The 268,917-nt window shown below is 42.8% G+C and overlaps 1 protein-coding gene and 1 long non-coding RNA gene across 2 annotated transcripts; one reads left to right on the top strand and one right to left on the bottom strand.

Moving 5' to 3' along the window:
* The first annotated feature begins 27,438 nt into the window (after positions 1–27,438).
* LIX1 (limb and CNS expressed 1) lies at positions 27,439–221,828 on the top strand. The gene is made up of 6 exons (XM_040421573.1): positions 27,439–27,663; positions 94,814–94,977; positions 133,177–133,317; positions 168,907–169,002; positions 184,837–184,914; positions 220,161–221,828. Exons 1-6 carry the CDS (start codon positions 27,582–27,584, stop codon positions 220,443–220,445), a joined length of 846 nt encoding a protein of 281 aa, XP_040277507.1. The 5' UTR covers positions 27,439–27,581; the 3' UTR covers positions 220,446–221,828.
* On the bottom strand, positions 195,081–224,293 carry LOC120992537. The gene is made up of 4 exons (XR_005776993.1): positions 223,296–224,293; positions 203,029–203,038; positions 199,214–199,219; positions 195,081–195,091 (listed from the first exon to the last, which is right to left on the bottom strand). It is a non-coding gene; the product is annotated as an uncharacterized LOC120992537 (long non-coding RNA).
* Between the last annotated feature and the right edge of the window lie 44,624 nt (positions 224,294–268,917).

Raw genomic sequence — 268,917 nt, 5'->3', positions numbered from 1 at the left:
ACGTCAGAGGGAATGCATGGAGTTTCACAATGTTGTCAACAAACAAGCAAGTGTTTTAGCATTAGGCAACACTATAAAGTGCACCATTTTACTAAAGCCATCAACTACCACCAGAATAACTCTTTCCTGAAGAATTTGGTAGATCAGTGATAAAATCCATGAATAACTGAGTCCATGGTCTGGACGGGATAAGCAACGGAAGTAGAGATCTGGAAGGCCGATTATGTGTCACCTTGGCGTGTGCACAGGTACTAAATGGTGACACATAGTCCTCAACACACTTACGCAACCCCGGCAACCAGAATCTATGAGAGATGAGGTCGGCAGTGGATCTGCTCCCAGGGTGTCCCTTAAGAACCGTACAGGGATGTTCCTCAAACACCTTGTGACGCAATTCCGATGGCACAAACAGTTTCCTGGTGCGTCTCCCTGGGCCTCTAACACCTTCACTTCTAGGTCAGGGTAAAGAGCGGATATCACCACAGTATAGGACTCGGATTTTCAAAATCACCGCCCCCAGGAAAACTACGTGACAAGGCCTCTGCCTTTAACGTTCTTAATTCCAGGACGATAGGTAATCGTGAAATTGAATCTGGTGAAAAACAAAGACCAGCCTCGGGTTCAATCGTTTAGCCGACTCCTGGTAAGCCAGGTTTTTGTGATCAGTGAACACCGTGATCGCATGAATCGCCCCTTCCAACCAATAAAGCTATTCCTCAAAAGCCAACTTAATGGCCAGTAACTCACTGTTACCCACATCATAATTTCTCTCTGCGGAAGAGAGTTTTTTTTAGAGAAAAAGGCACATGAACGCCATTTACCAGGTGACGGGCCCTGCGATAAAACTGCTCCTACCCCCACCTCGGACGCGTCCACTTCCACAATGAAAGGTTGTGATACATCCGGCTGCACCAATATAGGGGCAGAAGAGAAGCATTCCTTAATCGCAGAAAAGGCTCGCAGCGCCGAATCAGACCACACTGAGACATCTGTAACTTTCTTAGTCATGTCAGTTAAGGGTTTTACTATTGTCAAATAGTTCTGAATACATTTTCGGTAATAGTTTGTAAACCCCAAAAACCACATAAGAGCCTTCAGTTTCTCAGTTCGATCCTAGTCCAATACAGCACGGAATTTCTCTGGGTCCATTAGAAAACCTGAAGATGACAGCAGGTAGCCTAAAAACTGCACCTCGTGTGCAGCAAAAACACACTTCTCTAATTTTGCATAAAATTTGTCCGTTAGGATCTGTAACACCTGTCTAACGTGATCCTGATGTGTCTCCACGTCTGGAGAATAAATTAGAATGTCATCCAAATACACGACTTCAAACCTCCCCACAAGGTGATGAAAAATGTCATTCACAAAATGCTGGAAAACCTCCTGAGCATTGGTCAACCCGAAAGGCATGACCAGGTTCTCAAAGTGTCCCTCAGGAGTATTAAAAGCCGTCTTCCATTCATCCCCTTCCTTGATCCTAACCAGATTATATAACCCCCTCTAAATCCAACTTGGAGAACACCTTGGCACCAATAATCTGGTTAAACAAATCGGGAATCAAAGGAAGAGGGTAAGGATCACGGACAGTAGTCTGATTGAGTTCACGGAAATCCAGACATGGCCGAAGACCTCCATCTTTTTTTAGCAAAAACAAACCCTGCTGCCACTGGAGACTTGGAAGGTCTTATGTGTCCTTTAGCCAAACTCTCGGTAATATACTCTCTCATGGCCAGTCTTTCAGGTCCAGAAAGGTTATACAACCTATATTTTGGCAATTTAGCTCCGGGAATAAGGTTGATAGGACAATCCTATTCCTGATGCGGAGGTAAATCCTGGCATCCACTCTCAGAAAATACATTTGCAAAATCAGATACAAAAGAGGGTAATGTCTTAGTAGTTAAAACAGGAAAAGATGTATTCAGACAATTGTCACTGCAATAATCACGCCAATCCAGAATCTGTCTAGTTTGACAATTGATGGTTGGATTGTGCATGCTTAACCACGGTAAACCCAGAACCACCGTTGCAGGGAGACCCTCCAACACAAAACACGAGATAAATTCTTGATGCAAGTCACCCACTCTAAGGCCTCCTGCACACGAAGGCACGAACACCGACCATAGGGCAGCGGATTGCGGACCCATTCACTTTAATGGGTCCGCAATCCACCCGTTCCACCAAAAAGATAGGACATGTTCTATCTTTTTGCGGAACGGAAGTACGGGACGAAACCCCACAGAAGCACTCTATAGTGCTTCCGTTCCACACCATTCCGCATATCCGGATTTGCGGACCCATTCAAGTCAATGGGTCTGCATCCGTGATGCAGAATACACACGGAACAGTGCCCGTGTATAGCGCATCCGCATATGCAGTCTGTGGAACGATCACCCTGAGGAAGGCCGCTCAGCTTGGTTTCGGCTAGAGAGGTCTGATCCGGATCATCATAGATAAGACCCAAAGCTTCGAAAAATTCATCTACCGACCGGAGAGACTGCGATCCGGTCGGCAGAGAAAAAAGGCCATGACTGCGCATCCTCCTTAAGCAATTAAATAACCACACCAACTCTCTGAATCTCATCCCCAGATGAGTGTGGACGTAGCCTAAAATACAGTTTGCACGCCTCCCTAAACAAAATGAAATGACCACGTCCCCCAGAGAATCTGTCCGGGAGGGCAACTTTAGGTTCAAGACAGGCCTGGTAACCACCACCAAGACCAACAGCCTGTGATCTCTGCATCTGCGAGACCGTCGTGCAGGGGTCAGCTTCCTCTAAAGACAGCCCTTGCAGCTGACCTGCCAGTGCAGCAATAGGATCCATGGCTGCACTCGAACAAACAAAAAATGACGGTTTTGGCGGTTTATAATGTCATGCTTCGGTGCGGGAGGTAAACACCACACTGAGCATAGGAGGGAAGGGGGGAACGGAATCAAGCCTGAGAACTAGGGAAGGAAGATGGACACCTCCTAGTAAAACCCTAACCAAAATCCTGACTACCAGTATAAACAGACCCCAGAGGTAGGTGTGTTCATACGCAGGAATACCTAGAGTCCTATCTAGCCCTATATGACCCTGGTACTAGTGGCAGGGACAAGACTACCTGCTCCTCCAAAAGGAAGGACGAACAGGAGTCTCCTACAGGCCTAATGCAAACAATAGGGAAATGCAACACAGAGAACCCAAACCAAATACAAAAGGGAAAGGAAAGACTTAACTTCAAAGGGGCTATGGAAGCACCAGTAACTCAGCCGAGATCCAACCACCAGAAATCCACAGGTCCAACAGAGAATATAAACCGCACAGCATTGTGGGAGGTTAAATGACCACATTAACAACACCTCTAGGCAAGGGGTGTGGCCATTACAAGTTATGTACTGATCCCCTAGGGGACAGAGGGGTAAAACTTAGCATTTAATATGAACAAATCTAAAATAGGTGGACACTTAGAGGAGGAGCCTCTGCAACATACACATAAATAACAGCCCAACGGGCCTAGACTGAACAACAAACAATCAGTATGGCTACGGTGGTAAAAATAAAGTACAGGAACGTTCTCACCCGATTGTGGATGTAGATCAAGGGTTCTCTCAGAGGTTCTTGAGAAGGAGGACGGACCCGTGTAGATAATTCACCATACTGGAGGTACCAGGCGTTGGTGCCCCTTTGACTGATAGGGTGGTGGGGTCAGGTAGCCCTAGACAACCCTGAATAAGGGTACTTTATTTTTACCACCATAGCCATACTGATTGTTTGTTGTTTAGTCTAGGCCCGTTGGCTGTTATTTATGTGGATGTTGCAGAGGCTCCTCCTCTAAGTGTCCACCTATTTTAGATTTGTTCATATTAAATGCTAAGTTTTACCCCTTTGTCCCCTAGGGGATCAGTACATAACTACTACAATTTTTGGGAGTAATTAGGTCCGGTCGTCAAACCCGGCCTCTTTGTGTTTTCTTGTGTGGCCATTACAACACAAAACAACACAGACACCTGTTGATCCACCAGGAAAACCTGTCAGATCAAACCACGTGTTGCCAGTCTCACAGATCTCCTGCCACTCACTGTCGCCGGGACGTCTGTATGTCTCGGTACGTTCGTGACAGGATCCCTATAAGGGCTGTTTTCCATACCAAATCCGCACCAATATACGCATGTGTAACTTGAAGATTTGATGCAGTTTTGCTGCAGATCTCACCCTTTGCAATGCAAAAAATCAGCCCAAAGGATTGACATGCTGCAGATTTTCTAAATAAATTCTCAGTCATGTTGTTTTTCCCCCCCCAAGATGTTTATAAAATCATGGCAAATACACAGCGTTTTATTGCTATTTCTTAAAAATGATGTGAAAAAAGACACCATGACATGAATAAAACCTTAGGCTGGGTTCACATCACGTTTTTACCATCTATTTAACGGATGCAAAAAACATATATGTTAAATGGATGCCTCAGACTCATGCCATACAGTTCCATTGTAAAAAAAAAAACACTTATACGTTTTTTTACCAGGCTCTGCAGGATACAAGAACGTGGTACACAACAGATAGGGCATGCTGCAGATTTGAAAATACACAGTATGTCTCACATCCACGTTGATATTTTACACATTCACTAAATAGTTTTTTTGTAACCTTACCCTAATGCATTCTGATGCATGGGATAATGTTGTTATTCGGCTGGAGGTACACACTAGTTTCTTAGGGATAGGGTTAAGAGATCATATTGTGTTGATCTTTTGCTGATAATCCTTTACCTATAGAACTCATATAGGTCCCAAAATCAAGTAAAGTGTCTGCCTTTATAAGGATGACTTTCCACTGCCTCAAGTAGCCCTATCACACCCATCATTAACAACTTATGGAGCTGGAACTTTAATTATTAGTCAGGACAGCTTAGTTTGAGTGTCATCTATTTGGGTGATGTCAAGCACAATACTTGCTCACGTTATGTATGACATACAACTACCATAGTCTGCTAAACTGCAATCTGGGAGATTGCGTACATTAGTTTACTATAAGATATTCATTGTAAATCAGAGGGGGCCTGAACATTTTCGTGGCCCCTTGCCACCATGATACATCAACTTTCGAAAGATGTCTGTAATATACTTACCAAAGACATTTATTAAGGATTTAACATCACAACAATATGATGTCACAGTAAATACAATGTCACTGCCACCTAGTTGTGAACTTTTGTGATTTTTGGGCCAGATACACAATAGATATAGCTTAAAGGCTTTGTCCAGCCTCTAGGTATTGATAACCTTTACTTAGTATAGCTCATCAATATCAGATCAGTAGTGGTCCAGCACCCCCACTGATAAACTGTTGCTGGCACCAGAAATAATGCAGTAGAGACAACTTTATTCACTGTGCAGTGATCCAATTCAAGTAAATGAAAGCTTAGCTGCAGCAATCTGACACGTCAGCTACACAGGTGACAAAGCTGTTTGCTTCCAGCACTGTTATTTCCGGCTTCAGCTGTGAACACGGCTTGACAGGGTGGGTCCTTGGTGTCGGGCCCCCAGCAATCTGATATTGATGACCTGTCCTGAAGACAGCATATCAAGAAGGAAGACTATGCTCAACAACTTAGCTCCACCTTAATAGCTTGAAGACCTGCAGCTGAAGTAGTGGAAGTCGTCGGCCCATGGAACAAAAATGTACATAAAAAAATAATCCAATACTTCTTAAAATGTAGACAGGTAGACTGTATCCCTGGCTTTCATGGATTTTAAGAAGTATTAGGTCTTTCTTCTATGTATCCTAAGGATAGGAACTGATCTATCTATCAACATCTAGAGTCCAGACAAACTCTTTAAGGACTTTTTGGAGAAGAGTGATAAGGGATATTGGACCCTGATAACATGATATGGCTTCTAATAGGGAGAAGTCTTTAAATTCTAATTAAAAGTACACCATGCAAGGTGTCCAATGTCCATCGTACATATGTATCCTCATGGCTAGATGACAATGGAAGAAGACTGCCAAAATTGTCAGCTATTACACAGGCCTAATGGGGTCATATAAAGCTAATTAAATATGAACAGTCTCCACATCTAATAAGATTTTTTTGTTATTAAGCAGGATAACTTTTCTAACAATTAGTCATCCAGGGGATGGATAACATTAGACATTCCAGCTGTTACTACAGTCTGTCATCCCATATAAATTGATAGGTTTTATGGGAAATATTGCCGTTATGCCAAAGGTTGCCCATCCTTTTATTAAGAAATAAAAAAAATATGATTACTGGAATGATATACTGCATAGCCACGAAGGATGAATCCAACATTCCTGATGACACATAGTACTGGGAAATCATAAAAGAGGTCAAAGTGCTGAAAAAAAACAGCCGATTGTAATGAGAGAATCTGATGAATTATTAAAACAGCCAAAAACTTGGCAATCTGCTACAGTTCTGGATGTCGAAGTCAATTAGAAATCTGGAAAGACATCGTTGAAAGTGTCCTCTGTGTTAAGCATTTCTTAGTCCTGGATATGGTTTCATCTGGGGTTTTAAACTACTGCCTGCTTTGATCAGGTAGAAGAAATAATCTAAAAAAAGGAAATGTTTAAATACATGTAATTTAGTGGACCTTATTAATTAAGTAGAAGTTCAGATAAGTGGCGGCTGCTCGAGTGCTCATGTTTCATAAAAAAAGTTAAACTGACCATGGTGTAGGAATAAGGAATAGTCATTGAGACTGGAAGGGAACCATCAATGAAGAATTAGGAAATGCTTATGGGGAAACATGTTCTTTGATGGTTCATTGAAACAATATCCTCAGCTCTCTGACAGATTAAATAAGACCTGTTTCAAGCTGTTTACTTTCAGGTCTGGAAAGCGCAGCACAATCCCGGGAAAAGACGTCTTCATGTTCCTTTCTCCGGTAAAGACTTTAGCCTTGAGCGTAACATCATTTCCTGTGTCCATTGACTTCAGTAATTCCCTTGTATCCACTTATTCTACATCTGCATGTTCTCTCCTTCTGTAAGTACTTATGAGGAGTAGGTGGTCACATTGGCAACCAAGAGCCATAATATCTTGTACATCTGCCCACCTGCAAACAATGCCAGACATTGCAGAGTGCAGACGCTTTTCCAGGGTGTATCTCTTACATGGTGATTAGAGGAGACAGCTGCAGCATGTGACAGTCCTGGCCTTGGATGCTACCCCATAAGAAATCTGCAGGGGGAAAAAATACAATATATGAAATATTAAATATTCTCTCATCCACTGCTAGGATATCTGCTTCCAGACGGCTCTGTCTACAGTGTTTTTGCTAGATATGTAAGTGTATTGCTCCTGTCCTGGAACATGAACATACTTACATATACAAAGATGCCTACAAAAAGAAATTACTCTGCACTACATATTTATTACAGGCCCACTGGTGAATTCAGCCAATTATGAATAATGTAACAATTACTGGTTCTTAACTATAGCGACTAAACGCTATACTCCATTTCCATGTGTTTTATAGCCTGGTACTCCAGATGTCCTCCAGATACAGTTGCTGTTTAATATTGTACATTAGAAAAAGGTCACTGGTGCATCTGAAATCCATTTCAAAACCCAAATTATGGTCCAAAACTAGCAGCCCTAAGGATACATATAATTTTAAAAGATATTTCCATTCAAATCTATTTTTTAGGCATAGACAACAGAGAGCTCTTCAAGTTGATGTGGAAAGTGTAGGGATCTGAATGGCTTTGACAAGGGTTAAATTGTGATGGCTAGACAAGTGGATCAGAGCATCTCCAGGTCTTGTGGGCTGTGGCTAACTGTTATAGAAATGTTTCAGAAGACACAGTTCATCATACATACCTCCCAACCATCCTGGATGCGGCGGGACAGTCCCGTATTTCAGTGGCTGTCCTGCGGTCCGTGTACGGTGGAGGTATGTCCTGCTTTCTGGCAGCTGTCCCTGCTTACATAGGAAGCAGAGACAGCTGCCTATAATGATGAAGCAAGAGTCGTCCATCGGCTCTCTGCTTCATCATTCCTCCTTCCTGTCTGCGCTTTACACTGCAGGTCTGGGCAGGGAACGGGGCTGGCTGGGAGCTCCGTGTGTCCTGCTGTTGGTGTTGCTGCTCCTGGGGAATGAGGTAAGTATTTGGAGTTTGTTTTTGTTTTTTTCACTGCCTGTGAAGGGGGCACTTTACTGGGCATATCTCTGTGAGGGGCACATAACTAGTCATAACTACTGTGAAGGGGCACATAACTGGGCATAACTACTGTGAGGGGGCACATAACTGGGCATAACTACTGTGAGGGGGCACATAACTGGGTATAACTACTATGAAGGGGCACATAACTGGGCATAACTACTGTGAGGGGGCACATAACTGGGCATAACTACTGTAAAGGGGCACATAACTGGGCATAACTACTGTGAAGGGGCACATAACTGGGCATGACTACTGTGAGGGGTCACATAACTGGTCATAGCTAATGTGAGGGGGCACATAACTGGGCATAACTACTGTGGGGGGCACATATCTGGCCATAACTACTGACACGGGGAACATATCTAGGCATCGCTACTGTAAGAGGGCACATATCTGGTCATAACAACTGTGAAGGAGGCACATATCTGGGTATAACTATTGTGAGGGGCACATATGTGGACATAACTACTTTCAGGAGCACATATCTGGGCATAACTACTGTCAGAGGGCACATATGTGGGCATAACTACTGTGAAGGTGGCACATATCTGAGCATCGCTACTGTGAGGGGGCACATATGTGGGCATAACTACTATGTGGTAGCATAAAGGGGGAATAATTATTATGTGGGGGCATTTAGGGGACTGGGTGGGATTAGGTGGAGGGGAGGCGTGGCCTAGTGCAGAAAAAATATGCCACACATAGTGTCCCACTTCCTTCTTTTCAAAAGTTGGGATGCGGACTAAAACAACGGCCGTGTGCATGAAGCCTAAAGAGGACCTTACACCACACCTGACATTCCTGTTTTAATAGCTTCATGCATTCCCTATGTAATAACAATTCTGGAGGATCTATTCTTATGACTCTATGATGTGCCGTTTCTTTATTATTTGCACTAGAAGTTATGAATAAATTGCTATTAGCCTGCAGTAAGGGTACAGAGGGGAGGTAACCAGTTGTGGATGTGTACCTGCACAGTCTGACAATGGCAGCACTGATTGGTTAGAGTCAGACTGTGCATGTACACCCCCCCAACTGGTTTACCTCCCCACTGTACCCTTAGGCCCCTTTCACACGAGCGAGTATTCCGCGCGGATGCGATGCAGGAGGTGAACGCATTGCACCCGCACTGAATACTGACCCATTCATTTCTATGGGGCTGTGCACACGAGCGGTGATTTTCACGCATCACTTTTGCGTTGCGTGAAAATCGCAGCATGCTCCTCTTTGTGCGTTTTTCACGTAACGCAGGCCCCATAGAAATGAATGGGGTTGCGTGAAAATCGCAAGCATCCGCAAGCAAGTGCGGATGCGGTGCGATTTTCACGCACGGTTGCTAGGAGACGATCGGGATGGAGACCCGAACCTTATTATTTTCCCTTATAACATGGTTATAAGGGAAAATAATAGCATTCTGAATACAGAATGCTAAGTAAAACAGGGCTGGAGGGGGTTAAAAAAAATAAAAAATCATTTAACTCACCTTAATCCACTTGCTCGTGATGCCGGACATCTCCGTCTGACTCTTTTACTGTATAGGACCTGTGGAGAGCATTAACTATAGTTTAAGGACCTGGGATGACGTCACTCCGGTCATCACATGGTACGTCACATGATCTTTTACCATGGTAAAAGATCATGTGACGTACCATGTGATGACCGGAGTGACATCATCCCAGGTCCTTAAACTATAGTTAATGCTCTCCACAGGTCCTATACAGTAAAAGAGTCAGACGGAGATGTCCGGCATCGCGAGCAAGTGGATTAAGGTGAGTTAAATGATTTTTTATTTTTTTTAACCCCCTCCAGCCCTGTTTTACTTAGCATTCTGTATTCAGAATGCTATTATTTTCCCTTATAACCATGTTATAAGGGAAAATAATACTATTTACAGAACACCGATCCCTAGCCCGAACTTCTGTGAAGAAGTTCGGGTTTGGGTACCAAACACGCGCGATTTTTCTCACGCGAGTGCAAAACGCATTACAATGTTTTGCACTCGCGCAGAAAAATTGCGGGTGTTCCCGCAACGCACCCGCACATTTTTCCGCAACGCCCGTGTGAAAGAGGCCTTACTGAAGGCTAATAGCAATTCATTCATAACTTCTAGTGCAAATAATAAAGAAACGGCACATCATAGAGTCATAAGAATAGATTCTCCAGAATTGTTATTACATAGGGAATGCATGAAGCTATTAAAACAGGAATGTCAGGTGTGGTGTAAGGTCCTCTTTAGGCTTTATGCACACGGCCGTTGTTTTAGTCCGCATCCGAGCCGCAGTTTTTGCAGCTCGGATGCAGACCCATTCACTTCAATGGGGCCGCAAAAGATGCGGACAGCACTCTGAGTACTGTCCACATCCGTTGCTCCGTTACTTGGCCCCACTAAAAAAATATAACCTGTCCTATTCTTGTCCATTTTGCGGACAAGAATAGGCAGTTATATCAATAGCTGTCCGTGCCGTTCCTCAAATTGCGGAACGCACACGGACGCCATCCGTGTTTTGCGGACCGCAAAACACACAACGGTCGTGTGCATGAGGCCTTAAAGTGAGATTTCCATCACATTCTCATTACCTTTAAAAACCTATATGTGACATATGTAATAGTTTTTTTTAAAAACTGGATGGTTTTCTGGTTTTCCTTGCTCTTTAATTTGCTCTTTGTTTAGACTTAGGATAGCAGACAGTCTCGCCTAACATTCTCAGTCACACCATCACTGCGACCAAGTAGGCCAGAGGGGTGAATGACTCAATTGGAGTATCACACATTACGCCAATTCTATCTGGAGAACAATAGAGCTCTCCTACTGTTATGGGTATTCTACAATGAGTATTATACCTTCACCTTACAGCAGCAGTAAACTGACAATGGATTATCTGTTAGGAAAGTTTTATCATTTGTGTTGACTGCTACAGGACAGTATTTTTATTTAATTTTCAATGGCATAGTACTGCTGAAATTAAATAGAAAAACAGCCAAAAATTCTAATAAAAAAAATTAAGGTTATTTGAATAAAAATACCCTTTCTAATGGAAGTGTTCCTTTAAAACAGGAAATGCATAATACAATAAAACTACTGATAAAACATATTAATAGTGTTCATTCAGATGGGAGCTTGCCTAACCCACTTAAAGGTGTTGTACACTTTGGGTAATTCCTTTTCGTTATATGAGTCTGGCAATAACCTGAGCACAAGTTCTCTATATTGCTGGCCCCCCATCAATCAATCATAATTTGTTGCAAAATCCAGCAGGAAGAGTTCAACCGGCAGTGTGACTGTGAGGAAATTAAAAGGGTTGTCTGAGTTGGGCAAAAAGCCCAAGGAGGGTAGATGTGATAAAAGAATAAAAGAAGCATTACTTACCAAATATAACAACACGCACAAGACAGCAGAACTTTACATCACCTATAGCAGTCGCCTTTCCCAAGTACTAACTGTCCCTTTGTACTTAGATTTCCCAAGTAGGGCGGAATTGCACAACAACCAGAGTCACAAAAAACAAAGTACTAAAATAAACTCACCGATAGATGACAGTTACTAAATAGGGTCACAGATGGAGGAGATGATCCAGCAGAGTGAGTGGCAGATGTATGTCATACAAGTAGACAGCAGATGAATGACAGTGAACAGTAATAGAGTAATACTAAACCAACCCAATCTAAATTACGGTAAATATAGTGAAGCAGTCAGCACTATACAACAGCAAAACAACAGACAAACTCCAAATACAATGAACTCTGTGAAACTACAGAACCCAAAATACACATTAAACACCAAAAAACATCAGATACTAATCAGGAGTACAAAAACTAAACACCTACCAAAAAAACTCTCCCTTAATTAATATGTACCTTTTATTAGATATTAGTGTTGATCGAGCATGCTTGGCCGAATATTGCTATGCTCGGCACATCGGGGAATTCGGCCGAACACCGCGTGTGCTTGAGTGCGCTGCTCGAGTCAGTGTATTTAAATGTAATTTAGCATCTATTTCTGAAAAGTTTCTGCCGGGATTTGAACTCCCAACCCCTTGTACATTAGAGGCAAGGACCTTATCCACTCAGCTATTAGGCTGAATGCTGGCAGAAACTTTTCAGAAATTAGATTTAAATACACTGGGGTGTCCCCACTGACTCCATATATGGATATAGCTATATATGGAGTTAGAGCCGAACTAGAGTCCCGACACCCTCCCCTCTTCAGAGCAGGGAGTGCCTGGGGTTCTTCCATTAAATTCCATTGTGCTCGGGTGCTCAGTAGAACATCCCAGCATCGCGAAGTGTTCTACACGAGCACTTTGGTGCTCGATCAACACTATTAGATATACATTAAAATGTAATAACCTTTGTAAGCAATTACAATTCTTAATCATACAAAGTCAAGTGATATACTTACCATATTAGGGTCTAAATTGTAGGTAAGTGTATGCGATATATGATCCAGATAATAGACAATTATACCAAGAGGTGGGACCATTAATGTCCTTCCTTACTCACGGTTTGTTAACAAGAAAGCGTGGATTTCAACACGTGGTGGATAGAAGATGAACTTTAACGCATAATCCACATTCAAATCTTTTGATGTTCGATGTTTTCAGAGTGTGATACAGTGAGGGGTTGTGTCTGGCAAGGCAGGTATTTTCCTCCCAGCATGTGCGGCTTGGCTGGTTTACAGCCAGGTGAGGTCAAATACTGGACCAGAGTTTAAGTGCCGATCCTGGTTTTGGCAGCACCTGGCTGTCCTTAAATAGGCAGCTGGGCTCAGCAGAGAGGTCTCTGTTTTTGGGATCTGAGGCTTTGTGCCATGCTGGAGGGCAGAGAGCAGCACACTGGGGGAAAAGGCCCCCTAAAGCCTGCTATGGACTACTGGAGGCAGAACTGCCAGCAAGGTGACTTGTGTTATATGTCATTTCCATTGTGTGTGAATTTACACCAAGACTGCAAAGTTACGTGCTGTTTTGTGCAACTGCCTCAAGTGTGAATAAACACTGACGTTTTGAGTTAAGAACTTGTATTTTGACTCTGTACTGTGCCCGCTCACCCTATCTACCAGAGTAAAACCCAACAATTGGTGGAGAATGCGGGCAAGAGCAGTGAGGCTGGCGTTAACGCCGATATTTTTGGTTTCTGCATTTTTCAGGTATGGTTGTATGTCGCAAATTAAACCAGCTGTATTACAACCAGTGTCCCACGACAAAATGGAGGCTGTTGTGAAGGCCCTCATTTAGGCTAATCTGCAGCAGTGAGAGACAAATCTGCAGCAACGCGAGGCTAATAAGCAGCAGCAAGAGACTAACCAGTTGCTGCAACAACACATGATGGCTTTGCAGACAGAAGAAGCAACCCCGAGCGTCCACGATGCCCGGAAAGCAGTCAGTGCCGCGATTACTAAGATGACCCACGCAGACGACATCGAAACCTACCTGGCGATGTACAAGAAAATGGCCATCAGGGAAAAGCTAACCAGTGACCAGTGGGCTGAGGTCGTCGCTCCATTCCTGGCATCCGATGCCCAGTGCGTGTATTTCGACTTGCCGGACAATCAAGCGACCGACTACCAAAAATTAAAGGGTAAGATTTTGGCAAGACTGGGAGTGAATGTGTTGTTCCAGGCCCAGTGGGTACATCAGTGGGGATTTAAGCCGACTGAGCCTGCGAGGACCCAGTATTATGACTCACTCCACCGCTTGCAAAAGTGGCTACAGCCTAATGTGCTGAGTCCCACAGCTATGCTGGATAGACTGTTGGCTGATATGTTCTGGAGGGCTCTGCCACCCCCTCTCCAGCACTGGATCAGCCAGGTGTCTCGCAACGCCCTAGAAATGGTGGACCTGATGGAGCGCTACCAGACTACTAAGACTGTTACAGGGGGTTCTTTTGGAAGGGGGGCAGTCAAACCCCGTAAATCTCCATCACAAACGGCGACTTGTACCAACCAAACCCACCCAGGGTGTACCCTCTACAGACCTGGCTCCGATAGTCTGCTGGCGGTGTCAGGAGTGGGGCCATGTAAGAGCTGACTGTCCCCATCAGGCGGAACCCATGGATACTAACTATGGCTACCATCAGTCGCTGTATGCCAGGAAGCTGTGTGCAGCAGGTATCCCAAAAAATCTAAACCACCTGGGCCAGGTGGAGGTAGGAGACACTCCAGCGGAGGCTCTGCTGGACTCAGGGAGTCTGGTGTCCCCAGTAAGGGCTCTCCTGGTATGGTCAGCGGAGTATACTGGCTGGAAAGTCAAGGTCATGTGCATCCATGGAGACTTAAAAGACTATCCCACTGCCCTGGTGTCTCTAACCACAGGGGCTGGCAGATGGACTTACGAAGTGGCAGTTGCCCCAAATTTACACTACGAACTTATAATAGGGAGAGACTTCCCGGGCTTTCCGGCACTGTGGCCTGGTATGAGAGTGACTGATACCCATGAGACAGGGGTAACCCTAGCAGAGTGGCCCAGCTCAGAGGGGAGACCAGAACCCTGGGAACCTGAGACCGAAGGGCCAGTGCTAGGGGTGACCGCCACTTCGGTGGAAGAAGGGGAGACAACCCCGCTAAGTGTGATGATGGGAGACGTGGAGGACTTGCCGCCAGGTCCTGAATTGGCAGACCTCAATGTCTCCGGGGATAATTTTGGTACCACCCAACGTCGGGCCCCAACCCTATCCCGCGCCTGGGAAAATGTGTTAATAGTAGATGGTGAAACACAACAACCTGGGGCAGAGTCAGTGTTTCCCCGTTTTGTGGTTCATCAGGATATGTTGTATCGGGCAAACCAACTACGGGGTGAGCCTATTGAACAGTTGGTGGTCCTCAAGGCTGATCGCAAGCTTGTGTTAGATCTAGCCCACCAACACGTTCTCAGGGGTCACTTGGGGCTGCAGAAAACTCAGGATCGTAATCTACAGCGGTTTTACTGGCCCAGCATATTCAAAGAAGTGGAAGAGTTTTGTAAGTTTTGCCCGACCTACCAGATAACTAGCTTCCAGCCACATTTCCGTAGTCCCCTAGTACCTTTCCCGATTATCAAAGTACCGTTTGACCAAATAGCTATGGACCTCATAGGCCCAGTACTGAAGTCCGCCAGAGGGCATCAACACATCTTAGTCATTCTAGACTATGCCACTCGGTACCCGGAGGCGGTGCCACTGCGACATACCTCGGACAAACTCATAGCTAAGAAGTTAATGGAGATGTTTTCCCGAGTAGGACTACCTAAAGAGGTTCTGACCGACCAAGGGACCCCTTTTATGTCCAAGGTGATGAGGGAACTCTGTAAGTTGCAGCACATAAAACAACTACGGACGTCTGTTTACCATCCGCAAACAGATAATCTGGTAGAACGGTTTAACCAAACATTAAAAAATATGTTAAAAAAGGTAGTGTCTAAAGATGGGAATGACTGGGACCTCGTTCTGCCCTATCTCATGTTCACAGTGCGAGAGGTACCCCAGGCCTCTCCTGGGTTCTCGCCCTTCGAACTGCTACATGGAAAACACCCTCGCAGTCTCTTGGACGTGGCCAAAGAGGCGTGGGAACAACAACCAGCTCCACATAAAAGTGTAGGATAAAGACAGTGTTGCCTCTTGTTAGGGAGCATATGGAGGCAGCTCAGCGAACCCATAGTCGGGTCTATAATCGGCAGGCTCGGGTCCAAATCTTTAACCCGGGTGATCGTATTTTGGTTCTGGTGCCGACCGTGGACATTAAGTTCCTGGCTAGGAGGCAGGGGCCCTACGAGGTACTCGAGAAAATTGGAGATGTAAACTACAAGGTATAACAGCCAGGGCAGCGAAAGCCGGAGCAGGTTTACCATGTGAATTTACTCAAACCGTGGAAAGATAGGGAAACCTGTACAGAAGACAGCCCACGGCCGGGTTTTCTAGAAGAAGAGGTACCGGCCCCTGTGTCTGATGCAAGAGAGTCGGCTGCCACAGTAAAAATTGCTGACAGCCTCTCCTCTAAACAGACTCAGGAGGCCAGGGAGTTCATTAGTCGGAACACGGATGTGTTCTCGGACCTCCCTGGCCGCACTTCCATAATTTAGCATGACATTGTCACTGACCCTCAGACAAAAGTCTGATTAAAACCATACTGGGTCCCTAGAATAACAATTATCTGATTTAAAAAATATATACTGGGTGCAGCTAGACGTCATTGAGGAGTCAAAAAGTGAGTGGGCCAGTCCTATAGTATTGATACACGAGCCGGACGGGACGTTGCGTTTTTGAAAACTTAATGAGGTATTATATGAGGTTTGTTCCCCACTTTGCTACTCTAGCCACGTCCTTGACAGGGCTCTTGAAGGGACGAAAATCAGCAATGGTTCGCTGGGATGATTGGGCGTAAGAGGCTTTCTCCGCTTTGGAGTCGGCCCTGTGTGGGTCACCAGTTTTGGTGACGCCTGACTTCAAGAGGGAGTTTGTGGTACAAACGGATGCCTCCGTAGTAGGCCTCGGTGCTGTACTGTCTCAGGAAGTCAACGGGGAGGAGCATCCCGTTGTCTTCTTAAGCTCAACCCAGCCGAAACCAGGTACAGTATAGTGGAGAGAGAGTGCCTGGCTATAAAGTGGGCCATCCAGTCTCTCCGCTACTATTTGTTGGGTAGAAAGTTCTGCCTGGTGCCCGACCACTCCCCTCTTAAGTGGATGAGCCAGGCCAAAGACAGAAATGTATATATATCACTGAGGGCAATGTCCTAAAACATAGCTTTTATTATATTTCTTAAAAACCAAATACAAAACCTGAATAAAACATCCTATTTTATGTGAAGAAGCTATCAACAGTCATTTGTAAGTGGTGGGAAGCTGAGACATTGGGATACTGGGTTATGGTGAAATCTGTCCCTATTCTTACCCTCCACAATCTGCTCAGCCCAGAGATGCACCTTGATGGTAGATGCACTCTGTCCGCATACCTAGGACTAATCTGTCCTTAAAAAGACCCTATTGCGTAACGTACATCCCAAATGTCACAGATCCCAATGCGTTTCGCGCTCCCGGTAGAAGGAGGGTTCATCAGGGGACTATAGTTATAGGGGTCAAAAAGGTGTGCAATCACAATGATAAAACAGAAATTAGACTGCCAGCACAATGATATATGGGTTGCAGGAACCATAGGTACACACAACCACTCCTAGGATGCAGAGTATAATGATAGGGGGTCAGACAGCAATCATGGTATTTTAAAGCACACTAATCAGAGACATAGTGCCGGATATCCTGAGGCTCCGGCTACTAAAGCATTACTGGTAGACAGTTTCAGTATAAGGACATACAATCACTCGATAATAAGGGCCAGTGTAAGAGGATATGTTACCTGCACCACAGCGACCAGTGTTGTCTCCAAACAATAATAAATAAGGCTTTACATACCACTCCGCTTGAAGTGAGAGAATTGCTGATACACACTCACAGTCTGTCGGTTGTGTCACCAAAAAGAGGGTTCCTGGGGCCAGTTGATAGCTCAGACAGGAATATCTGGGTCACCAGATGTTTTTTGTCTCTGCAGAACTTTAAGTTCTCAGTAGAACACAGAGCAGGCCGGTTGCAGGGAAATGCGGATGCCCTGTCCCGGGTGAATTGTCTGGCGTGTGTCCACCCCGTCAGGGTTGAACAAAGGGGGGGTATGTGACACAGTGAGGGGTTGTGTCTGGCTAGGCAGGTATTCTCCTCCTAGCATGTGCAGCTGGGCTGGTTTCCAGCCAGGTGAGTTCAAATACCGGACCAGAGTTTAAGTGCCGGTTCCGGGTTTTGGCAGCAGAGAGGTCTCTGTTTTTGGGATCTTAGGCTTTGTGCCATGCTGGAGAGCTGAGAGACGCACGCTGGGGGAAAAGGCCCCCTTCCATTGTGTGTGAATTAACTCCAAGACTGCAAAGTTATGTGCTGTTTTGTGCAATTGCCTTAAGTGTGAATAAACACTGATGTTTTGAGATAAAAACTTGTATTTTGCCTCTGTACTGCGCCTGCTTACCCTATCTACCAGAGCGAAACCCACAAGAGGTACGTCTGTAAATCTGGGGTAATATACCTTATTACGTGCAGCTGCCCACTGAACTATGTGGGGAAAACAAATGTGAATTGAGGAGAAGAATTGGAGACCATTTGGGGGATATTAAACATAAAAGAGAACAAAATCTGAACAACAGTATCTAGGAGCACATACACATTGGAAACACTATAACCAGCAACCAAAAAAGAGTAAGTCCTGGATATAAAATGGCTCAGCAATCTGCAACTCCACTCTAATTAACAAGGCCTAGCTCAGCAATAGCCAAACCCAGATTCAAATGCAAGGTTGTTGCATAGCAACTGCCCAAACAAAGTTAGTAACAGGGTGAACATGAAGCCAGGGGGAAATCGCCATTGCTCATAATATCTGTTTTTCCCTTACCATTGTAACTCTATCACTTCATAAAACAATAAAAAGGAGCATTACATACCCATTAATTTTCCCACCATTCTAGCGGCTTTGCTTTAGTCCTTCCCGCCAGTCTCTATTGTCTTCTGCAGTCATGTGCTGTATACTGCAGAGGCAAATGATTGGCTGCAGCAGTCTCTTGTGTTTAAGGGCACGTCACTGCTGCAGTTAAAGGATAACTGTCAGATTTTTTTTATTTGCTAGTTTATTAGAGCTAGACATGTATACCTGAGTTAGTCTGTCAATGATTGCCAAAAGATCTGTAATTACCTTATAATAACCGCTTTCATTAATGTCCCCTGTCCCTTTCCACTGCTCCCTTAAAATACTGTTGCTATGGCTCATCTGTCTCCGGATAGGAAGGCAGAGGGGCGGTCCTTCACACTGCATGCCTGCATTAGGCTTCAGAGTGAGGAGGCGTGTCTCTCAGAAATCCAATCTGATTGGCTGGCAGGAAGCTGCTGGCTACAGCAAGTTTGCATGTGACCTGAGGGAATGCAGTTTTGGCCTCAGAGAACTGGCAGAGGAGCCATCTTGAGAAGATCCTCATAATGTAGGGTTCAAAACAGCCGTAACTAAGGGGAAAACTCAAGGAAAACAGTGGTAAGTGAAGAAACTAAAGATTGCTTTATGCATAATGCTGCTGCAGCAGTAACATATGCTAAAAGAAAAAAAAAAAATTGATAAAAATATGACAGTTATCCCTTAAGTAAACCGAGACTGTCGAGGAGGACTGGAGTGGTGGAGCTGAAATAGAAATAAACGGGTAATATTACTTCTATTTTCCCTCTTTTGGGTCAATTTTTTTTCTCCACCTCGGACACCCTCTTTAACCACTTAAGGACCACAGGTTTATACCCCCCTAAAGACCAGGCCCTTTTTTACAAATCGGCACTACACTACTTTCACCGTTTATTGCTCGGTCATGCAACTTACCACCCAAATGAATTTTACCTCCTTTTCTTCTCACTAATAGAGCTTTCATTTGGTGGTATTTCATTGCTGCTGTCATTTTTACTTTTTTTGTTATTAATCGAAATTTAACGATTTTTTTGCAAAAAAATGACATTTTTCACTTTCAGTTGTAAAATTTTGCAAAAAAAACGAGATCCATATAGAAATTTTGCTCTAAATTTATAGTTCTACATGTCTTTGATAAAAAAAAAATGTTTGGGTAAAAAAAAAATGGTTTGGGTAAAAGTTATAGCGTTTACAAACTATGGTACAAAAATGTGAATTTCCGCTTTTTGAAGCAGCTCTGACTTTCTGAGCACCTGTCATGTTTCCTGAGGTTCTACAATGGCCAGACAGTACAAACACCCCACAAATGACCCCATTTCGGAAAGTACACACCCTAAGGTATTCGCTGATGGGCATAGTGAGTTCATAGAACTTTTTATTTTTTGTCACAAGTTAGCGGAAAATGATGATTTTTATTTTTTATTTTATTTTTCTTACAAAGTCTCATATTCCACTAACTTGTGACAAAAAATAAAAACTTCTATGAACTCACTATGCCCATCACGAAATACCTTGGGGTCTCTTCTTTCCAAAATGGGGTCACTTGTGGGGTAGTTATACTGCCCTGGCATTCTAGGGGCCCAAATGTGTGGTAAGGAGTTTGAAATCAAATTCTGTAACAAATGACCTGTGAAATCCGAAAGGTGCTCTTTGGAATATGGGCCCCTTTGCCCACCTAGGCTGCAAAAAAGTGTCACACATCTGGTATCTCTGTATTCAGGAGAAGTTGAGGAATGTGTTTTGGGGTGTCTTTTTACATATACCGATGCTGGGTGGGATAAATATCTTGGTCAAATGCCAACTTTGTATAAAAAAATGGGAAAAGTTGTCTTTTGCCAAGATATTTCTCTCACCCAGCATGGGTATATGTAAAATGACACCCCAAAACACATTCCCCACCTTCTCCTGAGTACGGCAATACCAGATGTGTGACACTTTTTTGCAGCCTAGGTGGGCAAAGGGGCCCATATTCCAAAGAGCACCTTTCGGATTTCACAGGTCATTTGTTACAGAATTTGATTTCAAACTCCTTACCACACATTCGGGCCCCTAGAATGCCAGGGCAGTATAACTACCCCACAAGTGACCCCATTTTGGAAAGAAGACACCCCAAGGTATTCCATGAGGGGCATGGCAAGTTCCTAGAATTTTTTATTTTTTGTCACAAGTTAGTGGAAAATGATGATTTTTTTTTTTTTTTTTTTTTCATACAAAGTCTCATATTCCACTAACTTGTGACAAAAAATAAAAACTTCCATGAACTCACTATGCCCATCAGCGAATACCTTGGGGTCTCTTCTTTCCAAAATGGGGTCACTTGTGGGGTAGTTATACTGCCCTGGCATTCTAGGGGCCCAAATGTGTGGTAAGGAGTTTGAAATCAAATTCTGCAAAAAATGACCAGTGAAATCCGAAAGGTGCTCTTTGGAATATGGGCCCCTTTGCCCACCTAGGCTGCAAAAAAGTGTCACACATATGGTATCTCTGTATTCAGGAGAAGTTGAGGAATGTGTTTTGGGGTGTCTTTTTACATATACCCATGCTGGGTGAGATAAATATCTTGGTCAAATGCCAACTTTGTATAAAAAAAATGGGAAAAGTTGTCTTTTGCCAAGATATTTCTCTCACCCAGCATGGGTATATGTAAAATGACACCCCAAAACACATTTCCCACCTTCTCCTGAGTACGGGGATACCAGATGTGTGACACGTTTTTGCAGCCTAGGTGGGCAAAGGGGCCCATATTCCAAAGAGCACCTTTCGGATTTCACAGGTCATTTTTTACAGAATTTGATTTCAAACTCCTTACCACACATTTGGGCCCCTAGAATGCCAGGGCAGTATAACTACCCCACAAGTGACCCCATTTTGGAAAGAAGAGACCCCAAGGTATTCGCTGATGGGCATAGTGAGTTCATGGAAGTTTTTATTTTTTGTCACAAGTTAGTGGAATATGAGACTTTGTATGAAAAAAAAAAAAAAAAAAAATTTTCCACTAACTTGTGACAAAAAATAAAAAATTCTAGGAACTCGCCATGCCCCTCACGGAATACCTTGGGGTGTCTTCTTTCCAAAATGGGGTCACTTGTTGGGTAGTTATACTGCCCTGGCATTTTCCAGGGGCCCTAATGTGTGGTAAGTAGGTAAATGACCTGTGAAATCCTAAAGGTGCTCTTTGGAATGTGGGCCCCTTTGCCCACCTAGGCTGCAAAAAAGTGTCACACATCTGGTATCGCCGTATTCAGGAGAAGTTGGGGAATGTGTTTTGGGGTGTCATTTTACATATACCCATGCTGGGTGAGAGAAATATCTTGGCAAAAGACAACTTTTCCCATTTTTTTATACAAAGTTGGCATTTGACCAAGATATTTCTCTCACCCAGCATGGGTATATGTAAAATGACACCCCAAAACACATTCCCCAACTTCTCCTGAGTACGGCGATACCAGATGTGTGACACTTTTTTGCAGCCTAGATGCGCAAAGGTGCCCAAATTCCTTTTAGGAGGGCATTTTTAGACATTTGGATACCAGACTTCTTCTCACGCTTTGGGGCCCCTAGAATGCCAGGGCAGTATAAATACCCCACATGTGACCCCATTTTGGAAAGAAGACACCCCAAGGTATTCAATGAGGGGCATGGCGAGTTCATAGAAATTTTTTTTTTTTGGCACAAGTTAGCGGAAATTGATATTTTTAATTTTTTTCTCACAAAGTCTCCCGTTCCGCTAACTTGGGACAAAAATTTCAATCTTTCATGGACTCAATATGCCCCTCACGGAATACCTGGGGGTGTCTTCTTTCCGAAATGGGGTCACATGTGGGGTATTTATACTGCCCTGGCATTCTAGGGGCCCTAAAGCGTGAGAAGAAGTCTGGAATATAAATGTCTAAAAAATTTTACGCATTTGGTTTCCGTAAGGGGTATGGTGAGTTCATGTGAGATTTTATTTTTTGACACAAGTTAGTGGAATATGAGACTTTGTAAGAAAAAAATAATAATAATTCCGCTAACTTGGGCCAAAAAAATGTCTGAATGGAGCCTTACAGAGGGGTGATCAATGACAGGGGGGTGATCAATGACAGGGGGGTGATCAATGACAGGGGGGGTGATCAATGACAGGGGGGTGATCAGGGAGTCTATATGGGGTGATCACCACAGTCATTGATCACGCCCCTGTAAGGCTTCATTCAGACGTCCGGATGCGTTTTGCGGATCCGATCCATCTATCAGTGGATCCGTAAAAATCATGCGGACGTCTGAATGGAGCTTTACAGGGGGGTAATCAATGACAGGGGGGTAATCAATGACAGGGGGGTGATCAGGGAGTCTATATGGGGTGATCACCACAGTCATTGATCACGCCCCTGTAAGGCTTCATTCAGACGTCCGTATGCGTTTTGCGGATCCGATCCATCTATCAGTGCATCCGTAAAAATCATGCGGACATCTGAATGGAGCTTTACAGGGGGGTAATCAATGACAGGGGGGTGATCAGGGAGTCTATATGGTGTGATCACCACAGTCATTGATCATGCCCCTGTAAGGCTTCATTCAGACGTCCGGATGCGTTTTGCGGATCCGATCCATCTATCAGTGGATCCGTAAAAATCATGCGGACGTCTGAATGGAGCTTTACAGGGGGGTAATCAATGACAGGGGGGTAATCAATGACAGGGGGGTGATCAGGGAGTCTATATGGGGTGATCACCACAGTCATTGATCACGCCCCTGTAAGGCTTCATTCAGACGTCCGGATGCGTTTTGCGGATCCGATCCATCTATCAGTGCATCCGTAAAAATCACGCGGACATCTGAATGGAGCTTTACAGGGGGGTAATCAATGACAGGGGGGTGATCAGGGAGTCTATATGGAGTGATCACCACAGTCATTGATCACGCCCCTGTAAGGCTTCATTCAGACGTCCGGATGCGTTTTGCGGATCCGATCCATCTATCAGTGCATCCGTAAAAATCATGCGGACATCTGAATGGAGCTTTACAGGGGGGTAATCACCACAGTCATTGATCATGCCCCTGTAAGGCTTCATTCAGACGTCCGGATGCGTTTTGCGGATCCGATCCATCTATCAGTGCATCCGTAAAAATCATGCGGACATCTGAATGGAGCTTTACAGGGGGGTGATCAGGGAGTCTATATGGGGTGATCACCACAGTCATTGATCATGCCCCTGTAAGGCTTCATTCAGACGTCCGGATGCGTTTTGTGGATCGGATCCATCTATCAGTGCATCCGTAAAAATCATGCGGACATCTGAATGGAGCTTTACAGGGGGGTGATCAGGGAGTCTATATGGGGTGATCACCACAGTCATTGATCATGCCCCTGTAAGGCTTCATTCAGACGTCCGGATGCGTTTTGCGGATCGGATCCATCTATCAGTGCATCCGTAAAAATCATGCGGACGTCTGAATGGAGCTTTACAGGGGGGTGATCAATGACAGGGGTGTAATCAATGACAGGGGGGTGATCAGGGAGTCTATATGGGGTGATCACCACAGTCATTGATCACGCCCCTGTAAGGCTTCATTCAGACGTCCGGATGCGTTTTGCGGATCCGATCCATCTATCAGTGGATCCGTAAAAATCATGCGGACGTCTGAATGGAGCTTTACAGGGGGTTGATCAATGACAGGGGGGTGATCAGGGAGTCTATATGGGGTGATCAGGGGCTAATAAGGGGTTAATAAGTGACGGGGGGGGGGGGTGTAGTGTAGTGTAGTGGTGCTTGGTGGGACTTTACTGAGCTACCTGTGTCCTCTGGTGGTCGATCCAAACAAAGGGGACCACCAGAGGACCAGGTAGCAGGTATATTAGACGCTGTTATCAAAACAGCGTCTAATATACCTGTTAGGGGTTAAAAAAAACACATCTCCAGCCTGCCAGCGAACGATCGCCGCTGGCAGGCTGGAGATCAACTCTCTTACCTTCCGTTCCTGTGAGCGCGCGCGCCTGTGTGCGCGCGTTCACAGGAAATCTCGGCTCACGCGAGATGACGCCTATTGGCGTTAGTGTGACCTGGGAGCGCCGCAGAAATGACGCCTTTCGGCGTTAGCATGGCGGGAAGTGGTTAAGCATCACACACTAGCCAGTGAAATCACTGGACTGAGCATGACTGTGGAATTACAGAAAATAAATGTCTTGTTAACAGCATCATGTTTGTGAATGGAGACTGCAACAAACTACCTCTGTCATTATTCAGTACTAGGCGTCATATCAAAGGTTACACCCATCAGGTACAACAGTGTTTGTAACCCTTTTTGATGAGGGTACATTTTCATGTTGTTTTTGCCTCTCTGGTATTTTACACAGCCAGCTGTGTAATATTATTTTTACATATTTTGTTGAGAACAGTGCCAATGGTGACCCACAAGGGAACATTTACTTTTTATCATTATTTTTCCTGAAATACTTGTTTGTTTCGATGAACAATTTTCTGTGCTTAGAATATGCACAAGACTCCTCAGGACATGGCTCTGATATGGACGTTATCACAGGGCAGCCTAGGTAGTTACTAAAGTATGATAATGTGGGCATGGGACCATTCCGGGGCAAATACTCTGTATGTAAGAAGTGTAAGGGTACTTTAACACTAGCTTTTTTCTTTTCCGTCACTGAGTTCCGTCCTAGGGGCTCAATACCGGAAAAGAACTGATCAGTTTCATCCCCATGCATTCTGAATGGAGAGAAATCCGTTCAGGATGCATCAGGATGTCTTCAGTTCAGTCACTGAACAGCGTTTTGGACGGAGGAAATACCGCAACATGCTGCGGTATTCTCTCCGTCCAAAATTCTGGATCAGTTGCCGGAATGCCGGCATTAATTTACATTGAAATGTATTTATTAAAAATACCAAAATGCCGGATTCCTCCTTCCGGTCTGCGTATGTGAAATGTGAAAAAAATATATAACAGATTAGTTTCTCCGGATGACATGCGGAGAGACGGATCCGTTCTTGCAATGCATTTGTAAGACGGATCCGCATCCGGATCCGTCTACAAATACTGTCCGTTTGCATGCAGATTGCCGGATCCAGCAGGCAGTTCCGGTGACGGAACTGCTTGCCGGATCGCTCTGCCGCAAGTGTGAACGTAGCCTAAGTAAACATCCCCTCTGCTTATCAGGGATGGAGTGCATAACATATAGATTCCCTGTGAATGTACTGATAAATTATGAACTTGTGCATTTGACAGCTGTAAAATGGTCTAAACCAGGGTTTCCAACCATCAATACATTTCTGTACAGTTCATAAATACAGGGAACATTTTCCATAAATAAATAAATGCATTTAGGACTTTTTTAAGCTTGAGGAACTTGTGCAGTTATTGTGATTGTCATCATTTTCCAGTTAACGTTAAATGACTGATATTGATTTGTTATTGATTTATATTATTTTCATCTTTATCATTCCTTTTTTTTTTTATTTCCTGTTAACCTTTTGGCTGTCTATGATTTTGGATAAGTTGTCCAGAAAAAAAAGAAAATATTACGTCGACAGTCCTGGTCTACAGACCCATTTAGATGGGTAGCTTATCTGGCCAGTTATTGGGATTGAACATACAGTATGTATGTACGAATGCTCATTCATGATAACTGGCCCCTGAAAACGCGCCATCGATCACTTGAAAAATGCTTGTGGTGTGATCATTTAAAATCTTTTGTCGGCAACACATTGCCCTGTGTAAAAAGAGATATTCTGACAACACACAATGCAAGTGTATGGGATGAACAACTGTAGTGGCGATCATTCATCCCCATACACAGGGGAGGATTGCTGCATGCAAATGCAGCTGAATGAGCAGGCAATGAACTGTTTATTCCCAATTGCTAAAAGTAGAAGTTTTTATATTTTTTCCAGTCTTCATAATAGTCAAACACTCATATGTGGCACAGCTGGTACCAAATTCCCTGCACTGGTCTCAAATGCAATTGCCATGCCTGGTTCCCTTTGCCTGCCTTAGGCTACTTTCACACTTGTGTTTTTGCTGAATCCGGCAGGGTCTAGCGAAAACACTTCCATTACTGATAATACAACCATCTGCATATGTTCAGAACGGATCCGGTTGTATCATCTTTAACATTGCCAAGACGGATCCGTTATGAACTGCATTGAAAGTCAGTGGGGGACGGATCCGTTTTCTATTGTGGCAGATTGTGGCAGAGAAAACGGATCTGTCACCATTGACTTGCATTGTGGGCCATGATAGATCTGTCTTGCTCCGCGCCCCAGGACGGAAAGCAAAACGCAGCATTCCGAGAACGGAATGGAATGCATTTTGGAGCATTCCGTTCTGTTCAGTTGCGTTGTGTCCCCATTGACAATGAATGGGGACAAAACGGAAGCGTTGTTTTCCGGTATTGAGACCCTATGACGGATCTCAATACCAGAAAATATTAACGCGGGTGTGAAAGTAGCCTTACCCTGCACCCCATGAGCTCCATTCTGTATGAATGACTAGAATTTATTCATATTGTTTGCTATTTTACTACCAAGAGGATGCACAATACATATGTAACTAGGCAGTTCTTAATAATATTTATTAATAATATTTATCATGACCTGTACATAGAGCAAAACATAAAGAAGCAAATATCAATATAAAAGATGAAGTGAAATGAAGTAATGGCTGGTTGTTTCCTGCCTCATTCAGCGGGTGGTGGGAGTGTGTGAATAGAGGAATGCCTGTGCTGGCCTGTAGGTGGGTGTGTTTCCCAGAGAGAAGCACTGGGAATGGATCTGTCAGCCCAGTCATACAGCTAATTAGCTCAGCCTTCAACAAAGATAAGCAAGGCAGGGAGGAGGACCCCCTGAGGGCTTTTACATTCTGGCCAATGCCTGATTGGCAGATGTTTAAAGAGAGTTCTGCATCAATGAAGTGCACACATTCAGTGCAGAGATGGGATAATCCAGGCATGAGGACAGTGTTCAGTGCAAGCAGCTAACATGGACAGGACCCTAGACTCTCTCCAACTCCTCGTCACCCAGGTGTTGCCACAGAGTGACCCCAGCATGGTGTTCAGAGACTGTAAGTATGGCCGGAAACTTGGGACTACTTGTCCGAATGCTGTACATGGATTCATGCAATGTGGATACTGATGGAATAATATGGATGCACCTATAGGATCTGGAACATGTGCTTAGTAGTCCATTCAGTGGCTGCAATCCAGTTTATGTTTCTTTTTATTAGATATGTTATATAATGCTTTATTTGTGTTATTCGCTGAACACGGGGTACATATAATAGGAATACGCAGCTGGTACTGTATACAGGAGGGGCAGTATAGACTGGTACAGGTGTGCAACTAAAAGTGCTATCAATGAACTATATGCCATATGTGTCTGCATGTAGACAGCCATCAGAAAGGTCTCCTGTGTCTGATTTATTATGCACTGCATTGTGTTTTATGATACATTGTACTTTCATGTATCTGCTGTAACTTCAGCTTTCCAACTAAGAATGGCATGAGCAGAATCTTGGGACTTGTAGTTCCACAAACTACAGGCATCTTACAGCTGCACAGGTTGTGTAAAACTACAAGTGCCAGAATGCCCTGCCTGTCAGAACTTGCTGCATTGCTGAGAAAGCCAAGCCTTGTTCACATATTTTCATCTAGCAGTTTCCTCTAACTGTGGTTTGTGGTATTTTGTTGTAATGATTTTGGACATATTGTAGATGCTTTTCCGACCCCTTATTTCCCACAGTCTTTAATTATCCTGAGAGCATGGCAGCCTGTGGCCATGTTACTGGCAAATTATGCTGGTACTTGTAGTTGCAGTGTTACTTATGAACGTTTCATTTAACAATCTTTTATCCATTATTGTGTTATTAAACCTTCTCATCGTTGAACCTGATGGCCACCACGTTAGCAAAAACAAATCCGGATTATTAAGCTACTGTTTAACCACCGACTTCTGGGTATCCATGATTTACATTTCCTTAAGTAAATAGAAAGATGAGAGATTCATTAAAGTATGTTTAGTAAGTAAACATGCTTTTATTGTACCTATTAAATAGTAATATCCTCATGCCCTCAAGCTCAGAGTGGGAGACAGTCATTAGTGTTTATGCAGACAGTGTATTTCTTCCAAGACTCCCCCAGCGCACAGTGGTGTGGTCTATACTAATGGTGGGCATAGAGGGGTTAATACCGTATGTAAGCTCTGATCACTGGAAGTGGCATTAAGAAATCGGGGAATGGATCACAACATTACACTTGTATCAACATCAACCAGTTTCCCATTCAGTGCAATTTTGTATCGGAATGCCACGATTGGAGCAGATTTGCTATGGGAAATCATCCTGGGTTTACGTATATTAGTTGTGTCTCACCACAAGTCTGTCTGGAGCTCTATCTGGCACACCATAGGGGGCACGGAGGCATGCTTCCAGACCTACTAACAAGCCGGGTCAAAAAACGCAGCAGTTAATTTAAACAAAAACAAAACAAAAAAACTGGTGCAATGACCCCTATGTGTAGTGCCAGATTGCCAGACATATGTGAATGCACCCTTAATTTTTTTTTTGCATGTATCTTGCTCCAAGTCAGTTGTTCAGAATGTTTGTATGATGGCAACCAATTCTGTGTGACTACCGATATAAGTGATGATACCCAATATAACAAACAGTACATATCCAGGAGAATTCAGTTATGTAAGATATGTCATCAATTGGTAGAGAGTGCCATTGACCATGTCTTATAATACAAAGTATTGTAGATAGATATTCTGTAAATGATGAATCCATGATGTTAAAGGGAACATGTTATAGAGCAGGAAATGCTGAGCATATTGATATATAGTTTTGTGGGAAAAGATTCAGTAAAACTTGTAATTTACATTTTAGATCTCTGCTCAATCTGGTCTTTTGAAGTTCAGGAGGCGTCCTATCAGTGATTGACAGCTACCTCTGTATACACAGTCATAGAGGGAAGGCTGTCAGTCACTGATAGGACCACCTTTCTGACTTCAAAGCCCAGAAGGAGCAGAGATATCGAAAAATATATAAAAGTTATACGGAATGTTTCCGCATAAATTAATCTGCTCAGCTCCTCCTGCTCTATAACATTATAACTGCTGATTACACTGCATTTTCATGGTGACCGGTCCCTGTAAAGTGATGTCACTTGTGTCATATTTTGAGTGTCCCATGATGGATTGTTGATCGTGTAAATATCATGTAGCCCTGCCATCACCTGCATGCTGTCAAAAGCTTTTAAGTCTCCTTGTGGTTTTATGACATGTATAAAAATGGCGGTGTTTATCAGTAAAGCTATTGAGATTAGTCATGTGGCTTGCAGGCAAGAAGAGTTGTGGTGAGACAACCCCTTTAAATGCCTGGCTGTGATAACAAAATGTATTATAAATTATACTATTTTGATTTTGCACCCACTTCCCTAGTAATATTTGTTTTGAACATAGCAATGTTTTTTTTTTTTAAATATATAGATGTTGGTAAGGCCTTGTTCACATCTCCATTTTTTGAGATCTGGCAGGCTATTCCAGCACAGAGCAGCCTGCTGGACCTCATGGATTTGGCATTGGCAGATCCTCTATTTCACTGACCAAGGGTTTGGCTTTGTGTCTCATGTTAGCTCTCGTCGAAATGGAAAAGAACTGTACAAGAAGGATGGTTTGCATCTTTCTCTCAAGGGAATACATTTCCTCAGTGAACAGTTCAAAGTATTTGCTAAGGAGCATTTAAACTAGCAAAGGGGGGAAAAAGAGTGATAATCCAGCAGTCTGACTGCCCCCCGGAACAATGCCAGAAGATGCTAGTAGCACATAAGTTAAGAAATGACAAGCTCAGAGTCTTGTCTACAATTGCTTGAAGTTCAGGTAATAAGATCAATGCACTTGAGTCTATAATGGCATCTGAGAATATAGATTTAGTGGCTGTTACTGAGACATGGTTCAATGGGAGTAATGACTGGGATAGAACAATACCAAGGTTCTCTCTATATAGGAAAGACAGGGAAGGCAAGAAAGGGGGAGGGGTGGCACTGTATGTGAAAGATAGCATAAAATCTAATTTAATACAAGTTAGCGAGACCAATTTAGAGTCAGTTTGGGTTACGTTGCAGCTTGATAATCATAAGGTAACTCGTGTAGGTGTGTTATATAGACCATCTGGCCAAGTCAAAGAATTAGATGATCTACTAGTTGAGGAAATAGCTAAAATGACATTGAAAGGGGAAGTTATCATTATGGGAGACTTTAATCTTCCTGATGTAAACTGAAAAACCAAAATAGCTAGTTCTGCCAGGAGTACAGATATTCTAAATTCCCTACTGGGATTATCTCTACAGCAAGTAGTTGAGGAGCCAACCCGGAAGGAGGCCATTTTAAATTTAGTATTCACAAATGGGAATTTGGTATCTGATATTACTGTAGGGGAAAGCTTGGGATCTAGTGATCACCAGACTGAGTCACACCACACAAAAACTAAAGTTTTAGATTTTAGAAAAACTGACTTTTCTAAAATTAGATTTGAGGTATACGAGTCAGATTGGAATAGTTTCAATGGAGTCCAGGAGAAATTGGACTACTTAAAAGTGGCACTATTGAAGGCAACAGATAATTGCATTAGGCTAGTCAGTAAAAGGAAAAAAAGGAAGAGACCACTGTGGTATTTAGCAGAAGTGGCCAAAATCATTAAAAACCAAAAAGATAGCATTTAGTAATTAAAAAAAAAAAAAACTAGGATGACAGGGAAATGTATAAGATTAGGCAGAGAGAGGCCAAGCAAGTTATAAGAGCTTCTAAAGCACAGACAGAAGAGAAATTAGCTTAGTCAGTGAAAAAAAGGTGATAAGACATTCTTCAGTTAGGGAGGAAGACTAATGAATCTTTTGATGCATGTGTCTTTACAGAGGAAGAGGTTCTAAGTCAGCTGTCTAAAATTAATACAAATAAGTCACAGGGGCCTCATGGGATACACTCAAAGCTATTAAGAGCTTAGCGGTGAACTAGCAAAACCATTAACAGATTTATTTAACCAATCACTGGTAACAGGAGTCGTCCCAAAAGATTGGAAATTAGCAAATGTTGTGCCCATTCATAAGAAAGGTAGTAGGGAGGAATCGGGCAACTATAGGCCAGTAAGCCTGACATTAATAGTGAGGAAATTAATGGAAACCATATTTAAGGAGAGGATTGTGGAGCATCTAAAATCCCATGGACTGAAAGATGAAAAACAGCATGGGGTTACTTCAGGGAGATCATGTCAAACTAATCTTATTGATTTTTTTTGATTGGGTAACTAAAATAATAGATGGCGGAGATGCAGTAGACATCGCTTATCTAGACTTTAGTAAGGCTTTTGATACTGTCCCACATAGAAGGCTTATCAATAAATAGCAGTCTTTGAGCTTGGACTCCCATATTGTTGAATGGATTAGGCAGTGGCTGAGGGACAGACAACAGAGGGTTGTAGTCAATGGAGTATATTCAGACCATGGTCTTGTTACCAGTGGGGTACCTCAGGGATCTGTTCTGGGACCCATATTGTTTAATATCTTTATCAGCGAAATTGCAGAAGGTAAGGTGTCTTTTTGCTGATGACACAAAGATTTGTAATAGGGTTGATGTTCCTGGAGGGATACACCAAATTGAAAAGGATTTAGGAAAACTAGAGGAATGGTCAAAAATCTGGCAACTAAACTTTTATGTTGATGAGTGCAAGATAATGCACCTGGGGCATAAAAACCCAAGAGCAGAATATAAAATCAGTGATACAGTCCTAACCTCAGTATCTGAGGAAAGGGATTTAGGGGTCATTATTTCAGAAGACTTAAAGGTAGGCAGACAATGTCATAGAGCAGCAGGAAATGCTAGCAGAATGCTTGGGTGTATAGGGAGAGGCATTACCAGTAGAAAGAGGGAGGTGCTCATGCCGCTCTACAGATCACTAGTGAGACCTCATTTGGAGTATTGTGCGCAGTACTGGAGACCATATATCCAGAAGGATATTGATACTTTGGAGAGAGTTCAGAGAAGAGCTACTAAACTAGTACATGGATTGCAGGATAAAACTTACCAGGAAAGGTTAAAGGACCTTAACATGTATAGCTTGGAAGAAAGACGAGACAGAGGGGATATGATAGAAACTTTTAAATACATAAAGGGAATCAACAAGGTAAAAGAGGAGAGAATATTTAAAAGAAGAAAAACTGCTACAAGAGGACCTAGTTTTAAATTAGAGGGGCAAAAGTTTAAAAGTAATATCAGGAAGTATTACTTTACTGAGAGAGTAGTGGATGCATGGAATAGCCTTCCTGCAGAAGTGGTAGCTGCAAATACAGTGTAGGAGTTTAAGCATGCATGGGATAGGCATAAGGCCATCCTTCATATAAGATAGGGCCAGGGTCTATTCATAGTATTCAGTATATTGGGCAGACTAGATGGGCCAAATGGTTCTTATCTGCCAACACATTCTATGTTTCTATGACTGCAATGAGGTCCGGCAGTCATCTGGTCAGTTTCCGGCATAATTGCTGTGTTTCGACTGGACAAAAAACGTTGCATGCAACGTTTTCGTGTCTGGCCGATAGCCTGTATTTGTGCTGGATCAGACTGCGTTCACAAGTCGTTTTTGGAGATCCCATCATACTTGTATCTCCTATATTGATTAACAAAAACTAATAGAGTATTAATGGTGGGCTCTTCTATAAAACATCCATAAACCCTAATAGAGCATATAGTGGTTCCTGATAGGACCAGAATGTGCTGATCTGGCTCCTGGAATCCTGAAACATTGGCTATCATCCCCTTTTTTCACTTTCCACCCTGTCAGTGATCAGACCATATGTCGCACACTGCATCAAATTGGTCTACATGGCTGTTGTCCCAGAAGGAAGCCTTTTCTAAAGACGCACAACAAAATGTGCAAACAGGTTGCTGAAGACAGACTAAGGACATGTATTACTGGAACCATGGCCTGTGGTCTGATGAGACCAAGATAAACTTATTTGGTTCAGAAGATGCCAAGCATGTGTGGTGGCAACCAGGTGAAGAATGCAAAGACTAGTGTCTTGGCTACAGTCAAGCATGGTGGTGGGAGTGTCATGGTTTGGGGCTGCAGTGTTGCTGGCTGTGGGGAGCTACAGTTTATTAAGGGAACCATGAATGCCAACATGTACTGTGACATACTGAAGCAGAGCATGATCACCTCCATTCGGAAACTGGGTCACAGGGCAGTATTCCAACATAAAAACGACCCAAAACATACCTCCAAGATGACCACTGCCTTGCTAAAGAAACTTAGGGTAAGGCCTCTTGCGCACGAACGTGTGCGCCCCGTGGCCGTGCTGCGGGCTGCAATGCACGAACACCCACCGTGGGGCAGCCGCATCGGATCACGGACCCATTCACTTTAATGGTTCCGAGATCCGGCCGTTCCGAAAAAAGAATAGGACATGTTCTATCTTTTTGCGGAACGGAAGTACGGGACGAAACCCCCACGGAAGCACTCCGTAGTGCTTCCGTAGGGTTCCGTTCCGCACCATTCTGCATCTCCGGATTTGCAGATCGATTGAAGTGAATGGGTCCGCATCCGTCATGCGGAATGCACACCGAACGGTGCCCGTGTATTGCGGATCCGTAAATGCGGTCCGCAGTACAGGCACGGAGCGCACATGTTCGCGTGAAAGAGGCCTAAAGGTGCTGGACTGGCCAAGCATGCCCAAGTGAGTTGAGGTAATGCTGGAAGATAATGATGGCCACACAAAATATTGCAGTTTGTGCACAGTTTGGCCACTTTCACTTAGGAGTGTACTCACTTTTGTTGCAAGCGGTTCAGACGTTAATGGCTGTGTTGAGTTATTTTGAGGGCACACCACTGTTATATAAGCTGTACACTAACTACAGTACATTGTAGTTACAGGTGGAGATATCTTTAAGAATAAGAACACAAGCCCTCTATAATTGTGCAGTTTAATAGCTAATTAGACATCAAGCCCACATACAAAGAAGCAGACTGACATTAGTTTTGCAGATCTCAAATTATGTTCAATATATGTTGTTTAAGGAGACTTTAAATCCAGAAATGTAATATTTTTTTATATATCATAATTTGAAACAGACATGACATATGGCACTGTAGGGCAGCAGTAGCAGAATGATGGTGTGTGAAATTGATGTCGGTGAGAGAACATCCTGTATATCAATCAAATGAAGATATACTGCCAGTCAGTAAATCATATCCATGATTTGTTTTAAGTTTGCCAGTTTCCTCCACCTACTATATATTTCACTCCACTGGGAGGCGATCAAGGTTTTTCATGCAATCCTATGGCTTTCCAAGGCTGGCAGACTTCATAGGTATTTAAAGGGTATGTGTCATCAGAAGATGACCTATTGTTTTAATCATGTTCTTATGTTAAACAGAAAACAAATTCGTAAGTTTTTTTTTTTCCATCACTATGTTTCAAAAAATGTATATAGTCCTGCAATTTTCACACTGGCCACCTGACCTGGCCTAACATATAAACCTAACATATAAATTAGTGGATTATAGATATTTTAAAGGTCCAAATTGCACCAAATAATGAAGTTACGGTCTAATATACAGGTAGAAACCATACAGATAGTTTAGCAAGGAGAAATTTACTAAATGTTATGCTCATTTATGCAGGGACAGGGGGACTTTGGTTAAAAAGAGGAAGTGTCTTCCAAAAGAGGGAGACTTGGGAGGCATGCTGTTGTGATATCTGATACTGGTATCTGATAACTATATCATACATACACTACTCACAAAAAGTTATGGATATTTGGCTTTCAGGTGAAATTTATGGAAACCGCAAAAAGTTCACGCTACAGCAATATTATATCATGAAAGTAGGGCATTTAAGTAGAAGCATGCAATGGTGATTTCCTTATCTCGAACAATTTATTAAAACAAGAGCCAACAACAGTTGTTTGTATACTCCCACGAATAAAATGTCAATGTCTCAAAAACTTGTCATGTGGCCTTGAGCATCAATTGCAACTTGACAACAACGTCTCATGCTGTTCACAAGTCGACTTATTGTCTGCTAAGACATGGCACCCCACTCTTCTTGAAGCGCGGCTCTCAGGCCATTGATGTTCTGGGGTACAGAGTTACGTGCCTCTACACGGCGACTCGGCTAATCCGATAGGTTTTCAATGGAATTCTGATCTGGAGAAAGTGTAGGCCACTCCTTTTGAGGTACCCCATTCTCCAGCAGCCATTCCCTAATGATGCGACCTCGATAAGCTGGCGCATTGTCGTCCATGAAGATGAAATAAGGCCTAAGTTGTTCATGCAGAGGCACAATGACTGGATTAATGATGTTATTCAAGTAGTATGGGCTTGTCACTATACCATTCACAACGTGTAGGGCGGTTCTATATTGACTAGACACACCTGCCCACACTGTTACAGCACCACCACCAAAGGCTCATCTTGTGACAACAGTGGCTGATGCATAGCGCTCTCCTTGACATCTCCAACATCGTTGGCGGCCATCATTTCTGCTCAGCGTGATTCGACTTTCATCAGTGAACAGCACTGAGGATCACTGGTCTCTTGTTCAATGTTCCCTGGCCCATGCAAGACCATGAAGCCTGTGGTCAGGTATCCTTGCAGGTCACTTAGCACTCAGACCACGCTGATGTAAACAGTTTTGAATGGTCTGATGTGCCATTTGGGTGCCTCTCACCTCCCTTAAATGTACCTGGAGTTGTGTGGCATTCGTCATCCGGTTCCACAGGGCATCCGGTTCCACGGTCATCAGTGTGGAATGTGGCCAAAGGACGTCCACTTCTATGCCTTTCTGTGACTCTTTCAGTCTCTGTATCTCTGATGCAACCTGCTGATGACACTCTGTGACACTCAAAGCTCTAAGCTCAGTCGCCACTTCCGTCTGAGAACATCCTGCTTGAAGCCTCGCAATGGTGAGGTACTGTTGATCAACTGTTAGCTATCGTCTTGGTCTCATGATGTCAAAATGTGAACAGCATTTAAATACCAATTCTAATTGAACCAGGAAATTTATTGGCCGATTCATGAATCAAACACCTGTTGTGAATTTTGCCATTAAGCTCCTTGTTAGAGAACAGCAAGTTGTGCAAAAAGTACTGGAACAGTTGGACTAGTGTATTCAGAAGTTTAGAGAAGGTCACATTAAGTTCACTTGCAAAGGTTAGAGTGCATTTTAGGTTCATCCTGAAATTTCACCCACAAGCCAAATATCTCTAACTTTTTGTGTACTTTTATTTGTACTTGTATTATTAGTCTGTGGTAATTAATCAATGTTGTTACTAATCACTGATATCTGATTACTATGTTATATATATTATCAGTCTGTGGTATCTGGTCACTAATGTCACTGATCACTGGTATCTCATTACTATATCATACATATTATCAGTCTGTGGTATCTGGTTATTGTAATCTCTGATCGCTGATAACTATATCATACATACAGGGATCAGCAACTTCCCTCACTCCAGCTGTTCTGGAACTACAACTCCCAGAATCCACCTTTAACTTCTATGGTAGTTAGGGTACTTTCACAATAGTGTTTATTCTTTTCCGGCATGGAGTTCCGTCCTAGGGGCTCAATACCGGAAAAGAACTGATCAGTTTTATCCTAATGCATTCTGAATGGAGAGTAATCCGTTCAGGATGCATCAGGATGTCTTCAGTTCAGTCTTTTTTGCCTTTTCAGGACTGAGAATTCCGCAGCGGTTTTATCTCCGTCCAAAATTACGGAACACTTGCCGGAATGCCGGATATGGCATTTTTTTTCCCATTGAAATGCATTAATGCCGGACCCGGCCCCGAGTGTCCCGGCAAAACAGATCTGTTTTTGTGGTCTGCGCATGCTCAGACCGCAAAAAATGTGAAAAAAATAAATGCCAGATCTGTTTTTCCGGATGACACCGGAGAGACTTATCTGGCATTTTAATGCAATTGTCAGACAGATCAGGATCCTGATCCGTCTAACAAATGCATTAAAATGCTGATCAGGATCCTGATCCGTCTGACAAATGCCATCAGTTTGCATACGTTTTGACGGATCCGGCAGGCAGTTCCGGCGATGGAACTGCCTGCCGGAATCCTCTGCTGCAAGTGTGAAAGTACCCTTACAAGAACAGCCTACTAAGTGTGCATGCTGGGAGTTGTAGTTTCAGAACAACTGGGGTGCCGAAGGTTGCTGATCCCTGTTACATATTATCAGACTGTGGTCACTGATCGCTGGTATCTGAGAGCTATATTATACATATTGTCAGTCTGTGGTATCTGGTCACTGATCACTGGTGTCCGATAACTATATCATACATATAATCAGTCAGTGGTATCTGGTTTCTGTTGTCTCTGATCAATATTAATCATTGGATGAATGTAAAACTTTTAACAATACAGAACATCACCAAAACAAGAATCACATTGATGGTTTTGAGGGTTGTCTGTAAAATCATAGGTTTCCCAAATACCAAATTTTTTTCAAAGTAATTAATTCGCTCATCCTTCACCCTGGAAATAACCCATGCCAAGGAATTGACCCTCAGTGCTATGGGATATGTCCAACAGATGTTCTTTTCTCAGAGGTCGAGCATGTGCAGTTACATATCCTTCTTCTCATATTGTAAGCTATTGTCCTCTTTGCACACTTGTGGTTTATTGGTGTTCAGTGAGCAGGGCAATCATGTGCAATGAGGACCGCCATGTCTCTATGCCATACATGTGCTCCCCTACATTCTCTTGAGCACCATATGAAAGTTGCAACTCGACAAGAACAGATGAACAACCAGCTGAAACACCAATTGGAAGTTAAAAAAAATAATAATTAAAAGGTCTACACTCCTGGTCAGGAACGTGTCTGCAGATTTACTTAACCTACAGATGGCAAAACTTAGATTGTCAAGACCTGCACCAGATGTATCACAGTCCCTCCAGTGGGAAAAAATTACAGCGAAAAAGAGGACCACCCAAAATTGCATCAAAAAATTGTCTTTATCCAGATGGTTCAACAAAAAAACGTGAATGGGAACATCTCCCTAATAGCACTTATAGCCATTACACAGTTTATAGAGCGGTGCTGTGCCAATGCCTGGCCCACAGGAGCTTGTTCAAACAGCTTCTTGGCGAGGGGACTGGGAGTCAGACCCCCAGAATGAACACCGGTCAGAATGAAAGGTAGTTTTTTTAATACTGGCCATTATACATAGACAATTTTGTAACAGAAATATTTGTTTAAGGCTCTTTTTAAAGAGGCGGTCTTCTGTGGAGCGTTTACTGTGACCTATTTCTGCAATGTTTAATGCAGAATTACGGTTTATTGCTGAATTTACCATAGTGGAAAAATTAAACATAATGGTATGTGGTAAATGTTGGATTCTGTCAAACAGAAACAAATCCTGAATGCCAATGTTCCAGTCAGCGAAGAAACGGAAGCTGAAAAGTTGTTGGATATTTCCACAAGAAAATGATCCACTTCAAATCCACCTTGAACCACTTTAAAAAATAAAGATTAAGGACCTTGAATGATTTTCACAGTTCCTAAATCTGTGGTAGATCTCATATATGTTGTGTATGGAGGATATCCAAAAAATATTTCTGGATGAGAAGTATTCTGCCAGAAAAAGTGGGAACAAATTCATATAGAAAAATACAATAACTATTAGCTAATTATAAAAAATAAAAAAACAATTGGAGACTGATTCTGCCAAATGTGGTGTTAGTATTGAATGACTGGATGTCACAATCTGTCAAATGTTTTTTAACCATGGTAAATCCAGCAATTAAAGGGAGATGGCAGATTAGAATGGTTCAAATTGCTGGCAGTCAGCACTAGATAAGGGCTGGGGAGAGCAGTACAAACATACCTTTTGTAGAGCTTTTATTATCAGGAGTAGTGAGAATGGGAACTTTTTATTTTGCCAGATTCTGATCCTACAGGTGCCCTGGACAGGGCTTCACTGTGAAGTGCTCTCTGCATTCAGCTACTTCACCCCCCCCCCCCCCTTCCCGCACACACACACACACACACCTCGTCTGCTCTGAGTGACAGCTGTAGCATCCAACCCAAAGCCAAGACAACTATTGTTCAGAATGGAGGGACTGTGAAGCAGTTCAATGCAGGATGCATTTAATAACACATGAACTATAATGGATAAAGCCACACAAATAACATAGTAACATAGTACATAAGGCCGAAAAAAGACATCTGTCTATCCAGTTCGGCCTGTTATCCCGCAAGTTGATCCAGAGGAAGGCAAAAAAAAACTGTGAGGTAGAAGCCAATTTTCCTCACTTTAGGGTAATAAAAATTCCTTCCCGACTCCAATCAGGCAATCAGAATAACTCCCTGGATCAACGACCCCTCTCTAGTAGCTATAGCCTGTAATATTATTACACTCCAGAAACACATCCAGGCCCCTCTTGAATTCCTTTATTGTACTCACCATCACCACCTCCTCAGGCAGAGAGTTCCATAGTCTCACTGCTCTTACCGTAAAGAATCCTTTTCTATGTTGGTGTACAAACCTTCTTTCCTCCAGACGCAGAGGATGTCCCCTCGTCACAGTCACAGTCCTGGGGATAAATAGCTGATGGGATAGATCTCTGTACTGACCCCTGATATATTTATACATAGTTATTAGATCTCCCCTCAGTCGTCTTTTTTCTAACGTAAATAACCCTAATTTTGATAAACTTTCAGGGTACTGTAGTTGCCCCATTCCAGTTATTACTTTAGTTGCCCTCCTCTGGACCCTCTCCAGCTCTGCTATGTCTGCCTTGTTCACTGGAGCCCAGAACTGTACACAGTATTCCATGTGTGGTCTGACTAGTGATTTGTAAAGTAGTAGGAATATGTTCTCATTTATCTGCTATGTCCTGCACTGAAATCTATGACCAGTGCAAGGAAGAAAGAACAGCTGTCTTTTAATGGCTGCACTCAGTTCTCTGCATCAGAAGAATGCAACTGTTTTCTGACAGCCATGTCTTTGTAAATCATCAGGACACAGCCAGATATTTCTGTGTCCTAATGGTTGGGCACTACGCAGCACAGCATTATAGGTCACGTGTGGCCTCCAGGTCAGAGGGTGCACCCCTGATCTAGACTCACAACACATTAGTATACACTATAGGTAAAATATGGAAATGAGACATTCCCACATCTGGCAAATTCAGTTTATCCAGGCCAAAATATGGGTAGTGTTTATATAAACTCTGCCTAGAAGTTGGCAGTCCCGGGTGGGTTTGGGGATGTTCTGTGGACAGGGCTTAAATGCTCCGAATTTACCAACAGAAATGATAGTAAGTATGGGCACAGATCTGTCAACAGCATCTTGTTGATTATTTTCAGGGAGCAAAAAGATATAAAAAAAAAAAAAGCTGAGAAATAAGTGAAAGCAGCAAAACATAAAAGAGATCTAGTACAAAGGAGCCAGATTTATCATGTGCTGACTATAAAACAAATATTAAGTGGAGCTTCACTGTACGTTTAGGTGACAGCGTTGATGTGGTTGCTGTTGTTCAAGACCATTCCAAAATTGCCAATTGCAGTTGCTGCTCCCAAAATCTATTATTTTACAATGGAAATATGCTGAACATGCATGTTTTCTCCACACTCCAAATCATCTCCATATGTTGTGCTGCCCACAAAAGGGAAATACACCCTACTTATAAACAGATTATTATATGTTCCCTTTAACGAACCACAGTGTGATTAGCACTAATAGAGCATGACTGAGGTTCCATCTCCAGCCTTTTCTTCTGATGCCGATTTAGACCAGTTGTGTTCCACACTGTGCTTTTTCCAAGTATCTCGCTCTTAGGAACATGACATATCATTATTACTGCATGATAAGGGATTATCATGCACAATAAGTGCTCTTTAAATACCAGGGCAGAGGCCAGAACATCATCATTAACTATAATAAATTCATGGAGTACATTTAGTGTCTGGGCAACAAGAAACTCTGGGATCATAAATTAAATTGAAAGCACCTTTTTATATAAATTCGAAAAAGTCTTCAAAGGTTTGTTTTCCATCGTGTTCTTGTAAAGCCAGATAGGAGCGGCTCATGTGCTTTTGATTTTCAGTAGAACGCTGTGTAAATTCAGAACAGGCATGGCAGGGAAGGATAGCTGCATTCAGCTACGCGCTGTCTAGATTAAACTACCTGTTAAGTGGTAATAGGTTGTTTCTACAATGACTCACTTATGTTTCATGAGTGTTTGTTGTATAGTCCTTTTGTGTACAGTCTAGAAGGAGCGAATGCTGCGCAGGTGGCTGTAGACTTCCCATGTCCTTAGTGTCCTACCAGAATTTTTCGTACAGCTAAGGCTCACTTCAAAACATTGACAGTATTTTCTTTGCCAAACTAATAGAAAAAGTCAGTGTGATCCAATGTCCTGTTGACCTCGACTACGAGTTTCTCATACAAATTTTATTTATTTTTTTGTCCCTTCATCTGCTGTATACATCTATGTTCAAAAAACATCCAGACATTTCAAGTATTGTTCTCGTAGACTTGAATTGTGGCAGGCGCAGCACTATGAAGTGCCTTTTGCGCTGTGGCATTAGAAACATTTTGATATCTGACTTTTTAGTCTAACCAGACTATTACTTTGTAATTCCTCTAGCGCCGTTCTATGGAAGCAGTAGGTTTATTAGCTTTAACTTTTTCTTCATACATATATAACACTGCCGCCGCTGCAGCAGATAGTCAATGTACAAGACACATGTTGAATAAAGTATCATAAAATGGCGCTATGCATAATATGGTGGCTCAACTGTTCGATATTGTCATTCAACATAAAATGGTGGATATATTTCTCTCTTCAGTATCTGTACTCTCACTTTAAGTTATTTAAACACTTTATGATTTCTCTGAGAGGTATATCTGAGGTCTAACTAATAATTCTACTTGCATGAATTTGGTCGCAATTTGCAGTATGCAGTTAGCAGATTGGTTGAGTATGATCTGGTATGGCTGTATGCAATTTGGATTGCCATATGGAATTTGAATGGTTGCAATTGTATGGTATTTGCAATTGGTAGAACTGTAAGTAAACACACATATAACTGGTTCAGTATACAGTTCTAATCACTATATTAACAGTAGGAACATTATATAACTGTTTTAAATGCCTATTTTGGCCTCTCTGCTTCCATAAAACACAGCTCTTAGTGGAGTGAATGTTCAGCTTCTTTCCTGTGGTGTAATGATTCTAGCAGCTCCTGCTAGGGGAATTTCCCACACAGGCTGTGTGTGAGGCTGGCTGTGATTGGTCAAGACTCCTGCCCAGCAACAACAGTTTAACTCTATGCTTTCTGTTTCTGCTGTGTCATTGAGCTTAACTTACATTATATAATGAATCCTAAAGGCATATTATCTTTTCTGCTTCTGTAAACACAATATATAACAGTTTTATGACATCCAAACATGAAGTCACTGTAAATAAATCTGCTTTTGTCTTTAACACACAAACATAGGAACTGTATTAAGGTTATTGGCAGGTATAGGCTACTTTCACACTGGCGTTTTGGCTTTCCATTTGTGAGATCCGTTCAGGGCTCTCACAAGCGGTCCAAAATGGATGTTTTGCCCTAAGGCATTCTGAATGGAAAAGAATCTGCTCAGAATACATCAGTTTGTCTTAATTTGGCTCAGTTCCATCTCCACTCCTCTTTGGAGGCGGACACCAAAACGCTGCTTGCACCAAACGGATCTGTCCTGGTACACAATGTAAGTCGATGGGGACGGATCCGTTTTCTATGACACAATCTGGCACAATAGAAAACGGATCCATCCTCCATTGACTTTCAATGGTGTTCAAGACGGATCCGTCTTGGCAATTTAAAGATAATACAAACGGATCCGTTCAGAACGGAAGCTGACAGTTGTATTATCTGAACTGATCCGTCTGTGCAGATCCGGGATGGATCCGCACCAAACGTGAGTGTCAAAGTGGCCTTAGCTGTATAAACATAAGCTATATTAGCAACCTAGGACAGGTCTTAGCTGGCCAGCTACACTCCCACCAAATTTACCTATAATTCTATGTTCTTAGTGGAAGTACTTGAACATGAATTTGAGGAATTTTCCATCAGGTTCTCAACTTCCAAGTGTCTTTTATCACTCTCAAGTAGAACAACTACGTTCTGTATAGGACATTCCAACTTGAGTGGAGTAGTGAGATGTTTTCCTTTTTTGTCAAATTTTGAGTCTCCTATTTGTAACAACACTCTTCTTACTAGTTTGTCTTCATCCTTTTGAACTTCTAGAACTTTGGCCAATTTTCATTGACTTCTAGGTAAATCTTCTTCTTTTACTAACACTATGTCACCAACTTGGACATTTCTTCTGGGTGTTTGCCATTTACTTCTTAGCATAAGATTGGCTAAGTACTCTTTCCTCCATCTATATCTATCAATATCTATCTAAAACTGATCTGATAGATATTGAACACTTAGCCATCTCCTTTTAGCATATAAATCCTCTTTGATGAACTTGCCAGGTGGTGGCTGTATGTAATCCGACTTAAGGTGAAGTAGATGGTTGGGAGTTAAAGGGTCCAAACTTGATGTTATCAACTGTAAGTGGACGACTGTTAACAATAGACATTACTTCATAGAACAGGGTCCTAAGTGAAGCATCATCTATTCTTCCAGCGTTTTATTTCAACACTGAACTTAACACATTTCTTACAGTTCTGATTTGTCTTTCCCAAACTCCTTCTGTATCGCTTGCATGTGGAGCATTCATGTGAAAATCACACTGTTTCTCTAACAAATAGTCAGCTACTTTTTCTTTATCGATCTCTTAGAGCTTTCTTCAATTCATTCTTTGCTCCGACAAAATGAGATCCTTGGTCAGATCTAAGCTCTCTGACAGTACCTCTAATGGCTATGAAATATCTCAAGGCATTGATGAATGCGTCAGTTGACATATCTTCTAACATTTCCAGGTGAATTGCTGTGGAGCGTAGACATGTAAATATTAGTCTATATCTTTTGTACTCCTTGCGGTTCTGTTTGGTGTTGAATGGGCCAAAACAATCCATTCCACTATAAAGAAATGGTGGTGATGGGTTTACACGATCTGCCTGTAAATCTGCTATTTTTTGTTCTTCGGTAGGTCTACGTGCCTTTCTGCAGACTACACATTTACTTATATACTTTGCTATAACTTTGCTTCCTTTCACAATCCAGTAACCACCTTCTCTCAAACAGCTTTGGGTAAAGCTGCTTCCTTGATGCAAGGATTTGTTGTGGTAGTGATCAATAATCAATCTTGTGAAGATAGAATTTTTGGGTAGAATTGCTGGATCCTTTACTGTGCTAGGTAACTATGTAATTTCCAGTCTCCCTCCCATCTTAAGTATACCATCCTGCAGAACAAGATTAAGCTTGTACAATGGCTGGTTTTTAGTCAAGAACCTAAAAGGCTTTCTAAGTCTCTTCAACTCTTCACTGGAGAATCTCTGTTTCTTGAGCTTTCATTCTTTCCTCTACATTCAATGATTCCTTCTTTCTGATTCCCTTTGCCAAACGTTGAATTCAAGCTACTACATTTATGACTGTATTCCATTTTGAACATCTGGCTAGTCTTTCAAGTATGTCATCTTGACACTTGGCAGCAGTGCTCAATGTTTGTACAACTTTTTCTTCTGGATCACCCATAGACAACCTTAACTGGGCTTGATTTCCTTTTCCCAAAGAAACTCTGGGCCTGTGAACCAATTTAAATATTTCCATTCTGTTACATTCAGGCCTCTTGAAGCATGATCTGCTTGGTTATGCTTTGTGTCAATGTTATGCCAATGTTCTGGATTTGTTATTTCTTGAATTTTCTCAACTCTGTTGGCGACAGATATGGAATCTTTGAGCTTCGTTGTTTATGTATCCTAGGACAACTTGTCAGTCTGTCCAAAAATATTCTTCATCTTGTCCAAAAATATTCTTCATCTATTTTCAATTCCAATTCTTCTCTCAGAAACTTGCTTACTGATGCTAAAACAGCTGCTGTCAGTTTACATCTTGGTATTGTCTGAATACTGGTAGGTTCTACTCTTGCCTTCCCCATAACCAGGGCACAGGCTATCTTTTCTTCTCCTATTATTACTCTGATGAAATCATGAGGTACAAAACATCTGGGTATCCAAACTTCTCTCAAGTTTTCCAAGTCTCTTATCCAACTCTCCCACCTTGGCCTCAAATTTTCAGGTATGGGCTCGTCCCATCTCAACTTATGTCTGCATAATTCTTGTAGTATTTTTTTTCTTTGAGGATTACTGGGACCAAGAATCCTAATGGATCATATATAGAAGCCACTGTGGAAAGAATGGTACGTCTAGTTGCAACTTTCTCTTTAATAGATACTTCAAAGAAGAACTTGCCATTCTCTACATTCCATCCCAATCCAAGTATGTTCTGGACTGTAATATGGATTGGATAGAACCGGCACTCAAAACATTCGGAATACACGTGGAAATTGAATAAAAATATTTATTAAACAATAAACGCTATAAACGCTATATCCTGTGTACATCAGGGTAAAATTCATAAAAAAGGCATAAAAAGCATATATAACATATGTGTAAACCAGATGAATATATATCTCTAAGGCAGAGAGATCTGAGTGCTAGGCACAGCAGGCTGCATCCGTGTCCCCCCAATTGGGTAAGGCTATTGGATCACAGTAGTCTGCGGTAAAGCAAATCAGAGCTAGTATGTTTCAGGTATATTCAGTAGTATATATTCTCATGCAATAATAAATATTATGCTTCAGGTATATTCAATAGCATATATTCTCATGCAAATCCCACATAGTCCTAAATGCGTACAATTAAAATTATTGTGCCACCGTATAGGATAAGAGATAATGGATAGTCAAGGATGGTCTGTGTTTTAAACCATGACTGGATTGTCCATCACCTATAGCGGTCTCAGAGTTTGATAACGCTGTATATGCAAAGTCAATTATCCAGCACGTCTGTTATCACAGAGCTTGTGCCGCCTCTCATGCAGCGAATCGGTATAGTTCCACTTAACTTTGTGTTACTCACTGTGTCCCGTGTAGGCTCCATCTTCTGGACTGTAAGATGATCATAATTGAGATCTACATTCTTCATTGATGATGCACGTTCAGAGTAACTGATGGATTCCAGTACATCTCTGTTGTTTGAGATGAATTTATGAAGGCGCAGGTTTCCTCTTGCGCATAACTCTTGGCTTTTTTTAACTAGTTTGATTGCAGATTCTGTGGACTCTAGACTTATGAGACCATCATATACATAAAAGTTTTTCTTAAGAAAATTTGCTGCTGATGGGAAATCCTTTTCATTCTGATTGGCCAGGTACTTCATACCATAATTGGCGCAACCTGGAGACGATGCTGCTCCAAACAAGTGTACTTTCATTCTGTATTCTGCTGGCTCTGTATCTGTATCTCCATCCTCCCACCATAGAAACCTCAGGAAGTCTCTATCTTCATTCTTCACATGAAACTGGTGGAACATCTTTTCAACATCACATATGACCGCTACGGGATACTTTCTGAATCTATAGAGTACTCCAGGCAGAGTTTTTGTAAGATCTGGTCCTTTTAGTAGATGATCATTCAATGCAACACCATCGTACTATACTACTATATTGTGCAATACTACTCTAATCTTATCTGGTTTCTTTGAGTGGTAAACACCTCGATGTGGGATGTATCACACTTCTTCTTTAGGTTGGTTATTAACTTTCTCTGCATGTCCTTCTTCGAGGATGCCTGCCATGAATTTCAAATAATCATTCTTGAGTTTAGGATCTCTTCCCATCCTTTTCTTCAAACATTTCTATCTTGCTAGGGCAAGATTTCAGTTATTTGGCAGACTAGGTCGTTCTCTAAAAGGTAAGGGCATTTCAAGATGACCTTGTTGATTCTGCTGAATACTTTTCTTCTAGAGTGTGTACAAACTTTGTCTTCTTGGGATACACTCTTTTCTTTAGAACTTATGTCTGCAAAGTCGGATTCAAGGATCTTGATTTACTTTTGCTAAACTTACAGTTGGTAACTCTTGGACAGATATTCGATGACACAATCCTGTCACCTGTCTTGAGTTTGCGATCTGTTTTCCTCCAACAATACCCCATCCTAGATCAGTTTGAACAATGTAGGGTTGACCCTTTCCTCCTGTGATTACCTTTTGTGGTACCAAATCTTCGGGACAATCGTAGCCTATCAACAGTCCAACACCAAAGTCCTTCAGCGGGGACATTTCATGTAATATGACAGATGGGTGCTCCCATTTATTGGCTGTTTCACAGGTACTGTATGTATGCGATCTCGATCTAGAGGTATATTGTCTTTTGTATAAGCTGGAGGTAGATCTAATGTGAAGTTTGAATGAAATCCTAAAATTCTTTTTGACCCTTTGACTGTTCACTAATGTCTCTCCCTGTCATTGTGGTGGGTTTGAGCTTCACTGGTTCTGTAGCCACTTGCAATTTCTTGCAGATTTCTTGATCAATGAAGGTGACATCACTCTGGGCATCCAGTATCCCATAGGCCTATACCTTCTTGTTCCTCCTCTTAGGATTTGAAATGCAAACTGGCACAACCATTGATGTGCCGTTGCTTTCTCCTTCCTTCACTCTGTAAGAGAATACCGATACTTTATTTCCTTCCTCAGTATCTTTAGGTATTGAGGATTTATCTTTCTTTGGACGTTCTTCATGTAGAGGTGTAGGATGGCGTCCTTTGCAAATGCTGCATGTGGCCTTTTTCTTATACTCCTTAGTAACATGGCCTTTTCTTAGACAACCAAAACACAGTTGGTTATCAAGTACAAACCTTTTCTTTTCATCTGGGGACTTCTCCTTCAATTGTTGGCACTTGTGTATGGAGTGGTTCTCTCCACAGAACATACACTTGAAGGTAGTCTGAAGATTTATCGGTTCTGTCTCTCTACTGATCCCAGTAGTGACTTTGAGCTTGCTCTCGTAGGTATCTGGACCTTTAGCTGCTGCGTTGGTTGCAAAGCTAGTTGCTCTTGCACGTCTTATCTCTTTTGCAGGCCTTTCTTCTAAGGATTTTAGGACGCAAGATGATAATTGATTACATGCTATCCGTGCTTTTTTTATTGACTAACTCAGAGAACTCTTTAAAACTTGGGAAGTTCTTACCTAGATCTAACTGTTTAGTCACATAGCAATTCCATCTAGAAGCCACTTCTTGATGTAGCTTGTCTAGCATCCTGTGGTTTTCTAGATAGTCGTTCAGTACTTCTAGACCTTGAACATGTGGGATGGCATTGCTGCTTGCTTGCAGGAAGTCACCATACTCTTGGAGTCTGAAGTGTTCTTTAAGACCTATTTTAGGCCAGTTATTCGATTTCTCTCTAAAAGCTCTTTGTATTAAGAAAGGATGACCATATCTTAAATTTAATTTATCCCGAGCTTGCTTGTAGGCTTCTTCATCTTTTCTATAGAAGTTACCTTCAAAAACTTTCTTTGCTTACCCACCAACATATCACTGAAGGTAGAATAACTTGTCGACTGGACTGAAGCAATGATGCTCAGTGATCATTTCCAAACTTGCCTTCTACTCTATGAACTTCAGTACGTCTCCCGAAAATACAGTAGTTTCCGGAACAGGAAGTCTAGTTAGGACTGTTCTCTGTGGTCTTGCTGGGACAATGGTTGTAACATTCTCCTGAGCATTTCTGTGGCATCTAGGAATAGAATCATCTGGTTCTATTTTCTCACTTAGTTCTGAATTAGGTGAGTCCCTTTCTTTTCCGGTAGAGAGAGGGTAAATTCACACACCTTTTTCCTAACACTGGACTAGGTCTCTTTGTCTTCTGAGCAGGGATGGAAGGATAATGACTTATTTCCTCACTAAATGCTGGAGATGTCCTTCCATTCTCCTGGGAGTACAGTATGTAGGAAAGTAGGAGTCTGCTTCTTCACTTAGTACAGATTTGAACCTATGACTACTGATTCATATCCTCTTAATTGTCACGGAACCATGAACCAGACGTACAACAAGAGATAAATGAAAATAAGAAGGCTTTATTGAAAATAAAGCTGTAAAGCAAAAGTCCAAACGGATGGTGAAACCGAGCAGAGTCTTTGCGAAGCCAGAGGTCAGGAACCAGAAGGGTAGTCAGACGAAGCCAGGATCAGGAACCAGCAGGGTAGTCAGACGAAGCCAGGATCAGGAACCAGCAGGGTAGTCAGACGAAGCCAGGATCAGGAACCAGCAGGGTAGTCAGACGAAGCCAGGATCAGGAACCAGAAGCAGCAGCAGTCTTAGAAGCATGTGAACACAAGAGGACCAAGCAAGGAACTGAAGCCACAGACCTCCTATGTATATGAGCTAGGCATCCAGCTCCTCCCAGGGGAAGGAGGAGCCGCAGGGTGGAAGGCTACAAGAAACCCAGGACCCAAGATGGCCGCCAGCACATGTCAAACGAAGGAGAGCAGCAAGCAGGTAAGACCATGACAGTACCTCCCCCTCAAGGGCCCCTCCTCCGCGGAGCACAAAACGGTTTCTGAGGGAAGCGTGCGTGGAAGGCTCGGAGCAAGGCAGGAGCATGGACATCTGCGGAGGGAACCCAGGAACGCTCCTCTGGACCATAACCACGCCAATGGACCAAAAACTGCAACCGACCGCGGACCAGGCGTGAGTCCAGGATATTGCTCACCTCATATTCCTCACGATTGCCCACTTGGACCGGACGAGGCCGAGGAACCGAGGAAGTGAAACGATTACACACCAGTGGCTTCAACAGGGAGACATGAAACACGTTGGAGATCCGCATGCCAGGAGGAAGCGCAAGGGCATAGGCTACCGGGTTTACCCTGCGAAGCACTCGGAAGGGACCAACAAAGCGAGGCGCCAGCTTGGGAGTGGGCACTCGAAGGTTGAGGTTGCGGGTGGACAACCATACACGGTCTCCGACCTGGTAGGAAGGAGCAGGCGCTCGTCTGCGATCAGCCTGGAATCTCTGGCGCTGCGCAGAGACCTCAAGGGACTTCTGGATCTGTACCCAAGAAGCACGTAGGACGGAAAGGTGATCCTCCACAGCCGGAATATCCTGGGGAGAGAATACCTCCGGTAACACGGCAGGTTGGAACCCATAATTGGCCATGAAGGGAGACGTCCCAGAGGAAGAGTTCACCGCCGTGTTCCTGGCAAACTCAGCCCAAGGCAGGAGGTCAACCCAATTGTCTTGGTGATCGGAGACATAGCAACGAAGGAATTGCTCCAAGGCCTGATTGGATCGTTCTGCGGCCCCATTGGACTGAGGGTGGTAGGCCGAGGAGAAGGAGAGATGAATCCCCAACTGGGAGCAAAAGGCGCGCCAGAACCTGGACACAAACTGACTCCCCCGATCCGACACAATCTCCTTAGGCAAACCGTGCAACCGGAAGACCTCCCTGGCAAAAATCGTGGCCAACTCTTGTGCAGAGGGTAACTTCTTGAGAGGAACACAGTGGCACATTTTGGAAAACCGATCCACAATCATGAGAATGACCGTATGGCCTCGGGATGCAGGGAGGTCCACAATGAAATCCATCCCCAGGTGTGACCATGGGCGCTCCCCGGTGGCTATGGGTTGCAGAAGGCCCAACGGAAGGTGCCGAGGGGACTTACTCTGGGCACAAACGGAGCATGCCGCTACATATGCGGCGATGTCGGAACGTAGGGAAGGCCACCAGAACAGACGTGAAACAGCCCAGGACAGCTGATTCTTTCCAGGATGCCCCGCGGTCTTGGAGTTATGGTAGGTTCGCAACAACCGAGTGCGCAACTCCTCAGGCACAAAACATCTGCCGTTGGGTCTCCCAGAGGGAGCACCAGATTGAGCCGCCAAAATCTGCTCACCCAGGGGAGAGGTCAGGCTGGTGCGAATGGCGGCCAGGATCTGATTCGGAGGTATGACCGAAGTCGGAATCGACTCCTCCCTGGACAGCTCGGAGTACTGCCGTGATAAGGCATCCGCCCTGATGTTCTTGGAACCGGGTAGGTAGGAGACCACGTAATTAAAACGTGACAAGAACAGAGCCCATCTGGCCTGACGTGGTGTCAATCTCTTGGCCTCAGAAAGGTAGGTCAGATTCTTGTGGTCCGTCAGGATGAGAACCGGAACCACCGAACCCTCGAGCAAGTGCCTCCATTCTTTAAGGGCCTGCACGATGGCCAATAACTCCCTGTCACCAATCTGATAGTTGCACTCCGCGGAAGACAGTTTCCGGGAGTAAAACCCACAAGGAAGCAGAGGACCCTCTGGTGTTCTACGCTGAGACAGAAGGGCGCCTACTCCCATCTCAGACGCGTCCACCTCGAGGACAAAGGGCAACCCAGGGTTGGGATGCGACAGAATCGGAGCCGACACAAAGGCGGACTTTAGGGCCTCAAAAGCTCGGATGGCCTCGAGCGGCCAGACCTGGGAATTACTGCCCTTCCTGGTCAGATCCGTGAGAGGCTTGGCCAGCATGGAAAAGTCCCTGATGAACTTCCGATAATAATTGGCGAAGCCCAAAAAGCGCTGCAGGGAACGAAGACCACTGGGCTGGGGCCACTGTAAGACAGCCGAAACCTTCTCAGGATCCATGGAGAACCCCTCAGCGGAAATGATGTAACCTAAGAAGGTTACCTGGGATCGGTGAAATTCGCATTTCTCAAGCTTACCGAACAGCTTGTTCTCTCGTAACCGTTGCAACACTCGTCTGACATCCAGAATGTGGGCCTCCATGGATTCAGAATATACCAAGATGTCATCCAAATAGACTACCACACACTGCTGCAACAGGTCACGGAAAACATCGTTGATGAATTCCTGAAAGACTGCGGGCGCATTGCACAACCCAAAGGGCATAACCAAGGATTCGTAATGACCGGTCCTGGTGTTAAACGCGGTCTTCCACTCATCGCCCGCCTTGATCCTTACCAGGTTATATGCCGCCCTCAGGTCGAGTTTGGTAAAGACCGTGGCCCCTTTAAGGCGATCGAACAGCTCGGAAATCAAGGGTATCGGGTAAGCGTTCTTGATCGTGATGCGATTGAGACCCCTGTAATCGATGCAAGGCCTCAACTCACCGCCCTTCTTTTTCACAAAGAAAAATCCAGCCCCTGCCGGGGACGAAGATTTGCGAATGTGTCCGCGTGAAAGCGCCTCCCTCACGTACTCCTCCATGGCCTCATTCTCCGCTACCGACAGTGGATAGACTTTGCCACGAGGAGGAACGGCACCAGATTGTAACTCCATGGCACAATCGTATGGGCGGTGCGGAGGTAGGGCAACCGCGCGCACCTTATCGAATACATCCCGGTACTCCTCGTATTCAGGAGGCAATAGAGAGTCCGAGGAAGTACACAGCAACTTGACAGACCCATGGATGCAACTAGCCCCACACTGCGGTGACCACGAGAGGATCTCGACCGATCTCCAATCGAAAGTCGGATTATGCTTCTGGAGCCAGGGGTACCCCAAGACCACCGAGTAGTGTGGAGACGAAATAACCTGGAGGCAGACCGACTCTCTGTGAACGGCACCAATGGCTATCCCCACTGGAAGGGTCTCATGAGTCACGTGTGGCGGCAGAAGGGGTCTGCCGTCTATCGCCTCAAGAGCCAGTGGGGAACCTCGAGCCTGCAGAGGAATGGAATTGGCGGCAGCGAACACACTATCAATGAACAAACCACCAGCACCAGAGTCCACCAACGCCTGGGTCGTCACCGAGCCCCCGACCCAGGAGAGGACAACAGTGATCAGTGGTTTGTCAACACGGGAAACCGGGGACGAGGAGACTCCACCCAAGATCTGCCCCCGACAGGATCTCAGGGTACGAGCGTTTCCCGGACGGTTCGGACATGCCAACCGAAAATGCCCACCGAGACCACAGTACATGCATCGGCCCTCGCGTCTCCGGAGTGCCCTCTCCCCCTCGGACAGGCGAGCAAACCCCAGCTGCATGGGTTCACCCCCAGACAAGTCATCCCCAGGAGGCGTGGGAGGAGAGGGAGGCACGGGTGGGACAGCAAACGTAGGCACCAACCTGTTAGAAGACCTCCGCAGGTTCTCCTTAAAGGAAGGTCTCTCCCTGAGTCTGGTGTCAATCAAAATCAGGAAAGAAATAAGAGACTCGAGCTCAACTGGTAGGTCCTTAGCTGCAACCTCATCCTTCAAGGCATCCGAGAGACCATGAGAGAAAGCAGCGACCAGAGCCTCATTATTCCAGCCCACCTCTGCTGCCAGGGTACGAAACTCAATGGCGTATTCAGCTACGGATCGTGAACCCTGTCTGATGGACATAAGGAGCTTCGCAGCAGAGGCAGCACGAGCCGGCACATCGAATACCTTCCGAAGAGAAGCAACAAAACCGGAAAACTCGGCAACCACCGGATTGTTGTTCTCCCATAAAGGGCTGGCCCAGGCCAAGGCCTTGTCCGAGAGCAGCGAGATCAAGAAGCCCACCTTTGATCTCTCAGTAGGAAAGGCATGTGGCAGCAACTCGAAATAAATGCCCACCTGGTTAAGGAAACCTCGGCACTGGGTTGGCTCTCCCCCAAAGCGCTGTGGAAGAGGGGCAGAACCGGTCATACCCCGAAACACCGCAGGCGCAACAACAGGTGTCGGGGTAGACTCTGGCGCAACAACCGGAGCGGCAGTAGGAGCGAGCCCAGGAGCGACAACCGACCCATCGGCAACGGGAGCGAAATGAGCCGTGCGTTCAAGCAGGGTTTGCAACGCCACAGCGAACCGACCCAACAGGTGATCCTGCTGATCAAGTCTGGCAACCAGCGTGGGTAGCGAGGATGGCCCTGTACCGTCAGAATTCATGGCTTGGTCCTAATGTCACGGAACCATGAACCAGACGTACAACAAGAGATAAATGAAAATAAGAAGGCTTTATTGAAAATAAAGCTGTAAAGCAAAAGTCCAAACGGATGGTGAAACCGAGCAGAGTCTTTGCGAAGCCAGAGGTCAGGAACCAGAAGGGTAGTCAGACGAAGCCAGGATCAGGAACCAGCAGGGTAGTCAGACGAAGCCAGGATCAGGAACCAGCAGGGTAGTCAGACGAAGCCAGGATCAGGAACCAGCAGGGTAGTCAGACGAAGCCAGGATCAGGAACCAGAAGCAGCAGCAGTCTTAGAAGCATGTGAACACAAGAGGACCAAGCAAGGAACTGAAGCCACAGACCTCCTATGTATATGAGCTAGGCATCCAGCTCCTCCCAGGGGAAGGAGGAGCCGCAGGGTGGAAGGCTACAAGAAACCCAGGACCCAAGATGGCCGCCAGCACATGTCAAACGAAGGAGAGCAGCAAGCAGGTAAGACCATGACATTAATGTACTCTGAGTCTGGCTTCTATGATCTTAACTTCCTTTTGCCTATTTGATAGCGCTGTGCCTCGATGGCAGCTTCCATTTCAATTTCTGCTCTCTTGACAGCAAGTTGTTAAGCTAATTACATTTATTTTGGCTGAAGTATTTGAGGTGGCACTTCTGCTAGCGAAGGAAGTCACACTTGATATTGTGGTTCCCCCTAAGTACCTGGCATAGTCTCTCATAAAAAGCTCATTCATTATACTTCTTGCTTTAACTTCATCTTAATTAGCTGCAGATGAAAGTTCTCTCATGAGCTTTACTAAATCTTTAGTGACTGCAGTACATGTGTCCATGTTCCTTACAATATCATGGGAAGGTGTCGTAAACGACTGCAGGTTTACATATGCTGCCATATGCTCTGATTCAGATTCTTCTACCGTCTCTACCATATCACTTAAGTTCCCTTTTTATACTTTCTTGCTTTAGCTTTTTATAAATGTCTTTAATGTATAATTTCCACTTATCATACATTCTGGCGAACTTTTTTCCTTTTTCAGTGCTTCTTTTTGCTCCAAATTTTCCAGCATCTTTGAGGTCGGTTTTCTGGCATATGATGAACGTCTTAGTTCATCTGCTTGGGCTATATTTGTTTGAGGCAAGACTAATGCTGCATCAGACTCTTCTACCTCAGACAGGTTCCCTTGCTCTTCAACTTCTATTCTATCTATCTTTGCATCCTCTAACAGTGGCATGGTAATACTAGGCTCACACATTCTACTTTAATCGCTGTAAACAATCAATACGAATATTAAAGTACCTTTCACTTTAAATGCAATATTGACAAATGCAGAAATAAATGACTCTTACTTTAAATGCAATAGCAATAGATGCAGGCAATAAATGACTTTTACTTTAAATGCAATAGCAATAGATGCAGGCAATAAATGACTTTTACTTTAAATACTTTAGAGTCCATGTAATACAAACTGTGCTTTTGTTTTACTTTATTCCTAAACACAAAAATGTCTCTTTATGCCAAAGCCTATATGCAATGATAAGTAATAAAGGAAAGCTCTGACCTTATTCTTAAGAGCAGGCACAAATGTCAGTCTTAAAGGAGAAGTGTCTTTTCTTGATGTGGTGCGATGCTCTGTGCAGACTTGTGATGCTCTGTGCAGACTTGCAATGCTGCAGGCTTTTTGCCTAGTGGCGAGGAACTAGCTGGCTGCAATACATGGTCTATCTGTGGATAGCGGTGCAGGCACTCTAGCTCTGGCCTCCCACCATGCGTCTCTTTCTCTCTCTAGGGATCGCAGGAGGGTTGGCGCTCTTTCTCTGACTATTTTGCCTTTGCGGTTCTGCCACTTTAAGAGTCGGCTGCAGTTTGACTAATGCACACGTTCTATGGCCTCTATGGTAGCTCCACTGAGGTGTCTTTGTTTGCTCACTCAGGGAACAGTTGCTGCACGGCAGTATATGCTGGCATTCCTCTGCTCTATTGCGCTCTTTACTGTGCTAGTTGACGAGCGCTATCACTTCGCCCTCTGAGGGTAATAGTTCCATTGTGGCAGGCGCAGCACTATGAAGTGCCTTTTGCGCTGTGGCATTAGAAGAATTTTGATATGTCTGACTTTTTAGTCTAACCAGACTGTCTATTACTCTGTAATTCCTCTACTGCCATTCTATGAAAACAGTAGGTTTAAAGAGCACACCAAATGCTTGAAATAACTTCTTTATTAACTTTAACTTTTCCACCTCATCCACCATGACGGCCACAATGAGATTGACCCTTGATCTCTGTAGGGGCAGTAACACACAGAGAGAGTTTAAAATTCCCCCCACCCCTCCTCCCCCTCAGTGTTTTCCTTCCACTATAGCGGTTAACACGTGGAGAGAGCCCTCCTTGTGGAGGGAGGAAAGAAAGAAGAAGCCTACGGTTTTTACCGGATCTCTAGCTGTCCTCCCGTGGCAGGAGCTAAGGCTGGGCAGCAGGAGCATCAAGGAACCTCGTTCCGGTTTATGCTGGAGCCTGCGGTCCTTCCCAGACAGCAGACCTCCTTCCTCTTGGGGAACCAGTCAGCTGTGCCGGATTCACTCAGAAGTACGCGTGGGAATCCAGCATCCTCTTGTGCTTTACCAGGTGACCGGCAGTTGCAGCGCATGAAGCGCAGGAGATAAGGGGCTGTGCGGCGCATGAACAAGCCGACAGCTCGGGGCGCATCTTGATGATGTAAGACGCCAGAAGTTGGAAGAATCGCAGGACTTAACTCAGCATCAGCCTGCAGTCACTCAGCGATGTCTGAGACACCTACTCCTCGTCAGGAGGGCCAGTATCCCTCTGCAAGCACAAGTACTGTGAGTCCGCTGCGGGGGTTTGAACGTTAGACACCACATTTCTTGTGTTATGCAAGTGTTTTAGCTCTGGTAGCTAACCCTGGTGTATATTTGGTTGTTCCTTTTGATTCCAGGACACAAAAGACTCTAGGTCAAAAATAAAGATACTAAAGTGCAATGCCTGATCTAAGAAGCTCCCTGAAAATTATAAGAAAAGACTTTGCAAGTCTTGTCTGTCTGAAATATTGAAGGAGGAACAACCAAATATTTTTTTGGGAGATGAAATCCTTTATTCAGGATGAAATTAAGTCCTCCTTAGCCTCTATGTCCACTCCCAGTGGTACCCTTCATCCTCCAAAAAAGCGGAAGCTTTCTGTCCAGTCCTCCTCTGACGCAGACGAGGCTGAAGAAATTTCGGTCTCCTCTAAACACGTTCTTAATAAAGATCCTCTGACTGAGGGAGAAGTCATAGAGGAGGATAAAAAGTTTTTTTTCTCATCTGAACAAATGGAGGAACTATTAGGAGCCGTCAGATCCACTATGGGGATTGAGGACACGCCTAAACCACGCACAGTCCAGGATGAGCTGTTCGGGGGCCTTAGATCTAAGAAATCGATTTGTTTTTCCGATAAATGAAAACATAAGAGATGTTTATGGACGAGTGGTTAGACCCGGAGAGGAGACTGGGGGTTTCAAAGGAATTTAGAAACTGAGTTTGTTTTGACCAGTCTGAATGAACGATCTTTAATGAGACCCAAAGTAGACATTCAGGTGGCGAAGGAGCTTAAAAGAACAGCATTACCCTTTGAGGACTCCTCCCAACTAGCTGACCCTATGGACCGTAAGGCTAACAGGTTATTAAAGTCCTGGGAGTTGTCTATGTTCAGCGTAAAAGCTAACATAGCAGCAACATCCGTGGCTAGGGCCATATACATCTGGTTAGGGGAACTAGATGAGCACCTTTTTAAAAACAAAACCCCCTAGAGAGGAGATTAGAGACTCAATCCTATTACTCCGATCCGCTACGGCCTTCCTAGCTGATGCCTCTGCGGAATCTATTCATTTCTCTGCCAAGGAGGCGGCTCTCAAATGCCGCCCATAAGTCCTTATGGATGAAGGCTTGGTCCGGTGACAAGGCTTCAAAGGCTAAGCGATGTTCAATCCCCTTCTCAGGAGAGTTTGTATTTGGCCCTACACTGTACAAAATATTGGAAAAGGCCGCTGATAAGGAAAAAGTATTTCCGGAGGATAGGGATCCAAAGAAAAAACCCTTTTGGCAGTTTCAACCCCATCAGAGATCATATAGTGGAAAAGGAAAATCGGGCAGATGGGGCTACCCCAAAGGGGGAAGAGGAAGGGGCTTCATCCTTAACCCACAAAACAGACAGTCTAGTAAACAATGACGCCAGGGTGGGGGGCAGGACTGATAAGGTTTCTATCTACGTGGAAGCAGATCACATCAAATCCCTGGGCATTAAACATCATCGCTCAGGAGTACAGGATAGAATTTTCTTCAGTCCCCCCCCCCTCTTCACAAAACAGGTCAGAATTACCCAAGATATGGCAGGGGGTTCAGGGACTTCTAAGCTCGGGTGTAATCCAGAGGGTCCCAAATTCAGAAAAGGGGGAGGGTTTCTACTCAAACTTTTTCCTAGTAAAGAAGCCCGACCAGTCTTTCCGTACCATAATAAATCTAAAACCGCTAAACAGATCCATTCTATACAGAAGATTCAAAATTGAATCCATCAGATCCACAATCCTGCTTATACCAAAAGGGGCGTTCATGTCCTCAATAGACCTCAAAGATGCCTATTATCACATTCCCATCCACCAACAGAAATTTCTACGCTTTACAATAAAAGATCCGAGAGGTACCCTATACCACTTCTAGTACGTTGCACTCCCATTCGGCATCTCGTCCGCACCTAGAATATTCACGAAGTTAGTGGTGGAAATGGTCACTTACCTTTGCAGGGAAGGAGTAATTATTATCCCCTACCTCGACTACTTCCTGATTATCGGCAGGTCAGAGGAAGAAAATCTAGAGGCAACCCAAAGATTCTTAAACGTCCTTGCAAGGTTGGGATGGATTATAAACATAAAGAAATCTTTTCTCACTCCGTCCAAATGGATAAGATTCCTAGGAGTAGAATTAGATTTGGACTCTTAAAAGACCTTCCTACCGCAGGACAAAGCGGAGAGTCTTATACAGAAGATTTCAGGGTTCCAAAGAGTTCGCAAATGCTCCATCCGAGAGGCTATAAGTCTGTTGGGAAATCTAACCGCCTGTTTGATTTCAGTTCCTTGGAGCCAGGCCCACTCAAGAATAACAGAGTTGGATCCTGAAAGAATGGAACGGAAATCAGACGAATTTGGACAGAAAGATCCTGATACCACAGGGTGAAAACAGATCTCAATTGGTGGATGCCCAGAGATTCAGGTGATAACGGACGCCAGCGCCTCAGGCTGGGGCGCAAAAATTGGAGACTATTTTTTCAGGGTACCTGGCCAGAAAACATAAGAAGAAATACATCCAACTTCAGAGAATTATACACAGTCCTCAAGACTCTAAAAGAAGGAGAGTGGATTCTAAAAGGACAACATTTAAAAGTTCTGTCCGACAACATAACAACGGTGGCATATCTAAAACACCAGGGGGGAACTAGATCCAACCCTCTAGGAGAGGTGGCAAGGAAGATTTTCTCTTGGGCAGAAGGAAGTTCCCTATCGTTATCTGCAATCCACTTGAAGGCTTCCGAAAACATTGCTGTGGGACAGCAAGCGACATGAGCTGTTTGAAGCTGTCCGTCTCCACCAGCCTGAATGACAGCATTTCAAAGGCCAGTAGTTTAGAAATGCTGGCATTCAGGGCCAGGGATCGAGGGTGGCTAGGTGGGAATTTACGCTTTCTATCAAAGGTTTGTGAGATGGAGAGCTGAACGCTTCCGTGTGACATGGTGGAGATGCTTGGTGACGGAGGTGGTGTTGTTGGTGGCACATCCTCTGTTTGCTGGGTGGCAGGTGCCAATGTTCCTCCAGAGGCGGAGGAAGAGGCCGAGGCAAAAGCAGAAGAGGGAGCATAGGGGCCCTTTCTTGGTTTTGAAGGTGATTACTCCACAGCAGCCCGTGTCTCGCATGTAGATGCCTGGTCATGCAGGTTGTGCTAAGGTTCAGAACGTTAATGCCTCACTTCAGGCTCTGATGGCACATCGTGCAAACCACTCGGGTCTTGTCGTCAGCACATTGTGTAAAGAAGTGCCATGCCAGGGAACTCCTTGAAGCTGCCTTTGGTGTGCTCGGTCCCTGGTGACGGTGGCCAGTAGCAGGCGAATTGTTTTGGCGACGGCTGCTCTGCTTTTGCACCCTGCTCCCGCTTTTGCTACGCTGTTGGCTCGGTCTCACCACTGCCTCTTCCTGCGAACTCTGAAAGTCGGTGGCATGACCTTCATTCCATGTGGGGTCTAGGACCTCATCATCCCCTGCATCATCTTCCTCCCTGACCTCCTTTTCAGTCTGCACACTGCAGAAAGACGCAGCAGTTGGCACCTGTGTTTCGTCATCATCAGAGACGTGCTGAGGTGGTATTCCCATGTCCTCATCAGGAAACATAAGTGGTTGTGCGTCAGTGCATTCTATATCTTCCACCCCTGGGGAAGGGCTAGGTGGATGGCCTTGGGAAACCCTGCCAGCAGAGTGTTCAAACAGCATAAGAGACTGCTGCATGACTTGAGGCTCAGACAGGTTCCCCGATATGCACGGGGGTAATGTGACAGACTGATGGGCATGGGTTTCAGGCGCCACCTGTGCGCTTTCTGCAGAAGAATGGGTGGGAGATAATGTGAACGTGCTGGATCCACTGTCGGCCACCCAATTGACTAGCGCCTGCACTTGCTCAGGCCTTACCATCCTTAGAACGGCATTAGGCCCGACCAAATATCGCTGTAGATTCTGGCGGCTACTGGGACCTAAGGTAGTAGGTTCAGTAGGACGTGTAGCTGTGCCAGAACGGCCACGTCCTCTCCCTGTACCAGAGGCTCCACCAACACCACCACCACGACCATGACCGCGTCCCTTATTAGATGTTTGCCTCATAGTTAGCGTTCACAAAGCAAAGTAAAAAGTGGTTAAGTCTGTTAAAAATAATTAACCGTCAATAAAAACCCTGATGTAGGGTATTGCACTCAATTTATTTATTTTTTTACTCTATATGACAGCAGTATTTGTGGCCTAAATTTCACAGTAACTTATGCACGTCTAATCCCAGATGTGCAGTATATTAGAGGGTTTTTTCACCCCAGTAACCAAAAAGACGTATTTCTGGCCTAAATGTGACAGTCACTTATTCATGTCTAATCCCAGATGTGCAGTATATCATAGGGTTTTTTCACCCCAGTAACCAAAAAGCCGTATTTCTGGCCTTGCAGACATGCAGATAGCCTGTGCTGGTGCACTATCGTTGCATAAAATAGCTGCCGATTATGTATTGATATTGACTAACTGAAGGAAAAAAAGTTTGTTTTCAGTAGTAGTTGGCTCAGGGCAGGCTTAAAAAAAATTGTGCACTGCACCCACAAAACACATTTGCTGTAGATTGCTGAGTAAAGAAGCAGTTCTGAATCTTCATAAGATTTCTCCCTGATCTCTCCCTCACAGCAGCTGCAGCCTCCTCCCTACACTAATCCGAGCAGAGTGACGGGTGTCGCTACGTGACTCCAGCTTAAATAGAGGCTGGATCACATGCTGCAGTTGGCCAATCACAGCCATGCCAATAGTAGGCATGGCTGTGATGGCCTTTTAGGGCAAGTAGTATGACGCTTGTTGATTGGCTGCTTTGCAGCCTTTCAAAAAGCGCCATAAAAATCACTGAACACCGAACCCAAACTTTTACGTAAATGTTCGGGTCCGGGTGCCGAAAACCCTAAAGTTCAGTACGAACCCGAACTTTACAGTTCGGGTTTGCTCAACTCTATTCAGTATCTGTACTCTCACTTTAAGTTATTTAAGCACTTTATGATCTCTCTGAGAGGTATATCTGAGGTCTAACTAATAGTTCTACTTGCTGAATTTGGTCGCAATTTGCAGTATGCAGTTAGAAGTAACGATTTTCAGATTGGTTGAGTATGATCTGGTATGGTTGTATGAAATTTGGATTGCCATATGTAATTTGAATGGTTGCAATTGTATGGTATTTGCAATTGGTGGGACTAAGTAAACACACATATAACTGGTTCAGTATACAGTTCTAATCACTATATTAACAGTAGGAACATTATATAACTGTTTTAAATACCTATTTTGGCCTCTCTGCTTCCATAAAACACAGCTCTTGGTGGAGTGAATGTCTTTTCAACTTCTCTCCTCTGGTGTAATGATTCTAGCAGCTCCTGCTAGGGGAATTTCCCACACAGGCTGTGTGTGAGGCTGGCTGTGATTGGTCAAAACTCTTGCTGTGTGTGAGGCTGGCTGTGATTGATCAAGACTGCTGCCCAGCAACAACAGTTTAACTCTATGCTTTCTGTTTCTGCTGTGTCATTGAGCTTAACTTACATTATATAATCAATCTTAAAGGCATATTATCTATTCTGCTTCTGTGAACACAATATATGAGTTTTATGACATCCAGACATGAAGTCACTGTAAATAACTCTGCTTTTGTCTATAACACTCAAACATAGGAACTGTATTAAGGTTATTGGCAGGTTTAGCTGTATAAACATATAAGCTATATTGGCAACCTAGGACAGGTCTTAGCTGGCCAGCTACATGAATAGCTGCCATGTAATTCATGGATGGATCTCACAGAGCAGTAGCTGGTCTTACACAGTTGCTCTCCACTCTTACCACCATAGAGGTGTCCCACAAGACATCAATTATACAATAAAAACATTTAAAATGTTCTCCAATTATTTCTAACCGATGACCTATCCTCTATATAGGTCATCAGTATCTGATTAGTGGGGGTCCGACACCCAGGACCTGTGTAGATCAGTTGTATGAGAAGGCACTGGCACTCCGGTGAGCGTTGAAGCCTTCTTGCAACTTACCAAGCACAGTGCTGTACATTGTATGAAAGGGGCTGAGCTGTGATTAGGCCGTGTGACCGATGAACGTGACGTCACTGGCCTAGGGTCAGCTGTGAGAGGGCTGCTGTGCTACTGCGAGTGCTGCTGCCCTCTCAAACAGCCGATCAGTGGGGAACCCGTGTTTCAAATACCCACCAATCTGATAGTGATGACCTATCCAGAGGATGGGTCATCAGTTAAAAGCTGTTGTAAAATCTATTTAAGATTAATCACAGGTGTGTATACTTCCTTGGGTCAAATTCACTCGTCAGTGAAGCTGAGCACTTCTCCAGCAGTTGGACCTCCAGCAATCAGACACTCATTCCCTGTCCTGCATATAGGGGATACATTGTTGAAATGGGACAACCTTTTAAAGGTTTCTCTCATTTCATTTCCCTTTATAGCAGTGTGAGTGGATGAGAGTTTGCAAAAGTTTGTACATTGAGTTTCCAAAATTGGCTTTAGCTGTAATTTTCTGGAGAACCTCTCCAAAGATAGGGGCTACCTATTATTGCCATGATTCATAGTCTGCCATAGGTTCACATTGCTGTAAAAACCACCCGTCACCCATAGATGAATAATATTAAAACTCTCTCACAGAAGGCTGTGGCCACCACATTGCACTGTTATAACACGGACGCTTGCAATATGTTCTGTAGTCTGAAGTCACTTTTTAAAAACTTTACATAATCTTGCTTTTGGTTACAGCTTGTAATGGGAGCCAGCTGCAGCAGGGTGCACTTATGATTTTTATGTTTAAATGATATGGTTTTACTGATTATGTGCCATTGATTGATTTAAGAAATGTAATCTAGCCTTAGGAGCCCTCTCACAATGGAATTTCATTATGTAATAGATTTCATATTGGATTTTCAACCTCAAATACTTCACTTGTGGTCTCTCCTTTATCACTCTGGTCTCCATTGTAAATTTTTGGGCTGTGGCTTCTCAGAGAGATATAAATAATCCTGCTTGGCATTCCTGCTTTATATGAAGGATGGAATGAGCGCAGGGTTTTATTATGCTAGCACCTCTTGGATATATAAATCATTGGTCCCTGATAAGAGTCCCCTAGTACATCTCAGGCACTGGGGGATAATGCGTGTCAGAGGCCAGCTCAGCAACTTCTGGAGTCCATGTACATTTCCCTTCTTCAGTAGATACTTTTTTCAACATATCATCAAATGCTGTCTCTCTTCTGCACCCCGTACATGTGTTACCGGTACTTTATTTTTCATTCATGACATATAATCCATTGTTCTATATAACAAATATTTTCCATAAATGCTTTACAATGTTTATGGAGCCGTTTTTATCGAATTTGACACCTCCAGCTACATTAACAATTGCTAGATGTGGATATTACCTGTTGGCAATAGTACTTTAGGGTCTGGTTTACAAAACCAATTTTTACCCTGCCAGAAGATTCTGATTTAATCGAGGGAAGTCAAGACCCTTGGGCCTTTTTCACATGAGCGTGATTGTCACAGGGTGCGTTCAGTAAAACTCACACTATTTCGCAAGCAAGTTCAGTCAGTTTTGTCTGCATTTGCATTTAGTGTTTCAGTTTTTTCCGTGCGGGTGCAATCAGTTTTGATGCGTTTTTCAAGCGTGTGAAAAAAAACTGAAGGTTTACAAATAACATCTCCTAGCAACCATCAGTGAAAAACGCATCGTACTTGCTTGCGGATGCAATGCGGTTTTCACTGAAGGCCAATTCACTTCTATGGGGCCAGGGCTGCGTGAAAAACGCAGAATATAGAACATGCTGCGATTCTCATGCAACGCAGAAATGATGCATGAAAAAAAAAATGTGCACAGACCAATTGAAATGGGTGAGGATTCAGTGCGGGTGCTATGCGTTCACTTCATTCATTGCACCCGTACGGAAAACTCACTCGTGTGAAAGGGGCCTTATGTAGCCAGAACAAAGTGCATTGCCCAAACAGTCTATTGAATTTGATGAGAACTGTGTAGTGCTGTATTTCCCCTTGGTTGTGGATTCTATCAAGATAGGCGCTTACCAGGTTCCCTTGCAGATTAGTAGAGCAGGATACTATGTGACCTGTGTAATTGTGTCCCCACTATTTATTTTTTCTCACACATACCCTTTAATGGTACATACTTTTAAAATCCAATAATAGTGAACTATGCTTAGTGTCGTTTTTGTTTATTTTTCAGAATTACCTGCCATGTGGATGCACATAACATTATAACTGGCTATTTGCGACTTGTATCAAGCATTTTTAGCAGTTTTTCCCTCTATCTGTAATTCAATTTTTTTCTGAGCTGTTGGGTGGAGACTAGCTGTGTTCATGTCTGCCCAGACAAAGGTGATGGATAAACTGTGGAATACCGCTTCCTAACTCCGGGACATTAACATGAACAGTTGATGTAAATCTAGCAGTTAAGACTGTAAATCATCTTTAAACATCCATAAACCATCAGCAGTCTCAGTTCTGTGTCAGTATCTCTGCCCCTGCCTGTCTCCAGCTGCCCCTCACTTCTTCTCTTCCTCCGTCTCTTACTCCCCCTTCCTCCCCTCGAAAAAATTTATATATAATCTGATCCTTTAGTGAACAGGCAGCCCCTCTTCACGGAAGACAGATCTGAGCTGTGAACTGATAGTGAAGAGGAGGAGAAAGCAGAAGAGGAGGCTGATAAGAGGATAAGGGAGTATCTTTCTCTGATAAGATATATTACACAGTTTCTTATATTTGCCTGAACTATTAATTTATGGAAAAATAAAACTAAAGTTACTCTTTAATATGTGTGATTTTTTTTTTATAATTAACATTTTAAAGCTTTACAAAATATTCCAGATTAAGGGAGTACCTAAACTGGGGGCTCGAGGTGTTGATTCATATGCTCCCGGGGCCAAGTATCCCCGGGTAGGGCACCTTTTAAGTTGCATTACTGAAATAAATGAACTTTGCATGATATGCTAATCTTTCGAGTTTCACCTATATATATATATGTTTGTGTGTGTATGTACAGTACAGACCAAAAGTTTGGACACACCTTCTCATTCAAAGAGTTTTCTTTATTTTCATGACTATGAAAATTGTAGATTCACACTGAAGGCATCAAAACTATGAATTAACACATGTGGAATTATATACATAACAAACAAGTGTGAAACAACTGAAAATATGTCATATTCTAGGTTCTTCAAAGTAGCCATCTTTTGCTTTGATTACTGCTTTGCACACTCTTGGCATTCTCTTGATGAGCTTCAAGAGGTATTCCCCTGAAATGGTTTTCACTTCACAGGTGTGCCCTGTCAGGTTTAATAAGTGGGATTTCTTGCCTTATAAATGGGGTTGGGACCATCAGTTGCGTTGAGGAGAAGTCAGGTGGATACACAGCTGATAGTCCTACTGAATAGACTGTTAGAATTTGTATTATGGCAAGAAAAAAGCAGCTAAGTAAAGAAAAACGAGTGGCCATCATTACTTTAAGAAATGAAGGTCAGTCAGTCAGCCGAAAAATTGGGAAAACTTTGAAAGTAAGGGCTATTTGACCATGAAGGAGAGTGATGGGGTGCTGCGCCAGATGACCTGGCCTCCACAGTCACCGGACCTGAACCCAATCAAGATGGTTTGGGGTGAGCTGGACCGCAGAGTGAAGGCAAAAGGGCCAACAAGTGCTAAGCATCTCTGGGAACTCCTTCAAGACTGTTGGAAGACCATTTCAGGGGACTACCTCTTGAAGCTCATCAAGAGAATGCCAAGAGTGTGCGAAGCAGTAATCAAAGCAAAAGGTGGCTACTTTGAAGAACCTAGAATATGACATATTTTCAGTTGTTTCACACTTCTTCGTTATGTATATAATTCCACATGTGTTAATTCATAGTTTTGATGCCTTCATAGTCATGAAAATAAAGAAAACTCTTTGAATGAGAAGGTGTGTCCAAACTTTTGGTCTGTACTGTATGTGTATATACACTCACCTAAAGAATTATTAGGAACACCATACTAATACGGTGTTGGACCCCCTTTTGCCTTCAGAACTGCCTTAATTCTACGTGGCATTGATTCAACAAGGTGCTGATAGCATTCTTTAGAAATGTTGGCCCATATTGATAGGATAGCATCTTGCAGTTGATAGAGGGATTTGAGGGATGCACATCCAGGGCACGAAGCTCCCGTTCCACTACATCCCAAAGATGCTCTATTGGGTTGAGATCTGGTGACTGTGGGGGCCATTTTAGTACAGTGAACTCATTGTCATGTTCAAGAAACCAATTTAAAATGATTCGAGCTTTGTGACATGGTGCATTATCCTGCTGGAAGTAGCCATCAGAGGATGGATACATGTTCTCATTCTGTTTACGCAAAATTCGGACTCTACCATTTGAATGTCTCAACAGAAATCGAGACTCATCAGACCAGGCAACATTTTTACAGTCTTCAACAGTCCAATTTTGGTGAGCTTGTGCAATTTGTAGCCTCTTTTTCCTATTTGTAGTGGAGATGAGTGGTACCCGGTGGGGTCTTCTGCTGTTGTAGCCCATCCGCCTCAAGGTTGTGCGTGTTGTGGCTTCACAAATGCTTTGCTGCATACCTCGGTTGTAACGAGTGGTTATTTCAGTCAACGTTGCTCTTCTATCAGCTTGAATCAGTCGGCCTATTCTCCTCTGACCTCTAGCATCCACAAGGCATTTTTTCCCACAGGGCTGCCGCATACTGAATGTTTTTCCCTTTTCACACCATTCTTTGTAAACCCTAGAAATGGTTGTGCGTGAAAATCCCAGTAACTGAGCAGATTGTGAAATACTCAGACCGGCCCGCCTGGCACCAACAACCATGCCACACTCAAAATTGCTTAAAATCACCTTTCTTTCCCATTCTGACATTCAGTTTGGAGTTCAGGAGATTGTCTTGACCAGGACCACCCCCCTAAATGCATTGAAGCAACTGCCATGTGATTGGTTCACTAGATAATTGCATTAATGAGAAATAGAACAGGTGTTCCTAATAATTCTTTAGGTGAGTGTATATATAATCAATTTTAGTTAGGTAGTGTTAGTGCAGATTTTTGCATGCAACATCTTTGTGCGTATGTGCATCCTGCACCTGTAATTTAAAAAAAATATATATTTTTTTTTACTCCTTTTCTCTGTATTTAAAATTTATTACAAGCCCTTTCACGTGTGAAAACACAACATACACACCCCTCACACTAAATAAAGGTTTACACATTTTCCACGTCACACCTCCATAAAATAAAAACGGCCCGTCCGTCCCAAAGAGTATACTCGGCAAAAGAGGCATACGCCATCATTGCCTTGGATACTGAGTCTGCCAGTGAGGGAGAAGAGGATGCCACTTTCCTCTACTCCTCTACCCCAGCATAATCATCATCCGCTGATGAGACCCTCTAGAAGGCGCCCCAGAACAACATTGGAGGCAGCCCCCCAGAGTGAGCCCATATGGACCCCACCCCCTGACGATTATCCGTCCCAAATTCCGGATTTTAAGGGCAGCTCCAAAATACAGAGACTGTGCGGGCTTCACTGAACTAGATTTCTTTCAAAATCATCTTCTCTGAAGATTTTGTGAATTAAATAGCCCAAACCAATTTATATGCCCAACAATTCATTGCTTCGATCACTACATTGGCATATGCTAGACCCCTAGGTTGGACCCCAGTAAGTGCAGCAGAGATGAAGTTTTGGGGACTCATGCTGCATATAGGCGTTGTAAAGAAGCCAAACATTAGACAATATTGGAGTTCGGACATTTTCTACCAGACTCCAATTTACAGTAAGACCATGATCCGGAAGCGATTTGAGTTAATTCGGAAATTCCTACATTACAACCACAATGCACAGTGCCCACCCCAAAATGACCTGACATTTGACCGTCTCTTTAAGGTTAGGCCTGTCATTGACTACTTTAACACCCAGTTTGCTGTGGTATACAACCCTGATAAAATGTCTGTGTAGATGAGTCCCTGTTACTTTTCAAGGGAGGATTAAATTCCGCCAGTACCTACCTAGCAAACGTGCAAGGTATGGCATGAAGATTTACAAACTTTGTGAGACTAGCTCCGGGTACACCCACAAGTTCCGCCTTAACGAAGGGAAAGATTCCCGGATAGAAACCCCAGAATGCCCCCCCCCCCTTCATCCTAGGAGTTAGTGGGAAGATAGTGTGGGACTTACTGCACCCACTGCTGTATAAGGGTTACCACCTCTATGTGGATAACTATTATACCATCATACCCCTATTCATGTCCCTAACTGCCAGAGGTACTATGGCTTGCGGCACAGTGCGCAAACATCAGAGATCCCTAGTAGGGCAACCACTGAGAATGGGTGAAAGTAAGGCTCTCCTCCATGAGAACATGCTGGTGGTTAAGTTCAAGAACAAGAGGGACGTCCTTCTTGTACTGACCACCATTCACACGAACATCAGCTCCCCTGCTCATGTATGAGGTACCACAACCACTACCCCCAAACCAGTTTGTATCCTGGACTACAACAGGCACATGGGAGGGGTGGATCTTTCAGATCAACTTCTGAAGCCCTACAGTGCCACACGAAAAACGAAAGTGTGATACAAAAAGCTGGCCGTACACATTGTACAGATGGCAATGTGAAATGCGTATGTGCTATTTTAATTTGCAGGCCACACAAGAAATTTCCTTAAGTTCAAAGAGGTGATTTATCAAGGGCCTAATTTTTCAAAGCCAGGCCGGGGAGGGTCCCAGTACTTCAAGAAGTCATGGTCCCCGTGTTGTACCAGGGCAACATTTCCCAGCTCAAGTACCCCAGACAGCAAGGAAGGAAAGGACCCAAAAAAGATGCAGGGTGTGTTCCAAAAGGGGGATAAGGAAAGACACCATTTACCACTGCGAAACCTGCTATGAAAAACCTGGCCTGTGCATGCAGGAGTGTTTTAAAATCTACCACTCCTCCATGGAGTATTATTTCCACCACTTAAAATGTTCGTACAGGGGTGCTCTTTCCAAAATGGGGTCACTTCTTGGAGTTTTTAATTTCTGGGGACCTCCAGAATTTTTTTAATGCGACATGGCACCTAAAATATAATATAAAAATTAAATATTTTGACTCAATTTTACCACTGCCATGAAGTACAATATGTGAGGAGAAAACAATCTCAGAATGACCTGGATAAGTAAAAACGTTTTAAAGTTATCACCACATAAAGTGACACGTCAGATTTGCTAAAATATGGCCTGGTCCTTAAGGTGAAAAATGGCAGACATCTCGAAAACTTTAGGCGAGATGTCTGGCCCTGATAATCTGACCTCTGCGCCGCTGCTCCGAGTAGCAGCACAGACACAGAGGTTCTGCTTCTTGAGCAGTGACTGTTCATGTGCCGTAACCTGAAGTGAGGGGTGCATGCGCAGTCGATGCTACAGTAGTGGCAGCAGAGCCACTGCACCTGCATCGCTAATCGGCGCAAGATGTCTGGTGCGGCTCTGTCAATCAACAGGTAGATGGGCGCTTCTTCACCAGTGGGGAAAGCCCCAGACTGGTGAAGAATTTTTGCTAATGAGATTAATTGAATTGCTCATCTCTACCCAGGAGCACTTTTTTTTTTTTTCTAAATGATTACAAATGAAAAAACATTTTTTTTATGATCTAATAGAGAAATTTTTAACATTTATTGTAGGACAATCCCATTCATTTCTAATTAGGACTAATATTTTACTTCCATTCTCTAAATAGAATAGTATTTTTTTTTTTAAATGGTGCCAGCTCTACAAATGTGCAGATATACTGATTGTTATGACTTTAGCTTTTTAATGTATTTAACATTGTAAAGATTCCATTGTAAAACATCTCATTGACAGTCCTGATCCGATATGCAGTTTATTTTTTCTGACTAGTGAATAAACAGGGTCATGAAATGCAACAGCGCCTGAATAATGCACAAAGATATTTCATGATTGAGAATAGAAAGTCTTTTTGGCCGACACATCAAAGCATTGCATTTATGACAAAGATTTCCACACGCCACTATTTTTATGGCATGGAATCTATACACTGAATGTATTCAAAGAATACTGTGAGAAAGCCAGAGCCAAGATTTTATAAACCGGGTTAGTAAAGATGTTATCTTCTATAGTCAGATCTTATTATTTCATGGAGACAGAACACCCCCCCAGTTATTTTTATGATAAAAAATGAGCTAGCGCAGAACAGCCACCAGTCAAGAGTTAGACTTGATGTATATAGCGTCAGGTCTGCATGATTTGATTGTATCCTACCTCCCTGTATTGCTAAAAAATATACCTTTTCAGGTTTAGATACTTTTTAGGGTTCATTCACACGTACGCAAATGTTTTGCGGTCCGCAAATTGTGGATCCGCAAAAGACAGACACCAGCCTTGTGCATTCCGGCCAGCACTATGATAGAAATGCCTATTCTTGTCCGTGGCTGTGGACAAGAATAGGTCATGCTCTATTTTTTTTGCGGGGCCGCAGAACGGAAGTACGGATGCGGACAGCACATGGTGTGCTGTCCGCATCTTTTGCAGCCCCATTGAAATGAATAGGTCCGCACCCGTTCCGCAAAATTGCGGAATGGATGCGGACCCATTATGCGGACGTGTGAATGGACCCTTAAAGAGAGACTACACAAACCACTTTAAGAATTGTAAAATATATAAGTAGTACATTTACTACGATATTAGTGATAATCAGGCAGATGTATGTCCTTCATTTAGCAAATTGAGTAAATACAAAGAATAGAACACTTCCAAAGAATAATGGTTGGGTAAAACACAACACCTAATTATTGTACATGCCAGGGGGAGAAAACCAGAACTGGATCGCATATCCACAATGCTATGCTTTGATCTACAGTCAGGTCCATAAATATTGGGACATCAACACAATTCTAACATTTTTGGCTCTATACACCACCACAATGGATTTGAAATGAAACGAACAAGATGTGCTTTAACTGCAGACTGTCAGCTTTAATTTGAGGGCATTTACATCCAAATCAGGTGAACGGTGTAGGAATTACAACAGTTTGCATATGTGCCTCCCACTTGTTAAAGGACCAAAAGTAATGGGACAGAATAATAATCATAAATCAAACTTTCACTTTTTAATACTTGGTTGCAAATCCTTTGCAGTCTATTACAGCCTGAAGTCTGGAACACATAGACATCACCAGACGCTGGGTTTCATCCCTGGTGATGCTCTACCAGGTCTCCACTGCAACTGTCTTCAGTTCCTGCTTGTTCTTGGGTCATTTTACCTTCAGTTTTGCATGCTCAATCGGATTCAGGTCAGGTTATTGACTTGGCCATTGCATAACATTCCACTTCTTTCCCTTAAACTCTTTGGTTGCTTTTGTAGTATGCTTTGGGTCATTGTCCATCTGTCCATCCTCAATGCGCCTGCGCCGATGACGTCACATCTACACCCGGCGCAGGCGCATTGAGGAGCGAGCGGCCGAGTGAGTGGCCGCCTCTCAGTGCGCCTGCGCAGATTGAAGAGAGGTACGGCCGCGGCGCAGGCGCCAGATATTGAATCAAAACAGGCAGGGCCAGCACAGAACGATCCCGTTCCCTGGCCCTGTCAATCAACAAGCAGAGGGGGCGTCATTACCATCGGAGGATGCGGCTGCTACCAGCAAGTAGCCGCCCTACTTGCTGGTAGCAAGGTAATTTACATATTATAAAAATCGATTTTTAACAAATTCTACTGAACGAAAATCATTAATTAGCTTATGTATGATGATATCGCAGTGTAGGGATTATTAGTAAAGAAAAAAAAAAAACGGTTTAATGGGGTGACAGAAGCCCTTTAAAGAATGTTCCAAACAGTTGTTTTGGCCACGCCTGATGGGTTTGTTTTGTTTTTACAGCCTAATGATGGCTTGCTTCACTGATAGTGACAGCTCTTTGGATCTCATCTTGAGAGTTGACAGCAACAGATTCCAAATGCAAATAGCACACTTGAAATGAACTCTGGACCTTTGATCTGCTTATTGTAATTGGGATAATGAGGGAATAACACAAACCTGGCCATGGAACAGCTGAGAAGCCAATTGTCCCATTACTTTTGGTCCCTTAACAAGTGGGAGGCACATATGCAAACTGTTGTAATTCCTACACCGTTCACCTGATTTGGATGTAAATACCCTCAAATTAAAGCTGACAGTCTGCAGTTAAAGCACATCTTGTTTGTTTCATTTCAAATACATTGTGGTGGTGTATAGAGCCAAAAATGTTAGAATTGTGTCAATGTCCCAATATTTATGGACCCGACTGTAATTAAATTCGCTTCTCAGTGCCATATTGAAGTGTACAGCCCCTCATACTGCATGCTGTACAAGAGGCATTAGTGTACATTTTGATCAAAAGGCATAAGCCCACTCACCACGCCAAGGTCGCCCCTTTCAGTGGGACCTACTCTGACAAAAATGCGCAGCGCAATGCGGTGACAAAGCGGCACTGCCCTAGTAGGCGGCAGGACTCAGGAGTCAAACAGCAACCCAGCTGTCTGACAATGCCACCCATGGCACTGGGTCCCACCAACCAGCACAGCACCACAAAAACAAAGGCCTCCACGCAGTACTGCACCATGTGAACAGTTGTCTAACACAACATGTCCATTGCTATCAGGAGCTACAGGTCAATGACCACTTTATGCAGACTTCTGTGATTAAAACCACCTGTGCCGAATGGGAGGAGTGCTGATACCAGTAGTAAAGAAGAAGATAGTCCAATAACATGCCAGGACTATCTCCTTCTTTTCTAATCTGATTAATCTGAAATATTGATTAATCTGAAATAGTGTAAAAAAAAAAATATAATCTGCTTGCCTCCTTCATTTGCTCATGATGGGCCGACTGCTGCCATCTTTTTTGAAGATCGGGCAAAATTCCATGCGTCTGTCACCACGATGGCCGTGCGAGATTTCACACCATATCTTTAAGCAAGATGGCGACGGCCAGCCTGTCCCGAGCAAATGGAGGCGGTAAGTATGATTTAATTTTTTTGGGTTAATTTTACACCGTTTTTACTCTCAGATGCCGCGGTTATGTATGACCGTAGCATCTGAGGGGTACAAAGATGGGGAGCAGCACTATCGCAGCTCCCTGTCATTGCACCCTCTATTATCAAAAAAATGTGCTTCGTGAGGAAGTAATTAGTTACAAAGCGAATTTTTTTTTCTAAAATTCAGCGAAACAGCCTAATCGAATTTTTAAGAAATTCACACATTTCTATACATCACCAATTGAGTTGAGCCAGGCTATGAGCTGAGCGCTGCGATTGGCCAGGGCTACAGCATAGGAGAAGAAGACGCCGGCAGGATCAAGTGGGTGGAGCCTAACTACTTACATACCGGAGGCTATACCGGGCGAACGGAGCGGCGCCCGGGGATAACAGTAAGTGCAGCGGGATCCCTGGGCGCCGCTCTACACTTCTGTATAGTTAGTTTAGAGGCTTTCCTCCGGTGAAAGGTCCTCTTTAACAGCGACGCGCATCAGCTGGGGAGCCCGTTTCAGCTAAAGTAGACTCAATTGGGAACGCCAATTTTCCTACAAAGAGTCTACCTCATAGGTAAACTCCAGTGGCTTGCTGAAACGGTCCAGCTTTTATGTTGTTTTAACCAAAGAGCTTAATAGAATGTAGCCAGCTTATAAATGTAGCCAGCTTATGTAATTTCAGACCTTGAAGTGGTCAATTCCCAGATCCGCAATAAATCAGAATCCAAAGATAACCTTGACAGACAATGCCAACTCTCTTGCACGCATATTTCCAAACTACTCCTTCATTAACAGGTCATCAAATAAATGGGACAATACCTTGTACACATTTCTTTGTTCATTTCATGAGACAGAAATGGAAAAGGTCTAAAACATGCCAGACAAATATTTAATTTATAATTAGGTCAGGATAATGTTATCAGACCCAATGGATTCAAAATGATCAGAGACTCCATATCCACACTTCACTCACCTTTATAAAATAAGAACGGACGTAGAAGCACTACTAGATTTGGCCAGTGACCAATGATCCCTCCAGATCCTGATAGATCCCACGTGTCAGGTTTATACATTTTTTTTCACAGCTTGTATGGTATAATACTGCAGACTTAACTATTCTTGCTCTAAAAATGGGTTCTAAACAGAAAAGAACCTAAGGTTAATGTGAACACAGCCTAAACGACACGTTCTATAAATATCCTGCAGATACCTGACATCTGAGCCACTTTTAGGGTACAGCCACACAGAGTTTTTTGGATGAGGTTTTTGAGGCCGATCTGCCTGCAGGATTTTCAGCCGAAGCCAGAGGTGGATCCACCAGGAAAGAGAAGTATATGTACGTCCTTTATTTCTGATTCCTTTCTAATCTACTTCTGACTTTGTCAAAAAATTCCTGCAGGCAGATCTGCCTCAAAACCTTGTCCAAATAAGGCCTCATGCACACGACCGTTGTGTGTTTTGCGGTCCGCAGATTACAGATCCGCAAAACACGGATGGCGTCCGTGTGCTTTCTGCAATTTGCGGAACGGCATGTACAGCCATTGATATAACTGCCTATTCTTGTTCGCAAAATGGACAAGAATAGGACAGGTTATATTTTTTTTTTTTGCGGACCACGGAAAGGAGCAACGGATGTGGACAGCACACATGTGGACAGCACACGGATGTGGACAGCACACAGATGCTGTCCGCATCTTTTTCGGCCCCATTGAAGTGAATGGGTCCGCATCCGAGCCACCAAAACTGCGGCTCGGATGCAGACCAAAACAACGGTCGTGTGTGCATGAGGCCTAACTGTGTACCCTGGCTCTCATAGTGTTTTGTTACCCTATGCATTAGACCTCACACCTATGTAAATCTCAACCCTAAACATAAGACCAGGTCATTGCCGGGACAAAGTGTAATAACATTTTTATCATTAGAACTGTCTCTTCTTTTTTGAGAAATATGAATCTCTTGTGGTGACCCTATTTGGCCTTGACAAATATGTCTATGTGTTCCTTAGTCCTCATCTTTCACGATGCCGTAATGCTAGGTATGTAAATTGTTATGACATTTGGAGATAACAGAAAATGAGACGTTAACTAAATCATAGACACTGTAGTGAACATTTATAAAATCTTTTCTCAGAAGAACTAAAGAGGAAAATGAAAGTCCCCAGCACTCATGGAGATAAAATTGTAAGGTTTTATAAATGGCCCTTATTTAACTCTTTCCAATCATGGTGGACCTCGATCTGAAGAAGCTTCGTAAAGTGGTTGTCCAGGATAAGAACAATATGACTGCTTTCTTACTAGAAGGACACCACACCTGTCCAAAGGTTGTGTGTGGTATTGCAGCTGAGCTCCTATGAAGTGAATGGAGATGAGTTACATTACCACACACAACCTGTGGACAGGTTGGCTGCTGTTTATGAAAGAAAACAGCAATGTTTTTCTTATCCGGGACAACACCTTTAAATGATTTGTCCAGTGTGCGTGATCCTGTATATATACTGCTCAAAAAATTAAAGGGAACACTTAAATAACACAATGTAACTCCAAGTCAATCACACTTCTGTGAAATCAACTTGTCCGGTTATGAAGCAACACTGATTGTGAATCAATTTCTCCTGCTGTTGTGCAAATTGAACAGATAACAGGTAGAAAGTATAGGCAATTAGCAAGACAACCCCTATAAAGGAGTGGTTCTGCAGGTGGTGACCGCAAAGCATTTCTCTGTTCTCCTCCTTTTTGGCTGTTGTTTTGGTCACTTTTGCATTTTGTCATTTGCAAGCTGTGGCAAGAAGGTTAGCTGTGTCTGTCAGCACAGTGTCCAGAGCATGGAGCAGATACCAAGAGACAAGCCAGTACGCCAGGAGACGTGGAAGGGGCCGTAGGAGGGCAACAACCCAGCAGCAGTACAGCTACCTCCTCCTTTGTGCAAGGAGGAGCAGTGCCAGAGCCCTTCAAAATGACCTCCAGCAGGCCACTAATATCCATGTGTCTGCTCAAACTGTCAGAAACAGACTCCATGAGGGTGTTAATAGGGCCCGACGTCCACAAGTCGGTGTTGTGCTTCCAGCCCAATACTGTGCAGTGTGATTGGCATTTGCCAGAGAACACCAAAATTGGCAGATTCAACATTGGTACCCTGTGCTCTTCACGGATGAGAGCATGTTCACACGGAGCATGAGACAGATGTGACAGTCTCGAGATGCCGTGGAGAACGTTCTGCTACCAGCAACATTCTCCATCATGACCGGTGGGTCAGTAATGGTGTGGGGAGGCATTTCTTTAGAGAGCCACACAGACCTCCATGTGCTAGCCAGAGGTTCCGGGATAAGATCCTCAGACCCATTGTGAGACCATATGCAGGTGCAGTGGGCCCTGGGTTCCTTCTGATGCATGACAATGCTAGGCCTCATGTGGCTGAAGTGTGTCAGAAGTTCCTGCATGATGAAGGCATTGATGCCATGGACTGGCCTGCTTGTTTCCCAGACCTGAATGTAATTGAGCACATCTGGGACATCATGTCTCATTCGATCCACCAATGCCACGTTGCACCACAGACTGTCCAGGAGTTGACTGATGCTTTAATCCAGGTCTGGGAGGAGATTCCTAAGGAGAACATCCTCCGCCTCATCAGGAGCATGCACAGGCATTGTAAGGAGGTCATACAGGCACATGGGGGCCACACACACACTACTGAGCCTCATTTCCTTGTCTTGAGGCATTGGATCAGCCTGAAATTTTATATTAATTTTGTATTTACATTAATAATTTTTATGTTTTATTGTTCTTAACGCATTCCCCTATGTAATGAATAAAGATTTGCAACTGAAATGTTTCATTCATTGAGATCTAGGATGTGGTATTTTATTGTTCCTATTATTTTTTTGAGCAGTGATATGTATGTATATATATATATATATATATATATATATATATGTGTGTGTGTGTGTATATATATATATATATTAAATTAACCCTAACATTTGTATAGCGCTTTTCTCCTGTCAGACTCAAAGCGCTATATATATATATATATATATATATATATATATATATATATATATATATAGCATCAACATAATCTGCAGTTCTGTACAAATGTTCTCTCATCACTGATCTCCCCAGTGGAGTTCCCAATCTAATTTTCCACTCTAATTTCATGGGAACCTAATTAACCTCCTGGCATGATTTTGGAGTATAGGCGGAAACACTTGCAGGGAGAACATACAAACTTTGTTCAGATGTTGCCCTACTCTGGCTTGAGTTTGAATCTAGGACGGAAGAACTGTAAGACCACAGAGCCATCATTTCTCATGAAGTATTTACAGCACGGATCAGCAATCTCCGGCCCTACATCTGTTCTGATCAATTTCCAGAATGCTCCATTAACTGCTGAGGAAGTTACAAGAGCCCCTCAAGAGTGCATGCTGGTAGTTGCAGTTTCCCAGCAGCTAGAGTGCCGAAGATTGCTGACCCCTGATTCAGAGAATGTCCACTCAAAATATGAAATTGGCCATATAATATTAAACATTAAAGGCCAAAAACTGGTAATTATGTTTTATATACCATTGTTATTTTTTGTGTTTTAGCGCTTTCTTTAAGTGACAGCAGGCAGTTAAGCCATATTGGTTGTCAGTTTTAGAGATAGTTAGAAAACTGTCGCAAAAACCACAGGCATGGAGCATAGGGCAGAGTTCATTTGGACTTTGCACATCTTTGTGGCACGTTGTAGAAGGTTTTTTTAATGTCATCTATAGTCTTATAGTTGTTTTACAAGGAAGAGATTCATGAAAGTTGCCTAAAGGAAAAGCTGTCTTCGTTGCCCATAGCAACCAATCACAGCACGGTTTTCATTTCTTGTAGTGCGCTTGTAAAATGAAAGCTCTGCTGTGATTGGTTGTTATGAGCAGCAAAGGCAATTTCTACCATTCGAGGCTTCAACCTTCATGTGTATACGCCATAACATTAAAACTGGGTGACGTGCATAACAATGATTATCTCATGATGATGCCGCCTGTCGAGGGGTGAGGTATATTATATTAGGCAGCAGGTGAGCAGTCAGTTCTTGTAGTTTTGGAAGCAGAAGAAATGGATAAAGGTAAAGATCTGAGGAACTGTGACAACTACCGTAAGCCAGTTCTACTTTACACCAATTTTGATAACTCTCCCCTAAAGTCTGTTGTCACCCTCAGTCAGTGAGCTCTCCCCTGAATGATCGGGCAGCATGGTTGCTGTGCCCAATCATAGTAACGATAAAACCTAATAGGACAGACCCCTTTAAAGGGTTTGCATATGAAAACATACCTGCTTTCTTCTAGGAATGGCGCCATTCTCCTCCCTAGGCTGTGTATGGGCCTGCAGCGCAGTAAATAAAGGGTGCATTCACACAAATGTGTGATCGCTGTGCCCATGTTGTGGACCACAAACCACGGATCCGCAAACATGGGCACCGGCGTTGTGTGTCCTGCATCGCAGTGAAGACCTATTGACTTCAATGGGTCCATGATCCGCAAAATGCTTAAAAAGATAGGACATGTCCTATCTTTTGGCACAGACCCAGAAGCACACGAAAGGGCTTCTGTGTGGTTTTTGTGTGACCTCCCTCACATTGACCACACATTAGTTCCATAGGCGTGCGCAGCCTATTGCATTAGGGTGTGCACCCTAAAGTACAAACACACACACCCCGCGCACTTGTGTATGTATGTATATATATATATATCTGTATATATTATATACATACACACACAGGCCGGGCCTAACCCTAGTGTTGCCGTGACTCTGCGCAGTGGCGACTCTAGGAACAATATATAGGGGGGCACATAAGATATCACAGTGAAAATGGGGGGGGGGGGCACTAATAATTTACACCACTTAATTATACTACTGAAAAAAGCAAAATAAGTATATATAAAGAAGATTACAAAATAGGAGAGTATTGCGGTATGCAGGGATACCTTTTTATTGTACTATCCTAATACTTAAAAGACAAGCTTTCAAGAGTTTTCCTTTCTTCCTCGGTATTGCTTTAGACCTGAGAAAGAGAGAAACACTCTCCAAAACTTTTCTTTATAGTTTAAAGCAGTTTCAGCACTATAATAAAATAATTTACTTACAAAAAAAGCTATTCAGTCGTCTGCTGTGCTGTCCTCTGCTTGCTTCCGCGGATCTTCCCCTCTTTTCAGTCTCTCCATAGTGCGCAGGTGCACTGTTATGGGAGATCTGTGGATGACACAGTGTTATGGGGAATCTGTGGATGACGCACTGTTATGGGTATTTGTAGATGACACTCCACTGTTATGGGCATCAGTGGATGACACTGTTATAGGGGCATCTGTGGATGACACTGTTATAAGGGCATCTGTGGATGACCCTGTTATGGGGGCATCTGTGGATGATGCACTGTTATGGGGGCATCTGTAGATGACGCACTGTTATTAACAGTGCGTCATCCACAGATTCCCCCCCCCATAACAGTATCATCCACAGACCCCCCATAACAGTATCATCCACAGACCCCCCATAACAGTATCATCCACAGATCCCCCCCATAACAGTATCATCCATAGACCCCCCCATAACAGTGTCATCCACAGATATCCCCTTAAGAGTCTATTAATGGGATATCTGTGGATGGCACTGTTATAAGGGCATCTGTGTGGAAGCTAACACATATGCGGGGGGATCTGTGGATGACACTGTTATGGGGGGGTCTATGGATGATACTGTTATGGGGGGATCTGTGGATGATACTGTTTTGGGGGGTCTGTGGATGATACTGTTATGGGGGCATCTGTGGATGATGCACTGTTATGGGGGCATCTGTAGATGACGCACTGTTAACAATGCGTCATCCACAGATCCCCCCCATAACAGTATCATCCACAGACCCCCCATAACAGTATCATCCACAGACCCCCCCCCATAACAGTATCATCCACAGATCCCCCCATAACAGTATCATCCATAGACCCCCCCATAACAGTGTCATCCACAGATATCCCCTTAAGAGTCTATTAATGGGATATCTGTGGATGGCACTGTTATAAGGGCATCTGTGTGGAAGCTAACACATATGCGGGGGGATCTGTGGATGACACTGTTATGGGGGGGGTCTATGGATGATACTGTTATGGGGGGATCTGTGGATGATACTGTTATGGGGGGTCTGTGGATGATACTGTTATGGGGGCATCTGTGGATGATGCACTGTTATGGGGGCATCTGTAGATGACGCACTGTTAACAGTGCGTCATCCACAGATCCCCCCATAACAGTATCATCCACAGACCCCCCATAACAGTATCCCCCCCCCCCCCATGACAGTGAGTGACCCACAACTTTTACCAAGTTGTACTACTATCTCTATTACTAACTTACTGGGACTCCAGCTAGTATTCACACTTTTTCTTTTTCACAGACACAATCACTGGGCGCCTTAGGCGGGCGGGCAGGCGGGCTGGCAGGCTCTCAAACATTCAAACCAGGCCGGCAGCAGCGTAATGTGACGTCACCCACTCCGTCACGCCGCACGCTCCTGCTCCTCCCACTTTATTAATGAAGCAGGCGGAGCAGGCGCGTGACGTCGGAGTGAGTGACGTTACGCGACCGGCCGCCGGGCCACGGAGCACAGGAGCAGCCGTACTCATCAGTCGAGCAGATGTGAGAATCTGAGATGTCATTGAAGCTGTGCGGCCGGGGCCGGCAGCTGGGGCTCATCAAGAGGCTAGGCAGCTGCGGCAGGCGGCAGTGCAGGAGCACAGGGGTGTGATTAGGGTGTGCCCAGGCACACCCGGCACACCCCGTGCGCACGCCTATGATTAGTTCATCTAGGCAGACTTGCACATCGTTTTTTAAGGAACTCTGCAGGGAAGTTTTCCCGAACATCTTGAAGAGCTAACCACAGATCTTCTGTGGATGTAGGCCTGCTCTAATCCGTCTGTCTCTTCATGTAATCCCGGACAGGGCCGTTGCAAGGATTTTTGACAACACAAGCGAAGCTACATTTTGGCTCGCCCCCCCCCTCGCAGCTCACCTGGCCCTGGTCTGCAGAAGCTGGCTTCTCCTCTGTGTGGTCCTGGTATCTTCTCTCTGCTTCAATCGCTGGTTTGAGGACCGTATTTTCCGCACTCTAAGATGCACCTAGGTTTCAGAGGAGGATAATAAGAAAAAAATATTTTCCATTACACCTCAGGTCAGACCAGCAATCAGACCCCCAATGTTAATCAGACCTCAGATCAGACCCTCATATCAACCATCATGCCCCCATGTCAGCCATCATGCCCTCATGTCACATTTCCTCCCCTCCCCCTCTAGGCCTCAATGTCACATTTTCCCCCTCCATGTCAAATCACCTATGTCACATCAGCCCTCCATGTCACATTTCTCTCCCTCCTTGTCACATTTCTCCCCCTCCAAACCATGTCACATCACTCCCTTCGTGTCACATCATGATCACATCATTACCCCCTATTGTGTCACATTTCAGTCCCCCCCATGGCACATCATTTCCCCCCCCCCCCCTTCCCGGCTGGCCCTGGCCCCATCCCCATGTGACAAGTGATTTAAAAAATAAATAAAAGAAGGTTCATTTTTCCGCCCTCCCCCAGGGTGCGCCCTAAGGCAGCCGCTTGGTCTGCCTTATGGTAGCGCCGACCCTGATCCCAGACAGACTCCATGATGTTGATTCCAGTAGATGCAAATGAGTTTTAAAACAGTAATTCACAAAAGTAATTCACAAAAGAATTGTGGGAACAGGAAGTCAAGCTCAGTTCCAATACAAAATCATTCACACGACCACCCAGTATGAATATACAGTGCTTTGTGGAAGTATTTACCCCTCTTGGTATTTTTTTTCTCTTTTGTTGTATTGCAATCTGGAAGTAAAATGGATTTTAGGGGTTTGTGTCATTTGATTTACACAATATCTGCCACTTTGAAGGTGGCTGGGTTTGAGGTGGGCCCCCAACATTATGCTGGGTCCCCCTGGACACCATTGAGGTGTCACCACATGTTGCTTTTCTCCACAGAGTAAGAGGTTTGCAGTAAATTAGTGTACTTTTTTACTGGAGGAACTCAAGTGCAAGAAAATGCAGATAGTGCACTCAGCTGGCTTCCCAAGTCTCCCCTCTGGTAGTAAAAGGTTCTGTGCTGAGGAAAGGCCTGAGCTAGCGGTGCCTCTTTCTTAGAAAGCTGGTACCCTGGCCAAAGGGTCTGTGGCAGAGTACCCTTGCCTCAGCACCTCCTTCTGGTAACTTGTACAGTTTTGCTCAACTAATAAACAGTGGTCCCTATTTGCAGGAGTTAATTGCCGCGGATCACAGCACCCTGTTAGAGGCAGGATGCCGGCAATGTGTTTCTGCCACTTGTATTTGTAATGTATTAAACGTTAGTTATCATTGGTGGTGCAGTGACCACAGCCCCTCCCCTCCTCCACCCCTCTGCGCTCTCATTGGTGGCAGCAGCAGCACGGGGGGAGGGAGAGACTTCTTCCTTCTCCCCGTGCTGCTGAGCATGGCGCATGATGAGAGCAGCGCGATCCATATTCTCTGATACTGGGCTGTGCAATAGCACAGCCTAGTATCAAAAAAAGGCAAATCCCGGTATCGTATCGATACCGGAACAAGAGTATCGACTGGGTATCGAAAGTTCGATACCCGAAACAACCCTACTTGACTGTACTCCCCAATGCCCACAAATACTATACTGCAAAAAGAATGCCATACAGATAGTCCCCTATAGTAATAGTCCTCCAAGACTACTCTGAGTAGTAATTGTGCCCCCAACAGCAGTAATGCTCCCTATTAGTAGCAGAACCGTCCATGTTGTGCCCTCAAAAGTAACGAGGCACCTCTATAGAGCCCACAGTAGCAATAAAGCAATCTGACCCCAGCAGATACAATGCCCCCTGTAGTTGCCCCAGTATTTATGCCCCCTGTAGTTGCCCCAGTATTTATAAATACCTCATTTAGTGCCCCCTGTAGTTATAATGTCCCCTGCAGAGGAGCAGCGTTCAGATATTCAGAGTTTTGAAAAGTTGAAAGACTTGCTACCGTAGGATGATTTCCCAGATCTTCGAGAGTTGGGACATCATTCTCTGGGCAAAGCGATAAAACTGGAGTGGTAATAGCTCTGGCTCTGTCTGATATGGTTTCCCAGAACTGGGTTGAAGAGTGGCAAAGTACATCTCGAACCTGCATCAGATCGAGATAATTAGTTAATAGATGCTTTTTCCACTTAGATTCTTTCCACATATTTAAAGCATACTGTCACGGCTGTATGTGAGCAACAATAGTATACACAGTAAAGGAGCTACTGACCGGACCCAAACTAGGGAGGATAAAGGGTGACCCCTGTCAGACCCTCAAAGCTCTCCCTATTCTGCTAAAGCACATGCCCGGATCCAAATGGCGGAACGAGGCATGCCCACGTACCTAAGACTGATGACCACTGTAACCCCTACAATAGTGGAAGGGGCACGGCCACCGGTGCCCTACTCAGTATATGGAGGGAACCGTGGCCACCTCAGATCCAGTCAGAAAATAATCAGGTACACAACAATGTCTGTACACTTAGCTGAAGGTGTTGCAGCCGCAGAGAAGACTGATCCAAGGACAGCTGGCAATATCCGGAGTGCTTGCTGCAGCAGAACACAGGTCCAGTGAACTGATAGCTACAAGTGAAGATACTAAAGCAAGAGCTACAACTGAAATGAGAACTATAATCCACGCCCTACAATAGGAGGAGGGGTGATATAAAGAGAGGGAAATCAAACGCATGAGGAACAGCTGGGAGGAAGGAAACCAAAAGTAAACAGAGCAGTGAGAACTCCTCCCAGCTCTAGTAGTGACATCATCACAGGGGTGGAGAAACAGAGCTGTGAGAACGTCCCAAAGCTCTGGTAGTGACACATACTTAGTGATGCTGTTGTAGGTTTGTATTTTAGCATGTTTTGGGGAGATTTAACATGTTATCTTCTGTTGTTAGGTCTAACCGTTCTGGGTAGGGTCTCAACCATTCCAGGCATCTGAGTGCAATCACTGCCTTATGGTAAGTATATAGATCAGGAATACCAAGCCCCCCATTTCTAGGGTGTTGCACCATAAGAGTGAGAGGTAACCTAGATCTCCTACCACCCCATAGGAATTTAGATAAGATTCCTTGCATTTTAACAAAATAAGCTCTTGGGATTGGGATCGGCAATGCTTGCAGATAGTAAAGAACTGTGGGTAGGAGTATTGTTTTAATCAATGTTCTTCTTCCGAACCATGTGACAAATGGGATATCCCAGGAACCTAACAGATCTTCCAGACGTTTTGGTAGTGGTTGGAAATTGTCCCTAAATAGGTTTGAGAAGTCTGGGGTCAAAGTTATTCCTGCAAATAAAAGACTCAAAGGGTAAGGTATCTAAATTATATAGCCTTCTATTGACCCTATCACGCCCAGACAAATTGTCTTTTATATCAAAATGGGAGAATGAGTTAAATATCCAGTTTTCAGCGAAAGAAATACAAAGTGTTTTGAAAGCTCCTCATGGGGTGTCCAGGTGTGTCAAACTACAGGAGAATAGCTATAAGGTACTTACACAATGGTACATTAACGCCACAAAAAATTAACCGCATGTTCCCTGAATGCAGCCCAAATTGTTGGAGATGTGAACAGGACGTAGGTACCCACAGCCATATATGGTGGAGTTGCACCAAAATTGCCTCCTATTGGCGTGAGATATGTAAGATCTTGTCTGAGATCTGTAAGATACCGTTTCTAGCCTCTCCGAAAATGTGTCTCTTTGGGGTGTTCGGGAGTCTCAGGTGCCCTAGAGACTCGATAAGGCTGATTCAGATTCTACTGGCAGCTGCCAGAATACTCATAGCAGTTTATTGGAAAAAGACTGAAATACCCCCAATAAAACAGTGGATTAGTAGATGCGATCAATTGTACCGCCTTGAACAGATAGCTCACTGGGATGCCCGAACACCTCATAGATTTGAGTCAATTTGGATGCCTTGGAAAAATTTTAGAGGTTTCTCAAACTGATTACATAACAATACGACTAGTAAATATCAAAAAGTATTATTGCATTAATGCATTATTGCATTATTCTTGCGTAACAAATCCTACCATACAGCAACATCACGGACGCTTCCTTCCCCCCCCCCCCCACACTTTTTCCTTTTAACCTTCCTTCCCCCCCCCCCCTTTTTTTCATTTGTTTGTTATTCTGTGAATTCTTTGCTCTCTTTTGATTGTACTGTATCAGAAGTATTTTATTGATGCCCTTGCAGGGCTTACAAAGAATGTACACTTTAATTGTTGTAAAAACAATAAAAATAATTTTAAAACAGATATTCAGATCCCGCATGCGCAAGGAACGATGCCGGCATAAGCACAGACTGCAAATCTCAACAGCTAGCTGATAACAAAGAGGGCCGCAACTAAGCTGAAGCCAAGCCAGGCTCATATCAACTACCCACGCCAATACATCTAAGGGCTCATGCACACGACCGTGTGCTGCCCGTGGCCGTATTGCGACCCACATACAGTGGGTTCGCAATACACGGGGCACCGGCCATGTGCAGCCGCATCACTGATCACGGACACATTCACTTAAATGGGTCTGCAATCCGGGAGATGCTGTGCGGAAGCACTGATCGGAAACCCACGGAAGCACTACAGAGTGCTTCCGTGGTGTTTCTGGCCGTGCCTCCACACCACAAAAAAGTAGTGCATGCACTACTTTTTTGCATTGTGGACCGTCTGATGCGTATCGTGGACCCCATTCAAGTGAATAGGTCCGCGATCCGCTGCGGATGCCCCACGGCCGGTGCCGGTGGATTGCGGACCGCAATTTGCCGTCCGCAGCATGGGCACGGAGCCCTTACGTTTGACGGCATGAGCCCTTAAAGGGATTCTGTCATGAGATTTGAGGCCTATAACCTAAACATATGGCCAGGTCCCTACTAATACCCTGAATCCGAAACAGACCTTATTAAATGTGCCTGTGGCTCTATTAGCATATAAAACAGGTTTTTATAACCTGTCATTCACGTACCTAATTTGTCCAAGGGGACGTCTCATCATGCAGGGTGCCCGGCTGCAGCCATCTCCGTCTGGTGCCCAGCGCCGCCTTCCCACTAGAAATCGCCACCCTCCCTTTCAATAGTGCCACCTTCCTCACCTCAGCCCCGCCTCTGCAATTGTCCGGTCCCTCTGCCAGATCCCGCGCGTGCGCACTAGGCATAACCTGAGGGACCGGACGATTGCGGAGGCGGGGCTGAGGTGAGGAAGGCGGCACTATAGACAGGGAGGGCGGCGCTGGGCACCAGACGGAGATGGCTGCAGCCGGGCACCCTGTATGAAGCGACGTCCCCTTGGACACCTTAGGTAGGTGAATGACAGGTTATAAAAACCTGTTTTATGTGCTAATAGAGCCACAGGCACATTTAATAAGGTCAGTTTCGGATTCAGGGTATTAGTAGGGACCTGGCCATATGTTTAGGTTATAGGCCTCAAATCTCATGACAGAATCCCTTTAAAGTGAATTTTTTTTATCCTTTTTGGTATAGCGCAATTGTTCGTTACATTGATTACCCTCTATATTGCAATAATTGATTGCTCTATATTATTTCTGCCATATCGAGCAATGCAATACCAAATGAACTGATATGGCCACGAACAAACATTGTTGAAAAACTTGAAAGTACATTAATAATCTACATTGGGAGCAGAGAATAAATAACGCGCCGTGTGAACTAAACCTAGTCCCGTTTGCGTGAGCTCCGCAATCAGGTGCCAAAAGGGACCGAGACTGAGATTATTTGGTTGCATGAATTTGATATGTTTTTAGATATTTTATATGGCATGTATTAATGGAATAGTGTAATTGTACTTTTTATATTCTAATTTGAGAGCCGGCCACTGTGTATATGTGGTGACAAATGCCTGCATCAGTACGCAGGGGTTTGTGACCACATCATTGCACAGCCGGAGACCCGGCTTAGGAGTGGTCGCGGGACGCAAAGAAGTACCTCAGGGGCTACTGTGTTTGAGCTCAGTTTAGGATATGGATGTAATGTAATACATAATCTACAGTGAGAAAAGAAAACCTGACAGCTGATGTTGATTGAAATCGGCTCTATCGTCTGCTCTGACATTTTTTATAGATTAATGTTTTATGTTACAGCTGACTGAAAGGTTTAAAAAATTGTAAGCGTATGTACTGTGTATATTCTCTCTGAGGTGTTGTGTTCCTCAAGCTCTAGAACGTCCAAACCAAGATAATGCCGAGAGGGATTCTGGAAGACATTGTGAATGTTTGCAGCTCAGCGCACCGTTCCAGTCATTCATCATTTGCTCAGATCCAAACCAAAAATGTAGCACTGTTTATTTGATATCGTCCTATGAGATGTGAACTTGCTGTTTTGGTATTCCCCTTTCAACCACTTCCCCTGTAGAAATGTAACCAGGGCAGGAGAGCAAAAGGTTAAGACGAGAAATCATGATGTAGTAATGTTATATACTTGCTTATGGAAATACAAAGGGAATGAGTAGTATTCAGATCATTTCCCTCTGGGAGCCTCTGCCACCACATACTAAACTTTTCTTCCCAGGAACTTTATAGTGTTTTTTTAATTTTTTTTATTTAAATAGATTCCACATTTTGTGCTGATTAATTTCAAAATATAAAAAAAACTCTTCCCTTTTACAGTCATTAGAGATGAGTGAATCGAATCCCACAAAGTGGAATTCAATCTGAATTTCAGGATAAATTCAGTTCACCTAGAAACCGAATTTCCTCTTGCTTTGTGTCACCGAATCGTTTTTAACCTGAAAGAGTATAAAAAACAAAAAAATTCAAACTTGCCTCCTCCATTTTCTCGCGACGGGCCGCCAGCCTCCCTCTTGCTTGAAGATCTCGGCCGAAATCCCATGCGGCGCGAGATTACTTCATCACGCCGGCCGGTGTGATGACGTAATCTCGCTCCGCATAGCATTTTTGCCGAGATCTTCAAGCAAGATGGCGGCGACCAGCCCATCGTGAGCAAATGGAGGCGGTAAATTAGAATTAATTTTTTTATTGGTAATTTTACACTCAGATGCCACGATCATGTATGAACGCGGCATCTGAGGGGTACAATGACGAGGGCGGCACTATCGCAGCTCCCTGTCATTGCACCCGCTACTTACAAATAAAGCACACTTTTTTTTTATTGTGAAATTTGGCGAAACAGCCGAATCGAACTTTTAAGAAATTCGCTCGTCTCTAACAGTTATACCTCCGTACATGTATAGTTTAAATCTCCCACATGGATTCCCAAGACACAGCTCCTAATTGATCAGCATTTTGGCTGGCTGCAAAGCATTGTGTTGTATGCAGTTTTAGGGAAAATTATTGCCTAGGGTTCAAGCTCCAAATAAATTCATCCTCATTAAGCTCCCCCTAGTGGTGGCTGAAGATCGCACAAAGCCATACAATTCTTGCTAAGTCAGGAGTGTGGAAATCGTATCGCCCGACGCCCGGGACATGCAGTTCCGGGTGCTGGGCAGGTAGTTTGTTCAGTAGCTTAGCCCTCCTGCGGGCAAGTAGTGATGTCCGGTTCATGAATGAATCGTTCTTTTTGAATCGATCCATTTCACTGAACCGGAGGAGTCGATTCCTCTGACTGAGCCGATCCGTGTGAAGCCGCTCAGTCAGATAGCGGAGCAGAGAGACGCTGCCAGCAGGGAGGAGCGGAAGCCAGCCCCTCCCCTCCCTGCAACCAATCAGAGCTGAGGCACAAGCACTGAGTCACACACAGTACAGGGAGTCGTACACTGAGTCTAAGAATCGAATCCGACTTAGTTATAGACGCATTCGATTCTTTGAGTTAAAAGAATTGTGTGTCACCAGAACAATACACCGAGTCTAATCACCAGGTTGCAGCTGTATAAAGCCCTTTAAGTGCCCTCCATATAATAGAACGCCTCCAGAAGTGCCCTCCACTCAGTATAATGCCCCTAAGGACCCCTCCATATAATAGAACGCCTCCCGAAGTGCCCTCCACTCAGTATAATGCCCCTAAGCACCTCTCCATACAATAGAACGCCTCCAGAAGTGCCCAAATCAGTGCCCCCAGCTCCCCCTTCCTGTTCTAGCCATCAGTCAGGTCACCACTGATGTAACACTTATTACCTATCCGGCTCCTGAGCTTCGGTTCACTTGCTTGTCAGCCCGAGTCATCCGAGAGCCAACTCGGCAAGTGAATCGAAGATTCAATCAACTGTGCGGGCGCATTGCGCACCACCTGAGCTTCGGTTCACTTGCTTGTCAGTCGACTCAGCAAGTGAACTGAAGATTCGATTCATGAATCAGTTCTTTTAAATGAACTGATTTCAAATGAACCGATTCATGTAAAAGATCCGAACTTCCCATCTCTACCCGGGCAAGTAGCAGGGCTGAGATGGCTTTGTTTACCGGAGCAGTGGACGCAGTGGATCGGCGACGAGCTGGGGGCGTGGAGCGGCGGTGACCGAGCAGTGGGCGTAGAGCAGTGACTCAGCCGCGGTGACAGAGCGGGGGGGAAAGTGGTGTAGTGACAGCGTGGGGAAGAAGAAATGACAGAGCTGAAGGGGTGGAGCAATGAAAGGATCTGTCACGTCTCCGGTTTGGGGGGAGGAGCAGTGACAGAGCCGTTACAGAGCCAGGGGCATTGATAGAACTCTCAACTCTGCCAGCATCTCTCAGAGGACCCCCTTTCTGCAGGTGTTGTCAAACTGGGAAGGTGAGGGGGGTCCTTTTCATGCCACATCAGCAGTTAATTTGCCTAAACCACCTAGAGGTACGGGTAGTAATGTGCTAAGAGCAAGAGTGTGCACTAAACTAATGGCTGTGATCACATTAAGGCCTCGTTCACACTGGGAAGTGCATTCCGGCCTGATTCTGTCCAGCATGCACTGCAACGCATTGCGGCCGGCTAACTATATTGTGGGGCAGGAGGGGGCATAGTGGTCTGTTGAAGTGATTGGCACCATAACCATGCCCAACGGCTGCAATGCGATCGGCAAGCAGCATTTTGACCGGACCTCAGGCATAATTGTGCCTTGCAATCCCGTGCAGCCGACCGCCAGAATCATTCACTTTAATGGATCGTCACGCCCCCTCCTGCCCCACAGCATAGTGAGCCGGCCGCGATGTAGTGCATTCTGGACACAATCATCTGGTGTGAACGAGGACTAAACTTAGAGTCATTTCACACCACAAAGACTGGAACGTAAGCCAGCCACCTCCCTGAATAAGGAAGCGTGGCGGGGCATTGAAATATGGTTTTGATTTAAAATAATTTTTTGTATCAGGACAAGTAGATTGAGCCCCCGCTTTAGTCCTTCGACAATTTTTTTATTTTTTTTATTTTTTATTTCTACACCCCTGCTCTGTATTAGAAAACTGGCATTCTGTCACCTGTAAAAATATTTAATGAATTTAGGAGGCAGTTTAAGGGTTAACCCCTTAGTGACCAGTCTGTTTTGGGCCTTACTGACCAAGCTTTTTTTTTTCCTTCATTTTTTTCATCATCGCCTTCAAAGGGCTATAACAAATTTTTCTAGCCATGTAGCTGTTTGAGGGCTTGTTTTTTTTGCAGGACAAGTTTTAACTTTTATTGGTGCCATTTTGGGGTACACATACAATAACTTACTTTTGACTTTTATTCTGTTTTAAATTTAGGCTACTTTCACACTGGCGTTTCTGGGTCCGCTTGTGAGATCCGTTTCAAGGCTCTCACAAGCGGCCCAAAACGGATCAGTGCATTCTGAATGGAAAAGGATCCGTTCAGAATGCATCAGTTTGCCTCCGTTCAGCTTTTGATGTACGTCTGACGAAACTGAGCCAAACGGATCCGTCCTGACTTACACTGTAATAGTCAATGGGGACGGATCCGTTTTTACTGACACAATATGGTGCAATTGAAAACGGATCCACCTCCCATTGACTTTCAATGCAAGTCAAAACGGATCCGTTTGCATTATCATGAACAAAAAAAGAAATATATTTTTTTTTTGTTCATGGTAATGCAAACGGATCCATTCTGAACTGATACAAGCCTTTGCATTATAGGTGCGGATCCGTCTGTGCAGATACCAGACGAATCCGCACCTAAACGCAGGTCTGAAAGTAGTCTTAGGCTAGGTTCACACCTGAGCGTTTTACAGCGCATTCCTACACGCTGTAAAACGCTCAACAGGCAAAAACCAATATTTCCCTATGGGCATGGTTCTCACCTGAGCGTTTTACAGCGCGTACGAACGCTCTGTAAAACGCCCTACGCCCCAAGAAGTACAGGAGCTTCTTTGGGGCGTATTGTCGCGCGTTCCCGCCCATAGACTTCAGCGGGAACGCGCCTAAATGGGCGTTTGCTTGTTTCCGCCCATTAAAAACGCCCGATACAAACACCCGATAAAAACGCCTGTAAAAAGCGCTTATCGAATACGCTCAGGTGTGAATCCAGCCTTAGCTGTGTTCATTTTTCGGCATAAATAACACAATAACTTAATTCTCTGGGTTAGTACAGCTACAGTGATACCAAATACATATTTTTTTTTTTAGGTTTTACTACTTTTGCGCCATAAAAATTCTTAAAAAAAAAAAATGAAGAAAATCTTATTGGATCCCATTACCGGAGCTGTGGGAGAGCTTGATTTTTGCAGGATGACTTGTAGTTTTCATTGGTATCATTTTGGGGTACATAACACACCATTTTTTATTATATATTTTTTGGTATCAACTAAGCAAAAAGCAGCAATTTTAGCATTTTTTTTTTTTTTTTTTTTTTTTTTTACAGCATTCTCCGTCCAGGATAATTTACATGACATTTGCTTAGTGTGGGTTGTTACGGACGCGGTGATACCAAACATGTGGGGTAGATTTTGGATTTTCACAATTTTTGCCATTCAACTGAGAAAAAAACATATTTTAATGAAATCTTTTTATTTAATACATTTTTTAATTTTTTTAACCATTTAATAGTTCCACAAGGGGACTATAACAGGCGATCTTTTGATTGTTTCCAAAATACAGTACACTATTCCTGTAGTGCATTGTATTTTAATGTCAGTGCTATACTGACATTGAACAGCAGGCTGTAACCGCTTGCATGCGCCATTGCCAGCGGCATGAAAGGGTTAAACAGCCTGGACTTTTCAGTTTTACCTTAGGTTCTGGGGGTTTTCCAGTAGGAAATATCTGATACAGGCACCAATAGGATCCACTGTGATGTGTAGAATTCAACTCCATCAAACAAGACCAACATCATAGCAGGGTTACCATTAGGAATTTCAGGCCCCATACAGTTAAACCATGTGGGCCCCCAACCTACCTAACAACCCTTATCACATTTATAGCCATAACTTTTTGTGCGTCATGCGATTTTGCCATACACATCAGTAATATTTTAATTTCTGTCAAATTTTATTATGGATTAAATAAATGGGAAAATTTACTTTTTTTATTTATTTATTTTTATTTACGCCACTTATCAATCAATGAATAATGAGTTCACTATATTGTAAGGGTTATGATTACAGGGAAACCAATTACTGTATTGTGATATTTAATAGCTGGTATGTTACAAAAACACATTTATTGTAATATTTTTTGCTCAGTTTTTTTTTTGTAACCGTAATATTGAAGAAAAATTTAACTTTTACCAGAAAAAAAAGCTGGAATATAAAAGTTAATTTTTTTATTTTTCTGCCATGACCTTTACTAAGAAAGTTACTTAATATATCTTTGCTGGGAATTGACCCCCAAACCATTTATATAGCAGGTAATAGACTTGCCACTACTCTATAAGACTACTCTGTTGCAAAGACAGGATTTTCTGTGCTTAAAAAGCTTCAGTGTTACTGTTCATTTAATATTGTGCTACTATTAGCAGCTTTTTCGCCACAGAAAATCCCATCTTTATAGCAGACCTTTAAGCAGAGCCTGTGAAATAACTTCTTTAGTAAAGGTTATTGAAAAAAAAATGAAATTTTTACTTTCCAGTGTTTTTCTTTTATGTTAAGTTACATTTTTCTCTGAAGTTAGTTGTTAAAAAAATAACAGCAAAAAACATTACAATAAATAGTTTTTGAAACATACTGTTAAATATCACAAAACAGTATTTGGTATCCCTGTAATCGGTTCAAATCCCAACAAAGACCTGGAAAATAATTTGTTTAGTAAAAGTTTATCTGCTGGGAGCGGTCCCTCCCCCAACCCATATCAAGCACAGCTTCATTAGTATTCACTGCACTAAAGTGAATACCAGTGCGGCCCCGACTGCAGTACCGCCAGTGTGGCCCGGATCATAGCTTATGTTAATTTATCTAGAGTAATGAGAAATGTAATAAATGTTTAGGTATTTCCATTTCCCTGCGGCTTCCAGCACTTTCCTTCTTTTCTAACAACTAAATTATAGAATAGTCACTAAGCAAAGTAACTGAATTAATGGTGACTTATGTTCCCTTTATTCATTGCAGTAAATGTAGTTGCATTACTTCAAGAGTTCTGGGAGAAAAAAGAGAAGAGAAAGGCGATCTTCCCCAGTGAAAGCTTGGTGGCCTATGAGTCGGTCCCATCTCCGGATCCACCATTTGTTTGCTATGTCACATTACCTGGAGGAAGCTGTTTTGGAAATTTTCAGGTAAGAATGATTTTCCTGTTTAAATTCACGTTTAAGTTTTCATTTTTTCCAAAGGAAGAAGACCATGATTATATATGGGAGGAACTATTCCTGTCCTACAAGCAGTGGTAGCATTATAGACTAGAGGTGAAAGGGCAAGAAGGTCGGGGACTGGGCAAGAGAATAAACTTGTCCAGAACAACAACCGAATTGAAGGCTTACCAGTCCATGTATGCTATAACATGTAGATAACCTGGACGAGAGTGCCACACCAGTTTATGTGGGTGCTGAGGTTGTGGGTTCCGAGCCCTCAACAGTAGAAAATTAGAAACTTCAGCACTCTGATGAATATGGTGATGGCATAGTATAGTTTCTATTTTTATTATGCAAGGCAACTCAAAGTGAAATGTGACGTTTCGGTCAATTCTGACCTTTTTCAAACACATGTTGCCAATAGAAAATGGAGAGAAATCTTGGAAATTTGATGCAGAGCTTGTGGATAGGTGTATTTACACCAGTGAATTGCGCCACCATATTCATCGGAGTGCTGAAGTTCCTAATTTTCTGCTATAACATGTATTTATACTGCATTTACATTAACATTACTCTATATAGCACCATAGTAAATGCTCATGTGGTGTAGACTGACCAAAACACACATAGTAATCTCTAGGATCACCTATACCTGCAATTTCAGGTGTGCCTTTTCTTTTCTTATTGGTGACTGGTTCCTGGATCCTGTCCTTGCCTTAGATCACGGTCTAGTGAGCTTGTGCAGTGCTGCAGTGTAAAGCATTTGGGACTGACAAAGCAACAGCTTGGACTTCTGAAAAAGCAGGAAGTAGATTTCAGGCACATGCTGTACATAATGCAGCCAAAATGCAGTCAATGGTCATAGCCGTGCCAAATGCAGCTAAGTAGCTACCAATGTCGATAATTGAGTGCAGGTAAGCATAAGCTAAAGAGAGTGGCGCAGATTTACTAAACCTGCACCTGTCTTGACCTGCACCAGATCTGTCACAGGGGCTCAGGCTGGATGACACATGTGGTGCAGGGATATATACTTTTCTCTAACTCTATACCAATTATTAGTTGGCTAACTTTGAGACAGATTTTTTTTATCCCAGAATTGTGGTGCAATTAGGGCTCCCAATGGTGCATCTTAGGCCCCACCCCTATCCCGTGACGCTCCACTACTTTCCACTAAGCCCTTCCCTCTTGTCGAAAAAAGTGTAGAAACTCTAGATGCCCCAAATTGCACCAGTTTGTACTACTTTTTAAACAGATATGTATATTAGTAAATCTGGACCAGTGACTTGTTAAAGGGGTTATCCAACTCCTATAATGACCCCCCTAATGCCCCGGCCCCTCCAATAGGTTTTACTTACCCTGATCCCCAACACCCACGTCGCTGCTGATCCTCGCACGTCCATCTTTGCATCTCCTGCTGCTATGCTTGGGAGGCCCATGCAGGCATCAGGAGCAATGCGGGTGGCAGGGAGCGGGGTAAGTATAACCTATCTGAGGGGCCCTGGCATTAGGGGGGTTATTATAGGAGTTGGATAACCCCTTCAAGTCTGCAGTGATGTTTGCGCCAAAATAACCCAGTGGAGCAGTGGCCTACATTTCCTAATGTGATTGCGTCCAAACCTTCTTATAAAATGCACTAGAATTCGGTGCCATTTGGCACATCCAGTGAGATCCACTGCATCAAGCTTGCCAGGGGGCTTTGGTTTAGCGGGAAAGCGGCATGATCCAAGATGCAACAACTTGCACGAAAATATGGCACAAATATGCCAACCAATATAGGTGGTGTAAAGTTAAAGACATGCACCAAATTTATCATCCACCTTGAGCCTCTGTGATAATTTTGCTGCATTATTAGATGGCCGGTCTAAGTTGTGCTCAGACAGGATTAGTAGATCTGTCCCAATGTTTCTTTATTTATCCCAAGAAATTATCTTTTATTTTCCAAAAACAGCCAATGAAATTCCTTCCACATTCACATAATTATAGTCATATCTATGTGTGAAAATATGTAAACTATGTAGCACTGTTCAAAAATATTCATCTATACCTTCCCCTGCATACTAATGTGATCTGCTGATAGCTGAGTAGTTGTTTGTGTTACACATCTGCTATACTCTTTGTACTTGTGCTCTCAGTGCTTTAGTTTCCCACATTCCCACAGATTTTCCCATATTATTTAGATTTTTCAGCCATGAAATTGTTTGGATAAAATGTAAATATTGGTTCTATGCATCCTGTGTATAATGCTGTGTAATGCAGTGCAAACCACTGTCTGCCTTTCACATTTGTTGTAATGTTACATGATATACTTTTCACACTTGGTCACATGTTTTCGTAGCTCTCCTGTTCCTGAAGACCCGATAACTAGAATTTAGTAAACGTGTGCCCATAAGTCGGTCATATTGTGTTTTTCTGTGAATTTCCCACACTTTTAGGCCTACCGTAATGTGATTGATTAACCTAATTACTAATTTGTGGTGCATTTACAATTGTACTGATCTTTTATTTGCATGTGTTTTTTGAAAGCAGTAGTAGGACATTGGTGGCCACATTGTCCTACATAAAAATGTTCTTGTTTCCCAAAGCAGTTATTGTTCTGCTTCAACTGCATTGGAAATATGAAACGTGGACTATGGACTACGTGGTTACTATGAACTGGCCAATTTTTTTTTTTAAAGGGGGTTGGATAAGATTAGAAAAACATGTCTGCCTTCTTCCAGAAAACACGCTCCTCTTGTTCATAGCTTGGCTCTAGTTCTGTAGCTCAACCCTGTCCTGAGCTGCAGTACCAGACATAGTCCATGAACAAGGGTGACCCTATTTCTGGTAGTAAGAAGCCATGTTACAACCCCTTTAGCAGTTTTCCTACATGATGCCAAATGTGTCCGAAATAAAACACAGAGGGGGAGATTTATCAAAACTGGTGTAAAGAAAAACTGTGTTAGTTGTCCATAGCAACCAATTAGATTTCAACTTTCATTTTCCGAAGGATCTGTGAAGAACAAAAGGTGGAATCTGATTGATTGCTATGGCAGCTAAGATGTTTTCCTTTACACCAGTTTTGATAAATCTCCGCCATAACATTGCCAAAAATAGAAGTGTTAATAGTTTATTTTTATCAATTAGCAAAATGCAAAGTGAATGAACAAAGGAGAAATGTAAATCAAATCAGTGTTTGGAGTGACCATCCTTTACCTTCAAAACGGCATCTTCTCGGTAGACTTGCACATAGTTTTTGAAGAAATTCAGCAGGGAGGTTGTTCCAAACATACTAGAGAACTAACCACGGATCCTATCTCAATGTAGGCTTGCTCAGATCCTTCTTTCTTTTTGTATAATTCCAGACAGATTGGATGATAATAAGATCAGGGCTATGTGGGGACCATGTCATAATTTCCAGAATTCCTTGTTCTTTATGCTGAAGATAGTTCTTGAGGACATTGGCTGTATGTTTGGGGTCGCTGTCCTGATGCAGAATAAATTTGGAGCAGTTACCTCCCTGATGGATAAATATCTGCCTGTATTTCTCAGCATTTTAGGAACCATTAAATAGGTTATTAGACCCTTGAAATGCCCCCCTATATGCCCGGGCCCCTCACACACAATGTACTTGCCTTGCTCCCAGGACCCACGTCGCTTCTGAAGCCCGTACGGCTGCCGCTACTTCTCCCCATCGCGCAGATGAGAACATCCGGTGTTAGGATGGGGGTACAGCCAATAGCGACGGGAATGAGCATCCCTAGTGTCACCCACTATGCTAGGGAGGCTTATCTCCGTCACTGTCTGCTATTGGCTGTCCCCCTGTGACACCGGATGTTTTCATCCGCGCGGTGGGAAAATGCAGCGACGGCCATGCGGGATTCAGAAGCCACGTGGGTGCTGGTAGTTTACGCCAGGTATCTGTCAAGATGGTATCTAGAGAGCAACTGATGGTTTCATAGATCACCATTTTAATAACCTGGGACAGATCGCAGACTACATCTTAAGATGAATATGGACAGAAATGGAGCTGTACCAGTAAAAAGCCACCAGTGTGATATGTCTGGTAAATCGCCAATCGGGTCATATCTCAATGTCTACAAAAGAATTTCAGACTTTTAGTCTTAATACGTAAATGGTTAGAAGTTTTGTTGCAAAAAGAAAAGTTATGTCTCTATTTCGAAGGCGACTTAAAGATAATTCATGTTTCTACATAATCGTAATGGAGATATGACCTTGGCCAACAATTCCTATTATACCATGATAACAAACATTGAACTCACTGATGCAGATAAACCATGTATCATACGGTGTAGCAGCCGTACATATCAACGGCCACTGTTACAAGGTCAGCACTCTATATGCATTGTTTTAACCACTGGTTTGCATCTTTTCAAGTTTTCATGTGTTTGCCTATAGCAGATCTCCTTCACTTAAAGGGGTTTCAGTTTGCACCACCATCTTTTAAAGTAATCATTAGTAGCTGTAAATTTGTACCTTTTTATCTTCCATTCTGGGCTGTGGTCACATTACCATGTCCATGCAGCTCTTTCCTGTGATATTATGTCCATAGGCATGTCAAAGCAGCAACAGGGGCAGTGATAAGGGTGTGTCTATGTAACTAGCTGGGTCGGAGGAACTTGGGGTGGTGCTGGAGCTGTGGTAGAAAAAGGAAAAGTGCATCATGGTGTCAGGAATGGGCGACTACCGTCGCACACAAAGGGATAGTGCAGCCCTAAACTTCCTGGACCCACTATCCCTACCTATTTGCATGGTCAACCCTAGGCAGTGACCCCAGAACTGGATGACAGTCCCTATACTGCAATAGGTTAAAGGCAACACACAAACAGAGAACAATAAACAGTAGAACTGGCTTAGTTGCCCATAGCAACCAATCAGATTCCACCTTTCATTTTCCAAAGGAGCAGTGACAAATGAAAAGTGGAATCTGATTGGTTGCTATGGGCAGCTAAGCCAGTTCTACTTTACACCAGTTTGATAAATCTCCTCCAGAAAGTAGTCGTACGGTAAAGGGTCAAATGCCAGTTGAACAATGAAGTACAAAAAACACCAGAGGCAAACGAGAAAACCAAACACGCCAAAAGATCAGAACCAGGAGATCAATACAGTACCAAAGCGCCAGAAGCCAAGAGACATCATCCCAAAACCAATCCAGAAATCCAAAGCCAAAGATGTCTTCAATACAACAAGAGAAAAGCAGGGGGAGCAGAGGACAAGAAATTCATCGGCATCTGCACATGCAGCCATTGGCCTTTTTATGCTGAGGAGAGAACAGCTCACACCGGCATCCTGACGCTCTGGAGCCCTGGTGTGCCACCTCATTCGCTTGGGACTCTGAAGTCAGAACGAGCCGCCCAGCAGCCCTGGTTCCCCAGGCAACTGGATGCTGCTGCCACAAATAGGCAGCCGTGGCTGGGGGAACTGTGACCCATGGGAGTGGTTGAATATAGTAACAGGAAGTGCTACATATAGTAACAGGAAGTGCTACAGGATGGAAACAAACATGGTACCTGTCCACACAATGAAAACATTGTCGATAAATCTCAGAAATACCTTAAATATATGATACAAAGGGATTATTTCTAGTGAAAATCTACTGATCTTCAAATACTGCCAAAAATAAATTAGCAAAAAGACAGGAGACCGGAGTCCCCAACGCTGTCCCCGTTCTTTGCTTGTACCACTTTTTACCGAACATAAATGCATTATGGGTCAGAATAATCTGTAATGCCTCAGTCACAAATTCCACATATCCATGTGTTTTACCTTGTCTTTCAAGAATACTGCGGATACATTGGACCCCCAAATCCTGTGGTACCCTAGTATATAACCTCTCTACATCCATCTTGCCATTCTAATTCCCTAATTGCTTCTAAAAAAATCACTAGTATCTTTAAGATCAGAAGGAATCCCTTTTCATAAAGGACGAAGTAGCCAATCTCAACACTGTGACAGGGGTTCAGTAACTGCTCCAATCCCTGTCACTATAGGCCGTCCAGGCGGATTTACTAATGATTTATGCACTTTAGGTATGAAATACCATACTGGTTTAATAGGGAATTGTGGGTACAGTTCTTCCACTATATCCCCATTTCTGTATATATTTCCATAAAAGGGATCTGATTCTGGTACTTGTACGTGGGATTAGTTGCTCACGTAATAATCCCTATGCATAATCCCTATATTCCCACCCTTGTCGGCCGGTTTTACAATAAGGTGCCTCTGTTTACGAAGCCACTTTAATGCTCTATCTTCACCCTCACTCAAATTACTTTCACTACGGGGATAAATCAAAGCTTTAACCTCTTTCAGCACCTGTTTCTGAAAAATATCAAAAAATATCTAACACTGTACATCAATCTGCTCTGCATCAGGGCACACCCCTGTAGTTCCAAAAGTGTATCCACTGTATATTTATCCTGCTGGTCAACATCTTCACTTGGGCTACTTTCACACCAGCGTTTTTCTGGATCCGGCAGGGTCTAGCAAAAAAAAAAGCTTCCGTTACTGATAATACAACCATCTGCATCCGTTGTATTATCTTTAACATTGCCAAGACAGATCCGTCATGAACTCCATTGAAAGTCAAAGGGGGACGGATCAGTTTTGTATCGTGTCAGAGAAAACGGATCCGTCCCCATTGACTTGCATTGGGGGTCATGCCGAATCCGTCTTGCTCCGCATCCCAGGATGGAAGGCAAACTACAACATGTTGCGGTTTGCTCTCCGATATGGGAACGCAACTAAACGGAACGGAATGCATTTTGGAGCATTTCTCTCTGTTCAGTTCAGTTTTGTCCCTATTGACATTGAATGGGGACAAAACTGAAGCGTTTTTTTCCAGTATTGAGCCCCTATGACGGAACTCAATACCAGAAAACTTGAGCGCTAGTGTAAAAGGACCCTTAGGGCTCATGCACACAAACTTATTTTCTTTCTGTGTTCATTCCGTGTTTTTTTTTTTTTTTTGCAGACCATATGCGGAACTATTCATTTCAATGGGAACGCAAAAAAACTGAAGTTACTCCGTGTGCATTCTGTTTCCGTATGCTTGTTCCGCAAAGAATAGAACATGTCCTATTATTGTCCTCATTTCGGACAAGGATAGTACTGTTCTATTAGGGGCCAGCTGTTCCGCAAAATATGGAATGCACATGGTCGTCATCCGTATGTTTTGCGGACCGCAAAATACATACGGTCGTGTGCAAGAGGCCTTAAAGAAAATCCTAACCTTCCAACAGCACTGGGTTTCTCCCCTTCTTTCTTATCAGATGTTCTAACATTGGAACCATGGAAATGCCTGAACAGATTGAGTTTTCTGACTGATTTAAGTAGATTTACCTCAAACCCCACTTCACCAAACTCTCCTACTAAGCTGTAATTTAATCCTTTAGATAAGGCCTCATGCACACGGCCGTTGCCTGGCGGTGGCCGTATTGCGGCCTGCAAACAGCGAGTCTGCAATATGCGGGCACCGACCGTGTGCTCCCCGCATCACGGATGCGGACCCATTCACTTGAATGGGTCCGCAATCCGGAGCTGCGGTGCGGAACGGAAGCACGGAACCCCACAGAATCACTATGGAGTGCTTCCATGATGTTACTGTCTGTGCCTCCCCACCGCAAAAATATAACCCGTTCTATTTTTTTTTGCGGTGCAGACGGATCACTGACCCATTTAAGTTGAATGGATCTTGATCCGTCCCGGCCGCCGCACCTGTAACTGCAGCTCAGGCTGATTTAGCAAGATGGGAATACCCCTTTAACCAGCTCAGGACCGCCGTACGCAAGATTGCGTCCTGACGGCGTCCCTGTTATTCCTCCTGGACGCGTCGGGGGGACTGCCAATTGCACTCCCTAGTGCACGGAACGACCGCCCAACGGTCGTGTGCATGAGGCCTAACGCTGATACTTAATGGAACTTGTCAGATTGATAACATTATACCCTGCTGATAAATTCTGTACATCTCCAACATCTAATGTCACGGTCTCCACGACACTTTTTTCCTCTTATGCATCTTTTATGCAGCATAGACACCCTGAGTTGTCAGCAGAACATACATGTTCACGGTCGGTAATCTGCTGCTGACATCAAAGAAGTTTTATGCCTGCGATCAGTGAGGAGTTTCATCGTTTGTCGGCTGATCCCTGGGCAGATTTACAAAGGGCAGTGATTGGGAACGAGTGTTCGAAAGTGTCATCGTTTACAATAATAATACTGAGTGGCCAAACAATGGCGCTAACAATTGTTCTGTCACATATAACCAATTTACTTGCTCTATCGTCAACTGGTGCATGGAAAATATCTGGTCACTCGGGGTCCGACTCCCTGCACCGCCACCAGTCAGATAATTCAAGAGCCTGTGGTGCACTGGTAAACACTGCAGCCTCCTCACAGTATTCCAAGCACAGTGCCCTACATTATATAGTGGCCGAACTTAGTATTGCATCCCAGGACCAGTCACTTGAATGTGATTGAGCTACACCTAGGTTTTTGAGAGCTAAACGTGATGTCACTGACCTAGGAAGAGGTTGAGGTGCTCACCGGAGTGCTGTAGGTTCTTAAAACAGCTGATAGGTGGTGGTACTGGGAGTTGGACTACCACTGATCAGATATTGATGATCTATCCTGAGGATAGGTCACCAATATTTTACTCCTGTAAAATACGTTTAGGCCTCATGCACACGACCGTTGTTTTGGTCCGCATCCGAGCTGCCGTTTTGGCGGCTCGGATGCTGACCCATTCACTTCAATGGGACCGCAAAAGATGCGGACAGCCTCCGTGTGCTGTCCGCATCCGTTGCTCCGTTCCGTAGCCCTGCAAAAAAAATATAACATGTCCTATTTTTGTCCGTTTTGCGGACAAGAATAGGCATTTCTACAATGGGCCCCCCGTTCCGTTCCGCAAATTGCAGAAGGCACACGGGCGGCTTCCGTTTTTTGCGGATCCGCGGTTTGCGGACCACAAAAAACGGAACGGTCGTGTGCATGAGGCCTTAGCAGCAGAATGTCCTCGGTGTAAATGGACTTTTACATTCTTAAACTGGTCATACATATCATATAATGGTCTGCCAAACCTGCTGATTTCAGCTTTTGATCTCATGTGTATGGTGGCCTCCTCTAGGGAAAAAAGGATCAAGCATGTCGGATTTCAACAAGGTCAATCTTTTTGATTCTGTAGTAGATCATAGGCATCTGGCAGCGGCTTGTTCCCCATTCCCCCATTGAAATAAACAAGCACATGGAGCCATATGAAATTGCTTTTGGCTGGACAGCTATTGCATGTGTATGCCCAACTTTACCATCCAGACCAGGCATCCTCAAACTGCGGCCCTCCAGCTGTTGCAAAACTACAACTCCCAGCATGCCCGAACAGCCTACAGGTATCAGCCTACAGCAGGGCATTGTGGGAGTTGTAGTTTTACAACAGCTGGAGGGCCGCAGTTTGAGGATGCCTGATCCAGACTATTGCAATGGTGACTTTCAAAGTTTCTTATCTGCTTCTTTGATGTCATAAGTCATTAGGTTAGAAAATAATCCTACTGTTAGATATTACAGAATCCAGCAGGGGGAGTATTTTTCTTTACGGGGCAGATCTTGACACCAGATATCATGATCTGAAGCATGTGGGCTGGAATAACCCTGAGATGTCCCGTTTGTAGGATCCCAGGTTAAGGTTTTTAGAGGTAGGGGAACAGCCTCACTGAGTAGAAAACCTTCAATAAATAATAAAATGGTTAGCAGAGTGTAAGGCTACATGCACACGACCGTGGTGTGTTTTGCGGTCCGCAAATCGTCCATCCGCAAAACATGGATGGCGTCCGCGTGCGGAACGGCACGGACAGCCTTTAATATAACTGCCTATTCTTGTCTGCAAAGCGCGGACAAGAATAGGACATGTTATATTTTTTTTGCAGGGCCATGGAACGGAGCAACGGATGCGGACAGCACACTGAGTGCTGTCCGCATCTTTTGCGGCCCCACTGAAGTGAATGGGTTCGCATCCAAGCCTCAAAAGCTGCGGCTCGGATGCGGACCAAAACAACGGCCGTGTGCATGAGGCCTTAGTTTCCAATAAAATAATTTTGTGTGCATGCTGACTGGTGGAATGGTGAATTAAGTATGCTTAGCTTTTTACATGTTTCAGTTTGGGCTTTTATTACGTAAAATAAATCACGGCAGCTATTTTTATTTTTATCCTTAATCACAATCTAAAATCCTAAAGATGTAGAATTTTGTGCCTGTTATATAACTCATACAATGCAATATAATTGTAACTCTGTAGAAATATATTTCTCATTAAAAGCTCTGTTTTCCAAGATCCAGTAAACTATATATTTTATAGTGGGCTTATTAAAGTTGGATTCTCCTTAATCGCGGTTATAACATTTCTTGTATTTTGTCTCCTAACCATGCATTTTCTTGGATCCTGGGAAAGACATGGAAGTGCTATGTTGCATTTAAGATCAACTTGATAAGCCTGCAATCTGTTATATTTGAGGAATTCCTGGGAGCGCTTATCCCTCCAGGATAGATCCAACTTTACTGATATATGAAAAAAATATATAACATCCTCATAGGAGGTATTCAGATACTTGACCAGCATCAACATGTTACAGGAGTACAAACCAACCCCCACTCCTCAGAAAAGCAGTATCTGAATTCTTCATTATAATACATGAAAGAAATAAAAACTAACTTAACTGTTGTAATAGAAAATTATAAAGGAAGTGCCAGTATCACTACATACAACATTAGTCACTGTACTGTCTTACAATTTAATTTCATTTAATAGAGAATGATGTAAATAGCACATTTCTGAATCACTTCATTTATAAATATGCCTGCATCCACCTAAAAAAAAGCTGTAAAGTCATGACGGTCACTAGGGGTCTCACTTCAACCTAAGTTGCAGTCCACTGCCTGTTGTCAAGCAAGATCCGTCCCTGGTAACAGCAACACGGAAGATGGCTCACAGGAAATATGGGGGGGGGGGGGGGGGTGGTGTCAGAGCTAGATGAGATCCTCCTGAACCTGAAAAAAAGAACTGCTTCTGCACAGCTTTGGAAGATATTAGTAGCCTTCTGTGTGTCTGTAAGTGTGATTGTCCCCCTCATTATCTGTTCTGTGAGCTCCAGAGCTGAAAACATAGTGGAAAGTAAGGTCACAGCAGTACAGTGGTGGCAGGTTTCACAGGAGGGATACGCCCCCTGCTTCTGAGTGAAATGCATCTAGCTTTGCACGTGAAACAGGGAATAGTATAGCGGAGAAAGACCTTAGAAAAGAGAAGAAGAGCAACACTTCATCAGAAGGACCTCATAACACAAAGGTAAGTTCATATGTTAGAGCTTCTCACCTGAAAGGGTTGCGCTGGGAGTGCAACACCTGACGCAGGCCTATCGAATGCTGTGAATGTTGGTGCTGCCAAGCTTCTCCCTCGAAGTACAATGTGCGAGGCTGAGGATTCAGAGAAGAAGAGGGTGTAACGGTAGCGCTGCCAGGTGAATTGAGATGAACTGTAGTTTTAGAATGCTTCTATTAAAGCTGTGCCATCAGTACGTCTTACGCCCTCTTCTTCTCTGAACATCAGGACCACTACTGTACATGTACAGTGGAAGCCCAGGGTCTGAAAATGGCACATACTCCTGAGTACAGTATGCTCCATTCCATAGCCGGCCGGTTTCTGCTGTTTTTAACAGCAGACACCCAGGGCTAATGTCCGCAATCTGCTATAATGCTGATCTCAGACACTTAAACCATCAGATGCTGTGGTCAGTTGTGACCACAGAACCTGAGGTGGCCAAGGGCCTGAATGCCTTCCCTACGCGGAAATCAGGGAAGGCACTCATTGTTTCTATTTAGGCTGAATCTCACTGAAGATTTCCCACCTAATAGAGCTGTAGTTACCATTGAGGAAACAAATAAAAACGGTCGATTTGCCATTTTTTTCATCGCTTCACCTCCTCAAAAAATTGAATATAAAGTGATGAAAAAGTCAGACACACTCCAGAATGGTATCGCTAAAAACTAGAGATCGCTCCACAAAAAAATTAGTGCTCACTCTGCTCTGTAGATGCAATAATAAAAAATGTCAAGAAAGAAATATATAAATGTGATATATCGTAATTATTCTGACCCAGAAAATAAAGGTAATTGATCAGTTTTACCACACAGGGAATGTCGTAAAAATAAAACCCATAAACTGTGGCAGAATTCCAGCCCATTTGGAATTTTTTTCCCAGCTTCCCAATACATCATATGCAATATTAAATGGTGGCATTAGAAAGTACAACTTATCCTTCAAAAAAACAAACCCTCAGCTAGGTGAACTTAAAAATAAAAACATTATGGCTGCCGGAAGGCTGGATGTAAAAAAATAGAAACAAAAAAGGAAAGCAGACCAGTCCTGAAAGCGTTAATGTTGTTTAACTCTTTTAAAAGTAATCTGTCACCAGGAAGTTCACTGTTAAACCAAGCACAATGCCTTGTAGGGCTAGCTCATCGAAATGTAATAATACCTTTCACTTAGTGGTTCATTGCTGCATTGTGGAGAAAAATGACTCCATATACAAATGAGCAGTAGAGTGCACTGATGGCGGGCCCAAGCCACACCATGGACCTCAAACAGGGAAGATAACTATGCAAGAACCTTTCCCTGTCAATCAAGAAGGAGACTGAGGGGCTGGCATAGGAAGCAGGAGGAACAAAGTTGCACAGAATGTCTTGGGTCTGCCCTCAGTGCACTTAACCCCTTTAAAGATCATGCCCGCTCCTGAGCAGGGTGGGCGCCATAGCCACGGGGTGCCTGCTTTTTCTTATAGCTTACACCCGCGGCTAAATTCCGCAACCAGCAGTAATGCCGATCACGGACATTTAACCCCTCAGATGCCGTGGTCAATCCTGACAACGGCATATGAGCGCGCGAAACACCCGAGGCACGCACTTCCGGTGATGCTCCGGCTCCCCCGCGCGGCGATCTGAGGAGCCGGAGCTTGTGTGCAGCAGCCCCTGACTCTGTGAATGACAAGAGGCTGCTGCATAGTATTTCCTATGGAGCTCTTGCCTGTAATGGTGGTGATGATGATCACTGAGCTGGTTGATAACAGGACGCCATTGGGGATGAATGAAAATGATTGTTTTCTTCTGTGTTTCAGACTTAAGATAAATGATGAAATGGGGCTTCTGCTCAGGGCCAACATCATGGTATTGCATGTTTCCCATAGTCCCTGTGCTTTTATGTTCTACCGCTCGCCTTCATCTTTCAAGAGTGTAGCTTGATGTTTAATAACTATCAGATACTTGTTTGTGGTCACATTGTGTTGGTGGGTGACTTTATCCCATAATCCTTCCATCTTCTACTGACAGTATATATTATATGTCTATGCTTTTAAAAATAGTTGTTTGCCATTGTTGGCTGTCTAGTAAATCCTCCAAACCACATGGTATGGTCATGAAACTGCACAGCAATTTCCATTTCCCACAGTCAGACCAATGTTAGCCCCAACTGATCTGACATTTGGCTCCCCTCTTCCTGAACTCAGCCACTCCGTGCTTTATGGTTTTAACAGATGTTTTTACTTTTAATAACACTGGGGACTTTTTTTTATATATATATTTTTTATTTTATTTGGGATGATCTCTTCTCCTCCTATATGTATATTATCAGTTTTATACCTCTTCAGACATCTGATAAATATCCTGCTTTGTGTCCCTGAATATGAGACGTGAGTTTATTTCGTTTCATGTTGCATGGTTTGTGTGGTATTAAATGAATGACTTCTAGGATAAATTCTGAACATTTACAGCCCCATTGGTAAAGGTAATCTGATGGGACTGGGGATTCGCTAAGGAAGCGGGATGCATAAAAATGAATCAAATAATACATTCGTAATAAAGGCACATATAAAAAGTGCTACATTTAAAAGCTTTCTTTAAATTTTAGTCTTGTGTTTTTATATATATTTTTATTAAGCCCAGATATAGTGCAACCCAACTATGAACTATAAAAAAAACTTCATATGAAATGAAAACATTTCATTATTACATTATTGTATCAGTGGCTTCATTCTATTTAGTCTATATAGCGGTTGCAGTGGAAGTAATAAATGGTACCTGGTCATTGTATAATCTATATGGAGAAGAGGGTAAGATAGGAATGGGGTTTTATATTTTTTTCAAAAATGTATTTATTTCAGGAGACTGTGTATTTATTCAGATTTTCTGGCTTATTACTTTTAAAACCTGTTGATTCACTTTGCTTTTGATTGGTTGTTCCTCTGGCCTCATAAGGAAAACCAGTACCTTCTCACTCCAAATCTTCCTTTATCATACGGGAAGTATCTCTTTCTGGAAATGTAAAAATAAAAAAAATATCAAAGTGTTTCCAATATGTAAGATGTGTACCACACATGGATCCAGAGATCTGCCCATTCATTGCTGCGATTGCTCTCCTAGATTTATCTAAAACTGGCAGATTAGGGGGTCTGCACGTTCTCAGACGGTGTTTCCTTTTTACTGCCCACGGTGGCAGTTAAAGGATGCACCTGAGTATGTATGTCATCCTACGTGAGCTGGACAGAGAATATAACTAAAGTGCAAACAGCAGGTGGCGCTATACAAATAGATTTCAGTGAATAACTCACTGGCTATACTGGATTTTAATTACATACAATAACAATGTATAGCGTGTTCTATTCTTCTTTATTTTTTATTTTCCAACTCCTATTATGATCCAGTAGAAACTGGATTGTTCTCAGAAATGGTTTGTATAGGATCCAGTAGTACAAATCTTTATAATATTTCACTCTTACTTTTCCACTGTCAAATGTATCCGGCTGTACCTGCTGGAAGGAATTGTCATGTTGAGTATTGTATTTTATAGAGCACTTGCTCACCCGGGGAGACATTATGTATTGGCTGCACATTCACTCACACAGACTGCGTTTCTGAGATATTCTGCTACATGTTTCCGGAGTTCTGACCCATAAATCTTTTAGATTGTATTAGCAGATACATTAACGCCTTAGTGACCAGCCTGTTTTGGGCCTTACTGACCAAGCGTTATTCTTCCTTTTTTCATTGTCGCGTTCCAAGAGCTATAACTTTTATCTTTCCGTCTATATATCTTTATGAGGGCTTGTTTTTTGCGGGACAAGTTGTAGTTTTTAATGGCGCCATTTTGGGGACATAGCTTTCTGATTAACTTTTATTAAGTCTTTCTGGGAGATGGGAAAAACAGCAATACTGCCACTGCGTTTTTACGCTATAAATTTTACGGCGTTCATTTTTTGGTATAAATAACATAATATCTTTATTCTCTCGGTCAGTACGATTACAGTGATACCAAATACAAATAGTTTTTTTTTTTAAAGTTTTAATCCTTTTTTGCAACAAACCCTTTTTTTTAAAGAAAAAATGTTTTTGCATTGCCGCTTCCCAAGACCCATAACTTCTTTATTTTTCTTTCTATGGAGTTGTGTGAGGGCTTGATTTTTGCAGGATGACTTGTATTTTTTATTGGTATGATTTTGGAGTAAATGGCGCTTTTTGATTGTTTGTCATTACGTTTTTTCGGTGGCAACTAAGAATAAATTAGCAATTGTGTTTTGTTTTTTTTAGTTTTGTTTTTTACAGCGTTCACTGTAGGGGATAGTTTACATTATTTTTATGTAGTCCGGGTCGTTACGGACATGGTGCAATACCAAACATATGGGGGAGATTTTTATTTCTTTCGCAATATGTTTAATTGAAAAGCGTATTTTCAATGGAAAAAAAAGCGTAATTTTTTTAATGGAATTTTTTTAATTTAATAAATATTTTTTGTTTTTTTACTTTTTTTTTACCACTTAATAGTCCCATAAGGGGACTATAACACACAGCTTTTTGATTGATTTTAAAATGCAATGCATTATCCCTATAGTGCATTGCATTTTAATGTCAGTACTATTCTGACATTGACCAGCAGGCTGCCCCAGAGAGCCTGCTGGAAATTACACAAGGCTGGTCTGGGACCTACATCAGACCCCTGCCAGCCTTCATGCACATTGGCACGCTGCGATCTCATTTGCTGGGTGCCCAATGCCGGCTCCAGGTTCATGTGGGCCCTTGGGCGATAGTCTCAGTGGGTCCCCTTGCACAGTGAGAACTCTATGAGTACAGAAAATGTAGTAGTGTTACCTGCAGTCCTATGTAAAACCACAGATAACACTAGTGTAGATCATATGGTAGTGTTACCTACATCCTTAGTGTGCCTGCGGACTCCTTGCTGGTGGCGCTGCCTTCTCTTCCATCTTCTTCTTTTTGCCCCGCACAGAACGTGCTGATGCAGCTGCGTCAAGGCATAGGAACACTGTGGGCATGGTGATGGTGACACACAGGGAGACACACACACACACAGGGACGGATATAAACACAGGAACAGACACACACACACACACAGGGATACACACACACACACGGAGACACATACACACAGGGACAGACCGACACACACATACACACAGGGACAGACTCACACTGGGCAGACACACACACACACACACACACACACACAGGGACAGACACACAGGGAGACACATACAGTGGGGGAAATAATTATTTGACCCCTCACTGATTTTGTAAGTTTGTCCAATGACAAAGAAATGAAAAGTCTCAGAACAGTATCATTTCAATGGTAGGTTTATTGTAACAGTGGCAGATAGCACATCAAAAGGAAAATCGAAAAAATAACTTTAAATAAAAGATAGCAACTGATTTGCATTTCATTGAGTGAAATAAGTATTTGAACCCTCTAGCAAAAAAAGACTTAATACTTGGTGGAAAAACCCTTGTTTGCAAGCACAGAGGTCAAACGTTTCTTGTAATTGATGACCAAGTTTGCGCACATTTTAGGAGGAATGTTGGTCCACTCCTCTTTGCAGATCATCTCTAAATCCCTAAGGTTTCGAGGCTGTCTCTGTGCAACTCTGAGCTTGAGCTCCCTCCATAGGTTTTCGATTGGATTAAGGTCCGGAGACTGACTAGGCCACTCCATGACCTTAATGTGCTTCTTCTTGAGCCACTCCTTTGTTGCCTTTGCTGTATGTTTTGGGTCATTGTCGTGCTGGAACACCCATCCACGACCCATTTTCAGTTTCCTGGCAGAGGGAAGGAGGTTGTCGCTCAGGATTTCACGATACATGGCTCCGTCCATTTTCCCGTTTATGCGAATAAGTTGTCCTGTGCCCTTAGCAGAAAAACACCCCCAAAGCAAAATGTTTCCACCCCCATGCTTGACGGTGGGGACGGTGTTTTGGGGGTCATAGGCAGCATTTTTCTTCCTCCAAACACAGCGAGTTGAGTTAATGCCAAAGAGCTCTATTTTGGTCTCATCAGACCACAGCACCTTCTCCCAGTCACTCTCTGAATCATTCAGGTGTTCATTGGCAAACTTCAGACGGGCCTGCACATGTGCCTTCCTGAGCAGGGGGACCTTGCGAGCCCTGCAGGATTTTAATCCATTGCGGTGTAATGTGTTTCCAATGGTTTTCTTGGTGACTGTGGTCCCTGCTAATTTGAGGTCATTAACTAACTCCTCCCGTGTTGTTCTCGGATGCTTTTTCACCTTTCTCAGAACCATTGACACCCCACGAGGTGAGATCTTGCGTGGAGCCCCAGAGCGAGGTCGATTGATGGTCATTTTGTGCTCCTTCCATTTTCGAACAATCGCACCAACAGTTGTCACCTTCTCTCCCAGCTTCTTGCTAATGGTTTTGTAGCCCATTCCAGCCTTGTGCAGGTCTACAATTTTGTCTCTGACATCCTTGGACAGCTCTTTGGTCTTTCCCATGTTGGAGAGTTTGGAGTCTGCTTGATTGATTGATTCTGTGGACAGGTGTCTTTTATACAGGTGACTAGTTAAGACAGGTGTCCTTAATGAGGGTGACTAATTGAGTAGAAGTGTCTAACCACTCTGTGGGAGCCAGAACTCTTAATGGTTGGTAGGGGTTCAAATACTTATTTCACTCAATGAAATGCAAATCAGTTGCTATCTTTTATTTAAAGTTATTTTTTCGATTTTCCTTTTGATGTGCTATCTGCCACTGTTACAATAAACCTACCATTGAAATGATACTGTTCTGAGACTTTTCATTTCTTTGTCATTGGACAAAGTTACAAAATCAGTGAGGGGTCAAATAATTATTTCCCCCACTGTACACACAGGGATGGATAGACAGACACACACACACAGGGAGACACAGACACACACTGGGACAGACAGACTCACACACATAGGGGCACAAACACACACACGCGCACACACACACAGGGACAGACACATAGCTATCTGCTCCTACGGCTCCTCCCCCACTGGTCACATGGGTGGATGACATCAGGAAGGTCCTTTAGCCCGGTAGGAAACTCCATCTACCCTGTTCTGAGTCCTGGGGCCGCCCACCCCAGCAGTGCACATGGTGAAAATTGTCTTCATTGCTGGGGTAAGCTGCCCTAGAATTCAGAACAGGCAGTTTAATAAAGACCAGGACACAGCTGCAGGAGTGAGCAGGCACAGTAGGCCCCCCCCAGGAGCAGTGGGCCCCGACACTTGCCCGGGTGTGCCAGGTGCTGACGCCAGCCTTGGGGGTGCCGATGGGAGACAGATGGAGTGAGCTTCCTCTGTCAGCACTTTACATGTGGCGGGCGCCATTGCCCGCAGCATGTAAAGCGTTAAACAGCCCGAAACGGCACTCCTGCAGGCATAGGTAAATTCCAACTGGGAACATGACATGTTCAATTTTAGAGTAAAGGCTGTATTAGACCTGTGGATTTTGCAGGCGATTGATCAGCTGTTTGAAAAGGCACCGGCGCTCGCAGCAGCTCCACAGACTTCTCACAGCTTTACTTAGGCCAGTGACATCACATTAATTGGTCACATGGCCTGGGCACAGCTCAGCCCCATTTAAAATTAATGCACAGCCACTGTACAATGTACAGAGTGCTTGGTGAGCAGAGAGAAGGCCTCGGCACTACTTATGAGCACCAGTGCCTTCTCAAACAGCTGATCAGCTACTCTGGATAGGTCATCAGTAAAAATACAGTATGTTGGAATACTCTTTGATACATATTCCTAAAGAATTTTTGGTGGTTATTTTTTTATTTTTTCCATGTTACTATCTGTATTTAAAAAAAATACTAAAATCCTCCAGTTTTTGCCTAATAATAGGTGCCACTTTTTGGTCTGTTTGGGTCACTTTTCAGCAGTTATCTCATTATCATCACAGATAGATAGATAGACAGACAAAGAGAAAGACAGACAGGCAGAGGATCTGTTATTCTCAATAGTTGATATCACAGCTTATCTACTCCCTCCTGACTTCTGCACAGGTCACAGAACATGCCTAGAAAACTCTTTAATAGAAATCAATGAGGTCCTCTCCTGACCATTGTGTCCATCGTCCATGTAAAGCATTTCTCTAAATGCTGTTAACAGCAGCTCAGGCAAGATCGCTGCCCCCATAATCATGTTCAGAAAGTAGAATAAAAAACAATCAGAAAATAAAAACAAATTAAAAGGATTAAATTTGCACTACTCTACCCTGCTACACTGATGGTGTTTCGCTCGGATGGCACCGCAGAGACTTTCCTTGCACCAAGAGACGCGCTAGAAGCCTTAGAGACGGAAAATACCTTCTCTATTTCCCAAACAAGTCCATCTCGGAGGGACCCTTTCCCAGGTAGAGGAAGAAGAGACAAGATGCCGGCTGGATGCAGGTCCCCAAAGTCACCCAATGCTTTAGAGAGACTAGACGTTCAATTGTCGCAGAGTCAAGGTCCGGAGTGGGACTGATGGAAGACTCTATTACTAAAGAGACACGTGAGATCTAAAGGAGGAATGTGCTAGTTTTACTTAGTACTCAATAGCAATGTTTAGCTATTTAATGTAACCTGTTGTTGAAAGAGAAGACAGATATTAGACTAGGGGAAGATAGTATGTCGGTGGGGAAAAGTCAGACATCGGGGGTGATGACAATAAATAGAATCATATATTAGAAGGGCTGGTGAGGAGACGGAGCATTAAGGTAGAAAATGAGACAAGAGGAGTTAGCTAGTGGCAACGGCTATGCTACCAAAGGTGCGAAAAAAGAGAGGTCTAAAGACTGGAAAATTTTGTTGCGGTTCACTAGTAGCCACTTGGAATGTCAAGGACTTACGATCCCAATACAAACAGATGAATATGTTGAGACATTTAAAGAAACTCAACATTGATGTGGCCTTGCTGCAGGAGACACACCTAGAGGAACAGGATTTCTGGAGACTTCGAAAGCTATGGGTGGGTCAAGTAGTGGGGTCCTCCTCGCTTGGAAGGAAGGTAGGAGTAATCATCCTCCTACAAAAACGCTTACAATATGATATCAAAGCTCTCACGACAGACGACGAAGGTAGACTGATAAAAATGTTGCTAGAATCACCGACGGGAGTACTCACTATCTATAACATATATGCACCTAACTCATCTCAGCAGAGATTCTATAACAAAATAGAGACAACAATAATGCAAGAAGGCAACTGTCAGTTACTGGTAGCAGGAGATTTTAATAGAGTGCATGATGACAGGCAAGATAGATGTCAAAAGGATCCCAAAATACGGCTTGCTCCTAGAGGTGCTCATACTCTTTCTCCATTGCTTCAATCCATTGGTCTGATAGATGTATGGAGACATCAGCATCCAATGGAGAGAGAGTATACTCACTTTTCCCATGCCCAGGTATCGTGGTCAAGGATAGATTACTTTCTATCATCTCCTGACCTTCTAGTTAAGATTCAAAACATAGAGATATCGGACATGGTCATTTCGGATCATGCTCCGGTGGTAATGGAAGTTAATGATGATACACCGAAAGGGACAGACTTTATATGGAGACTTCCCCAGCACTTAACGTCAGACGAAGATTTTGTTGACAAGCTAAGGGGGTGGTGGTGGTGGGAGTTTTCCCAAGATAACAAAGTCCACATGCCAAACCCTAAACTATTTTGGGATATAGCGAAGGCTGTCTTGAGAGGACGAATTATAGCCTACACTGTAGGGAAGAAAAAGGAAATAAAAAAGAAATATGAGGAAGCCATGAAAAAATTGAGGGAGACATATACAACTTTTTTGCAGGCTCCAATGGAGTCAAACAAAGTGCTTTGGATTACAGCAAAACACAATTTTGACTTTTACATAGAAAATAAGGCTAAGTGGTATGGTGACCGCAAAAAAGCAGAATTGTTCCAGCATCAGAATAAGGCAGGTAAATTGATGTCAAATTTGACCAGACCATTCGCCAAGCATGCTCATTTTCATCCCCTGAAAGACAGGTCGGGTGTATTACACACTCATCCCAGGGAAATAACAGAGATTCTAGGGGATTATTGTGTCTCTTTATGCTCAAGATCCCTATGATAGAGAATAAGCTAAAGAACTCTTGGGGAAAATAATCCTACCCACTTTGCGAGTGTAGTTTCTGGGCTCTATCAATAGAGAGATAACAGAGGAGGAACTAAACACAACTATAAAAAATCAAATGGGAAAGCACCGTAACCTGATGGGTTTCCAGCTGAATTTTATAAAGTACTGCTAGGAGAAGTCGCCCCAACACTTGCAGTGCTATTTAATTCCGTCCTGAAATGTGAGGGGATACCAGCATCGGGCATGACGGCTTATATTAAAATACTCCCAAAGCAAGGAAAAGATTTAACACAACCAGGGCCTTACAGACCAATATCACTCATTAACCAGGACATAAAAATTCTTTCAAAAATATTAGCTAATAGGCTATCTATAGTTCTACCACACCTGATCGGAGCCCATCAAGTAGGCTTTATAAAAGGCCGCTCGGCAGTCGCGAATATCAGGAAGGCTTTAATAGCACAGCATGGGCAGAGGGAACTCACAGGACAATCCAGCGCTTTTAGCTATAGATGCTGAAAAAGCTTTGATAATGTAAGTTGGAATTGGCTTGACGAAGTGCTGGATGCCATGGACTAAAGGGAGGCTTTCACAACTACTTAAAGGCTTTATATGAAGAACCCCAAGCAAGAGTATACAGTTGCAAGAAAAAATATGTGAACCCTTTGGAATGATATGGATTTCTGCACAAATTGGTCATAAAATGTGATCTGATCTTCATCTAAGTCACAACAATAGACAATCACAGTCTGCTTAAACTAATAACACACAAAGAATTAAATGTTACCATGTTTTTATTGAACACACCATGTAAACATTCACAGTGCAGGTGGAAAAAGTATGTGAACCCCTAGACTAATGACATCTCCAAGAGCTAATTGGAGTGAGGTGTCAGCCAACTGGAGTCCAATCAATGAGATGAGATTGGAGGTGTTGGTTACAGCTGCCCTGCCCTATAAAAAACACACACCAGTTCTGGGTTTGCTTTTCACAAGAAGCATTGCCTGATGTGAATGATACCTCTCACAAAAGAGCTCTAAGAAGATCTACGATTAAGAATTGTTGACTTGCATAAAGCTGGAAAGGGTTATAAAAGTATCTCCAAAAGCCTTGCTGTTCATCAGTCCACGGTAAGACAAATTGTCTATAAATGGAGAAAGTTCAGCACTGCTGCTACTCTCCCTATGAGTGGCCATCCTGTAAAGATGACTGCAAGAGCACAGCACAGACTGCTCAATGAGGTGAAGAAGAATCCTAGAGTGTCAGCAAAAGACTTACAAAAGTCTCTGGCATATGCTAGCATCCCTGTTACGATACGTAAAGCACTAAACAAGAATGGATTTCTTGGGAGGATACCACAGAGGAAGCCACTGCTGTCCAAAAAAACCATTGCTGCACATCTACAGTTTGCACAAGAGCACCTGGATGTTCCACAGCAGTATTGGCAAAATATTCTGTGGACAGATGAAACCAAAGTTGAGTTGTTTGGAAGAAACACACAACACTATGTGTGGAGAAAAAGAGGCACAGCAAAGCAACATCAAAACCTCATCCCAACTGTGAAGTATGGTGGTGGGGACATCATGGTTTGGGGCTGCTTTGCTGCGTCAGGGCCTGGATGGATTGCTATCATCGAAGGAAAAATGAATTCCCAAGTTTATCAAGACATTTTGCAGGAGAACTTAAGGCCATCTGTCCACCAGCTGAAGCTCAACAGAAGATGGGTGCTGCTACAGGACAACAACCCAAAGCATAGAAGTAAATCAACAACAGAATGGCTTAAACAGAACAAAATACGCCTTCTGGAGTGGCCCAGTCAGAGTCCTGACCTCAACCCGATTGAGATGCTGTGGCATGACCTCAAGAAAGCGATTCACACCAGACATCCAAAGAATATTGCTGAACTGAAACAGTTCTGTAAAGAGGAATGGTCAAGAATTACTCGTGACCCTTGTGCACATCTGATCTGCAACTACAGGAAACGTTTTGTTGAAGTTATTGCTGCCAAAGGAGGTTCAGCCAGTTATAAATCCAAGGGTTCACATACTTTTTCCACCTGCTCTGTGAATGCTTACATGGTGTGTTCAATAAAAACATGGTAACATTTCGTTCTTTGTGTGTTATTAGTATAAGCAGACTGTGATTGTCTATTGTTGTGACTTAGATGAAGATCAGATCACATTTTATGACCAATTTGGGCAGAAATCCATATCATTTCAAAGGGTTCACATACTTTTTCTTGCAACTGTATATGCCAGGTTTGTTGTCTAGTGTAATAAAATTAAGAAAGGGGACTAGACAGGGATGCCCACTATCCCCGCTACTATTTAACATAGCCCTGGAACCTCTTGCCCAATTTTTGATGCAATCAAGTTTATTTGAGGGTATCAAGGTAGAGAAAAAAGAAATCAGATTGACATGCTTTGCTGATGATCTATTGATGTATATGAACTCCCCAGATAAACACCTAAAAATAATCTTGGATACCCTGCTTTACTACGACTTAGGATACAAGATAAATGTCTTAAAAAGCCAGATTCTCTTTTTATGCCCTGACAAAAAGGAGACTAGACAACAATATGAAGTAGAAGTCAGAAAGGATTATATCACCTACCTGGGGATTAAGATAGGGCGGTCTTCGACCTCACTTTATTCTTTGAACGACTCTCCATTAATTCATAAGATAGAGAAGGAGCTTGACAGATGGAAGGAATTGCCCCTCTCCTTAGGTTGGTGATCTCACCTCTTAAAAATGTCAAGTTTCTCTAGACTTCTATACCCCTTACAAACGATCCCATTACTAATAATGACATCAGGAGAATACAAATCGGATTTTATCTCCTTCATATGGAGAAAAAAATGACCTCGTATATCGTATGAAAAATGTACTATGTTAAAATGGGAAGGAGGTCTCCAGCTACCAAATGTGCGACATTATAACCTAGCAGCTCTGTTTAGACATGTGAGGGACTGGATATGGGACACCTCGTACTTTTCAGCGAGCCAGCTAGAATGGGAGCTAGCACACCCCTGGAATCTGTTGTCATTACTCCATACGAAAATTCGGGACATTCCAACCCAGATTAAACAATCTGTGATCCTGAGAGACACAATCATGGCATGGAAGGCCATACGGAAAATCTATAGACTATTTATCGCCATCCTTTCACCAGGGGAGAAAAAATAAAATGTACCAGGTATGGAAGGGAAAGGGCATAAATAAATTGCGGTATATTTTGGATGCGACCAGACAGACTCCAATCCCCTGGGAGGAGCTCAGAGCTAAGTACCAATTAACAACCTCCCACTTCCTTCCTTTTCAGCAAATAAAATCTTACTGTAGATCAGTCAGAGAAGTTGGGAGAACCAGATAGACTGACATGGTTTGAAGCCATATTAGGATCAGACAAATCCATGTTCTCTTTATCAGAAATATATCACAGAATTCACAGTACACAAACTATAGGCCTAGTCAAAGGGGTCTTTACTAATTGGGAAAGAGAACTCAAGGACAAAAACCTTGCAAAAAAAAAATGAGAGAAGGTTTTGAGTTTGTAAGAAGAGCGATTCACAATGAGCAATAGAGGGAAACTCAATTGCGGATTATGCACAAGGCGACTTTCGCTTTTGACTTATCTTTATAGTGACGCTCCAGCTCATTATTTAAGACAATGCCCTAAATGTAATCTACCGAAAGCTAGACTTCTACATGGTCTTTGGGACTGCCCGAAATTACAGCCACTATGGTCACAAACCACTGAGTATATTCAGTTAGTTTGGGGGGGGTGACTGTAGCACAAAACCCACAACAATGTATTTTTCATTATATCCCAAAAGAACAGATGGAGGAAATGGGAATAGGAGTGTCAGGGGGAGGAATACATATTTTACTCATGTCTGTTAAGAAAGCCATTTTGAGGCAGTGGTTAAAAACTGAGACCCCTACGTGGGAAGACGTTCTGGGGACAATGAAGCATGTGCTTTTACATGGAGAGACTGGACATAGAAAGAAACAAAGAAAAGACAATAGGCAAGTTTATTAAAAAAATGGAAAAAAATTATTGAAGCAGCACTATCAGAGGTAGAGATTCGAGAACTAATGTCTCCTTTCCAATAGACAAAGTGGTATCTAGAAGCTCAAATAAGAGAAAAGATGGCAGGTTAGGAAGGTAGAAATCCTCCTGATGGAATAAGATACGGGTAAATATAAAATCCTTTCTGCATTGAACAAAAAAGGAACAAAAGGAAAAAAAAAAAAAGAAAAAAGGGGGGAGGTTGGAGTTTAAAGGTTGGGGGGTGGGATGGTTTGGGGGAAACGTAACAAGAAAAAAAAAATTTAAAATGAAGATTCATGTACAGTCGTGCCCAAAAGTTTTGAGAATTACATAAATATTGGAAATTGGAAAAGTTGCTGCTTAAAGGGCTTCTGTCACCCCCAAAACTCATTTTTCATTTTTGGGCATATTAAAAACCTTATTGGACGACTATTCCCTATATAGGGCTCTTACCTTGTTCTGTGGCTTTGTTTCCTTAAAAATCGAGCTTTTAAAATATGCAAATGACTTCACTACCAGCAAGTAGGGCGTCTACTTGCTGGTAGCCGCCGCATCCTACTTTTAAAAAACCCCCTCTCCTCCAGTTGATTGACAGGGCCAGCGAGCGCTCTCCTCCTCCGGCTGGCCCTGTAAGCATTTCAAATCCCGCGCCTGTGCCTTGCGTGTCTTCATTCGGCGCAGGCGCTCTGAGAGAAGGACGCTCGCTTCCTCAGCACTCCCTCAGTGCGCCTGCGCCGATGACGTCACCTCTAAACCCGAAAGAGAAGACGTCGTCGGCGCAGGCGCACTGAGGGAGTGCTGAGGAAGCGAGCGTCCTTCTCTCAGAGCGCCTGCGCCGAATGAAGACACGTAAGGCGCGGGATTTAAAAGCTGACGGGGCCAGCCGGAGGAGGAGAGCGCTCGCTGGCCCTGTCAGTCAACAGGAGGAGGGGAGGTTTTTTTAAAAGGAGGATGCGGCAGCTACCAGCAAGTAACCGCCCTACTTGCTGGTAGTGAAGTCATTTGCATATTTTAAAAGCTCGATTTTTAAGGAAACGAAGCCACAGAACAAGGTAAGAGCCCTATATGGGGAATAGTCGTCCAATAAGGATTTTAATATGCCCAAAAATGAAAAATGCGTTTTGGGGGTGACAGAAGCCCTTTAAGTTTTTATAATAGCAATTTGCATATACTCCAGAATGTTATGAAGAGTGATCAGATGAATTGCATAGTCCTTCCTTGCCATAAAAAAAAAAAATTAATCCCAAAAAAACCTTTCCACTGCATTTCATTGCTGTCATTAAAGGACCTGCTGAGATCATTTCAGTAATCGTCTTGTTAACTCAGGTGAGAATGTTAACGAGCACAAGGTTGGAGATCATTATGTCAGGCTGATTGGGTTAAAATGGCAAACTTGACATGTTAAAAGGAGGGTGATGCTTGAAATCATTCAAGGAAAGAGGTTCAATTCTTGTTAAGAAGGCTTCAGGGCGTCCAAGAAAGTCCAGCAAGCGCCAGGATCGTCTCCTAAAGAGGATTCAGCTGTGGGATCGGAGTGCCACCAGTGCAGAGCTTTCTCAGGAATGGAAGCAGGCAGGTGTGAGCGCATCTGCACGCACAGTGAGGCGAAGACTTTAGGAAGATGGCCTGGTGTGAAGAAGGGCAGCAAAGAAGCCACTTCTCTCCAAAAAAAACATCAGGGACAGATTGATCTTCTGCAGAAAGTATGGTGAATGGACTGCTGAGGACTGGGGCAAAGTCATATTCTCCGATGAAGCCACTTTCCGATTGTTTGGGGCATCTGGAAAAAGGCTTGTCCGGAGAAGAAAAGGTGAGCGCTACCATCAGTCCTGTGTCATGCCAACAGTAAAGCATCCTGAGACCATTCATGTGTGGGGTTGCTCCTCATCCAAAGGAGTGGGCTCACTCACAATTTTGCCCAAAAACACAGCCATGAATAAAGAATGGTACCAAAACACCCTCCAACAGCAACTTCTTCCAAAAATCTAACAACAGTTTGGTGAAGAACAATGCATTTTCCAGCACGATGGAGCACCGTGCCATAAGGCAAAAGTGATAACTAAGTGGCTCGGGGACCAAAACATTGACATTTTGGGTCCATGGATCTGTCCCCAGATCTTAATCCCATTGAGAACTTGTGGTCAATCCTAAAGAGGCGGGTGGACAAACAAAAACCCACTAATTCTGACAAACTCCAAGAAGTGATTATGAAAGAATGGGTTGCTATCAGTCAGGAATTGGCCCAGAAGTTGATTGAGAGCATGCCCAGTCGAATTGCAGAGGTCCTGAAAAAGAAGGGCCAAGTCCAACACTGCAAATACTGACTCTTTGCATAAATGTCATGTAATTGTCGATAAAAGCCTTTGAAACGTATGAAGTGCGTGTAATTATATTTCACTACACCACAGAAACAACTGAAACAAAGATCTAAAAGCAGTTTAGCAGCAAACTTTGTGAAAACTAATATTTGTGTCATTCTCAAAACTTTTGGCCACGACTGTACAATGTAAATGTTTATCTTTGAGATCTTGTTTATATTGGAAAAGGATGTCATTATATTTTAATTGGCAGAAATAATTACAGGTGACACATTCCCTTTAAAGAAATAAAACTACAGGAAATGTTATATTAAAAAAAATAAAAAATAAAATTGCCAGTGCTGCTGGTCATCGTTTATTTTCCTGGAGCAATGACATGTCATACAGTACATGCTAGCATTATCACTGAGGCCACTCAGTGCTGCAGTGGTCATGGGGATGTGCGGCATGTCATTGCTTCAGGAAAATAATGACAAAGAGCAGTGGAGCAGTTTCCTGCAGTTGAATTTCTTAAACTCTTGAACAACCGACTGAACAGTCAGATACTCTTACTAGGGCTGAAACGATTACTTGATTAAATCGAGCAATTCGACACAAAAAAATCCTTGATGCAAATTTTTTGCATCGAACATTTTTTCTGTCATGTGACCACAGAGTGGGAGTGAAGCGCTTGCTATTACTCCCGCTCCGTGGTCTCCCGCTGCGCTTGGAATACTCACCTTTCCAGCAGGGGACCTCTGGACACTTCACAGCACGTCCATGGTCCCGTGCTGAACTGACCTTCTAATGTACACACACTGTGACCTGACGCGATGTGTGACGTCAGGTGCAGAGCAGCGCGGAACGATGGAGTGTCGGCTGCGCCCCTGCTGGATAGATAAGTTGGTGAAACTGAGGGGGTGGGGGCGCGACTAAGGCCGGGCACCCGGAGTGCACAGCGTCATAGCAACCAATGACGCTGTGTGATCTGGGTGTCAGGAGGAGCAGGGCAGCAGAGACTATGGCACAAGGGGGAGGGATGATGGCACTGGGGGAGTAAAGCTGATGGCACTGGGGAGTAGAGCTGATGGCACAGTGGGGGGAGAGCTGATGGCACAGTGGGGGGAGAGCTGATGGCACAAAGGGGGGAGAGATGATGGCACTGGAGGAGTAGAGCTGGTGGCTATAGGGTGGGGGAGAGCTGATGGCACTGGTTGCGGAGAGCTGATGGCACTGGGGAGTAGAGCTGATGGCATGGGGTGGGGGAGAGCTAAAGGCACTGGGGTGGGGAGAGCTGATGGCACTGGGGGGAGTGGAGCTGATGGCACTGGGGTGGGGAAGAGCTAATGGCACTGGCGTGAGGGAGAGCTGATGGCACTGGGGGAATGGACCTGATGGCACGGGGGAAAGCTGATGGCACTGGGGGATAGTGGAGATGATGGCACTGGGGGAAACAGAGCTGATGGAACAGGGGGGAATGAAGGGTGTTGGGGACTAATGGCAGGGGTTCTTATGAGTTTTTATAAAGGAAAACAGTCTATTAATTCATTTTTACTTATTAGATTACTCGATTAATCGTAAAAAATAATCGATAGAATACTCGATTACTAAAATAATCGTTTACTGCAGCCCTAACTCTTACACCTCATGTATATGACACATCCAATATATCTTCACACTACGGGGTGCTACGAGTGTTTCTAAGGGGAAAATCTCCTTGAATTTGTTATCTATTGTCTATTATCTATATTTTTTATGTTGGATTCAAACAGGCTGCGACAGTGAAAGGAAAAAAAAAACCTCTGTATACCACAGTAAAGACCTGATGCATCCCTGTAAGTGCCCTATAAAGGCTCTGTACAAACCTGGGCTATAATACGGTCATGTTCATGTGGCTATAAAGGGGTATTCCCATGAAAAACATCCCTTATTCACAGGCACTACCTATCTTCAACAGTCCCATAGAGTTGGAGTCCCTTAGACCCGTGGACTTTTTTTGCATAACAGACCAGTTTATTGCACAATGGCCTGTTCACATATAGTGCCATAATGCCCCTCAGTAGTACTGTAGTCTCTTTACAATTAATGCCCCAACCCCTCCCCCATAGTGCCCCCAGTAGTGTTCACAAACACAATAAAAAACGACTCCCCTCACTCCCATCTGTGGCCCTGGCTGCCTGCGTCATGCTGCCAGTTGTAGTTAGTTACTAGGCCACTAGGCCTGATGATGTCACTTCATCTGTGACCCAGCACAGGAGGTCGCGAAGGGCGAGGCTGAACGGTGGGGCACAGGAGCCAATGTTTCCTGTCCCCGCTGTTCAACTCCAGAGCCCCCTGCGGCCCGGTACCAAAGATCCATGGCCCGGGACTGGTCCTTTTCCCAGTGGTTGGAGCTCTCTGCCATAGACTATTTCTTATGTGGTGGACAGTGTTTTATTTGGAAAACCTTTTAATGGTATCTTTCTTTACCTTATAACGTCTTGTTTCTTTATGGCGCATTGCTCCTATTATAACCATGTATTTTAGATAAGATTGGCCTGCTTGTCCCATTTATGGTACCAAATAGTGTACAGAGGATCCATTTTCAGGAGTAAAATACTAAATGTCAGAAATGAGAAGAGATAATTTGACATTTTGTGCATGTTGATAACTGGAAATAGATGTTGTGTTGCTGAATGTGGTAATGAAGCCTGGCTGTAAGTCATGAACGTATTCCCCGTGTGACAGTACGGCTGTTCTCTTCTTGTTTTATCGTGAATGGTGACAATATTTCACAAAGCAGCCCAGCAGGACTGTCATGGGGAAGGATTCTTGTGATGATTTAAACATAAGACTCCATACAGCCGAAATCCCAGGCCCTTCCGACCAACGGCTGGGAAACAAAACAACTGTTTCCTACAGCTACTGTGTGAGACCAAGCGGATTATGAAAGCCGAGACCTTAAAAATAATTGGTGGTTTTAAACTGCACCATAGGCAAAACGATAACAAATGAGTATAGAAAAGGACTCGGCTCATAGCACAGATTACAAAACACTGTTCATTTTTGCCAAAATTTCTCTATCAAATCATATAATATCTTCCACTGACAAAAACACCAGGTGGCTGCTGTTAAAAACAAGATTCTTTGCGTCATTGTGAGTCCACAAGTTTATTGAATCGTCTGGTTTGAAGAGGAGCGCTCACCGCTCCTGACATGTCTGTTGTAGTGGCTACTTGCATTCCCCCCCGAAATAACAATTCTGCAGCATCTGTTCTTATGACTGCATGATGTGCAATCGCTTTATTATTCCTGCTAGAAGTGTATGAATGAGGTCCAGCTGGCACATGCACCTGCTGCGGCTTCATACACAGGCGCTAGACGTCGTCAGCCTGTCCGAAAAGGAGTAGAGCTAGAAGACAGCTAGGTTGACTCTTCTCCTAAGCGTCTCCACCTCTGTGACTCCAGATGGGTAATTAGCATATGGCGAATGCAGGAAAATGACAAAATCCTGCTTTTACTTTTCCTAAGGGCGCTTTCACACGACCGTGTTTTGCGGTCCGCAAATTGCAGATCTGCAAAACACGGATACCGGCCATGTACGTTTTGCATTTTGCGCACCTCACATGGCCAGCGCTATATAGAAAATGCCTTTTCTTGTCTGCGATTGCGTAACGGAACTACAGATGCCGTGCTGTCCACATCTTTTGCAGCCCCATTGAAATAAATGGGTCTGTACCCGTTCCCGCAAAATTGCGGAACGGATGCGGACCCAGAATTACGGTTGTGTGAATGCGCCCTAATAATAAATAATCTTTTAACAGGTTCCAGTTTAAGATGCACTAATTTCAATTCAGTCGTATCATATTTACACAGGCATTTCACACACAGCTTTTTTGTCCCTTTTTTTTTTTATGTATTTTTTTTTTTCTTGAGCCAAAGCCAGAAGTGGATTCAGAAGGAATGGGAAAATGTAAAGGAAGGAATTATTTTTCTATTGCTAGATCCATTTCTGGCTTTAGCTCAAAAGATTGCATCAAAAATCGCAGTGGCATTTTTTAGGAAAAAACCAGCCTTTAAAAGGAATGTGTCTTCAGAAAATGACCTACTGCTTAATTCAAGTTTTGTCTGTGTTATTTATACAAAGGTGATATCTGTCATTGTAATTCTGCCTGGGATGATAATGAGATGACTGCTGAAAAGTACCTGTGCAGTACAGGAAGTTTCAACATATTAGGCTTAGCGGGAAGTGTGAAAAATGCGTGCGCTTTTTGGTATTTGTTTTAAATATAGATAGTAACATGCATGGAAAATGAAAACAAAAATCACCAAAAATTGTAGAAAAAATAATGTTTAAAAAAAAACTTGTGATTTAAACAATAGGTCATTTTCTGATGATACTTTCCCATTAAGGGTTTGCCCAAGTTTTGCATTCTACAAAGAAAAGAAAAAAACAGCGCCACAATTTTCCTCAGTTGGTAGGTGGTATTGCAGGTCAGCAACATTCAATGGAGCCGAGCTATATAATCGAATACAACTTCTGCAGCAATGTCTTTTGAAGAAAGCAGCAATGTTTTACTGAACCATCTCTTTAACTAAAATATATCTTTTGTCTCAATATGTCATACTTAATTAGATTGCTGATACTTTGAAGCACAGGTCATGTATACGTCCAGGCACATTGGTTTTTTCGGTTTGAATATAATGTATCTGGTTATCTTCCAGCTAGTATAATATTACAGGCTCATCCCTAAATAATGTTTGTTTGGGAAAGAAACTGTAAGAATGGTTTTCATTAAAGTAATATGACCAACATCATAAACCAGATGAATATGTATGAAATAAACCCATCGCCGTGACACATGTCCTACTCAGAAAAAGGATAAAAATCAGAGTTTTCCACTAGATCAAAGCAGAAGAGATAAGAAGAAAAAACCTGCCTAGATTTAGAAACCGTACATGCTGAGTGCGGGTCAAGTTATTGTATATGGTGATTAGTATCATGTGTCCGCAGATGGAGAAGCTGCAGATCTGAAGGAGTGAGCTGAGCAATATCTGGAATGTGTCTTCTGTACTGATATGAAGAGAAGTCAGGGAAATATCTAGAACATAAAGGTAGGGCGGCAAGGGAGGAAACAGGACGAGCGTGTAAAGTTCAAAGCAAGTGAAAAGGAAACTAGGGTGAGAATGTGTAATCAAGAAAATGGAGTTGGTGGTGGCTGCTCTCCTATATAGTCTATGATATGGTGCTACAAGTCCAGGGAGAGGACACCCTACCTCTCTAGAGGAAATGAAAATTGGACGAAATTGTATGGACGAGCACTCTAACAGTTGGCACACATTTAATAAAGATATAATATAATAAGCTAGCAATATAAAATAGATAAAACAATACAATAAAATACAAGTGTATAAATACAACCACTATGGGGTAATGGTGGATATTCTTCAATATCCAAAACAGTCCTTCAGACAAGGTGATGAAATTGGTATAGAGGCCTTGTGTAATGGCCTGAGTGTCTATAGGAGTCCAATATACTCTAATCAAATTGCGATAATGCTCATATAGCTCCAACGGTTCTAGCAAGCTATCGCTATTCAGTGCATTCAGTAGTAGTCCCGTATCATACAAAATTGCTGTAATGGAGATACACTTGCCAGCTTTTCAGCCGCTTACCTCCCCTTCGTATGCGGCTTCAGTCCTGCGGTTTGCTCAGACTGCGTACATGGGGCCCATAGAATGCGGCATCTCCCGTTGTTAGGTACAATAGCCGGGCTTGCCGACTGTAATAGCGCTTACCTTTTCTTGTGAGTGGTGTACTTAGCTTTCACAGTGCGGGTAAAGCGCATGGATCACCCCTGTTGGTATGCAGGGCCGGCGTCTCGCAGTGTTCTGTTTGATACCCGCGTTGAATACTTGCGGGGTGACGGGATAGTGCTTGCTTGCGTCACTTCCTGTGGATACCGGTGGTGACGTATTCCTTGTGTAGCGTCCGATAATTCCAGGCTGCAATATTCGGATATTAAATATTGTCGATGTCAAAGTCCTGTTTGCATGGCCATGCAATTGAAGAAGTGTCGACAGGTATATGGCGTGAAACCCAGACGCGTTTCGGGAGTTGTCACTCTCCCTTCCTCAGTGGTTGCGCCATACCTGTCTAAATGCGCCTTATATACTTCTCTGAGTTATCCTCAAAGCCTGGATCGGACCTCCGGATCCGTTTCTTCAATTTCTGTATAATTTGAAATTTCTAGTTTTCACAGTCTGTTTGTTATTATTTTCTGTTTTTCTTAATAATATCCGATTTTGGGTATCAATGAGTCCAAAATAGCCTTTTAATCACTAATATATTTAATAGGTTTCACTCTCTTGTGAATATCAAGAGAGGACAAACAAACATATCATTCAGCATATACCCCATTAGTGGATGCTTCCTATTATTTAAGACAATAATGATAATCTATATAAAATAGAGAATCCTTACACTGAATAAAAAAAATTTTATTAAATAAATATATGGATAAAATATATGAATAAAATGTATTAAATAAAATCACAAAAATAAAATAAAATTAAAATAGATGTGGATAATATAATCTATACATATAGTGGATATTTGTTATAATATAAATCTGGAGTGCCGATAGGGGGCATGATTCATAACTCCCATCATTAGTACCACAACCTATGTCCAAGCGTATAGAACCACAGTGTAACCAGGGCTGAGAGCATGTGAGGCCGCAGTGTTACCATTGCTGGCAGCACTATTAGTTATAATAATAGGGATAATGGGGGCCTCCCATTTGGGGATGGCCATATAACATGGCTTGGCTTAACCTCTGTGTAAAGTAAAGGATACCCTCACAGGAAACCAAAGAGTTCCAACTCTGAGTTTAGTCCTGATGGTAACAGACTCCCAAACTCATATATTCGTCGGGACTCCCTTCTGGACATGTGTTTAATATAATTGCCTCCTCTCCAGTGTTGGTCCACCTTTTCCAGCCGGTCTCGTCTTTATGGCACTGGAAAAGGTGGACCAACACTGGAGAGGAGGCAATTATATTAAACACATGTCCAGAAGGGAGTCCCGACGAATATATGAGTTTGGGAGTCTGTTACCATCAGGACTAAACTCAGAGTTGGAACTCTTTGGTTTCCTGTGAGGGTATCCTTTACTTTACACAGAGGTTAAGCCAAGCCATGTTATATGGCCATCCCCAAATGGGAGGCCCCCATTATCCCTATTATTATAACTAATAGTGCTGCCAGCAATGGTAACACTGCGGCCTCACATGCTCTCAGCCCTGGTTACACTGTGGTTCTATACGCTTGGACATAGGTTGTGGTACTAATGATGGGAGTTATGAATCATGCCCCCTATCGGCACTCCAGATTTATATTATAACAAATATCCACTATATGTATAGATTATATTATCCACATCTATTTTAATTTTATTTTATTTTTGTGATTTTATTTAATACATTTTATTCATATATTTTATCCATATATTTATTTAATAAAATTTTTTTTATTCAGTGTAAGGATTCTCTATTTTATATAGATTATCATTATTGTCTTAAATAATAGGAAGCATCCACTAATGGGGTATATGCTGAATGATATGTTTGTTTGTCCTCTCTTGATATTCACAAGAGAGTGAAACCTATTAAATATATTAGTGATTAAAAGGCTATTTTGGACTCATTGATACCCAAAATCGGATATTATTAAGAAAAACAGAAAATAATAACAAACAGACTGTGAAAACTAGAAATTTCAAATTATACAGAAATTGAAGAAACGGATCCGGAGGTCCGATCCAGGCTTTGAGGATAACTCAGAGAAGTATATAAGGCGCATTTAGACAGGTATGGCGCAACCACTGAGGAAGGGAGAGTGACAACTCCCGAAACGCGTCTGGATTTCACGCCATATACCTGTCGACACTTCTTCAATTGCATGGCCATGCAAACAGGACTTTGACATCGACAATATTTAATATCCGAATATTGCAGCCTGGAATTATCGGACGCTACACAAGGAATACGTCACCACCGGTATCCACAGGAAGTGACGCAAGCAAGCACTATCCCGTCACCCCGCAAGTATTCAACGCGGGTATCAAACAGAACACTGCGAGACGCCGGCCCTGCATACCAACAGGGGTGATCCATGCGCTTTACCCGCACTGTGAAAGCTAAGTACACCACTCACAAGAAAAGGTAAGCGCTATTACAGTCGGCAAGCCCGGCTATTGTACCTAACAACGGGAGATGCCGCATTCTATGGGCCCCATGTACGCAGTCTGAGCAAACCGCAGGACTGAAGCCGCATACGAAGGGGAGGTAAGCGGCTGAAAAGCTGGCAAGTGTATCTCCATTACAGCAATTTTGTATGATACGGGACTACTACTGAATGCACTGAATAGCGATAGCTTGCTAGAACCGTTGGAGCTATATGAGCATTATCGCAATTTGATTAGAGTATATTGGACTCCTATAGACACTCAGGCCATTACACAAGGCCTCTATACCAATTTCATCACCTTGTCTGAAGGACTGTTTTGGATATTGAAGAATATCCACCATTACCCCATAGTGGTTGTATTTATACACTTGTATTTTATTGTATTGTTTTATCTATTTTATATTGCTAGCTTATTATATTATATCTTTATTAAATGTGTGCCAACTGTTAGGGTGAGAATGGGGCTGGCGTAATGTTAGAAGGTATGAGGCACACATGGTCTTCTGTAGGCCAAACCATACTGACAAAAGCACACCTTTCAAGTCATGTCATAAATCAAGTAGCCTGACTGCAATGCGCTAAAGGCCGGATCTCACTAGAGTCTATAGACAGGAGTCTTTTTGGCAATTCCAGTTCTGCTCGCACCCATTTCCATTTACGTATTTAAAGGCATTTTCTGAGAACAACCAAAAACGGGGGAAATGTTGGGAAATGCCATAGAATAATGAAAGTCCGATGTTAGGGCTCTTTCACACGAGCAGATGCCGTGCGGGCAATCCTCTGCGTGAAAGAAAACCAAGCCCCGCTCCGGACAGCAGAGACACGGAGCAGTAACACATCACAATGTGATATTTTTACTACAAAATCACGGTGACAACTTTATCTCACTGTGACTTTGCAGTAAAAAGATCACAGAGAGGCACGGAGCATTATCAGTCATGTTAATGCTCCGTGTCTCTGCTGTCCGGAGCGCGGCTTGGCTCTCTCTCATGCAGCAGATTACCCGCACAGCATCCGCTTGTGTGAAAGAGCCCTTATTTAGAAACAAGTAACCACTGCAGCTGATCACTTGCCTAAAGGCTGCCATACACATTCACTGTCTCCCTACTCCCTCCCGACTACCTCATATACATACACGCTCAGCCGAATATGTATGTGTATTCAATAGGGAGGGAGGAGAAGGCCTCCACCAGCCACTTCTGGGGGAAACTTATCTCCCAGGGGAACAAAAGGATTGGGCAAAAATATTCCTCCCGTCCTTCTCTCCCCCAACATCGTCTGTTGGTAGAGAGTCAGAAGCTCCCCATCACAAATTAAACTATTGACAAAAACCACCGTTCTTGGCAGGTTCAGCTGACAATACACTTGTGTATGGACTATGGCGGCCAAAGCGGTCTCAGTTTTTTAGTTGATGAATAACCGCTTTAATCCAGCAACCATACCTATGTATTTGTCAAATGTGATCTTATTATTTATGGATGGAATGTGAGGGTATTAGAAGAAATACTGCATCCAATATGTAAAGGAAGGGGACGCCACTACTAACCTAAAAATTACAGATTTGTCAAACTATGTAATTTTCTCAATATAGTCATTAAAGTGCACTTGCACCTTAAAGAGCCAATTTAACCATTTTGGACCTTTTTTGTTAGAAGGGTCCCTGATGGCTTCCTGGTCACAGGGTGTCCTTCTTCTAGGACTTTCACCACGTAGCTGTAATTGCCATTTCTTTATTATTCCTAATAGAAGTTACAAATGAATTTGCAGCGGTCCGCAATAAAGGTCCATCAGGGTGCTACCGGTTGGGGGTGTGTCCCTGCACAGTCTGGTATTATCCAATCAGTGCTGTGGAGGGACACCCCCTAAATGGTATCTCTAGAAGGACCTTTATTTCTGACTGCTGGTAATTCACTCATAAAGCTTTAGAAGGAATAATAGAGGAATGGCACAACATAAAGTCAAATGAGTAGATGCACCAGAATTATAATACTATGGGGAATGCATGAATTTACTAAAACGGAAATGTTGGGAGAGGTGACAGTCCTATTTAACCCTGTATGGGGTTTCTTATACACGCGCTTCTTTCAAATGTCCTGTGACACGATACTTCTTTATGTAACTTTGTGTCTCAATAATACACACTGTAATATTAATTTGCGTTTTCTTTCATTGTTTCCTCAGTGTTGCACAAGTAGAGCAGAAGCACGGCGAGATGCGGCCAAGGTTGCTTTAATCAACTCCCTTTACAATGAATTACCCACCCGGACAATCACACACGAGTTCATCATGAAAAGTGTCCAAGAAGCTGTGGCCTCCACAAGTGTAAGTCTAAAGCCAAAAACATTTGCCACGTACGGTAACTCTTTGCCACATCAACTCTCTAGGTTAAGGTTATGCGGAAGGTTTGCGTGCAGTGATAGGCATAAAATATAAGTTATAACACCGTAGGATGTGCAAAACAATACCGTCAGCTCTGCCGCAATTTATTCCAAAGTGTCTACTCCCTTATTCCTACAACCATCCGAAACATCTACTCCCAAAATGAACAAAGTAAGAGCTGACATAGAGATTCACTCATGCACATCTACTGTTTTCTGGATCTGTAACATTATGGCTAAGATGTCATCTTGCACATAGCCTTTGTCTGATTCGCTTGTTGGCCACGGCCGGTCAGTGAAAATTGTTGTTCTGGCCCAAAACAACAGAAGTTAAAGCGATCAGTCGCAAATCAATATCTGCCATGATCTTGGTATGATACATACATGAAGGTCTGTTGTTTGCCTTGATCACCTTTCCAATTATTGTCAAAGACTGCATCCAGCACCCAATCACTGTTATCTATGGTGTTACATAGGACTGCAGGTAACCTTGTCTACATTATCTGTACCTAGAGGGTTATCACTGTGTTATCTGTGGTGTTACATAGGACTGCAGGTAACCTTGTCTACATTATCTGTACCTAGAGGGTTATCACTGTGTTATCTCTGGTGTTACATAGGACTGCAGGTAACAATTATTAAATTATTTGCACTCGGTTATCACTGGGCCATCTGTGGTGGTACATGGGACTGCAGGTAACAATTACTAAATTTTCTGTAACCAGTGAGTTATCACTATGTCATCTGTGGTGTTACATAGGACTGCAGGTAACATTTACTACATTATCTTTATTCAGAAGGTTATCACTGAGTGTCACATCCCATCACAGCTATGGGTACAGGGAGGAGGGGGTTATCAGTGATTGATAGCATTGTGTGTATAAGAGATCGCTGTCAGTCACTGATAACCCCTCCCCCCTGTACCCATAGCTGTTCACAGGAAGTGGAAAAAGCTAAGATATACAGTACAGACCAAAAGTTTGGACACACCTTCTCATTCAAAGAGTTTTCTTTATTTTCATGACTATGAAGGCATCAAAACTATGAATTAACACATGTGAAATTATATACATAACAAACAAGTGTGAAACAACTGAAAATATGTCATATTCTAGGTTCTTCAAAGTAGCCACCTTTTGCTTAGATTACTGCTTTTCACACTCTTGCCATTCTCTTAATGAGCTTCAAGAGGTAGTCCCCTGAAATGGTCTTCCAACAGTCTTGAAGGAGTTCCCAGAGATGCTTAGCACTTGTTGGCCCTTTTGCCTTCACTCTGCGGTCCAGCTCACCCCAAACCATCTCGATTGGGTTCAGGTCCGGTGATTGTGGAGGCCAGGTCATCTGGCGCAGCACCCCATCACTCTCCTTCATGGTCAAATAGCCCTTACTTTCAAAGTTTTCCCAATTTTTCGGCTGACTGACTGACCTTCATTTCTTAAAGTAATGATGGCCACTAGTTCTTCTTTACTTAGCTGCTTTTTTCTTGCCATAATACAAATTCTAACAGTCTATTCAGTAGGACTATCAGCTGTGTATCCACCTGACTTCTCCTCAACGCCACTGATGGTCCCAACCCCATTTATAAGGCAAGAAATCCTACTTATTAAACCTGACAGGGCACACCTGTGAAGTGAAAACCATTTCAGGGGACTACCTCTTGAAGCTCATCAAGAGAATGCCAAGAGTATGCAAAGCAGTAATCAAAGCAAAAGGTGGCTACTTTGAAGAACCTAGAATATGACATATTTTCAGTTGTTTCACACTTGTTTGTTATGTATATAATTCCACATGTGTTAATTCATAGTTTTGATGCCTTCAGTGTGAATCTACAATTTTCATAGTCATGAAAATAAAGAAAACTCTTTGAATGAGAAGGTGTGTCCAAACTTTTGGTCTGTACTGTATAAATAAATAAATTACCGGTTTTACTGAATCTTTTCCCTCAAAACTATATATCAATCATCTTGTCTTCTCCTTCTCTATAACATGGTTCAGATTGCATTGTGTTTTGTGGTGAAAGGTCCTCTTTAACCGCCTCCGGACCGCCTAACGCAGGATCGCGTTCCGGAGGCGGCAGCGCTGCGCACAGTCACGCATATACGCGTCATCTCGCGAGACGCGAGATTTCGCTCAAAGCCGGCCCGCGCATGCGCATCGCGGGCCGGCAAAAGTTAGAGGACAAGTTTGTCACCAGCCTGCCAGCCACGATCATTGGCTGGCAGGCTGGCGATTTTCAAAAAAACGAATCACAAGCCAGATAACACATCATATTAGTAAATATGATGTGTTAAATGGCTTGTCTGCTCCTCTGCTGGTCCTTTTCGTCGGTTGGTTCCAGCAGAGGAGCAGAGATCACTGTGAGTACCCACCAACACTACACTTAGCCCCAGATCACCCCCCATCACCCGAATTAACCCTCCTGAGTACGGAGATACCACATGTGTGACACTTTTTTGCAGCCTAGGTGGGCAAAGGGGGCCACATTCCATAGAGCACCTTTCGGATTTCACCGGCCATTTTTTACAGATTTTGATTTCAAACTACTTACCACACATTTGGGCCCCTAGAATGCCAGGGCAGTATAACTACCCCACAAGTGACCCCATTTTGGAAATAAGACACCCCAAGGTATTCGCTGATGGGCATAGTGAGTTCATAGAAGGTTTTATTTTTTGTCACAAGTTAGTGGAATATGAGACTTTGTAAGAAAACAAAAAAAAAAATCATCATTTTCCACTAACTTGTGACAAAAAATAAAAAGTTCTATGAACTCACTATGCCCATCAGCGAATACCTTAGGGTGTCTACTTTCTGAAATGGAGTCATTTGTGGGGTGTTTGTACTGTCTGGGCATTGTAGAACCTCAGGAAACATGACAGGTGCTCAGAAAGTCAGAGCTGCTTCAAAAAGCGGAAATTCACATTTTTGTACCATAGTTTGTAAACGCTATAACTTTTACCCAAACCATTTTTTTTTTACCCAAAAATTTTTTTTATCAAGGACATGTAGAACAATAAATTTAGAGAAAAATTTATATATGGATGTCGTTTTTTTTGCAAAATTTTACAACTGAAAGTGAAAAATGAAATTTTTTTGCAAAAAAATCGTTAAATTTTGATTAATAACAAAAAAAGTTAAAATGTCAGCAGCAATGAAATACCACCAAATGAAAGCTATATTAGTGAGAAGAAAAGGAGGTAAAATTCATTTGGGTGGTAAGTTGCATGACCGAGCAATAAACGGTGAAAGTAGTGTAGGTCAGAAGTGTAAAAAGTGGCCTGGTCATTAAGGGTGTTTAAGCTATAGGGGCTGAGGTGGTTAAGGGCCCTTTACCTTGCCTGGGCAGATTATCACTAACAAGTCTTCATACGAGCTCTCTGTATCAATAACTTGCTGGTGTAAAGCTGCCACCGATTACCTATAAATGACCGAAAGGTTAACCTAAATTATTATTTGCCAACAGCAGATCCCACCATCTAAACAACAATGATTCTGTATGGGGATGGCATTAGCGAATGTAGTGGTCTACTCAAATGACGAGCAGGCGATTGTCGAGAAGGAACGTTTGCATCCCGAGTCCCGACAATCATCTACTCCATCTGGCCATGTAAAGGGGCCTTTGGAAGTAAATGGAGAGAGCCATGCATGTGGAGTCACCTCCCCATGCACTGTAGTAGGCAAATGAAGCTCTGTTCTTGAGAGTCCGCATCTATTGGACTTATATGGTAAACCCACAGAAAAGTCAGAGATGGGAAATTGGGAATACCCCTTAAATATTGGTCACACAGAATTTGAGGTTTACCCTATGGTTGCTACATGGGAATCCACCCTTATTAACAGATTCCCTATCTTTTATGATGTATCGCCCAGCTCCACTCAGTAACTGCAAAGGCTTAGAACAGTGGTGTACTTAGAAATGACTGGGCCCCACAGCAAATTTTAAAATGGGCCCCCTTCCTCAGCAACATCTTCGCAACTCCCGAATCCTGTGCAACCCCCCTCCTGAGGCTAGTCACGCCCTCAGATGAGGCCCGGTAGCCGCTCCGTCTGTTTTCTACAGTGTAACTGTATATAATGTCATTGTAGAATACTGTTGAGGGGGCCCTGTATATAAAATCTGTTAAATCCAACTCCTAGGTGGGCCCCTTCTGAGTTCAGTCCCCAAATCAGCTGCTTCCCCTCTATCTACACCCCTGGCTTAGAGGGAACAATGGCAGTGACCTGACCCCATCCATCCAGAAGTTTACAGGATGGGGACCAGACTGCTGAAGGGAGCAAGCAAGCCAAACTGAGCTTTGGTTAGTGCAATGGCCAGGATACAGGTATTTAAAGTTCTGATTTGTCGTGACGCCAATTGCAGCCTGCGCAGGGTACTACCCCAGGGCACTTCCAAGGTGTTATAATGCATGTCCCAGATTAGGAATGCCAGAGTGGTGTGATTGCTTATAATGTCTCTATAGGTGATGATAATGGTGTCAATGGTGTCTCCTACCTGGGTACGGCTGGACTCTTGGCTCCTGGCTCACTTGCAATAAATTTGAGTGTAGTGATAGTAGGAGTAATAGAGGAATTTTGCAGAGTAAATGATGTCCAAACCTTTAGATGAAGTTCAGACGTTGCTTTACTGAAGATAACTTGTATCCAAGGAGTATATAGCCTTGGTCTCTTGGTCCCAGCAGCTTTTAGCAATGATTGGCAGGAATGAGTGCTTGTGCTTTAAATGTGGGGAGCTTGCAGGATAAGTCGTCTGCTTGGTAGGTCTGTAATTGTGACAGGAATTAATCTTCTGCACTTTTCTATAACTTCTGCTGTATGGGGACAGACTAGCTGAAGAGGTGGCTTCTCCTAGGTCTCTGGACTTATCTCTCAGATGATTTCTCAGGGGATGCTTTCTTCCTGGAACTTTGGAGGTTGTAGTTTGTTTCTTTTCATCCAGCTGAGGCTGAAGGTGCTCAGTCTGGGGATATGATCAAGTCTCTGCCGACACAAGATCCTTGCTGTATTCCCTATGCAGGGGATCTCCTACACACACACACCCTACCCCTAGCAGGGGGTGGGCTACACTTACTCTAACTTCCTTCTCCACTCATGCTGCAAGATGTGCGAACAGCCCACTTCTCTCACAGAGGGGGAGCTAAGCTGGAATAATCTATTCCAGCCTAGATATACTAAACTAGGACTTGTACCTGGCCAATGAATTGCTGCCACCTGCTGGTGAACCTGGAAAATTACAGGAACAATTGTATTTAACATGGTTTTATATGCACATTTGTGAAGACATAATATAAATTACATCAGATGACAATATACAGGCTCTTAGAAGATAGTAGCGGGGTAGAGGCGTGTAGTAACACAACTCTGGGGTGTTACATTAGCAGGTGAGTATGGGTTTTTCAACACACCCGATGTGCAGATAGTTCTGGACAACCCCTTTAAATATTAGAATCTTTATAAACATGTACCTCAATAGTGAAAAATAGGACAATATACAATAGGATAGATAAGAGGTAAAACCTCCTATCATTATTTACCCAAAACACTGCAGGATTAAAACGTGTAAACACTCCTATAGGATAATGAATTTATTAAAGAAATTATTTTGCGTCCCATCTGAAACACAGATATTACATCTGCATGTTTGTGGTTTTTGAAAACTTCAAATATGGTCATCAGAGAACTGTGAAAAGCCCGTTCCAAATCTTCCACTTGCCTAAACTAACAGCCTCACGTGACCACTATCAGTTGCTGCGCACAGTTACAGAACATTTCTAGAAGTAGAGACATTTTATTTTTAATCCCCAGAACAGGTCGTCCAAACTTTTCTGCGTTTCTCTTAGATGTTAACCATCAAGTACGTGTAGCTCAATGTACTCAGTGTCTCATAAACACAGATCAACTTCTACAAACTGAAGACAGAATCATGCCACTAAATTTTTCTCCAAAACTTGTAGATCTTCCCAGTCGTCTCTGAGGAGCTGGGTTAATATGTTTTGTGGCCTCAAATCTTCAATTTATGTTTTGTTTTTTGTTTTCTCTTCCAAAATACATCTAGAAAATGATATAAGATGTCACCCACAATGCAGGTGCGGGAGACAGAACAGATGTCTTCAGTTTTTACATTGGATATGAATAAACGGGTCAAACACCCCCAGAGCTTCTGGTCACAGAGTAGCATACGTGTTAGATGTTTGGCATAAAATCCAGACCCATGTGTGCAAGGCTTGAGAAGAGCAGCGGTGGTTACCGGGCTTTACAGCCTTTAGTTTAGCCAGAGAGGAATCTGTACACCAGTATAAAGGGGTGTACGGAGTATGGACTCTAAAGCACAATAGGCTATTGAACTTTAGGCTCCTATTTCGGTAGTAAAAGTAAAAAAAAAAAAGTACATTGCAAAAATAATTTCAAACTTGTTTAGAAAAGGTTTTTAATAAAGTGTTTGTGAAGGTCGAGGTACACTTTAAATACCCCGCCTAGCTCTGAGATTGGACACTGTGAACGGAACCTGACTGGCTCAGCATCCAGGCTCACTGTTATGTTGACCAGCTGGAGCTTGACTGGTCAGCATGGCAACCCTCCCAGCACAGAATTTTGGCTGGTTGGTGGTAACCTCCCGACAACCAATCCCTCCCCCACACATATTCCAGTGTTGATTCCCGCATCCCCTTTTGGCTGACGTCAAAATTACAGATGACTAGTTTTGAGCAAACTTGTGGTTTCTTGTTTGGCGTACAATGTTCGGCTTATCTAAGAATTCCGTTATAGATTCCGCTGCCACAGACCATAACTTGGGGTCCGTGGTAGCGAAATCCATAACTGAATTCTTAGATAACCCGAACCTTGTACACCGAACTTGAAACCACAAGTTCGCCCAACACTACACATGATTACAGTTCGGGTTCACTCAACCCTAAAGTTCGGGTTCGTACCAAACTTTAGGATTTTTGGACCCCGAACCCGAACATTTCAGTAAAAGTTTGGGTTCAGTGTTCTGCGATTTCTCTGCGCTTTTTGAAAGGTTGCAGAGCAGCCAATCAACAAGCGGTTAACTGTCTGACCTTAGAAGCCATCACAGCCATGGCTGTGATTGGCCAGTGCAGCATGTGACCCAAGCTCTATATAAGCTGGAGTCAAGTAGCGCTGCACGTCACTCTGCTGTTAGGGAGAGGATGCTGCTGGACTGGTGATTTCAGGGAGAGAATAGGAGAGAATCTAACTCAGCGATCTACATACAATTAGTTGCGTGGGTGCAGGGCACAATCTTTTTACCCTGCCCTGAGCCCATTGACCCCAAAAAAATAACTTTTATCCATCTGTTAGTTAGGTGGGCGGCGGCGGCGGCCATTTTATGCATGCTCAGTGCACCAGCACTGCATCTGAGCTTTTGTGACATTCTAATCCAAGCTTGAAAAACTGCACTAATAATCTGGTTGTAAAAAATCACCCTTTTTTGGCAATATACAACATCTGGTGCATTTGCAGGATTAGTCAGTGTGCAATTTTAGCTAGAAATACAGGCATAATTTTCTGGGTTTTTTAAAATACCCTTTTTGTGCAAATTACACTATTTTACATCCCTAGCTGCATCTGGACGTGTGAAATTCAAACGTTATATACAGCTTTCATATTCTGTTAGTAAAAAACCCATTTTTTTTTTAGCAATATACAACATCTGGATTAGTCAGTGTGCAATTTAAGCTAGAAATACAGCCATAATTTTTTTGGAGGCCAAAAAACACTATTTTACAGCAAGTGAAATTCAAGTTTAATATATACAGCTTTCATATTCTGTTAGTAAAAAAACAGCACTTTTTTTGGCAATATATCTGGATAAGGCCTCATGCACACGACCGTTGAGTGCATCCGCGTCCGTTCCGTCATTTCTCACAGTTTAGCGAAGGTCCCCTTCATTTCTATGGAGCTGTGAAAAAAAACTGATAGTCCTCAGTTTTTTCTCCGCGCCCGTGATCCGCGATTCCAGTCCGTCAAAAAAATATAACCTGTCCTATTTGTCAGTGGAAAATGGAGGACGGACCCATTCAAGTCAATGGGTCCGTCAAAAAAAACAGATGCACAACTGGTATGTCATCCGTGTCCGTGTCCGCGTCCGTGTCTGTGTCTGTTTTTTTCTACAAGACCTTGGTGCAATAAAATTACATCTGTCAGACAAAAAAAAAGGAAGACACAAGGAAACACAACTGAAGCAAAATCGGACACGGACCACTGAAGCCAAATCACTGACAGTGAAAAAACACTGTCGTGTGCATGAGGCCTTAGTCAGTGTGCAATTTAAGCTAGAAATACAGCCACAATTTTCTGGGTTTTTAAAAACACACTTTTTGGCCAAAATACACCATTTTACAGCCCTTGCAGCATCAGCACGTGTGAAATTCAAGGGTTATATACTGCTGTCATAATCAGTTATTAACCTCTTCAGGACACGACGTATCGGCGAGCGGTGATCGGAACCCGGTGCCTGCTTAAATCATTGAGCAGGCACCTTGGCTAGATGCGCCGGGGGGTCCTGTGACCCCCCCATGTCGGCGATCGCAGCAAACCGCAGGTCAATTCACACCTGCGGTTTGCTGCGGTTTTGGAAGTTTCTGATCCCCGCGGTCTGTGACCACGGGGATCAGGAACTTCAAATAAGCTTTATTTTAATGTTTAACACCCCCCCTGCCCTCTTTGTTATCTGCCGGCGGGGGTGCGGGGAGTGCGGCAGGGAGGGCGGGTGGCGGGGCGGGCGGTGCTTGGGGGGGCGGGCGGTGCTTGGGGGGGCGGGCAGGCATGCGATCATCCGCCCGCCCCCTCTCTCAGGATAGCCGAGCGCCTGCTCGAAACGCCTGACATCTGTGCTGGCACAGATGCCATGCGTTTAACCCCTTCCATGCCGCAGTCCATAGGGACCGATGTATGGAAAAGGTTAAGAGGGAGGGAGCTCCCTCCCTCTCCCATCGGGGGCTGCTGTGCCTTTTCAGCCCCCGATGAGAGAGGGAAGGGGCCCCCCTCCCTCCCCATCACCCACTGCTCTGCTGTGGCAGCGAGTGATGGTTACCATGGCAACCGGACGCCTTCACAGGCGTCCGGCTGTCCATGGTACTGATCAGAGGCTGTCCATGGTGCTGATTAGACTTCTGCTAAAGGCAGAAGTCTAATCAGACTTTGTAAAGTGAAAATACAGTACAGTACACTATATAGTGTACTGTACTGTATTATACAGACATCAGACCCATTGGATCTTCAAGAACCAAGTGGGTCTGGGTCAAAAAAATGTAAAAAAAAAAGTGGAAAAAAAAGTAAAAATCAAAAAACACATTTATCACTGATTAAAAATGAAAAAAAAAAAAAATTCCCTACACATGTTTGATATCACCACGTCCATAACGACCTGATCTATAAAACGGTCATGTTACTTTACCCGAACAGTGAATGACATAAAAATAAAAAATAAAAAACTATGATGAAATAGAAATTTTGCCCACTTTACTTCCCAAAAAAGGTAATAAAAGTGATCAAAAAGACATACGAACCCCAAAATAGTGCCAATCAAACCGTCATCATGTCCCGCAAAAATCATACCCTACCGAAGATATTTGCCAAAAAACTATGGCTCTCAGACTATGGAGACACTAAAACATGATTTTTTTTGTTTCAAAAATGAAATCATTGTGTAAAACTTACATAAATAAAAAAATAGTATACATATTAGGTATCGCCGCGTCCATGACAACATTCTCTGTAAAAATATTACATGATCTAACCTGTCAGATGAATGTTGAAAATAACTAAAAATAAAAACTGTGCCAAAACAGCTATTTCTTGTTACCTTGCCTCACAAAAAGTGTAATATAGAGCAACCAAAAATCATATGTACCCTAAACTAGTACCAACAATACTGCCACCCTATCCCGTAGTTTCCTAAATGGGGTCACTTTTTTGGAGTTTCTACTCTAGGGGTGCATCAGGGGGGCTTCAAATGGGACATGGTGTCAAAAAAAAACGGTCCAACAAAATCTACCTTCCAAAAACCGTATGGCATTCCTTTCCTTCTGCACCCTGCTGTGTGCCCGTACAGCGGTTTACGACCACATATGGGGTATTTCTGTAAACTACAGAATGGGGGCAATAAATATAGCATTTTGTTTGGCTGTTAACCCTTGCTTTGTAACTGGAAAAAAATTAAAATGGAAAATCTGCCAAAAAAGTAAAATTTTGAAATTGTATCTATTTTTCATTAAATCTTGTGGAACACCTAAAGGGTTAACAAAGTTAGTAAAATCAGTTTTGAATACCTTGAGGGGTGTAGTTTCTTAGATGGGGTCACTTTTATGGAGTTTCTACTCTATGGGTGCATCAGGGGGGCTTCAAATGGGACAGGGTGTCAAATAAACCAGTCCAGCAAAATCTGCATTCCAAAAACCATACGGCGCACCTTTCCCTCTACGCCCTACTGTGTGCCCGTACAGTAGTTTATGGCCACATATGGGGTGTTTCTGCAAACTACAGAATGGGGGCAATAAATATAGCATTTTGTTTGGCTGTTAACCTTGCTTTGTTACTGGAAAAAATTGATTAAAATGGAAAATTTGCCCAAAAATTGAAATTCTCAAATTTCATCTCCATTTGCCAATAACTCTTGTGCAACACCTAAAGGGTTAACGACATTTCTAAAATCAGTTTTGAATACCTTGAGGGGTGTAGTTTCTAGAATGGGGTCATTTTCGGGTGGTTTCTATTATGTAAGCCTCACAAAGTGACTTCAGACTTGAACTGGTCCCTAAAAAGTGGGTTTTTGAAAATTTCTGAATTTCAAGATTTGTTTCTAAACTTCTAAGCCTTGTAACATCCCCCAAAAATAAAATATCATTCCCAAATTGATCCAAACATGAAGTAGACATATGGGGAATACCTACCTATTTTTGTAGGTATTACTATGTATTATAGAAGTAGAGAAATTGAAACTTTGAAATTTGCAATTTTTAAAAAAAAATTGGTAAATTTGGTATTTTTTTTATAAATAAAAAATAATTTTTGGGACTTCATTTTACCAGTGTCATGAAGTACAATATCTCAGAATGGCCTGGATAAGTCAAAGTGTTTTAAAGTTATCACCACTTAAAGTGACACTGGTCAGATTTCCAAAAAATGGCCTGGTCCTTAAGGTGAAATAAGGCTGTGTCCCAAAGGGGCTAAACAAACACCCGTTAGGGCAAAAAAAGTTTATTTGGCAGCCTTTGCTGCATATGTCATTGTGAGATACACCTTTAATACATTTGGGTTATATTCAGATGTTTGAAAAACCGCCATTTGGTGCACAAATCTTTAATTGCGGCCTAGTGTGGGTCAGGCCATGTGAGATACACCCTGTATATACAGGGCTTATATTCTTATATTAATAAAACACCCTTTTTTGGGCAAAATACACAATTGTTGCGCCCTTGCAGCATAAAGACGTTTGAAATTCCAGGGTTATATACTGCTGTCATATTCAGTTATTAAACAAACACCCGTTTGGGCAAAAAAAAAATATTTGGCAGCCTTTGCTGCATATGTCATTGTGAGATACACCCTTTATATATTTGGGTTATATTCAGATATATGAAATACCGCCATTTGGTGCACAAATCTTTAATTGAGGCCTAGTGTGGGTCAGGCAATGTAAGATACACCCTGTATATACAGGGCTTATATTCTTCTATTAATAAAACACCCTTTTTTGGGCAAAATACACAATTTTTCAGGCCTTGCAGCAGCAAGACATTTGAAATTCCACGGTTATATACTGCTGTCATATTCAGTTATTAAACTAACACCTGTTTGGGCAAAAAAAAAATTGTTGGCAGCCTTTGCTGCATATGTCATTGTGAGATACACTCTTTAAATACAAGGGTTCTATTCAGTTATTTGAAATGCCGCCTTTTTGTGCACAAATCTTTAATTGCGGCCTAGTGTGGGTCAGGCTGTGTGAGATGCACCCTGTATATACAGGGCTTATATTCTTCTATTAATAAAACACCCTTTTTTGGGCAAAATACACAATTGTTGCACCCTTGCAGCATAAAGACTTTTGTAATTCCCTTTAAATACAGGGGTTTTATTCAGGTATTTGAAATATAGCCATTTTGGGCAAACAAATTTAATTGAAGCCTAATCTGGTTCAGGGCGTGTGAGATGCACCCTGTACATACTGTCGTTCTATTCTACTATTAATTAAACACCCATTTAGGGCAAGATCCTAAATTTGAGAAATATGAGGAGAGCGTCAAATGAGGGACGTGGCCCAGGTCGTGGTGCTGATGGTGGAGCTCCTGTTGCAGGGAGAGGACGTGGTCTATCTGTGCCAGCTACACGCACTAGTGAAACCCCTTCCTCAGGTGCGAGTAGGCGACAGAACCTGCAGCAGTATTTGGTCGGCCTAATGCGGCTCTACGAATGGTGAGGCCTGAACAAGTACAGGCGATAGTAGATTGGGTTGCTGACAGTGGCTCCAGTTCCTTCACATTGTCTCCCACCCAGTCTCATGCTGAAAGACCTCAGTTGGCACCTGCAGCCGATGTCCATCAGTCTTTCACCTCACCCCCTTGCAAATCAGCCAAGCAGTCTGAGCCCCAAGTCATGCAGCAGTCTCTTCTGCTTTTTGATGACTGTTAGCAGGGTTTCCCAGGGCCATCCACCTAGCCCTGCCCCAGAAGTGGAAGAGATTGAGTGCACCGATGCCCAACCACTTATCTTTCAAGATGAGTACATGGGAGGACCATCGCAGCACGTCTCAGATGATGACGAAACACAGGTGCCAACTGCTGGGGCTTTCGAAAGTGTGCAGACCGACAAGGAGGGCAGGGGTGAAGACTAGGTGGAAGAAGATGTAGAGGACGATGAGGTCCTCGACCCCACATGGAATCAAGCTCATGCAAGTGACCTATGTAGTTCGGAGGAAGAGGCGGTGGTCGCACAGAGCCACCAGCACAGCAGAAGAGGGAGCAGGGTGCAAAAGCGGAGGGGCCATCCTCTAGACAGTATGCCTGCTACTGCCCACCGCAGCTAGGGACCGAGCACACCAAAGCCAGCTCCAAGGAGTTCCCTGGCGTGACAGTACTTCAGACAATGTGCTGACGACAAGACACGAGTGGTTTGCACGCTGTGCAATCAAAGCCTGAAGCGAGGCTTAAACGTTCTCAACCGGAGCACAACCTGCATGACAAGGCATCTAAGTGCAAAGCACGAGCTGCAGTGGAGTAGACACCTCAAAAACCAAGAAAGGTCTCTGGCTCCTCCTGCTTCCTCTTCTGCTGCAGTCTCGGCCTCTTCATCCACCTCTGGAGTGACAGTGCCACCTGCCACCCCGCAAACAGAGGATCTTCCAGCAACACCACCAGCTGTGTCACCAAGCATCTCCACAATGTCCTACGGAAGCGTTCAGCTCTCCATCTCCCAAACGCTGGAGAGGAAGAGGAAGTACCCCCCTACCCACCCGCGATCACTAGCCCTGAATGCCAGCATTTCTAAATTACTTGCCTTTGAAATGCTGTCATTCCGTCTGGTGGAGACGGATATTTTCAATGGCCTTATGGCGGTGGCTGTCCCACAGTACGTTGTTCCCAGCCGCCACTACTTTTCCAGGAGAGCCATCCCTTCCCTGCACAACCTAGTAGGGGACAAAATCAGGTGTGCACTGCGCAACACCATCTGTGGCAAGGTGCATCTCACTACAGATACGTGGACCAGTAAGCACGGTCAGGGACGTTATATCTCCATAACAGCACACTGGGTAAATGCAGTGGCGCTGGGCCTGAGGCGGATAGCAGTTTGGCGCATGTCCTTCCACCACCGAGGATTGCAGGGCGCTTCAGTTTGCCTCCTGTTGCTTCCTCCTCCTACTCTGCTTCCTCATCCTCTACCAGCTCCTCATCCGGTCAGCATAACACCTTCACCACCAACTTCAGCACAGCCAGGGGTAAACAACAGCAGGCAGTTTTAAAACGTATCTGTTTGGGGGACAAACACCACACCGCGCAGGAGCTGTGGACGGGCCTTGAACAACAGACCGATGAGTGGTTGGTGCCAGTGAGCCTCAAGCCCAGCCTGGTGGTGTGCGATAATGAACCAGGCATGGATCCCACAGGACTTGTCCGTACCTTGTGCACAATAGATATGTTTATTGGCACTAACCAGCCATTGTTATACTGCAGCGCAATTGCTCATTCTTGTATTTTGGATATTTCACATTCTTTTGGAGTGTACCCTAATTTAAAAAAAATAAAATTAAAACCAAAAACCTGTGTTGGCTACCTCGTCCTCCTCCACCACCGCGTCCACCTACACTGCTACGTCCACCGCCTTCTCAAACTCCTACTCCATATGTAACTCCACCTCATAAATCAAATATTTTTTTTATTTGTACGTATTTTATTTTATTTTATTTCATTTCACTACTTTGTCAGTTACATTTTCTGGTGAAATTCACCAATTTTTGGGTGTGAAGTACCACTGCTATACCTAGTCGACGGGTAAAAAAAATAAAATTTGTCTGTTTCATTTTCGGGTGAAATTCAACAATTTTTGGGTGTGAAGTACCATTGCTATACCTAGTTGACAGCTTAATACATTTTTAATAATTTTTCTTTAACATTTTCGGGTGACCATAAACACTTTTTTTCTGTCATAGACCCCTGCTCTACCAAGTAGACAGGTTAATAAATTTCACTAATTTTTCTGTTACATTCTTGGGTTGACATTATACAATTTTAGACGTGAATAAACCCCTGCTCTGCATAGGTGACAGGGAATAAAATTTCAGAAAATCTTCTTTAATTGATGCATGCCACCTCCTTTGATTCAATGTTTAAACTTTAACAAGTTGTACCACATTTGTGCTTCAATACTTTGTCCCACATATCCGCTTTACTCTTTTGGCCCACATTTGGGCTTCTGTAATTTGTACCACATTTGCGCTTTAACAGCTTTTCCCACATTTCGCCTTTACTCTTCTGGCCCACATTTGGGCTTCTGTAATTTGTCCCAAATTTTCGCCTCAATAATTTTTCCCATATTTCCGCTTTATTCTTCTGGCCCACATTTGGGCTTCTGTAATTTGTCCCACATTTGCGATTTAACACCTTTTTATAAATTTATCTCCCTTAAATTTGGTCTCTTTTTTTCTCACGCTCCCTCTGCGGCGTGGAACCCTAATTCGCCGATAACCGTGGTCAACATGGTAGGCTCAGAAGAGAACATAGAAAGTTGATAGAGAAGATATCCATATGGATGGTGGATGTCAATGGGGCACCTCTACATAGGTGACAGGAACATAAATTTAAAAAAATCGTCAATTACATTGTCAGGTGACATTTTTCTAATTTTGCCGGATAGAAACCCCTGCTCTGCATAGTTGACAGGGAATAAAATTTTATAAATTCTTCAGTAATTAATGCGTGCCACATCCTTTCATTCAATGCTTAAACTTTAAAAAGTTGTCACACTTTTATGCTTTAATAATTTGTCCCATAATTCCACTGTATAATTTTAAATTTGAAAAAATTAATCCTCCCTTGGATGTGGTCTCTCTTTCTCACGCTCCCTCTCCGGCTTGGAACCCTGATCACCATGGTAGGTGCAGAAAAGAACATCGAAAGTTGATAGAGCAGATATTAAATTTGATCGTGAACATCACGGGGACGTGCGACATGGTTGGGCAGTATGTGTGCACACACCTTCACGAACTGACTGACAGGGGTCAGCCCCTGCAACTTCTGGGTCTCCAAATTAGGCACATGGCCTGAGCTTGCTCTTTACCCCTTGGAGGTGCTGGCCTGCCCAATGTATTGTCTGAACGTGTGTTTAGCACGACTGCAGGGGGTTATCACAGGTTATATTTCCCAATGTTTTGGGGTGTACCCTAATTAAAAAAAAGAAAAAAAATTTTTAAACCAAAAAGAAGTGTAGGCTACCTCCTCCTCCACCGCCGCTTCCACCTACACCGCCACATCCACCGCCTCCTCAACCTCCTACTCCATATGGACCTCGTCCTCCTAGATCAAGATTATTATTTTTTATTTTTATGTATTTTATGTTATTTTAAGTCATTTCCCTATCCACATTTGTTTACAGAGCACTTGCCATGCTCTTAACCACATTTTGATGCCATTTGCATTTTTACAGCCATTTTAGTGCTCAAAAGTTCGGGTCCCCATTGACTTCAATGGGGTTCGGGGTCAAGTTCGGGTCCCGAACGCTAACTTTTTTCCGAAGTTCGGCCGAACCCGTCAAACCTGATCACTGCAGCCAATCACTTTTTTTAAGTGGACACCACCGAGGTCACTGCTGCAGCCAGTGATTGGTGGGGGATGTGGGAAGTGGCAGCACAGGGGAGGTGGGAAATTTCCTGTTTTCCAAGAACTTACAATACTTTCAAGTTACCATGTTCATCTTGAAAAAAATAAAAATTATGAGGGCTCAGTGTATATAGTGTAGCCATATATGTTAGAAAATGTTCTTGACACATGGTTACCCTTTGGCATGAGTATCCTCTTTTTAGCATGTCTGGCAGCTATGCGCCAGAATGCTTCTTTTGTGCTGTACTGGAAAGCATAGTTGATTAATCTTCATGGTGCAGAGTCATACCACAAATATGATTTTTATTTTTATTTTTACCATGAGAATATTTGAGAAACATGTAAGTTTTAGGTAGTTAGGATTGAATTCAAGTCCACCACAATACAACTTAATTTAAAACGGTTATTCATAGGAAATATAAAATTTCTCATAAGACGGCTGGAAGGGTTGGAATGGGTTCAGGTGGGCTATTGAATGTTTTAATGACCACGGTAGACTACAGAAGTCAATGCAAATCATGCATATATTAACATCAGATAGGAATCAGTCCTTCCTAGCAGAACTTTTAGATCTACCAAAGTCATGCTTACATTTCAGGTAAAATGTCTGCTAACAGGCTATCCCAGACTTCTGCATTTATTTTGAATGGCACGACATTACTCAGACTTTATTTATGTTATGTACGGTGGTGGCTCTTGGCCATAAAGAGAGATTTTCCCGATACTTAACAGTTCTAAGGCAGCCATACAATTTAAAACAACAGTCCTTGGAATACTATGGTTTGTAATCTAATTCAGGCATCATGATGGACAGAATGATAATTTTTGTTAAGTTTAGTTTTTGTTGATTTTGTTGAGTTTTGGTATTAACAACGGCTTTGTTCTATAAGAAGGAAGGTTAGAATTAGCTTAACATAACACAGGTTTTCCTTGCTACTTAAGAAACCCCACAGAACTAGGTATCTTTGTTCTTACACAACCTGGACCAGATGTATTTAGCAATAACCTTTGTAAATTAGGTTGTACAATAGATTGTAGATTTCTTTTTTGGAGACTAGGATCAATGCCTAACAAAAATGCTAGTTTTCAATTGTCCACCCAACTTTTCGCTAGTGATTTCTTGTCTTTCAGTTTGGTATAGCATAATGGTCTTTACCAATGAACTGGTTCTTCTTCGGTGCTCCCATAGAAATGAATAGAGTGCGGTCTCACATCTAAGATGCTTCCTTTTGAACTTTGGTCACTCCGTTCTAGAGATTGGTACGGGTCCCAGAGGGGGGACCCGCACCTATCTGATATCGCTGGCCATCAGTGTTCCAGTTGAGACAATTCCTATAATGTGACTGCCCCATCCAATTGAATAGGACTTAAAATCTGAAACGGATATATATTACGATGCAGAAACACACCCATTAAGATGTATGGACGGGACTTTTCGTTAGAGAAAGAAATTGTGAACAAACCCTATCCATAAGGGTACATCCACATGGGGCAGATTTTTCACCGTGGAATTTCCGCTGATGATTGTTCTATGGTTTTATGAGGAAATCCTTAAAGGAAGCCTTGGCAAAATCCATATGTGCCACATGGGGATTTGTTTGTGGATTTTACTGCATGCTTGCTGTGGAATTGATTACAAAGTCCGAAATCTGCAGAGAAAATCTGCAGCATAAATTGATATGCCACAGATTTGAATTCCACACTGCAGGTCGATTCCACTGCAAATTCCACATGGATTTCTCATGCAGCATGTGCATGAGACTTGGTAAAATCTCACATGCTTTGCAGCTGCTCTGTACACTGTGGATATTCTGCCTGTAATTTCACAGCGATACATCTGCAGCTGAACAGATTGTAAAAGTAACAGTGTGCCCCCTTACCCTCTGTGCCCATATGCAGCTGCACTGGTTGAACTAAAAATATGCCCTCCCCTGCCTTATGGGGTGTATGCCATCTGTTTAGAGGGTAATTGCCCTATGCTCATGCATTAATAGTAACCTTGGAATTTATTGATGCTATTTGTCTGAATAGGGGGTACATTGAGAATCATTGAACTAGACTCTACAGCAGTGGCAGCAACTGGTCATCTCTACATGTGGTGCAAGCCTCCCTTTTCCATTTGTGCATATAGGCAGAACAGAAGATTGTATGGTGCTGTGTACTTGTAGTAGAATATATCAGACACAGGGGCTCAAACCCCATTTTTAACAGCCTCTGTTTTTATTTTTTTGTAGCTCATGTGTGGCCATCTCTCCACTGAATATGGTGGGCAAATACGGTACATTGCATGTGCAGTCCTCCAAGAGAGGCTAAGCCGCATCTTTGGTTCCCATAAAGTGGTATGTTGACTACCGGGGAATCTAAGAATGATGGAACTGATTAGCAGACTGGTTTTTCCAGTGCTGATATTAGCATAAACCATAAATGTAGCGAGGGTTGTACCACTTGTTCATTCCAATGTTTATTCTCATACCAGGCTTGGACATGGACATGTTATTCTGTTTACTGGGCAACTTTGCTTATGTAGTGGTAACAGTTGATTCTGGAAAACTATTTTATTTTTTAATCTATTTTATAGTTTTTCCATTTTGCTATTATTTACTGGCCCTCTGTGATGTTGTTTATATATTTTTTTTTTTGGGGGGGGGGGGTTACTGCATAATTTTTAGTGTATTGTACACTCCTGGCACCATAGATTACTCTTCAGTTTGATCAAAGCAGCTTAGTATTCTTTGCCAAACATCCCCACGCTGAGTTCTGCCAATGACTGGAGAATAATTCAATGCAAGAAGCAAATAAAGTAAGTCAAACCAGCATACAAAATTATCTAAAAAGACAAACACAGAAATGTCTGCACATACATGTATATGTGAATAATTTGAATTTAAAGGTTCAAAAAAGGTTCAAAGAAAAAGATAGATAATTATGAGCTGGTAAGTTTAACTTCTATAAATGCAAAATGACTTGACCGTTTATTGAGAGATCATGTTTTAGACAATGATATAGTCACCGGTAACCAACATGGTTTTATGAAAGCGAGGTCGTGTCAAACCAGTTTACTTTGGTAATGGATAAAAGTGTCAATAGCTTTAAGAAGGGAATTGGGTATCTACCATTTAGCGATATTTGCCTTCCTCTGGATCAACATGGGTTTGCAAGTGTTAACAGTAGACTTGTACTGTTTTCCACATTCCCTATAAACACCTTAATGTTAACTAAAGAAAATAAAATGGGAACTTTCCTAGGGGGTCATTCTGTCTTTCCATGGATTTGAGATTTTATTTTATTTTTTATATAAAATGTTGCAGGGATTTTGAAATCGGCACAACCCATATGCCCTGCTATAATGAACCAATAACTAAAGGTGCTCATAAAAATTTGATTCCTCAAGACTTCCATTACGCATATTATCACACATTTTGAAATCCAACAAACCCGATCCTTCTTTCCCCTGGAATCTGCCGTGGGGGGGGGGGGGGGGAATTTTGGTTCACCACAAAATACATTAGTCAGCTGATTCCCTGGAGATTGGTGGGTTCAGCCAACCTTAATTTAACGTGTAGCTGCTATGGAACCACTGTTTTAATCAAGACAGAGGTACTTTCACACTTGCGTTGCGTTGTTTGATTCCGGCAGGCAGTTCCGTTGCCTGAACTGTCTGCCTGATCAGGCAAAATGTATGCAAATGAATGTCACTTTTTTCTGACTGATCAGGCATTTTTCAGACTGATCAGGATCCTGATCAGTCAGAAAAATGCCTGATCAGTCAGAAAAATGCATTGCAATACCGGATCTGTTTTTCTGGTGTCATCAGACACATTTTCAAAGGTCTGCGCATGCGCAGACCAGAATACCGGGTCCGTCAATGCAGCAATTTGAATGCCGGATGCGGCACTAATACACTCCTATGGAAAAAATTACGGATCCGGCATTCAGGCAAGTGTTCAGTTTTTTTGGCCGGAGATAAAACCGTAGCATGCTGCGGTATTATCTCCGTCCTGAAAAGTCAAAATGACTGAACTGAAGACATCCTGAACGGATTACTCTCCATTCAGAATGCATGGGGATAAAACTGATCAGTTCTTTTCCGGTATAGAGCCCCTAGGACGGAACTCTATGCCAGAAAAGAAAAACACTAGTGTGAAAGTACCCAAGTGATTCTGTAACAGTTTGTTCAGCCAAGGGGCGGTATAGACAGACAGAACATATACTGTAGCTGAGCTCATTAGCCCAAAAACACATGCAGATGCACACGAACAAAAAGAGGCATTAACCTCTACACATCAACTCATGGCTCTAGATGCACACCCACAAGTATCCGGCAACCAGTCCACATGGCATACAATGGAACACCGTGAACAGAAATCCTCACACCCTTCCTCCTGAGGACAGACACACACAAGCCCACAAACATGGTGGGCCAGTACGCACAAGTATCCACAAGTATCTGGCAACCAGTCCACACAGCATACAATGGGACACCCACAAGTATTCATGGCCAGTACGCATCAGACAGAGGTGGATGTGAACTGCTATACCAACACATGGCCCTAGATACACACCCACACGTATACAAGTATCCGACAACCAGCCCACACGGCATACAGTGGAACACCGTGAACAGAAATCTGAAAAATGACCAGCTTTAGAAGGTGATAGAATCAGACATTAGTGACCTTTTTAAAGCTATTGAAACCAATGGTATCTGAACTACCGTGTGTCACCTCAGTTAGCCTCAGAACTTGAACTATGTCTTTCACAACTTGACTAGTCTAGTGATTTATAGGCATCTTTCGGTTTCTTGCCCAACCTCCTTTTTGGAAAACTTAATTTCCTTAGTGTGCTACAGTGCCATCTCAGCTCTTAGAAGTCTGAAAACTTACTTACTGCAATGTTTGAAATACTTTTCCTCTGAAAACCAATTTTTGAATTTTCAGCAAATCCCATCATTAAATTTCCTCCAAAGCAAATATGCCGCTTTGTTTAAAGTTGTTTTCACGCTTTGGCAACTCTTTTCGATCTTTGTTGGTGTGGGCCAGTAGAGTGAAAGGTTTAGTGCGTGAACTGAAATGTTGCTAATTGTCTAGATATTACAGAAACATTGACTAAACCAGAGGAATAGTCAGTTTCCTGGCGCAGGAAATATATATTGACAGACCTGCCTCAACACAACTTTCTGCCTCCTTGTAGATACAATGATTGGACTTCAATAGTACCCAAAATAATTCACCATGTGTAACTGAATCTTAGATTGTGACAAAATGTCCCAAGAAGATATTTGCTGCACACATAAATATGTCAAATAAAGTATTTTACTAGCCGAGGAAGAAGGAAAGAGAGGCAAGTGAAGTACAAACAAAAATTTCCACTACAAAGACGGGAAATATAAAAGCACGCAGAAATGTAATAGGTGGGTTTTTTAATGTCCCTGAAATGTTTTCATTTGTGGGAACTTACAGACCTCTTAAGGACAGGCTTACTTCACCTCGAAGTAATTCATAACAAGAGGGTCTCCTGGAGCTTCGGATGCTGCAGATTTGCCAAGCTTATGGCATAGCCTTAAATGCACTTTACCTCTGGGCAATCTTATCTGAGCTTATTTCTACATTATTAGTGAACCTTTAATAGGGAATCCTTAGAAATGGAGTTTAGTATGTCTCAAGTTTATTTTTTTTATTTTTTGCCTGATTCTGTAAAAATCTTACAGAAAATAAATATCTACAGATGTTAAATATACAGAACTTTTTATATACGGCACCTGATCATCGGATCATTATATAGCAGAGCCGTGCTACTGTACAGTCTCCAATCCGCATACATGAGGCCTAGGTTATAGTTGGGCTACTTTCACACTCGCGTTTTGTGCGGATCCGTCTTGTATCTGCACAGACGGATCCGCACCAATAATGCAAATGCTTGTATCTGTTCATAACGGATCCGTTTGCATTATTCATTCAAAAAAAAGTCTAAGGCCCCTTTCACACGAGCGAGTATTCCGCGCGGATGCGATGCGGGAGGTGAACGCATTGCACCCACACTGAATACTGACCCATTCATTTCTATGGGGCTGTGCACACGAGCGGTGATTTTTCACGCATCACTTTTGCGTTGCGTGAAAATCGCAGCATGCTCCTCTTTGTGCGTTTTTCACGTAACGCAGGCCCCATAGAAATGAATGGGGTTGCGTGAAAATCGCAAGCATCCGCAAGCAAGTGCGGATGCGGTGCGATTTTCACGCATGGTTGCTAGGAGACGATCGGGATGGAGACCCGAACCTTATTATTTTCCCTTATAACATGGTTATAAGGGAAAATAATAGCATTCTGAATACAGAATGCTAAGTAAAACAGGGCTGGAGGGGGTTAAAAAAAATAAAAAATCATTTAACTCACCTTAATCCACTTGCTCGCGATGCGGGCATCTCCGTCTGACTCTTTTACTGTATAGGACCTGTGGAGAGCATTAACTATAGTTTAAGGACCTGGGATGACGTCACTCTGGTCATCACATGGTACGTCACATGATCTTTTACCATGGTGATTCACCATGGTAAAAGATCATGTGTCGTACCATGTGATGACCAGAGTGACGTCATCCCAGGTCCTTAAACTATAGTTAATGCTCTCCACAGGTCCTATACAGTAAAAGAGTCAGACGGAGATGCCCGCATCGCGAGCAAGTGGATTAAGGTGAGTTAAATGATTTTTTATTTTTTTTAACCCCCTCCAGCCCTGTTTTACTTAGCATTCTGTATTCAGAATGCTATTATTTTCCCTTATAACCATGTTATAAGGGAAAATAATACTATTTACAGAACACCGATCCCAAGCCCGAACTTCTATGAAGAAGTTCGGGTTTGGGTACCAAACACGCGCGATTTTTCTCACGCGAGTGCAAAACGCATTACAATGTTTTGCACTCGCGCGGAAAAATCGCGGGTGTTCCCGCAACGCACCCGCGCATTTTTCAGCAACGCCCGTGTGAAAGAGGCCTAAGCTACTTTCACACTAGCGTCGGGGCTCCGCTTGTGAGCTCCGTTTGAAGGGTCTCACAAGCGGCCCCGAACGCATTCGTCCAGACTTACAATGTAAGTCAATGGGGACGGATCCGTTTTCACTGACACAATATGGTGCAATTTTCAAACGGATCCGTCCCCCATTGACTTTCAATGTAAAGTCTGGACGGATCTGTCTGAACAACTTTCAGACTTAGAATTTTTTCTAAACTATAATGCAGACGGATCCGTTCTGAACGGATCCAAACGTCTGAATTATAGGAGAGGATCTGTCTGTGCAGACACCAGACGGATCCTCTCTGAACGCTAATGTGAAAGTAGCCTTAGTTAAAACGGATCAGTCTTGACTTACATTGAAAGTCAATGGGGGACGGATCCGTTTTCAATTGCACCATATTGTGTCAGTGAAAAACGGATCCGAACCCATTGACTGACATCGTTTGGCTCTGCATAGTCAGACGGACACCAAAACGCTGCAAGCTGCGTTTTAGTGACCGTCTAAAAAAACGCAACGGAGACCAAACACAGCCAAATTGATGCATTCTGAACGGGTCCTTATCCATTCAGAATGCATTGGGGCTGAAATGATCCGTTTTGGGCCGCTTGTGAGAGCCCTGAATCTCACAAGCGGACCCAGAAACGCCAGTGTGAAAGTAGCCTTACTAGAATTCTAGGGTCGATGATCCAGGGAGTTATTCTGATTGTCTGACTGGAGTTGGGAAGGATTTTTTTTCTCCTAAAATGAAGAAAATTGGCTTCTACCTCATGAGAGGTTTTTTTTGCCTTCCTCTGCATCAACTTTGCTGAATAACAGGCTGAACTGGATGGAAGGATGTCTTTTTTCAGCCTTACAAACTATGGGAGTCATTTACTAAGCTGGAATCTGCCTAAATTAAGCGTATTTCAGGTGCAGACGGTGGCACAACCGTTAGTTGCGCCGCTATCTGCGGCTTTGCCTCGCTCACGCCAGTTCTAAAATTGTGGGCGTGGCTTGGGCTAGGAAGGGGATGAGACGATAGACCCGTCTCCTCTACCATTTTCTACACCTTTTTTTTTTAACTCCTAAAACAGGTCTAAATGAAGACAGCTCAGAAGCAGTCTTACATTTAGAACTGGCACTTGAAGCGCCAAAGTTATGGAGAGACCTGCGCCTCTTCATAACTTCAGTGGATCGTCTGCCAGTTATGGGGCTTTATTAATAAATGCGCCCGTATGTTAAGGTCTCAAGAAGTCTTTACATATAGGGTTTTACTACAATCTGACTTTACATATCAGTGATAATTACTATATTTAAATGGCTAACAGAAGCAGATGCTGACCTTTCAGTTATCTGACCTGTATAAAAACATGCTGATCATCGTGTTCTCAAAGCTCAATACCAAAATCCGAGCCTCCAAACCCATCCTAGATTAGTATTTTGTGAACAAGTAGATGAAGATGTGGCGTACTCATCCTGAGTCTAGTTGCATGCCACAACCATGTAGACTGGTGCTTCCCAAGTATTTTCCTTCATTACCCAAAACCTCTTATCAGAAATTCCTAACTGCACAGGAAAACATACAGTATATGACAAGTGAAGAGATCACCACCCGTGGTAGTTAAATTTATTTTCATTTTAATACAAATACTTTTTATTATATATTTATTTAATACAAATACTTTTTATTATATATTTATTATATCTTTATATAAATGTGTTCTATATTTATTATACATAATACACATGGCTCAGTATGAGCCCCATTCACTTCTATGGAGCCAGGGCTGCGTGAAAAACGCAGAATATAGAACATGCTGTGATTTTCACGCAATGCAAAACTGATGCGTGAAAAACAACTCTCGTGTGCACAGCCCCATTGAAATGAATGGGTCAGGATTCAGTGCGGGTGCTATGCGTTCACATCACGCATTGCACCTGCGCGGAAAACTCGCTGGTGTGAAAGGGGCCTTAGAGTGTGAGCCCCACTAGGTACAGCTTGATGTCTGTAAAGCACTGTGGATTATAGCAGCGCTATATAAGTGCATAAAAGAAATAAATAGCCTTAGTTTCTACCAGTGGTGAAGGAAGCATGGTGGCCGTTTTTGAGTTTTGATGGCTGTGTATCTGGTCTGTGGCCTTTTTTACTTGCAAATTCTCAGTTTTTCCTCTTGGATAAATTGAGAACTGGGTTGTCCTGTCGTGATTTTTCTGGTCAATGGAATGTGTCCCTACTCTGTCTGCACTGATAGCACAGTGTCCAAGTATGTAGGTTCCCACCCCTTTGACAAGGAAAAAAATAGCACCCCCTTGGCAATTTATTCGTGCATTTCCATAAGGAACATCAGAGGTATGGCACAAGACAGAGTTTTAAGAAAATGTACTCCAAAATTGTGATGATTATAGGGCATGCAAATATTTGCTAAAACAGAGGAGACAATAGAGGCCTTTTAAATGGCACAAAGACATTTCCATGGGGTATAAACCAACCACTTTTGGGGAAAAAACTAAAAGTCTAAGCTCAGCCATCCTGAACATTTCTGATTAACATATTTTGTGGCTAAGAAGAAAATATCTCTTACCACAGAGCCATGTTTTCTTTAGGTTAATTATTGCAAAGAAATCTTCTCAAACGAGCCATGGTTATTTTATTCAGGTTATCCCTATCAGTGAGACCTAATCATCAATACATTGCAATCCTTCCCTCGTTAAGCCGTTTCCTGTGAAGTTTGCAGTTCACTGAAGGAATTGGCAGGGCTTTTCGTTCCTGCTACATTTAAGTATGGTAATTTGACCTTGCAGTAATAACTTTTGGATGGTGAACAGTTTGGAGAATTGCATTTAACTTCTGGGTGGCAGGTAAACAAAATTCAACCACAAAAATGACTTGCAGCTTGGAAGCTTAATAGAAGACAAGCATATACCTAAGATATTTAACTGCTTCCTTGCTTTTTATATATTAGGTGCTTTTTGTAGATAAGACATATTAAGTAATTTAATATGTACTCCCAGCAGTCCCACTTTTTTTATCAACTTGTTTCTCACATAGCATTAAATCTGCCTTAGTGTCCATTCACACTGACACCGGCCGGCACTATAATAGAATCGCCGGCACTATAATAGAATATGCCTAATCTTGTCCGCAATTGCGGACAAGAATAGGACATGTTCTATTTTTTTTCAAGAACGGAAATGCGGACCCGGAAGTGCGGGTCCGCATTTCCGGATCCGGGAAAGCACATCATGCGGCCCCATAAAAATGAATGGGTCCGCAATTCCGTTCCGCAAAATGCGGAACGGAATTGCGGACGTGTGAATGGAGCCTTTTATAATACTATTGACCTGGACATATTCTAGAGTTGTACTGTACCTTTCATGAAACTATCTTATCATGGATGGCAGCCAGAATTGTGCCAGTTAAAGGGGTTGTAGAGGATTGGAGAAAATGGCTGTTTTCTTCCCAAAACATCACCATACTCTTCCATGGGTTTTGTCTAATACTGCAGTTCAGGTCTATTGAAGTGAATGGGGCTGGGCTGCAATAGCACACACAACTGGTGGACAAGTGGGGAATTGCTTTTGGAAGAAAGCAGCTATGTAATCCTGGAGAACTTTGATCCTAAGTATAGGCTATCAATATCAGATTGGTGCGGGGCTGACTCCCAGCAGTCCCACCCATCAGCTGATTAAATGGGCTACGTTGCTGGCTCATATTATTCATATACTGTATATAATTCATTCATAGTTTCAAATGACAATTTTTTTAGTTTTGCACCCCTTACTGGTTCCCCATCATCTTTTTCCTATTATCTAGTGTTTAAAGTGGCTTTTCAGGTGGCTTATCCTCAGGATGGGCTATCATGATGTGATTGCGAGGGTCATAAACCCTGCACTCCTGCCAATCACTTCATTGGGAGTTCAGTAGTTTCAGTGTCATCTTGATTATCAGAGCTACTGCAGATCAGCTGATTGGTGGGGATGCAGGGTGTTGGACCCCGCCGATCAGATAGTGATGGCCTATGCTGAGGACAACCTCTATAAGACCTAGGGTCATCAATAATGTGTTCTAATATAGCACTGTAATGATATTATTATTATTATTATTATTATTATTATTATTATTATTATCTTAGACAGTTTTTACACACACAGATAATGGATACAACCCAATAACTAGTTATCAAGACATTAATTTGAGCCAAACCATTCACCCATGGACACTGAAACAGGAAATATTAAAATTGAAAAAACACTCGGTGATGATGGTTTCTGAATGGTCCATAGTGAAATACAGCTATGATCCTACAGCGCGGTGAATGCAGCTTATCCTAGTATTGAGAACTCTTAGTAGGACAAACTTTCCACATTGAAATACCTATGTAGCCTGGATTTTTAACAGGAGGTTACCCTTTAATATTTCACAGCACTCCATACACATAACTGCTAAATGTTACATTCACAGGAGGAACTCCATAAGCTGTGTACTGTTCTATGGAATGATGTGATTTATATACAGCCATACAATTAAGCTGTAGGCTACACTGGCCAGTGATGGGGCAGCCTCTGACAGTGCCTTGGTGAAAAGATTTCTTACCAGTAATCATGGTCATGGAATATACACCCAAAAGTTACAGATATTGTAAGGTCACGCACACTTTTGCCAGTATTTTTTTAACTCTAAATGTGTTGGAAAATTTATAGCATCTGAATCCAGCAATATTAACGCAGTGCCGTTGAAATATTTATGCTGGCTTTTAGATATCCCAGAGGAAAGTCGCGCCCAGAAGTCTACAAAGGGTATTTTTAAGCAGAGAAATCTTCATAAAAATGATTAATTACTTAAAATTGCCATCCAATACCAAGCAGGAATAAATCAGCGGTTAAAAAGGAGCCATGACGTTCGCATTTAGCTTATTTAATTCGTATGATTCTCAAGTGCAGTTTATGAATATGATTTAATAGGTAACGTGATGATTTGGAAGGATCTCAGTGCTGCAAACACGAAATCGTCTATACATGGGTGCAGAATGTTTTCCCTGAGTTATAGCTTGAGATGACGTGAAAAAAACGTTAGAAAACCCAAGGGTTAGTTATTTTTTTTCTCCATTGTATATAGGCGGTGTCTGTGAACACTAGTCACACTAGTCATGATTCCTTGGCCATATACCTTTTAGCTTTAATAAATAATAATAATTATCTAAACAGCCAAAATCTATTCCTTCCAACTGCCCAATACTAATGTATGCTTAGCTCGGTCAAGTGTGCACATGTTTTGCAATGGGGAGAGAGGCATATCTCCAGTAGGAACAGAGGATCTGCTGCTGTTAGGCTAGAGTTGAGGGACCCCCACCCATTAGATAATCGTCCAGTACTGCTGAAATCGGTGGGTTTGGCCAGCTCACGTCTAATATGCATAGGCACCTTTACTCCAGAAACCGGGGAGTAGCCATAAGGGGTGCAGAGGCAGGAGGCACACCCATAAGAAGACATCAGAATTATAAATGGCACATGGTACAGTAGGTGGCAACCCCTACATACAGGGTAATACAGCGCCACATACCTCTTACATCCTGTGACATCTCTTTGATGTAGATGTTCTCTTTCCTCATCTTCTCCTTTCAGACCTTCAGACCAGACCACCATTTTTAAGCCATTTCTCGTCTCTGCAGTTTGACAAACAAAATCTTAGTTTACTACTTTTCCATCATCCTCCCATCTTCTGGACAAATCATCCTACCACCCCCAATATTGTGCCACTGTGCTCCCCAATTCTATACTGCAGAAACGGATAAACCCCCTGATAATAGTAGTCCCATGCAGATAGTGCCTTTCAATAATTTTTGGCACACAGTGCCCTAAAATAACTGCGCCCAGCAAATAGTGCCCCTGACACTAATAGTGTAAACATAATGTCCCCCAAAAATAATTGTGGTAAGCTGATACTGTGCCAAGGTGCCACCACAGTAATAGTGCTCCCAAAATTCCCAGGAATAAATCTCTGCTAGAGCACACATGGTAGTAATAGTGCTCCTACAGTGCCCCCAACATGTCCCCACTGTGCCCCAGAAGTAATAATGCTCCCATAGTGCCCATACTAGTAATCATGTTCCCCATAGACCCCCAGTAGTAATAAAGCCCATCATAATGCCCCCAGTAGTAATAATTATACCCAGTTGAGCTAATGTCCCCATAGTGCCCCCATAATGTGCCAGTATAAAATACCCCTATATAGTGCCCCCAGTAAATGCCCCATAGTGCTCCTCTCCCCCTTCTTCCTAGTGCCCCCCATAATGTACCAGTATAAAACACCCCTTCTTGGTGCCCCCCATAGATGATCCCTTAGTACTCCTCTCTCCCCATCCCCATAGTACCCACCATAATGTGCCCTAGTATAAAATACTCCTATACAGAGCCCCCCATATAAAATACCCCTTCTTTGGGGCCTCAGTAGATGCCCCCATAGTGCCAGTAAAAAGTGCCACTAATAATGTACCAGTAAGAAGTGCCCCCATAGATGCCCCCCAATGTGCCAGTAACAAGTTCCCCATAGATGCCCCCAGCCCCCAATCATGTGCCAGTAAAAGTGCCCCCCATAGATGCCCCCCAATCATGTGCCAATAGCAAGTACCCCTATAGATGACCCCCAATCATGTGCCAGTAGTAGTACCATATCTAAAAAAATAAACACATACTTACCTTCATCATGCTGGCAGCGATGCGATGCAGGCCTCTTCCGACCTGTATCCCACACTGTACAGCTCAGGCGGCACGATGACATCATGGCGCAGCCTGCACCGACCTCTGATGGACTGCAGGCACTAGGCCTAGTGCCGATCAGAGGAAAGGGGAAGGGAGACGCCTCCCCCTTCCCTGCTCGCCGCAGCACTTCCATCTGTGTCAGATGGATACAGATGAGTATGGAGATGAGCGCTTCCACAATGGAAGCGCTCATCTCCCTGTGCCCTGCTGCCACCCCCCACGTCACCAGTGGCCAGTGGGGCTCAAGAGGCAGCTGCCTTGGGCCCCCCCAGGAGCAACTGGGCCCGGGGCAGCTGCCCCTTTTGCCCCACGTTAAAGACAGCCCTGCCTGTTACCAGGGTTAGACTGGCCCACCAGAGTACCAGAAGATCTTCTGGTGGGCCCAGGCTAGGGGTGGATTGGTCATAGACCTTACAGGGAAATTTCCCGGTGGACCGATGCCCAGGGGGCCACCCAAATCCCCCTCTCTGCCGCTGGACGGGTACATAATGAGCTTTTAGTAGTAATTAAAACTGTAAGAATGAAGTACACATGTACCCAGCCAATTCCTGCACATACCCTCCTGAAATAACCTAAGCCCCCTGCTCCATAGACAACTGGAGGAGGAGGAGGACAGAAGATGGTAGCTATTGATGGCCAACACAGAGGGAAAGCTTTTGGGGCAATATATTGTGCTGCATTGTGGTATATGGTATGGTATTGCTGACCCCTCTTACTTATGTTGCCCCGCCTCCTGTAAATTTAGACAATCCTACAACATGGGACCACTTTTAGTTTTTTTTACAGGCCCTTTTTAACTTCCCAATCCGCCCCTGGCCCAGGCTCTTATAACAATAGGCCCCAAAGGTCCAGGAGAAAAAAAACCATTTGGTTGCCTTTAGAACCAATCACTTGCCAACTGGGTCTTTTTCTTTGATTCAACACCTATTAAACGTTACTGATGATATAGAGGTTGGGCCTTGAGATTTATTTCCTCTGGTGGGCTCAAGGTACCCCAGTCTGACACTGCCTGTTACAGATTTTGTTTTGGAGCCTAGGAGCTTCAGGTGATACCTCTGACCTAAAGAATACTTGTATGTCAAGAGGATCAAAGACTGCGATAATACAGTATAAAAATATACAGCGTAATCTAATATTACAGAGTGGAAAAAGTAGAGCAAACAACCGCTCATCCAGCACTGCACAAGTCCATATGTATCCAAACAAATAGGCACAGCAGGGATGATTGTGTATGGGAAAATCTATGCTGTTTGTTTTTTATTGTCTTTTCCATGAAGAATAACATTTTAATATGGAGGGCGTTTCACGTTTTATGTCCCAGTACAACACTGTGAAATGCCATTTGATGTTTTCGATACTGGCGTACTTTCTAACGGATCAAGAGAATATTGGATGCACTTTAATGGCAAAACAGTCTAATCACACTGGAACAGAAAGAAATTGTACATGAAGCTTCTTCCCCTAAGCTCTATATAGTTTAGACATTTGTTGTTCCAGAATGAGTTTGTTCCATCCCTTTTACAGCTGGCAAGTTGCTAGTTTTATATTTGATATAAACTGGAAAAAAATATTGACTCCAAAAGAGTGAACTGAATTTAAAAAAGACTTAAAGGGGTTTTTCTGGTTTGTATCAACATGTTTTAAAATAATCATTTTATTTAGGTAGTTTAAATTTTGTAATTTCTTTCTTAGACTACTTTCACATCTGTGTTTTTTGCTGGATCCGTCATGGGTTCAGCAAAAACGCATCCGGTATATAATACAACCGTCTGCATCCGTTCAGAGCGGATCAGGTTGTATTATATTCCAAATGAACAAGATCATTAGTCAATGGGTGCCGGATCCATTTTTTTCGTGTCCCAAAAAAAATTGTTCCGTCATCATTGACTTGCATTGTGTTTCATGACGAATCCCTCTTGATCAGTATCCCTTGACGCAATCAAAAACGTTGCTTGCAGCGCTTTTGTGTGCGTCATGGGAACGCAACGAAACGGAACGGAATGCATTCTGGTGCACTCCATTCCATTCCGTTCCGTTTTGTCCCTATTCACAATGAATGGGAACAAAACTGAAGCGTTTTCTCCGCTTTAGAGATCCTATAACGGATCTCCATTGCGGAAAGGGAAAGCTTAAGTGTGAAAGTAGCCTAATTTCCTGTGATGTTATGTCCATGGACATGTCAAAGCAGCAACGGGGGCAGTGATAGGGGAGTGTCTATGTAACTAGCTGGTGGGAGGAGCTATAAACTAGCTGGGTGTTAGTGGCAGTGATGGGGGAGTGTCTATGTAACTAGCTGGTGGGAGGAGCTATAAACTAGCTGGGTGTTAGGAGCAGTGATGGGGGAGTCTGTATAACTAGCTTGGTGGGAGGAGCTACAAAGTAGCTGGGTGTTAGAGCAGGGTGTATGTAACTACCTGAGTGGGAGGAGCTATAAAGTAGCTGGGTGTTAGGGGCAGTGATAGAGCAGGGTGCATGTAACTACCTGAGTGGGAGGAGCTATAAAGTAGCTGGGTGTTAGGGGCGGTGCTGGAGCTGCGGTAGAGAAAGGAGAAGTGCATCATGGGATTGGTTGGATATAGCAACAGGAAGTGCCACATACAGGATGGAAACAAAGCAGAATGATTTGTTTACATGGTGAAAACGGGTCAAAACAGTCAAAATGAAAAAAGCATAGGCGAAATACTGTATACCATAAGCCGTAATAATCACTTCAAAGCCCTTTAAAGATGAGCCACATTAAGGAATATATTACAGAACTGTATAAATGGCTGTACAGTGCATCTCAATAATAACCTGCAGACCTGGGCAGAAGTTTGAATTTCTGTGGTTGCCCTGTAGACCCCTCAAGAAGATACATGTCCCTGTTTACCTGTCAGCTTACCTGTCAAGGCAATTGTGAGCGAATTAGGCCCTAAGCACACGGCAGAACCGCATGGATGGAGCCACGAAGCACACAAGGTCCCAACATTTCCATACTGTGGAACCGTAGGAACACCATCACCATGAGCCACTACATGGTGTGTATATACCCGTGTATTATAAAATATCTCCATAATATAGCACCAGGGCAACATGGCACATTTGTTTTCCGATCAAAATTAGGCTACTTTCACACTGCCGTTTCTGGGTCCGCCTTTGAGATCCGTTCAGGGCTCTCACAAGCGTCCCCAAACGGATCAGTTTAGCCCCAATGCATTCTGAATGGATAAGGATCTGCTCAGAATGCATCAGTTTGCCTCCGTTCATCCTCCATTCCGCTCTGGAGGCGGACACCAAAACGCTGCTTGCAGCGTTTCGGTGTCCGCCTGGCAATGCGGAGCCAAACGGATCCGTCCTGACTTACAATGTAAGTCAATGGGGACGGATCCATTTACATTGACACAATATCGGTGCAATTGTAAACGGATCTGTCCCCCATTGACTTTCAATGTAAGTCAGGACGGATCCGTTTGACTTACACTTAGGCCTCTTTCACACGGGCGTTGCGGGAAAATGTGCGGGTGCGTTGCGGGAACACCCACGAGTGCAAAACATTGTAATGCGTTTTGCACTCGCGTGAGAAAAATCACGCATGTTTGGTACCCAAACTCGAACTTTTTCACAGAAGTTCGGGCTTGGGATCGTGGTTGTGTAGATCGTATTATTTTCCCTTATAACATGGTTATAAGGGAAAATAATAGCATTCTGAATACAGAATGCATAGTAAAATAGCGCTAGAGGGGTTAAAAAATAATAATAATAATTTAACTCACCTTAGTCCACTTGATCGCGCTGCCAGCTTCTCGTCTGTCTCCTTCTTTGCTGAACAGGACCTGTGGTGAGCATTCATTGCAGGAACAGGACCTGTGGTGACGTCACTCCGGTCATCACATGATCCATCACATGATCTTTTACCATGGTGATGGATCATGTGATGGATCATGTGATGACCGGAGTGACGTCACCACAGGTCCTGTTCCTGCAATGAATGCTCACCACAGGTCCTGTTCAGCAAAGAAGGAGACAGACGAGAAACCGGCAGCGCGATCAAGTGGACTAAGGTGAGTTAAATTATTTTATTTCTTTTTTTAACCCCTCCAGTGCTATTTTACTATGCATTCTGTATTCAGAATGCTATTATTTTCCTTTATAACCATGTTATAAGGGAAAATAATAATGATCGGGTCTCCATCCCGATCGTCTCCTAGCAACCGTGCGTGAAAATCGCACCGCATCCGCACTTGCTTGCGGATGCTTGCGATTTTCACGCAACCCCATTCACTTCTATGGGGCCTGCGTTGCGTGAAAAACGCAGAATATAGAGCATGCTGCGATTTTCACGCAACGCACAAGTGATGCGTGAAAATCACCGCTCATGTGAACAGCCCCATAGAAATGAATGGGTCGGGATTCAGTGCGGGTGCAATGCGTTCAACTCACGCATCGCATCCGCGCGGAATACTCGCCCGTGTGAAAGGGGCCTTATACTTCTAAGGCCCCTTTCACACAAGCGTGACGGATTGGCTCCGGATGCGTTCAGTGAAACTCGCACCATTTTGCAAGCAAGTTCAGTCAGTTTTGTCTGCGATTGAGTTCAGTTGTTCAGTTTTTTCTGCGTGGGTGTAATGCGTTTTGATGCATTTTTCATGCGCGTGATAAAAAACTGAAGGTTTACAAACATCTCTTAACAACCATTAGTGAAAAACTCATCACACCCACACTTGCTTGCGGATGCGATGCCTTTTTCACGCAGCCTCATTCACTTCTATGGGGCCAGGGCTGCGTGAAAAACGCATCATATAGAACATGCTGCGGTTTTCACACAACACAGAAGTGATGTGTGAAAAACAACGCTCATGTACAGAGCCCCATTGAAATGAATGGGTCAGGCTTCCGTGCGGATGCTATGTGTTCATGTCATGCATTGCACCCGTGCGGAAAACTCGCTCGTGTGAAAGGGGCCGAAGGGTGCTGCAATAGGACTCCTACCAACTTCATATCTGTAGCAAGCTGTGATATGGCCGTGAGCGCGAGGCCTAATATTTGATGATGGAACTGCAAGACCAGTGCATAGAGTTTGCACCTACGCTAACTTGAGCTGTTCTTCTTATACACTGGGCCCAAAATTGTACATAATATTTCATGTGAGGGGTTACTAGTGATTTATAAAGTAGTAGATTTATGTTCTTATCATGAGCATAGAAGCTCTATTTGATGTATCCCATGATCTTATTAGCCTTTTAGGCCGAATGCACACGAGTGTATTACTGTAGTGCAGCGGCGGCATGAAGCGCACAGCGTCATAGCAACCAATGACGCCGTGCGCTCCTGATCTGAACAGGAATCCAGCCCGGCATACCACGGACCACTCTCGGCCGCGGAACATGGCCGTGTGCATTCGGCCTTAGCAGTAGCTGCTAAGTATCCCCTATATCTCTATAATGAACTTTTTTTTTTCTTTTTTGCATTTTACAGGGCAATGTAGACGATGCCGATGACCCAAGTACAAGCATTGGTGCCTATCATCATATGTTGGAGGCTAACATTGGAAGGACTATGCTGGAATTCCAGGTCAGTAACATAAGTAGTATCATTTGTGTATTTCTTTATTCTCATAAAAAATTTCACTTTATTCCAAGGACCAGCCCAAAAACCAGAACAGTCTGATAACGTATACAGAAATAAAAGATATAGGACTGTTTCAGGAACATATAAAACACCAAATGGTTTCAAGATATTGAATATACCTCAGATGTGTGAGCAGGGAGCCTATCTGCATTTCATCTGATTTTCATTATCTAATTATTACAATAAGTCTGAATTCGTACAAGGATGTGAAAACCAGGGAGTCAGTGTTAGATTGTTATAAGGAGGACATCAGGGTTTTTCATTTGACATGGCGTAAATATACCCATCAAAGAAAGTCTCCTAGTTGTGATGCAGCAGTGGTGAGATAGCTTTTCAATACAGATGTTGTAACTTTAACTGAGCAGATGAAAGATCCTCACCACATTTTTGGATGAGTACTGAATCATGTGATAAATATTAAATACTATATTTTATTAGAAGCCGAATTTGGAGCCTTTATTTCAAATGTTTCTTGTCATAACCTCACATTCGAGCAGGACCATGGTCATGGACCGTCACTGATTTCCAGAATAAAAGGATTTTATGAAATGCTATGCTATGAAATGCTGAAACCCATTTCAGTTTTCTGTTTCTAGAAGACTAACGCAACAATATGTGTAACTGAAATCAATGGAAGTTTGCTTCAGAGTTTGCTGTCACATACGGCAACCTATAGTATTGGGCGTTGTATAGCAAGCACAGTGCTTGTTGTCAATGTCCATTGGGATGTCTGATCAACTACCTACTGAACAAATGCCAAGCTAAATATAAGTGTACCTTTGTTATAGAGATCGGTTGCTTCATTCTGGAGACAAAGTACAGTACTTTGAATCCATATGTATATGTGCAGTTAGGTGCACCAGGGGCGGCCCGAAGGCACTCTGTGCACCCTTGCTCCTCCTTCTTCCGGTGTCAGTCCCTCCCATTCCTTTTTGACTGACAGGGCCAGCGAGATGACTATACAGGAACTTGGCCAATCAAGAAGTAGTAGGAGGGCCTGGCAGTGGATGCCTGAGGAGTGCACAGAGTGGTTTGGGCCCACCTTCATTTGTATATGATTGAAAAAAATAATTCTCCAGAATGAAGCAACCAATCTGCATAACAAAGGTACCTGGCATTATAGCTAATCCTGCTTAGAGATGCTTTTACGATTAGAGCACAGGGAAATTACCATTTTCTCAATATGGTTCTTGTTACAAATCCGTCCCTAGGTCTGAAAGACGTTATGTTTGGTCTTCAAGATCTGAGCTTCTAAATCTGAACTGTAATTCCACCTTAAAATGGGCAAATTATAGTCTGGGGTTTTCTGGGACTTTTTAACTGATGACCTATCCTCTGATGCCTCTAGAGCTCTGGTGACTTCTCAAACAGTTAATCCGTGGGTGTCGGTCCCCCACCAATCATATACCGATGAGGATAGGTCAGTCTTGGGAAGCTCCTTTGACAATATCTTCTGGATGTAAGCCCAGTTCAGTAGACCTACAGAGGGGGCTGGGTGTTATACAGTGGATATAAAAAGTCTACACTCCCTTGTTAAAATGTCAGGTTATTGTGATGTAAAAAAAATGAGACAAAGATAAATCATTTTAGAACTTTTTCCACCTTTAATGTGACCTATAAACTGTACAACTCAATCGAAAAACAAACTGAAATCTTTTAGGTAGAGGTAAGAAAAAATATAAGAATAAAATAATATGGTTGCATAAGTGTGCATACCCTTAAACTAATACTTTGTTGAAGCACCTTTTGATTTTATTAGAACACTCAGTCTTTTTGGGTATGAGTCTATTAGTATGGCACATTTTGACTTGGCAAGATTCGCCCCCTCTTTGCAAAAACACTCCAAATCTGTCAGATTGCGAGGGCATCTCCTGTGCACAGCCCTCTTCAGATCAGATCACAGATTTCCAATCGGATTCAGGTCTGGGCTCTGGCTGGGCCATTCCAAAGCTTTAATCTTCTTCTGGTGAAGCCATTCCTTTGTTGATTTGGATGTATGCTTTGGGTCGTTGTCATGCTGAAAGATGACGTTCCTCTTCATGTTCAACTTTCTAGCAGAAGCCAGTAGGTTTTGTGCCAATATTGACTGGTATTTGGAACTGTTCATAAAATTCCCTCTAGCTTAACTAAGGCCCCAGTTCCAGCTGAAGAAAAACAGCCACCACCATGCTTCACTGTGGGTATGGTGTTCTTTTGGTGATGTGTAGTGTTGTTTTTGGGCCAAACATATCTTTTGGAATTATGGCCAAAAAGTTTAACCTTCGTTTCATCAGACCATAACACCTTTTCCCACATGCTTTTGGGAGACTTCAGATGTGTTTTTGCAAAATGTAGCCTGGCTTGGATGTTTTTCCTCATAAGAAAAGGCTTTCGTCTTACCCCATAGCCCAGACATATGAAGAATACGGGAGATTGTTGTCACATGTACAACACAGCCAGTACTTGCCAGATATTCCTGCAGCTCCTTTAATGTTGCTGTAGGCCTCTTGGTAGCCTCCCAGACCAGTTCTTCTGGGAGGCTACCAATTAATCTTAATTAATTTTGGAGGGACGTCCAGTTCTTGGTAATGTCACTGTTGTGCCATATTTTCTCCACTTCATGATGACCATCTTCAGTGTGTTCCATGGTATATCTAATGCCTTGGAAATTCTTTTGTACCCTTCTCCTGACTGATACCTTTTAACAATGAGATCCCTCTGATGCTTTAGAAGCTCTCTGTGGACCATGGCTTTTGCTGTGGGATGCGACTAAGAATATTTCAGGAAAGACCAACTAGAGCAGCAGAACTTTATTTGGGGTTAATCAGAGGCACTTTAAATGATGGCAGGTGTATGCTGACTCCTATTTAACCTCTTCAGGACACAGGGCGTACAAGTACGCCCTTATGTCCTGGTACTTAAGGACACAGGGCGTACCTGTATGCCCTGTGTATTTCTGATCACCGCCGCGCGGCGGGCGGGGTGATCGGAAACCGGTGCCTGCTCAAATCATTGAGCAGGTACCTCGGCTAAATGCCCGGGGGACGTCCGTGACCCCCCCATGTCGGCGATCGCCGCAAACCGCAGGTCAATTCAGACCTGCGGTTTGCGGCTTTTACCTATTGTGGCGGGCGGTGCCATCGGGTCCCCATGCGGCTGTAGGGGGGACCCGATGGCATGGAAGGCAGCGCGATGTCTAAGGAAGGCATCGCGCTGCCTTCCTGTGACGTGCCTGTGAGATCCAGTCCCCTGGATCTCACAGGCCGGAAGCTGTATGAGTAATACACACAGTATTACTCATACAGCCAATGCATTCCAATAGAGAAGTATTGGAATGCATTGTAAAGGATTAGACCCCCAAAAGTTCAAGTCCCAAAGTGGGACAAAAAATTAAGTGAATTTTTTTTTGAAAAAATAAAGTTTTCCCCCCAAAAAATTAAAAGTTTCAAGTAAAAATAAACAAAAACGTCATTTTCCCCAAATAAAGTTAAAAAAAATTGGTAAAAAATAGGGGGGAAAAAAAGTATACATATTAGGTATCGCCGCGTCCGTATCAACCGGCTCTATAAACATATTACATGACCTAACCCCTCAGATGAACACCGTAAAAAAAAAAAAAAAAAAAAAATGTGCTAAATAAACCATTTTTTTGTCACCTTACATCACAAAAAGTACAACAGCAAGCGATTAAAAAGGCGTTTGCCCACCAAAATAGTACCAATCTAACCGTCACCTCATCCCGCAAAAAATGAGCCCCTACCTGAGGCAATCACCCAAAAAATAAAAAAAAACTATGGCTCAGAATATGGAGACACTAAAACATCATTTTTTTTTGTTTTAAAAAAGCTGTTATTGTGTAAAACTTACATAAATAAAAAACAGTATACATATTAGGTATCGCCGCGTCCGTATCAACCGGCTCTATAAAAATATCACATGACCTAACCCCTCAGATGAACACCGTAAAAAATTTAAAATAAAAACTGTGCTAAATAAACCATTTTTTGGTCACCTTACATCACAAAAAGTCACGATCAAAAAGTCACACGCACCCCAAAATAGTGCCAATAAAACCGTCATCTCATCCCGCAAAAATCATATCCTACCCAAGGTAATCGCCCAAAAACTGAAAAAATTAGGGCTCTCAGACTATGGAAACACTAAAACATGATTTTTCTCAGAATGGCCTAGATAAGTCAAAGCGTTTGAAAGTTATCACCACTTAAAGTGACACTGGTCAGATTTTCAAAAAATGGCCTGGTCCTTAAGGTGAAATAAGGCTGTGTCCTTAAGGAGTTAACATGATTTTGAATGTGATTGCTTAATTCTGAACACAGCTACATCCCCAGTTATAAGAAGGTGTGCACACTTATGCAACCACATTATTTTAGATTTTTTTTGTTTTCTTCCCTCCACCTAAAAGATTTCAGTTTGTTTTTCAACTGAGTTGTACAGTTTATAGGTCACATTCAAGGTGGAAAAAGTTCTGAAATGATTTATCTTTTACATCACAGAAACCTGACATTTTAACAGGGGTGTGTAGACTTTTTATATCCACTGTATCTGCAATAAAACCTATTAAACAATATGCCCATCTGATTGGGACCGTACAGAAACGTGAACCCTTTTTCTTTTTTTTTTTGCTATGTTATAGAAAACCTTCAAAAATCTAGAATTTTTTTTCTTCATTTTATGGAGAATTAAGGAGAACTTATCGATGCAGTAGTAACACATGGGCAATTTTTATTTTTTTCCGTCAAAGTGTTACAATCCGGCCATGAAACTCAAGACATCAAATAAGGAGCTGCCAACAATGTCTGAAATTTGCTGTACATTTGGGAAATATAAGAAGGCAAAAGAATTGTTGTGCAGTTTGTACAGCAAATTTAATTCAACGCATGCATTTTGCTGTGCTCTCCATCCCAATACTAAACATTTCCCCATACACCACATAAAAGAGACGTCGATGGTGCCAGCAGAAAGCTGAGGCACCAGATGATTGTAAATGGCAGGAAAGTCGGATCCAAACATGCACTGGCCAATTATCAGAGCAGATTAAATAAACATTTTCAATGCTTAGATGCTGATTATTTAGTGTGTGATGAGTGTGTCCCGATAGAGCTTGTTAATGCAAGTAAATTTATGCTAGGAGATCAGATACCCATGAATAAAACATACCTCCCTACAAAGAAATATAAAATGTCCTCTAAGGTATATGAACCTACCATATTTTTTCCAGCAGGAAATTAGTTCTTTCCTCACCTCCAAACATTAATAGGTGAGAACAGTGAGTGGCCAAAAAATAGACCCTGAATACGGCTCTTTGGGGAAGGCTGAAATGAAACACAGCAGGGGGTACGGTTACAGTATTTGCCCACTTCTATTTCCCTAGGAAATCAGACAGATTTGCTGCACCAGGTTTATGTCAATCAAAACGGTTAATTAAATTTGATTTTGTTCGATCATTACCCCATGGAATTTTTTTCCTATTCCATTGGAAGTGAAATTACGGAATATTTTTTTAGATGACCACATTAATGGCAAATACTACACAGACTTGGCTGTAAAGGTTGCATTGAAAAAACATTACATCGAAAAAGTTACAAAAAGCCTTGTTACTTAGATTATATTTCATTACTTAAAGGGGTTGCACAGGTTTAGAAAACCTTAATGAGTCTGACTTGCAATGCCTTATACAAGCTGTGGCCAGGTTTCCCACTGCTTTTGGAAAAAAACAAAGTTATAAATTCGGAATCCTGTTGGCAAATGTGTTTCTGTTACTCAGGTCTTCAATCATTTAGATATTGTCATGTAGCCTTCTTATATGTGGTGGAAAAGTGGTGGGAAGACTATGCTTTATGTTTTCAACCCATTAAGAAGGAAGCCTAGTTTAGTACTTAAAAGGGTTGTTCACCTTCAGGGGCCTTTCTGCCAACCCCTCCCCAATCCTCCAGAAGCATACTTACCTGCCCCCCTCCCCACCCACCTCTGAGTTCCAGCTCCTTCGGTCCCCTGCCACCACTGCCTCGTTTCGACCTCCACATGTCAACATTCTTTTTGACGCAGTTCACGTGGCCGCAGCTGCCAATGACTGGTCTCAGTGATGACGTGTCCCCCCATGCATGATGTGACCCAGCGACATGACACCTGGGGGACACATCACCACTGCAGCCAGTCATTAGCTGCAACGACCACGTCACCCTTGTCAAACAGACATTTATATGTGGAGACCAGAGCAAGGCAGCGGTGGCACAGGACCGAAGGAGCTGGAACCCAGCGGTCAATAGCAGGTAAGTATGCTTCTCTCTGCAGGTCTGATGTGTGGGGGCGAAGGGGGTCAGGCAGAAAGGCTCCCTGAAGGTGAACAAACCCGTTAAGGGCAAGACCATTTATTTTTTTATTTTTTCATCTGTGCTTTTCAAAAACCATAACTTTTTTGTCCATCGACATAGACATATGGGGGTTTATTTTTTGTGGGATACATTGTTACTTTTTGATATCAACATGAGGGTCGGCGGTATGAAAATACACAGTGATTCTGCCATTGTTTTGGGGTTTTGTTTTTACAGCATTAATTGGCCGGTATAAATGACATACATGCCATACATTGATCTATCGCTTCTCAGCGTCATTTATAAACACCTACTATACGTTTTGATCACATGGTGACCACCGCCCCCACAAAATAGCACCTGCAGGTGGTGGCTGTTGCAGCTGTGATCCTGTGGGCTGGTGGGGCCCAGCGTTCTGGCCAGCAAGGGTGTTGTTGGGCTTCTGGGTCTCACCACCCGCAGGTTCTGTGTTGCAGCAGCAGGGACTGCTATGTGGTGCTGTGCCAATTTAGAATAGGGACCCACTCAATAGAGGCCACCTTTATGTAGTGTGTGGGCCTATGCACTTTGATCAAAACATACTAAGTTTAGAAATGACATGTGGATGTGTGATCCATATCTTTTTCTCCACAGTCTGATAAGTGACATAATAGTATATTCTGTGTCAGTACAATTATGCCAGTACCAAATTGATATCATTTTATAACTTTTTTTTTCTTGAAAATATTTTTTTTTGTGATGTTGTGTTCAAATACCCAGAATATTTTTATCTTTCTATAGATGGAACTGTATGGCATCTTTCACACGCGCGATAATTCCGCGCGGGTGCAATGCGTAATGCGAACGCATTGCGCAGGCACGGATTAAGGACCCATTCATTTAAATGGGTCTGTGTACATGAGCGGTGGTTTTCACGCATCACTTTTGCATTAAAGTGAATAGGGCTGTGTGAAAATCGCATTCGCAAGCAAGTGTGGATGCAATTCGATTTTCACGGATGGTTTCTAAGAGATGTTGTTTGTAAACATTCAGTCTTTTATCACGTGCGTGCAAAACGCAGTAAATCGCATTGCACCCGCGCGATAAAAACTGAACGCGATTGTGAACAAAACTGAATGGCTTTGTTTGCGAAATCGTGCAGTTTTCACTGAACGCGTCCGCAATGCATCTGGACATAATCCGGACACGCTCGTCTGCAAGGGGCCTATGAGGGCTTCTTTTTTGTAGACTGTGTTGTAGTTTTCCTTGGTGCTTTTCAATGGTACATTTAACATTTTGTCCTTTTTGGGAAATGGAATGAATAAAAAAAAGAATTTGCCCATTTTTTTAATTTTTCATAAAAGCGTGATTATTTTATTCAGTGGGTCTTTACGGATGCAGCAATAAGTTATGTATAGTTTTTACATTTTTTGTAAATGTATGTAAGTAAATGTGTTTGCAGCAAAAAAGGCAATTTTTAATTTTTTTTCTAAACACTATATTTAAAAATTTTGAATTTATTTCTTTTTTTACTACTGTATTCCTGTGTTACAGTAAAAGTGGCATATTGCCTTTTCGGCCCTGCCAAACAATGGGATGACTCAGTCAGCATTGACACCAGCAACTAATGGATTAAACTGCTGGGATTGGAGTTAACAGTGCAAGTAATGCACCAGTGTAATTTAGGCCTCATGCACACGACCGTTGTGTGCATCCGTGGCCGTTGTGCCGTTTTGCGTTTTTTTTCGCGGACCCATTGACTTTCAATGGGTCCGTGGAAAAATCGGAAAATGCACCGTTTTGCAGCCGCATCCGTGATCCGTGTTTCCTGTCCGTCAAAAAAATATGACCTGTCCTATTTTTTTGACGGACAACGGTTCACGGACCCATTCAAGTCAATGGGCCCGTGAAAGAACACGGATGCACACAAGATTGGCATCCGCGTCCGTAATCCGTGGCCGTAGGTTACTTTCATTCAGACGGATCCGAAGATCCGTCTGCATAAAAGCTTTTTCAGAGATAAGTTTTCACTTTGTGAAAACTCATATCCGACAGTATATTCTAACACAGAGGCGTTCCCATAGTGATGGGGACGCTTCTAGTTAGAATATACTACGAACTGTGCACATGACTGCCCCCTGCTGCCTGGCAGCACCCGATCTCTTACAGGGGGCTGTGATCCGCACAATTAACCCCTCAGGTGCTGCACCTGAGGGGTTAACTGTGCATATCATAGCCCCCTATAAGAGATCAGGGGCAGACCCCCCTCCCTCCCCAGTTTGAATATCATTGGTGGCCAGTGTGCGCCCCCCCCCCCGCCCCCCCCCTATTGTAATATCATTGGTGGCCAGTGTGCGCCCCCCCCGCCCCCCTATTGTAATATCATTGGTGGCCAGTGTGCGCCCCCCCTATTGTAATATCATTGGTGGCCAGTGTGCGGCCCCCCCGCCCCCCCCATTGTAATATCATTGGTGGCCAGTGTGCGGCCTCCCCCGGCCACCCCCCCTCCCCCTATTGTAATATCATTGGTGGCCAGTGTGTGGCCTCCCCTGGCCCCCCCCTCCCTCTATTGTAATATCATTGGTGGCCAGTGTGCGCCCCCCCGCCCCCCCTATTGTAATATCATTGGTAGATTCGTAGCCAGTGTGCGGCCTCCCCTCCCCCCCCCCGATCATTGGTGGCAGCGGAGATTCCGATCGGAGTCCCAGTTTAATCGCTCTGGGGCTCCGATCGGTAACCATGGCAACCAGGACGCTACTGCAGGCCTGGTTGCCATGGTTACTTACCAATATTACAATATTAGAAGTATCATACTTACCTGCTGGCTGCTGCGCTGTCTGTGTCCGGCCGGGAGCTCCTCCTACTGGTAAGTGACAGGTCTGTGCGGCGCATTGCTTAATGATCTGTCACTTACCAGTAGGAGGAGCTCCCGGCCGGACACAGACAGCGCAGCAGCCAGCAGGTAAGTATGATGCTTCTAATGTAATATTGCTAAGTAACCATGGCAACCAGGCCTGCAGTAGCGTCCTGGTTGCTATGGTTACCGATCGGAGCCCCAGAGCGATTAAACTGGGACTCCGATTGGAATCTCCGCTGCCACCAATGATCGGGCGGGGGGGGGGAGAGGGGAGGCCGCACACTGGCCACCAATGAAATTACAATAGAGGGGGGGAGGGGGGCCGACGGAGGCCGCACAGTGGCCACCAATGATATTACAATAGAGGGGGGGCCGGGGGGGCCGCACACTGGCCACCAATGATATTACAATAGAGGGAGGGGGGGCCGGGGGGGCGCACACTGGCCACCAATGATATTAAAATAGAGGGAGGGAGGGGGGGCCACACACTGGCCACCAATGATATTACAATAGAGGGGGGGCCAGGGGGGGGCCGCACACTAGCCACCAATGGTATTCAAACTGGGGAGGGAGGGGGGTCTGCCCCCTGCTGCCTGGCAGCCCCTGATCTCTTACAGGGGGCTATGATACGCACAATTAACCCCTTCAGGTGCAGCACCTGAAGGGTTAATTGTGCTGATCACAGCCCCCTGTAAAAGATTGGGTGCTGCCAGGCAGCAGGGGGCAGTCATGTACACAGTTAGTAGTATATTCTAACTAGAAGCGTCCCCATCACTATGGGAACGCCTCTGTGTTAGAATATACTGTCGGATCTGAGTTTCACGATGTAACTCAAATCCGATGGTATATTCTAACATAGAGGCGTTCCCATGGTGATGGGGACGCTTCAAGTTAAAATATACCATCGGATTGGAGAAAACTCTGATCCTATGGTATATTAACTCCTGACTTTACATTGAAAGTCAATGGGGGACGGATCCGTTTGAAATTGCACCATATTGTGTCAACCTCAAATGGATCCGTCCCCATTGACTTGCATTGTAATTCAGGACGGATCCGTTTGGCTCCGCACGGCCAGGCGGACACCAAAACGACTTTTTTTCATGTCCGTGGACCCTCCAAAAATCAAGGAAGACCCACGGACAAAAAAACGGCCACGGATCACGGAAAAACGGAACCCGTTTTTGCAGACCGCAAAAAAAAACGGTCGTGTGCATGAGGCCTTATACAGCTGGCACCTGCAAGTATGGCGCGGGCACAGCTCCTGAGGCCGCACTATCACAGTGCCTTGTGGCTTAACTAGCTACTTACAGTGACATACTTTTACTGCACAGTGGCTTAAAGAGGTTCTCTCAGGCTTTTAATATTGATGACCTATCTTCAGGATAGGTCATCAATATCAGATTGCCGGCATTCTGACACCCGGAACCCCCTCTAATCAGCTGTATGATGTGAGGGCCATCTCTGTTCCTGCTTGCTGCTGCTATGTCTATGGCGAGCAGGAAGAGAGAAGGGCGACGGCACTTGCACACTGCGAGCACACTCACAACATACAGGTGATCAGTGGGGGTGTTGGGAGATGGACCCCTGCCGATCTGATATTGATGACCTATCCTGAGGATAGGTCATCATATTAAAAGCCCGGAGAACCCCAGCAATCGTTCAGTGGTGGGACGAAATATATACAGTGAGATGGGGGGGGGGGCAAAAAAATGAAATGTATAAATGGACAAAGGGGGCAAAAATGAAATATACACATTGAAAGAGGGGGGCAAAAAATGAAATGTATACCTTGAGAGAGGGGGCAAAAAGGTAAAAGGGGGGTGGGGTAATGGGGCTGTGGGGCCCCAAGCCAAAATTTGACCTGGGGCCCATAGAACTCTAGTTACGCCACTGCATGAGAATGAATATCTAATGCATTTTTAACCTTTGATCCATTGTCCTCTTATCTCATTATCCTTGAATGTGTTTGTTTGCCATAAACAAAAGAAGCTGACAAATGTCCAATAATCAAGTTCAGTATCTAGAAGAACCTATGGATTACATAAATGTGTCACTAAAACTCCATGATCTCATAACTAGCTAGTTCTAATCATAAAACAGAACACATAAGGACCTCTATTTTCTTAGCAAAAGTACATCAAGCTTATTCACTAACCAAGCTATTTCTTTACTTTAACTCTTCCTCAAACTTTAAGGTAGAAATATAAGATAAAGATGTCTGACCGTGACAGCATGGCGGAGCCACAAATAGTATCCTACTGCTTTTTCTGGCAGCCTTACACTCTTAGGAATGGTGTTTTCCTAGAGAAAAACTCTCTTTAGGTCTACCTTGCAGCAACTCAAAGCAAACAGGTCTTCTGTCTTGTCTGTTCACTTGCAGACTCTCTACTAACCAGTGGGCAGGACCAGCCGGTCTCCCAGCACCTAACCACCAGTTTAACTGTTTCCTGATTATACATAGACTTTAGGAATACATAAAGCATAGAAAAGTTACATTAGACATTTGTACCACTAAAAATACAGTGGTCCCTCAAGTTGCAATAGCAATTGGTTCCAGGACGACCATTGTATGTTGAAACCATTGTAAATTGAGTAATCAGTTCCAAAGCCCCAAAATGTCATCCAAGATAAGAGAAATTTAAATTTAAGAAAAATAAGCGAATAACTAAGATAGATAAAACAAGTCCTTAAATATAACAGTCAGGGATAGATGCTAACTAGGTTGGATCTGAGTCTGAGGCATTGTATGTTGAGTCTGTTTTCAACTTGTGATGGGTCAGAAAAGACCATTTTATGCTGAAAATATTGAATCCTGAGGCCATTGTATCTTGGCAATAAATCATGGTATTAACCCTTTAGCAGTGATCCACCGGGTCACTGCATTTCCACCCATGTACTGTATCAAAGAAAATCCAGGTCCACAGTTCAGTATGAGTTAACTAAGCCTGTAATCTGCTTGCCCGGCAGATAAGACCTCACCATTTTAGGGTTAGCAATAAAAAAATCATTTTGTAACGTGTTTGTGCGCTCAGCTATAAATGTGTCACTTCCTTCCCTGTTTGCAGGCCACCCACGACTCCAATAACGCATTTTATGTTCTTTAAACCACGAGCGAAGCCTGGTTACTGAACACATCAGACATAGCAGAGTTTATGATCTGCTCGGCGTTTGTAATATGTTTCAGGACTGTGTACTGGTGACAAGATGGCATTTTATAGCCAGCACGACCTGTAATTCGTGCTGTTTAAGGGCAGATGCACGCGGACCCTGGCTATATCACTATGTACTAAAATGGCTGCAACAAGCCAATGCAGTATTCTAGTCATTCAAATCCTCCCGCTGGCACTAGCGCTGACAATCTTAAAGAAAACACAATTACAATATAAAGAATAACAGAGCAGCATCTCATCACACAGAAATTCGCCGATCCGGCCAAGGAAGAGTATTGCTTTCAGGAAAGGCTGTGGTAGGTTTCAGAACCGGAGTCTTGAGGCTTCAGTGAGTTTATAATGAAATAAAGAAACAGCATTTTTTTGGAGGTCAGACGCACATTGGCATTTCATATTTCTTTTATTATATTATCCATTTGAGAACATTTCATTTACCTTTGTGTCATTTATAAAGAAGTAAAATTATCGGGAATGAAAGCATTTTTTGGACAATAGAATTAGTCTGACTTATAATGGATATAAATAATGAGTGGATGTCGAAGCAATCTGTTGTATTATCAAGATGTAGCATGGCTGAATTGGTCATTTAACTCATTTTGTCTGCATTGTTTATTAATCATCTTTTTGCTATGATGGAAAAAACGCATATGGGGAGATTTATCATAAATCCGGCGCAGCATCCGGCAGCACACCTGGGTATCATAGCCAGGTGCACGGCGCCGCGGCACTATGATAAAAAATCTCCCCTATGTGTTTTTTCCTAGCACAGCATAAAGAAGAAGCTAGCTTTCAGTGTTATTCTATGCAGGCTTCTATGCCGCCGGCCCGCCCCCTTTCTGGGAAGGTGACAAAGCCAGCGGAAAAATGCCACTTGTGCAAATACTTTTGCGCACATGTCATTGAAAAGTTTGAAACTCCACAAATGTGGCATATCGTAATGATAAATCTGGCATATCGTAATGATAAATCTGCCCCGCAATAACTTCTGTTTTTATGATGCCATATAGGGGCTCACCTACAATGCTCACATTATAATGTCATCATCATAGGTCAACCATAATCTCACTCTGCCTCCAAAATGACAAATGCTGCATACCTTCCAGAGTCAGCAACAGAGTCTCCAGTGGGAGCCCCAAAACAACAGGCAGAATGCCCCTAAAAAGGGTTGTGTGACCATAAGTACATTTTCCTTAACGAGGTGCTGGAGTAAAGCAGTGGTCCCCCATGCCCACTGCCACTCCAATCATCTCTGTGGGACCACCAGAGATAGACGACTGCTAGAAAAAGTTCATATGGTGGGACAACCTTTTTAAAACATTTTCAGGATTTTAAGCTAAACACGTTATAGAGAGTGCCGTCAAAATCAGTCCCAGCAACAGAGCTTTCATTAGAAGTGAAATAGTGCCCCAGTGCCGCCTCATCTGTGCCCATGTAAAAAAAAAGTGCACCCCTAAATTATTTATCTGGTAACCAGTCTGGTGCCAATAAGTAAAAAAATGCCAAGTGGCAACTCAGAGGATAGAGATCACTATCAAGTGTTCAGTAACTGACTGAGCCATCTCAACTGGCCTCTGACCTTGCGAAGAGACAAATATACTATTGCAGGCTATGGTTGAGAAGTTATTATTAAATGGTTTGTCCTGCCATATATATTGATGACCTATCATAAGGTACGACCTATCGTCACGCCTGCCAATCAGCTGTTTGATGAGGAGGCAGCGCTCCATGCTACCGCTGCTTCCTGGTCATTATACTATGCGTTGTCTCCTGTGGAGTGGCGGCGTAGTGTAAATACAAGTACTTGCTCCATTCAAGTGAACGGAGTGAGTACTTGTCATTGCACTGCACTTCTGAGGTAAGGTGCAGGGTAATGAAGAGAAAGCAGCATTTGAATGGAGCGCCACCTCCTCTTCAAACAGCTGATTGACGGGGTCCCAAGTGTCTGAACCCCACGATCTGATATTGATGACCTATCCTGACGATAGGTCATCAATATATATGGTTGGACAACCCCTTTAAACTCTGCCTGAGGCTAACTATGGCAGGCCTGGGACTCTTCAGAAGGACTCAGGCTGTCATAGCAAGTGAGTGGCTACTGCAATCTCATTGGGGGTGAGCTGTGAGCTGACATCAAATCCAGCTCAGTCCCTATAAATTATTTCTAAGATACCATGCCATAGTTGACCAGAGCATCTGAGGGCGTAAATGTCCATGATCAGAGTTGTCTCCACAGTGCAGTTGTATGCTGTGTAAAACAGCAAGCACACCTGCCAGACATGGCTACTGCTCAGCTCCTCAATGGGAGTCATCTTCAGAGACCAGACATCTGACGAACATGTATATCTGTTGTCTGGAAGTAGGGAAAATCCAGCAATTGGTGACTTAATGTTGAAAACTATACCTTCATTGTCACCTCATTAAAATTGAGGAGGGTCTGTGCCATAACACACTTGAATTCTCTTGTTGTCATTCATAAACAGGCTTTCATGAAAGCGACATTAACATTTGACCACTGAGAGGTGTAGTACACATGTGGACAAAATTATTGGTACCCTCCCGTTAAAGAAAGAAAAACCCACAATGGTCACTGAAATCATTTGAAACTGACAAAAGTAATAATAAATACAAATTTACTGAAAAGCTGCGGAAATCAGACATTGCTTTAATAGTTTAACATGTCCCCGTGGTAAAATTATTTTCAATCTTTTCTAGGGGTACCATCATTTTTGTCCAGGACAGTTTTATTATTATTATGTTTTATTTATTTTTTTATTATTCTGTTTAACCAAAATTTTAAAGGCAATGTCTAAATTTTCAGTAAAATGTTATTTATTATTACTTTTGTCAGTTTCAAATTATTTCAGGGACCATTGTGGGTTTTTCTTTCTTTAATGGAAGGGTACCAACAATTTTGTAGACGTGTAGCAGAGGCGAAGATGTAGACGTGTATTATTACGAAGATGTAGCAGTGGCTTGGTGATGTCCTGGATTCGAATGTGACTAAAGACAACATCTGCAGAAGTTTCTATCTTCTCCCCTTGTAGGCATGGACCTCCACTAGTTCCTTCCCATACCACAAAAACATGCTGATAGGATTAATTGTTTTCTATGAAATTGTCTCTAGTGTGTGTCTGAGATATGGAAATTATATTGTGAGCCCCATTGAGGAAGGAGACTGTAGATCACTGCAGAATATGTTGGTATTATACATAAATACTGTCTATGAGTGAACAGATAAAACAATATGGAAATATTCCTTTCGACTGTGTTGTATAAATAATATTCATTGGGTTTTATTCCAACAATTACAGTTAATAAGAATTAATTTTCAAGATATCACATTGTCATGACTCCTAATAAACAATATATACTAGCTATGTATAATGTATATGTTCAGTAAACAATAAGTAAATGTAGTGTAATAATCTTATTCCTGGTATTACCTCCTATATTACAGGAACTCATGATAGTCTTTCAGCTCCTGCACTGGAACGGAAGTCTTAAAGCCCTGAGAGACACAAAGTGCTCCCGTCAGGTAAGAAATATCTGACACATTAGCCAGTCCATGCGTTTAACCCATAAACACTTACCCAGCATGTATTTGCTTTTTATTCTGAAATCCTACGGATTTACTGAGAAACAGCTGTGATTTTTGCATCATCTCCGATGCCAATTCTTGTTCTCAATAATGCTGCCAACGGCAAGTAAACTGTTGAGTGTGTGATTAAATGCAGAGCTGGAGAAAGTACTCTGTGCAATATTAGTGTATATACAATTCTACTTGATAATACATGATATGAGTTGTATCAAGCAGAAAAAGAACCTGGCCGATGCCTCAGTGACACTAACGGGCAGTGACACATCTTTCTAAACTGGGATTCCTAGTGTACTGCCATAATGATCTCATAAAAGTGAAGAGAATATACGCTCCATTACTTTCCAACACTTTTGTGTGTGCCAGTGAGTGATTCCAATAATTAAAGAGTAAGACTCTTGCTATCTGGCCCATGCAGAGCCCTATTGTTGACTGACTGTAGGGTCAGCTGTCTAATGGGTCCAGGACTACACCATATTTCACCAACTTAAGCCACATTTGCCAAATTACTCTGAAGTTAAAGGGATTGTCCAGCCTTTACTAAGGATAGGCCATCACCAACTGATAAGCGGGGTCAGACAGTCTACACTTTGGCCAATCAGTTGTTTAGGAGTAGCTCTGTTGCCAGAAGTTGGCACTGGAACTACACAACTCCATCAATCTTGAAGTCAATGGATGCATGCAGAGCTGTAGTTACAAACTCACTCTACTACAAGGTTGATCGAGCTCTGTAGTTCTGGTGTCGTCTTCTGGCAGTGGAGCTACAGCCAGTCGCTGGTGGTGCGGGCTGTCGGACCTCTGCAGATCAGCTAGTGATGGCCTATGCTGAAGACAGGACAATATTTAGTAAAGGTTGGACAACCCCTTTAATCTAGAGGGGATTATCCAGATATTTGTTAAAAGGGTACAATTAGGAGAATCAGGGAATCTCCAGGTTCCATCCCAACATGGTTTGTAAGGTACAGAATTGTATGGCAGAAGCGTAGCTGTACAAACCCAAGGTCAGGGCAGAATGACTTTATTCAGTAGGTGTAAATCGATATAGGTCAAGGCAGGCATCAATCATATAGTAATAAAATATTTGCCTGTGTCAGTCCAAATAAATCAAGTGATAACTACACCCAACACTTAGGAACCTTGTTTCTCAGTCAAGGATCAGGTGACTAGCGCTAGAAGCTGGAGGAAACTGGCATCAAGGAAACCTACTATGGTGGCAGTTCCAGGGAGCAGAGAGGGATGTTGTCTGCAATTTTTTCTATGTGGAACATTTATGGCCTATCTCTGGAATGCACCATAAATGTCTAATAGGTGTATGGCTTACCTCTAGAACCCTCTCCTATTTCAAAAATGAGGCCCCAAAGTCATTGGAAAGAAAACATGGCATGCCCGGCCCCCCCTCCATTCACCACTATGGGACATCTGAAAATAGTTAGGCTATACTTCTTGTTGGCTGGATGGTAAAATTTGGATCTATTTTATACGTTGCTCTCTTTCAATATACAAACAAGGTTATAACAGAAAACCCCTAAGGGAATAGTATATGAAATACGTTTACAAAGCAGATACATTAAGAGCACAAATCATTGTGAAAAGATGGTTCCTGGCACTAGCAGTAAATAAACCTAAACATTTAGCTGGATCTTACTGAAGCAGATGATGGAAAAAATTATTCACCGTCCAAGCACACCGACACTGCGCCTTAGGACAGTTTATGGCAAAACTATTTTCACTGTATCCTGTGAAACTGTCAAAACAGTTCTGCTGTATCAAACATGCATTCTCAGATTCCCTCTCAGAGGTGGGGGGATGTGTATTATACTTTGTAGTTTGTGTTTTATATTATTTATCACCATGTGGGGGGTTTAGACATTGTAAATATAGAGCGAGATAAATGCACACTACAAATAACACAATTAAAAGGGCTGAGTAGTTTACAAAATACCTTATTAGGGAATTATATGTAAAAGTGGTTGTCCTACCAGAGGCAACCCCTTTCAAAATGTAGTCCTGGGTTATGCTTTTGGCACCCCCGGGAAACTGCTGACTTCGCAGCCAGGCATCTCCTCTACAGTAGCCTCTATATGGGAAATGTATGTAGCATTAAACGGCAGCCATTTAGATGAATAGTCAGGAAGTCTTGTGTCTGCCCGAACATGAGCCACTTGTAGAGAGAAACTGTCTGTTCTGGCTCGCAGAGGAGGGTATTAACCGCTAATGACTGCCAATACGCCTTTTTACAGTGGTCACTAAGATTGTGACGTCCGGGCTACAGGGTTCAGTGATTGTTACGGTGGTGTGCGGAATGGGGGTAGTAGTCGTACTCACTTTTCTGCAGCTCCCTGGGCCAGCATGCAGTGGAAGGGAGGTCAGCACCTATTCCTCCGAGGCATTCTCTGTTGCAGGGAACACCAGCCAGATGTTGGTTGAGGTGCCCTTGATGATAGTGGTTATGCTTAGGGTGCTTTGGTGGCTGGGCCCCTGTGTTGTTCGTGACGCCAGCACCGTAAGGTGCAAATGTTGGTGATGGAAGAGATAAGGAGTCAGTGGTAATAAAACAGTTGAACATTTACTTAAATCAAATATCTCAGGACCGTTGGTACAGTTCATCAATACAGTGCACTTTTATGGCATAAAGGAGGATTCAGAAATTAGTTTAGCTGTAATCCTTACAACAGGTCTGGCAATTATCAGTTGAGGAGTTTTCCTAATGCTGTTACTTTAGAGAACTTTTGTCTTGCCTGTACTTTTAGTCCAATCTCTAGCACTCAGGTACGGAATATAATGGTTTCCTTACTTTATATTGAGCAATCAAATGACAGGCAAACTCTCTGCTACATTATTTTATGCAGGATGCTCTCCTGAAGTATTCAGGTTCACTATGTCCCAGAAGGCATGTAGTGAAAAAGGATAATTAGGCGCCTTTTAATCATCTGGCTGTGTCCAGGTACTTTTAAGTCTCTCCCGGTCACTGGTGCTTATGAAGTCCATTAGCTAATTTTAGCTCTGATCTTCACTAGTCTTTCTCTATATTCATACATAAACTCACTGGTCTGTGCTGGGCTGCTGTGCTACTTGGTCAGTCCTCTCCAGGCTTGATCAGGGCCCAGAGGGTGAAAAGGCAGCTACATCTTGGACTGAGCCTGCTCTGCTCCTCCATACACTTTTTTTCTCCTCTCTACTTCCTACATTACTCCCTTCTGCTTCAACACTTCCTCCACACTGAGTCAGCAAACCCCAAGTTATATATAGTATGTGGCACAACCTAGGGTTGAATAAATGCAATGACAATGCCAGCCTGAACTTAGGATTTACAATACATTAAACACATACACAGAAATTTAAGGTGACCACTTATACACACATAAGTGGGACGCTGCAAAATGCATTGGGCTAGGCCACCTCTTTTTTACTGTGGCCTAGTCTAAGCCCCGCATTGGTTTCCTATACATGATGAGCAGGAACTCAGCTCTCGCATGAGAGCCAGGCTTCTGCTCTAACAGCCTGGATCGCCAGAAGCACCAATTAACCCCTTAGATATCGCAGTCGATAGCAACCTCGACATCTAAGCAGTTTAGATGCAGGGGGCTCCCTCTCTCAGGCATCAGAACCTGTGAATAAGATAACGGAGTACCAATTTCTTCGCATGAAATGTAGATTGATACAGTTGAATTCAAGAGGAGGACTTTTGCTGCCGCACAGTAGAGTGCCACCCCCCAACTTCATGGTGCTCGAGGCACATGCCTACTGGTGCAATGAACTCCCCTTGTGGAAAAAAATAAAATAAATTAAAATTCCCTCCACATACAGTATTTGGTATCACCAAGTCCATAATGACCCACACTGGTAATTTATCCAGCACAGTGAATGTTGTTAAAAAATATATATATTCAAAATCTTAATTTTTTTTGCTTATTTGCCACTAAGAAAGGTGAATAAAAAGCTATCAAAAAGCGTAATGTACCCCAAAATGGTAACAAGAAAACCTACAAGTTGTCCCGCAAAACTTAAGCCCTCACATAGCTCTTTAGAAAGAAAAATAAATAAGTTATGGGTCTTGGGAGGTGGCAATGCAAAAAAACATTTTTTTTATTTTTTTTAAATCATTATTGTGCAAAATTAGTAAACCTTAAAAAAAAAATTGAATTGGTATCGTTATAATCGTACTGACCCATAGAATAAAGTTATATTATTTATGCCGAAAAATGAAAGCCCCAAAATTTATATAAAAAAAATTCTGTGGCAGTATTTGTTTTTTTCCCATCCCCTAAAAAGAGTTAATACAAGTTAATCAGTAAGTTATGTGTACCTCAAAACGGTGCCATTAAAAACTACAATACGTCCCACAAAAAACAAATCCCTCATACAGCTACATCAACGGAAAAATAAAAAAGTTATAGCTTTTGGAATGCAGTGATGAAAAAAGTGAAAAAACAAATGAGAAAATAATTGCTTGGTCACTACGGCCCAAAACAAACTGGTCACTAAGGGGTTAAGTGGGGGACTACCCTTTATGATGTCTTTCTCTCCCTCTCTTTCTTGCTTAACAGGGTCAGGCAAGATGACTATTCAGGAAACGGACCTTGTTAATCAAGAAGTAGGGACAGACAAAAGAGGGTTGTAGTCAATGGAATATATTCAGACCATGGTCTTGTTACCAGTGGGGTACCTCAGGGATCTGTTCTGGGACCCATATTGTTTAATATCTTTATCAGCGAAATTTTAGAAGGCCTTGATGGTAAGGTGTGTCTTTTTGCTGATGACACAAAGATTTGTAACAGGGTTGATGTTCCTGGAGGGATACACCAAATGGAAACTGATTTAGGAAAACTAGAGGAATGGTCAAAAATCTGGCAACTAAAATGTAATGTTGATAAGTGCAAGATAATGCACCTGGGGCGTAAAAACCCAAGAGCAGAATATAAAATCAGTGATACAGTCCTGACCTCAGTATCTGAGGAAAGGGATTTAGGGGTCATTATTTCAGAAGACTTAAAGGTAGGCAGACAATGTCATAGAGCAGCAGGAAATGCTAGCAGAATGCTTGGGTGTATAGGGAGAGGCATTACCAGTAGAAAGAGGGAGGTGCTCATGCCGCTCTACAGAGCACTAGTGAGACCTCATTTGGAGTATTGTGCTCAGTACTGGAGACCATATCTCCAGAAGGATATTGATACTTTGGAGAGAGTACAGAGAAGAGCTACTTAACTAGTACATAGATTGCAGGATAAAACATACCAGGAAAGATTAAAGGACCTTAACATGTATAGCTTGGTAGAAAGACGAGACAGAGGGGATATGATAGAAACTTTTAAATACATAAAGGGAATCAACAAGGTAAAAGAGGAGAGAATATTTAAAAGAAGAAAAACTGCTACAAGAGGACATAGTTTTAAATTAGATGGGCAAAGGTTTAAACGTAATATCAGGAAGTATTACTTTACTGAGAGAGTAGTGGATGCATGAAATAGCCTTCCTGCAGAAGTGGTAGCTGCAAATACAGTGAAGGAGTTTAAGCATGCATGGGATAGGCATAAGGCCATCCTTCATATAAGATAGGGCCAGGGGCTATTCATAGTATTCAGTGTATTGGGCAGACTAGATGGGCCAAATGGTTCTTATCTGCCAACACATTCTATGTTTCTATGTTTCTCTGAAGAAGCAGGAGGATCAAGAGTGCACAGACTGGCTTGGGCCCACCCACAGTGCACTTAACTTCTTATTTGCATATGAATTACAAGTATCTTTTCCCCATAACAGATCACTAAGTGAAAAGTATCATTACATTCAGATGAGCTAGCTATACAAATCTTTGTGTCCGGTTTACCAGTGAATTTCCTGGTGACAGACTCCTTTTAAATGCAGTGACTAGGGATGAGCGAACCCGAACTGTATAGTTCGGGTTCGTACCGAATTTTGGGGTGTCCGTGACACGGACCCGAACCCGAACATTTTCGTAAAAGTCCGGGTTCGGGTTCGGTGTTCGGCGCTTTCTTGGCGCTTTTTGAAAGGCTGCAAAGCAGCCAATCAACAAGCGTCATACTACTTGCCCCAAGAGGCCATCACAGCCATGCCTACTATTGGCATGGCTGTGATTGGCCAGTGCAGCATGTGACCCAGCCTCTATTTAAGCTGGAGTCACGTAGCGCCGCACGTCACTCTGCTATGATCAGTATAGGGAGAGGTTGCAGCTGCGACGTTAGGGCGAGATTAGGCAGATTAACTCCTCCAAAAGACTTCATTCTGTGATCGATCTGCAGCTGTGGATCATTGAAGTGCTATTATTGACTTGCTCACTTTTTTGAGGCTGCCCAGAGCGTTTTTAGATCACTTTTTTTTGGGGGTGATCGGCGACCATTTTGTGACTTGTGGTGCGCCAGCACAAGCTATCACCAAGTGTATTTAACCATCGATAGTGTGGTTATTTTGTGCTATATCCTACATCAGCTGCAGGCTGAGCCTGTGTCACCGAAGTGCATTTAACCATCAACAGTCTGGTTTTTTTTGGCCATATACTACATCAGCTGCAGGCTGAGCCTGTGTCACCGAAGTGCATTTAACCATCGACAGTCTGATTATTTTTTGGCCATATACTACATCTGGTGCAGGCTGAGCCTGTGTCACCCAAGTGCATTTAACCATCAACAGTGTGGTTATTTTTTGGCCATATATTACATCAGGGGCAAGTTGAGCCTGTCACCCAGCGCCTAAAAAATAGACCTGACATTTCTATTCAACCAAATCTGTACTGTTTTAGCTGGTCAAGTTATTTGTAGTGACCGTAAAAGCACACTTTTTTTTCTGGGTTGAAAAACCATTCCCAAATTTGCCATTCTCAAAATAACTAGTTTCTGGTATTTGAGGCCTACTTGAAATCTATCCCAAAAAGAATATCTTACATTGAAGCTAGTGATAGTGTCATTCAGAAAAACCTAAGACACACGCTAGCGTGCTGATAGAAATCTGATTCTGTGATTAAACCTATACCTGTCACACAGCGCAAAAAAAAACAGGCCTCACATCTCTATTTAACCAAATCTGTACTGTTTTAGCTGGTCAAGTTATTTGTAGTGACCGTAAAAGCACACTTTTTTTTCTGGGTTGAAAAAACATTCCCAAATTTGCCATTCTCAAAATAACTAGTTTCTGGTATTTGAGGCCTACTTGAAATCTATCCCAAAAAGAATATCTTACATTGAAGCTAGTGATAGTGTCATTCAGAAAAACCTAAGACACACACTAGCGTGCTGATAGAAGTCTGATTCTGTGATTAAACCTATACCTGTCACACAGCGCAAAAAAAAACAGGCCTAACATCTCTATTTAACCAAATCTGTACTGTTTTAGCTGGTCAAGTTATTTGTAGTGACCGTAAAAGCACACTTTTTTTTCTGGGTTGAAAAACCATTCCCAAATTTGCCATTCTCAAAATAACTAGTTTCTGGTATTTGAGGCCTACTTGAAATCTATCCCAAAAAGAATATCTTACATTGAAGCTAGTGATAGTGTCATTCAGAAAAACCTAAGACACACACTAGCGTGCTGATAGAAGTCTGATTCTGTGATTAAACCTATACCTGTCACACAGCGCAAAAAAAAACAGGCCTCACATCTCTATTTAACCAAATCTGTACTGTTTTAGCTGGTCAAGTTATTTGTAGTGACCGTAAAAGCACACTTTTTTTTCTGGGTTGAAAAACCATTCCCAAATTTGCCATTCTCAAAATTGTGGTGAACGGGAACAATGAGGAAAACATCTAATAAGGGACGCGGACGTGGACATGGTCGTGGTGGTGTTAGTGGACCCTCTGGTGCTGGGAGAGGACGTGGCCGTTCTGCCACAGCCACACGTCCTAGTGAACCAACTACCTCAGGTCCCAGTAGCCAGCAGAATTTACAGCGATATTTGGTGGGGCCCAATGCCGTTCTAAGGATGGTAAGGCCTGAGCAGGTGCAGGCATTAGTCAATTGGGTGGCCGACAGTGGATCCAGCACGTTCACATTATCTCCCACCCAGTCTTCTGCAGAAAGCGCACAGATGGCGCATGAAAACCAAGCCCATCGGTCTGTCACATCACCCCCATGCATATCAGGGAAACTGTCTGAGCCTCAAGTTATGCAGCAGTCTCTTATGCTGTTTGAAGACTCTGCTGCCAGGGTTTCCCAAGGGCATCCACCTAGCCCTTCCCCAGGGGTGGAAGAGATAGAATGCACTAACGCACAACCACTTATTTTTCCTGATGATGAGGACATGGGAATACCACCTCAGCACGTCTCTGATGATGACGAAACACAGGTGCCAACTGCTGCGTCTTTCTGCAGTGTGCAGACTGAACAGGAGGTCAGGGATCAAGACTGGGTGGAAGACGATGCAGGGGACGATGAGGTCCTAGACCCCACATGGAATGAAGGTCGTGCCACTGACTTTCACAGTTCGGAGGAAGAGGCAGTGGTGAGACCGAGCCAACAGCGTAGCAAAAGAGGGAGCAGTGGGCAAAATCAGAACACCCGCCGCCAAGAGACTCCGCCTGCTACTGACCGCCGCCATCTGGGACCGAGCACCCCAAAGGCAGCTTCAAGGAGTTCCCTGGCATGGCACTTCTTCAAACAATGTGCTGACGACAAGACCCGAGTGGTTTGCATGCTGTGCCATCAGAGCCTGAAGCGAGGCATTAACGTTCTGAACCTTAGCACAACCTGCATGACCAGGCACCTGCATGCAAAGCATGAACTGCAGTGGAGTAAACACCTTAAAAACAAAGAAGTCACTCAGGCTCCCCCTGCTACCTCTTCTGCTGCTGCTGCCTCGGCCTCTTCTGCTGCTGCCGCCGCCTCGGCCTCTTCCTCCGCCTCTGGAGGAACGTTGGCACCTGCCGCCCAGCAAACATGGGATGTACCACCAACACCACCACCTGCGTCACCAAGCATCTCAACCATGTCACACGGCAGCGTTCAGCTCTCCATCTCACAAACATTTGAGAGAAAGCGTAAATTCCCACCTAGCCACCCTCGATCCCTGGCCCTGAATGCCAGCATTTCTAAACTACTGGCCTATGAAATGCTGTCATTTAGGCTGGTGGACACACACAGCTTCAAACAGCTCATGTCACTTGCTGTCCCACAGTATGTTGTTCCCAGCCGCCACTACTTCTCCAAGAGAGCCGTGCCTTCCCTGCACAAACAAGTGTCCGATAAAATCAAGTGTGCACTGCGCAACGCCATCTGTGGCAAGGTCCACCTAACCACAGATACGTGGACCAGTAAGCACGGCCAGGGACGCTATATCTCCCTAACTGCACACTGGGTAAATGTAGTGGCGGCTGGGCCCCAGGCGGAGAGCTGTTTGGCGCACGTCCTTCCGCCGCCAAGGATCGCAGGGCAACATTCTTTGCCTCCTGTCTCCTCCTCCTCCTACTCAGCTTCCTCCTCCTCTTCTTCCACCTGCTCATCCAGTCAGCCACACACCTTCACCACCAACTTCAGCACAGCACGGGGTAAACGTCAGCAGGCCATTCTGAAACTCATATGTTTGGGGGACAGGCCCCACACCGCACAGGAGTTGTGGCGGGGTACAGAACAACAGACCGACGAGTGGTTGCTGCCGGTGAGCCTCAAGCCCGGCCTGGTGGTGTGCGATAATGGGCGAAATCTCGTTGCAGCTCTGGGACTAGCCGGTTTGACGCACATCCCTTGCCTGGCGCATGTGCTGAATTTGGTGGTGCAGAAGTTCATTCGCAACTACCCCGACATGTCAGAGCTGCTGCATAAAGTGCGGGCCGTCTGTTCGCGCTTCCGGCGTTCACACCCTGCCGCTGCTTGCCTGTCTGCGCTACAGCGTAACTTCGGCCTTCCCGCTCACCGCCTCATATGCGACATACCCACCAGGTGGAACTCCACCTTGCATATGCTGGACAGACTGTGCGAGCAGCAGCAGGCCATAGTGGAGTTTCAGCTGCAGCACGCACGGGTCAGTCGCACTGCGGATCAGACACACTTCACCACCAATGACTGGGCCTCCATGCGAGACCTGTGTGCCCTGTTGCGCTGTTTCGAGTACTCCACCAACATGGCCAGTGGCGATGACGCCGTTATCAGCGTTACAATACCACTTCTATGTCTCCTTGAGAAAACACTTAGGGCGATGATGGAAGAGGAGGTGGCCCAGGAGGAAGAGGAGGAAGAGGGGTCATTTTTAGCACTTTCAGGCCAGTCTCTTCAAAGTGACTCAGAGGGAGGTTTTTTGCAACACCAGAGGCCAGGTACAAATGTGGCCAGACAGGGCCCACTACTGGAGGACGAGGAGGACGAGGATGAGGAGGAGGTGGAGGAGGATGAGGATGAAGCATGTTCACAGCGGGGTGGCACCCAAAGCAGCTCGGGCCCATCACTGGTGCGTGGCTGGGGGGAAACACAGGACGATGACGATACGCCTCCCACAGAGGACAGCTTGTCCTTACCTCTGGGCAGCCTGGCACACATGAGCGACTACATGCTGCAGTGCCTGCGCAACGACAGCAGAGTTGCCCACATTTTTTAACGTGTGCGGAATACTGGGTTGCCACCCTGCTGGATCCCCGGTACAAAGACAATGTGCCCACCTTACTTCCTACACTGGAGCGTGATAGGAAGATGCGCGAGTACAAGCGCACGTTGGTAGACGCGCTACTGAGAGCATTCCCAAATGTCACAGGGGAACCAGTGGAAGCCCAAGGCGAAGGCAGAGGAGGAGCAAGAGGTCGCCAACGCAGCTGTGTCACGGCCAGCTTCTCTGAGGGCAGGGTTAGCATGGCAGAGATGTGGAAAAGTTTTGTCACCACGCCACAGCTAACTGCACCACCACCTGATACGGAACGTGTTAGCAGGAGGCAACATTTCACTAACATGGTGGAACAGTACCTGTGCACACCCCTCCACGTACTGACTGATGGATCGGCCCAATTCAACTTCTGGGTCTCCAAATTGTCCACGTGGCCAGAGCTAGCCTTTTATGCCTTGGAGGTGCTGGCCTGCCCGGCGGCCAGCGTTTTGTCTGAACGTGTATTCAGCACGGCAGGGGGCGTCATTACAGACAAACGCAGCCGCCTGTCTACAGCCAATGTGGACAAGCTGACGTTCATAAAAATGAACCAGGCATGGATCCCACAGGACCTGTCCATCCCTTGTGCAGATTAGATATTAACTACCTCCCCTTAACAATATATTATTCTACTCCAGGGCACTTCCTCATTCAATACTATTTTTAATTTCATTTTACCATTATATTGCGGGGCAACCCAAAGTTGAATGAACCTCTCCTCTGTCTGGGTGCCGGGGCCTAAATGTGTGACAGTGGCCTGTTCCAGTGGTGGGTGACGTGAAGCCTGATTCTCTGCTATGACATGAAGACAGATTCTGCGCTGACATAAGGCCAGATTCTCTGTTACGGGACCTCTCTCCTCTGCCTGGGTGCCTGGGCCTAAATGTGTGACAGTGGCCTGTTCCAGTGGTGGGTGACGTGAAGCCTGATTCTCTGCTATGACATGAAGACAGATTCTGCGCTGACATAAGGCCAGATTCTCTGTTACGGGACCTCTCTCCTCTGCCTGGGTGCCTGGGCCTAAATGTGTGACAGTGGCCTGTTCCAGTGGTGGGTGACGTGAAGCCTGATTCTCTGCTATGACATGAATACAGATTCTGCGCTGACATAAGGCCAGATTCTCTGTTACGGGACCTCTCTCCTCTGCCTGGGTGCCTGGGCCTAAATGTGTGACAGTGGCCTGTTCCAGTGGTGGGTGACGTGAAGCCTGATTCTCTGCTATGACATGAAGACAGATTCTGCGCTGACATAAGGCCAGATTCTCTGTTACGGGACCTCTCTCCTCTGCCTGGGTGCCTGGGCCTAAATGTGTGACAGTGGCCTGTTCCAGTGGTGGGTGACGTGAAGCCTGATTCTCTGCTATGACATGTAGACAGATTCTGCGCTGACATAAGGCCAGATTCTCTGTTACGGGACCTCTCTCCTCTGCCTGGGTGCCTGGGCCTAAATGTGTGACAGTGGCCTGTTCCAGTGGTGGGTGACGTAAAGCCTGATTCTCTGCTATGACATGAATACAGATTCTGCGCTGACATAAGGCCAGATTCTCTGTTACGGGACCTCTCTCCTCTGCCTGGGTGCCTGGGCCTAAATGTGTGACAGTGGCCTGTTCCAGTGGTGGGTGACGTGAAGCCTGATTCTCTGCTATGACATGAAGACAGATTCTGCGCTGACATAAGGCCAGATTCTCTGTTACGGGACTGCTCTCCTCTGTCTGGGTGCCGGGGCCTAAATGTGTGACAGTGGCCTGTTCCAGTGGTGGGTGACGTGAAGCCTGATTCTCTGCTATGACATGAATACAGATTCTGCGCTGACATAAGGCCAGATTCTCTGTTACGGGACCTCTCTCCTCTGCCTGGGTGCCTGGGCCTAAATGTGTGACAGTGGCCTGTTCCAGTGGTGGGTGACGTGAAGCCTGATTCTCTGCTATGACATGAATACAGATTCTGCGCTGACATAAGGCCAGATTCTCTGTTACGGGACCTCTCTCCTCTGCCTGGGTGCCTGGGCCTAAATGTGTGACAGTGGCCTGTTCCAGTGGTGGGTGACGTGAAGCCAGATTCTCTGCTATGGGACCTCTGTCCAATTGATATTGGTTAATTTTTTTTATTTTTATTTTAATTCATTTCCCTATCCACATTTGTTTGCAGGGGATTTACCTACATGTTGCTGCCTTTTGCAGCCCTCTAGCTCTTTCCTGGGCTGTTTTACAGCCTTTTTAGTGCCCAAAAGTTCAGGTCCCCATTGACTTCAATGGGGTTCGGGTTCGGGACGAAGTTCGGATCGGGTTCGGATTCCGAACCCGAACATTTCTGGGAAGTTCGGCCGAACTTCTCTAACCCGAACATCCAGGTGTTCGCTCAACTCTAGCAGTGACTTAATCGTGCGTTTTTTTTTTTTGCTTAAGAGGGCACTTTTTCTCTAGCTCACCGGATGTGCCACTTTCTGAAAGGATAATATGTGACAAGTAGATTACAGTTTGATTATGTCAATATAATTTTGCCTCTGAATACTGATGAATGTGACTTTTGTAAGGATGTGGGGCAAGAAACCTTAAATATATTACTCTGCAGGTGTAAATTGTATAATTACTGCAATGTCTCACTTTGGTCAGTAGATATCAGCAAAGGATAACATGCTAAAAGTCTGTATGGAGCTGCCTATAAGAGTAATATGAATAACCTGTTTTGTTTGCAAAGTTGGCAATTAGCTACTGTAATTTATGGCTGTTTGTGTGCCCCTACTAGAGTGATAGAAGGCTATTATATGCAGGGTTGACACTGCACTTAGCAAATGACTTATTGCATCACACTCTCTCCCTGTAAAGGGGAGGAGGGGCCTGGTGGGGCAGGAAGTGAGCAGACGGAGGTTGTGCTGGGTGCTGCTGGAGACCAGAAGAGATCTTCTCTGCAGATTCCGGAAGGAATGGACTGGCTCACAGTGGAAACTGGCGACAGCACGAAGGGGAGGTTTGCAGCGACGACCCCAGGAGTGTCGTGTCTGTAGGATCCAGTTCTGGAGTGGACCAGAAAATAAGATAAAGCACCAAGAACCTGCTCAAGGAACTGTAAGTACGGCTCTGCCGTGTCACATTGCACCACACTGGTAAAGTGGCATTTGGACAGACAATAATGCTCCAAATACAGTTGCATTGCGGTGTACGGACTGCAATCTAATACAAAGCTCTAAGGGACTCATACGCTGACACCTTTATCTCAGTGGCTGCTCATAGGGTGTTATATACTGGGAGCTGGAGTAAGGATTACAGCTGCAATCAAAGGGACAGACAACATTTACCTGTGGATTACAAATAGTATTGCGCAATACTTAGGGTGCACCCCAACAAGGAGCTCGTCCAGGAACATACAAGTGCAGCTAGGCTGCTTAATGGACTTTGGGGAAAATATTGCATTTACTGGTTTATTGTTAGGCTGTGTTAAATTCACTGTTGGTTTATTTTCTGTGTACCAATCTGTTTTATATATTCTCAGCTTCTTGTTCATTATTGTGGCAGGCGCAGCACTATGAAGTGCCTTTTGCGCTGTGGCATTAGAAGAATTTTTATATCTGACTTTTTAGTCTAACCAGACTGTCTGTTACTCTACAGGGAGTGCAGAATTATTAGGCAAGTTGTATTTTTGAGGATTAATTTTATTATTGAACAACAACCATGTTCTCAATGAACCCAAAAAACTCATTAATATCAAAGCTGAATATTTTTGGAAGTAGTTTTTAGTTTGTTTTTAGTTTTAGCTATTTTAGGGGGATATCTGTGTGTGCAGGTGACTATTACTGTGCATAATTATTAGGCAACTTAACAAAAAACAAATATATACCCATTTCAATAATTTATTTTTACCAGTGAAACCAATATAACATCTCAACATTCACAAATATACATTTCTGACATTCAAAAACAAAACAAAAACAAATCAGTGACCAATATAGCCACCTTTCTTTGCAAGGACACTCAAAAGCCTGCCATCCATGGATTCTGTCAGTGTTTTGATCTGTTCACCATCAACATTGCGTGCAGCAGCAACCACAGCCTCCCAGACACTGTTCAGAGAGGTGTACTGTTTTCCCTCCTTGTAAATCTCACATTTGATGATGGACCACAGGTTCTCAATGGGGTTCAGATCAGGTGAACAAGGAGGCCATGTCATTAGATTTTCTTCTTTTATACCCTTTCTTGCCAGCCACGCTGTGGAGTACTTGGACGCGTGTGATGGAGCATTGTCCTGCATGAAAATCATGTTTTTCTTGAAGGATGCAGACTTCTTCCTGTACCACTGCTTGAAGAAGGTGTCTTCCAGAAACTGGCAGTAGGACTGGGAGTTGAGCTTGACTCCATCCTCAACCCGAAAAGGCCCCACAAGCTCATCTTTGATGATACCAGCCCAAACCAGTACTCCACCTCCACCTTGCTGGCGTCTGAGTCGGACTGGAGCTCTCTGCCCTTTACCAATCCAGCCACGGGCCCATCCATCTGGCCCATCAAGACTCACTCTCATTTCATCCGTCCATAAAACCTTAGAAAAATCAGTCTTGAGATATTTCTTGGCCCAGTCTTGACGTTTCAGCTTGTGTGTCTTGTTCAGTGGTGGTCGTCTTTCAGCCTTTCTTACCTTGGCCATGTCTCTGAGTATTGCACACCTTGTGCTTTTGGGCACTCCAGTGATGTTGCAGCTCTGAAATATGGCCAAACTGGTGGCAAGTGGCATCTTGGCAGCTGCACGCTTGACTTTTATCAGTTCATGGGCAGTTATTTTGCGCCTTGGTTTTTCCACACGCTTCTTGCGACCCTGTTGACTATTTTGAATGAAACGCTTGATTGTTCAATGATCACGCTTCAGAAGCTTTGCAATTTTAAGAGAGCTGCATCCCTCTGCAAGATATCTCACTATTTTTGACTTTTCTGAGCCTGTCAAGTCCTTCTTTTGACCCATTTTGCCAAAGGAAAGGAAGTTGCATAATAATTATGCACACCTAATATAGGGTGTTGATGTCATTAGACCACACCCCTTCTCATTACAGAGATGCACATCACCTAATATGCTTAATTGGTAGTAGGCTTTCGAGCCTATACAGCTTGGAGTAAGACAACATGCATAAAGAGGATGATGTGGTCAAAATACTAATTTGCCTAATAATTCTGCACACAGTGTATAATTCCTCCAGCGCCATTCTATGGAAGCAGTAGGTTTAAAGAGCACACCAAATGCTTGAAATAACTTCTTTATTAACTTCAATTTTTCTTCATATACAGTGAGAAACAGAAGTATTTGAACACCCTGCGATTTTGCAAGTTCTCCCACTTAGAAATCATGGAGGGGTCTGAAATTCACATTGTAGGTGCATTCCCACTCTGAGAGACAGAATAAAAAAAAAAAAATCACATTGTATCATTTTTAAAGAATGTATTTGTCTTGCACTGCTGAACATAAGTATTTGAACACCTGAAAAAATCTGTGTTAATATTTGATACAGAAGCCTTTGTTTGCACACACTGCAACAGGGATTTTGGCCCACTTCTCCACACAGATCTCCTCTAGATCTGTCTGGTTTCGGGGATGTTGCTGAGGAACACAGAGTTTCAGCTCCCTCCAAAGATTTTCTATTGGATTTAGGTCTGGAGACTGGCTAGGCCACTCCAGAACCTTGATATGCTTTTTACGGAGCCACTTCTTGGTTATCCTGGCTGTGTGCTTCGGGTCGTTGTCATGTTGGAAGACCCAGCCACGACTCATCTTTAATGCTCTGACTGAGGAAAGGAGGTTGTTGCTCAAAATTTCGCAATAAATGGCCCCATTCATTCTCTCTTTAATACAGTGCAGTCGACCTGTCCCCTTCGCAGAAAGGCACCCCCAAAGCATGATGTTACGACCCCCATGCTTCACAGTAGGGATGGTGTTCTTGGGATGCAACTCATCCTTTTTCCTCCAAACACGACGAGTGAAGTTTAGACCAAAAAGTTCTACTTTGGTCTCATCTGACCACATGACTTTCTCCCATGCCTCCTCTGGATCATGCAAATGGTCATTAGCAAACTTCAGACGGGCCTGGATATGTGATGACTTGAGCAGGGGAACGTTCCGTGCAATGCATGATTTGAAACCATGACGACGTAGTGTTCTATCGACAGTGACCTTTGAAACTGTGGTCCCAGCTCTCTTCATGTCATTGACCAGCTCCTCCCTTGTAGTTCTGGGCTGATGCCTCACCTTTCTTATCAGTGATACCCCACGAGGTGAGATCTTGCATGAAGCCCCAGTGCAAGGGAGACTGACAGTCGTCTTTAGCCTCTTCGATTTTCTAACAATTGCTCAAACAGTTGCTCTATTTTCACCAAGCTGCTTGGCAATTGCCCCGCAGCCCTTTCCAGCCTTTGTGGAGGTCCACAATTTTGTCTCTGGTGTCTTTTGACAGATCTTTGGTCTTGCCCATGGTAGTAGTTGGCGTCTGACTGTGGGGTGGACAGAGCTCAGACAGGTGCTATTAAGTTAAATTAATGAGTGGAGTAGAGGTGGAATTTTTAAAGGCACATTAACAGGTCTTTGAGAGCCAGAATTCTTACTGTTTCTCAGGTGTTCAAATACTTATGTTCAGCAGTGCAAGACAAATAAATTCTTTGAAAATCATACAATGTGATTTCATGAATTATTTATTTTTTATTCTGTGTCTGAGTGGGAATGCACTTACAATGTGAATTTAAGACCCCTCCATGATTTCTAAGTGGGAGAACTTGCAAAATTGTATGGTGTTCAAATATTTCTGTTCCTCACTGTAACACTGCCGCCTCCGCAGCAGATAGTCCATGTACAAAACACGTGTTGAATAAAGTATCACAAAATGGCGGTATGCATAAGATGGTGGTTCAACTGTTCAATCTTGTCATTCAACATAAAATTGTGGCTATATTTCTCTCTTGAGTATCTATACTCTCACTTTAAGTTATTTAAGCACTTTATGATCTCTCTGAGAGGTATATCTGAGGTCTAACTAATAGTTCACTTGCTGAATTTGGCCGCAATTTGCAGTATGCAGTTAGCAGTAACTATTTGCAGATTAGTTGAATATGATCTGGTATGGTTGTATGCAATTTGGATTGCAATATGGAATTTGAATTTGGATTGTAAACTTTGTAGTTTGCAATTGTATGGTATATGTAATTGGTGGAACTGGAAAGTAAACACACACATAACTGGTTCAGTATACAGTTCTAATCAGTATTTTAACAGTAGGAACATTATATAACTGTTTTAAATACATATTTTGGCCTCTCTGCTTCCATAAAACACAGCTCTTAGTGGAGTGAATGTCTGTTCAGCTTCTCTCTGGTGAATAATCATTTCTAGCTGTTCCTGCTAGGGGCTTTCCCACACAGGCTGTGTGTGAGACTGGCTGTGATTGGCCAAGACTCCTGCTATGTGTGAGGCTGGCTGTGATTGGTCTAGACTCCTGCCCAGCAACTACAGTTTAACTCTATGTTTCCTGTTTCTGCTTTGTCATTGAGCCTACCTCACATCCATATAATGAATCTTAAAGGCATATTATCTTTTCTGCTTCTGTGAACACAATGAATATACCAGTTATATGATATCCAAACATGAAGTCACTGTAAATATCTCAGCTTTTGTCTTTAGCACACAAACATAGGAACTGTATTAAGGTTATTGGCTGTTCTAGCTGTATAAACATATTAGCTATATTAGCAACCTAGGACAGGTCTTAGCTGCCAGCTACAATTATATTGTTCAGTAAACTCAACTGCTGGGAAAGAACTGTTGTCTGTGTCTGTGTGGCATCGTGTATCCTCTGTACCTGTGGGCCTAGCCCTCGGTCTTCTTTCACTTTTATTGTGTGGTCTCAAAGGAAATGAATGCCAGTATCTGCTACTTTACATTAATACCAATAGTTTTCAAACTGTATTCTCCTCCTAAATGGGAAATAAAATATTACACAGCCCCAGACAAATAAATGGGCAACCATGTTACGGTATAAATGGTGATGCCAAGTCCACATGAACAAAAGCCACGCTATCAAATAGTGTAACTACTCATGATTCATCATATGAATGATTTGCTATCTCTTTGTCCTTAAAAGGGTTTTCCGAGACTTTTCTACTGATGACCTATCCTCTGAATAAGTCATCAGTATCTGATCGGTGGGGTGGACCAGCTGTTTGAGAATGCATCAGCACTCCTGTGAGTGCTGTGGCCTTCTCTCAGCTCCCCAAGCACACCGCCATTCATTTGATAGCAGCTGTGCTTAGTATCGCAGCTTAGCCACATTCACTTCAATGGGACTGGGCTGCACCTAAGCCATGGACTGATGTCTGACCCCCACTGATCAGATACCAGAGCATAGGCCATCAGTAGATAGGTCTTGGAAAACCTCTTTCCCACCAAAAATGACGAGTTTGACTGATAATAGTCTTACGGATATGGGGGCTTTTAGTCATGTTCTTCTCTCTAACTGCTGTATAACACTTAGACCCTGATTTATCAATGGTCTTGATGGGCCCTGCACTGCTGAAGCAGGCCTTGTCATGAATTAAATGCCTCCTCCGTGCACAAGATTGAAACCTACTCCGGGTTGTAGATGGTGTAGATCTCAGTCATTATTTACACCAGTTTCTGGCGTAAATTATGAAAAAATGTGCCGGGGCTGATAGCACCAGATTTTTGGAAACTGGCGAGGGCAGCGTAAAAATGCCATATGACTAAATCTAGTCACAATGGTATTTAAAACTTTGGAAAACTAGACCAGGCATAGGGGGATGTTAAATCTTCACCTTGGTGTCCGTGTCACTGCTGGGCAAATTTTTTGCTGTGGAATTTCTGCCATGGATATTGACACATTTACAGGGCAAAAATCCATGATGAATCTGCAGCAGATTGTATTGGATTTGCTTCAGCAGTCACCCTATGGTAATGTTAGAAACAATGTGGCATTAAGTGTTTTACAGGTATTTGGTTGGTTCCTGAATTATGCCTCACCAAGGTAGCTCTGTTGAGCTGTGAGCTCCAGGCCCGTCTTCTGATATTTCCAGGAAAGACTGCTGCTGGTCATACATGTGACCATACATGTGATATTATCATGTGGAGATGTCTCCTTTCACTCAGGCATGCCGATAATTAGCTAATTTAGCTGTCATCTTTCTCTCCTGACACCTTCATACATGAACTCTCAGATCAGACATTGGTGCATATTTATTGGAATATATGGGGAGGTGAATAAGAGGGAGAAGATGAGAACAAGCTGCTCCTAGACATCTCTGGCAGCAGCCTGTCTTCTGGGAAAACAAAGGTTTGGACATGTCAAATTCCAACATGCGTAATCCTGCTCTTCACGGATGCCAAGCCTGTGAAGTGTCAGATGCGCCCACACACAGACACACATATTATATTGTCAGACAATCCATCCTAATCTAATGGCCAGCTTTAGCTTGTGGGTACGTAGTCTACAGATGAATACTTTCTTTCTTGAAACATTCTGGCCTTTTTTAAAACGATGGTATGCCTCTTGTAATCCCTGGACTACCCTTGTAACCAATCCTCCCGCAAACAGGCTACAATGAAGCCACTGGTTCTTTGGCCACTTAAGGGTGTTGTCCAACTAGTTTAAGCGATGGCCTAACCTGAGGGTACTGTAGGTCATCACTAGCTGATTGACACATCACAACCTTGCCAGTCAGCTGTTCAGGAGTAGCTCATTCGCAGAAGTAGACAGCAGAACTACACAATGCTGTCACTCTTGAAGTCAGGCGACATCAAGAGACATCCCCTTTAACTATTGCATTAACCATCTGCATGTGCCTTGCTAGGTGACCTTCTTGTAGTCACATCCCCCCACCTACAGGACCAGATTATAGATACGTAGGGTCAGCATAACTTTTTCATCTCATCAGTGTTTACCTAGCTGTCAGTAGTGTCTGATGCGAAAAATGTGGATGACTGCAATTTTGAGCTGAAAATGATAGGGTTAGTGCTTTCACCAAAGCTGGTTTGATGCATACGTAGAATGATTAGATTATCAGCTAAGGATTGTGTTCATATTTAATTGGATTTACTCCGGCCTGAGAAGAAAGCTAGGGAAAATTGGAAAGTGATTAAACAACACATGGCAATGATTATATTTGTTTGAGATTTGCTTTGTAGTTTAAATATGATAAATTGAATTAGTTTGTACATGGAAGTTATTGAGACAAAAACGGTAAAAGTAGAAATTGTAAAGAATTACTTAAGCTTCTATATTAAAGATACAATTTCCTAGAAAATAAAGATATGATCTAGGGATAGAAATATAAATATAATGGCAATGATAATTTGATGAGTACATACTGTATCCATTTAGATTTTTTAGGTTGATATTTTTTTTTTACAAGAATTCAATATTGATGGTCTATTTTCAGGATAGGTATGATTGGTGGAGGTCCAACAACTGGCACCCTCTCCTGTTTAAAGAGGTCAAGGCACTCCAGTGAGCGCTGCAGCCTAGTCGCAGCATACCAAGAACAGTGGTGTACATTGTACAGCAGCTGTGCTTGGTATTGAAGCCCATTCACTTGAATGGCACTGAGCTGCAGGCAGGCCATGTGACCAATGAACGTGACGTCACTGGCATAGGCATTGGAGTGCTATGGCCTCATCAAGCAGCTGATCAGCGGGAGTGCTGGGAATTAGACCCACCAATCAAATGTTGATGACTAGAGATGAGCGAAGTTTGGCCGATTCGCTGAACTTTGACAAGAAACTCGATTGGTGACAAATAAATTTTTCAAGAATTGCTATAAATCAGGTATACCCTTGGCTGAGGGAATGTATGGAGTGGACTGCTGCAGTGAGCCAGCTCCATACGTGGAGGGTGCCAGTTGTATCATACAGCAGACACCCAGCCATAATGACTGGGAATGGCAATCCCACCGAACCCTGTCATTTAATTCCCCAGATGCCACGATCAACACCGATCACAGAATTTGTGCGGCTCCCTCTGCCTTCCAATTGGAGCCCCCACAGTAAAATCACAAGTCTCCAATCAGTTACCATGGTAGCCTGAACACTTTTTAAGCTTCCCATTGCTGCCATGGTAACCTCCCTCAGCAAGGAGTGTGTCAAAATGCTAGATCTCTATTAGGGTAATTAGGACAAGGGATCAAAAGATCCCAGGTTCTAGCCCTCTAAGGGTGGCTCAGTGGTTAGCACTGGTGCCTTGCAGTGCTGGGGTACTACAGTCGTGGCCAAAAGTTTTGAGAATGACACAAATATTAGTTTTCACAAAGTTTGCTGCTAAACTGCTTTTAGATCTTTGTTTCAGTTGTTTCTGTGATGTAGTGAAATATAATTACACGCACTTCATACGTTTCAAAGGCTTTTATCGACAATTACATGACATTTATGCAAAGAGTCAGTATTTGCAGTGTTGGCCCTTCTTTTTCAGGACCTCTGCAATTCGACTGGGCATGCTCTCAATCAACTTCTGGGCCAATTCTTGACTGATAGCAACCCATTCTTTCATAATCACTTCTTGGAGTTTGTCAGAATTAGTGGGTTTTTGTTTGTCCACCCGCCTCTTGAGGATTGACCACAAGTTCTCAATGGGATTAAGATCTGGGGAGTTTCCAGGCCATGGACCCAAAATGTCAACGTTTTGGTCCGCGAGCCGCTTAGTTATCAATTTTGCCTTATGGCACGGTGCTCCATCATGCTGGAAAATGCATTGTTCTTCACCAAACTGTTGTTGGATTGTTGGAAGAAGTTGGTGTTGGAGGGTGTTTTGGTACCATTCTTTATTCATGGCTGTGTTTTTGGGCAAAATTGTGAGTGAGCCCACTCCTTTGGATGAGAAGCAACCCCACACATGAATGGTCTCAGGATGCTTTACTGTTGGCATGACACAGGACTGATGGTAGCGCTCACCCTTCTTCTCTGGACAAGCTTTTTTCCAGATGCCCCAAACAATCGGAAAGAGGCTTCATCGGAGAATATGACATTGCCCCAGTCCTCAGCAGTCCATTCACCATACTTTCTGCAGAAGATCAATCTGTCCCTGATGTTTTTTATGGAGAGAAGTGGCTTCTTTGCTGCCCTTCTTGACACCAGGCCATCTTCCAAAAGTCTTCACCTCACTGTGCGTGCAGATGCGCTCACACCTGCCTGCTGCCATTCCTGAGCAAGCTCTGCACTGGTGGCACTCCGATCCCGCAGCTGAATCCTCTTTAGGAGACGATCCTGGCGCTTGCTGGACTTTCTTAGACGCCCTGAAGCCTTCTTAACAAGAATTGAACCTCTTTCCTTGAAGTTCTTGATGATCCTATAAATTGTTGATTGAGGTGCAATCTTAGTAGCCACAATATCCTTGCCTGTGAAGCCATTTTTATGCAACGCAATGATGGCTGCACGCGTTTCTTTGGAGGTCACCATGGTTAACAATGGAAGAACAATGATTTCAAGCATCACCCTCATTTTAACATGTGAAGTCTGCCATTTTAACCCAATCAGCCTGACATAATGATCTCCAGCCTTGTGCTCGTCAACATTCTCACCTGAGTTAACAAGACGATTACTGAAATGATCTCAGCAGGTCCTTTAATGACAGCAATGAAATGCAGTGGAAAGTTTTTTTTGGGATTAAGTTAATTTTCATGGCAAAGAAGGACTATGCAATTCATCTGATCACTCTTCATAACATTCTGGAGTATATGCAAATTGCTATTATAAAAACTTAAGCAGCAACTTTTCCAATTTCCAATATTTATGTCATTCTCAAAACTTTTGGCCACGACTGTAGATTCGAATCTGACCAAGGACAACATCTGCATGGAGTTTGTATGTTCTCCCCGTGTTTGCGTGGGTTTCCTCCGGGTACTCCGGTTTCCTCCCACACTCCAAAGACATACTGATATGGTACTTAGATTGTGAGCGCTGTGGAATATAGTAGCGCTATATAAATGCATAAAATAAACAGTAAAAAATAAAAATCACCCCCCCCTTTAAGAAAAAAAACATATTAGTTATCAACTCGTCCAAAAATGTCTAAACTGTGTGCTGATCGCCATAATGGAAAAAAATACACACAAAACTTGAATAACAGTGATCAAAAAGTCGTACGTAAAACCTAAATTTCGTCCTGCGTAAAACAAGTCCTCATATAAGTCTGTAGACCGAAATAGAAAAAAGTTATGGCTGTCAGAAATCGGTGATGCAAAGAAAATATTTATTTTTTCCAAAGGTTTTCATTTTTTCAAAAGTAGTAAAACAAAAGAAAAAAATATTTGGTATTCGTAATGACCCACAGAATAAGAATGTTATGTCATTTTTAGCGCACAGTGAAAACCGTAATCCCACAATTTTTTTCCCCCCATTTTCCAATAACAGACATGGTAAAATGAATGGTGCCCTTAAATAGTACAATTTATCCCCCAAAAAATAAGCCCCCCATGTGGCTATATAAATGGAAATTTTTAAAAGTTATGGCTATTGGAAGGTTGGGAGGAAAAAAGGAAAATGTAAAACCAAAAATGGGCCCAGTACTATATGCTCTGAAAACAATACAACAATGGAGAGCTTTCAAAAACGGATTGAGAATAAATATAAAAATGTACACATCAAAATTGTCAATGGCTCTGTTCTGACAAATGGAAAACTACTAAAAGAACAGAAATAATTTTTTAATATTGTAGACATTTTCCATAGTGATGAGCGGCAGGGGCCATATTCGAATTCGCGATATTTTGCGAATATTTGGTAGAATATTCGTCGAATATTCACAAATTCGAATATTCGTTATGTTCTACGATTTTTTTACTAAAAAAATCGGCAAGGTAATGATCGTGTAATATGCGAATTTTCGTATTCGAATTTTCGAATTTTTATTGCGAATTTTTAAACTTTTAGACAAAGAATATTATAGCACTATATTAGCTAAATTGCTCTATATTCGTTTTTTTTTTCGAATATTCGCTATATTGCCATAACTTAGTTTTTTCGAATATTCGTAATATTCGAAAACAAGAATATATAGCAATATAGCGAATATTCGAAAAAAACGAATATAGAGCAATTTAGCTAATATAGTGCTATATTCTTCTTTGTCTAATAGTTGTAATTTTTTTCTCATCTGAAGTTCAGATTGGGAAAAAAAATTACAACTATAAAAAAAAAGATTATAGCACTATATTAGCTAAATTGCTCTATATTAGTTTTTTTTTCGAATATTCGCTATATTGCTATAACTTCATTTTTTCGAATATTCGCAATATTCTAAAACAAGAATATATAGAAATATAGCGAATATTCGAAAAAAACTAATATAGAGCAATTTAGCTAATATAGTGCTATATTCTTCTTTGTCTAATAGTTGTAATTTTTTCTCATCTGAAGTTCAGATTGGAAAAAAATTACAACTATAAAAAAAAAGATTATAGCACTATATTAGCTTAATTTTTCTATATTCGTTTTTTTTCGAATATTCGCTATATTGCTAAAACAAGAATATATAGCAATATAGCGAATATTCGAAGAAAAAAAAGAATATAGAGCAAAATTCGCAAACAACACTACTCCTAAAGTCAAGTATATTGCAGCCTTCTTATTGGCCCACAAGCTAGAAGCAGGGAGGGATCATGTGTACTGATAAAAAAAAAATATATATCGAATATAAAAAAAAAATTTAATATAAAAGAAAAAAAAAATTTGAATATTCAAAATTACGAATATATATCATTATATTCGAAATATTTGCGAATTTTCGAAGTACCTATATTCGCGATAAAAATTTGAAATTCGAATATTCGTGATCAACACTAATTTTCCATATTCCAAGTGTAAAATTGAAAAGTATACAAATGTATACTATGAACTAGATGGTATTTCGCTTTAAAAATGTATTAGGGTTAAAACCAGTTTGGCCGAACATGGTGGATGGATCAAACATGGCCGCTGGATTATTGCCATAATGGTCAGGAGCCTGAAAACTAGTAGCTGCCATATAATGCGTTAGCCAAACAGGGACTGTTGCTGGTATGGGGTTTGGCTGGTTAGGTGCGTGGCACAATATGCAAATTATTGCTGTTGTGGCCTGCAATCTCCTGAAAATGCCCCTTTTGTATGAGAATTACATAAAGGGGCCACATGGGGCAAACAGTTGACCACTATATTAATTTTACCTAATAATTAAAGTTATACTTTCCTTTAACCCTTGCTTCCTAAAACTACATATGAAGAGTACCTCATGGCGCAGCAGGTAAACGGCAGTTGGATCCAACAAACTGATAAAAGAGGAGAGAAACATGGTCATGGGGCATTCTTGGAGTGAGAAAAGAATAAAGTGAGCCCCCCCCCCCAGTTGCGAACCCACTTCTTCAACCTCAACTGTTCTCCTGCCCTACAAGTGGAAGACCCTACTTCTGCCATCTGCTTTTCCTTCTTTTCCATATCTTCTAATATCGAAAATGTCATCATGAATATCCAGATCCTCCTCTCTCTAGATCTTGCTGACTTTTCTCGGACATGGAGACCGCAAAGGATGGTTTGGAAGAAGTAAAGCCAGAAAAAGATGAAGATGGTGCACCTGGGTGCATTAAAAAAAATGAATGATTTCCATATTCTACTACATACTACTTCCATAGTCAACTACATGGAAAGGGAGGGACTGTAGTACCAGCAGCTTAGCCAGGTGCACGTTCAGCTTCTGCGCAGTTGGATAAGTGCATATATACTGTTATCTTTTTGCAATCACCTCAGTGATCGATTGCTGTTAGAACAAGTGATGAAGAGAAGGAGGAAGATCAGGAGCAATAGATGACATTGAAGTCTATTGGAAGGAACTGCTGATGTTGACAAGCCGTGACTGCTGGAGAGTGGGAGCAGGCCGGTAGGAGATGCAGCAGTTGCTGCATCAGGCTGTAACACTAAATGAGTGGCATGGTTTTCCACTTTATAGTGACGCTCCATGTGTTGACGCAGGGCCATCATGTCAACATTAGCACCCTAGCCACATCTCACCTTCTGCCCACACATTCTTTATACAGCCACTCTAACATCCCCAGGGACTTGATGAAAAATTCCCACACTGGCATTCTCCCTCCACCACTGTGTGATGCCAGCCTGCCGCTGGCATCTGCTTGTGTGTTCCTCATAGGTACATAGTCTTCTGAGTAGCAGACGGTGTACCCCTCCCATGCAGGGTTGCCAACCGTCCAGAAATTTCTGGACAGTCCGTAAAAATAGGCGACTTTTTTCCTGTCAGTGAAAAAAAATAGAAGTGTCCGTGATTTTTTTTGAGGCTGGTGGTACTTAACTACATTATTTTGGTGGTAATTATCATCATTTTACAGCTCGCAGTAAATGCTGGTAATAAGGTGCTATCAGTATGTTGAGCTATAGACATTAGAGATGAGCGAATTTTTTAAAACTTCGATTTGGCCGGTTTTTGGATAAAATTTGGTTCGATCCGAATTTATTTGCGGCGAATAGCTTTAAAAAACAGCTGTTTCCTACCTGCAGAGAGCCTTTATAGTGCTTTGCAGTAACACGCATAGGGAGTCTGCTGTGGTAGTGAAATAATACTGTCAGTATGACACGCAGATGACAGGCGTCGCTCTTAGAATCACTGCACACTTTACTTATTTGGGCAGTTAAGGGACCAAAACTGACCAAATAACTCAAGTATGAACTCAGCCTTACAGGTCGATGTTAGCGTCAAGAAGAAGCTCACTCCTTTTACACAGTTGTCAGCTGATTCCACATACAGTCAGGTCCATAAATATTGGGACATTGACATAATTCGAACATTTTTGGCTCTATACATCACCACAATGGATTTGAAATTAAACGAACAAGATGTGCTTAAACTGCAGACTGTCAGCTTTAATTTGAGGGTATTTATAGCCAAATCAGGTGAACGATGTAGGAATTACAACAGTTTGCATATGTGTCTCCCACTTGTTAAGGAGCCAAAAGTAATGGGACAATTGGCTTCTCAGCTGTTCCATGGCCAGGTGTGTGTTATTCCCTCATTATCCCAATTACAATGAGCAGATAAAAGGTCCAGAGTTCATTTCAAGTCTGCTATTTGCATTTGGAATCTGTTGCTGTCAACTCTCAAGATGAGATCCAAAGAGCTGTCACTATCAGTTAAGCAAGCCATCATTAGGCTGAAAAAACAAAACAAACACATCAGAGAGTTAGCAAAAACATTAGATGTGGCCATAACAACTGTTTGAAACATTGTCAAAAAGAAGGAACGCACTGGTGAGCTCAGCACTGGAACAACAGCACTGGAACAACATCCTATGGACAGAGGAGACCAAGATCAACTTGTACCAGAGTGATGGGAAGAGAAGAGTATGGAGAAGAAAAGGAACTGCTCATGATCCTAAGCATACCACCTCATCAGTGAAGCATGGTGGTGGTAGTGTCATGGCGTGGGCATGTATGGCTGCCAATGGAACTGGTTCTCTTGTATTTATTGATGATGTGACTGCTGACAAAAGCAGCAGGATGCATTCTGAAGTGTTTTGGGCAATATTATCTGCTCATATTCAGCCAAATGCTTCAGAACTCATTGGACGGCGCTTCACAGTGCAGATGGACAATGACCCAAAGCATACTGCAAAAGAAACCAAAGAGTTTTTTTTAAGGGAAAGAAGTGGAATGTTATGCAATGGCCAAGTCAATCACCTGACCTGAATCTGATTGAGCATGCATTTCACTTGCTGAAGGCAAAACTGAAGGGAAAATGCCCCAAGAACAAGCAGGAACTGAAGACAGTTGCATTAGAGGCCTGGCAGAGGATCACCAGGGATGAAACCCAGCGTCTGGTGATGTCTATGCATTCCAGACTTCAGGTTGTAATTGACTGCAATGGATTTGCAGCCAAGTATTAAAAAGTGAAAGTTTTATTTATAATTATTATTCTGTCCCATTACTTTTGGCCATGGAACAGCTGAGAAGCCAATTGTCCCATTACTTTTGGCTCCTTAACAAGTGGGAGGCACATATGCAAACGGTTGTAATTCCTACCCCGTTCACCTGATTTGGATGTTAATACCCTCAAATTAAAGCTGACAGTCTGCAGTTAAAGAACATATTGTTTGTTTGCTTTTAAATCCATTGTGGTGGTGTATAGAGCCAAAAATGTTAGAATTGTGTCGATGTCCCAATATTTTTGGACCTGACTGTAGGTGTCTACAGAACCTGTTCTATATTAAACTCTTATACAAGTAGAGCCCCCCGACAGAGTGTAGAGGGTGTCAGCAGTAAGTTTGTGTTGACGTCACTGATTATTTTGCTCTTCCTCGGATCCGTCAGAACAATAACCCCCAAAAAACGGATCCTGTCTGTTGAGCATCTGCCTTCACTCGGTCAGCATTTGGTCAGTAATTCATCAGTATTGCTAAAACAAAAAAAACTGGAGTGGATCCAAAACAGAGATAACCGAGTCAACTATTCAAGAACTGCTGGGTAGCTGGTCAAGACACAACCGCTACATGACACTGGGAGCTCAGGCCTCTCATAGCGACTCCTGCTGCCACGCCCCATTACTCTGCAGCGACCTAAAAACATTTAGGCCTCTGCCACTTCACTGTGCAGGGCCTGGCACTTCTCTGTCTGACATACTGTTAGATCAGATAAATAAATAAATAAGAAGGAAATTAAAACACCCCAAAAAATCAGTAATTTTCTCACTTCACCACACAACGGCCCTTTTTTTCCCCCCCACAAATACACGCCAAAAAGGGCTGTAATTTGCTAGCTTCACCACACAACAACAAATACTTTTTTTGTGCCACTAATACACGCCAAAAAGGCTTTAGAACATATAACTGCACCGCTGAACGGCAAATATATTTTTCCTCTGCCACTAATACACGACAAAAAGGGCAGTATTTTGCACTCCACCACACAACGGCTAATAAGCCCTTTTTTCCCACTAATACAAGCCAAAAAATGCTTTAGAACATATAATTGCACTGCACAAGGCCAAATAAAAAGTATAAATATTTCCTTGTAATAAACCCTGTTAATGGCTGTATCAAACAGCACTTGCACCCCAATAACAAGAAAGCTTTGATGGAATTACAGAGCTGTATAATGGCAATTTGGGTCCCCAGTCAGTGCAGCAAGGTGTAATAGGATTGTTCCTATTACCCAGGCTGTAACCTCCCCTACTGAACCCTGTTCAACTTAAATGCTGTGGAATGATTCCTCCCTATCCTTTCCCTACACCTTGAATAATCTTTCCCTGAACTTGTAAATCGTTTTTAGCACAATTAAGTTTTTTCTAGCACTGTCCCTAGCGCCTGCTGACGTCTCTACCTGCAATAAATACACTCGAAAAAGGCAGAATCTAAGATGGCTGAGGCTATTTATAGGGCTATGACATCACAGGGCTGGCTGGCTGCTGATTGGCTTCATGCATGGCATTATGGGTGATCCCGCCTTCCCAGAGTTACTTGCTCCATGTCCTCACACGTGCAGAAGGCATTTTAGGAAAAAATGTGATTCGTTACCACAAAGCATGAGAAAATTTGGATTCGGTGTGAATCAAATTTTTCCTTAAATTTGGATTGAATTCCACTTCGTCAACTTCGATTCGCTCATCTCTAATAGACATGTATTTCTTATAATCTATATAATTCATTATGGTTTTCCAGTTTGTCCTTAAAAAATCTTGGCTGTATGTGATTTTGGCATAAGTTGTCCAGAAAAATGTTCTGGTTGGCAACCCTGTTCCCACTTTTGGCTGCAGATCTCCCACTACTTCCATCCTGCTGTCTCACGGGCACGCTTCCACCCTACTGTCTCATGGGTGTGCTGCCACCTTCTCCCCCTGATGAAGACGATGCCCACTCTTCACCTGGCTCTCACGTGCAATTGGCTACATCATCATCTACATCTGTTTGGTCATCACTTGTGTTACCCTCACCTGTCTCTTACGCATGTTCCTGACCTCTCACAACATGTGCTCCCACCTGACTGTCATCATCAGTAGTTGCATGCCTAGAGGAGTCTGCAGTGGACCTCCTTCAAGTCTATGCTGGCCTGTAACTGCTGACTGTGCTCACAAAGCTTGTCCTTGCTGAAAAGCGGAGCAGAGCCAAAGTCATACATTACTTGGCTAGCAGAAGAGCAGTATATTAAAAAAAAAAGATTTGTTATTACCACTAAGCACTAGGAAATTTGGATATGTGGCAAATCAAATTTTTCCTACACATCGGATCGAATTCCACTTCGGATGCTTTGATGACCTATTCATGACCTATCGCTGTGGTTACTATGGGAAGGGGAGTATCCAGAAGACGAGGCTTTAACGTAGGATCACCCAATGAACCACAGTGCACACTGTAATCAGTCGCCGTTCACACTTCTCGCGTCTCCTCCATCAGACTCCCTGTTCATCCACTCTCTCAAGCAGGTAGAACAGTGATCTTACAAGTATAATAAAATCCTGCTGTTTGGCACACTGTTTGGCAGTACTTCACAATTTGGATTTAATGTTCTACCTACTTGAGACAGTGGATGAAGAGGGAGTCTGGAGGAGACTCAAAGTGTGAATGCAGTGCGCCAGTCCTGCAGGGTGAGCGAATGTGAGGTCATGGTTAATAGGCAGAATGAGCGTTGCTCTTGGTACTCAGTTTTATTTACCCTGGGCAGGCGTACAGCAGTGATGGAGAGGCTGGCACATGAATCCTCTGGGGCACTCTCTGTGTATAGGGACCAGGCCAGGTGGTAGGTGAGGTGCCCTGGGTGTTGGAAGTTTAATGTGCCGGTGGCAAGATCCCTTATAGTTCGTGACGCCAGTTCCGGTAACGGTGGCACACCGGTTTGTTGTATGAATAATTGAGGTACACAAAGTTGTAGTGAACCAGAACTTCTTTTTACTGAACAGTTCAACTATATACAGTCCTCAGTTAGTTCCATAGGTATAATGTTGAATACAGGCAGGCTTCATACAAATGGCAGGCAAAGTCTTTGCAAGATACTTAGAGGGTATAACACTTACAGATCAGGCTGTACTTTCCTCAGATCCTGTCTGGCTTTCACCAAGGCCCGTATGCCCTATTGCTGGCTTTATCCTTGGGTAGGGAAAACTTCCTCTGGTATATATCTTCTTGCTGTAAATATCCTTCTGCCCTTCAGCTTTCTATTTGGCTGGATAAAAGTGGCTCTGCACTGTACTTGGTAAGGTGCTATATATCTTCAGGAGGTAACTTCTTCCCCTGGATTAACTTCTGAGCTTCTCTTGCTCAGGGACCTCAGGCAGGCTAGCCTGAGCTACTTAGCCTCCTGGATTAGACTGAACTAACTCTTTCCTAGCTCCCTCTACAGCTTGGGAGGAGAAATTACACCCCTAACAGGCCTGGTACACAGGAATTAACATGGCATTACACATTACAATGCAATATAAAATACAATAGCAATTTCTCACAGGAGGTGGGGCAACATGACCCTTAGTAGTGCCCACCCTTACGTAGTGGGACACTACATGAACAGCGACTGATTACATTGTGGACTATGGTTCATTGAGTGGTCCTATACCTACTTCATACAGATTTTGCTGCGCTCAGCCTAGACTGTTGAAGGACTTCTTTCTTTGTGCATCATGAGAATGAAGGCACTGCTGTGAAACCTGGCGGTAGGGTCACTGCTATGATTACCAAAGTGCTGTGAGAAGACACTGCTTTTCAGTGTTGTAACATCAAGGCCAAGGAGGACTACTGTGATTGGTTCACAAATCTGGTTCAGTGCATTTTTTTTAAAGAATTCTAGGCATGGGCTATAGGTTCTTGACAAGTAAATCCTGCACGGTTTACTGTGCTATACTTTTTCATACTTGCAAAATGCATCTAGATAAATGAATACATTTGGTCTGTTATATCTTTGAACATAAACTCAAAGCTGCATCTATGTGCTAGTGCTATTAGCATTTATTGAATTTGTAATACTTTACCATCTTTCATTAATTTTGTCAAGTGTCTTGCTGAAAGGAAATGTGTAACCAATGTTAACTTCCAGTTAAAACCAGATAGCGGTACATCTTTTTTTCTAATTTGTTTTTATTTTCTGATTGCAGAATTTTATTATTTCTGAACATGATTATGGGGGCGGCCATCTTGCCTGAGCTGTTCTTAACAGCATTTAGAAAGCATTAAGAAAATTGCTTTATGGCAGCCACCATGGTCCATAAACACAATGGTCAGGAGGGGACCTCATTGACTTTTATGGGACAGTTTTCTAGGCATGCTCTGTGCCCTGTGCAGAGGTCATTGTACAAGGAACGAATAGATAAGCTTTGCCAATCACCTATTGTAAATGGTATTATCTATGATGGGCAGCACAGTTGCTCAGTGGTTAGCACTGGTGTCCTAGGTTCGAATCCAACCAAGGACAACAGTTTGTATGTTCTCCCCATGTTTGCCTGGGTTTCTTCCCACATCCAAAGACATACTGATAGGGAACATATGTTGTGAGCTTGATGCTAATGCCTGTTAAGCGCTGCGGAATATAGTAGCGCTATATAAGTGCATAAAATAAATAAATCTATACCATTACAGGCAGGATTGGAATGAGACAAGCACGAGACTGCAGTAAAGTGATCTGTAGCGACCAAGAAGTGGCACCTTTTATTAGGCTTAGTGGCCAGTGCGAAAGCTGCAGGATTTTATGGTTATTGTTTAAACATAGATATTGACATGGACATTTTTTAAAAATCATCATAAATTCTTGAGGAATATGTTAAACTTAAAAACATAATTTTCTGATGAGACATTCCCTTTAAATGATCGAAGAGCTGAAATACCATTATCAGTATGGACGGAAATAAAAAGTTTATAAGACTTTTTATAGCATTTATAAAAATTTAGGAGGTAACTAACAGGCTGCAATTATACTTTCTATATACGTTAGGCATAGGATTATGTTCTTTTGAGCCAATGTTTGTAATTTGAAATTAAGCTTAATGTAAGCTATTCTATTTATGTGCTTTTTCTTTCAAATAACATGAGTATCACATTTCAGTTTTCTAAGTCGAAATAGAGTGGATTGAATGGACTACATTGTCTTATTTGTGTTGGACTATTGTTTTGCCATCTGCTCCCTGCGTCACAGTATTTTATACCATGTTTTATATGTGTTGGCTCCGTAACATTGCAACCAATTTCAGGTCGAGAAGTAGCCAAACACGCATTTTTAATTAATTACTAAATCTTCAGCTTTCCATTTTTACTCTCATCCTGGATTTATAAAGTAAACTCTTTGCAGCATATCCTGTGTTTCCGTAGCTGAATCACCATTGTTCTGAATCCTTTTAAAAATGTGAAATAAATTCCATGTGTTAAACGGAAGAATGCCGTACACAAACCATGTGCTGGGGAAGGTCCGCTCTCAATTTTCTCTAGTTAAATATGTGACTAAAAATATATTCACCCTTCACTTTGTTTATTAGTGAAGGGTAAGAGTCTAAATTAAGAATTCAGATGTTACAGAAGCCTGTTCCAGGCAGTTTGATCATTATGATGATTTCATCTATACCATATGTATTAAAGAGACAACCCCTTTAAGAATGCAGTTGCTGCGGCAATCAGTCCAGTAACATACAGTAGGTCCCACATCTGACACTCTAACAAACAGCTGGTTTTGTGGTGGAAGCTGCAGCCAGCCAGGGATTTCCTCTTCAGCGGGAATTCATGATATATAATTACTATGTACAGACCTTCATCAGACCATCCAAGATGTCATACTGTGGTCAAAATCTTGTGGCTCCACCTTCAATCCACCATGTGGACTCCACCTGCAAGTAGTAAATTAGTGATTTGTTGGTTTATTAAAGGGATTTTCCAAGGATTTTGTTTTTTACTAATGACCTATCCTCTAGATAGATCATTAGTATCTGATCTGTGGGGTACAACACGCGGGATCTCTGCCGATCAGCTTTTTGAGAAGTCAAACTGTAAGCGCCACAGCCTTCTCCAGCTTTTCCTAGGCCATGTGGCATCACATTCATTGGTCACACTGAAGTGAATGAGGCTAAGCTGCTATACCAAGCACAGCCACTATAAAATCTACAGCGCCGTGCTTGGTGAGCAGAGAGAAGGCTGTGGCACTACTGCCAGGTATTGGGACCCCCAACGATCAGATACTGATGACCTATCCAGAGGATAGGTCATCAGTAGGGATGAGCGAACTTCAAGTTTTGAAGTTCGGGTTCAGGTATATGCTGAATTTTGTTATGGATTTCATTACCACGGACCATAACGCAATACAATGATGGAATGCATAACGGAATGCTTTTAGAGGCATTCCGTCATAATAGAAGTCTATGGCCAGCATAACTGATCCATACAGTTTCTGTTGTGCAGGAGAGGACTCCTGCATAACGGAAACTGGACGGATCCGTTGTGTTGGCTATGGAGTTCTATTATGATGGAATGCATAACCGAATGCCCCCGTTAAACTTGAAGTTCTCTCATCCCTAGATCCCTAATCATCAGTAAAAAAACTAACAAAAAACAAACTCTCAGAAAACCCATTTAATAGACATAAAAATATTTCAAAAATATTATCTCAGTGGTAAATTCTTTAATATATTATCTTTTTTGTTCACTAAACAGGAGGTTATTGCCTACTACTCCCAGTATTCCTTAGATGAGCGAATGAGGAGCCACATGGCCTTAGACTGGATCATGAAGGAAGAAGAGACTCCTGGGACTATATCTCAGGAGCTTCAGCTTGCGCTCAGGGAATTGGAGGAGTCAAGAAAAGCAGGAAGAGAGTTGCGATTCTATAAAGAAAAGAAGGAAATCTTGAGCTTAGCTCTCAGCCACATCTACAGCGACTGCATTACTTCACCTACACATGTTGATCATCTGAACTTTACTCTAAATGGTTATCACTAGCAGATCTCTGGCTTTTAAGTCTGATAACAGAACAGTAAATGGAAACATGGGCTATAAATTCTTGTTGGACCACCCAGGTTCAACAAGGAAACTTTTATAGACATTGTTACTAAGGTGTGTATTTCATAGAGATTTACAACACATCATTTCTTTTTATTGTGGTAAAACTACAAGTTTTTTTGGTAGAAGCTTTCATCTGTGTATTTTGTATATGAGCTCTTTAATTGTACAATAAGTTGATAATATAATCTTAAGCAGTTATGGCCAACCTGATGTTTGCGAGCACCATGCATGGTCCCAGATCCTTTAAATGACCACACAAGACATTGTCTCAAACATGACACGTACTGTATGTGTGACAGATTCTCTTTAAACACAACATGATTTCCTATGTGCAGACCTAACAGTAAAGAGCAAGAGGAGCTGAGTATATATTTGTGGGAAATGCTTCAGTATAACTAGAAATGTATTCACTTAATTTAAATCAGTGCTAATTCTGGGTTTAGGAGTCAAGTGGTTACAGGAATGGCTGTCACCTTCTCCTCACTCACTGCTCTAGATACCTCTTCTTTTGCCCACTCAGTCTGTCCCTTGCCCAAACTCCCCTTCCTTACTTGAAGTAGACCCCTCTTTAACAAGGCCACATATACTCATTACAGCTGCCACCAACACGGGGACTCCTAAGTGTACCACCCACTGGAGTACTAAGATGGCTGCCTTTTGGACTCCTGGACCCACAATGAGCATGGAGTTAAATGAATAAATTACAAGTTATACTGAATCTTTTCCCACAAACTTATATACTGCCCGCAGAAAGGACATCATGTTCAATATGACAGGTTCACTTTAAAAGGCATCTTTTGCTGCTAATTGTAATGAAGCATACACCCGCAAGAGTTAAGAGTATTCCTATCCACAGGATATACCATGCATATCTGATAGATGTGAGTCACACCTGTGGAACCTACACCTATCCCCATTGACTCCCCATACCACTTGGTGACACGGCCACTATGAGTGAAGAGGTGACCACACATGTGCAGATCTCCATTTGCTTCTGTTGTAGTTCTGAAAACATCCTGAGTCCAATATCTGTAGATGTGCCATAAATGTCTAAGATCAGAATACCACTTTAATGGTATTGTTCCACCTTAACAAATAACCTATCCACAAGATGCATCAGACGTGTTTGATCACTGAGGGTTCCAACGCTGGGACCCCACCAATCATTAGGATCAGGGGACCTCCCCCAACCCACATTTAGATGGAGCAATGATGATGCATGTGTACTACTTCATTTAAAGCTTATAGAACTGCTAAAGATAGCTTAGGCTACTTTCACACTAGTGTTTTTGCTGGATCCGGCAGGGTTCAGCAAAAACGCTTCCGTTATGGAAAATACAACCATCTGCATCCGCTATGAACGGATCCAGTTGTATTATCTTTAACATTGCCGATACAGATCCGTCATGAACTCCATTGAAAGTCTATGGGGGACGGATCCATTTTCTATTGTGTCAGAGAAAACGGATCCGTCCCCATTGACTTGCATTGTGGGTCATGATGGATCCATCTTGCTCCGCATCCCAGAATGTAAAGCTCCAGTATGAGAATGGAACGGAATGCATTTTGTAGCATTCTGTTCTGTTCCGTTACGTTTTGTGCCCATTGACAATTAATGGGGACCAAACGGAAGAATATTTTTTTCGGTATTGGGACCCTATGATGGATCTCAATACCGGAAAATATTAATGCTAGTGTGAAAGTAGCCTAAGTGCTGTACTCGCCCATCTACAGCACTCCCATAGAGAATGGAAAGAGTAATAGTGCGCATCTGTGTCTGGCGCCCAGTTCAAACTGGGGACCCCTAGCGATCAAACAGTTTGTCACCTATTCTGTAGATGAGGGTGATAAGTTGTTGTGGTGGGACAACTCCTTTAAGCCTTGTTGATGTATGTTACATTAAAGGCTATGTACACCTTTGGGGACAATTTTTTTATTATTGCATTGTACTCCTTTTAAGCTAAAAATATATATTTTTTTAATTGGTCTTTATTACAAATATGGAACCTTTTTTTCTGTACTGCCTTTCGTTTCTCTAGTAGCACCTAAATTTTCCCTCTTTTCCCACAGCCATCTCACCTGACGGGCTCCTTATCTCTGATCTGACCTTATAAACACTCATTATTGCTCAGTTATTATCTTACTGATAAAAATGTGGTTTAGGCTACTTTCACATCTCTATTGTGAATTTCGGCAGGCTCTTCCGGCAGAGAACAGCCTTCTAGAATCCTCTGCATCCGGCGCTGCTGGATACAAATGGAATACCCACAGGCCCCATTAAGTATAGTGGGGTCAGACGGAGATCCGAACGCTGTTCTGGCAGACAATCGGAGAGTCGGCCGGACACAAACAACTGCATATCGCTGCAGGAACAGCGTGCCGGAGTTTGACATAGGAGGTATGAAACTAGCGTTAAATGAGTGTTCATGACCTCTTAGTAAATTAGAGATAAGGGTTATTAGATCACCATCGCAAATCGAGAGTAAAAAGTACCATTCACACAACTAAACAGTTAACCCTTTGTGACAGAAGGGCGGCTTAATATTTTTAATAAAGACCAATTGAAAACATTTTTTTTTAGCCCAAAAGGAGTAAAATGCAATCATAAACAAATTGCCTCCAAAGGTGTACATAGCCTTTAAAATTAGCAGCAAAGAAATGGTTTACAGCCATGCTATTTATTTTATATGGTTTTAATCTCTTAGGAATTGAATAAGAACAACAAATGTAGTCTCTGTTTCTGTTTCCCAGCCTGTGTCAGCTGTGATCTGATGCATTGGTAGGGACTACTGGTTTTCTTAGCACTAGATACAATAAATGCTTTAAATGGGTCGTTCAAGTTATTTTTATGTCATCAATATCAGATTGTATGGGGTCCAACACCTGGGACCCTCGCTGATCAGCTGGTTAAAGAGAAGGTGCACACCGTATCAGCGCTGCCTCCTCTTCATTGTTTGCCTGCTCACCGTCGCAACAGCTTAGGTGTAATTACACTACACGTGCTCACGGCTGCTGAGTTGGGTTGCGACTTTGAGCAGGTAAATAATGAAGAGGAGGCAGCGCTGGCACAGAGTGCGCCTTCTCTTCAACCAGCTTATTGACGGGGGTGCTGGGGGTCAGATCCCTGCCCATCTGATATTGATGACCTATCCTGAGGATAGGTCATCAATAAAAATAACTTGGACAACCCCTTTAGTCCTCATAATCTCTAGGATTAACAGTCACATTACAGTATCATACGATGATGTTTAAATGGTTCATCTCCAGCAAATTTAGAAGAAGTGTAACATCAAACTAGCTGTTTTTTAAATTTGATGTCAAGGAAATGTCATAAAATATTTATTGAAGGGGAAAATGTCATAAATGCCCTTATTTATACTGCAAACTATCCAAAATTCCAATGACCGTGAATAATTCTGTCACTCCGATTGTTTCCATGCAACACTAGCATTACTTACAGGGACGCTACACCTGACATTGAATGAGAGAAAACAGAAACGATGCATCTAATTTCTCACTCAGCAAGATCCTGAATCGACAGAAACCTAGATAAAGATAGCGTCATAAGCTGCCCCTACACTTTCCTTAGTTTGGCTGACAGCTATCTATCCCTCCTGTCTATCCCATGTAAAGTCACACGCTGACTGAGGGTGTATGTGTTTTCCATGAGGAGAGGGGAATAAACTGTTGCCAAACCTGCCTGGCAGCAGTTTATCTTCTGTAGGAACAAAGAACCTGACCTGCTGAAATCCAACATGGCCAACTCTTATTTTCCCCAACATCTACCATTGGGATAGAGGTGGGACACCCCCATACATGGAATTTTCAAATTCAGCCAACTCTCATCTAATGTCTATGGGACCTTTAATTTTTCTGAGGCACCATTGCAAACTGCAATTGTAAAGGTTTGCTGGTATTTTTTTTTTTTACTTCTACTTTTATTTTGTAATGTATTTTTCAAGTGTTCTTTCCCCTTTGAGCAGACTAGGAGTACTAGGGCGAAATTTATTAAGAGTGGGAGGCCTCTTAATACATTCAGTGCACCTTCTGGCAGTATGTGCGGCAGAAAGGCAAACCTACTCTCATTATGTGCTGGCATAGATGTGTGCTATAATTTATGCCAGTTTCTGGCATTAATTATCGTACATTTGTTGTGCATGGGAGGTGTGGTGAGAGTGGCGTAAAATTGAAATAAGTTGTACATTTTTGCGCATATGCTGCTTGCACAAAAATGTGTTCATTTTGTATGCCAGAAAACTGGTATATAGACTTTGACGCATTCTCCCCGTGGTCTTAAATGCTCTTGGAATTTAAAGTTTTCTGTAGTTTTCCAAATACCTTTTTCTTCTTCCATGGATACATAAAGGGATCTACTATACATTACATGACACCAGTATGTGCTGCAGATTCACCACTGGGCCCCTGTAAGAGTCATCAACACAATATGGTTCATTTGTAAAATTGTGTGTATAAATGTTGTTGTTTTTTTACCTTTTCCTCTACTTTGTTTTCCCGTGTAGAATTCTGGCTAGTACTTCAAAACCGCTAACAACCTGCAAAAAAAAAAAAAAAAGTCAAGAAGAAATGTAATATTAGTAATTGTGTGGCTGCATGGTCCAGTAGCTCATTTGTCAAATGTCACAAAGCCTGGCTGCTCTGGACAGAGCAGCCACATGACATGACCCATTGTCACTGCATAGTTTAAACTAAAGAAAAAGCATGAATCGCCTATCCACAAACCATGCATTGATCTTTTCCTTCTCAACATGCTTAGTAAACTGTACATGCGGCAATAAGAATACTTTTTGATCAAAATACACAAGCCCACTCACCACATCACTGTGGCCTCTTTCAAGTGGATCCCTACACTAAATGTTACTGTGGCTTAGTCGTCGCACTGGAGTGCAGGGGACCAACATGCAGTATTGACAGTAATTATATAGCAAATTTAGTTTTCCTTCAAGATGGCATTTTTATTGTTTTAACAGGGTTACAAATCTAATGCTATTACCAGAATTAGGGAGGGGGGATGCTTGGTGAGCTCTGCATCCAAAGTGCAGTGGTCCACCAAATAATATGGTAACTTGATGGTCAATTCACCTCTTAGAAAGAATATCCCCATCCACGAGCGTGGCAGACCATGCGACAGCTATGGGGCCCAGGGCAAGAGGTGGCCTAGTCTTAGTTGGGATTATCTCCTCTTCTACTGGAGGTGAAAACTTGGTCAGGACTCTACACTCTAAAGGAACAACTTTTAGCAAATGAGGCAGTGAAGAAATGGCCCAAGGGTCATTGAAAAGGGTCCAGGCAGAAACCCTTCTGTCCAGTGGGGGGGGGCGCCTGGTTTTATCTTTGCTTTGGGGCCCTTGCGTCTTTATGTACGCCACTGTCCCCATCCTCTCTTAAACCGAAGAGTCATTATCTTCTCACAGAATAATCATTTGGCTTACAGCTACTGGCCTTGATTCATCCATTACAATGCACAAAATCTCATTGATATGACCTGCTTTATAATTAAAATTTAGGTCTGTTGAATGGGTAGAAAACAAAGAAACAGTACCATATTTTACAATGTACCGTTAGCCCGAGTCCTTACACTTATGGCAATATTTGTATAGTTTTTGACTTCCAGGGCTGAAATAAGAGCTGATATAATTATGAAGTAGATAAAATCCTATAAAGAGATCTGCTGTGTCTCATTAATGAGAATAATTCCTTAGTAGAAGTTTATTTTTGACTACTTGTGTTTTAATTCTTTAAATCTCTTCATTGGTGGAGATGATGCTGAGCCCATGGATAAATAAACAGCTTTAGGAAAACTAGAAAATCTACCTGCTCTTGTAACTGTATTAACAGCCATGTATAATTCCACCCATGTCTCAGTTTTAAAGGCTATGAACACCTATGACGGCATATTTTTAATCATTGCATTTTACTCGTTTTGTGGGGAATTTTTTTTTTTCAGTTGGTATTTAATACTAATTTTCAACATGTTTTGTTCTACATCCTTTATTTTCAGTGCAGCTGCAAACTATCTTGCTTTTTCTGACAGCTGGATGTGTAGCCCTTATCTCTGAACTCCTGACAACTCATAAGAATATGGCTTAAATGAGTGTTTATGAGCTGTCAGAAGTTCAGAGATGAGGGCTACACATCCAACCATCAGAGAGGCTCCTTGACAGATTCACTGTCAAACAAGATAATCTGCAGATACACGGAAAATAAAGGCTGTAGAACAAAAATGGTTGAACATTTTTAATGCAGACCAAATGAAAAAATGTTTTTTAACCCAACATGAGTAAAATCTAATGGTACAATTGTCTTTGAGGGTGTTCTAGCCATTAAGATCATTTAACCTGTAGCTAATTTGCTTTTAGTGGCCTTGCACTTATTTGCTGATTCTTTAGAAAAGTGAACAGTTTTTGCACTTAGTATTTTGCACTTTTTTTCTGACTTTATAACTTGCTAAACTTTTGAAGTTTTTGTATGTGAACTTTCATGAAAATAATTTATTACAAGACGGTAGCTTGTGCCATCTTTATAAACGTCCATTGATAAAATTAGAATAAATGCATATTCAATAGTTCCAGTATATTCCCCCCCCATTTTTTTCAAAATTTTTATTTTTTTTGTGTGACCAATAATTGTTATTCATGAGGTAAGATTGCTTTTCTACACATTGACATCTTCAGGCTAGAAGATGTACCATCCAAATGAAAAAGTTTTTCTGTACTCTAGCCTGGGAAACAGTGTACACAGGTTTTCATTCACCATCTTTAAAAAAATATATACAAAAAATATGTCCCACAAGTGTCTCCAGGCACGCTATCCTTTAATCTCTAATCATCTTATACGATTTTCGATGCTGTTGTCTCATCCACTGTACAGCGGTGCATATAGATCTTTAATGCTACAAGTTCTACATCAAACGGTAAATGGAGAAAAGAAAGATGGTGCAGTGAAGTACCATATTTTTTGCCCCATAAGACACACTCCCCTCCCCCCCAAAGTGGGGAAAGAATGCCCCTGCGTCTTATGGGGCGAATACTAATGAAGCGCTTCCATTATGGAAGCGCTCATTAGTACTGGAGGACTGGGAAACAATGAAGGCCCTGTACTCACCGCTTCTTGGTCCTCGGCTGTTGGCTGTGCAGGGCTGCGCAAAGCGTGAGGGCGCTCTGTGACCTCACGCTGTGCGCGACGGATCACAGAGCACAGCCAACAGCAGGATGAAGAGGATCGCGATGGTGAGGAGCAGTGGTGTCCAGGAGCAGGAGAGGTAAGTGTTTTTTTTTGTGCTGATGGCTGTCATGAGGGCTGATGGCTGACATGATGTCTGATAGATGGCTGATGGTTGGGGGGTTGATTTAAGGCATTGGGGGTCTGATCTGAGGTCTAATTGACATTGGGGTCTGAATGGGGCTGTAAGCTGAAGTCTGATTACTGTTCTGACCTGAGGTGTAATGGAAAATATTTTTTTCTCATTGTCCTCCTCTAAAACCTAGGTGTGTCTTATGGGCTGGTGCGTCTCATAGGGCAAAAAATATGGTAATCTTTATATACTGACATGGGAGTTAGTAAAACAAGCTAATCAACTAAAATCACACCTAGGCTAAATCTTCATGCCCGACCCTGGGTTTCACCTATGTAGCGCCTTCCTCCGGGACATATTTATTTTCTCTATTTACTCTTTGATGTAGAACTAGAGATATACTACTAGAAATATCTATATGTGCCCACTTGTAGGACATATTTTTACTATATTATTTTAAAGGTGGTGTCTATACTGACATTTCTCAGTGTACAAAACTAAAGAGATGACCAGAGAGTGGTGGATTGGTATTAGGGATTTTTCTCTGTATCGACAGACATAATAGTGCTAAGAAAGATTGGGGTTAATTTAGAAGTGGTAGTACAGTAAGTACAATAAGTGTAAAATCAATACATTGTCAAAGAATGACAAAAAAATATAACATTTTTGTAAAACAAAACAATTTCAACTTGAAAAAAATATTTGAAATTGCATAACTCTTTTTAGAATCTAAAATGGTAATTCTACAATTGTGCACATAGTACGTTAATAAAGGATTTACATAAAACAAAATGTTATGATTGTGTTGCAATGAGTGGATATGGAACCACCATGTCAACCAACCTGTTTGACTTTGGACTAAACCTAAAGGCATTATCCTGGTATTCCCCTTATACAGAGATCTGGATTTCGCTGCAGGGGAGCCACCAGGCCAAGCCACCTGGGGTAGTCCTGGTGAGGTTGACAGCTGACCCATGGGGGTCAGAGACACTGGTGTAGGGCACCGAGGGATCAGGCAAAACTCATAGTAAGGTGAGGGCAAGCAGTGTTTGTGTAAATGTGTGAAATAAGTCTGAGATCAGGGTAGGCAGCAAAGTGTGAATATGCTAATCAGGCACAGGGCAGGCAGTGGACAGTTATATATATATATATATATATATATACATACAGTACAGAGCAAAAGTTTGGACACACCTTCTCATTCAAAGAGTTTTCTTTATTTTCATGACTATGAAAATTGTAGATTCACACTGAAGGCATCAAAACTATGAATTAACACATGTGGAATTATATACATAACAAACAAGTGTGAAACAACAGAAAATATGTCATATTCTAGGTTCTTCAAAGTAGCCACCTTTTGCTTTGATTACTGCTTTGCACACTCTTGGCATTCTCTTGATGAGCTTCAAGAGGTAGTCCCCTGAAATGGTTTTCACTTCACAGGTGTGCCCTGTCAGGTTTAATAAGTGGGATTTCTTGCCTTATAAATGGGGTTGGGACCATCAGTTGCGTTGAGGAGAAGTCAGGTGGATACACAGCTGATAGTCCTACTGAATAGACTGTTAGAATTTGTTTTATGGCAAGAAAAAAGCAGCTAAGTAAAGAAAAACGAGTGGCCATCATTACTTTAAGAAATTAAGGTCAGTCAGTCAGCCGAAAAATTGGGAAAACTTTGAAAGTAAGGGCTATTTGACCATGAAGGAGAGTGATGGGGTGCTGCGCCAGATGACCTGGCCTCCACAGTCACCGGACCTGAACCCAATCGAGATGGTTTGGGGTGAGCTGGACCGCAGAGTGAAGGCAAAAGGGCCAACAAGTGCTAAGCATCTCTGGGAACTCCTTCAAGACTGTTGGAAGACCATTTCAGGTGACTACCTCTTGAAGCTCATCAAGAGAATGCCAAGAGTGTGCAAAGCAGTAATCAAAGCAAAAGGTGGCTACTTTGAAGAACCTAGAATATGACATACAGTCAGGTCCATAAATATTGGGACATCGTTACATTTTCTAACATTGTTGGCGCTATACACCACCACAATGGATTTGAAATGAAACGAACAAGATGTGCTTTAACTGCAGACTGTCAGCTTTAATTTGAGGGTATTTACATCCAAATCAGGAGAACGGTATAGGAATTAAAGCAGTTTGCATATGTGCCTCCCACTTGTTAAGGGGCCAAAAGTAATGGGACAATTGGCTTCTCAGCTGTTCCATGGCCAGGTGTGTTGTTGCCTTATTATCCCAATTACAATGAGCAGATAAAAGGTCCAGAGTTCATTTCAAGTGTGTTATTTGCATTTGGAATCTGTTGCTGTCAACTCTCAAGATGAGATCCAAAGAGCTGTCACTATCAGTGAAGCAAGCCATCATTAGACTGAAAAAACACAACTAACCCATCAGAGAGATAGCAAAAACATTAGGCGTGGCCAAAACAACTGTTTGGAACATTCTTAAAAAGAAGGAACGCATCGGTGAGCTCAGCAACACCAAAAGACCCGGAAGACCACGGAAAACAACTGTGGTGAATGACCAAAGAATTCTTTCCCTGGTGAAGAAAACACCCTTCACAAAAGTTGGCCAGATCAAGAACACTCTCCAGGAGGTAGGTGTATGTGTGTCAAAGTCAACAATCAAGAGAAGACTTCACCAGAGAGAATACAGAGGGTTCACCACAAGATGTAAACCATTGGTGAGCCTCAAAAACAGGAAGGCCAGATTAGAGTTTGACAAATGACATCTAAAAAAGCCTTCACAGTTCTGGAACAACATCCTATGGACAGATGAGACCAAGATCAACTTGTACCAGAGTGATGGAAAGAGAAGAGTATGGAGAAGGAAAGGAACTGCTCATGATCCTAAGCATACCACCTCATCAGTGAAGCATGGTGGTGGTAGTGTCATGGCGTGGGCATGTATGGCTGCCAATGGAACTGGTTCTCATGTATTTATTGATGATGTGACTGCTGACAAAAGCAGCAGGATGAATTCTGAAGTGTTTCGGGTAATATTATCTGCTCATAATCAGCCAAATGCTTCAGAACTCATTGGATGGCGCTTCACAGTGCAGATGGACAATGACCCAAAGCATACTGCAAAAGCAACCAAAGAGTTTTTTAAGGTAAAGAAGTGGAATGTTATGCAATGGCCAAGTCAATCACCTCACCTGAATCCGATTGAGCATGCATTTCACTTGCTGAAGACAAAACTGAAGGGAAAATGCCTCACGAACAAGCAGGAACTGAAAACAGTTGCAGTAGAGGCCCGGCAGAGCATCACCAGGGATGAAACCCAGCGTCCGGTGATGTCTATGCGTTCCAGACTTCAGGCTGTAATTGACTGCAAAGGATTTGCAACCAAGCATTAAAAAGTGAAAGTTTGATTTATGATTATTATTCTGTCCCATTACTTTTGGTCCCTTAACAAGTGGGAGGTATATATGCAAACTGTTGTAATTCCTACACCGTTCACCTGATTTGGATGTAAATACCCTCAAATTAAAGCTGACAGTCTGCAGTTAAAGCACATCTTGTTTGTTTCATTTCAAATCCATTGTGGTAGTGTATAGAGCCAAAAATGTTAGAATTGTGGCAATGTGCCAATATTTATGGACCTGACTATATTTTCAGTTGTTTCACACTTGTTTGTTATGTATATAATTCCACATGTGTTAATTCATAGTTTTGATGCCTTCATAGTCATGAAAATAAAGAAAACTCTTTGAATGAGAAGGTGTGTCCAAACTTTTGGTCTGTACTGTGTATAGCAGAAGCTGATTAAAAACAGCCTAGCATTTGCACACAGAGCCAAAGAATGGTTTAACCCTTGCAGTACTGCAGAATGAGGTGAAGTTCAATGAAGAATATCCACAATAAACACCCGGGACACTGGCTCCAAGTGCTGGAACTATGACAGAAACAGGGTTAGTGAAGTGGCACCCGTGCCTGCCTTAAGTAGTAGGGGAGCAGTGGGCACAAGCCACTGATGTAACAGACAGGTTTGCAGTTGCATTTTAACCTGTTTTGGATGTAATATACATAATACAATGGTAGAATATAATATAACCACAGTATCCAAATCAATAATGCACAGGCAGTCTACTACAAGGCATCATGCATCACACCAAAAAAGAAGAAAGATAACCGCTTGTGCCAAAAATAACAAGATCACATTTACCTATAATACTGATGGCAAACATCAAAATGTCCAACACTTCTACTCCACAATATGTAGGAAAAGGGACACTAATGAAAAAATCATATGGCAAATGTAAAAAATACCATCTTTATTGAATAGATAAATACCACATCAATTAAAAACTGCATTAAATATAAATCTCTAAATCCCCCACAGCAGACATCATATATGTAAACTCTAAGAGGTCAAAATAAAATGATTGGAAACTCACAGGTAGTGAAACATCAGTCTTTACTTGATACTCCAAATCGATTATAGTAAAAATAAAGGGGCACATTTATTAAGACTGGTGTTTTACACACCGGTCATAATAAACCCTATACCTGGTGGTGGATCTGGCCTCTACATAACTTTGGCGGATCCTACATCCTAGCTGTCTTACATTTAGACAATTTTCTACGCCCAAAACAGATGTTGCAATGTGCTCCAGAAATACGCCTAATTTAGGTGTATTTCTGTTTAATAAATGACCTCCAATGTGTATATACTACATAGTATACCATTCATAGTAATCAAGGCTCGAAGAATACACATAATGGGCCAAGAAGGGAACAGGAGGGGTCAGGCATCCACCCAGGCAAGCATTTTGGCTGGGGGTGGCACTGCTCATTATCCAAACCTAATTTAACTAGCACACCATCCAATGGGGTGGACACTGGACTCCTCCTGTTCCCTTCTTAGCCTATTATGGTTATGCAGTCTTGATTACTAGGTTTTCAGTTTATGTTTACTATGAATGATTTGGCGCATCGAGTATAGACAGCTGTTTCACTACCTGTGAATTTCCAATCATTGTACTTTGATCTCGTGGGTATAACATATGTGATATCTATGGTGGTGGAGGGTCTGGGTCCTATTTTTTGAGATTGATTTTTAATCCAGTTTTTTTTTAAATAAATGCAGTATTTATGTATTCAATAAAGTTGGCTTTTTTTTCATTTATTTTTTGTCGTTTATGTCCTTTATATTTTAGTAAGCAGTAGACTGCTCTGAAACTGTATATTACATGACTGTGCATGCATACTGTGTACTTTCATTTTAGAAAACATTGCACTTACTGGATGGATGTGTTAAGAAGTTGTTCGTTTTCTTAGTGTTAGAATACGATGAAATCAAATTAAACTTTTGTGTTCATTTTCCAAGTTAGGCTACTTTCACACTAGCGGCAGCCTTCTCCAGCAGGCTGTCCGGCGGGTGAACAGCCTGCCGGATCCGTGCTGTCGCTAGTGCACTCGTGCCGCTCCGGACCCATTTTATTCCAGCCGCCAAGAGGCGGCTGGAATAAAACTGCATCATGTATAGATTTAGATTTTTTTGTAGTATATATGTAATTTTATTAAGTTACATTGGTTGGTTACCGTGACACTTGAAATCATAGTATAGTCAAGAAAATATGGAACATTTACACAACACAAACATCTACAGTAGCAGTTTACACTCTAAATGCTGTTGGAATTATTTTGGTCTTTTTGTGTACTTTTGTAATACAAGATGATGTATTTTTTGTTACTTTGCTCTAAATGACAGTTTAGTTGATCAAATAAAAATGTACAGTCAATTTGATAACATTCCGTGTTTTTTTGCTATATTTTCCATTGCATATTAAAGGGGTTGTCTGCATAGGGTAACAATGTACATATGGCATATTAGGGCAAATAAAATAAAAAGTTTGGGATTTAAGCAAGGACATAGAGATGCAACAATAAGCAACTCCCATTTTAGAGATTGTATACATGGTGTTACCGCCTGATCTTTGTTCACCAATTACTTTTTGTGAAATATTACATTTTAGCAGATTGTCAGGGAAGGGGTTGCATTTAGAGAAGAGGTGCCACTGGTGGAAAAAAAAAATGGGTACCATCTGCACATGCACAGGTCTAAACATTTGAAATTCAGTAAGATGTGATTCAATGGAGGATTCATGATAAATGTTGGGTCACAATCTGCTCCAGGATCCTGGGTGAGTGAGTTTGGCTTCAAATATCTAGAAAATGGCCTCAATTATTAAATAAAGTTATATTAGAAAGGACCATATACAGGTGAAATTCGAAAAATTAGAATATCGTGCAAAGTTCATTTATTTCATTAGTGCAACTTAAAAGGTGAAACTAATAAATCAGATAGACTCATTACATGCAAAACGAGATATTTCAAGCCCTTATTTATTATAATTTGGATGATTATGGCTTACAGCTTATGAAAACCCCAAAGTCACAATCTCGGGTACCCTATGGATTAATTAGCTGACTAGAGTGTGACAATTTGAGCCTAGAATATCGAACCTATTCACAATATTCAAATTTTAAGTTGCATTACTGAAATAAATTAACTTTTGCACAATATTCCAATTTTTCGAGTTTCACCTGTAAAGCACATTACTATTGACTAGTGTTGATCGAGCATGCTCGGCTGAACACCAGTTCGGCTCGAGCATCGCTATGCTCAGCACATTGCGGAGTTCAGCTGAATACCACGTGTGCTCGAGCACGATGCTTGAGTCAGTGTATTTAAATGTAATTTAGCATCTATTTCTGAAAAGATGCTACATTAGAGGCAAGGACCTTATCCTCTTAGCTATCCTGGCAGAAACATTTCAGAAACATATATATATATATATATATATATATATAAAGAAGAAAAAAAGGGGATGGCAGCACCGTCACAATGAAAATTAGAAAAAAGGGTGCACAGGCCCAGTGTGGATAAAAGCCAATCCAACGAAATATAGAAGATGAAAAAGGGCAGCACTCCACTGGATAAAAATAAAACAAACTTTATTTACCCATAAGGCTTATGGGTAAATAAAGTTTGTTTTATTTTTATCCAGTGGAGTGCTGCCCTTTTTCATCTTCTATATATATATATATATATATATATATATATATATATAAAAACGAAGAAAGGACAGCACTCCAAGTATAAAAGTAGTGGTCTTTAATCACCCATGCAGGTCTTTTGTTCATCTGGGGTAAGCAGCAATATCCCTGGACATAGCACCCATACTGTTTGTCTCCAGTGCCGCCATTACCTTTCCTTTTTTTTTTTATATATATATATATATATATATATATATATATATATGTTTTTAGTTTTTAGCCATAATATATTTACATATATTATTATATATTAAAATATATAATATATGTAAATATATTATGGCTAAAAACATCAGTAGTAGTTTCCCACATATTATGCATTCATACAGTCAGGTCCATAAATATTGGGATATCAACACAATTCTAACATTTATGGCTCTATACACCACCACAATGGATTTGAAATGAAACAAACAAGATGTGCTTTAACTGCAGACTGTCAGCTTTAATTTGAGGGTATTTACATTCAAATCAGGTGAACGGTGTAGGAATTACAACAGTTTGCATATGTGTCTCTCACTTGTTAAACCAAAAGTAATGGGACAATTGCCTTCTCAGCTGTTCCATGGCCAGCTGTGTGTTATTACCTTATTATCCCAAATACAATGAGCAGATAAAAGGTCCAGAGTTCATTTCAAGTGTGCTATTTGCATTTGGAATCTGTTGCTGTCAACTCTCAAGATGAGATCCAAAGAACTGCCACTATCCATGGAGCAAGCCATCATTAGGCTGAAAAAAAACAAAACAAGAGACATGGTTTAATGAAAGAAATGACTGGGACATAACCATACTAGGGTACTCTTTATACAGAAGAGACAGAGAAGGCAAGAAAGGAGGAGGAGTGGCTCTGTATGTGAAAGATAGCATTAAATCTAACCTAATACAAGTTGGTGAGGCCAACATAGAGTCAGTTTGGGTTACGTTGCAGTTTGCTAACCATGCAGTAACTCGTGTAGGTGTGATATATAGACCACCTGGTCAAGTTAAAGAACTAGATGATCTACTAGTTGAAGAAATAGCTAAAATGACAATGAAAGGAGAAGTTATCATTATGGGAGATTTCAATCTTCCAGATATAAACTGGAAAACCAAAATAGCAAGTTCTACCAGGAGTACAGATATTCTAAATACCCTACTGGGGTTATCTCTACAACAAGTGGTTGAGGAGCCAACCCGGAGGGAGGCAATTTTGGATTTGGTATTCACAAATGGGGATTCGGTATATGATGTCATTGTAGGCGAAACCTTGGGATCTAGTGATCACCAGTCAGTGTGGTTTAATATAAGAACTGTGAAAGAGTCCCACCACACAAAAACAAAAGTTTTAGATTTTAGAAAAACAGACTTTTCAAAAATGAAATTAGTCATAAATGAGTCCTTATCAGACTAGAACGGATTACATGGAGTCCAGGAGGAATGGGACTACTTAAAAGGTGCATTATTGAAGGCAACAGAAAATTGCATTAGACTTGTCAGTAAAAGCAAAAAAAGGAAGAGACCACTGTGGTACTTAGCAGAAGTGGCCCAAATCATTAAAAATAAAAAGCTAGCATTTTGTAATTATAAAAAAACCCAGAGCAATGAAGATAAGGAAATCTACAAGATTAGGCAGAGAGAGGCCAAGCAAGTTATAAGAACTTCTAAAGCGCAGGCAGAAGAAAAACTAGCTCAGTCTATGAAAAAAGGGGATAAGACATTCTTCAGATATATAAATGAAAAAAGGAAATTAAAACAAGGAATAACTAAATTAAAAACAAAGGACGGAAGGTATGTAGAAGAGAATAAAGGGCTAGCCGACTGCCTTAATGAATACTTCTGTTCAGTTTTTACAAAAGAAAAAGGAGAAGGACCTCCACTAGAAAGGATGACTAATAAATCATTTGATGCATGTATCTTTACAGAGGAAGATGTTCTAAGTTTGCTGTCTAAGGTGAAGACAAATAAGTCACAGGGGCCTGATGAGATACACCCAAAATTATTAAAAGAGCTTAGTGGTGAGCTGGCAAAACCGCTAACAGATTTATTTAACCAATCATTAGTAACAGGAGTCGTCCCGGAAGATTGGAAATTGGCAAATGTCGTGCCCATTCACAAGAAAGGTAGTAGGGAGGAATCGAGCAACTATAGACCAGTGAGTCTGACATCAATAGTAGGCAAATTAATGGAAACCCTATTAAAGGATAGGATTGTGGAACATCTAAAATCCCATGGATTGCAAGATGAAAAACAACATGGGTTTACTTCAGGGAGATCATGTCAAACAAATCTTTTAGATTTTTTTGACTGGGTGACTAAAATAATAGACGGTGGAGGTGCAGTAGACATCGCATATCTAGATTTTAGTAAGGCTTTTGACACTGTCCCACATAGAAGACTTATCAATAAACTGCAGTCATTGAGCATGGACTCCCATATTGTTGAGTGGATTAGGCAGTGGCTGAGTGACAGACAACAGAGGGTTGTAGTCAATGGAGAACATTCAAAACAAGGTCATGTTACCAGTGGGGTTCCACAGGGATCTGTACTGGGACCAATTTTGTTTAATATCTTCATAAGTGATATTGCAAAAGGCCTCGATGGGAAGGTTTGACTTTTGGCTGATGACACAAAGATATGTAACAGGGTTGATGTTCCTGGAGGGAAACGCCAAATGGAAAATTTAGGAAAACTAGAAGAATGGTCAGAACTCTGGCAACTGAAATTTAATGTGGATAAGTGCAAGATAATGCACCTGGGGCGTAAAAACCCAAGGGCAGAATATAGAATATTTGACACAGTCCTGACCTCAGTATCTGAGGAAAGGGATTTAGGAGTAATTATTTCAGAAGACTTAAAGGTGGGAAGACAATGTAATAGGGCAGCACGAAATGCCAGCAGAATGCTTGGATGTATAGGGAGAGGTATAAGCAGTAGAAAGAGTGAAGTGCTTATGCCGCTGTACAGAACACTGGTGAGACCTCACTTGGAGTATTGTGCGCAGTACTGGAGGCCATATCTCCAGAAGGATATAGATACTCTAGAGAGAGTTCAGAGAAGAGCTACTAAACTAGTACATGGATTGCAGGATAAAACTTACCAGGAAAGGTTAAAGGACCTTAACATGTATAGCTTGGAAGAAAGAAGAGACAGAGGGGATATGATAGAAACTTTTAAATACATAAAGGGAATCAACTCGGTAAAGGAGGAGAGCATATTTAAAAGAAGAAAAACTACCACAAGAGGACACAGTTTTAAATTAGAGGGGCAAAGGTTTAAAAAGTAATATAAGGAAGTATTACTTTACTGAGAGAGTAGTGGATGCATGGAATAGCCTTCCTGCAGAAGTGGTAGCTGCAAATACAGTGAAGGGGTTTAAGCGTGCATGGGATAGGCATATGGCTATCCTTCATATAAGATAGGGCCAGAGGCTATCCATAGTATTCAGATATATTGGGCAGACTAGATGGGCCAAATGGTTCTTATCTGCCGACACATTCTATGTTTCTATGTTTCTATGAACGCACCGGTGAGCTCAGCAACACCAAAAGACCCAGAAGACCACGGAAAACAACTGTGCTGGATGACCGAAGAATTCTTTCCCTGGTGAAGAAAACACCCTTCACAACAGTTGGCCAGATCAAGAACACTCTCCAGGAGGTAGGTGTATGTATGTCAAAGTCAACAATCAAGAGAAGACTTCACCAGAGTGAATACAGAGGGTTTACCACAAGATGTAAGTGTTGGTGAGCCTCAAAAACAGGAAGGCCAGATTAGAGTTTGCCAAACGACATCTAAAAAAGCCTTCACAGTTCTGGAACAACATCCTATGGACTGATGAGACCAAGATCAACTTGTACCAGAGTGATGGGAAGAGAAGAGTATGGAGAAGGAAAGGAACTGCTCATGATTCTAAGCATACCACCTCATTAGTGAAGCATGGTGGTGGTAGTGTCATGGCGTGGGCATGTATGGCTGACAATGGAACTGGTTCTCTTGTATTTATTGATGATGTGACTGCTGACAAAAGCAGCAGGATGAATTCTGAAGTGTTTCGGGCAATATTATCTGCTCATATTCAGCCAAATGCTTCAGAACTCATTGGACGGCACTTCACAGGGCAGATGGACAATGACCCAAAGCATACTGCAAAAGCAACCAAAGAGTTTTTTTAAGGGAAAGAAGTGGAATTTTGTGCAATCGCCAAGTCAATCACCTGACCTGAATCTGATTGAGCATACATTTCACTTGCTGAAGACAAAACTGAAGGGAAAATGCCCCAAGAACAAGCAGGAACTGAAGACAGTTGCAGTAGAGGCCTGGCAGAGCATCACCAGGGATGAAACCCAGTGTCTGGTGATCTCTATGCGTTCCAGACACCAGGCTGTAATTGACTGCAAAGGATTTGCAACCAAGCATTAAAAAGTGAAAGTTTGATTTATGATTATTATTCTGTCCCATTACTTTTGGTCCCTTAACAAGTGGGAGGCACATATGCAAACTGTTGTAATTTCTACACCGTTCACCTGGTTTGGATGTAAATACCCTCAAATTAAAGCTGACAGTCTGCAGTTACAGCACATCTTGTCCGTTTCATTTCAAATCAATTGTGGTGGTGTATAGAGCCAAAAATGTTAGAATTGTGTCATTGTCAGAATATTTGTGGACCTGACTGTATACAATGGATATAAAAAGTCTACACACCCCTGTTAAAATGTCAGGTTTCTGTGATGTAAAAATATGTAACAAAGATAAATCATTTCAGAACTTTTTCCACCTTTAATGTGACCTATAAACTGTACAACTCAATTGATAAACAAACTGAAATCTTTTAGGTAGAGGGAAGAAAAAATATAAAAATAAAATAATATGGTTGCATAAGTGTGCACAACCTTAAACTAATACTTTGTTGAAGCACCTTTTGATTTTATTACAGCACTCAGTCTTTTTGGGTATGAGTGTCATGACCCGGGTTGTATTCGAACCTGGATCTTCCTGGTCTCCTAAACCATAGCCTTACCTGTTGTGCTACAGAAGAGATCTAGACTTTGGGAATGTCCTTACTGTGTTCAACACTACATCATACTCTCTAGCTCCACCTGCTGCCAGCTGTGGACAATTCTCAATCTGGACAGCCTTTAAATAGGAAGTGAGGACATCACTCAGTGCCCGTTTATTGGGATTTCTTCCCTGGGTGTTTTGACTTCAGTGATCTTCCTTGTATTGAACTCCTGCCTGATATCCCGACTATTCTACAGCCTGCTGATTTTGTACCTTGCCGCCAGATCGTGAATGACCTTAGCCTGCCTGACTCTTCTCCGGATTTTGATTGTGAACTATTTGCCTGACGACGCTTTGCCTGGATCTCAAGCACGCTACTTCCACTTCGGACACTACCTTTTGCAGGTACCTTACATAATAAACGGGCCACAATGGCAGTGGACCCTGCTGAGATTGTTAAGGCGATTACACGTCAGGGACAATTGATCGGAGCTCATGAACAGCATCTTTCTTCCCTGGACGCCAAGTTAGATGAACTTTGCACCATGTTCAAATCTTGTTTGCCTGGTTCCTTTGCAACGGTTCAGACTCCGGATCCTACTCCTGCTACGGTCCAACCCGCCTCTTCTGTACCACCAAAACTTCCCTTGCCTGACAAGTTTGGTGGTGATACTGAGGACTGCAGAGGCTTTTTAAATGTTTGCCGTTTGCATTTCCGCAACAACCCTGCGACTTTTAGCACTTCGTCTGCCAAAGTGACTTTTGTAATTTCCTTGTTAAAGGGGAAGGCCCTGGCCTGGGTCTCTCCTTATTTGGAACGCAACGATCCTGTACTCCAAGATGCTGAAAAATTTCTGGCCTCTCTCCAGATTGTATTTGACAAGCCAGGTAGAGTTTCTGCAGCTGAGTACTCCCTCTTGGACATACAACAAGACACCAGATCTGTGGCACAGTATGCTATTGAGTTCAGTACCCTTGCTGCTGAAACAAATTGGGACTCAAGGGCATTACGTGCAGCCTTCCGAAAAGGTCTTACGGATCGCATCAAGGACGAATTAGTCTATAAAGATCTCCCAGAAGACCTTGAGAAATTCATAGAGCTGTGTGTTCGTCTGGATGTCCGGTACCATGAAAGGTGCCAAGAGAGACTTAGAACCCGCAAGTTTCCTAGGCCAGTTTACCGTTTGGCCCCTAACTTCCAAGCACCACCTCAGCCAGAACCTGAAACCTCTGTTGAACCCCAGACACCTGTGGAACCCATGGAGGTGAGCCGTCTCCACCTAACTGAGTCAGAGAAACAAAGGAGGCGTTCATTGGGCCTATGCCTGTACTGCGGACTTAAAGGACATTTAGTATCTGTCTGCCCCTCCCGTCCAGTAAAAGGCAGGGTCTAACCAGTGTTGGAGGAGCTGGCTTAGACCTTACAGGTAGATCCTCCAAGACCAAGATTACTGTTCCGACTACTATCCATTTATCTTCTAAGCTTGTTTTCTGTGAGGCTTTTGTGGATTCCGGAGCTGCGGGTATATTCTTGGACTACACTTTTGCAAGAAAGAACAACATCCCTTTTGTTCCTAAGTCTAGACCCCTGAACATTACCACCCTGAATGGACAGCCCTTGGGAGATGGTATTGTGAAATTCGAGACTACGACAATCACCCTGCATGTAGGCCTCCTCCACAAAGAGGAAGTTGTCTTGTCTCTTATTGATTCTCCGCTTCTGCCTATCATCCTTGGTTACCCATGGTTACAACTTCACAACCCCTCTTTTGATTGGGAAAATGGAGAACTAACCTCCTGGGGATCGTCCTGTCGCCTTCGCTGTTTGTCTCAACCCAAAAGACTTTCTGCTTGCATGTTGGCTCCTGTGACTATCCCACCTACCTTGCCTCGTGAATACCATGACTTTGCAGACGTATTTTGCAAACAAAAGGCAGAGGTGTTACCCCCACATCGTCCTTTTGACTGTACAATTAAATTGATTCCCGGAGCACCTCTTCCCAAAGGAAAGACCTACCCCCTGTCTCTGCCCGAACAAAACTCTATGGAGGAATACGTAAGAGACAACTTGGAAAGAGGTTTTATCCGACCCTCTTCTTCTCCAGTAGGGGCAGGTTTCTTCTTCGTTGAAAAGAAAGATGGGGGCCTTCGACCATGCATAGACTATCGGGGGTTAAATCAAATCACCGTAAAGGACTCCTACCCTTTGCCACTCATTCTTGAACTATTTGATCTACTTAAGGGGGCTGTTATATTCTCCAAGCTAGACCTACGAGGGGCTTATAACCTGATTCGAATTAATGAGGGGGACGAGTGGAAGACAGCATTCAACACTCGTAATGGACACTTTGAATATTTGGTCATGCCATTTGGCTTGTGTAACGCACCTGCTGTCTTTCAACGTTTCATGAATGAAATTTTTCATGATTTCAGCAACCATTTTGTGATCATCTACTTGGACGACATTTTAATCTTTTCCAAGACTCTTCCAGAGCACATCTCGCATGTGAAACAGGTATTACAACGGCTTAGAGAAAACCATCTTTATGCAAAGATCGAGAAATGCAGTTTCCATCAAAGCTGTATTCCTTTCCTTGGGTACATCATAAGTGCTGACGGTTTCCAAATGGACCCTCAAAAACTTTCCGCTGTCTTGCAATGGCCCCAACCGACCACTTTAAGAGGACTCCAAAGCTTTTTAGGATTTGCAAATTACTACAGACGCTTCATTAAGAGTTTTGCCTCCATTGCGGCACCCCTTACTGCCATGACTAAGAAGGGTACAAATTGCAAGGCGTGGTCTTCAGAAGCAAAATCAGCTTTCCAGCGATTAAAGGACATGTTCAGTAAAGCTCCAATTCTTCAGCATCCAAATCCTGACCTCCAGTACATTGTTGAGGTTGATGCCTCTGAGGTTGGAGCAGGTGCCGTACTCTCCCAGAATCAGCCAAAGTCTGGTAGAATCCATCCAGTAGCTTTTTTCTCTAGAAAGTTTTCTCCGGCAGAGATGAATTATGATGTTGGGAATCGAGAACTACTGGCCATCAAATTGGCATTGTCTGAATGGCGACATCTTCTGGAAGGGGCTTCCAAACCTTTTACTATCCTCACTGACCATAAAAACCTACTGTATCTTCAGACTGCTAGACGTCTGAACTCACGTCAGGCTCGATGGGCTCTGTTTTTCTCCCGTTTTAATTTTGTCCTTTCTTACGTTCGAGGGCATAGAAACAAAAAAGCCGATGCTCTTTCCAGACAGTTCGCTTCCTCTGAAGAAGATCAACCAGCCGAGCAGTATATAATCCCACCTCACAAAATTGTCGCACAGATCTCTACGGCTCTTTCCCAACAGCTACAAGAAACCCAGAATCGTGTTCCCCAGGGCTTGAAGATACCACCAGGTCGCCTGCACGTAGCCCCTAGTCTCAGAAAACCTATACTCCTCTGGGCACATAATGGCGTGTTATCCGGTCATCCTGGTGTCACCATCACTCTTAAGACCTTGCAGCGTCATGTCTGGTGGCCTCGTATGAAAAAGGATGTTACTGACTATGTGGCTGCCTGCCCAACTTGTGCTGCTAATAAAGTACCCCGCACATTACCTGCTGGACTGTTACATCCACTTCCGGCACCTCGCCAGCCTTGGACCCATTTGACCTTGGACTTCATTGTAGACTTACCCAAGTCCGAGGGCATGACTGCTATATGGGTCACAGTGGATCGCTTTTCCAAAATGTCTCATTTTGTGCCGATTCCGGGATTACCTACAGCGAAAGCACTGTCCACTCTTTTCCTTTCCCATATTGTAAGACATCATGGCATACCTACCAATGTCATCTCAGACCGCGGATCCCAGTTCGTTTCCCGATTCTGGAGAGCGTTCTGCAAGAAACTGGGAGTAACGCTCTCACTCTCTACCTCACATCACCCTCAAACTGATGGTCAAACCGAACGCATGAACCAGACCCTAGAAACCTTCCTTCGACATTATGTCAATGCCTTACACTCCAACTGGTCTGAGTATTTGCCTTTAGCTGATTTCGCCCTAAATTCCCGTTGGCACAGTGCTCTTCATACCACACCATTCTACGCAGCCCTAGGCTATCACCCTCAGACTTTTCCCCTACTTCAGCCTTCTTCTGGTGTACCAGCAGCAGATCAGCGGGTGAAAAATATTTTACTACATTGGAAGAAGATTCGTTTATTACTACGGAAATCAGCAGGCAAGTACAGGCTTTTTTCCAACAGACGAAGACGCCATATACCTCCATATGTAGTGGGGGACAGAGTTTGGCTATCAACCAAGTATGTGAGACTGAAACAACCTTCTACCAAATTGGGCCCTCGATTCATTGGTCCTTACAGGATCATTGCTCGAGTTGGACCAGTTTCCTATCGCTTAAGATTACCTTCTTCTCTCCGGATACATCCCGTGTTCCACGTTTCACTCCTCAAAAAAGCTATTTTCAACCGCTACTCCAGATCACAACAGCTACCTCCTCCTGTTCTTGTTGATGGACAAAATGAGTTTGAAGTCTCCAAGATTCTTGATTCCAGAAGACAGGGCCGTGGCCTTCGGTATCTGGTTCATTGGAAGGGGTATCCTGTCACAGACCGCTCCTGGGTTCCAGCCAAAGATCTGCATGCCCCTTCTCTTATACGAGACTTCCATACCTCATTTCCCACTAAGCCCCGCTAGGCCCCCGGAGGGGTCCATTGGGGAGGGGGCCCTGTCATGACCCGGGTTGTATTCAAACCGGGATCTTCCTGGTCTCCTAAACCATAGCCTTACCTGTTGTGCTACAGAAGAGATCTAGACTTTGGAAATGTCCTTACTGTGTTCAACACTACATCATACTCTCTAGCTCCACCTGCTGCCAGCTGTGGACAATTCTCAATCTGGACAGCCTTTAAATAGGAAGTGAGGACATCACTCAGTGCCCGTTTATTTGGATTTCTTCCCTGGGTGTTTTGACTTCAGTGATCTTCCTTGTATTGAACTCCTGCCTGATATCCCGACTATTCTACAGCCTGCTGATTTTGTACCTTGCCGCCAGATCGTGAATGACCTTAGCCTGCCTGACTCTTCTCCGGATTTTGATTGTGAACTATTTGCCTGACGACGCTTTGCCTGGATCTCAAGCACACTACTTCCACTTCGGACACTACCTTTTGCAGGTACCTTACAATGAGTCTATCAGCAGGGCACATTTTGACTTGGCAAGATTTGTCCACTCTTCTTTGCAAAAACACTCCAAATCTGTCAGATTGCGAGGGCATCTCCTGTGCACAGCCCTCTTCAGATCACCCCACAGGTTTTCAATCTGATTCAGGTCTGGGCTCTGGCTGGGCCATTCCAAAACTTTAATCTTCTTCTGGTGAAGCCATTCCTTTGTTGATTTGGAAGTATTCTTTGGGTTGTTATCTTGTTTTTAGCCATAATATATTTACATATGTTATAATATATATATTCTAAATATATAATAATATATGTAAATATATTATGGCTAAAGACTATATATATAATGTTTCTGAAGAGATTCAAACTCTCAACCTTGTACATTAGAGGCAAGGATGTTAACCACTACACTATACAGCTACATGTTTAACTGCACAGAAATATAAAATAAGTCTTCTGCTGAATAGGAATACTCGCTACATCAGAAACTTCTATGAGGTTTTTCTGACACAGTATAGTATTCAGCTTTATAGCTGAGTGGATAAGGTCCTTGCCTCTAATGTACAACGTTGGGAGTTCAAATCCAGGCAGAAACCTTTTAGAAATCAGATTTAAATACACTGGGGTGTCCCCAAGCACTGACTCCATATATGGATATAGCTATATATGGAGTCAGAGCAGGGACTCCCAAGCCAAACTAGAGTCCCGACACCCTCCCTTGTTCAGAGCAGGGGGTGCCTGGGGTTCTTCCATTGACTTCCATTGTGCTCGGGTGCTCGGTAGAACACCCGAGCATCGCAAAGTGTTCTACACGAGCACTTTGGTGCTCGATCAACACTACTATTGACATGTATAAACCTAAAATAAAGTGGCCAACCCTTCTAATGGATTGGATGTAGGTTAGGGCGGGTTCTCGCCAGCGTTAGGAGTTCCATTATAACAGACTTAGAATATAACGGAATTTTAGGATGGAATGCAAAATGGAAGCCTTTAAGAGGCTAATATCTGTCCTTATATATTTCTATGGACGCATATAACTGTTAAATTTTTTTCAGTTATCCATGACTGAAAAGAAAGTCCTGTTGACAGGACTTTTTTTTTCGTCCTACATAACGGAAAGCGGACGGATATGTTATGCTTGCCTGTAGACCTCTATTAAGGCGGATCAAAACGGAATGCCTCTAAAGGTTTCCGTTTTGAATACCATCTTACGAATTCTGTTATTTTCCATTATAACCATGTTATAATGGAAAGCAATAATGGAATTCATAACGCTGATGTGAACCCCCCAAAGATGTACATTAAACACCAAGCTGCATACATGGCATTTGCAAAGACCCTGATTATTGTATAAAAGAAGATTTTATTTTCCTTTGATTTAAATGATTTGTACATAAATTGCTGTCATCGTTGTAAAATGCGCTGAATGATCGGTGCTTTGTCTGGTTGAGTTCAGACAAAGCTTTACATACACTGAACAAAAATATAAACGCAACACTTTCGGTTTTGCTCCCATTTTGCATGAGCTGAACTCAAAGATCTGAAACATTTTCTACATACATACAAGACCCATTATGTTAGCGGTTTTTATCAGGCAGGTTTATGCTGGTTAAATGATGAGGCATCAGACCTCCAACCCGTGAATATTTCCCTGTACAACGAATATCCAGTTTGCTTCTGATCAGGAGATAAATAACCAGCCCATACTTAACATAGGTAGTTAAATATCTGAAATCTTTATTTCCCAGCACATACTTATAGGGTTTTGTGGGGGTGGGCGCATATTGTCTCTCAAGATCCAATTGGAACAATCCTGGTATTTCTTAGTAGTCCTTGGGAAACATGTTTGTCAAGATACAGTTGAAACTTTGTTAAACAATGCTGGTATCTGCTATATACAATACATGAAAAGGGTTATTTTACATTGAACAGGTTTTTCTCTACATGCTAATAAGTTGAATAGGTTATCATAGGTTGCTGTCATTGTATGTGAGGTGAGATGTTAAATAACCTTTTGTTTAGGGAGGCTGCTATTGTGTCCAGCAACTGGCAGGGTGTGAGATGTGTTAATTTGAGGTACTGCATTCCACAAGAGATAAGGTGTATCTGAGATAATCTGTGATGTATCAAAAGTAAGATTTATGAAAAATCCCTTTCAACCCAACCATTGATCCCAACTTATATATATATATATATATATATATATATATATATATCGGGATCACTGTATGTTTTCCTCCATCTAAGGCCGTGTGTGTGTATGTGTGTATATACAGTGGGATGCGAAAGTTTGGGCAACCTTGTTAATCGTCATGATTTTCCTGTATAAATCGGTGGTTGTTACGATAAAAAATGTCAGTTAAATATATCATATAGGAGACACACACAGTGATATTTGAGAAGTGAAATGAAGTTTATTGGATTTACAGAAAGTGTGCTATAATTGTTTAAACAAAATTAGGCAGGTGCATAAATTTGGGCACTGTTGTCATTTTATTTTTATTGATTCCAAAACCTTTAGAACTAATTATTGGAACTCAAATTGGCTTGGTAAGCTCAGTAACCCCTGACCTACATACACAGGTGAATCCAATTATGAGAAAGAGTATTTAAGGGGGTCAATTGTAAGTTTCCCTCCTCTTTTTTAATTTTCTCTGAAGAGTAGCAACATGGGGGTCTCAAAACAACTCTCAAATGACCTGAAGACAAAGATTGTTCACCATTATGGTTTAGGGGAAGGATACAGAAAGCTGTCTCAGAGATTTTAGCTGTCTGTTTCCACAGTTAGGAACATATTGAGGAAATGGAAGACCACAGGCTCAGTTCAAGTTAAGGCTCGAAGTGGCAGACCAAGAAAAATCTCTGATAGACAGAAGCAACGAATGGTGAGAACAGTCAGAGTCAACCCACAGACCAGCACCAAAGACCTACAACATCATCTTGCTGCAGATGGAGTCACTGTGCATCGTTCAACCATTCGGCGCACTTTACACAAGGAGATGCTGTATGCGAGAGTGATGCAGAGGAAGCCTTTTCTCCGCCCACAGCACAAAAAGTGCCGCTTGAGGTGGGCTAAAGCACATTTGGACAAGCCAGCTTCATTTTGGAATAAGGTGCTGTGGACTGATGAAACTAAAATTGAGTTATTTGGCCATAACAAGGGGAGTTATGCATGGAGGAAAAAGAACACAGCATTCCAAGAAAAACACCTGCTACCTACAGTAAAATATGGTGGTGGTTCCATCATGCTGTGGGGCTGTGTGGCCAGTGCATGGACTGGGAATCTTGTCAAAGTTGAGGGACACATGGATTCTACTCAGTATCAGCAGATTCTGGAGACCAATGTCCAGGAATCAGTGACAAAGCTGAAGCTGCGCCGGGGCTGGATCTTTCAACAAGACAACGACTCTAAACACTGCTCAAAATCCACTAAGGCATTTATGCAGAGGAACAAGTACAACGTTCTGGAATGGCCATCTCAGTCCCCAGACCTGAATATAATTGAAAATCTGTGGTGTGACTTAAAGAGAGCTGTCCATGCTCGGAAGCCATCAAACCTGAATGAACTAAAGATGTTTTGTAAAGAGGAATGGTCCAAAATACCTTCAACCAGAATCCAGACTCTCATTGGAAGCTACAGGAAGCGTTTAGAGGCTGTAATTTCTGCAAAAGGAGGATCTACTAAATATTGATTTCATTTCTTTTTTGTGGTGCCCAAATTTATGCACCTGCCTAATTTTGTTTAAACAATTAGAGCACACTTTCTGTGAATCCAATAAACTTCATTTCACTTCTCAAATATCACTATGTGTGTCTCCTATATGATATATTTAACTGACATTTTTTATCGTAACAACCAACGATTTATACAGGAAAATCATGACAATTAACAAGGTTGCCCAAACTTTCGCATCCCACTGTATATACACTGCTCAAAAAAATAAAGGGAACACTTAAACAACACAATGTAACTCCAAGTCAATCACACTTCTGTGAAATCAAACTGTCCACTTAGGAAGCAACACTGAGTGACAATCAATGTCACATGCTGTTGTGCAAATGGGATAGACAACAGGTGAAAATTATAGGCAATTAGCAAGACACCCCCAATAAAGGAGTGGTTCTGCAGGTGGTGACCTGACCACTTCTCAGTTCCTATGCTTCCTGGCTGATGTTTTGGTCACTTTTGAATGCTGGCGGTGCTTTCACTCTAGTGGTAGCATGAGACGGAGTCTACAACCCACACAAGTGGCTCAGGTAGTGCAGCTTATCCAGGATGGCACATCAATGCGAGCTGTGGCAAGAAGGTTTGCTGTGTCTGTCAGCGTAGTGTCCAGAGCATGGAGGTGCTACCAGGAGACAGGCAAGTACATCAGGAGATGTGGAGGAGGCCGTAGGAGGGCAACAACCCAGCAGCAGGACCGCTACCTCCGCCTTTGTGCAAGGAGGAACAGGAGGAGCACTGCCAGAGCCCTGCAAAATGATCTCCAGCAGGCCACAAATGTGCATGTGTCTGCTCAAACGGTCAGAAACAGACTCCATGAGGGTGATATGAGGGCCCGACGTCCACAGGTGGGGGTTGTGCTTACAGCCCAACACCGTGCAGGACGTTTGGCATTTGCCAGAAAACACCAAGATTGGCAAATTCGCCACTGGTGCTCTGTGCTCTTCACAGATGAAAGCAGGTTCACACTGAGCACATGTGACAGACGTGACAGAGTCTGGAGACGCCGTGGAGAACGTTCTGCTGCCTGCAACATCCTCCAGCATGACCGGTTTGGCATTAGGTCAGTAATGGTGTGGGGTGGCATTTCTTTGGAGGGCCGCACAGCCCTCCATGAGCTCGCCAGAGGTAGCCTGTCTTCCATTAGGTACCGAGATGAGATCCTCAGACCCCTTGTGAGACCATATGCTGGTGCGGTTGGCCCTGGGTTCCTCCTAATGCAAGACAATGCTAGACCTCATGTGGCTGGAGTGTGTCAGCAGTTCCTGCAAGACGAAGGCATTGATGCTATGGACTGGACCGCCCGTTCCCCAGACCTGAATCCAATTGAGCACATCTGGGACATCACGTCTTGCTCTATCCATCAACGTCACGTTGCACCACAGACTGTCCAGGAGTTGGCAGATGCTTTAGTCCAGGTCTGGGAGGAGATCCCTCAGGAGACCGTCCGCCACCTCATCAGGAGCATGCACAGGCGTTGTAGGGAGGTCATACAGGCACGTGGAGGCCACACACACTACTGAGCCTCATTTTGACTTGTTTTAAGGACATTACATCAAAGTTGGATCAGCCTGTAGTGTGTTTTTCCACTTAAATTTTGAGGGTGACTCCAAATCCAGACCTCCATGGGTTAAAAAATTTGATTTCCATTTTTTTCTTTTGTGTGATTTTGTTGTCAGCACATTCAACTATGTAAAGAACAAAGTATTTCAGAAGAATATTTCATTAATTCAGATCTAGGATGTGTTATTTTTGTGTTCCCTTTATTTTTTTGAGCAGTGTATATATATATATATATATATATATATATATATATATATATAGAGAGAGACGGAAGAAGTCGGACTGCACTCCAAAATGATAGTGAAATAAATGATTTAATCACCCATAGTATGGCAAACTTGCGACGTTTCGGCTCACAAGAGCCTTCCTCAAGCATGGAGACAGTAAAAGTATAATAGTGCAAGAGAATTGTGAAAGAATAATATGTAATTGTAATATAATATATACAAACATTAATATATGTATTTTCTCTTTGCCTTTTAGAACATTTTAATACACATAATATTGGATACGGATCCGTGAACTATGCCCTTTTGGAAGCAACACAGACCAGAGCTGATATCATCGTTCTCTCCTCTATGCGCAAACCCAGATTTGTAATTTCTTTTCATTTGCAGATTTAGATCCTTAATTATTCTTTTGGTGTGATGCTGTTTTATTTTATTGAGGGATGATCCCTCTGTGGCTGCATTATTGCTAGCGGTCAGGCTATTGGTGTCGATGTGGTTCATGGAAATGTCCCCCTCCGACACCTGCGGCTCTTTGGTTCGGTGTCCCTCTCGGCAGGGTGGGATCCCGATCCATCTGCTAACATATATAGGAGATCCCTACTGCGGCCATTTACCTTATTCTGGTGACATTCGGTACAGCTCACATCCGTGTATTGTGCAAATACATAGAATTATAGGGCAATTTGCCCTTAAACAAGATGGCGATGTTTGTTTGATACTACAGAACGCATGCGCCACACTCTCGATATCATGACTCATATGATGACGTTTATCTGGACATGCGCATTGAAGAGACAGAGACACTCAACGAACGCGATGGTCTATGTGGGCGCTATAACTTCCTAAGGTCTTATTTCTACGATCCGTATTTACTATTACATCACTGTTTTTAAATATGATCTCTATTGGCATTATTTTCACATTATTTATATGTTTTGCTACATAAAGGGATCTACTCCCGAGACTGCAGATCATATGGCACATGTCACTTTATGCACATGCACTTTGTTTTTTTGTAACAGATGTATGTAATTGGATTCTGATTGTAACTTCAATGTGATTGGTTCTACACTTATGATATGCCTTTATATGCCCTCACTTTCACTGTCTCTATGCTTGAGGAAGGCTCTTGTGAGCCGAAACGTCGCAAGTTTGCCATACTATGGGTGATTAAATCATTTATTTCACTATCATTTTGGAGTGCAGTCCGACTTCTTCCGTCTCTACAATATTAGGGTATAGCCGTTACCCCGTGCTGGACTTTCAGACATAGGCCCTTGATCATGGCCATATGGAAGTCTGAAAAAGACCCTTCTTTTAGGAACGGGTCAGTACATTTCATTCCTTCTGTCCATTTACACATATTATCAACCCAAGGATCAGTATAAAATGTACCTAAACACCTCTGGACAAACATTTTTGGACTTTCCCCCAATTCATTTTTTAGGAGACAGTTTCACCATAGAGTGATTCGCAGCAGATTTAGGGTACATAATTTTCAGTTCTAAATTTAAAATTCTGTTTCTTTTTGGGATTCTTCTTACCATAAGAATTGCCCATCTTAATTAGCTAAAATATACAGTGAGATCAGCTGAATTTAAAGGTTTATCAAAGGATGATTATGTTTGTGTTTAGTGCAAAAATACTTACTGACAAACCTTATGCTTATCAGTTTGTGGTTTTTATCCTATTTCTTCTAATTCAGGTTCATAACTACTCCTGAATTTATGGCAGATTTTAAACTATTTTGGATGGTATTACTTCTAATTCAGGCTCATATTACTCCTGAATTTATGGCAGATTTTAAACTATTGATGGCCAATTTTATACCTTCAATTTCAGCATGAACTCACATACAATCTATACACAGTCTATACAGTAAAATGCAACCTTATATATATATATATATATATATATATATATATATATATATATATAACGACTAAATATGCTTAAGCAACTATACAGCTATATACAGGTTTAGCAAAGGATATTCGTTGCACACAATACTGTTTTTCAGATTAGGGGACTACAGACCCCATTTTTTCTTCAGGAATATCAGATTCCTGCTGGACTTCAGATCCCTCTATTTCTTTAGGAATATCAGATTCCTCGGGGAGACGCTTATCAGAAGCCCTTACCGGGTTCAAATAATCCACTCTTACAGTATAGGGCAGTAATAATATATATAAAAAATATAGAATCACTTACCCGATACAGTTTTTTTGGTGGATCCCACTTCTGACACCAAACTGTTAGCGGTTTTTCTCAGGCAGGTTTATGCTGGTTAAATGATGAGGCATCAGACCTCCAACCCGTGAATATTTCCCTGTACAACGAATATCCAGTTTGCTTCTGATCAGGAGATAAATAACCAGCCCAGACTTAACATAGGTTGTTAAATATCTGACATCTTTATTTCCCAGCACATACTTATAGGGTTTTGTGGGGGTGGACGCATATTGTCTCTCAAGATCCAATTGGAACAATCCTGGTATTTCTTAGTAGTCCTTGGGAAACATGTTTGTCAAGATACAGTTGAAACTTTGTTAAACAATGCTGGTATCTGCTATATACAATACATGAAAAGGGTTATTTTACATTGAACAGGTTTTTCTCTACATGCTAATAAGTTGAATAGGTTATCATGGGTTGCTGTCATTGTATGTGAGGTGAGATGTTAAATAGCCTTTTGTTCAGGGAGGCTGCTATTGTGTCCAGCAACTGGCAGGGTGTGAGATGTGTTAATTCGAGGTACTGCATTCCACAAGAGATAAGGCTTGTATAATCTATGTCTAATCTGTGATGTATCAAAAGTAAGATTTATGAAAAATCCCTTTCACATTATTTTCAAATATTGTTCACAAATCTGTCTAAATCTGTGTTAGTGAGCACTTCTCCTTTGCCGAGATATGCCACACCTGTGAGGTGGGATGGATTATCAAGGTCCTGATTAGACAGCATGAATACTGCAAGGGTGTGCCTTAGACTTCGCACAATAAAATTCCACTCTGAAATGTGCAGTTTGATCACACAGCACAGATGTCGCAACAATTGAGGCAGCGTGCAATTGTCATGCTGACTGCAGGAATGTCTACCAGAGCTGTTGCCTATGCAATGAATGTTCATTTCTCTACCAGCCATATCCAAAGGCGTTTCAGAGAATTTGGCAGTACATCCAACCGGCCTCACAACCGCAGACCACGTGTAACCACACCAGCCCAGGACCTCCACATCCAGCATGTTCACCTCCATGATCGTCTGAGAACAGCCACTCAGACAGTTGCAGCAACAATCGGTTTGCATAACCAAAGAATTTCTGCACAAACTGTCAGAAACCGTCTCAGGGAATCTCCTCTGCATGCTCGTCGTCCTCATCGGGGTCTGGACATGAATGCAGTTAGCGTCGTAACCGACTTGAGTGGGCAAACTGCTCACATTCGATGGCGTCTGGCTTGTTGGAGAGGCATTCTGTTCACGGATGAGTCCCGGTTTTCACTGTTCAGGGCAGGTGGCAGACAGCGTGTGTGGCGTTGTGTGGGTGAGCGGTTTGCTGACGTCAACTTTATGGATTGAGTGGCCCATGGTGTCGGTGGGGGTTATGGTATGGGCAGGCATATGTTATGGACAACGAACACAGGTGCATTTTATTGATGGCATTTTGAATGCACAGAGATACCATGACGAGATCCTGAGGCCCATTGTTGTGCCATTCATCCACGACCATCACCTCATGTTGCAGCATGATAATCCATGGCCCCATATTGCAAGGATCTGTACACAATTCCTGGAAGCTAAAAACATCCCAGTTCTTGCATGGCCAGCATACTCACCGGACATGTCACCCATTGGGCATGTTTGGGATGCTCTGGATCGGCGTGTACGACAGCGTGTTCCAGTTCCTGCCAATTTTCTGCAACTTCACACAGCCATTGAAGAGGAGTGGATTAACATTCCACAGGCCACAATCAACAACCTGATCAACTCTATGCGATGGAGATGTGTTGCACTGCGTTAGGCAAACACTAGATAATTCTAACCCAACACAATGAGAATCCAGACGCCATAGTATTGAAAACATGGGAAATAAAAGATGAGATGCAATATGAGATAATAGCCCTCTCTCTACATGATGTTACCGAATCTAGAGGTTATGCAGAATAAGAACCCATTGTACCATAATCGTCAATATCAAACTTGATTTACAGATATGTAACACAAAGCAAGGTAAGCAGGGCTCAGGTTGCCTTCCTCTTCTTCTTAAAATGTTTGCAGCATGATTCATTGTTGAATTCGATCACATAAAAGAACCTTGTTTTGCACAGACCGAGACATCAAAATAATGACTTGACAGCTGACATGATTTCTAGAAGCCAAAGATTGGGCAGAAGCCTAAATAAATAGAGGCTGTGGGAAGTGAAATCCACCGAGCAGAAAAGGAAATACAATGAGGATCTTTTTACTCTTTTGCAACCATGTGAAAAACACCAAATAACTTTTTATTTGTAATATTCAGTGCCATGGAAAGATGTTACAGGCTTAGAGATGAACAGTACAGCATTAGCCAAGCCAAGTGAAAGGAACTATGTATGTGCTGTTAATACACAAGGCGCATAGATATGTACTGTATTATACTGAAAGGCTGCTCTGTACCATACAGTATATTGAAATGAGCAAAATTCTTCTAGGTCAGATAATAGTAGCTACAATGAAAGTGTTATATTACATTTTGGCAGGGATATTTATGGCTTGAACAGAATTTCTACTTCTAAAAAGGAATTTTAGTGCCAGAAACTAACCAATTGTTGAAATCAAGCTTTAAATTAAATATTTATATTTATATTGATGATATTTTTAAAGACGTTTTCTGTTATTATCTGTATTAAAGAGGGGACTGTCACCAAAAAATGTAATGAAAGCTGACAGCGCCTTGTCAGACATCTTTTTTGTACGGATAATTTTTCAGCTTTTGCTGTGAAAACTGGGAGCAGGGGCTGGATTACAATGCAAGGTAACACCACTGTTGTAAGGAGATAGATAACAGAGGATCCACCATTGGAAGTCATTGATATGGACAGCTCGCCTCCTCCTGCTCCTCCTTGCACAATACTCTCTGCAGATGTCACAGAGCATGCCCACAACACTCTGCCAGATAAGTTACTAAGGCTAGTTTCACACTAGTGGCAAGGAACTCTGGCAGGCTGTTCCGGTGGATGAACAGCCTGTCGGATCCGTGCTGCTTCTAGTGCACGCGTGCCCCCGGACTACCGCTCCGGCCCCATTGATTATAATGGGGGTGCGGCGGCAGCACGGCAAACACGCCGAGAGGCGGCCGGAATAAAACTTTGACTTGTTCAGCACGGATCCGACAGGCTGTTCACCTGCCGGAACAGCCTGTCGGAGTTCCTTGCCACTAGTGTGAAAGTAGCCTAGTTGTTTCTGCTGTTAAGCAAATTTCTGTCCTCATAACCATGCAAATTAAATATAATAAAAATCTAACAAAAAATGCAATCAGATAATCAGATTAATAATAAGAGTATGTTTTAGGATATATCTTCAATTAGTTAAAAGAAAATAAAGTATACAGATGGTGACTACTATAAGTTGTCCCCATGTTTGCTTGGGTTACCCATGGCACGCTAAAAACATACTTGTAAATTTAATTTTATCTGAATTTGGCCCTTGTGCAGGGGGGTAGCTATATGGGTCTTAGTTCGCAGTGGCACACACCAAATTATGTATTGCCATCTTCAGGACAGCGATACAGTTAGGTGCTGAAGCAGGGCAAGGGAGCAATGCCTTCCTGCCCCACCTTTTCTACTGATGCCTGCAGCCTATCAGAGCCTGGCAGAGCCCCAATGATGATTACGGGCAGCGCCTGATCTGGGCAGCGTACAACTCAGGAAATAGTCCGGAAGAGGCCTGCACTGCATCACCAACAGCTGCATGGAGGTATTTGAGTTACTTGATTTTTATTTGGCACCATGCTGTTGGGCCACCATGGGGGGGAGGAGCACTATGGGGGCATCTACTGAGGGCATTAAATAGGGGCATTTTGTACTGGCACACATAAGGGGGCAGTTTTTGTACTGTCATGCATTATAAGGAGCATTTTTTGCACAAATGCCCAGTGGCATAGGTAGGTTTAGCGTAGGTAGGTTTAGCGTAGGCCTGCCTGACCTGAGACCACCTTGGTGGGGGTAGGTGGGCACAGATGTGTTTTGATCAAAATATATTGGCTAAGAGTCTCAGATATTATTACAATAAAATGAGGGCTTAGTGTCACAACTGAGGGTGGGGAAAACCCTCAGCCGTGCGGTGTCAATAATAAAGGGTAGTTGCTGGGCCAGGACAGGAAACAGGGAGCAGGTCACCTCCTATAGCATCCCTAAATCTGACCCTGACTCCTAGCTGTATGAGCCAACCCTGATGGTAGGAGGGCTCATACTCCAGAACCTAGGGTCCCTACTAGCCCTCAGGATAGCCCTGGAACTAGGAGCAGGGTAAGACGACCTGTTCCTCCTAGGCACGGATGAACAGGAGTCTCACTGGCCAAGCTGCAAGGAATGGGGAACATATACAGCAGATGGCAACGGCGGGTAGTGAAACTAGTACACCTACCTGCCACAGACACACAGACTGGAACCCGTGCAGAAGTGCTAATGTCCACACCAAACACAAAAGGACACAGCACACACACAAAGCACACAGGAGCCCAGAAACCATAAGCTGCAATAAACATAGAGACACCACAAGACATATAATAAGATAAGAACATCTATGTCTACACATTACTTATGACCACAAGGGTGGCCCTCACTGGATAGATGGTAGAATACCAGGAGGATGACTCCAGCATAAACATGGCTGAAGTACCCCTCAGCTACAGGCATCCAGCAGAGGCTAAATAGCCCAAGTAGCCACACCCACACACAGACACACCCAGTGTTCACACACTAAGAAGGGAGTTAACCCTTCCTACACCAGGCAAAGAACGGAAACCACTTAAAGGGAGATACACACATAAACACCACACTCCACCTGTTACCGTCGGCAACGGCATGCGTGGCAACCATGTCCTGGGAACCAGCCAGAAGGCCGAGACACTGCCACCACATGCACACAACACCACACGTTACCTAGCAACCGCAAGTGAAGGGAAAATGTCACAGTGCACACCATACAGACGAAAGACACACCTACAAAGACAGATTGTCAGGTGCAACCGCATGCCCTTAATAGCAAGCTGCCCAGCAACAGCTCAGGGCGCTATACTGCGAATAACATCATGTTGCCAGCGGCAACCACACGTGAGGCCACATACTTCAGCCCTCACCTGTGATTGATAAGAAGACCACACAGCGGCAACAGCATGCGGGTCCAGGAGTCACGACCATAAGCATGGTCGTGACACTTAGTCCATATATAATGCTTGCATCTATTTTGTTAGTGCATTATTATTATTTTGTTCTGTGATTTTTTTCATAAATGTAGCCAGGGACATCTACATATTTATTTATCATATCGTGCAGGATGTTTTTATCTTTGTTTTTTATCTCTTTTCTGTGATTTTTGTTTATTTTGTAGTATATGCTTGAGGAAGTGGCACCGTCAAGTGTGAATGCACTCCTATTTTATCTTGGGAGTAGCATTCCTGTGCACTTTTGCCCTTCCTATCAAACAGACCGATGTTTAGGTGGTACATATAGGTGTGCTTGCTCCTCTTCTCATTGGTTGCTGGATGCACATAGAAGTGACTAGGAGCAGCACACTATATGTGCTGGGTCTGCGCTCCTGAACATAGATGCCCAATGGCATAGATAGGTTTACCATGGGCCTGCCTGACCTGAGACCACCTTGGCGGGGGTAGGTGGGCACAGATGTGTTTTGATCACAATACATTGGCCAAGAGTCTTAGATTTTATTACATCAGAATGAGGGCTTAGTACATATATAAGGCTTGCATTTTTATCTTCTTTTCTGTGCATTTTTTGCACTGCCACACATTATAAGGGGGTATTTTTGTGCTTGTGCACATTATAAGGGGGTATTTTATGTACTACCAGACACTATAAAGGGGCATTTTTTGTACTGATGTACATTATAAGGGGGTATATTTTTTGTACTGGCAAACATTGTAAGGTGGTATTTTAGCAGTGGCACACAATATAGGGGGTATTTTGTGCACTGGTGCACATTATAAGGGGTATATTTTGTACTGGTGCACACAGTAAGGGGGTATTTTTGTATTGCCACACATTATAAGGGGTATTTTTGTACTGGCACACATTAGGGGGCATTTTTCTACTGGTATACATTATAAGGAGAATTATTACTACTGGGGAACTATGGGAAACATGATAACTAGTATGGGAACTATGGGAACATTACTACTATTAGGAGCACTGTTAACATGAAGTGCACTCTGGCAGATAATTATTTCTTTTGGTAGGACTTTGGGGAGCACTATTACTGTGGGGGGCACCCTGGCACAGTATCACCTTAGCACAATTATTTTTGAGGGACATTATGTTTACACTATTAGTGCCAGGGGAACTATTTGCTGGGCACAGTTATTTTTTAGGGCACTGTGTGCCAATAATTATAGAAGGGCACACTATCTGCGTGGTACTAGTATTTTCAGGGGGAATGTTTCTGCAGCATAGTATTAGGGAAGTAGTGTACACAGTATTGGAAGTGGGGTATTGAGAAGGTGGGGGGGGGGATGATGGAATAGTAGGAAACTAAGATGTCTGTTTGTTAAACTCTGCAGAGACAAGAGATGGCTGAAAGACATCATCATGGTGGTCTGGTCTGAAAGGAGAAGATGAGGAAAGAGAACGTCTACAATGGAGGAGACGTTATTGGATGTAAGAGGTATTTGGTGCTGTATTACCCTATATGTTTTGTAGCGCTGTATGTAATAAAGCACATCTTTGAAGTTGCCTTTCACAGTCTTGAGCAGGTTGGCTTCCCCACCCATAACCATATAATGAAAGTAGATCTTAAAAATATACCTTGTTATAAAAGTTTTTTATTTAAAAAGCTTAGAAAGTTTACTTTTTAATTATACTAGTGTTCACATACCCATTTAATTCATGATACTATTACAGAAATTAAACTTGACATTCATCCCAAGTCCCAACATTTAATAATTGCATTTAAAAACAATTTTCCATTAACGTGATAATAATCAAAAGTCTCTAAGCAGAATTCTCAAGCAGCATTCATATAGGCTTAAATTAAATAGTCGTGTGTTTCACTGTACGTTAAAATAGTGTGCCATATTGTCAATGTCACTTGTTGGTAAATACTTCTTATGGCACAGGGCCAGACATTAAGCCCAACATACCCAAGTCTTAATGTCGCCATGCGTTTGTCTAGACCCACAGCCATCTGCCGCCTGTCAGACAATTTTTTATACAGAGGCACATGTATTTTCATTATACCTACATTAACCACACAAAATAACATTCCAAACCTGATTTTCAGATCAAATATCGGTGAATTCTGAGTTTGTTTTCACAATGGGAGTCAGTTTTGCAGCACTTAACGTGGGGGCAGGCATGCTTATGGCAAATATGTGCACTTACTATACAGACAGTGTACACATCTTACTCCCTCTTTTTTAGAATTTCTGTTTGGTGAATATCTAACCCCTTTTACAACAGATTCCTTGCTATCACAATATGTATTAGATAAGGAAGGTATAATTTGTCTTTCTCTGCAGGCATTGCACCTAGCTTCTGAGAAATAACACAATCTTAGGAGTCCCCCTGTGGTTGACAACAAAGATGGCTTTGCAGCTTGACAGGAAATGGCAACTCTTTCCTCATAACAAACTGATACACAGGTGTTTATTGGGTTTCTGTATCTCTCTTTCCTGATTGCACATTCTCCACATACAGTTCCAATGCCACTTTATAGCAGGTATTTACTTTCAGCAAGAAGGTTTGTCTACAGGTGTTCTGCTGCTCCAGGCTGCAAACGCTAGGAAGTGCAATCTGGATACCTCTACCCTCTCCACTGCGGTGCTAAGCTGCTTGACTGTCTAGACCCTGAGGCAATGCCCATTTTGTGAGCATCACCCACCTCCACTCACTAGCTAGCAGTAATGCAGGAGTCTGCTGGCTCTCTGTCCCACCAGCTGCAGCCCCTACCAGCACAGTCTGTATGCATTCTTTCTGTATCATATCACTAGGTCCATTTGGGTGCCTCAGGCATCACCCTCTGTACGATCACTGACTTAGGCCACCACTGCCACATTTTTGCCCATTAATTCCTGCACATCCAGCCACTGTCCTACTCAATAAATACAGTGGGCAATATTTATAAAATTGGCTAAAAAAGGACAACTGTTGCCCATGGCAGCCAATCACAGCACATCTTTGATTTTTCATGAGTACTATAAGAATTTTAAGATTGGTTGCTATAAGCACAGGTGAAATGTCTTGCATGAAATTGGTCTATGGTGCAAAAAAGGTTGGGGACCACTGCTTTAAAGGATACCAGTGACAGCAGTGACAGCAACACTGCACCGACTGCATTGGTGACCTAAAATTGTAGCTGCAACCTACCAGTAAATTTCAGGGAACTAGTACATCTTGATGTTACTCCACCTGGCTGTTCTCTCTATTGGTTTATGTCTCCCTGGCCTTTTTGAGTGAAATTCTAATTGTCAAATCATAAAGAGTTCTGTCATTAGCTGACATGTTTCAGTTACATGATTAGCTCTGTTCACACCACACTGGGTCATGCATCAAAGGTAGTATTGAGCGAAGCATTCAAAGCAAAATTTGGTCTGACATTTAGGAACACTAAATAAGTAAGGGGCCCGGGAATGTGAGATCACCCATAATGCCTTGCAGCCAGCCAATCCACAGATAGCCATTCCCTGTGATCTCACAACCCTATAAAACCCTCATGCCATGCTGTCTCCGCCATTGTCCTGTGAGCTGAGCATAGGGAGAGACGTGACAAGCACTCAGGTGCTAGGGACAGTGTTGCTGAAAATGATTAATAGAAGAGTAATGGAGAGGGAGAGTGCAGGGAGAGTGGGGGCAGATTTATTCTTATTCTGCGTCAGTTTTATGGATTTATTCCTACATTTACTTCATTCCTTCATCAGCCATAAATGTAATTCAATACCAATAAGATAGAAGCCTTTATTATTCTGGTGCCAGCGTACCAGCCAAGTCTGCATCCCTTATGGGGGCCAGGTCTTAATGATGACCATCCTCATCTTTTGCTGGCTTTAGTTCCTAGAAAAGTCAGCAAGATGCAGAGAAAAGAGGAGCTGGATGTACCTGATGACATATTTTTATCCATATAAGATGATGTGGAAAAGGAAGAAAAGCAGATGGCAAAAGAAGGACTCCCACCTGTACTGCAGGAGAGCGCTGGGGTTGCAGAAGTGGGTATGCCAGAGAAACATAGAAACATAGAAAGATAAAATGTGTCGGCAGATAAGAACCATTTGGCCCTTCTAGTCTGCCCAATATACTGACTACTATGAATAGCCCATGGCCCTATCTTATATGAAGGATGGCCTTATGCCTATCCCATGCATGCTTAAACTCCTTCACTCTATTTGCAGCTACCACTTCTGCAGGAAGGCTATTCCATGCATCCACTACTCTCTCAGTAAAGTAATACTTTCTGATATTACTTTTAAACCTTTGCCCCTCTAATTTAAAACTATGTCCTCTTGTAGCAGTTTTTCTTCTTTTAAATATTTTCTCCTCTTTTACCTTGTTGATTCCCTTTATGTATTTAAAAGTTTCTATCATATCCCCTCTGTCTCGTCTTTCTCATCTTTCTCATTAATGTTCTGTGTTTACTGACAAAACACTGAGATTGCAGGCAAGAACAGCAATAATATGCATATTGTCCCCCCACTTAACCAGCCAAAACTCATACCAGCAATAGCCCCTGTTTAAAGGTGCCGCACGGCCATTAACAATGAAGAGAAACTATACGGTGCAGTCTTCATTATTCAATGAAAAGCAGCTTCAGGCTAATTGGCCACGCAGTTCTTCACCATCTGGCAACTAAAATTTTATGTTGATAAGTGCAAGATAATGCACCTGGGGCATAAAAACCCAAGAGCAGAATATAAAATCTGTGATACAGTCCTAACCTCAGTATATGAGGAAAGGGATTTAGGGGTCATTATTTCAGAAGACTTAAAGGTAGGCAGACAATGACATAGAGCAGCAGGAAATGCTAGCAGAATGCTTGGGTGTATAGGGAGAGGCATTACCAGTAGAAAGAGGGAGGTGCTCATGCCGCTCTACAGAGGACTAGTGAGACCTCATTTGGAGTATTGTGCTCAGTACTGGAGACCATATCTCCAGAAGGATATTGATACTTTGGAGAGAGTTCAGAGAAGAGCTACTAAACTAGTACATGGACTGCAATCAAGATAAAACTTACCAGAAAAGATTAAAGGACCTTACCAGAAAATATTAAAGGACCTTAACATGTATAGCTTGGAATAAAGACAAGACAGAGGGGATATGATATAAACTTTGAAATACATAAAGGGAATCAACAAGGTAAAAGAGGAAAGAATATTTAAAAGAAGAAAAACTGCTACAAGAGGAGCAAAGGTTTAAATTAGAGGGACAAAGGTTTAAAAGTAATATCAGGAAGTATTACTTTACTGAGAGAGTAGTGGATGCATGGAATAGCCTTTCTGCAGAAGTGGTAGCTGCAAATACAGTGAAGGAGTTTAAGAATGCATGGGATAGGCATAAAGCCATCCTTCATATAAGATAGGGCCAGGGGCTATTCATAGTATTCAGTATATTGGGCAGACTAGATGGGCCAAATGGTTCTTATTTGCCGACACATTCTATTGCATGGCCACAACCCACCTGCAGCATGGCCGCTCCATGTGTCCTTACCATACAGAGTGGCCTGGGTATACCTGATGTATAGCGATTCGTGCTAAATTAATTTGTAGCAAATCAAATTTCTTGGCTAACTTCAGCAAAAAAAAATCAAAACGCTCATCTCTAATCAAAGGCATTCCTTGATGTACACCTCAGATGTATACCCATAACATATCATGCAATGAAATATGTTGGCAATTTGCCACAATGTTAAAAAAAAAAACCTTTAGGCCTCCACCAAATGAATGTGGGACTTTGGCTATGCTCGGCCAACAGCTTTCCCACCGCATATACCAGAGTAATTCACATACCATCAAGTGAATAGATCCTTAGAACATCCTGTTAGTGACATCCCCTGTTAAGAATAAATCTGACGTTATACTGGAGGAAATAACAAAATTGTCTGAAATGTATTCTGTTTTCATGCTCGTCTGTAGATGTGTATCTTTCTGCTATGTATGGCTGAGTTTTCATGCTCCCTCATGCAATTTACATAATTTTAGCTATAGTTTTCATACTGTATGATTCTAAATACCTTACAAGCAATTACGATTCTGAAGCCACAGGGAAGGCTGTAAAATATTGGTTTCCAAGTCGGTTGCCAGATGTAAATTAAAGTGAGCTTGAATGTATAGGATGACGGTAGTCTGTGGAGCCTAAAAGAATAGATTTCAAGATTAGCGTACCAGTACAAGTGTGGAATAATTAAAAGTGATGAATATGAAAACATACCTGTCTGCTGGGTAACTGGAAACACACAAAAGCTTTAAGCTACGCTGCTCTCAGTCGCTGCATGCATTGCCAAGTCCTTTGAAGGGAAGCAGAGTTGACATTCATGTTGGCTTTCATAGAAAACTTGGTTCATGTTTAACCTAAGACCTTGAATCATAATTACAACAGAAAATCTGAATTCTGCCTATTCTACTGACCAGAAAGGTATCATTGCTATTCTGATAACAATCTACGAAAAAAACAAGACTGATTGACAGGTTTATTAGGAGTCAAATGTACTGATGTAATACTTATTGCCAACCCATTAGAGGCACAGGAGCAAGGTACAGATTCTGGCAATGTTCTGTGAGATGTTGAAGAACAGGTGATGTCATCAGGACAAGGAAAATTTAAACCGAAGTTGTAACAGTTTTCCTTGTTTTGTTCTACAGGTCCCATGTGCTTCTGGTGTTTCTTGATTTCTTGGATGGAATCCCTGTTTCTGACCAAGCTTGACCCTTAGGCCTTTTTCACATGTCCATTTCCATGATGACATTAGTGACAAGATGGTTAGTGGTTCATCCGTGAAGAATCATTGTTTAGTCCATTCAGCAGTTGTTTGCCCTCTGTGTGTCATCCATATTCCATGTACACTGCTAGGCTGAAAATTCATTTCCAGAGCACCTCCTAGTAGTGATCCTTGAAAACCATGGACTACGAACATCCATGTGTTTATTGTTTTCACAGACCCATAGACTATATGTGCATGAGGGATTCGTAAACACGGACAAAAATAGGGCATGCTTCCGTGGAAAACCCCTGCTTTGCAAATACACACATTATAAAGTCAATGAATACGTGAGCGGTCCATGGAGACCAAAAATATGTCTGGTTGAGAAGAAGATTAAGAAAAACATATGACGTAAAAACAAAGTCCCATGCATTATCAAAAAATGATGCAAACTTATTTAAATAACTGAACGGAAAAAAGAGTTATTGCTTTTGAAGTTACATGTACAAAAAAAGCGAAACTGTGTCTAGTTAAAGACGCGGAAAAATGGCCAAGTCCTGAACTGGGTTCATTTAAGAGTATCTTGGAGAACCAGTAAAGTCTATATATTCCTAGTAACAGTCCTAATATTAGACCATATTACAGCAGAATACTGTATCATTTCTCAGACATAAATCTCACCCTTCTATGCAAAGTTACAATTCTGATGAATGCACATAAAATCCATGTATAGTGAATGCATTTCCACCATCCGGTTAGATCTTGGGTAGAGGCTGCCATAATATTTTCTTTCTTCCTTGTACAAGAACAAAGTACTTTGGTTCTATACATCTGAAAGTCATTTATAGAAGGTTACTGTCCAGCTGGATTTTTTATAAGCCTGTTCTCTATTACCTGCAGGAATGTTGGCAACGAGCAGGAATGACACTGTACTTCTTCATATGAACCTGGACGTCCTAGGCAGCAGAGTAAACAAGGAAACATGTTTAAATCACCAGCCCACTTGATCAGAACTAGCAGAAGGTGACCGGCTGGCACATTATGAATGTTTGATATCAGGTCTGGGTCTCATTCTCCCTTTTTGCCTCTAGTAATGGTTACAAGTTGTGGCACATCCTAAAGGAGCACAAATATAAAGTATTACAATGTATTATTTAGTTAATAAAGTCTCCAAATACCCATATTTAATATAACACCAACTGCTGCGCAATGTTATATTATTCAATGAGTATGAGCTGGTCGTGACATACTGCTACTATATAATACCATACCCAAACAGAACTTGAGATGCGGAAGCTGTGTAGCTCACTATTCTACTGCTTTTCTATAATTCACATTCCCTTTTATGAGAATTAAGGAAACAGAGTAGCTCAGGCAGCATGTCTGGTTCCGTAAACCCCCTATGGCCGAGTTGTGGTGTCCAGAGGGACAGGGTGAGGTTGGATGGCGATGTGGGAATCCCTGTTCTAGACATGTATGGGTTCCAGAGGTAAAATCCACATCTTTCCTCCTATGGCTATGCCATAAATGTTTGAAATGAGAATATCCCTTTAACATTGTGTTGTTATTTAGAGCAATAGAATAATGATTGAATTGGCATCAAGAGTAAGACTCTGTTCACAATGTCCTTCTCCATTAGATTTATGTTGTTTTTTGGCGGATAGAATAGCATAACATGTATAATCTTCCATCCATTGAAAAACATGGATATCTAACAGAAAACATATGGGGTAAAAACATGGATTTGAATAGATCATGAAAGATGATGATGGATCAAACAAATATTTCATAACTGATCTATCTTATCAAGGACGTACACAGATGTTATAGAGCCCCAGAGCAACACTTAGTATGGAGCCACCTGCCCCACCAAGTTTCCCGGTAAATGTGCATCAATTACTTTCAGCCAATGCAGGATGCAAAGATCAACGCCCCATATTTCAGATGAATTTACATTTTATATGGTGGCCGAAATTTTATTTACATAAGATTATAATAAAAAAGTTACTCTTAGCACCACCCACTATATCTGACTTCTGTCAGAAAAAGTGGAACAGGTGCTTTGTAAAATGGCGCTCATTGTGAACGCCATGTTTTTCAATGTATTTACACCAGACAACTAGCATAAATGAAGTGCTAAATCTCCTGCTTCCTCTTTCTTACAAAGCTGACTGCCTGCAGCCGCCACTAGAGGGAGCTCAGTTACAGTTGACTAAAATGGCAGCTGTAATAATCTGTTTGCACTGAGCACCCCCTAGAGGTGACAACATGCAGGGTTTTTACATCAGGAAGAGAAGAAGTAGTTCAGCGTTATACCTGATCTGCCTCCATTGACGCCACTGCATCTTATCCATTATTGATCTCCTAGAACCAGAAGCCATGCTACCAGTGTGAACACAGCCTTCACCACAGATTTTACAATTTCCCTTTGAGAAAGACTAACGCTTTTGTATCCCCCATACTGTGAAAAGTAGTTGTGTAGGATAGGTCATCAATATCAGATTAGCGGGATCCCACTCCTAGCACCTCAGCCAATCAGCTATTTAAAGAGAAGGCATCGCTCATATGCAGCGCCTTCTCTGCTCTGTTCACCTGTTTGCCGCAGCAATTGCAGTTATGCGGCGCAGTGTAATTACAAATATGGCGACCCCATTCACTTGTATGGGATGGCTTTGTCTGTTCAAGTGAACACTACAGAGCTGTCCCATAGAAGTGAATGGTGACACCATACTTGTAATTACACTGCTCACCACTGATATTGCTGCGGCAAGCAGGTAAACAGAGGAGAGAAGGCAGAGTTCTTATGACTTCAAACAGCTGATCGGTGAGGGTGCCAGGAATCATACCCCCGCCAATCTGGAGGAGGAAAGAAAAGTATTTGAGAGAACATCAGGAAGGTTGAAGGAGCTGACTGATATAGCCCTTAAGTTTAAGACGGACCCTGATTTCAATAGACGAGAATCATCCCTTCAGATGTCTGTGGAAAGATTCCAGAGTCTGTTGAAGGAACGAAAACATAGCAGTTCATGAGGGATCTGGGTGATTTTATGGAGAACAGGGCTTGACAAGAAGGACATACCCCCGTCTGGATCAGAAATTTCATCTTCTGACCCTGACCTGTCAGACATTGAGACCAATCAAGGTCACAATAAAGGAGGACAGGGGAAAAGGGGACCTTTACATAAAAAGCAAAGTAAAAAATGGTGGAGGTGGGGCAGAGAGCCGAACAACAAGCAAGGGACGGGCCAAGATGGTATGTTACTATCCTCCTCCTTGGCCTCTTCCTCTGGCAATGTAAATACTTCCTCGTCTTTTTTTTTTAGAACAGGGCCAGGTGCCATATCAATTACGAGACAGAAACAGGGAAAACCGTACACTGACAACACCCTACAGGTCATAAATCTCTCCCCATGACTATTGAGCGATGTGGAAATAAGTCTGTTGGGAAAAGGTTTATGGTTTGTACCAACTGTAGATTTTAGACCCTTTACTTGGATCAAGGATCTACATCTGTTGTGTAGAAAGCTAAAATGTCACAAATCTTTTAGAAATAACAATAGACAGACTTGTTGATAAATTGGGGATAAATGAGGAAGATTTCTCTGACTTACAGGTCTTCCTTGACCTCATGAAAGAAGGCTCAAGAGGGACCGGTGAGGGTCCATTTACAAACTTACGTCCCACAAGTACCAGATTGCCACCCTTGTTAAATTTTGAACATATTGACATTTTTCTTCAACTCATCTCTGATAATGAGGAGGTGGACGTCAAACATCCTTCCTATCAGAATTTATCCAAAAGTGAGATGGAAGCTGTAACGGATCTCCTGGCTCCCCGACTGGGTACCTCCATTGATGGATGCTCCTAGTGCTTCCTGAGGGTTCCAAGCACTCCGCTCGACACCGTAACCACCATAGGAACAAGGAACAGGAACAGCTCTTACAAGAGCTAGGGGTTATAGCCAGGGGAGTATACAGCATATAGCAATCCCCACACACATGAGACGAGGCTCTATGTTGAAGGCCAAAACAGGAACTCTTTATTGACCACACAAGCATTGCCTTTTATACACATTTTCTAACAAGGGTACCACCCCGTGGACCTGGTTGGGAACTGAGGACATAACATAGTAGCCAATCCTTTACAGTTTTAAAGTTTAAACATAAAAACTATACATTCAACAAACACAATGGCATTGCCTGTGACGCAATCAATAACAGAATAGGCATTGTCTGT

Source organism: Bufo bufo, chromosome 2 (assembly GCF_905171765.1).
Source record: "Bufo bufo chromosome 2, aBufBuf1.1, whole genome shotgun sequence".
NCBI classification, from domain to species: Eukaryota; Metazoa; Chordata; class Amphibia; order Anura; family Bufonidae; genus Bufo; species Bufo bufo.
This window is presented reverse-complemented; position numbering and strand designations above follow the sequence as displayed.

Bases quoted from the DNA above. Each gene is read 5' to 3' on its own strand.
- LIX1 (XM_040421573.1), top strand. From the start codon at position 27,582: ATGGACAGGACCCTAGACTCTCTCCAACTCCTCGTCACCCAGGTGTTG. The intron at 27,664-94,813 runs GTAAGTATGGCC...TATTCATTGCAG, and splicing joins CAGCATGGTGTTCAGAGACT to TAAATGTAGTTGCATTACTT. The intron at 94,978-133,176 runs GTAAGAATGATT...TTGTTTCCTCAG, and splicing joins GCTGTTTTGGAAATTTTCAG to TGTTGCACAAGTAGAGCAGA.